General features: G+C 44.9%; 1 protein-coding gene and 1 long non-coding RNA gene across 4 annotated transcripts; one reads left to right on the top strand and one right to left on the bottom strand.

Annotated features, from left to right (window-relative positions):
• Positions 1-27231: 27231 nt before the first annotated feature.
• Positions 27232-56375, bottom strand: SNN (stannin). The gene is made up of 2 exons (XM_068244696.1): positions 56232-56375; positions 27232-28747 (listed from the first exon to the last, which is right to left on the bottom strand). The coding sequence occupies exon 2, from the start codon at positions 28688-28690 to the stop codon at positions 28427-28429; it is 264 nt and encodes an 87-aa protein (XP_068100797.1). The 5' UTR covers positions 28691-28747; positions 56232-56375; the 3' UTR covers positions 27232-28426.
• A 50-nt stretch (positions 56376-56425) lies between these two features.
• On the top strand, positions 56426-211069 carry LOC137524620 (uncharacterized). Of its 3 annotated transcripts, XR_011022741.1 has the most exons (6): positions 56426-56567; positions 67867-67910; positions 182392-182545; positions 190927-190987; positions 208967-209048; positions 210910-211069. It is a non-coding gene; the product is annotated as an uncharacterized lncRNA (long non-coding RNA). The 3 variants fall into 3 exon arrangements; XR_011022740.1 differs by lacking the exon at positions 190927-190987; XR_011022739.1 differs by lacking the exons at positions 182392-182545; positions 190927-190987.
• The last annotated feature ends 27264 nt before the right edge of the window (positions 211070-238333 follow it).

Raw genomic sequence — 238333 nt, 5'->3', positions numbered from 1 at the left:
ATTTTAGTCAGTGTTTGCTCATTGTAAAATCTTTCCTCTCCCCGATTTACATTCTGACATTTATTACATGGTGACATTTTTACTGTGGGCAGGTTATGTAGCTGCTCCTAGCTGTTTTGGCTGTTAGGGCTCTTTCACAATACAGGCAGCAGAGAAAAGGCAAAACACTGTGTTTTGGCTGCTGGCGTTTTTAAGGCGTTTTAACGCCCATACATAAGTATCAATTGTAATGAGAAACGCCGCGGTAGGCCAAGAAAAAGCGCCTGGAAGCGTTGAAACGCAACGCTCCAAAACGCGGCGTTAAGTGTGAATGTTAAAATGAAAGTCTATGGACTTTCCTTTTTCCTAGGAAAACGCCAACTTCGGCCGTGGCATAAAAACGCCGAAAAAGCCCTCTGGTGTGAAAGGGCCCTCAGAGACAGCTATAAACAGCTAATTCCTGTCTGTGAACATTGTTACATTGTGGCAGTTTGCCCAGAGTACCGCGGTACTCAGAGCTTCTTGTGGGAGGGGTTTCAGCACAAAATCAGTCATACAGCGCCTCCTGATGGCCTGTTTGTGAAAAGCATTATATTTCTCATGTAAAAGGGGGTATCAGCTACTGATTGGGATAAAGTTCAATTCTAGGTTGGAGTTTCTCTTTAATACTAAACCAGTTTATAAACAGTAGGTACAGCATTTCTTACAGGTATAATTGGTACCCATTAAATAAAATGCAATTTAGAATTTTGGATTTGATTTCTGGAAAAAAAAATACAATCCCCATACATAACATTGCTTAAAAATTAGGTAGGTCAGCTGGATAGCGTACTTGTTTAAGCTGTTACCTTTGATGCTTGGTTTGAGCCTTTATCCGGTTTTGAATCCCGGATCAAGCTAGTGTGTAAAACGGTAAGGAGAATTTGGGCAAGGCTCCCTAATGATCCTGGTTGCCTGTGGAGTGTGCCCTAAGTGGCTGCATTTGAAGTGATTTGAGTCTGCCGGGTGAAAAGCGCGATATAAATGTACGTCTTGTCTACCCCAATCAACTATGTCCAATAAAAGCCTAGCTATTTCCGATGGAATAAAAGCGATTTGTTATTTCAGGAACATTTTGAAAAATTGAGAAAGGCTATAACTAAAACACAACTTAGGGCCCGTTCAGATCAGAAATGCGGATGGCCATGCGTGCGGAACGCGTGCGGACCGCAACGCGTACGAACGCATGGCCATCCGCGTTTGTGTGCGTTGCGTGGCTGATCCCATCACTGAAAAGTGAATGGGACAGCCACGCGTTTTTGCAAAATCTGCGTGCAGCATGCGTTCCCGGACCGCACAGGTCCGGAACGCATGCAGTGTGAACATCAGACATTGCACTCTATGCAATGTCTGTCGTGCGTTTTGGCCACCTGCACGCGTTTCCAAAACGCGGCTGGAAACGCGTGCAGTGTGAACAAGCCCTTAGAGAGCTAAAATGTTGGTATTGTTTCATCTGCAGGAGTTGCCAACAAGTAACCAAAGAAATATTAAATTCTGAAGAGCATTTACAAAAAAGTATTAGATATACTATTGATTTGGCTTGGAATGACACTTAAATTCTTGCAGCCCTAAATATGCTGCTGACATCTGTTTTGAATTAGTGAAAATCTGTCTTGTACACATTCGGAATTAATGTCACCCTTAATGATCATTGCTCGACAGTTAGGGTGTAATTATGGGAAAACGAGCACTGTACAGAAATGCTTCTCTGCTATAGTTGACCAGCATGTGCCATTTAATGAAGAGGGAGGAGGGACGACAGGGCACAAGCAAGCAGCGCTTGATTGATTTGTTGTTTAGAGATCCAGCAGGATGGATTGCTAAATTACATATAGAGGTGAAGGGTTAGTGTACGCATGCTAGATTCTCAGCTGAGACGATGCCAAACGACTGTCTCTGAAGAAGATTGTCTAGTGTGTGTACAATACTTATTTTACTATCTATCTCAAGCTCAGATTAAACTTTTTGGCTGGAACATTTTTGCTTTATAACTGAATCAGAAACAGTTTACACTTTCCATGCATTCCTTTTTTCTTTTCCTGAAACAGAAATTATAGAGACGGTACTTAAAAATGTAAAAAAAAAACGAACAAGTTCCAGAACTGAACAAGATAGATCTTGTTGCAAGTATTACCTTGAGAACTGAGGTTCTCCGATTGAAAAATCCTTTCTGTAGCTGTGTGCTGCTGCTGGGCTTTTATCCATACAGATGTGACCTCCAGACCCTGTGACTTCCTGTTACCATAGATTAGGTCTTGGATCTACTTCCTGTGAACTGAGTTCCACCTTCTCATGTAGACACATGATTTCTCCTGTAACTATGGCATTCTGGGAGAGAAGTAGCCAGACATCTACTATTCATCCTACCTTGTGTGTCACATGATTACACCTGACCAGTCCAGCTGCTGTAGCCAGTGGGGAGAAAAGTGCATTTGGATCATGAAAAAGGTGTATTGTTCACCACTTTGCTTCTGTTCACATTTACTTATAGATTGCGATTACCATTTGCCTTGTTCAATTTTGAGTTTAGCAAGGCTGTAAAGAATTAGTTTGTACTTCTTTATGAAAATATATTTTTACCAAAAAGTAAAACAGTCCACGAGCTACGGTTGTGGTTTTTTGTTTTGTTTTTTTATATTTGTGTTATTTCAGCATTATCTCCCAGAAAAACGTGCCGATTTACTAGGTAGCCTCACTGATGTCATGTTTGGCAGACCTCAACCCTCCAGCATTATGTTCAGCCAATCATGAGGCATGGGCACAGTCACGCTGAGGTTTGAAATTTTAAAGTTTTTAAATTAGCACATGGAGTCATGACCTGTAGCGGTGGTACAGAATATTATGGCGTAGCAATCACTCCTGCAACCCCTCCATCGCAGGGGGCCCCCTTCACCTCCCTCTCCCCAACTGCAAGTGCAGCCAATTACCCAAGAAACCTCCCTATTCACTCATGATGACCGTGTGTAATTGTTTTCCTGCTTCCAGAGGCTGCTTCGCAGCAGAACACTCTGCTGCCATTCGCATCCCAATCTCGTGGAGTTCAGAGACAAAGGGGGCCCCATACTTTCATTTTTGCAGGGGGCTCTGTTAAGTCTAGGTACACCACTGATTATGATGTAAGGTCACAGCAGTTTATGGTGGCCACCTTATTGTTTATTTTAAAGATCATTGAGATGCCTTAAGTGTTGTTAATGCTGCTGGGAACACTTTCCATTGCCTCAGTGCTTGGCATTGTGCATAGTGGTCTTGGGCATGTGTGTTTGTGTGAAGACATCTGACAAAGTAGAATCTCCTTACAGTAAACTCAGTCCCTAGGTACCGAAGATGCCCTGTATGAATATACAATGTATACTTCTGAAATAAACTACTTGATCAGGTCCCTTGGAGTTTACTATAAAGGGATTCTACTGTAGTTGGTTGATATTGCTCTAAGACAGTCCCCATTTTTATGCACCACATTGTTCAGTAGTCCCCTTAATGCAACTATGGCCTCGATTCATAAAGCATTCCCGCATGCGGGAATGCTGAAAACGGCACACTTTACCGACCACACAGCAGAATCTTTATTCATAAAGGCTTTTTCCGCATGAAAAGCCGACTTTCGCGAGCAGAGTGATAAATCACCGCCTTGCGCGGTGATTATCATAGCAAAAGTAACAAGTAGTCAATTCATAAAGATTAGAGGTAGCGGTATGCGGACGGGTATTACCGCTACCTCTGATGTGGCGAGAAGCGTGCGGAATACAGTGCAGTGAATGGGACAGACCTCCCAAGCAGCTGCAGAGAGAACACCGCACGGGGGACTCCGCCTGCTTCTCCTGTTTCCGCATGTCTCCCGACAGCCTAACGCCTGCCTACAGCGGAATATCTCCGCACGCCTGTCACATCTAGCTACATTTTTATGAATTACCACCCTGAAGGCGGAAATACTGACAGCGGTGTTTCCCCGCTCGACTTTTCCCGCTCGACAGCACTTTTATGAATCGAGGCCTATGAGTGGCTTGCTGCTGCACCTTTCCACTATTTCTGGTGGTCTGTGGCACCTGTATTCACAAGCTTGGATTGCCATGGCTTAGAATTTTATGATCATGATATCTTGAAAGTCTGTAAGCTCTTCAGTAGAAGCTATTCTTCTGGCAATTCTTGTTGCTGGAGATTGCCTGGCTCTGTTGGCAGTGGCCAGTTTCACTAGTATTGATGGAGTGCAATCATGATTGGCCATGTAGTGTAACTTAACTTGGAGAAGAAAAGTTTGTAGTGAAAAGTAAAATTTTTTTGATGAATATGCTCTAGTTAACCCAAAAGGTATACAAATATGTAACAGTATTATTGTTTCAGCAAAACTTATCTTCTAGTAAATATTAATATACTTTTTACTGAAAACCATGCATATAGGTTCCCTATAATGTGACAATGTTTTTCTATCTATGGGAATAGTCTATGTAAAAGTGCCAGCCTCTTAGGTGTTCATAGGTATTTTGTCTGCTTAAGGGGAAGGATTTAATAAGCCTAAGTATAAGCAGATAGTGATCAGTATGGAAGGCCCTTTGGCTCTTCAGGGTTTCCAGTCTGGGCCTTTTCGTGTGAAAAATATTGCACTATTCTGTAGACTGCTTTACCCTGCATTATAGATATTAGACTTTTAGTCATTGTTTACTTGAAAAGAGCAAAGTTATTGGGCGATTCCAGATTAGCCAAAGATCAGCCAGAGTGCCTAGTATTTACTTACATCTTGTTGCAAATAATCTTGTCCAACTTGCCTCTTTTGTTTCTACAAATATATGGTTCATGTCAAGCCACAGCATAGAAATACATCTCTGGAACCTTTTACCCCATCTACTGATGTGTGCAGACCTACATGAAAGGTCTTTTGAGATCACATGACTACCACTTCAGGTTTAATTTTAGACACATTCTAAGGGCTACTTTTTGTTTTATTTGAGCTAGTAGGCTTGAATATAAGCTATATGTTTTGCTATGTCTGGAATTCTGATCGATAAGGTTGGTTTCCTCAAAAATGAAAATAGACCATGTACCATTGCAGCAAGTCTAAACATGGAATTCATGCGTGCGTATAAACAAATGAGACACCAGGAATGAGGGGTTTCAACGTAAAGTTTTTATTTTTATTATACTTATGGCTTCCATCAACAAGTCTTTATATGGCACAATTCTGATCAGGTCTTTCCTCTGGTTATGTCTAAGCTTTGTGGTTTACAGTTACATTTGTGGCATAGAAATGAACCCAGATTGCATATAGTCTTAATGTTGTATAGATGCCAAAATAGAAACAATTCTGTTAAGCGTTCACTTGGAAATAAAGCTTGATATCATTATAGTTGATGTTTTGGTGTTCTTCTGAATGTGTGATAAATGTGCTTCCTTTCACCACTGCAGAGTATACTAGCACCACAGTGTGAACAACCTCCAGCTTCACTTCCTTTCCTCTAGTAACACAATACCCTCATACCACATACACCTCTTCTGCTTCCCTTCTCTCAGGGCATCTAATGTGCCTTAACAAGCTCCACCCCCAGCATATCATCACAATGCCCAGTACTGGGAATGAGGCAATATGGACATTTCATTCATGGATAGTGAGGGCCTTTGCATCTCATTAACCATCTCAAGCCTGGTCCACAGCAGACATTTGTACCGCCACCCTGGGAACCTCTGCACAGATGAGAGCAGTAGTTATGGGAGGATGCAATTTCCTGGCATTGAGCAGTATAGGGTGCAGTTTGGTTATCAATATTAACGTATACAGTACTGGGATCATCAGGTCTGTGTCATAAAATGGTGAATGAAAAAAAAGTACATTATTTTATTCATTTTAACTTGAACACACTTCTGCCCTGTCACTCAAAACAACAAATCTTCTGTCCAGTACAACTGATTGATTTCAGGCTCAAATTGATCACTATGGCATGTTGGGGCTTAGTTTTCTAGCAGATTAGATGAAATGATTGAATTGGCTAGATATCGCTGGTAAAAATTGACCAGTGTATAGCCAGCTTTATTGCACATCACTAAATTCAAATGCTAGCAAAGCTAGGATATAAATAATCATTTTCTCAGGAAAGTAGAATAAGGCGTCTTTCACATTGAAAAACTGATTTGTATTAACTGATCAGTTGTTCCATAGCAGTGCATTGTGAAAAAGCGTCAGTTAAAACACATCTAAGGTGAACTGAGCCATAGGGAAACATGGACATTACCTTGTTAATCAGTTGTCAGTTCAGTTATAACTGAGTGTGAATGGACTATAAATGTGAAGAATTGATAAACTGCCATCTAAGGGCTATATTACTTAGATATATAATGAATAGACATTGGTGTTATGTATAATTCTTTCCAGTTCTACAAGAGGGTTCAGCTAGGAAGTACTGTATAACTGAAGAGAAGAAAATCTAGTAAAAAAAAAAAAAGCAGATTATTGTTTAGTCTCAGCTGAATGTAACGGTCTCTGTCTCGGGCCCGTTTCCACTATAGCGTTGCGGAATCGCCGGCGAATCACCGCAGGCAAATCGCATGCGGGTGCGATTCCGCATGCGTTTTTTGCCGCAATTTCGCATGCGATTTCGCATAGGTAAGGCTGTATGCGAATTTAACCATGTCACTGCCTGTGTAAATTAACATTAATACCTATGCGAAATCGCGGCAAAAAACGCATGGGGAAAACGCATGCGATTTCCCTATTAAATACATTGCGTGCGATTCGCCTGCATTCCACACGCAGGCGAATTCTGAGGGCCCTACCATGCAGATTTTTTCTGCACAGAAAAACGTGCGGGGAAACGCACAAGTGGAAACAGTCCCATCCACTTGTACTGACTGTGCGAATCCGCATGCGGGCAACGCATGCGGATTCGCGATAGTGGAAACGGGCCCTAGAGTGCTCAAATATATAAACTATTGACTTTTTTTTTTTAATCTGTCCTGGCAGAGAATTGGGCTTCCTAGAGCAAAGCATTTTATTGCTTTAATTCCTAAATCAGTAGTCTGACTGGGTCCTGACTGGAGAAAAACTGTCAGTTGCATAGGAGAATATTAATTATTTCAGGTAGAGAAAGAAGAATCACAGCATATGTATTTGTGTGCTTGGCAATGTACATACACATGTCTATCTCATCATGTCACATGAGGTTTCCATTAACCACTTGAGGACCGCAGTGTTAAACCCCCTAAAGACCAGGCCATTTCTCACTAAATTGGCCTCGCTGTAGGGCCGTTCAACTCTGCACACAAGTGATTCCCCCCACCAACAGAGCTTTCTGTTGATGGGGTCTGATTGCCCTCCAAATGTTTATATATATATATATATATTGTATTAATTTTTAAATATGGCTATTTTTTCTTCCTTTTATACAAACCCCTCCCTCCCCCTGCCAGCTAATCAGCTGTCATAGGCTTCAGCCTATGACAGCCGATCACCTCCGAGCCCACAGAGGGGACAGCAGTGTCACACGACTGTCCCCCAGTACAGTGCTACCTTACATTGCAGCACAGCAATAAGACAGCAGCTTCGCCGTCTAACAGTCTACCAGCGGCGGTCGCTGATGGGAGACTGAAGGCAGAGCTCAGCCTGCAATCACCTGCAAACCACACCCTAAGGACCTTATGCCGTCAGGTGGTCCTGGGGCTGCCGCCATCGGCGTGACGAGGTCAGCAAGAAGTTAAAGAGTAACTGTCAGGCATACAATCAAAAATCTATTTATTTTTATCTGGTAAACAAGTAATAAGGATACTAACCAGGCAATCCAGAAGTTAAAAATCACTATTACTTTTCTTGTTGATAAATGATCATTCCCCAGTTTACCTGACTAATTTGGTACATTGCCGCACAAAGGAAGTTGCAGGGCTTGCTGGGTTGTCTTTTTTTGCTTCTCTACATTCCCCTTAGACTTAACTAATGCAGCCTGATTGGCTAAAGTCTCTTTCACCCTGTTTTCCCCTCCCACACCTCTGTTTCTCTCTGGTCAATATTTCTCATGCTGAGACAGTGCACTTTCTATTGCAGGGCTAGGTGGGAGCGCCTGAAGACTGGGAGGAGGGCTGGCAATGCATGCACAATCAGGCAGAGGAGAGCAGGGGAGGAAATGACATCAAGATAAAATAGACACAGTTAAAATGGAGAATCCTAAGAAGGATTTTCTCTTTTTGTACTATAGAAAAATCACTAAAATCAAAATGTGGACAGTGCAATACATATGATTAACCAAAAGTTTATACAGCGCTCAGATGCCTACCCTTTAACTAATCAGGGAGGAGCCACATGCGGAACTGACAGGAGTGAGAGCAGTGGGACGCGGTGGAGCGAGTACAGCCCTGGATTAACAGCATATTGGCGGTCAGCCCGGGAGGCCGCACGGGGTGGAGCCCGTTCCTATACGCCACAGGCTTACCATCTGCTTGTAATATGTGAGTGGAACCTTTTAATAAACTGTCTTTTTATCATATGATATCTGCGCAATGATAAACTTTGTTTATATTGAGGTGTATATGTGACCCATGAAGGAGAGGTCTGGGAGTGGTGTCAGCCACGGGGTGTGGGGAGCCTGGCAAGTACCCCAAAAGCGAATTAAGGCCACTGACTAATGGCCCATCGTAGCTGGTGAGTGTGGATCTTTTAGGGTGTCCTTGGTGGTGGCTACAATCTATACAAAGAGGATTCATGATTGGAGTGCTGGTCTGGTATAGAGACAGTAAGTGCAATACATGTTATGTAAGTAGAGCAAGTATTTATCTACTTATATATGTGTTTGTTTTTTCTGAGATACTATGGCCGACCGCTCCTCTTTAGGCTGCTTTCAGTTAGACATTACAGGCGCACGTTAGAGCAGCCTGTAATGCACCTCACCGCACAGTAATGAAAATTCAATGGTCTGTTCCCAGTGCCCATGTTGCGTTACATTGTAACGCTGCACGTCAAGACACCGTACTGCGTGCAGTACTTTATACGCGGCTAAGCCACGTTAGACTGCTTGCACATGCTCAGTAATGTTGGGGAGGAGGAGAGAGCGGCCAGGCACATGGCTAATTAATATTCACTGCACTTTGTGACGTGTGCAGTGTTTACTTCCTGGAGCGGCCGCTCTGTGCGGCGATTGGCTGGCGGGACCACGTGATGCCGCATGCGTCCAAGAGTACGCATCACGGACGCCAGAGTGAGCTGCACAACGCGGCTCGCTCTGACGTCCACATCCAAGACCACCAGGCGTTGCATTACTGGCACATTATGCGACCATAATATCCTCTAAAATGCAATGTCCTGGTGAGAAAGTAGCCTTAAAGTGAACCTGACCTTCCGTTTCTCTCTGAAGCTCACAATTTATTTTTTTCCCCTAATAACAAAACCTTCCAGTTCTGTTAAGATCTTGTCAGACTTGTCTCTCAGAATGCTGAAACCCATAAGTCCCTTTTTCAGTAAAACAGTTGCTATCAGTAATCACTGAAAGGACAACTGATGTGCAAGGTGACATCCATGTTTCCCTATGGCAGACTAATGTTGCATACACACTTGAGATAAGTCTTTGGAAAAGGCAAAATCACAGACCAATTTTACCCCCTTCCATGTAGTATGAGAGCCATACCTACACCGTTTATTCTATGGAGCTGCACTCCCCATCAGATAAAATCTTTGCAAGATGCTGCACACAAAGATGCCCGTACACATTCAAAAGATCATTATCTGCAAAAGATCTCTTCCTGCAATAGATCCATTCCTGCAAAATGCATTCATAGTCTATGAGATCTGCAGATCCTCATACACACCTTGTTTAACAGACTTCATCTGCATATCTGGCAATCATCTGCAGATCTGAAAATCCATCCTGGTGGATCTGATCTGCAGATGATTGCCTGTTAAACAAGGTGTGTATGATGATCTGCAGCTCTCATAGACTATGAATGCATTTTGCAGGAATGGATCTATTGCAGGAAGAGATCTTTTGCAAATAATGATCTTTTGAATGTGTACGGGCATCTTTGTGTGCAGCATCTTGCAAAGATTTTATCTGATGGGGAGTTCAGCTCAATAGAATAGACTGTGTAGAGTATGGCTCTCATACTACATGGAATGGGGTATAATTGGTCTGTGATCTTGCCTTTTCCAAAGACATTTATCTCAAGTGTGTATGCAGCATAAGAATTTGATCGCAGGGGAGGAAAAAGACAGATAAGCAGACTACACGTGAGCCAAGTATGTATGTTATTTTGACTTTTATTTTTAAGTTCAGGTTTGCTTTAAGGGTCCATACACACTGAATCAGTTGCTGTCACTTATAACTGAACAGACAACCGATTATCAAGGTAATGTCCATGTTTCCCTATGGCTCAGTTTAGATGTGGTTTTTTTCTTACAATGCACTGTTACAAATTGATGAAGAAGTCACATCAAGCATCCTCCTTCACGTCCGCCTAACTACCTGTGACCTGGATCCTGGCCCAACACAGTTCATGTTGAACTGCCCTGACCTGTTCATACCGGTATTCCTCAAAATTGTTAACTGTTCCTTACAATCAGGGATATTTCCTGCTTTACTGAAGGAAGCAATCATCAGGCCTCTCCTCAAAAAACCCTCCCTGGACCCAGATGCAATGACCAGCTACAGACCTGTCTCTAACCTCCCCTTTCTGGGCAAGCTAATTGCAAAAGCTGTATACCTCCAGCTAGAAGCCAGAATCCTACAAAATAACAGTTATGACCCATTCCAGTCTGGCTTCAGGAAACACCACAGCACTGAAACTGCCCTCATCCAAATATGCAACCACCTGCTCATGGCAAGAGACAGAGGAGAGTGCTCGATCCTCATACTGCTAGACCTTTCTGCAGCCTTTGACACAGTTGACCATAAACAGGCTACAGGAATACTGCGGCATTGATGGCATAGTACTTCAGTGGTTCCAATCCTTCTTGATTGGCAGAACCCACAAAGTGTCTATGGGGCCCTTCCTGTCCACCCCTTTAACACTTAAGTATGGGGTGCCCCAGGGCTCAATCCTCTCTCCCCTGCTTTTCACGATTTACATGCTACTGTTGGGAAAACTAATCCAAAAACATGGCCTGACATACCACTGCTATGCAGACGACACCCAACTATATCTTTCCTTCAAGCCTGGTGTGACAGACCCAACTCTAACTATAAACGCCTGCTTACGTGAACTACAGCAATGGATGAATGACAACTGGCTGAAACTAAATGCAGACAAAACTGAAGTCCTTCTGATTTGAGGGCAGAGCATGATAACAAAACAACTTTACTTGCAGTCTTCACCACTGGGAATAGGAGGCACGGATCTACGCTAGTGTTGGGCGAACATCTAGATGTTCGGGTTCGGGCCGAACATGGCCGCGATGTTCGGGTGTTCGACCCGAACTCCGAACATAATGGAAGTCAATGGGGACCCGAACTTTTGTGGTTTGTAAAGCCTCCTTACATGCTACATACCCCAAATTTACAGGGTATGTGCACCTTGGGAGTGGGTACAAGAGGAAAAAAAAATTTAGCAAAAAGAGCTTATAGTTTTTGAGAAAATCGATTTTAAAGTTTCAAAGGGAAAACTGTCTTTTAAATGCGGGAAATGTCTGTTTTCTTTGCACAGGTAACATGCTTTTTGTCGGCATGCAGTCATAAATGTAATACATATAAGAGGTTCCAGGAAAAGGGACCGGTAATGCTAATCCAGCAGCAGCACACGTGATGGAACAGGAGGAGGGTGGCGCAGGAGGAGAAGGCCACGCTTTGAGACACAACAACCCAGGCCTTGCATGAGGACAAGAAGCGTGCGGATAGCATGCTTTGTACCACCATGCAGTCATAAATGTAATAAAGATAAGTGGTTCAATAAACAGGGACCACGCGGCAACGCTAACCCAGCAGCAGCACACGTGATGGAACAGGAGGAGGCGCAGGAGGAGAAGGCCACGCTTTGTGAGACACAACAACCCAGGCCTTGCATGAGGACAAAAAGCGTGCGGATATAGCAGCAATGCTTTTTGCCGCCATGCAGTCATAAATGTAATACAGATGAGAGGTTCAATAAACAGGGACCGGAAACGCTAAACCATCCCAGATGTTCATCGGTCATGTTACTTGGTTGGGGTCCAGGAGTGTTGCGTAGTCGTTTCCAATCCAGGATTGATTCATTTTAATTTGAGTCAGACGGTCTGCATTTTCTGTGGAGAGGCGGATACGCCGATCTGTGATGATGCCTCCGGCAGCACTGAAACAGCGTTCCGACATAACGCTGGCTGCCGGGCAAGCCAGCACCTCTATTGCGTACATTGCCAGTTCGTGCCAGGTGTCTAGCTTCATGCCCGGTTTCAGGTCCAGCGGTGCCAGCCACAAATCCGTCTGTTCCTTTATTCCCCTCCAAATTTCCTCCCCTGTGTGCTGCTTATCCCCAAGGCAGATCAGCTTCAGCAACGCTTGCTGACGCATGCCAACAGCTGTGCTGCACTGCTTCCACGATCCTACTGCTGCTGGTGCTGGGTTAGCATTTCCGGATGAGGTACAGCTTTGAGATGCGTTGGAGGAGAAGGAGTCAGAGAGGTAGGTGCTGCTGTTGTTATCCAGCTGTTTGCGGCGTGGGCAACACCCGCGCCGTAGCAGGTGAGGAATCGCTGCCAGGCTCCACAAGGTTCACCCAGTGCGCGGTAAGGGAGATGTATCGACCCTGGCCGAACGCACTCGTCCAGGTGTCAGTGGTGAGGTGAACCTTGCAGGCAACGGCATTCTTCAAGCTTCGGGTTATTTAGCTGACCACGTGCTCATGCAACTCAGGCACTGCAGAGCGCGCAAAGTGGTAGCGGCTGGGAACCACGTAACGTGGGATGGCCACTGACATCATGCCCTTGAAGCTGTTTGTCTCCACCACTCGATATGGCAGCATTTCGCAGGCCAGAAGCTTGGCTATGCTGGCTGGCTGTTACTGCCACGGCCCGGGGGTCATTTGCTGGCAATTTCCTCTTGTGCTCAAACATCTCAGAGACAGACAACTCAACCGTAGCGCTGCACACCGAAGGGCTGTTGGTTGTTGTGTTTGATGAACACTGGGAGACCTCAAGAGCACTAGTCCGGAAAGTGACAGTGTCAGCATCGTCTGATGTTTGTGAATGTTGTGAACCACGCAATGGCTGGGCTACTGCTGCTGCTGAGGCGGGTCTGGTGGTGAGTCTGGTGAACCCAAGGGAGGCAGTGTTGCTGGTGGTACCCTGTCCTGCCGCGTTTGCCCACAGAGTGGGATGTTTGGATAGAATGTGGCGGCTCATGCTGGTGGTGGAGAGGTTGTTAATACTTTTCCCCCTGCTCAGGCGGGTCTTGCACACCTTGCAAATCGCCATGGTAACATCCTCAGTGCAGTCTTCAAAGAAAGCCCAGACTTTAACTGGCTGAGGACTCGGACCTCGTGCGTGATGTGCTGGTGCTGCTTAACCCACTGCTGGACGCTTGAGAGGTCATCCAAGTAATTATCTGGTCCTGTTCTTTTGGATCTGTGAGGGTTGTTGTCCTGGACAACATGGGCAGTATTGAGTGGGTTTTCTTGGGTGCTCCCCTGTGGCCTGTACGTGAACCGTCAGGGGAAACACCTCTTCCCTTGCCCCTCCCTCTTTCACCGGATTTCTTCCTCATTTCACTTATCCTTAAAGTACACGCTGACTGGCAGCAGTACAGTGGCAGTACAGAAATGCTATACAGTGGTGGGTGAGCGGTGTACCACTATTGTCAGCAGTGACACAGAGCACAATGCTATACAGTGGCGGGTGAGCGGTGTACTACTGTTCCCAGCAGACACAGAGTGGAAGTAAACACAATGCTATATAGTGTGGCTGAGCCGTGTACACAGAGTGGCATTAAACACAATGCTATATAGTCTGCTATATAGTCACCCCGAACAGGGTGATGTTCTGCAGAACCCGAACAGTGGCAAACACTGTTCGCCCAACACTACTGGGAGGGAACGCAGATTTTAGTACCTAAACACACGATACAACATGTTTTCCGGGGTCGGACTCTGAGGCACATACAGATGGTCCCGATCATCATCCTCATCATACAACTCTTCTCCTGAGTCTGACCCACCCACCACCTCTGCCACCCCAACATCCCCAGACACAGACCCCTCATCGTCCTCAACATTAACTTGGGATGCTGGCCTGAGCCAGACCTCCTCCTCCACATCAGGCCCCATCATCTCCTCAATGGCAGCCCTCATTAATCGCTCTGGCGACGGACTGATGGACACAACGTTCTCCTCCGGGGAGGGCTGCTGCTGACCACTGGCTGCTGGGGTGGATGTTATAGCTTGCGTGGGGCGTTGGCTGTTGCTGTTGTTGGGAGTGCTGCTCACAGCGGAGGTCTCTGGGGAACTCATGTTGAGCTCATATAGTGGTTGACGGTGAGTGGAGTATTACTGATCCCAGCAATATACACACTGACTGGCAGAGTACGCAATGCTATATAGTGTGGCTGAGCGGTGTACACAGAGTGGCAGTAAACACAATGCTATATAGTCTGGCTGAGCGAGCGGTGTACTACTGTTCCCAGCAGAATCAGAGTGGCAGTAAACAATGGTATATAGTCTGGCTGAGCGGTGTACACAGAGTGTCAGTAAACAATGGTATATAGTCTGGCTGAGCGAGCGGTGTACTACTGTTCCCAGCAGAATCAGAGTGGCAGTAAACAATGGTATATAGTCTGGCTGAGCGGTGTACACAGTGTCAGTAAACAATGGTATATAGTCTGGCTGAGCGGTGTACACAGAGTGTCAGTAAACAATGGTATATAGTCTGGCTGAGCGGTGTACACAGAGTGGCAGTAAACACAATGCTATATACTCTGGCTGAGCGAGCGGTGTACTACTGTTCCCAGCAGACACAGAACAGTAAACAGAATGCTATATAGTGTGGCTGAGCGAGCGGTGTACCACTATTCCCAGCAGACACAGAACAGTAAACAGAATGCTATATAGTGTGGCTGAGCGAGCGGTGTACCACTATTCCCAGCAGACACAGAACAGTAAACAGAATGCTATATAGTGTGGCTGAGCGAGCGGTGTACCACTATTCCCAGCAGACACAGAACAGTGAACAGAATGCTATATAGTGTGGCTGAGCGAGCGGTGTACCACTATTCCCAGCAGACACAGAACAGTGAACAGAATGCTATATAGTGTGGCTGAGCGAGCGGTGTACCACTATTCCCAGCAGACACAGAACAGTGAACAGAATGCTATATAGTGTGGATGAGCGAGCGGTGTACCACTATTCCCAGCAGACACAGAACAGTAAACAGAATGCTATATAGTGTGGCTGAGCGAGCGGTGTACCACTATTCCCAGCAGACACAGAACAGTGAACAGAATGCTATATAGTGTGGCTGAGCGAGCGGTGTACCACTATTCCCAGCAGACACAGAGTGGCAGTAAACAGAATGCTATATAGTGTGGCTGAGCGAGGTACACAGAGTGGCAGTAAACAGAATGCTATATAGTGTGGCTGAGCAAGCGGTGTACTACTATTCCCAGCAGACACAGAGTGGCAGTAAACAGAATGCTATATAGTGTGGCTGAGCGAGGTACACAGAGTGGCAGTAAACAGAATGCTATATAGTGTGGCTGAGCAAGCGGTGTACTACTGTTCCCAGCAGTGACACAATGACAGGGGGGACCCTGGCTAGCGTGGCTGGAGCGCGAACTACCCTGCCTGCCTACCCAAAGCTAAACCCACAGACAAATGGCGGAGATATGACGTGGTTCGGGTATTTATTTACCCGAACCACGTGACAGTTCGGCCAATCAGAGCGCGTTCGGGTCCGAACCACGTGACCCGTTCGGCCAATCACAGCGCTAGCCGAACGTTCGGGGAACGTTCGGCCATGCGCTCTTAGTTCGGCCATATGGCCGAACGGTTTGGCCGAGCACCGTCAGGTGTTCGGCCGAACTCGAACATCACCCGAACAGGGTGATGTTCTGCAGAACCCGAACAGTGGCGAACACTGTTCGCCCAACACTAATCTACGCAGCTCTGATCATGTGCGTAGCCTGGGAGTTCTAATTGATGGGGATTTAAACTTCAGAACTCAAATCTCTGCTGTGGTGAAATCATCCTATTTTCACCTGAAGAACATTGCAAAATTCAAGCACCTCATCCCCCCAGATCTGCCAACCTTAGTCCACGCCTTCATCACATCCCGACTGGACTACTGCAATGCTCTCTACACTGGCCTTCCAAAAAAGGTCTTGTACCGCCTACAGCTGATACAGAATACAGCTGCCAGACTGCTAACCAACCAACCCCGTCACTGCCACATAACGCCAGTCCTGCATTCCCTTCACTGGCTACCTATAGAATGGAGGATCCTATTCAAGATCGGCCTACTGACATTTAAATCCCTGAATAATCTAGGCCCTGGATACATGAGATATGTTACAGCTGCGTAGCAATCCCCGCATTCTCAGATCCACAGGTTCTAATAATCTAGTCATACCCAGAGTCCACTTGGAAACTTTTGGTCCCAGAGCCTTCTGTCATGCTGCCCCTGCGTTTTGGAACTCCTTACCTCAACAGATCAGGACAGCCCTATCCCTGGACGTGTTTAAATCCAGACTGAAAACCCACCTGTTCAGTCTGGCATTTGCAGAAATATAACTTTTGTTGTGTGAATACTTCATCCTACTAATTACTGAATCTGAGAGAGCCTAAGCACTTTGAGTCCTATGGGAGAAAAGCGCTATAGAAATGTTATTGTATTATTACTGATAAGTAAAAATACATACGTTTTTCAGGCCGTAAAGTGAACATGAGGTGAGAGACATATGGAGCCTTTTACACAATGCCCATCTCCTGGCTGTCCTGCTGATCCCACTGCCTGTAGTACTTTTAGCCTTAGACCCTGAACAAGTATGCAGATTAAATGTTTTCAACAAAAATCTGACAAAATTAACCACATGCTTGTTTCAGGTGTGTGATTAAGACACTACTGATGCCTGAAAGATCAGCAGGGTGCCAGGGTATAAATAGGGCAGTCTCCATATGTCTCTTGCCTTGGGCTATTTTTAATTGTACAACCAGTTGGGAACCTGAAGTATGTAAAAAGAAAAATGTTTGCTAACCTGGGGCTTCTGCCAGCCCCCTGCAGCCGTCCTGTGCATCCGCCATTTCCAAACAATCCTCCGGTTTCCTGCTGCAGCTCACTTGCGGTTTCTTCAATTGCCGTCCACTGTGCCTGCACGACCAGAGGATCATTGGACCAGGTCTGCTTTAAGCCACCGACCCTTTTCTTCAAATTAACAGATTATGATGTGTTGCTGCATAACAGCAGAAATATAATGCAGCTTTCTGCTCTGCACCACCTATGTTCAGTGTGGCAGGTGCAGTTAAATGGTATTCGGCTTATCAAGGCACTGCATGCAATCCATTGCCACAAAACATGCACTTTAACTGTGATTGTGAAGCATCCTTTTCATTGACTGTATGCAACGTACGGCTAATAAGCAGCACGACTATCCCTTACAGGTAATGCCACACCCACTGTGAACCTAGCCAGAGGGCTGAGACACACCAGAAAAGCTCCCTAAACGCTAGAGGTTTCAAAAGCTCTTCCCAATGTAATGCTATGGGGTTTTTGTTTTTTGGTACAAAACCTCATTGCTCCAGTGTGCATAGACACATAGGATAACATTAGCAGTAGGTTTCAAAAACTCAAAACGCTCAGAAAAGCTCCTCTGCTGTGCACCAGGCCAAATTCTTATTTCACCAGTGAAGTTCTATCAGTGCAGTACAGCAGCTTAGTCTGACGGTTCTAGAGACAATGGGGCCCCTGGGCAAAATTAACTCTGGGGCCCCCCAATAGACACCCCCCCCCAACTAAAAATCAGAGACCCTTTGTTGCAGCCAAATTTCCACACAGGGTCCCTGAGCCTGGGATTGACAGCCCCTGGCTCTACAAGGGCCTGGGGAGCAACAGATAAATCAGGGGAGACAACTTGGGGGGGCCTGGGGCAATTGCCCCCTTTGCCTCTATGGTAGCGCCAGCCCTGGGTCTGTGTTTACTTACCTTGCATACCTACATTAATAAAACTATTACATTCCTGTCAAAAATATGAAATTGGTCGTTTTTGTATAGAATACACAATATAGTTGCATCACCCTATGTGAAAATAAACTGATGAGAGAACAATTGAATCTATTCTCCTCCAAAAAAAATGACCTTTTTTGACATCTTTCAAGTCTTATTTTATATTTAAAATTGTGGTGGAGAAAACCGCGCCACTTCAGATACCAGCTGCTTCAGTGGACTGGGTGTTCCTCCAACACCCCAAATATCAAAAGATTAGTAATGTAAAATGTCCACAGCGCTTAAAAAATATATAACAATTTTATTGTTTTACAATAAAAATCAATGGTACCATCCGACTTTAAACTACAATAGCACTTATTCCCTTCAATAACATACAACCCCAATCACAGCATTCACTCCACCTCACTGCAGTGAGCACACTTAAGTATTTAAAAAAGGGGATCCCGGAAAAAAGTCGAAAAAGTCCACTCACAAATCCTGAGAATAAAAACCTATTGTAGTAGGCATGCATAAAAAATAGAGCTCAATGTGCTTAAATTACATCTGGCAGATCCACATTAGGCTGAAACAGTAGATGAATGCACAGTTCATACAGACAGCCAGCGTTGTATTGGTCAGCGTTGTTAGGCAAGTTGGTTAAAGCAATGTTGTTAAACAGCATAAGCAGCGCTGTGTGTAACACTCCATGCAGTTACGCACAGCCTATACTTGCAACAATATTCCCCTGATACTTGAATTCAATATTGGCACTTGTGACATCCGTGGGTCTTACCCTCCTCTCGTAGCACCCGCATGAGAGGAGGGTAAGACCCACGGATGTCACAAGCGTAACTGCATGGAGTGTTACACACAGCGCTGCTTATGCTGTTTAACAACATTGCTTTAACCAACTTGCCTAATAACGCTGACCAATACAACGCTGGCTGTCTGTATGAACTGTGCATTCATCTACTGTTTCAGCCTAATGTGGATCTGCCAGATGTAATTTAAGCACATTGAGCTCTATTTTTTATGCATGCCTACTACAATAGGTTTTTATTCTCAGGATTTGTGAGTGGACTTTTTCAGTGGAACTTTTTCGACTTTTTTCCGGGATCCCCTTTTTTAAATACCCAAGTGTGCTCACTGCAGTGAGGTGGAGTGAATGCTGTGATTGGGGTTGTATGTTATTGAAGGGAATAAGTGCTATTGTAGTTTAACCACTTGACACCTGAGGCATTTTTCCTCTTGTGGACCAGAGCAATTTTCACCTGTCAGTGCTCCTCCCTTTCTTTTACCAATAACTTAATCACTACTAATCACAGCGTAATGATCTATATCTTGTTTTTCTTGCCACCAATTAGGCTTTATTTGGGTGTACAGTATGCCAAGAATTATTTTATCCTAAATGCATTTTAACATGAATAATAAGAAAAAAAATTATAAAATGCATTATTTTTCCGTTTTTGACCATTATAGTGTTAAAATAAAACATTCTACTGTGGATAAAAGCCACACATTTTATGTGCCCTTTTGTCCCGGTTATTGCAACGTTCAAAAAATTTCCCTAGTACAATGTATGGCGCCAATATTTCATTTGGAAATAAAGGTGCATTTTTTCAATTTTGCGTCCATCACTAATTACAAGCCCATAAATTAAAAATTAATAGTAATATACTGCCTTGACATAAATTTTTAAAAAGTTCAGTCCCTAAGGTAACTACTTATATTTTTATTTTTTTTGATGAAATTTTTTTTCCCCCTTTTATAAATAAAAAAAAAAGTTTGGGTATTATGGGAGGGTGTGGGAGGGAAATAGTTAATTATATCAGTCAGTGTGGGGATTTTTATTAAATAAAATGCAATTTTGGTGCAATATACTATTTGGCCACAAGATGTCCTCAGTCGTCATTTCCGATTCACGTACGTAAGCACGTGAATCGCAAGTAATCCGTGGCTGTGTAACACAGGAAGATACAATGAATGCCGGCGTCTCGTAGACGCTGGTATTCATTGAATCGGGGACTTAGATTTATGAATGGGACCTGCGGTCCCATTCATTAACTTCCCCTCTAAGCGGCGGTAACGGCGGTGCGCGCGCACGCGCGAACGGGAGCGAGCGGCGGCTGCATGCCGCTGCAGACTTGTTTTCACGGCCCTGCTGCATCCTGTCTTTTTTAAAGGGCCGTGAATATACTGCACGGCATGCAGCAAGTAGTTAAAGTCGGATGGTACCATTGATTTTTATTGTAAAACAATAAAATTGTTATATATTTTTTAAGCACTGTGGACATTTTACATTACTTATTTTATATTTATCTCTGGCATACTTCATTGAATGTCATTGAGCAGAGACAATGAAACACATAAAGTAAAGTCTGAACTATTGACCCTTTTTTTTTTTTTATTAACCGCTTGCCGACCGCGTCACACCAATGGGCGTGGCAGCCCCAGGACCAGCTAACGCCGATTGGCGTAGAAGTCCTGGGGCAGCAGTTTGCAGATCGCACACAGGGTGCGCGCACATTTCCCACATGGTGGTCGATCGCCACTCGGAAGACTGTTATACGGCGAAACCACCGTGTATTTACATGTACAGCGCTGCGATCAGCAGCAGCGCTGTACTGGGGACAGCCACCTGGGGGACAAGAGAGCGATCGGCTCTCATAGGCAGAAGCCTATGACAGCCGATCGCCGTGATTGGTGGCTGAGGGGAGGGAAGGGATTTTGAAGAAAGGAGAAAAAAAAAAAGTAATAAAAGACCACACAAATATTTATTTAAAAAAATAAACAGGGGGGGGGGGGGGGCGATCAGACCCCACCAACAGAGAGCTCTGTTGGTGGGGAGAAAAGGGGGGAGGAATCACTTGTGTACAGAGTTGTACGGCCCTGCAGCTTGGCCTTGAAGCTGCAGTGGCCAATTTTGCAGAAATTATCCTGGTCACTGGGGGGGGGGGGGGTGTTAACACCATGGTCCTCAAGAGGTTAAAGATGTGACAAATCCCAAACTAATGAACCCCGTACATAAGGATCTAATGAACCCTGTACATAAGACTTGTGTGATCCATGTAAGTGTAGACCTAGAATAGTATATTCTAACTACTATTCTTACACAAATTACACAAGTCCTATGTACAGCATTTGTTAGATTTCAGAAAATGTAATCTTTTTGGATTCAGATTTCAGAAAATGTAATCTTTTTGGATTCAGATTCAAGAAACTGTCCTATCTCTACTTTCTCTCCCATCTCTCAGAAGTCATTTTCTGCCAGGTGAGTGTTTTATAGCGGTCATTCCTTATCAGTGAGGATTATGCTATATAGTCAGACCAGGTCCTAACTGCACAGAAATTGTAACTTGCATTTGTGATGTTTAACTCTTGCAGGCACAAAAGAAAAAAAAAAGAACAGCAAGGTTATTTGTGTGCTTGGCCCTGTACATACACATGTCTATCTCAGGTCACCTTGGGTGTCCTTTCAGCAGCGCCCTTGCCAAACTTCTAAGCTCTGTCTAGGACTGTTAAATATACCACCATTGTGTTAAACTTGCTGTTATATTGCAAATTATAGGGCCTGAGTATCTGGAAAGCAGCACCTTGTTACTAATGAACCTGAACGCAGCAATTCCACTCTATGACCAGTGCTGAGACAGAATGTATAACAACCTGTCAAGCTCATCCTGAAGCAGATGCAGTGGCTGCCTATTGACTACACACGGTCCCTCCTTCTAGAGCAGTGGTCCACAAACTAAGGCCTGCGGGCCGAATGTGACCCCCTGAGGCTTTTTTACCGATCCTCCACACACAAAATGTATTACTTATAGATGCTGTCTGCTGCATCTTTAAATATTGGTGGTCTGCATATAGAATAGCAGTTCTGGCACCAACCTTCCACATGGAAGCCAGAAAACAGTCATTTGCTGGCTTCTGGGTTATGCTGCAGGCTTTTGCAAGCCATTGGGTGACATTATGGCTCACATATGACTTGCTATGTTAGGGTCACAATATTTGCACTGTATTCTTGGCATAATAGCTGCACATGCTATGTTGGAAGGCATACTATCTGTTCATGCTGTGTTGATTGCATAATATATGTACTTGCTGAGTTGGGGGCATAACATCTGCTCTTGTTCAATGGGAGACATGAGGGCTGTCCATGTTAAGAGGCGCTGTCTACAATACCTAGGCTCAATTTGTCTTTCTACATAATTTCATGTATACTCAGGTCCTCCAGCAGTCTGAAGTATGTTGACCCGGCCCTTGACCAAAAAAAGTATGGGTACCCTTGTTCTAGATGATGGTATTATATAACAGAAGCAGGGAAATGTGATCAGATAGATAAGCAATCAGAGGTAGATGCGGCTGCATTATTACAACCAAACTGTGTTACAATAGATAACTGTAACATGTACATAAAGAGGTTTATCTTACTTCAAATATTAAAGGCATCTGCTGGTGAAGGGAGAAGTCAGAAGAGATAAGGCAGTACAGCAAAACACTGATGTTCCAGCAGTTTGAAAAGAGCTGAAGAAACTACTGCAAATAAATGAAAAACAAAATGCAGTTTCAGAGGGTACATTTTCATTTAGATCAAACCAGGAGACTGAGTGTCCTTTGCACTACAGGTAGTCCCCCGTTAACGAACGAGATAGGGACTGTAGACTCGTTCTTAACCTGAATCCATTCTTAAGTCGAAACGCTGTGCCATCTGTCCCCTTTGCATCTTATGTGCCCCCCTTTGTCTCCAGTGTCTCCCAATGTGCCTCTCTGTCCCCTCTGTGCCTCCGTTCCTGCTGTGCCCCCCCTGGACTCCCCTCCTTACGAGTTCAATGCTGTCTGTCCTCCTCTCTCCGCATCCAGATCCCTCTAGCTGCGTACAGCACCGCTTCCTGGATGTAATGTGGCATACAGGAACTTGTATGTCACATGACATTCAGGAAGCAGTGCTGTACGCAGCTAGAGGGATCTGGATGCAGAGAGAAGACGGCAGACGGCATTGGACTCTGTTTGGAGGTGAGTCCAATGCTGCTTCTTCAAACTTCCCTCATGCGGAAGTGACGTCATCGCAACGGGATCGGCCGTTCGTAACCCGAGGACTACCTGTATATGTGTTTGAGTTCCATAAGAAAACTGTGATGGCTATTACACGTGTGTAGGGTTACCTGTTTTTAAGTATTTCTGTAATAGATAATATCTATAAAATGCTGTATTGGTGTGTTTTACATCCATGACATGCTGCAGCTCAACATGGCTGTACTCCATTTTTCCTCAGTCAGGACAGTAGTGCCACCTCCTCCCTTCTGCTGAGCAAGTCAAATAAAACACTGTTGCTCTCCTACCTGACACCTTCTCACTCACGGTCAGACTCCTCACACAGCACAAGCTGCTTTTCCCCAATGAAGACTTCACCTTGCTCACTCTCCTCTCACTTCTCCTCCTACTCTGACTGCATGCTGTAAGTGTAAACACAGAGTGTATTTGCCACCACTGTAATCTCTGCGTCTGATGCAAATGTTTCACCTTGCTTCATGAGAGAACCGGCCCTGGTGGTTTAGAAATTACGCAATGCAATAGTGGTTCAATTCAACACATAACTCTGACTGGAAACTGTAACTGTTTAGCCAGCCTGCACCACTTTATGTTTAACAGTTGGCAGGAAACCTGGTAAAAATGTAGTGTAGTTGAACCATCATCTTGGATAATTTAACATCTTTATGGTGGAAACCATTGACTTTGGTTTAGGAAAAGATGAATTAATTCTTCCAGGATTGATTGACCGTGTTTGTGTAGCGAAAGCTTGGTGGTCTTTTCTCAGTGATGACAACCTAGTGTGAATTAGGGGGTGAAGCACATGCATACAATGACTGCCATCTGTAGGGCTCAGGACTTGATTCCTAGGGCTACAGTTCTGAGCCCTAGTGCTAAAGCCAAGCGACATGTACTGTTGCTGTGGAGAGGAACCAGTAGTAGGTAGGATGAGGAGGGCAACAATAACCTCGTTCAGGGATAGTAATTTAGATAAAAATAATTCTAAGTAGATCCAGGTTTATGGAAATTTTGTATGCAAGTTTATGCAGCCATTTTCAAGTTGCATACAGAATTTGCAAAATCCTACAACTCAGAATTATTTACAGGTCACTGACCATTATTATTAATATTATTTGCATGTCACTGTCCCTTGTTCTCAGCCGTTTAAAGATCTGGTTTACCATTGTGGCTTTGATATGCCCGAGATTGTCAGGGTGAACTATTTGTCATGCTAAGCCTTTGTTGTCTGAGCAATAGAACTTTCAGGTATCCGAAACAGCTGTTTTTAGAGACATGCACAGGTGGTGTATTTTGCACTGCCCTGCCTAATCTAGAATCTACATAGGCAAATAGCATCAGTAACAGCCCCTTCCATATCACTGAAGTATACAGGATCCTAAGCAGAAAACAACAAACTTCTCCAAGGCTGCAGGGAAATACAGCTATGAAACACTAATTTACAAGTACCCCAAATACTTAGCTAAAGTTCAAACTACCAAATGTTATTGTCTAAGTTCTATTATAAAGAGACTAATGAACTGCATCATGCAGCCACCTTCTTAGTGGGCACCTCTTGTGCAAATCAAAGCACAAACATGCACATCCAGTTATGCATATAAGAAAAATCAGTCGTGCATACATAACAGTAATATACACAAAATAATTTACAAATAAGTGTTAAGGAGGAAGCAGACACACAGCTGGAGTCTCTAGGAAGGCAAATGTAATTGCACATAGAATTACTATGGTCAGGATCATGCACATTGCTATGAATAATCATAATACATGAATAAACTACTGATGTGACATGTAAAGGATTTCAGTAATGAGATCACCCTCCAGGGAGCTATGAGACAGTCTGCTAGCAGTGCAGAATTTTACAAGCAATACAAAATGACATATCAATTAGAACTTCCTAAATATTTATAAATTACTTGTTATATTACTATTGTGTATATACTGCTTTTTTCTTATTATGCATAACTGGTGCATTGAAGCCAGTATTTGCCTTTCATTGACCATTCATTTTTTTTTCTAAATGGATTTTGTTTTTTTTTTGTCCACAAGATGGTACTATATAGTATCCTAGGTTACCAAGAATTTTTTTTTTTTACACACCTTTTTTTCTTTTATTTTTATGAATGAAAATGGCTCCTCATTGGAGTCACACTCACTCATTCCCAGGCACTTTGATTGGCTCAGGGAACACCAATCCCCGACATTTAAGACCGATAGGTTCCCCACCATAAACTTGCAGCGCCCAAGTGCACACCCACCCGCCGCTAATTGACGAACAAGTACTTCCTAATTTGGTTTAACACATTGAAACTGAACGCGCATGTACGTCCAGTTTCAGTTAAGTAGGTAAAGTGTACCTGAGCCAAAGCTTGGGTACAAAATTACACTTACCTAAGAAAAAAAGAAACCTCTGGGTCCTAATGAGGCTTCCTTCCCCATCCTCTGGTCCCCCATCGGCAAGAACAGACCCTCCAAAGATTACCAACAAGGGCTTGTTGGTAATCGGATCGGGTCCGTACTCCTCTTCAAGCACAAGCCTTGCACACCTCTGTGCTACTGTGCAGGCGCCAAAAGAGGAGCATGGCCCTGATCAGCTGAGGGGTCCGCAAGCAGCAAACAGGGGACCAAAGGACACCGTAGGAAGCCTCATTAGGATCCAGAAGTTTCCCTCTTAGGCATGTGCCTATAATTTAAAAACATTCAAGCTAGTGTCCCCAGAGGAAAATTCCACCACTGCTGCTTAAAGACTGTTGCAGCATCAAGAGCCATACAGATAACCATGTGACAATGTTTTAGTCTGGTGATTGGTCATGCAGGCTTCCAGTCTCACTTTGCACCATTGTAGGGAGGGCAGTTCTGTACACAACCAGAATGGACATAGATGTAATAGCGATTGTTGGGATCTCAGAATGACAAGCAGCAGAGAAGGCTGTAAGTTGATGAATACCATCTAATAGAGAAGGTCAATGAGATGCATATAATCTGTGTTGATGAATGATTATGCAAATATATTCAGCATGAACAATTGAATTAAAGTGAAATTTAATTGGTTAAAATTCAAGCTGCAAATATTTGCATAATTCTGAATCGACTTCAAATTATATGCATCTCACAGATCGTCCCTACCACCCACAACCATTATTTTCAACACCTGAAATCTATCACAGGTTTTCTTTAAATGAACTGCGTCTAAAATGTAAATAACTAGGATATTAAAAATCACACCTCCAGGTTAAATTATTTGTCAGGGACAAAATAATGTGGACTCATTCCCTCCCTGGCAGCCACAATACTACCCCTAACCCCTACCCCCAGGCAATTCTGCTAGTGGTTTGGAAACTGCTTGGGTAATGTATTTCAATGGGCTGGTGCACACCAGAGCGGTTTGTTTTTTCCACAAACGCAAACTCGGGGGCTGCAGCATTTTTTAGATTTCTGAGGTGTTTCTGCCTAAAGTATAGGAAAGTGGAAAACAGTTTTGAAAAATCGCTAGATCAGAGCGGTTTGCCAGGCGGTTTTATTACAGAAGCTGTTCAGTAACAGCTTTACTGTAACAATATATGAAATCTGCTTCAAAAATACGCTCCAAAAAAAGCGCTAGGCATGTTAAGAAAACCTCTCTAAACATGCCTAGAATCTCTCTGAAAATCTGCTTCAAAAACCTCTAGCGTTTTGCGGATCTCCTAGAGGTTTTTGGTGTGCACTGGGCCAAACTGCTGAGGAGGTGGGTAATACACCATATCCTCCTTCAACATATACTGTACTGTTTTTTTCTGGTTTTATTTTTATAGTGGGAACCTAAACCACAAGAGACCTGTATGGGGATTAAAGCAACACAATACACGGTTTGTTTCTTCCGTGCGTTTTTGCTCTAGATTGTTTTTGCCGCTCGATTTCAGCTCTCTATTCTTATCTTCCTCTCGTTTTTCCATTCACTTCTATCAGAAATCGAGCGGCAAAACAATCGAGAGGGAGATCGGACATGTCAGAGATTATCTATCGAACCATCTAATCAGCTATAAAACGAACCGTGTATTCCCAGCATTACACATTTGCTTATTCTTCAAATAACCCTTTTGTTTCATTCATCAAATCACTTTATAAATGATTCAAATAAACAAAAAGATTGCTTTACTTGTGAAAAATACATTTAAAACCATGATCATTTTACTCATGTTAATATGTCACTCATTAGTATTTCTTGGCTGCACAAACTGCCTCAGTGATACAGGATATTACGCCGCCAAACTTCAGGCATTTTAAAGAACATGCAACATGCCTTGATACCCAGACCAGCGGCAGCCATCTTGTTCTCTGATTCAATATCAATACAAAACAATCCATTCATTTTTTTCAGCTACCAGTAATATTAAATAAAAAAAGCATGTCTTGAGCAACCAACATGATTTTAGCTCGGCCTACAAAATGGTAACTATGACTGTTTGTATAAATGGATATTAAATGCACACTCTTAGTCTAGCGGTCATCTGGCATGAAAATAACCAGAATCAATCCAGCAGCAGACTAGTGCTCTTTAAACCACAGAGGGTTAATGAAGGGCATAAACAATTATAAACAGTGCTATGGTTTAAAGCTACAAAAAGCATCACGTGTGCACACTGCTCATGTATACAATAAATTAGGACAATGATAAAAACTTACAAAAACGTACAAGTGTAGTGGAAAACTAAAAAGCTCATTTCATGGTTACAAAAAATAAAATCTGCATAACTGCTCTTCTGCCAGCTCCTTGCGGAGAGCCTCCAGGCACTTTCAGCAAGGCACCCGTCACTGGCAATCCCACTCTGCTGGCAGAGTCACCACAGTTATAAAGCTTAAAGCTAATTCAAGAAACCCAACAGGTCATGTCGCTTTTCTTTTCCTTTCTAAAAGAAATGCAAAATGTAGTGGTAATACTTGCAATCATCAATGCAAGTCAATGGCAAATTCATAAATGATCCATCTAGGACCTAGGTGTTACACATTGCAAGAGGAATGAGATGTTGTCCAACCATAAAAGGATTCCCTCTAAAAGATGAAGACGAATAAAAGACACATAAAAATACTGGGCATTTACACTGAATACAGGATGTTCACATTCCAGGGGAGATGTCCATTGAAACAGGGTGAAGCACATTCAACATGATATGAAAATAGATGATTGTAGGAAAGAGTACTGCATCCATGCAGTGTGGTCAGCTATAGACTGGCTGGCAGGCAGAGACTTCCCCTTCTGACCAGAATGCGAGTATCATTTTCACAGTATCAGTTCTGCTTCGTTGTGTCATCGGAGCTTGAGGAACTCAGCTATGGGATTCAGTGCCATTAGGAGTTAGCTTGGTTTTCTTCTCCATTAGAGGTCCTTTGGCAGAATACTGAACCAAGAGAAAAGGCTCTTTGGTCTCTCCCTCGCCAACAATGCTCTCCTCATCCTCTGATTGGCTGATCTTCTGTAGGCGAAGATAACACCAACATCCGAGAATTAAGGCACCGAGGGCTGCGATGGCAATAAGAATGACTATTACTGTAACGACCCCTGTGGTGGGGCTATGGTCCACAATAGACATGGCTGACGCTCAGATACTTTCCGATTCAACGTTGACCAAATATTGATATGTTGGACACTACACAGAGAAAGATAAAAGAAAATACAAAATTATCTATTGAGACATTTATAAGGGTGCATCTGCATATAGAATTCTGTTCAACAGGAAAGCAAACCTAGTGCTGGGCCTTTCACTGTTTTATAGCTCTACACAAATAAAGGTGGGAATTTGATTATTACGGTGGTTCACAGTATTAAAGCAAATATCTGATTAGCATACAAATAGCATATGTAGGAAGAAAACACAGTATTTGACTACAGTAAGAATGAGAAAGTCCAGAAGTAAAACTGTACCCTTTGAAGGCATGTGGGTACAGTTTTACAGTTATTTGGATTGAAAAAAGACATGCGTCCATCGAGTTCAACCAGAAAATAAAATACAACACTAGCCTGCTCCCTCACATATACCTGTTGATCCAGAGGAAGACGAAAAACCCTTACAAGGCATGGTCCAATTAGCCCCAAAAGGGGCTAATTTGCTTCTTGTAAAACTGCTCGCTCATCCCCTCTCTACAGTGAGGCTTCTTGTCTGTTTCTGGTTCTTATTAATCTGCAGGTGTTTCCCTCTATGGCACAAGAGGAACAATGGCAAAGCAGCCTCTTCTCCCTCCTTCAAGATGGCCACCACATTCTGCCACCTTCTGTAACAAGAGCCCAGTCATTCATGTCACATTCACTGTGGCATCAAGGAAGATGAGGGGTCCAGATCAATGGGGAGGACCAGTATGGAGGACCTGTAGTTTTTGTTCCTACAGGGGCTTTTGTATATGGTCTAGAGATTTACTTTAAGTTCAGAGACTGCTAGACCAGGAAAACCCCAACAGAATGAGTACATCCGTGTTCAGTTGCTCTAAAATGATTTGTAGATCTACTAAATCTACCTACAAACATCAGAGGATCATTGCCACATCCAATCATGTATGTCTGATCTTGGAAACAATCACATATGTGGATTAACCTTGATTTCCCCTGGCACATATTGCTCAGGAAAAAGGCATTTAGGTTGAATTTTACATGCATCACAGCTTTTTGTTTTCTCCTAAGATAAGAAATAGCAATAGTTTCACTCCAAAACCATGATCAAGCAGTTGATGTTAAGAAATTAAATGTTAAGAAATCACAAATGTGATTTATTTACCGTAGTTCACCTGTTAGTTTGCTTAGCTAAAGTCGGGTACACACACTATATGGCACTTGGCCAAGTCAGTAGTTCAAGACTATCTCAGCTGAGAATCTAGCGGGTGCCCTGAGAGAGTAGCACCAGAGCAAAGCCTGATCCCATTCTTCCTCTCCTCGTCCCTCAGAGCTTCACTCCTCCATTCGAAGAAACTGACGTGTCCCTCAGCTGTGGCCATGGGAATCGTCTGTACACAGCTCGTATACCACTGTGTTGCCCCAAAGGATCAATGCTGATCCAGAGGTGACACATTGAGTGTTGGTACCTAGTTTGACTTTGTAACAGAGGGGACTGGAAGGACTTTGAGGGAGAAGATGGACTATAGAGGGCTAGAGGAACCCCCAGGTAAGTAAAAATCCTTTTCTCCCATTCGTCACAGCTTTACTTTAAAAGAGAATCTGTAATGTTAAAAAATTCCCCTGGTGGGTACTCACCTCAGGAGGGGGAAGCCTCTGGATCCCATCAAGGCTTTCCCCGTCATCCTGTGTGCCACGGTGGTCTCGCTGCAGCCCACTGAACAGCGGGCATGTAAATATTTACCTTCCCGGCTCCAGCGCAAGTGCAGTAGCGGCTCTCGGCTCGGAAATAGCCAATCCCAGTCAGGTCCACTCTACTGACTGAGATCGGCTATTTCCACCTATTTCTGGGCGGAGAGCCACAACAGCGCCTCCGCTGGGACAGGGAAAGGTAAATATTCCACAGCCTGACAAACTGTCGGCTGTGCATTCAGTGGGCAGCAGCAAACCAATGTGGGACAGTGGAGGACGGGGGAAGCCTCGATAGGATCAAGAGGCTTCCCCCTACCGAGGCGAGTACCTCCCAGGGGAACTTTTATTTTTTATTACAGTCTCTTTAAAATAACTAATTTAGCTGCAGTGCAGTGACAATAGCTGCAAAGGGACCTCTGAAGATTCTACTTTTGTAATTTTAATGTGAAAGGGATATGGTGGTTGCCATATTTACTGTATTTCTTTTTAAACAATACCAAATGAATCACACACCTGAAACAAGCATGCAGCTAATACAGTCAAACTTCAGCCAAATTTCTGATCTGTATACCATACTTGTTCAGAGTCTATGGAAAAAACTATTTGAGGCAGAGGATCAGCAGGGCAGCCAAGCAGTTTGCCTTGTTTAAAAGGAAACAAATATATCAGGCTCCATATCGCTCTTACTTCAGGTGGCTGTTAAAGCAGGGTTGTGGAGTTGGAGCAATTTATTGAGTATCTGGCGTCAGAGTTGGTGGGTTCATAAACTGAGGTGTTGGATGATTTTTGAACAAACTCCACAGTCCTGCTCCCACAGAACCGTACAACATGGCACAGCAGCATCAACAATGAAATGATTATTTGTTGTATTTATAGTTTAATTCAAATACGAAAAAAGTTTTTTTGTGCTAAACACAAATACAGAAGGAAAAAACATAACACAATATTAAGAAATCAAGTAGCAGTTACTAATCTAGCCTATGGGCTAGGCCTGAAAGATAAATCGAATTTTAACTGAAATCGCAATCACCAAGTTCACAATTTCGGAATTGTCAAAGTGGCGAGTATCGTGATCATGTCATTTCAACATGGGGAAGTTGAAGATGCAGCTTCAAACTTCCCCAAAGTCCTGGCGCGTGCAGACAGCAGCATTGGACATGCCTTCCACACGAGTCCAACGCTGTCCGTCCTCTATCGCAGTCTGCCAGCTCTTGTGCTTGGCAAAACTCCGGTTTCCTGTATGTCACATGACATACAGGAAGTATTCCATGTATTAGAGGCTGCAGGAGATGAAGTGGATAGACGGGCATCGCTGGACTCGTGCTGGAAGCTATGTCCAGAATTGATGCAGCTTGGGGGACAGCGGAGGCACAGAGAGAAAGAGAGAGAAACAGAGCGGGAACAGAGGCACAAAGGAGCAAGAGAGAGACCCAGATGACGCATAAAGAGGCAAATGGGACACAGAGACGGGGACAGAAGGGGAACAAACAGGCACAGCTGAGACACACCAGAAAAGCTCCTCAAACGCTAGAGGTTTCAAAAGCTCTTCCCAAAGTAATGCTACTGGGTTTTTGTTTGTTTTTTACAAAACTGCATCGCTCCAGTGTGCATAGACACATTAGCAGGAGGTTTCAAAAACTCAAAACGCTCAGTAAAACTCCTCTGCTGTGCACCAGGCCCATGTGTTCTGTGAGCAAAGTCTTATGACTTATTGAAATGGTCCACTTTTATCGAGTGGGGTACTCAAAATCTAGGTACCAGGAAATGATATTGATATGATCTAGAACTTACTTTATCTAAGCCTTTTGAAATGCCTTGTTCTACAAATGACAAAGAAGGGGGCGAATTCGAGTGGAGGAGAAGGTGCAGCTGTGGGTGGATTATTATAGCTCAGAATACAAAGACTAGTTCTAAACAAATCTAATATATCTATAGCTGTGGAATTATCAAATAAACTGAGAGGACAGATAGTACCATGAGTTATCACTTTTTCTAGTTCTCATTTCAGTCGCTAAGGCTGATGCAGCCTCCATGCAGCAGAGCTTGTTTTTGCCTTCCTTTTCCTGTGAAAGTCTCAGCATGACAGGACCGAGCAGCAGGAGCCAGAGGTCAGTGTATTCACAGGCAAGGAGAAAACAGATTATTACACAAAGCAGCAGAGCTTCCGCTCACAGCCAAGACTCTCCCAAACCCAACGCCAGTCTGCAGCAAGTCTAACAGAAAATCTGACATGAATATGCTTTCATATTTCTTTTTCCCTTTCAATTTGTCATGTACTCCATGAAAAAAAAAAAATAAAACAAACAAGCAAGCAGTTTATTGCATAGTGTCATTCAGTGACAGGAAGGAGGGGGTGGGAGGGGGGGGGGGCAGAGATTACCCAAAGCTAGCCATCTTACCCAATACCCAAACCCCTAGCCATCTCTCCAGGGAGGCACAGTGGTGAACTGAATATCACTGTTGCCTTGCAGCACTGGAGTCCAGGTACAAATATTGTCCAGGTAAGTCTCCCAGCACCCCTGTATTGTGATCCCAGCCTTCCAACGTTCCTGTATTGTGCCCCAGCCTCCCGGCGCCCCTGTATGGTGCCCCAGCCTCCCGGCGCCCCTGTATGTGGTCCCAGCCTCCCGGCGCCCCTGTATTGTGGTCCCAGCCTCCCGGCGCCCCTGTATTGTGGTCCCAGCCTCCCGGCGCCCCTGTATTGTGGTCCCAGCCTCCCGGCGCCCCTGTATTGTGGTCCCAGCCTCCCGGCGCCCCTGTATTGTGGTCCCAGCCTCCCGGCGCCCCTGTATTGTGGTCCCAGCCTCCCGGCGCCCCTGTATTGTGGTCCCAGCCTCCCGGCGCCCCTGTATTGTGGTCCCAGCCTCCCGGCGCCCCTGTATTGTGGTCCCAATCTCCCAGCGCCCCTGTATTGTGCCCCAGCCTCTCAGCGTCAGGAGTGAATCTCTAAGTAAGAGAAAACAATAAAGGGTAAACATTGGGGAAGCGTTAGAACATTTACCAAGTGAGTGTTGTTGTCCTACACTTACTGTCATAAAGACAGCCAAGCTTTACACCAAATGCCTGGAGACATCAGAATGGCCAGGTCATTTTGCCCAAGTGCCTGCTGCAACCTTTGTTCTCCTCCTTACCCCTTCCACTCCTTTGTCGGCCGCACATTATTCCCTCATCCTTGTTCTGTAGAAACAACATACAGAATGTCTGTACAGAATCTAGCCCAAAACTACTGTCTCATTCGATAACTGAGGACTACCTGTACAGTAGAGTCCTGGTTATCCGGAACTCAACTAACCAGCACAAATTGCCGGCAGTACTCACAGTGGTTGGGGCCAACCTCTTAGGCTGTGTGTGGGCTCTGCTTGAAACCAGAAAGCACACTTATCCAGCATCAGCCAATCCCCATCGGCGCCGGCTAACAGACTCTACTGTATGATCCTAACCTTTCCTCCACTCTACGAGGATCTAAAATGTATTGCCAGAAATGGCCTTTAATGCCTGCCAGCTTTTTTGCTTCATCAAAAAGAAAAATTGATTTTCAGATTTAATTTGGGACTTAGCGCTAGATTATCATTTCCCTTCATGTGGGACATGGTAATGCGTTTCTCCACAAGAGCTCTGCAGGCTTCGTTGCAGACATTACTGGGCTGGAACGAGTCACATCGCCGGGATGTAAACACCAAAGTATAATTGTGATTTCAGTTTTATAAAGCAGAAGGACTGGATGCGCCTGATTACAAAGAGAAGACGCTCCTTGAGGAATACTTGCTGCAGTTTATTAGATTCATGCTGTAATGAGGTCTAACAGCTCAGACAATGCGATCTTCTCACCTCCTACGCTGAAATGTCAGACCAATATGGGAGAAGTTTCATTAATAAACCCTCCCTCTGAAACAATTTTAAACCATTAAAGAGATAATGAGCTGCATGTGCCCATTACCTGGTTTATTAATAGAATCTACATTCTAATAATAGTACGAACTTTCATCATTTAGATGAATTGCATTAACAACTTATTGGATATATTACCATATTAGCACAAATAGAGCTGGATAAAAAAATGGAGGATGATCTAGGACTTTAAGCTCTTAAAGTGAAGCTGAAGTGAAAATAAACTTATGAGATAACTGGATGTGTAGCCAAATAAATAGAACAGTAAATAGAACATTAGTAACCGAGAAAAGGGTTTAATTTTTATTTTCAGTTTTATAGCATAATTTTTAAGATTGCATAAGACCATCACAGATGCTGTTTAGAATCCACACTCTGCCTTTTAAGCTGAAAAAGAAACATAAGTAATGATCATTTGAACTTTCCTGCAGTAAAACCTTATTTGTCTTTCCCTGGCAGAAGAGCTTAATATAGTGTAGTATGTACTGGAACCGTGGAGGTGAAAGGGTAAGTATACATTTATACTCACAAGTCTGGGTTACCGTCCAGGTTCGTAATGAAAGGGGCCAAATCCCCTCCACCAGGGGTGGACACAGTAGCGATATAGTTGTACAGAGGCGCCAGAAGTGTAAAAATTCCTAAAATTTTTTAAAAACATGGGGGGCTGGCGGTAGACTTAGCTCCAAAGGTACAGTCCTGGCCAAAAGTTTTGAGACTGTCAAAAATATTCGTTTTCACAAAGATTGCTGCTAAACTGCTTTTAGATCTTTGTTCCAGTTGTTTATGTGATGTACTAAAATATAATTATAAGCACTTCCTATGTTTTAAAGGCTTTAATTGACAATTACATGAGATTTATGCAAAGAGTCAGTATTTGCAGTGTTGACCCTTCTTTTTTAGGACCTCTGCAATTCGACTGGGCATGCTCCCAATCAACTTCTGGGCCAAATCCTGACTGATAGCAACCCATTCTTTCATAATCACTTCTTTGAGTTTTTCAGAATTAGTTGTTTTTTGTTTGTCCACCCGCCTCTTGAGGAATGACCACAAGTTCTCAATGGATTAAGATCTGGGGAGTTTCCAGACCATGGACCCAAAACCTCAAAGTTTTGGTCCCCGAGCCACTTAGTTATCACTTTTGCCTTATGACACGGTGCACCATCGTGCTGGAAAATGCATTGTTCGTCACCAAACTGTTGTTGGATTGTTGAAAGAAGTTGCTGTTGGAGGGTGTTGTGGTACCATTCTTTATTCATGGCTGTGTTTTTTTGGCAAAATTGTGAGTGAGCCCACTCCCTTGGATGAGACGCAACCCCACACATGAATGGTCTCAGGATGTTTTACTGTTGGCATGACACAGGACTGATGATAGGGCTCACCTTTTCTTCTCCTGACAAGCCCTTTTTCCAGATGCCCCAAACAATAGGAAAAGGGGCTTCATTGGAGAATATGACTTTGCCCCAGTCCTCAGCATTCCATTCACCATACTTTGTGCAGAAAATCAATCTGTCCCTGATTTTTTTTGGCAGAGAAGTGGCTTCTTTGCTGCCCTTGTTGACACCAGGCCATCTTCCAAAAGTCTTCGCCTCACTGTGCGTGCAGATGCTCTCACACCTGCCTTCTGCCATTCCTGGGCAACCTCTGCACTGGTTGCACTCCGATCCTGCAGCTGAATCCTCTTTAGGAGACAATCCTAGCGCTTGCTGGACTTCCTTGGATGCCCTGAAGCCTTCTTAACAAGAATTGAACCTCTTTCCCTGAAGTTCTTGATGATCCTATAAATTGTTGATTTAGGTGCAATCTTAGTAGCCACAATATCCTTGCCCGTGAAGCCATTTTTATGCAATGCAATGATGGCTGCATGCTTTTCTTTGCTGGTCACAATGGTTAACAATGGAAGATCAATGATTTCAAGCATCACCCTCCTTTTAACATGTCAAGTCTGCCATTCTAACCCAATCAGCCTGACATAATAATCTCCAGCCTTGCGCTCGTCAACATTCTCCTGAGTTAAAGCGGTATCGTCACCATAAAAATCAAATTTCAACAGCAACTGGTCTGAGTATATTAAGTGATAAAGATGCTAATACTGCATTCAAAACTTTTTCTGCTGTTATGATTTGGAGTTATCACATACTTAAGGAGCACTGGCCCTTTAGTAGTCGGTGCCAAAGAATTGAATGCTGGGGTTCTTTTTATCTATAATGTATTCCTCCTCTTTCCTTTATTTCCCTGCCAGCTGCTTATCTGAAACCTAATCCCCTACTCACTTGTGTTTACAAGCAAGGATGAGGCGACTCAGCGATTGGAGGAGACAAGAAAAAAAGTAAAGGGCAGAAATGACATCACGAGTTAGCCTTAACTGTGGACAAAAGACATGGCCCCCACCACTAACAGAATTCTCGTCATTTACTATATAACATTTACTGAAATCAAAACGTGGACAGTATAATACATGTGTTATGTAAGTAGATCAAGTATTTATCTACTTATATACAGTATGTGTTTTTTTTCCCTGGCATAGTATGGCTGATCCTACTGCTTTAACAAGACGATTACTGAAATGATCTCAGCAGGTTGACAGCAATGAAATGCAGTGGAAAGGTTTGTTTGGGATTCAGTTAATTCTCATGGCAAAGAAGGACTATGCAAGTCATCTGAACACTCTTCATAACATTCTGGAGTATATGCAAATTGCTATTATAAAAACTTAAGCACCAACTTTTCTAATTTCCAATATTTTTGACAGTCTCAAAACTTTTGGCCAGGACTGTAGACACAAGAAGCTGTTTGCTATTATTTCAAAAAACTATTTATTTACATACTCCAGATAAGTGAACTGGACACAAGTCAGGAAGTGAACTCTTTGGCCCGGAAAAGAATAAATACAATTTATTCATTCTAAAAACGTGAACGCAATCGCCGCATAAAGCGGTTTTGTGAGCGTTTAGTGCTCTTCCTACCCCTTCCATTATAGCAAAAATGCCCCAAAAATGGTACAGGTACCGCTTTACTGAACGCACAGCGCACGAACCACGCTGATATGAACCTTCTCAGAGATTAATTGAACAAGCGTTTTGTGCGCGATTTTAAAAATTGCCTGCGCTTGAAAAAAGGCAGAAAACGCCTGTGAGTGTCAAATGTTTTCCCGCTTTACAGGGAGTGCAGAATTATTAGGCAAGTGGTATTTTTGAGGAATAATTTTATTATTGAACAACAACCATGTTCTCAATGAACCCAAAAAACTCATTAATATCAAAGCTGAATATTTTTGAAAGTAGTTTTTAGTTTGTTTTTAGTTTTAGCTATTTTTGGGGGATATCTGTGTGTGCAGGTGACTATTACTGTGCATAATTATTAGGCAACTTAACAAAAAACAAATATATACCCATCTCAATTATTTATTTTTACCAGTGAAACCAATATAACATCTCAACATTCACAAATATACATTTCTGATATTCAAAAACAAAACAAAAACAAATCAGTGACCAATATAGCCACCTTTCTTTGCAAGGACACTCAAAAGCCTGCCATCTATGGATTCTGTCAGTGTTATGATCTGTTCACCATCACCAGCCGCAACCACAGCCTCCCAGACACTGTTCAGAGAGGTGTACTGTTTTCTCTCATTGTAAATCTCACATTTTATGATGGACCACAGGTTCTCAATGGGGTTCAGATCAGGTGAACAAGAAGGCCATGTCATTAGTTTTTCTTCTTTTATACCCTTTCTTCCCAGCCACGCTGTGGAGTACTTGGACGCGTGTGATGGGGCATTGTCCTGCATGAAAATCATGTTTTTCTTGAAGGATGCAGACTTCTTCCTGTACCACTGCTTGAAGGTGTCTTCCAGAAACTGGCAGTAGGGCTGGGAGTTGAGCTTGACTCCATCCTCAACCCGAAAAGGCCCCACAAACTCATCTTTGATGATACCAGCCCAAACCAGTACTCCACCTCCACCTTGCTGGCGTCTGAGTCGGACTGGAGCTCTCTGCCCTTTACCAATCCAGCCACGGGCCCATCCATCTGGCCCATCAAGACTCACTCATTTTATCAGTCCATAAAACCTTAGAAAAATCAGTCTTGAGATATTTTTTGGCCCAGTCTTGACGTTTCAGCTTGTGTGTCTTGTTCAGTGGTGGTCGTCTTTCAGCCTCTCTTACCTTGGCCATGTCTCTGAGTATTGCACACCTTGTGCTTTTGGGCACTCCAGTGATGTTGCAGCTCTGAAATATGGCCAAACTGGTGGCAAGTAGCATCTTGGCAGCTGCACATTTGACTTTTCTCAGTTCATGGGCAGTTATTTTGCGCCTTGGTTTTTCCACACGCTTCTTGTGACCCTGTTGACTATTTTGAATGAAATGCTTGATTGTTCGATGATCACGCTTCAGAAGCTTTGCAATTTTAAGAGTGCTGCATCCCTCTACAAGATATCTCACCATTTTTGACTTTTCTGAGCCTGTAAAGTCCTTCTTTTGACCCATTTTGCCAAAGGAAAGGAAGTTGCCTAATAATTATGCACACCTGATATAGGGTATTGATGTCATTAGACCACACCCCTTCTCATTACAGAGATGCACATCACCTAATATGCTTAATTGGTAGTAGGCTTGCGAGCCTATACAGCTTGGAGTAAGACAACATGCATAAAGAGGATGAGGTGGTCAAATTACTCATTTGCCTAATAATTCTGCACTCCCTGTAAGGACCAGATTTTTTTTTTCTTTTAAAACTACACACATTGTGATCTCTGTGATTAACTCACTGTGATTACCATAGCTCCTTGGCTCCTGAACAGCTCACGGAACTCAGCTGGCAGAAGCGCAATAGCGAGGGAAGCAGATGGGGCCAAGCTGTTGAAATCTACATCCTGGCAGGGGTAAGAGGCTGCAAACAAGACCCACATATTTTAACTGCACGTTTCTGACACAGGTTAAGAGTCACCCAAAATGATCTGCATCATTAGCCTCAGATGCCTAAACATCTGCAAAGGCCTAAGGGTTCCTTCACATTATGAGCGTTTGCAGGTTTTTTTTAAGCGCTGGCGATTTTAGAAATCGCCCCCAAAAAAATCGCTTGTGCAATGATTCCTTATGAGAGAGTGTTCACGTGTGCGTTTCGATTTTACTAAAATCTCAAATGCGGTACAAGTACCATTTCCTGAGCGCTTTGGCTCAATGGAAGGTATAGGGAAATCGCAAAAAGTGCTTGAAAAAGCGCTTTTCATAGCCATTTCCCGAGCGCTTTTATGAAAAAATACATTGTATTTATTCATTTCCGGGTCAAAGAGTTCACTTCCTGACTGACGTCAGGAAGTGAAATAAAACTAATCGCTCTGCAAAAGCGCTTAGAAAAGTGCTTTAAAAACTCAATAAATCGGTCAGCGCTTGCAATTTATAATGTGAACATAGCCTTACACTAGAACGAGCCCAGCAGAAGCAGTACTGTCCGAATATGCTATAACATTCCAGGGATGTGCTGTCTTCAATGCCACTTGCAGAGCAGGGACTAGGTCCTCCAGCACCCAAGGCTGAGACACCAAAGTGCACCCCTCCATCCCTCCCACCTCAGCTGTCACTCACTGATTGCTATTAGACTAAGGGACACAGGGCCCACAACCTCCCCAACACCTTAATATCTAGTTATCTGGCTTGCAGTCACTGCTATGTATCCCCTTTTCTTATTTCTTTCTGCTTCATACACAATTAGAAATGACAGCTGAATGAATTGTGCGCCCCCTCCTACACTGCGCCCTGAGGCTGGAGCCTCTCCAGCCTATGCCTCGGCCCGGCCCTGGCCATTTGTATTCCGAAAAGGGATGCATGACTTCAACAGATGAATGCCAATCCGGTCCACTATCCAAACAAAAAAAATAAATAAAATGTATAGCTTACAGTACAAATGGATGCAAAAGAACGGGCTAATAGCATGCATCCATTTGTAGCATATGAAGAAGAGAGAACCGAGAGCCCGATATGGTGTAGTATGTCAAGGTAATTGGATAATTAGAAAGAGTATGAATTGTATACTCACAAACCAGGGTTACCTCCAGGCAACCACTGTGTAGGCAGGTGAGGAGATTAGCCTGTCCTCACTCAGGAATAAGAAGTCGCTCTCTGTAGGCTTGAAAAACAAGAAGGGGTATCCCCCTCCACCAAAGGTGGATACAATCAGTATTATGGTAGAGAACAGAGGCGCCAAAAGGATAAAAACAATATTTAAAAGTTTTAAAATTATTGCTTAGGAGGCAGTGGTGGACTCACCTCCCACAAGCAGACACAACAACTGTGTATTCACAAAAGGGACATTTATTGGTATACTCCAAATAAGGTTGCAACGCGTTTCGCAGGTCAAACCCGCTTCATCAGGCAATTACAGGAAGGAGCACACAACAGCAGTATGTCCAGATAGCACCTGGCGCCTCAGTCCACTGAGGCGCCAGGTGCTATCTGGACATACTGCTGTTGTGTGCTCCTTCCTGTAATTGCCTGATGAAGCGGGTTTGACCTGCGAAACGCGTTGCAACCTTATTTGGAGTATACCAATAAATGTCCCTTTTGTGAATACACAGTTGTTGTGTCTGCTTGTGGGAGGTGAGTCCACCACTGCCTCCTAAGCAATAATTTTAAAACTTTTAAATATTGTTTTTATCCTTTTGGCGCCTCTGTTCTCTACCATAATCCATTTGTAGCATGCATTTGTGAAAAAAACAGCTGCCCACTCCATTCAAAACGTGGGCAGCAAACTAAAGCTGATAGATAGATAGCATTTGATAGATATTAGGACGGATTATTTTACGAACGACTAAAAACCAACATTGTATATCAATCTTTTGATCGATTTTAGCCCATAATGATGTGTAAATTCATAATTGATTAGATATGCTGTCTACGTAGTGTGACTCGAGCCTCAGACTCCAGTGATGAGTAAACAGAATTCTTTACGTAAAAATTAATATTAAGAGAAGGATCTAAATAAGTAAGTATTCCGTATAACTCAGTGCAAATGAAAACAAGAAAAACTACAACTGTGAAAAAGGAGTGTTAGGTAGGAGGAGAACGAACAACATAGCCACTAGTCAAGTTGAGGGAATCCATGACCGCTTCCTGCTCATGGCAATATGGTCACAACCACTCATTTTTAAGAAAAGGGGACACTGAAGAAAACACTAATCACGCCACCAACTGAATTACATTAAGTAAAGATGCGTGGAGTGGAGGCAGCAGCCGAGGCAAGCGCCACAACCAAAAGCCACGGGTCCTGGAGTGCAATTTTAGCATAGTGTCCCCTGGTTAAAATTAGTGGACATCACTAACTTGCCATGAGAAGGAGGCGGTTGTTGGTCTGTAAGGTTTCCTGCAGGTTCCCTCAACTAGAGTAGTGCCACAACATAAGCATTCAAATTATAAGATACAATGAAAACAATTTTTATAGGCTACTGGATATCAGCCTGGCCATATGGAAAGCAATAAAGTACAGCTGATGTGGCCAGAGAGGTACTACTTCTATAGTATCACTGACACGATGCTCTATATTATTCAATAATCAAGAACATAAATAATCCCTAAAAATTCATGTACAGAGGTAGCACTGCAGGCACCCGATCCACACGGATAGAATCACAACTGCATGCCTGTAAGTTCCACTGGAAGCCTTACTCAACAAGGGAGGATAAATTCCTAATAGGTGAAAAACTCCTATAGCATTACAAGCATTCGTTTTCATTGTACTGTATTGTTAGTCAATACAAAACACTGATGGCAATGAGAGCAGACGGGCATGTCTACTGTCATCTGTACCCTGCTGAATGCATGGAAAATTCCATTGTGTTGGCTGAATGTAGTTCCATGTACTCTCAGCAACTTCCTTTCCAAGTGACAAACATCTCTTCACAACTACAGCAGCAATGATACTTCTCAGAGAGGCTCAACCCTGCAGGGAGCAAGATATGCACTCAAGTGCCTCATGTACGCTTGTAACTGGAACATCGCATGATTAGCTGCCAGTGGTGTCTGAATTCATATTATCTGCTGATGAAAAAGGGATAGAGAAGTGAGTGGCTACATTACCAAGATGAGCATGCCAGTCCAGCCGGAATAAATACCAATTGGTCCTAAAATGTTTATAAGCTCTTGCTAAAGTTTCTGTGATCCCACTTGAGGGATGTTATTTCTAAGAAATCCACAATAGCATTACATTAGCAAGAGCTTTACAAATCACAAGTGCTTAGGAAACCGCTGCTAGTACGTCCCAAGCCTGAGGCTAGTTTCACACTACAACACAGCATCAGCGAATCGGCGGGTCGCTTCTGCCGCACCGCCAAAAACAGGCCTTCAGGAAACACCGCGTTAATACACTGTGTTCCCTGTGTGGCCGCCAGCAAAGCAGGAAGCGATGCGCATTTGCACTTCCTGCTTCAGGTATGCGGAAGCGTATTGTAAAATACGCTTCCGCGCATGCGCGCCATTACAATGCAATACCGAGTTTAAAAAAAAACAAACTGTCGCCATAGAGTAACAAGACTTCCGGGCTGACGCAGATCGCCGCAGGTCCTACACAGTAACATAGTCCTGCACTAGCGTTACATTGGGCACTTCCGTGCAGCGTACCCCAACATGGGAAGTATAAACTTCCCTATAGGGTTACATTAGGCAGTGGTAGCAGTGCGGCAACTTGCCACACTGCACTGCGCCAGTGTGAAAGGGCCCTGTTTTTTTCCCCCTCCTCTCTTTAAAATGAACTGAAGTTTACCAGCAATGATAGACACCTATCCACTTAGTGTGAAAGCACTTGCGTAATATTAGTATTTTTTTGTGTTGCCAAAATGTAAATAGGTGATTTCCCCAACTACCTCCTCTGCATTTTCAAACAGGAACTTAAAGCGGACTCAAACCAAACATTTTTTTTTTTAATTCAAAATATTTAGTTGCACCGCTCTGACACATACAAAGATAAAAACTCCTTCAAGCCTATGAGCATTTCAGTGTATGCTATTCACCCTTCTCTTTTCATAACTAGGGTTATACAGGTGGCAGCAACTACTTCTGAGATTAGTAGGAGGTTTTAGATCATGGGTGTGTTTGTCATCAGCTACCCTCCCCCACATGGGCATCATCTATGTGAAATCTCACACAAGCTGAGATCACCTCCCCTGTGACATCAGTAGCAGCCTGTGTTTTCTTTGTTTTTTATCTCCTCCACCAGTTTGCCGGAAAAATCCCGGCAATATGAAAGGAAGGGAGGGGTTCCTCCAATACATGTAAAATATTTTAGATTTGTCATCATGCAGCTGAAAAAAGGCTGCTATTTATTATTATAAGTTAGAAAATAGATTTTATTTCTGAAATCTTGTATTTTTAATGTGGGTCCACTTTAAGAAGTTAAACTGCTGAAGGGTGGCAGGGGAAGCTTGTTTTGTTCCGTAATCTCTCTTCTCTCTGCTCTGCGAGCTCTGTGAGTCTTGCACCGATATCGACAGAAGAGAACTGTCGGTAATGGAACTGTGTTTACTGCATGCTGTAACCTTGGTGAATTGACATTTACTGACGTTTGTTGAGGTATTTACCGCACAAGTCTAATTTACCTCACTGCTCGGTAATTTCAGCCTTACATGTGGTAACAGCCTTGGTAAATTGACACTTTCTTAAAGGACAACTGTAGTGAGAGGGACATGGAGGCTGCCATATTGATTTCCTTTTAAAGCAATGCCAGTTACCTGGCAGCCCTGCTGATGTATTTGGCTGCAGAAGTGCCTGAATAGCACCAGAAACAAGCATGCAGCTAATCTTGTCAGATCTGACATTGTCAAACACCTGATCTGCTGCATGCTTGTTCGGGGTCTATGGCTAAAAGTATTAGAGGCAGAGGATCAGCAGGATAGCCAGGCAACTGGCATTGCGTAAAAGGAAATAAATATGGCTGCCTCCATATCACTCTCACTACAGTTGTCCTTTAAAGGGGCACTATGGCAAAAAAAAAATTTGTAAAATTTAAAATACGTGCAAACATATACAAATAAAAAGTATGGTTTTTTTTTCCAGAGTAAAATGAGCCATAAATTACTTTTCTCCTATGTTGCTGTCACTTACAGTAGGTAGTAGAAATCTGTCAGAAATGACAGGTTTTGGACTAGTTCATCTCTTCATAGGGGGAATTCTCAGGTATTTATTTATTTTCAAAAGCACTTAGTGAATGGCAGTTGCTCTCAGGGCTGTGGAGTCGGGGCAACTTTGGGCACCCGGAGTCGGAGTTGTTGACTTCATAAACTGAGGAATCGGAGTCGAGGCAATTTTGGGAACCCTGAGTCTGAGTCGTGGTTTCATAAACTGAGGAGTCGGAGTTGGAAGATTATTGTACCGACTCCACAGCCCTGGTTGCTCTCTCCAACTGCCAAAAAAATTGTGTAGTGAGCAGGAAAGCTGGCCAGCATCATTGTTTAAAACCGTTTTAGGGAATATCTTTATAAAATATAAAAGCCTTGCTGAGAATCCCCTATGAAGAGATGGGCTAGTCCAAAACCTGTCACTTCTGTCAGAATTCTACTACCTACTGTAAGTGACAGCAACAGTAGAAAAGTAATTTATGGTTCATTTTACTCTGAAAAAAAAAGTACTTATTTGTTTATGTTTGCACATATTTTTAAAGGAGGAGCTGTCAGCCATACTACTCCAGATAAAAAAAAACAACATATATAAGTAGATAAATACTAGCTCTACTTACATAACATGTGTATTGCGTGGTCCAAGTGTTGATTTCAGTGAACTTTATAAAATAAGGTAAATGGAGAGAATTCTGTTTGCTGGCAGGGGCCATCTTTACTCCCTCCAGCTGAAGCCAATGGTGAGGTCATTTCCTCCCTTACTCCTCCCCTCCCCACAGCAATAGCGAGTGTTATATCAGGGCACCCCCGCATCCATAGGAACCCCTTCAGGAAATGCAGGGAATCCCTAAGGAAAGGGTACAGGGGGTGATGCGGTGGTGGCAGCCACTGCCTACATGAATCAGCAGAGATGCCTGTCGGGCTGGAGTGTGGGGAGGGGACAGACACGGCAGTCATGGAAGGCAGCCAATGAGAGGAAAAGGAGTGAGAGTGACAGAGGCTGCAGCCAATCAGGCTCAACTAGCTGTGTCTGTACAGAAACTCCTCCCCCCCTTCCCCCTCAGCCTGCACTGCAACTTCTCTTTTGCGGCTGATTACTGCGTACTAAGGAGCTGGGGACATGAGAATTAATCTCTGCAATAAAAAAGTTAAGATTGATTTTGAAGTTATGCATTTCCATTTTAGCATTCCTTTTATATGATAAATAGCTAGAAATAGAGAATTGATTTTGTTTTTCATGCCTATCAGTTACTCTTTAATTTTAAAATTTTTCGCCATAGTGCCCCTTTAAGTGCTTGCTAAAAATCAGCTGTTTTCAGCATTACCGATTGCGATAATGCTTGGTGAATTGATGGCCATGTCCAATCTCCATTGCAGTTCACACTCATAATGTGTGCATTATGCAACTAACCACTGTGAATGCAGCAGACCACTGTGAATGCAGCAGACCACTGTGAACCTAGCCTGAAAGACTATTTTCACAATAAGCCAGGGGCCAAACCTGTAAAAATCTGCAGTGTTTTGTTACAATGCGAAAATGCAAATAATGCTTTCCTATGGGGCATCTGCATTTTCAAGAGCCATGTACAGTGCTAAAAAAAAACAAAAAAAAAAAAACACTGTGTCTGTGGTTGGCCTCACACTCCACTCTGGCTTCTCTTAATCAACTGCATAAGTTAAAATGCACACAAAACACAAATTTCAAAACAATCTTCCCTTTCTTACATGCTATGCAGTTCAGTAATGTGTTAACGCAGAAACACGATGTACCCACAAGCTTTATTGTCAGAACTTGCTGAGTTTCAGTCAGCCCACAGATGCTGAGCAGCACTTGATGTGGCCTCAAATGAGTCCTCAGGTGACAAATTGCAACACCTCATGTTTCCTTGTTTTAGATTTAGCAGAGCTGTAATGAACCTGTATACATGTTCTTGGCTATATGAGTGAGGAGGGGTCTTTACAGGTATATATTAAGTACCTGTGTTCCTAAAAAAAGACTTTTTTTTCTATGGACGAGCCTGAAATGTTGTAAGCCATCTAGGGAAATAAAACTTACTACTTGTACTACAGTATGTGCAAAAAATGAATTCAAAACTCTCAGGCAGCCAATTTATTGAGCAAACTTCTGGTGTTTATTTTGAAAAGTTCTAGTTGCAAGCTTCCAGAATCACAGTTGCTTTTTACATTATAATAATTAGTATTTTATAGAGGTAAAAGAACTACAGAGCAGAGAACAATCTAAGTAGTACAAATTACAAACTCCCATATACAAAATGACACAGAGAGCCTACTGCCAAGTGAAGCTTACGATCTCCCGCCCAGGCATTTGCAATAGATTTGTCACAAATCGGAACAGTTTTTTTTTCTTTATATTGTAAGGTGCGCAGTAGTGCAGTAGTAAAATTCATTTAGGTGGTAGGTTGTATGACCGAGCAATAAACCGTTAAAGCTGCAGTGGTCTGAATGGAAAAAAGTGTCTGGTCCTTAAAGGGGAACTGAAGAGAGAGGTATATGGAGGCTGTCATGTTTATTTCCTTTTAATCAATACCAGTTGCCTGGCAGCCCTGCTGGTCTATTTCTCTGCAGTAGTATCTGATTAAAACCAGAAACAAGCATGCAGCTAGTCTTGTCAGATCAGACTTATAAGTCTGAACCACTGAAACACCTGATCTGCTGCATGCTTGTTCAGGGGCTATGGCTAATAGTATTAGAGGCAGAGGATCAGCAGGGCTGCCAGGCAACTGGTATTGATTAAAAGGAAATAAACATGACAGCCTCCATATACCTCTCTCTTCAGTTCCCCTTTAAGGGGTTTTAAGACTGCAGTCCTTAAGTGGTTAAGATAAAAATACATGACCCTCTAAGTTCAGGTGTACTTTAAGCCATCAGATGGTATATTAAAGGTGCACTACATGCACAATTACTGTCACCTGTAGAGACTGGGGCGTAATTCCTTGGATGACAGTTTGGGGCAGAGCTCTGTACAAATGCACCACTAGCCTGATGCAGTTGTCGGTTGAGATTATCCACCAGACCGGATCTAGTGCCAACGCATCTGGGGATGGGGGGGGTGTTTGAGTCGGGGTTGCTGTACACGCGCAAGATTCTCTGCAATCTTGACTGGCTTAATCTAGCATGTGTAAGGCCAGAAACCCACTAGGAGCAATTTCTAGATTTGATATGAAAAAGCTCTTGCTAATGCAATGCTATGGGGGATTTTTATAAAATCACATCGCTCAAGTGGGATCACACCCATAGCATTACATTAGCAAGAGTTTTCAAATTGCAAAGCGCTCAGAAAATCGCTCCTAGTGGGTTTCGGGCCTAAAGGCCCTTTTACACTGAGCCAGTTGCATTGCAATACGAAAAAGTTGTACTGCGAATTAGACATGTGGTGCGACTATATAGTTAAGCATTCAGTATAATGCAAATATGCTTCGCTGCCACTGCAAACACTGCATTGGAACCCTCAGCACCACACTGTTTGAAAGCCCTAATGGGTACATCATTGCATCGCCTTGTGATGATATTGTCCGTTACAATGCTTTATATCTGTTCATGATTGTATGTAGACTACTTACGGTAACTATCAAGGGGTATACTTAGACGTGTGTCTATAGATTAGTGAACTAGGAGGTGATCTATTTGAGTTTGCGTTGGTAGATTACCAAGCTTTCAGCTGGCACGTTTGGATTTGTGCCTTAGACGGTCTTTCATCATTTACACATCCTGCAGGTGATGTTGATAACATCCATGCCTGTCAGAAGTCGCCTGACACAGTTTTACATTGATAAAGACTATTTCAGAACAGCACAGTGGGTGTTTGTGAAGCAAGGTGCCATACTGCAGAAGGTTGGTCTCAACAAACAACTATTGTTTTCTCACTTCCTCACTGAGAAGTAAAGCTGATATGTTTCCTCACAGGATGTCGTTTTTATAATTATGCCTTCACTGCTAGCATAGGTACACCATTTCTGAATGTTTTTGGTTAAACTCTAGTGATTGCTAATATGACAGCCAAAATGCCAAAATGTGTTGTGAGTGATTGTAGGAAGTAGACAGAGGTAAAAAAAAAATAAAAATAAAAAAAATAAATAAAAAATAAAAAAAAAATTATATATATATATAATGCTGATCCAATATAACACTATCCTGAGACAAGTACTTGCCTCAGGAGAGGGAAGCCTCTGAATCTAGAGGTTTTCCTCATCCTCCGCAGTAAAGGGAATCCAGTGCTGGGACCCTCGAAGATCTCCCTGTTGGCTGATTGTCGGCAAGCACACCAGCTGCTTCCCCCTCGGGCTCCGGCAGAAATAGCAGAGTCCGATCGGGTCCGCTCTACTGGACAGGCACAGACACCTCAAACTTGCTCGGTAGAGCGGACCAATTGGTCTCAGCTATTTCTGCCAGAGTCCAAGTGGGAAGCCGGAATAGCGCCTGCACCTAGCGGCAACAGAGATTGTTTCGGGAGCTTAGTGCTCGGGGGTCCCAGTACAGATGGAATATGGGGGAAGCCTCTTTAGGATCCAAAGGCTTCCCCCTCCCGAGGTAAGTACCCCCCAAGGGCACTTTTTCCTCACAAGTGTTCATTAACAATGTAGTATCGTTTTTATTGACCATATGTGGTGCAACGCTCAAGTAACGTGCAATGTAACTTTTCCCCTTCATTACATTCCATTTATGTTTTTACAGGGAATGTAAAGCAGCTTCCACTGTGAACTCAGGCTTAGGCCACTTTCACACTATATCTGTTGCATTGTGCAGCCAGAAAAATAGGATCACAATGGTGATGGAAAGACACATCAAAAGCTTGCAACGCGACTTTCCATCACCGTTGCAATACTACAGAGCAGCACACAGCTAACTGAATTCACCACACCACAACCATATGTGTTGCCCGGTTATGCACAGCAGGCAGTGCATTACCACAAAAGAAGATGTGAAAGTACCATTAAAATATAATTGCATTGTAAGTCCTGGAACACACTAGGGCGTTTTTGGCAGCGTTTCGGGATCGCAAGCAATTCCCAAAGAAACGCTTTGCCAATGTAAATGAGTGAGGGGGAACCTATTAGCACGATTGCGATTAGGAGTGATCAAAAACGCAGGACATGCAGCACTTTAAATATTTACCCGTTGTCTTGATTTCCTTCTTCCGTTTGTAGCTCCGCCCCGTAAAGGAAGAGGTCACAGACGCTTCTCTGATTGGTCCTAAAGAAGCACCTATGACCTCTTTTAGGGGCTGAGACTACGGATGGAAGGAGGCCGGGTAAGTATAATAAAGTTTTATTAAAAAAAATAAAAAAAAAAATAAAAATTGGAAACGCATTCAAGCTCTGGGGAATTGCCATCACAATCACCCTAGGAATCGTTGCACACATTGATGCAGCAAGTTTAAAGCTCTGCAGAGATTCCTAGTGCGTTCCAGGCCTGAGTCAATACCGTTGTGCCATAAATACAGTAGTGTGAAAGTACCCTTCATCTACATACTAGTTCCAGCATTATGGCAAAGAAAACTGGCAAATTCAGGAGGTTGCCAATAGTTTATTTCCTCTTATATTAGACTAATGGAAATCTCTATTCAGAGTACTTCAAAAACACAGGAAACAACTGGGTAATTGGCAAACAGCTGATATAAGAACAAACAAATATAACTAAAAGTAACCAAGTGTATACACCTATATAGGTCACCTGAAAACATCCAATCAATATACAAGTCTGCTAACAGCATGGTACTCCAGTACATGCTCTGGAAAGATGCCAGAAACAATCAGGGCTGAAAGCACACCAAAAAGCGCTAGCGTAATCGCAAACACTAATTTTCTTTAAGCTATTTTTCAAAAGCGATTTCAGGCATTTGCCTAGCGATTTTTGGAGCGTTTTGATGTAGAGATTTTTAATTTTTTGTACAGTTTTAGCTGGAAGTGAACAGCTTTTGCAAAAATAAAAAAATAAAAAAACACTAGAAAAATCGCTCTGTTCTAGCGTTTTTAGAGCGATTTTCCACTTTCCTATACTTAACATTGGGGCTGAATCGCCTCAAAAATGTTGCAGGACTGCGATTGCGTTTGGGAGGGGGGACCAATACCCTTCCAAAGAAAGTCAGCCGCCTGAAACCTTGTTTCAGATGGGTCACAGTAGTATTCATATCATTGCTATAGGATACCCTGGAGCTATCAGTATCAGAGTTTCTCCCTACCCATCATGTAAGAGGAGCTGTTTGCCTGGTTATTAGGTCACAAATTTCCAAGGCAAGTCGTGTACCATGTGATTATTCACATGTGGACATGGAATAAAGGTGTTGAGTTCAATTACTCCATTTATTCATTGTACAACACCACTAACTAGCAGGGGCTGAACAAAAATTTTATATAGCTTTAGATTCTAAAACTTTTCGGTTAAATTCCAAGCTGCATACAATTTGCATAAAGCTTGCATGCAAGACAGAATTACCGGTAGTTGCAACTCATTTACCATCAGTAACTATAATCTTCTTGATTAGCCCCATGCAAAGTTCTGATTTAGCCCCACTAAGGGGCGGTCCTGCTAGCGACGCAATCTTGCGTCCAACTGAAGCCTCCCACCTGAATGCTAATGGCTGCTAGATGTGGTATGGCAGGTAAAGGGTGTATGACAGTGCATCCTGATTGGCTGACGAGCACCTGCTGACGACTCAAATGTAGCTGCATGCATGTATTGCTGTGTTCTATTGCTTGTGTGTGTCGAATTTAGCATTCAGTATATAGGCAGTGTTGGTGGGTTTTCTGGATGTGAGAGGTCCAGAGCCTGGGTGTGAGAGGTCCAGGCCCACCTGCACTCCCCTCCAGGTATCGCGCATTGGCCTTGGGGCCCCGGCCAGTGAGAGTGGTCCGGGGCCCCTGGCCATCGTGCGAACCAATCGTGTGTTTTTAGCCCCACTAATTCCAGTTCCTGTGGATTAAAAAACAAGTATTTGAAGGAAATGCTGATCTCTTAACTACAATTTCAGCACTCAAATCTAATAGAAGAGCTGGAGTCATTGGTAGATTTAATAAAATCGATGCAAAGGACACTGTATATATAAAAAAAAAAGAGGGGCTATTGCCCAGAGTACACTACCTTCATTTAAAACAAAACCGTGAAATATTTAGAGGAAAAATGTAGGGCGATAGTCTAGTGTAAGGGACCCAGCTGGGAACAGCATAGGAAACAGTTCTCCAATCACAGCACCCTCTACGATACAAAGTGTTATGATTAGCTGAATAGTGTGGGCATAGTTTACTACAACCTAGCTGTTCGAGAAGGTGCCATCCACCCAATCAAGTTAGCAAAATTTCTCTTTAAGGTTTCCTGCTGGGTCCCCTAAACTAGACAAATGCCAAATGTAGATACTTAGTGGTGAGTGGATTGCAAAAGTATTAGGCCCCCTTGAAATTTTCCACATTTTGTGATATTACTGCCACAAACCCGAATCAATTTTATTGGAATTCCACGTGACAGACCAATACAAAGTGGTGTACACGTGAAAAGTGGAACGAAAATCATACATGATTCCAAACATTTAAAAAAAATTAACTGCAAAGTGGGGTGTGCGTAATTATTCAGCCCCCTTTGGTATGAGTGCAGTCAGTTGCCCATAGACATTGCCTGATGAGTGCTAATGACTAAATAGAGTTCACCGGTGTGTAATCTAATGTCAGTTCAAATACAGCTGCTCTGCAACGGCCTCAGGAGGTGGTCTAAGAAAATATTGGGAGCAACACCACCATGAAGTCCAAAGAACACACCAGACAGGTCAGGGATCAAGTTATTGAGAAATTTAAAGCAGGCTTAGGCTACAAAAAGATTCCCAAAGCCTTGAACATCCTACGGAGCACTGTACAAGCGATCATTCAGAAATGGAAGGCGTATGGCACAACTGTAAACCTTCAGACAAGGCCGTCCACCTAAACTCACAGGCCGAACAAGGAAAGCGCTAATCAGAAATGCAGTCAAGAGGCCCATGGTGACTCTGGACGAGCTGCAGAGATCCACAGCTCAGGTGGGGGAATCTGTCCATAGTACAACTATTAGTCGTGCACTGCACAAAGTTGGCCTTTATGGAAGAGTGGCAAGAAGTAAGCCATTGTTAACAGAAAAGCATAAGAAGTCAGTTTGCAGTTGGCCACAAGCCATGTGGGGGACACAGCAAACTAGTGGTTCAGAGTGATGTGCAGTGTTAGTTTTCCGCCATACATAGCGTTTTGCATTTTGGCCAAAAAGTTCCATTTTGGTCGACCAGATGAGACCAAAATGGAACTTTTTGGCCAAAATGCAAAACGCTATGTATGGTGGAAAACTAACACTGCACATCACTCTGAACACACCATCCCCACTGTCAAGTATGGTGGTGGCAGCATCATGCTCGGGGGGTGCATCTCTTCAGCAGGGACAGGGAAGCTGGTCAGAGTTGATGGGAGGACGGATGGAGCCAAATACAGGGCAAACTTGGAAGAAAACCTCTTGGAGACTGCAAAAGACTTGAGACTGGGACGGAGCTTCACCTTCCAGCAGGACAACGACCCTAAACATAAAGCCAGGGCAACAATGGAATGGTTTAAAACAAAACATATCCATGTGTTAGAATGGCCCAGTCAAAGTCCAGATCTAAATCCAATCCAGAATCTGTGGCAAGATCTGAAAACTGCTGTTCACAAACATTGTCCATCTAATCTGACTGAGCTGGAGCTGTTTTGCAAGGATGGGCAAGGATTTCTGTCTCTAGATGTGCAAAGCTGGTAGAGACATACCCTAAAAGACTGGCAGCTGTAATTGCAGCAAAAGGTGGTTCTACAAAGTATTGACTCAGGGGGCTGAATAATTACGCACACATCACTTTGCAGTTTTTTGTTGTTGTTTTTTTTAAATGTTTGGAATCATGGATGATTTTTGTTCCACTTTTTGTTCTACTTTGTATTGGTCTTTCACGTGGAATTCCAATAAAATTCATTCATGTTTGTAGCAGTAATGTGACAAAATATGGAAAACTTCAAGGGGGCCGAATACTTTTGCAAACCACTGTACCTTGGTAGAGGGAAGCCTCTGGATCCTCCAAAAGCTTCCCTGCCTCTCTTCACAGCCCTGTGACTCTCACATATGAGAACGAGTGCAGCCATACTGTACAGGGCCAGGCTCACTCTTGCACAGCAGCACGTAACTAACATTACATTCAACTCCATGCTAGTGTGCATGCACAGTGCGGCCAAGCTGAAGGGCTTTGTCGACGGGCTTCTGGGGGTCCAGCGCTAAAATTGCAAGGTGGAGGGAGATTGGCGAAGCCTCTGGATTATCCAAAGCCTTCCCTCTACCTGGGTAAGTACCCATTTGAGACCCTTTTCCCGCTACGGACACACTTTAACAGATGAAATCTAGTTGAGAGCTGTGGCCGCTGCGCCCCTTTTCTCACACACACTGCTCCACAGACTTCCCTGATGCAATTGCTAGACTTGCCAACCTTATATTGGATATCAAAGTTTTCTAAAACTATCATGTAAGGTTGGATTCACAGTGGTCAGTGGCATAAAGCATGTGCTATAATGAGTGTGAACTGCAATGGAGACTGGACCTATTTAATACAAATCGTGCATGCAACGAGTTAGAATAACGAGATCAGTTACAACGCAGTACTGTGAACAGCCCCATAGAGTTGTATGGGCAGTGAGTTGACATGCAGAATTATTTTGTAATGCAACAGAGTACTGTGAACTAGCCTAGTGTCTATTTTTCTGCACATGGGTTGTTTCTTACACCTTAGGCCCGCTTCATATTAGCGTTCCAGGTCCGGCTTCCCCGGACCCGGAACGCTCCGTACACAGCGGATGGTGAACGGATACATTGTTAATCAATGTATCCATTCACACTCGTGCGCCGTCCGGATCCGATCCAGGAACGCAGCTCCGGGACGGTCCGGCTTTTTTTCCAACATGCGCTATTTTTCTGTCCGTCCCGGTGCGGCTGCGGACCCGGGCCGGATCCTGACCCGAACATGCGGCCCATGCTGTGCAATGAGAAACGGATGTTTCTCATCACACTGGCAATAGGACCGGATGCTTCCAGCACCGGTCCTATGCCACTTGGGGGGCCCGGACTACACGCCGGTATCCCCCATGCTTGCAGTGCCTTTCTGGCACTGCAAAGTATCTAGTTCCGGGTACTTTATTGTAGCCGGAACTGATACATTCCGGATCCTCAACTTGTGCCGCCTCGTGACCACCGCAGAGACCCGTACGGTCTCTTTGTGGCCACCGGACCAGGACCCCCGGACACTTGCGGACTCGAACCGCAAGTGTAAATGGGGCCTAAAAGGTATGGTAATTTCCTTGGTAGTGGAAAGCCGTTCCAGCAAAGGTTCCTTCTAAACGTATTTCCTGCCGTTCCCGCTCCTGTTCATGGACTATCAAATCCCAACTAAGCATGCGCGAGCATGACGAGTAGAATGAAGCACTCGTGCACTGAGGATCTATACGATTGATTACTTGAAAACCTTAAAACACTGCCAGTTGATTTATCATTCTTACCAAATCTAAACTATCCCTGTGCAGTCTGTTGCAGTTATGGATATGAAAAAAAAACCAAAACAAAAAAAAAACTTTAGATCAAAATTTCATATTCCCTTTTTAGTCTCCTTTATGAAGATCAGAAAAGGAAAAAAGTAACAATTGTTGGAAAAGTTATTTTCTCTGCAAATCAGACACTCTGTAATGCATATTTAATCATAAATCTAAGGGCAGATAGAACAATTCCTAGGTCTTTTACCCAGGACTCCCAGCCCATTTGGAACAAAACCCGGTTTGCAAAGCAGCAGCAGCAGATGGATTTTAGGGAAGCATGCCTCTCAGGATCACATATCCTCAGCTCACATCACTGGCAGGAGGAGTAATGTTTATTTCCCTATAGACTGAAACTGAATCCTGAGGAAATCCCTGATCTGACATTCCAGCTACTCTGCCCCACTTAAGAAAAACGAATAAACAGCCATGAAAGACATTAGGCATCACGTAGATGGGATAACGCCTGCTAATGGCACAAGACAGGCAGCAATGGTGTAAAGGTTACATCTAGTGATTTGGCAGTATGATCGACCATTCGGTTCAATATCATGCTAAATCGTTCGAGCGATCAGAAATTCTAATCGGACGAAAAATCGTTCACTACACCATCAACTAACCAATATTTGCTTCCTATCTATCACGACCACCAAGAAAATCCAAATTTTCGTTCAACGAAAATTCATTCGGGCGACATTTTTTTCACTCGTTCATAATAGATTGGTATAATTGCCTTCTTAAAATTGCCTTCTTAAAACTGCTTGGTTACTCTGTCATAATAGATTGGGTCCACCAATGGAGATTATTTACAACCAATCCGATCAGAATTTCTGATCGCTCGAACGATTTTTTGCTAGAAATTGGACCGTTAGTGGCCAGCTTTAGTCAATCGAATCAAAATCGCTATGGCTACACTTGCTCTGAGCACCAGCAGAGCTGAAAACTGACTGCAGCACAGAGTCACTCCCAAGGCTGCACAATGTAATTAAGAGGTGCCAGGAGACGTTGTATTATTAAGTTATCTCTACCACAAAGGAAATGCAGGAGCATGCAGCAACCAGTGTAGCCATTTACCCACCACTAATCGCACATCACTAACATTCATTACACTAAAGAGCTTATTGCAGCCTGAATGCTCCCAGCGCTGCTATAATGCACTGGAAATAAATGGTGCATAGCAGTCACTTGGGCAGCAGTTGGCACAGCGGCATGCGATAAGGTCACATGCCTAAACCAGCAGGCAGACAATAGGAGGTCAGGCACAGGGCATGCAGCACCCTCACCTTGCTCGGGCTCCTCACAGAACAGAAGGCACAGCCACCCCCAGTCAGTCAACCAGCGCTCCTGGGCACAGTGTGGTCTTCAGAGCCGCATCTCCCCCACGCACACCACTACCCAGCCCGTGCTCTCATTAGCATAACGGTGCCCCTACTATATAGGCTCTGCTGACGTCAGTCCAAGCCGTGTACCAATGGAAGCTGCCCTGCCGCGACTGACTTAGCAACAGCTGCAGGGCGGGGGGGGACGTAGCAACAAGGCGAGAAGAGCGGTCACGTGAAATCGGAGCACGTGACGCTTCGCAGGCTCTGATGACAGTTATGTAGGAATTCAAAATCAAGGTAACGTTCTGAACTTGTGGAAAGCTGCCAAAATCCACCTATGACGTAGCATTTGTTACTTTAGCTTCACTGTACACGGCTAATAGTGTAATCACGGGAAGCGGTTATGGTTCAGTGTTCATTCACACTGGGGCTGAGTGACAAACAGCTTGCACTACAGGCGTTCATACAACAGTTGCTTCAAGTTGACATTGGCTGGTGCATAGGGTCCTTTTAGTTGCTGTAAGTTGTAACTGAATGGACAATTGATGTGCAGTCTATCCTCTATAATAAAACCTAACTGTCCCTGCGTCATTCTTCCTGTCCCTGGCTGTGTGTCCGTGTTTTTTTTGTACATGTGCGCAGTACAGACAGCCATTGGGACAGGATGACTGGCCAGGGAGCAGGGCGGACTGGTGCGTGTGTCGTGTGGTTGGTGCACTCGGGATGGGCCGACGGGTGCGCACAAGGCGGGTGGATGCGCGCTTGGCGAGCGGGTGCGTGCGCGCACTGACTGGCAGTGGCGTGAAGAGACCTAGAGCTCGTTTTTAAACGGGCTTAGGTCAACTAGTTGTCTGTTTCTCTATGGCTTCTTTCCAGGGGTGAGCCTGGGGTGCCTGGCACCTGGGTGCAAGATTTTCTCTGGCGCCTATGGTAGTAGTGTTGTCCGGATCATGAACGATTCGGATCTTTGATCCGAATCTATTTTATGAGTCGATCATCCGAATCATCAAAATGAACGATTCGGATCGCAAAAGGGGCAGGGCCAGAAGCGACACGCCCCCTCTCAGCGGGCAGCGGGCTCCTGGAAGCAGAGCTGAGATGGATCGCTCTGTTGGATGCGAGGCAGCCTTGCAGGGACAGCAGGTAGATGAGAGAGAGGGGACATCGGTGCCACTGCCAGATATGTGTAGAGCACACATACTGGCTGCAATGTGCTGCCCATTACAGGCTGTCTGTTCCGTAGTTGTGCACAGTGATCACATGGGAAGCTTTTGGCTCAGCACAGCTCAGTAACTTTGCAGACACTGTGATTGAAAGGCAATATAATCCTCCTGCACTCGGCACTAAACAGCTGCACTTATCTTCTGATAATGCTTTCTTTCACTGTGCGACCTTTTCTTTCAAAGTGTACAGATGAGCATATAGGTGAAATATATGTAATGCATATGACTTCAGCATGTGGGTATTGTGTGCAAACATTTCTGCTCTCTGCTCGTCCCTCCTCCCTTCTCTGTCCACTCCCTGCCCTCTGTCCATCTTCTCCCCTTCTCTGTGTGTCCACTCCCTCCCCTTCTCCTGTCCACAGACCTGTCCTGCTGTTCATTTCACCCCCGAATGCTTCCGGTAGTAAAATGATCCGAGATTCGAATCAAAGATCCGGATCTCTTCAATGATCCGATTCGAATCATCCGGATCATTGAAAAGATCCGAACTTCCCATCTCTATATGGTAGTGGTTAAATTAACTGCACCCAACCACATAACCACACCCATGTCCTGCCTAATCACACCCACACCTTCCACCTCTTTACGCATGCATGTGATACCCCATTCCTACCCCTCTTCCATGGGCTTGCTCCTGGCTGGCTTTGGCTGCCTGCCAGTCTGCTAGTCTCTAGACTGACTCAGGTTGAGAGGCTCTGCGAGTGCGACGCAGTCACACACTGCGTATTTATGGCTGCCTGCGGCCACCCTACTCTCGCTCGCTGTCGTCGGCTCCTCCCCCCGCCAAGCCCAAGCGTGAGGTGGGCTGCCTGTATCTTTCCCGTTGCGCCGCGCAGCCTTCCAGTGTTGCCAACCTTTCACGTTATTTTTTACTGACAAATACCTAAAAATTTACTGACAAAAGATTATTTTTACTGACAAAATTTCCCCACTAAATGCACATAAGAGACAGCGTTTCACCAGTAAATGCACGTAATGACAGACAGCCTTTCATCAGTAAATGCACATAATGAGAGACAGCTTTTCACCAGTAAATGCACATAATAAGAGACCGCTTTTCACCAGTAAATGCACATAATAAGAGACTGCTTTTCACCAGTAAATGCACATAATAAGAGACCGCTTTTCACCAGTAAATGCACATAATAAGAGACAGCTTTTCACCAGTAAATGCACATAATGACAAACAGCCAGTGTCCCCAGTATATGTAGCCAGCCTGGACCCCCTTTCGGCAGTGAGTGACAGGGAGCCCCTTTAGGCAGTGAGTGACAGGGAGCCGTTTGAGCAGTGAGTGACAGAGAGCCCCTTTAGGCAGTGAGTGACAGGGAGCCCCTTTAGGCAGTGAGTGACAGGGAGCTCGTTTGAGCAGTGAGTGACAGGGAGCCCCTTTAGGCAGTGAGTGACAGGGAGCCCCTTTAGGTAGTGAGTGACAGGGAGCCCCTTTAGGCAGTGAGTGACAGGGAGCCCCTTTAGGCAGTGAGTGACAGGGAGCCCCTTTAGGCAGTGAGTGACAGGGAGCCCCTTTAGGCAGTGAGTGACAGGGAGCTCGTTTGAGCAGTGAGTGACAGGGAGCCCCTTTAGGCAGTGAGTGACAGGGAGCCCTTTAGGCAGTGAGTGACGGGGAGCCCTTTGGGCAGTGAGTAACAGGGAGCCCCTTTAGGCAGTGAGTGACAGGGAGCCCCTTTAGGCAGTGAGTGACAGGGAGCCCCTTTAGGCAGTGAGTGACAGGGAGCCCCCCCCCCCCCCCCGCCGCCGCATCCGCTCCCCCCTCACCTTGCAGACCTCAGGATCAGCGGCGACCCGACCAGTACGAGCGGGCGCCGGACGCACCCGCACTCTATATGCGGAAGTGATGTCACTTCCGCATATCAGTGCGGGCGCTGGGTCCTAGCGCCTGCACGATTGGTCACCGCCTGATCGAGGTCTGAGTGAGGCGCCAAGAGGGAGGGGGAGAGCAGCGGCAGCCACAGGGGGTGAGCAGCAGCCGGGCGGCGCCTGTCTGAGACAGGCGCCTGGGTGCAATGCACCCGCAGCACCCGCCTAGGCTCGGCCCTGCTTCTTTCACACTATACAGGGAAAAACTGAAGCTTTTTCACAATGCACTGCTATAGTGAAAAAAAAAATTAAAACGCAACGCATTGAGGATTCTTTCACATGAACAGCTAAAAGGAATGTTAAGGGCTCTCTGAAAGCAGCGCTCTATTACTACTGGTCAACCATACCAGTTTCTTTGCAGAGCCAGCTGCAAGCGTCCAGCACTTGTGGCGACCACTGCATGTGCATCCGAGCCGGCGGTAAATGGCCCTGGGCTACCCTGACCAGATGCCCCGTTTTACCTCAGACACGTCACAGATTCAGGGTCCCCTGTCCCAAGCTTGTCCCAGGTTAAGTCCCACTTTTGGCCGCCGGATGTCCCAGCCGTGGACTCTGTGTCCGCATGAGGTAATGTTTGCCTCATTTACTATTTGCGCATTCGGAGTAATCGTTTTCTGCTGCATTTCATGTGTTAAAGGTAACGGTTGTTACATTTTATTTGTGAGCTCACAATCTAATCCCGGCCATAGTCAAAGTCTAATGTCCCTCCATATAATTATTATGTATTTATGTAGCACTTGCATCTTCTGCAGCACTTCACCAGCATACATTGTCATGCCATGGACTGACATCCATGATGCAAATCTCCCATTTCGACACATCATTGTGGGAACACTGTTTTCTTTTGTGTTTGGGGAACATTGTCTAATTACCTTCAGGGTCATTTTGCCTGTGTTTTGGGAGGACACTCTGGCCCACTGCCTCAGAGTTACATTACTGTTCGCTCTGCCCACTGCATGTCATGGACATGCCCATTTTCCCACCGCTGTCATGGACACGCCCTATTTTCAGCGCAAACACACACACCCTCCCGTCCCAGGTTGAGCCAAGAAAAGTATGGTCACTGTACCTGGGCGCTACATACTGCAATTTCTTTTACTGAGCGGTAACCGAACCGCGTGTCAACAGTTGACACGCTTGTGGTTTTAAGCACTCCCATTCGGTTGAAGGTTGCCTGACTCCAGCAATTAGTGAAGAAGATACTGCGCTCCACTGGAACACTACAAATTTAAAAATCAGGGGATCGCAGCAATGAAAGCGTTCACTTGACCTCTGCAACTAATAGTACACAAATCACTGCGCCTGCTTGTAACCCTGTAAAAGAATCATAAAAATGCACATAGTGCCCAGTACTGCTTATGCCAAGCCACACAAAGCACCCCGTGCCGCACTCCAGGGGGTAATGCCACCACCTTATGAGGACAGTATCAGAATCCCCCTTTGTGGGTGCACTCACCGGAAGCGCGTCTTGAGTAATTGCATATCACAGATATACTTCTTGCCAGCCAAGGAGCATCAGCCGTATATAAAAACAATTCTTCTTTAATAAAAAGCGATACCATAAATGCAGGTTCACAGATGAGGCCACGGATTATACAGAGCCGTACACCCCGACTGTTCCTGCTTCCTGATGACGTCAGTGCGTGCCTCCGACTGTTCGCTTCGCCCACAACATTCATGGACATGCCCATTTTCCCACCGCTGCCATGGACACGCCCTATTTTCAGCGCATACACACACCCCCTCCCGTCCCAGGTTGAGCCAAGAAAAGTATGGTCACTGTACCTGGGCGCTACATACTGCAATTTTTTTTCCTGGGCAGTAACCGAACCACGTGTCAACCGTTGACACGCTTGTGGTTATAAACACTCCCATTCGGTTGCAGGTTGCCTGATTCCAGCAATTGGCAGCTAAACAGCATTTAACGTGCCGCTTAGTCGTTCACCGTAAAGAGCTCTAAACACCATTTAGCTGCCACATTGCCTGGGTTAAACTCCTTCCAGTTGCATAGGTAGGTACTCTCAGTATAGGGATATACAGTGGGATGTGAAAGTTTGGGCAACCTTATTAATCATCATGATTTTGATGTATAAATCATTGGTTGTTACAATAAAAAATGTCAGTTAAATATATCATATAGGAGACACACACAGTGATATTTGAGAAGTGCAATGCCGTTTATTGGATTTACAGAAAGTACGCAATAATTGTTTAAATAAAATTAGGCAGGTGCATACATTTGGGCACTGTTGTCATTTTATTGATTCCAAAACCTTTAGAACTAATTATTGGAACTCAAATTGGCTTGGTAAGCTCAGTGACCCCTGACCTACATACACAGGTGAATCCAATTATGAGAAAGAGTATTAAAGGGGGTCAATTGTAAGTTTCCCTCCTCTTTTAATTTTCTCAGAAAAGTAGCAATATGAGGGTCTCAGAACAACTCTCAAATGACTTGAAGACAAAGATTGTTCACCATCAGGCTTAGGGGAAGGATACAGAAAGCTGTCTCAGAGATTTCAGCTGTCTGTTTCCACAGTTTGGAACATATTGAAGAAAAGGAAGACCATAGCCTCAGCTCAAGTTAAAGCCGGAAGTGGCAGACCAAGAAAAATCTTAGATAAACAGAAGTGACAAATGGTGAGAACAGTCAACCCACAGACCAGCACCAAAGACCTACAACATCATCTTGCTGCAGATGGAGTCACTGTGCATCGTTCAACTATTCGGCACACTTTACACAAGGAGATGCTGTATGTGAGAGTGATGCAGAGGAAGCCTTTTCTCCACCCACAGCACAAACAGAGCAGCTTGAGGTATGCTAAAGCACATTTGGACAAGCCAGCTTCAATTTGGAATAAGGTACTGTGGACTGATGAAACTAAAATTGAGTTATTTGGGCATAACAAGGGGCGTTATGCATGGAGGAAAAACAACACAGCATTCCAAGAAAAACACCTGCTACCTACAGTAAAATATGGTGGTGGTTCCATCATGCTGTGAGGCTGTGTGGCCAGTGCAGGGACTGGGAAACTTGTCAAAGTTGAGGGATGCATGGATTCCACTCAGTATCAGCAGATTCTGTAGACCAATGTTCAGGACCAGTGACAAAGCTGAAACTGTGCTGGGGCTGGATCTTTCAGCAAGAAAAACGACCCTAAACACTGCTCAAAATCCACTAAGGCATTCATGCAGAGGAAGAAGTACAACGTTCTGGAATGGCCATCTCAGTCCCCAGACCTAAATATATATATATATATATATATATATATATATATATATATATATATATATATATATATAATGTATATAGGGGTGGCTACCTGCTGCTCAGATGCACATACGAGAGATTGTCACAAGTGCTAGATGCTTGCAGGCAGCTGCAAGTGGACAGTTAAGTGCGCTGCTGTCAACCGTTCATCTGAAAGAGCCCTTAGCCAATTGATGTGTATGATGTGTATGATGATCATTTTCCTAGCGCTTACAATAATTCTCCAATCACTTTTCTGGGCAGAAACACACTGCAATGCATTTTTCCATCCGTTTTCATTTTTAAAAACATGCTCCCATTGATTTTCATTAAAATCGCAGCAAAAACATCACAATTTTTAAAAAAAAATCGAAGCAAAAACATCTAAATTTTTCAAAAAATCGCAGAAATTTTGCTGTGATTTTACCGCTATTTTAATGCAAGTCAATAGGAGCGTGTTTTTAAAAACAGAAAAAGGATTGAAAACTGCTCTGAAGTGTGTCTTTGCCCTCAGTGTCACTACATATCTTTTATTAATGATTGGGTTGTGGTTTAAAAGCTCAAAGATGAAGCTGCATACACATGTGAAACAAAATTCTTTGGAAAACAAACTATCAATGACCGATCAGCAGATAATCTTTGTAAAAAAAGAAGGATGTACAAATAGACTACAAAAGTATTTCTCTGGTCTTTAGCATGAACTGATCTTTTGCATGTGTACAGCATCGTTAGAAAAAATCGCCCAATCTATGTGGCAGATTGATTCCTCGGTTTGCAAAGACATTTATTTCATGTGTGTACCCAGCTTAAAGGGGCCCATACACTCAGCCGATTTTCTGGCCGACCGATCGATCCCGATCGATCGATTGATCGTTTGCAAATCGGTTGGCCAATCAACCGATCGATGGCCGATTTCGATCGATTTCGATGGATTTCCATCGAACTGGCAGGGTGGAAAATTTAGGTCGATCTGATGAGATTGCTTATCAGTTTGCATTGACCTTAATGGAAATCTGATGGCAAAAAAATGCCATTAGATCGAATTTCAATAGATTTCAAACTGAAATCTATTGGAATTCTATCCTGGTAAAAAATGTTCTAAAAACGCATCAGATAGATCATCAGATGCATCTCTTATCTATCTGCTGCCAATCTGACGAGTGTATGGGCACCTTAAGGCTGCAATCGAAGCATCCTGGGCCTCCATAACACCTGAGCAGTGCCACAGGCTGATTGTTAGGAATAACTGAGGCTACTAATTCAATTTTCCTTTTTTTGTAACAGCCCCCATTTAGCCCCATTATTCTCTGTGCCTCCCTCCAGGGGTGTAACTAGAAATCACTGGTCCCCCCTGCAAACATTTGGATGCCACCTCCCCTCTTGCTTTCTGCACAGGTAAACTGAGAACCAATGTTATTCAATTGGCTAGTGTACACATGAATGTGTTTTCCCATGCAGATAAAAACAGACAGCAGTGAAGTACTGCACACATTTTATCTATCAATTACATTAGCTCCTGTGATAAAATCTGCATGTTTTTGCACATGGGCCCGTATGCAATTAACTTTTTCTCCTTAGTTTTCTCCTAGGTGGTATTTTCAAAATTGTCAATAAGATGCCTTTTAAACAACCAACAAGCAAGAAAATACTCAAAATAATTTTGACAGTACTTTCTCACCTACTTTTTGGTAGTTTTTCAGATGCAAAATGTTGAAAAGTTATTTTAAATAGAATACGAGTGTGCTCCCAGTCTCAGCTTATTACACTCACTCTGTCCATCTCTGATACAGCAGAACTCTCTCTGCAGAAACCTCCAGCATTACTACTGCACAGAACACTTGGGGAGGGGTAGAGAGGTTGGGGGCTGGGCGCTGTACACAAGAGCCTGCTGTGCACTGAATAGGGACTGTCTACAAATCTTTGTCTGATTCCTTATCATTGGCTGAGGAGATGCAGTCATAAGAACAATTATGCAGAGAGCAGAAAGTTTTTCTCTATGTGCCCTTAGTTGTCAGTCTCTCAGGACAGGGAAAATAAACTTCTCCCCCCACGGGGCCCTCTGGGGCTTCTGGGACCCCCTGCAGATGCATCCCTTGCAGGGTCTATTGTTATGCCTCTGCCTCCCTCATAGTGAACCCATTGCATTGCTTCCATCTTGAACTAAAACCTGAGGTTAGATTAACTTTAAAAGTTATACATATTTTTTTATTCTCATAGGTCAGCACATGCTTCATGACCCAGTTGTGCCTGTTCTGTTCACTTTACGTCACCTTTTTCTGTGAGCTCCCACGCGGCTGAGTGGAGCCGTAGCATACTGGTCGCACACGGTTACTACAGCAGAGTCCCCAGTATCCAGCACCAGAGGCCATCGCCTGATGCCGGATACATGTGCTTGCCAGTCGCTTGAGCACAACCAGCCTTTAAAGAGAACCCAAGGTGGATCTTTGGGGTTGCAGATCAAGTAGCCCACTTTTTTTTTGCGCCCACCTTGTGCTCCCTTAAAAGGCACAGACTTCTTACCCCCCCCCCCCCCCCCCTCCCAAATACTTATTAAACCTCTGGCATGCCAGTTGCCTGAGTATTGGATAACGTGGATTTGCTGTAATATTTACATGCACATGCCCAGGCCACTTTTGACTGCTCTGCACAGTTGTTCAGGAGCGTAATCCACAAGGACGGGTGGAGTGAACAGTGCATGTGTTTTGTCTTGACTGGGACTAGTTATGCATAACTTTTAGGCCAGCTTCACACTGTGGATTGGCGTTAGCGCACGTACAGCGCTACACTGCCAAAAACAGGCCTTCAAGGAATACCGTGTTACTATGCAGTATTGTCCTTCTGGCATTCACCCAAACATGAAGTGACGTTTGCTTGCGGTCATTTCCTGTTTTTGAAATATGGAAGTGCACGGCAGCATATTGTTAATATACGCTTCCGTGCATGCGCGTCGCAAAGTCACCGCACTGCCAACATTTTTCGAATCTCTGCGTCGCCATAGACTTACATAACTTCCGGTCCGTTGCACATCGACGCAGATATGTGCGCTAACTTCGTTACATAGACTTTCATTGCCCTGTAGCAGTGCGGTAAATTGCCGCGACGCACCGCGCCAGAGTCACGTGAAGTGTGACCTGGAACGCAGCTCTGTGACTCTCTCTGCATGTAATGGTACTGAACTGCTTGTGCACAGCATTATCCGGGTTTCCGAATAAGGGAACCTGGATTCAAACAACAACACTATTCAAGAATAATATGTAGATTGTTCATGGAAAAATAAGACATCCCTAAATTAATATAAGACCCTGTCTTGTTTTCGGGAAAACACAGTATTGCTGTACAATGCTGTATATTAGTATTTAGCCCTGTCCTCCCAGTGATGTTTATTTTGTAGAATTATTTTCCCAGAGCATTCTGGGAGATCAAGTATTATTTCTGTGGCTTTGGAATACACAAACAAACATTCTGCAGTGATGCTCCTCGCCAACAGTTAAGATGTCGCCACCTGTGATAAATGTCCGAATGTAAATCAGGGTGAGGAAGGATTTTACAATGGGCAAACACTGATCATTTATGAATTAAAGTGCATCCGATACAAACTTTTGCTGCCATCATTTTTCTGCCCCTTATCAGACTTAAGTTTATTGGGCATTCTTCCCCCCAAATGATTTTTTTTTTAATTTTAGTTATTACCTAGCATGTAAATGAATGTTTCCACTCCCCCAGCTCCTCCAGTGCCTAGGCATTATGAGTCCCATGCTGCAAGTGCTCATGGGAGCTCAGCCTGGTGAGGAGGAGGCTTTTGCTGAAGCATGCACAAGATTTCAGAGGCAAGGGGGGGAGAGGGGAGTGGAGATTTCACAGGCTGAGGGGCAGAGATGCAGAGCAGCTTGCCTGTGTGTAATGATGACAAGCAGAATATAAAAAACACAAAATCCAGGCTCCTCACACCCAGCTAGGACATTTAAACACTTGCAGATTTAATAGAGGGGTGTGGCAAGCAAATAGCAAGTCAAAATGGAGAAGCAGAATATGGCTGCTCTCATTGTAGCACAGGAGGAAATAATCATATACCGTTGAAGCTGTTTGCAGCTAGATTTACTGTGTAAAGTGTAAACCATCTAAACTTTAGATAAGATATATAGACAAGTTACTCTGCTTTAATTTTGTAAAAAAAAAAAAGATAATTTGATGCATTACATTTTATTCAGTAAAGTTCCTCTTTAATATCATGTGAGCTGCCATGACTAAGGTTTTGACTTTTAACATAATATTTGTAAGACAGAATGAGTTGTTGCTCAAGGCTAGCCCTCTGCACTCATTCCATTACTAGTGTCGGCTAGAATGTCTTACATTTGTAAAATTGCAGTGATATGGAGAAGTGGAATATGATTATCTAGCAGTTGGTGGTAGAGAAATGGAGAAAAGTTGTGAAAGGTAAAACATTATAGTCCAGGTTCACTAAAATGTATAGTATACAGCTCACATTATGAGGCGTATGCACTAAACTGCATTAAAGGACAACTGTAGTGAAAAGAATATGAAGGCTCACATATTTATTTCCTTTTAAACAATACCAGTTGCCTGGCAATCCTGCTAGTCTATTTGGCTGCAGTAGTGTCTGAACAACACCAGAAACAAGCATGCAAGCTTATCTTGTCAGATCAGACAATAATGTCAGAAACACCTGGGGGTTAATTTAACTAAAGTTAGCGCCACGTAACAGCGAGAGTTATCAGCCTTACGTGCCTTAATTAGTGTCCTTGCATGCTAAACGTGCTATCGGCAGCACTCTGCGCGCGCTAAGCTGCTGAATTGCAGCATAGCGAACGCTAATAACTAACGCGGCTCCACTCCTCCTGCCCTCATCACCAGCGGGTCTAGTCACATTAAAGGACCTGATCCCCACATTCTGATTTGACCCATAGGCGGTCTGTCACTTGGCAGGCATTTGCATTGGAGTTTATGGCACTGCAACAATCTATTTAGCGGGTGGTGATGCAGTGCACATGCTCCAATCAGATACAAAACTGTGATGCACTTCCTATACAGCAGGGAACATGTCACTGTTTGGGGGCAGAGCTACAAACATCACCCTGTCTGAGTTGTCCTTTTTCCTGTTGTGGAAAATAGGACATGGTGCAGTGTAATTGTCCTGCCCGGACTGTCATGTCGAAGGACAATCGCACCGCACCACATGTGCAAGCTTAAATAAATGGGAGCAAGTCCTAAATTGCATTCTTGTTCCAGGTGGTTGATGCAGATACCTGTGAAGTAAAAAGATCAGCATGGCAGTAAGTCTCTTTAATTTGTATTTTTTGTAAAGGTATTAAAGATGACATAGGTTCCAAGAGTTTTTCGGTACCTAGGATGCTACTCTTAGCCCTCTTTCACAGTGGGACGTTGTGTTTCATGCGACGTTACAGTCGCGTAACGTGCCCCTAATGCACCGCATTGAAAGACCATACCTTTGACGTTATAGTACATTCTTTAGCCCTGCGTTTGGTGCGCCGTTTTCGTCACACGGTGATGGAATGAAAACGGCGCATGCGTTACAAATAAAATTACTGAGCATGTGCAACACACAAAACGCAGCAGATTTATTGCTAAACGCACAGCATGCAGCATTTTCTAAATATTGCTACACGTTACACACAACGCAACGTGTGCACTGTGAATGTTGCACAGACTTAATATTGCTGTGCATTAGTCTGCGTTAAAACATTTTCTAACGTGCGACTTTAACGTCGCACTGTGAAAGAGGCCTTAGGGTAGGAACACACTAGGCAGAATCGCATATACGTTTTCCAGGGCACATACACTAGGTCTGCTGTTTCCCAAAGCAGCCAGATGGTAGAAGACCGATGGACATGCAAAATGGACCCATGCTTTCTTATGGGCTTGTTTACTGCACTGTCCATTTTTTTCATTGCATTTCTGCATTGTACAAACCCAACAGGTACAATTTTTTTAGAAACTAGATGCGTTACCATTTATTTGATAGAGAGGCATGCATTGCCAGATTTGTGGGAAGGCCACGTAGGCCCTGGCCTTGGGTGGCAGGATGGCTGGGGTGGCATTGTAGCTGACAGCAGATCAGCTGTTTCATAAGGTGTGGCACTTGTGTCCTTATACCACTGCATGACCGTTGGCCCGTCTGCCTGCCTGCTCAATGACAGTCATATAGCCCTGCTCGACTCTCCTCCACAAAGTTCCCTTCGCTCACGGCACTGCATACACAGAGCTGATCATTAGTGGCACTGGCTTTGTCTCACAGTGATGAAAGAGTGAGTGACGCGCAGTGATGACTTCGTATATACTGAGCACCGTTCGCTCGCTTATCACAGTGAGACAAAGCCAGCAACACTGATGGTCAACTCTTTGTGCTCTCTCCCCAACACAGCACTTTCTGGCAACGAGATGGGGCGCTGGTGATAGTGGGCCTTGTGTGGCAATGCATCTTCTCCCAAGAGGCAGCAGGTACTGGAACCTCCCCCAGAATAATACAGCATATACATACAGTATGGAAACCATAACACTACGGCAAGTGTAAACAAAGCCTAAAGCTGAGTCTATGGTTGACCATACATGAGTCCATTATGGTTTGATAGCAGCATACACAGCAATCTCAAGTTTGATAGACTGCACCTATCAAGCATTGAACCGCAAGTGTTGTACGGTTTGAAGCAGCACAACATTATGCACCATCAATCCCCAGTGCTCTTGCCCCACCTTCATCCCACAGAGATTTTCCAACATGCCCAATCAGACTTTCTATTAATAAACTAAGCAAAATCCATCGAAATTCAAATGATCGGATATGCTGCAACAATAGACCACTGGCAATCTACCAGAAATCGGTCAGAAATAACCTCTTTACTTCCTCAGTATTACTGTGTGAAAAGGAGCAGGAACAAAACACATCTGCTGAAAATTTCATGCACAACAGCTTGCAGACACAGAAAGGGCTGGAATAATAAAGTCAAAGACTCCCATTAATGTCAGCAGCAAGCTTTGATTTTAAAATGGTATTTGAAAATGCATTCTTCTCTTTTACCCCCGCTGCGCACAGCTGTACACTGACTGAGACAACATGTACTAATCCTTGCCTCACAATCGCACCACTATACAGTACTGCCTGGCAAAATAGGAGCTGCAAAGCCACAAGTAGCTGCATACAGAACAATGTAATAAGTAAATAATTGCATACTGTTTATGACACTCTGTCTGTCTCAAGAGTCTTCTTGCCAAATCCGTTAAAAAGGGCACCGCCATTGAGTCTTACACTGCCGACACAGAGCCTAACACCGGCAACAAAAAAATAGCCGATATAGTAGTTGCCTTCTGTTTGTATTTGTAGCTACACTTTGCTTGTTTCTATGTGCAGCTAAACTAAAGCTATCCATGAAATATGAACTACTATATAGCGGCTATGAGAAACTGTATTTTTAATGAAATTGAAAAAGGATAATAATATGAACTACTAAAATAACGTTTATGTTTGCAGCTACTACTACATTGAATTTGAACTATTACATTGACTATAGAATGTGAACTGCTATATCAAGGATACAAGAAACTGTATTTATAATGAAATTGAGAAGGATGGGGGGTGGGTTTAAGGTTAGGCAGGTGAAAGGGGGGGGAGGGTCTTGAGGTTAGGCACCATCGATGGGGGGGGGGGGGTAGAGTTAGGCATCACCACGGGGGTTAAGGTTAGATGCAGGGAGGGGGGTTAAGTAAGGCTAAGCACCACCATGGGGGTTAAGGTTAGGTGTGGGGGGTGGGAGGGTTGGGGTTAGGTGCCTGCGTGTGTGTGTGGGGGGGGAGGGGTTAGGCATTGGTAGAGGGAGGGTTCTGTGTGAGAGTATGGTTAGGTTAGCTCATAGTAAAATGTTGGTAAAGTCAATCCACAATGAAGAAAGATGGATACCGGCACTTGATACAAATGGCACTTTATTCAAACATGGTAAAGGTTACAGATTAAAAAAATCACCAGTGTTGACAGCTGTTTCACGTGCTTCTACGCCTTCTCAGGATACACAGGCTTACCGCTTCCTATCCACACCCATCTAGATACCTGGGGAGGGGAGGGACAACCCTCCAAGGGTGGTGCAGAAGCACATTAGCCCTTAAGGTTAAGGTATCACAGACAAATATAAATGATACAGCATATCACTAACAAAAGACTGAAATTTAATTTCTATCGATAAAGCCCAAATTGCCCAAGGCATTTGTCAAATAAATCAGGGATACCTCTTTATGTAGTAATAAATTACCTTTTGATACTCTTCTCTGTACCCCTGTAATTTTGAGAAGACCATCTACCTGTAAACAATCAGCTACCCCTCCGTGGCATTCTGTAACATGCTCGATCATTCGGCATGCTCCCACGCCATTAGTTATAGGTCGTTTATGTTGTAAGAATCTGCCCTTGAGTGGCTGAGTGGTTTTCCCCAGGTAGAATCTCCCACAGGGGCACCAGATGCAGTACACTACGTATCTAGACCTACAATCAGTGGCATAGCTAGGGTATCTGACACCCAGTGCTGATTATTTACAGACCTCCCCAAAACAGAAAGTCGTGAGTACATGTACGCCATGTTGAAAAATGAGTGCGGCCATGACATGGGTGGAGATAACCGTAATGTAACAGTGTAACTCTAAGGCAGTGTTTTGATTTTCCAAAAAACACAGGCAAAGTGGTCCTAAGGCCCAGTTAACACAGATGCTTGCTGGGCGATAAGCAAGTGCCGCAGCACTCATTATCTAAGCACTACCCATACACATGAATTGGCAGTGCCGATACCATTGTTTACTGACATTTACTGTTGTTCGCGTAAACAGCACGGTTTTATCCTTATTTTTTCTGTCGTTTCAGCCGACTCTAGTAATTTGCTGCCACATCTCTGTGTCCCTCTGTGGGGGTTAAAAAAGCCGATCATTGCTGAAAGTAGTCAAATGCTTTTCTGTACGCTTGCACTAGCAGTTCCTAAGACACCAGTGACTAGTCACCAGTAATAAGTACAATCAAGGCTTACCAGCCCATATCAACCCCAATCACAAGGCTGTATATAGTTTTGAGATTGATTCCCTGGATATCTGTCTCACGTCTATGGGCCACAACTAAATGTCTCTGAAGGTCCTATACGCCTCTTGATCAGTAGTAGCCCAATAAGATTGTACCAATATAGTGGTATATGGAATAAGGGAGAAAATGGTTGAAGTGTAGAGTGTTTCATTGTATCAAAACAAATGCAAAAGTATAAAATATAAAGCTGAGTAGGATTGTGTTTGGCCACTGCTGTAACCCGAAGTGGGTGTTGTTTTCATCCTAACTAACCTAGGTCAGTGCTGGGAAGATCGTCACCCAGAGCAACCACAAATATTGTTCTGAATGTCATTTATTGTTATTGTGCATGTACACATGCATATAGCAGTCTCAACAGTTATCTTTTTGTAACAGCAACATTTTGTTGAACTATGATAACAAATTGTTATAACAAACTATTATAACAAAAAAACATGAACATACCATTAACATGCTCATACAGATAATCTGTGAGCAAGTAGGGCTCATTCACAGGATTAGTGTTTCACAATTGTGGTATTCAGCAAACTTGAGTCTTTGAAAAACACTGCTCAACCGCCTTATCACCAACGCAGAACTGATAACATGGCAGCCAATGCCTCCATCAGACAACATTGTCCAAAGAGCCCATAGTGTAAAGCCATAAAAAAATTATTAATTAAGCAATAATTAAGAAAACCACTGGTGGTGGTGCGCTTGATGATATGTATATGTGAGAAGCGTAATTTCTTACCTTTTCAGAAGGACAAACCATTATTTAATGGGAAAAGTAATGTTTATTCATGAACGGTAGACAATGCAATTCACGGGTCTTGGACCGCTTCCTCAGGTCAATAGAAGTGCCTGTAGAACCTTTGTACGAACAAGAGCTCCCAAATAAACCCCCAAAAAACATTAATGAGCATAAAATGATCAAATAAAATCAAAACAATGTGGAATAAATTAAAAAAGGGAACCACTCACATACACATAAATTCACATCCCATTTGATGTTTAAACCTTCTGGGAAACGAGTTACCATCTTAAAAATACAGAAGATTTACCTTTTGAGGAGAAACATCTGTAAATCACCTTTTTTTAACTGAATGTCTAACCCACTCAATGTCGCAATACAAATTACAACCCAACGCCCCCAAAAAGTTGCACCGCAACTTAATGCCCCGTTATCGTCACATACAGTAGAACATACAGGCAATTGAAAGTATGCTTCCAAGTCATTACTGAGCATGTGCAAACAGTCTAACACAGCTAATAACGTGTAGAACGCACAGCATGCAGTACTTTCACTTAACCACTTGCCGACCGCACACTCATACCGTGCGGCGGCAAAGTGGTAGCTGGAGGACCAGCGACGCAGCTCAGCGTCGCCAGGTGCCTCCCTAATTAATCAGGAAAGGCCGCTCGTGCGAGCGGCCGTTTCCTGTTAGATCACGGAGCGGGTCTCTGCTGATCGCGGCTCGCAGACTAAATGTAAACGCGGGAGACATTTGTCTCCTTTGTTTACATTGTACGGCGCTGCTGCGCAGCAGCGCCGTAAGGCAGATCGGCGATCCCCGGGCCAATCAGCTGCCGGGGATCGCCGCCATGTGACAGCCGACATCCTGTCACAGGCTGCACAGGACGGATAGCGTCCTGTGCAGCCCCGATCACCGGGGGGACAGGTAGGAGAGGGAGGGAGGTGAATGTCGCCGCAGAGGGGGGCTTTGAGGTGCCCCCCCCGCAACATGCCACCAGCAGGAGCGATCAGACCCTCCCTGCACATCATCCCCATAGGGGGGAGAAAAGGGGGGCGATCTGATCGCTCTGCATGCCAGCTGATCTGTGCTGGGGGCTGCAGAGCCCACCCAGCACAGATCACATAAATCAGCGCTGGTCCTTAAGGGGGGGTAAAGGGTGGGTCCTCAAGTGGTTAAAGTGCAGCGTTAGACACCAACGCAACGTGTGCACTGTGAACAGGGCATTGATTTTTCATTGCAGTGAGTTATTCTGCGTTAAATGTTGTTTTAACGAGACTTTAACGCTGCACTGTGAAAGAGGCCTTAAAGTAATTTTTGTGGTCTACCGTGGGCCCCTATAATGCTTCTACATCTTAACCACTTGACGACTAGTGGATTTCTGTCTGATCTGTGCTGCGTGGGCTCTCCAGCCCGCAGCACAGATCAGGATTATGCCAGGGCGATCAGACTTACCCCCTTTTTTCCCCACTAGGGGGATGTCCTGCTAGGGGGGTCTGATCGCCGCCGGCTTGCTGCGCTTTGGGGGGGGGCTCTTCAGAGCCCCCCTCCGCAGCGTTCTCTGCGCTCCGTCCCTTCCCTCCCTCTCCCTCCCCCTGCGCATTGAAGGATAGGATTCAGCCTATCATAGGCCGGCGATCCCCGGCCAATCAGAGGCCGGGGATCGCCGATCTGCCTTATGGCGCTGCTGCGCGGCAGCGCCGTATGATGTAAACAGCGGGGATTTCTTCTTGTAAAAATGTGTTTACATTTTGCCGGCGAGCCGCGTTCGGCGGCTCTCCGGCTGTTCACGGAGACACCCTCCGTGAACGGACATGGAAAGGCCGTTTCCATGGAAACCCGCAGACGACCAGTTTACGCCAATCGGCATTAGCTGGTCGTCAAGAGGTTAAGCCGAAACAGGCATGTGGTGCACCCCTCATACTACAAGCGACAAGACATACTAGATATGACGTACACTACATTGGAATTGTTGCAGTTTAGAAAACTCTTTGAGTTCAAATGGTTTATTCCTGGAATAGGAATGTACCTTATTACCACATATATAGGACCCGACAATACAGAGCCAAGTAGTTAATCTAGATAGAGAAGGGGCAGACTGGAACAAGCTAGGCAACATCTAAGAAAACAAATTCCTAGAAGGACTACGGGAAGCAAATTTATTTAAATACTTGGGGTAAAGAACATCAATAAGGTGTGGCATTCAGCTAGTCATTGACAAAAGACTAATCAAACCTGCAGTGGCACCAGTCCATATCGGGATCTCATGAACACTTTTTTTCAAGCACAGAAGGTGCATAAATGTGACTGGAAAAAATTGATCTTCCTGTATTGAACAGATCATCTTATAAAAAAAAATTTTGCGGTGACAATTCCAGAGCTACATGCCAGAGATGTCGCAAAGAATTTCTTGATTGGAAGGCAGAATTTTCGTTTTACTATTTTGTATCGCCCTCTTATTGATACATATTCAAGCAGGGGTGTGGTGTCTATCCGAGGTGTGGTGTCTATCCCTTGGTAAATACAACTGTACATCTCCTAACTTTGGTCTATATTCATTGATGATGATTACTTAGGGGCAGACCATCTGTAATTCCTAATAAAAGAAATTGGGGTGATATCAGCAAGTCCACACTCAGGGTTTTGATTAAAACTTCTCTGCAGTTGTCTTTGACTCAAGTTTTAGCTAAGTACACATGCATGATTACTTCATCTCTTGGGTGACAGTTTGGGGCAGGTGCGTAGCAATAGGGGTTGCAGAGGTAGCGACCGCATCGGGGCCCTTGGGCCAGAGGGGCCCCATGGGGCCCTTCCTCAACCAAAGCATTAGCTGTTTATTGGTCCTGTGGTGGTAATAATCACCTCTATAGATGCTTTGAATCATAGTAATCATTAACAAACTGTTCCCCATCTGATTCTTGCACCTCTAATACTATGTATGACCAAGGCAGGTTTTGTTGCGCCGTATCAAGTGTTATATATAGAGTGCTGGGAGGGGCCCCATGTAAAACTCGCACCGGGGCCCATAGCTCCAAAGCTACTCCACTGGTTTGGGGCAGAATCCTGTAAGACCCCTCGCTAGCTTTGAGGTTAGTAATGAGTCTGTTACTATGGAGGGGGGAGGAGGGACGATGTGCTGTGTCCTTTGGACCCACATCTGATAGTCATGGTGAGGAGGAGAACAATGTGCTTGGGGTCAGTTAGATGTCTTCACTAAACATCTGGTTTGCCTCATTTTAAGGATACATCAGGGAGCTCTTGAACATACACTGGATGGCTCTAAATGGCCATCTTTGCCTAGTGTGATCTAGTATGTACACCTAACTTAACACGTTTGTTTCAGACTTCATGTGGACAGAGAAAAATGTTTGTCAACTTGATGAATTAAAAGGTTTCGTGCAGCAGTGGCACCACTTATCCAATAAAGGCACCATGCTTTGTCATAAACAGTGCTGACAAGCTACCAAAAAAGGTTTTGTTTCAGAAAGTTTCACTTTATTTAGTGATATAGGTTGACCTTCGTGTAGTATATTGTATAGTGTAGAAAAAAAAGTTTCCTGGAGAGTAGAGTATGTTGTATTCTCCTTCCTACAGGTTCATCTGACTTATATCCACAATTTCACTTTAACTGGGTACTTTGTATTGGAAATGAAATTGAATAGAGCTAACATCATATACCCTATCCATCTTAAAGCAGACCTGAACTCAGAACATCTTCTCTGCTCTAAAAGATACATAACAGCATAATAACCTTTGCAGAAAAACATTTCTTTGTTACAGCTCACACAAATCCTAACATAAATCTGTACTATTTCCACTCCCTGATTTATGGAAGCAGACATATCGTGAGCAGCCTGTGCTTTCAAATGAGCTTATTTGCCTTGGCAGTCATGTGACACAGGGGAGGGATCAAATTACAACTTGTGATTAGACACAAATGAGGCTAAATTAAACAGGCTAAACTCTCTAAATACATACATATATATGCACATTTGTAATACCAGTCCGTGCATACCTGTTCACTGCACCTGTGTGACCGCACGCTGTTTTCTCCTTCTCCTCTTCCTCCTTCAGGTGCATTATCTTCAGCCACTTTCTCCCTTGCACCTTCACAGCCACCCTCCTTCACTCCACCTCTCACCTTGAGCGGTTCCTGCTCCTCTGCTCACAGCAGCAGCCAGTTGTCCATGAAGGAAATCTTTGAGCGGAAGAAGCCAATGTCTGCCAGTCACCCCCTTGCCTGGCGTCTGACATCTGGCTTGGTGGAACTGTTAGCTCGCCAGCTGTTACCAGCTAGTGGACTCTGAGGTCTTCCAAAACTTTGTGGCAATTGGGACACCACAATGGAAGATACCAGGCCACAATTATTTCTCAAAAAAGGTGTACCATGAAGTTGAAAGGCAAGTGGTGTCATCTCTGGCACACAGCGTTGGGTCAAGGGTCCATCTGACCATGGATGCTTGGTCTGCAAAGCATGGTCAGGGCAGGTACATTACTTACACAGCACAGTGGGTCAACCTGGTGACCGCTGGCAAGCAGGGAGTACGTGGCTGTGCAGCAGACCTAGTTGTGACACCTCCATGGCTTGCAGGCAGGCCTGCTGCCACCTCCTCTCCTTCTCCTCCTACTCCTCCTGCTACATCCTCTTCGCTGTCATCCTCCTCCTCCTCGGCTGAGTGGCAATGCTACTCTACTGCTGCTGTGATCTCCTATACAACTACAAACCCCCAGCTCCCCAGGGCCTATGCTGCATGCCAGGTATGACAGTGTCACACCATCTTGGACATGTCTTGCCTCAAAGCTGAGAGTCACACTGGAACAGCTCTCCTTGCTGCTGTGAACAAACAGGTGGATCAGTGGCTGACCCCGCACCAACTGGAGATTGACAACGTGGTATGTGACAACGGGCAGCAATCTCATTTCTGCTTTGAGTTTGGGTAAGTTGACACATGTATCTTGCATGGCACATGTGCTGAATCTAGTAATTCAAAGATTTGTGTCTAAGTACCCAGGCTTACAGGAGGTCCTGAAGCAGTCCAGGAAGGTGTGTGGGCATTTCAGGAGGTCCTACACGGCCATGGCACGCTTGGCCGATATTCAGCAGAGAAACAACTTGCCGTTGAGGTGCTTGATTTGCGATAGCCAGACTCACTGGAATTCAACGTTCCTGATGTTTAACCGCCTGCTACAACAGGAGAAAGCCGTCAACCAGTATCTGTACAACTACAGTGAAAGGTCATGCTCTGGGAAGCTGGGGTTGTTCTGGCCGAAGTACTGGACACTCATGCGAAATGCCTGCAGGCTCATGCGGCCATTTGAGGAGGTGACAAACCTGGTGAGTCGCAGTGAAGGCGCCATCAGCAACTTGATCCCATATGCTTTCTTCCTGGAGCGTGTCGTGTGTAGAGTGGTGGATCAAGCTGTGGAGGAGCGTGAACAGGAAGAGGTGGAAGAGTGGGAACAATCATCAGCAGAACTAGATGTTTCCTCAACACCTGCGGCAGCACAGAGGAGGGGGAAGGAGGAGGAAGAAGAGTCCTGTGGGGAAGAGAAGTCAGATGAGGAAGGTGTTTTTTTTTTTTTTTCGAGGCGGAGGAGGCGGAAGAACAACCGCAGCAGGCGTTGCAGGGGGCTTGTGCTGCTCACCTTTCCCATGGTATTGTTTGTGGCTGGGGGGAGGAGGAGGAGAACTTACTTGACGTCACTGAGGAAGAGTAAGAGGAGATGGCTAGTGCAGATGGCATTTTTTATGCTGTCCAGCCTGTTGAGGTACCCCCGTTGTCACAGTCACTGAGTGATCGGCTAGGCGACAGAGTACTTACGGGTGTCCGGCATGTTTGTGTGTGCATCATCATGTTCCTCTTTCGGGGGGGGGGGGGGTGTGTGTTGGTGCACATCGCGCACGTCCGGCACATGCGTATGAATGTCTGCATGAGGACATGGATATTTGTGCGCTGGCGTGACTCGTAAGCAGGTACGCGCACGCGTACATCAATTTGGCGCCTAAAGGCCTATTTAAGCCGAGAGACAACACTGACAACTTGCTGTAGTGTTGCAGCTAGTGTCTGTCCCTGTGACTCTGTTACTCTGCCCTGTTCCTGTACCTGAATGCTGACCCTGGCCTGTATGCTTACCCGATCTGTTGCCGACCCCTGCTCCGTCCGACTGTCCGCTTGGTTACCGATATTGCCCTGTCTGAGAACCCGATCTGCTGCTGACTTCAGCTCTGTCCGACTACCCGTCTGGTTACCAATATTGGCATGTCTGAGAACCCGATCCATTGCCGACTCCTGCTCTGTCCGACTACCCTCTTGGTTACCGATATTGGCCTGTCTGAGAACCCAATCCACTGCCGACTCCTGCTCTGTCCGACCACCCACCTGGTTACCGACATTGGTCTCTGAGGAACCAACCTGCTGCCGGCTCCTGTTCTGCTCAACCAACGGTTCCGTTGCTAGTTTCTGATCATCCGGAATCCGGAGCCAGTCTCTGCACTTCACAAATTTCTACTGAGTTGCTGTTCCATTACCAGGAGAAGCTTTTATCTATAACTGGAGTACTGCACTTAATTACAACAACAACAGCTCTCCTGCCACTCACTGCCCGGCGCTTCCTGTCTCAAACTCAGGGGCAATTGGCAGTGAGCCGCAAGGGTTGCTGCACTCCACACGCCGGTATCCGAAGAATCATGTACATGATCACCACACACCTGACACCCGTGTAAAAAACCTCAAGGGGAATTACCTCTACTGGGTGGCAACGCTACTAGACCCTCGGTATAAGCACAAAGTGGCGGAGATGTTACCAAATCACCAGAAGGCAGAAAGGATGCAGCACTTGCACCACAAGCTGGCAAGTATGCTTTACAGTGCGTTTAAGGGTGATGTCACAGCACAACAGAATAAAGGTGCCACTGCCAGTAATCTTCCTCTTCCTCCCATGTCCACGCAGGCAAGGGCAGGATGCTCCAGCGATCTCATGGTGATGTCGGACATGTTGACATTCTTTAGTCCAACGCCTCGCCTTAGCCCTTACGGATCCATCCTCCACCAACACCTCGACCGCCAGGTAGCCTACTACCTGGCCTTAACTGCGGACATAGACAACAGCGATAAACCCCTGGACTACTGGAAGCGCAGGCTTGACCAGTGGCCAGAGTTGTCACAATGTGCCATTCAACGTCTGGCTTGCCCTGCCTCAAGCGTCCTGTCAGAAAGGACCTTCAGCGCAGCTGGAGACATTGTCAGTTGTGAGACATTCATTATCAAAATGAATGAGGCATGGATCCCGGAGGGCTACTGCCCGCCCGAAGACTAAGTCAGTCCCCACACACAGCATCGCTGCCTGCACGCCGTGTGACTGCCTGCCCCAAGACCAAGTAGGTCCCCACACAGCAACTCTGCCTGCAGGCCGCTTGACTGCCTTCTCCGCCACCACCAACAGGGTCCAGGAATCCAGGCGGATTCCTGAATTTTTAAGGCCGCTGCTAGCAGCGGGCGCTAACAAAAACAATAATAATTTTTTCTGGTGCGTGTACGTGCCTGCCTAATTTTTCTGGCTGCACTGCGGCTGCAACAACAAAACAAAAGGCATGTACATGTGTCAATTCCCCTTCATGATCGTTACCTTGCCGTGGTGAAGGGGCTTGCGTATCACAATGAAGCAATGACCGCCGGCTATATGAGTGTTTTGGGGGGCACACCCAAGATAATAAGGTCGTTGCTTCATTGTGGACAGACCAAATTCGATCAGCTGGACAGTCACTGTTATTCTATCATTGAGCTACCTCAGCCCGGCGACCATATGGGCTTGAAAACCGCCATGGCCTGCACTCTCACCATGGTGCGCACCAGTCCAGCACAGCCCTCACTACTAAAGCCCTGTCTACATGGGGAGATGTTGTGGCGATCCGGTCGCTCGATTAGGCGCCGGATCGCCTCTTCCGCGTACCCGCCGCGTCCCCGCTCGCTGCGCGTGCGCCGGATTCGATTCCCTGCTCGTCCCCGCCGGCGCCGCTTATCTTCCGCTCGATTCCCTGCCATTGTCCCCTCGCGGGGAGCGAGCAGGGAATCGGCGGTGAGGAGATCCGTCCTGTCGGATCTTATCAATCAAGCCGCATCAGTGGCTCGATTGATAAGATCGATAGATGCGGCAAAAAACAGCTGTTTGCGGTGTGTTACCCAGTGAGTTTGGTCTGTCAGTATGAAGCACTACACTAATTACACTACCTGATTGATGTATACACACGCAAGATGTTTTAAAGCACTTTATGCCTCCAATTTAGCAATGCAATGTGATTTCTGCCCTTAAAACCCTGCTGTGCGTCAAATCCGGATTTTCCCCCAGGACTTTGAGCGTGTATCCTACTCCGCCATGCCCCCCTCCAGGTGTTAGATCCCTTGAAACATCTTTTCCATCACTTTTGTGGCCAGAATTAATGTTTGAATTTTTGAAAGTTCAGCAGCCCATTGAAATCTATTGTGGTTAACAAAGTTATCGCCAACCCGAACTTTTGCGGAAGTTCTCATTCGAGGTTCGTGAACCTGAAACCTGAGGTTCGAGCCATCTCTAAAGGTGGCCACACACCATACAATCTTGGTTGTACAGATTTACCAAATCTATGTAATATAAGGGCCAACAGATTGAAAATACCTTGAATGATTGATTGGATAAGCTCTTATACTACATGAAAGTGGTAAGATTGAACAACCAAGATTGTATGGTGTGTGTTGAGCCTAATCCTGATTCAAAACTTCTTTTTTTACTGATGGCTAACATGGTACAATACCCTACTGCTACTATCATTACAACATATAAATAGCTTTTAAACTTACTGCCCTATGCGAGGATTTGCTGATTAGTCCATTGGGTATAAAGTATGTAAATAAATCAATTACCCTGTTGTACCTAAATTCCATAATGTAACAGGAATTAACCACTTGAGCCCCAGAGGTTTATAACCCCCTTGTGACCAGTCCATTTTTTTTACAATTCGCCAGACAGCTCTTCAAAACTTTAACGGTTTATTGCTCATACAACTTAGCACCCAAATGAATTTTACCTCCTTTTCTTCTCACAAATAGAGATTTCTTTCAGAGGTATTTGATTGCTGCTGCTATTTTAATTTTTATTTTATATTAATTTAAAAAAGCATACAGATAAGTTAATTGGCTTCCCCCTAAATTGCCTCTAGACTACACAATACATACATAGACATATGCCTATGGTAGGAATTAGATTGTGAGCCCGTCTGAGGGACAGTTAGTGACAAAACAATATACTCTGTACAGCGCTGCGTAAAATGTCAGTGCTATATAAACACTTACATGATAATTATTATTTAAAAAAAAACAGCCTGCCAGCAACGATCGTTGCCTGGCAGGCTGATGGCTGGGACCCGCCGTGCACACTGACGGGAGCTCGCGCTTGTATGAGTGTGAGCTCCCCTCACTCCTCGAGATGGCGCATATATGCATCGCGTAGGAACGAGAGAGACGCTGTCCCGCTGCCATTCTGCGCTAGGTGGTCTGGAGGCAGTTCAATATACTTGGATAAAAACAATTACACAGGGAATAGGACTTAATAATATTATAATAACCCCCCTGGCGGTAATCCTGGACTGAGCTTGGGCTCAGCTGCTTAGAGCGGTAAGCCCGAGCTCAGTGCGGGCTGGCCAAAACCGCCGCACGTTTTGTTTTCCTGGGTCCTACTCGTGATCAGTGCTGGTCAGGCTTTTCCTCCAAGGCTGCCCGGATCCCCTTACCTCCATTCTTTTCTGGGGATCCCCAGCGGCCAATCAGGACGGCTAAGCAGCAGTCTGCAGCGGTGCGGCTTGAAGTCGGGCGGCACAACGTCATCGATGGCGGGGGAAAAAGTTAAAGTGGACCCAAAGTTTTGCACAGGGCAGGAGGGAAACAGAACTGCTGACTGTCTGATCCCCCTCAGATGTATATATACAGTGGCTTGCAAAAGTATTCGGCCCCTTGAAGTTTTCCACATTTTGTCACATTACTGCCACAAATATAAATCAATTTTATTTGAATTCCACGTGAAAGCCCAATACAAAGTGGTGTACACGTGAGAAGTGGAACGAAAATCATACATGATTCCAAACATTTTTTACAAATCAATAACTGCAAAGTGGGGTGTGCGTAATTATTTAGCCCCCTGAGTCAATACTTTGTAGAACCATCTTTTGCTGCAATTACAGCTGCCAGTCTTTTAGGGTATGTCTCTACCAGCTTTGCACATCTAGAGACTGAAATCCTTGCCCATTCTTCTTTGCAAACCAGCTCCAGCTCAGTCAGATTAGATGGACAGCGCTTGTAAACAGCAGTTTTCAGATCTTGCCACAGATTCTCAATTGGATTTAGATCTGGACTTTGACTGGGCCATTCTAACACATGGATATGTTTTGTTTTAAACCATTCCATTGTTGCCCTGGCTTTATCTGTAGGGTCGTTGTCCTGCTGGAAGGTGAACCTCCGCCCCAGTCTCAAGTCTTTTGCAGACTCCAAGAGTTTTTCTTCCAAGATTGCCCTGTATTTGGCTCCATCCATCTTCCCATCAACTCTGACCAGCTTCCCTGTCCCTGCTGAAGAGACGCAACCCCAGAGCACGATGCTGCCACCACCATATTTGACAGCAGGGATGGTGTGTTCTGAGTGATGTGCAGTGTTAGTTTTCTGCCACATATAGCGTTTTGCATTTTGGCCAAAAAGTTCCATTTTGGTCTCATCCGACCAGAGCACCTTCTTCTATGTGTTTGCTGTGTCCCCCACATGGCTTGTGGCAAACTGCAAACGGGACTTCTTATGCTTTTCTGTTAACAATGGCTTTCTTCTTGTCACTCTTCCATAAGAGCCAACTTTGTGCAGTGCACGACTAATAGTTGTCCTATGTGTTTGCTGTGTCCCCCACATGGCTTGTGGCAAACTGCAAACGGGACTTCTTATGCTTTTCTGTTAACAATGGCTTTCTTCTTGTCACTCTTCCATAAGAGCCAACTTTGTGCAGTGCACGACTAATAGTTGTCCTATGGACAGATTCCCCCACCTGAGCTGTAGATCTCTGCAGCTCGTCCAAAGTCACCATGGGCCTCTTGACTGCATTTCTGATCAGCGCTCTGCTTGTTCGGCCTGTGAGTTTAGGTACACGGCCTTGTCTTGGTAGGTTTACAGTTGTGCCATACTCCTTCCATTTCTGAATGATCGCTTGAACAGTGCTCCGTGGGATGTTCAAGGCTTTGGAAATCTTTTTGTAGCCTAAGCCTGCTTTAAATTTCTCAATAACTTGATCCCTGACCTGTCTGGTGTGTTCTTTGGACTTCATGGTGTTGTTGCTCCCAAGATTCTCTTAGACAACCTCTGAGGCCGCCACAGAGCAGCTGTATTTGTACTGACATTAGATTACACACAGGTGCACTCTATTTAGTCATTAGCACTCATCAGGCAATGTCTATGGGCAACTGACTGCACTCAGACCAAAGGGGGGCTGAATAATTACGCACACCCCACTTTGCAGTTATTGATTTGTAAAAAATGTTTGGAATTATGTATGATTTTCGTTCCACTTCTCACGTGTACACCACATTGTATTGGTCTTTCACATGGAATTCCAATAAAATTGATTCATATTTGTGGCAGTAATGTGACAAAATGTAGAAAACTTCAAGGGGGACGAATACTTTTGCAAGCCACTGTATATATATATATATATACAGTGCTGCCAATAATTATTCATACTCCTGGCAAATTTTGACTTTGATTTTAGAAAAGCCTGTATTAGCTATTACAGCAATCAAACGCTTCCTATAATTGCAGACCAGCTTTTTGCATGTCTGCATGGGTATTTTTGCCCATTCATCTTTAGCAATGGGCTCCAAGTCTTTCAAGTTGGAGGGTCTTATTGCTATCACTCTGATCTTTAGCTCCCTATACAGATTCTCAATTGGATTCAAGTCAGGACTCTGGCTGGGTCACTACACAACGTTAATGTTGTTGTCTGCTAACCATTTCTTCACCACTTTTGCTGTGTGTTTTGGGTCATAGTCATGCTGAAATGTCCATTGGTGGCCAAGGCCAAGATTCTCTGCAGACTACCTGATGTTGTCGTTGAGGATCCTCATGTATTTTTTTTCATTGTGCCGTTTACTGTGATTAAGTTCCCTGGTCCATTGGCTAAAACGACAACCCCAAAGCATTAGGTTCCTACCACCATGTTTGACAGTGGGGATGGTGTTCTTTGGTTTGAAGGCTTCTCCCTTTTTACACCAAATGAAGGAAACCTCATTGTGACCAAACCAATCAATTATTGTTTCACAGAAGACTAGAAGTCTTCTTCTTTGTCCAGATGAGCATTTGCAAAGGCCAAGCAAGCTTTTGTGTGCCTTATCTGGAGAAGTGGTGTCCTCCTTGCTCTGCATCAGTGGAACCCAGCAGTGTGCAGTGTCTGTTGGATTGTCTGCCTTGTGACATTGCCATCAGCAGAGCCCAGATTCACCAGGATGGCCTTGGTGGTGATCCTTGGATTCTTTATCACCTCTTTCACTATCCTCCTGCCAAGCACCAGTGTCACTTTTGGCTTCTGACAACGTCCTCTGAGATTTTCCACAGTGCAGAACATCTTGTATTTTTTAATAATACTTTGCACTGTAGCCACTGGAACTGAAAAACATTTATAAATGGCCTTGTAGCCCTTCCCTGACTTGTGAGCAGCCACAATGTGCAGCCGCAGGTCCTCACTGAGCTCCTTTTCTTAGCCATGACTGTCCACAAACCAACTGCAGAGAGCTGCTGTTTTTCACCTGTTGAATTGATTAAAACAGCTTCATGCTTTCCTGGGTTGTTGCAAAATTATCAAAATGCATTCAACCTATTTAATGTTATTTAAAAGCATAGGCTGTCAGAGCCTGTGCAGTATCGAGCCCATACAAATATGCTACCCCCTTAGACAATTGTTGTCATTCTGTTAGAGTATCCTTGACATAGTTACATAGTTACATAGTTATTTTGGTTGAAAAAAGACATACGTCCATCGAGTTCAACCAGTATAAAGTACAACACCAGCCTGCTCCCTCACATATCCCTGTTGATCCAGAGGAAGGCGAAAAAACCCTTACAAGGCATGGTCCAATTAGCCCCTAAAGGGAAAACTTCCTTCCCGACTCCAGATGGCAATCAGATAAAATCCCTGGATCAACATCATTAGGCATTACCTAGTAATTGTAGCCATGGATGTCTTTCAACGCAAGGAAAGCATCTAAGCCCCCTTTAAATGCAGGTATAGAGTTTGCCATAACGACTTCCTGTGGCAATGCATTCCACATCTTAATCACTCTAACTGTAAAGAACCCTTTCCTAAATAAATGGCTAAAACGTTTTTCCTCCATGTGCAGATCATGTCCTCTAGTCCTTTGAGAAGGCCTAGGGACAAAAAGCTCATCCGCCAAGGTATTATATTGCCCTCTGATGTATTTATACATGTTAATTAGATCCCCTCTAAGGCGTCTTTTCTCTAGACTAAATAAACCCAGTTTATCTAACCTTTCTCGATAAGTGAGACCTTCCATCCCACGCATCAATTTTGTTGCTCGTCTCTGCACCTGCTCTAAAACTGCAATATCTTTTTTGTAATGTGGTGCCCAGAACTGAATTCCATATTCCAGATGTGGCCTTACTAGAGAGTTAAACAGGGGCAATATTATGCTAGCATCTCGAGTTTTTATTTCCCTTTTAATGCATCCCAAAATTTTGTTAGCTTTAGCTGCAGCTGCTTGGCATTGAGTACGATTATTTAACTTGTTGTCAATGAGTACTCCTAAGTCCTTGTCCAAGTTTGATGTCCCCAACTGTATCCCATTTATTTTGTATGGTGCTAGAACATTAGTACGTCCAAAATGCAGGACTTTACATTTTTCAACATTGAATTTCATCTGCCATGTATGTGCCCATATAGCCATCCTATACAGATCCTGTTGCAATATGACACTATCTTCCTGAGAGTTGATGATTCTGCACAATTTTGTATCATCTGCAAAAATAGCAACATTGCTCACTACTGCATCTACTAGGTCATTAATAAATAAATTGAAGAGCACTGGACCCAGAACAGACCCCTGTGGGACCCCACTGCTAACAGTCTCCCATTTTGAGTACGATCCATTGACCACAACTCTTTGTTTTCTGTCCATTAGCCAGTTCCCTATCCATGAACACAGACTCTTCCCCAGTCCTTGCATCCTCAACTTTTGCACCAGACTTTTGTGGGGAACAGTGTCGAAGGCCTTTGCAAAGTCCAAGTATATCACATCTACAGCATTCCCAATATCCATATTAGCATTCACTACCTCATAAAAGCTGAGCATGTTAGTCAAACAGGACCTGTCTTTAGTAAACCCATGTTGATGCTGAGAAATAAGATTATTTTCTACTATGAAGTCATGTATAGTATCTCTTAGTAACCCCTCAAATAGTTTGCATACAACTGATGTTAAACTTACAGGTCTATAATTTCCTGGATCAGATTTTTTGCCCTTCTTAAATAATGGGAAAACGTGGGCTGTACGCCAATCCACTGGGACTCTGCCAGTTGCAAGAGAGTCACAAAAGATAAGATAAAGGGGTTTATCTATAACTGAACTTAATTCCCTTAGGACCCGAGGATGCATGCCATCCGGGCCAGGTGCCTTGTCTATTTTTAATTTATTTAGTCTTGCCTTCACTTCTTCCTGCTTTAAGTATTTAATATTACAGTTAGAAGATTGAGACTCTTCCGCCTCTGTAGTTTGCAACAGTGCTGTTTCTTTTGTGAAGACAGAAGCAAAGAAAGCATTTAATAACTCTGCCTTACCTTGGTCATCCACCATTGAGTTCCCACCCTCATCCTTTAGGAGTCCTATACAGTCAACCTTTCTTTTTTTAGAGTTAATGTACTTGTAAAACTTTTTTGGGTTAGATTTGATATCCTTAGCGATTTGTTTTTCAGCTTCAATCTTTGCCTGCCTAATTTCTTTTTTACAATTTTTATTGCATTCCTTATAATTGCTTAGTGCAGCCTCGGGCCCCTCCTGTTTTAAGACCTTATCGGCATTCTTTTTCCTCTTCATTTTATCTTTAACCTTTCTATTCATCCATAGAGGCCTTTTTTTATTCCTAGACATTTTGTTTCCATATGGGATATACATACTACAGTATTGATTGAGTATAAGTTTAAAAGCTTGCCATTTCCCTTCAGTGTCTTCCCCTTGTAGTACATTATCCCAGTTCACCAAACTTAGTGCCTGCCTAATTTGAGTGAACTTTGCTTTTCTAAAATTCATAGTTTTAGTGGTCCCGCTGCCCCGTGGCCTATCAGTCACTAGATCAAACGTTATCATGTTGTGATCACTATTTCCCAAATGTTCTTGAACCTGCACATTTGATACATTATCTGGTCTATTAGAAATGATCAGATCCAGTAACGCATTCCCCCTAGTTGGTTCAGTTACCATTTGAGTCAAGTAATTGTCCTGTAGTGCTGCCAGAAATCTGCTGCTTTTACCAGAATGGGTAGCCTCAATACTCCAGTCAATGTCTGGAAAGTTGAAGTCGCCCATAATTATGACCTCATTTTTACCTGCAGCTTTTTCAATCTGCTGTAGTAATCGCAGTTCTGCAGCTTCATTAATAAGAGGTGGCCTGTAGCATACCCCAATAAGCAATTGGCAACTTTTATTTCCACCATGAATATTTACCCAAACGGACTCCACATCTTCGCAATCTTCCTCCATCTCATCGTTGAGGACAGCTGTAAGAGAATTCTTAACAAAGAGACAAACCCCTCCACCTTTTTTCCCTGTTCTATCCCTCCTAAACACATTGTATCCTTTTAAATTAGCTATCCAGTCATGGCTTTCATCCATCCATGTCTCGGTTATTCCCACAATGTCATAGCCTTTGTCATTCAGAATGAACTCTAGTTCGTCTATTTTATTTGCAAGGCTCCGAGCATTGGTTACCATGCACTTTATATTTTTACCACCACATTTACCAATTTTGTTTACATGAAATGGGCTACTTGTATTTTTACCAACCTCCTTAATCTTTACACTGTCCCCACCCCCTCTCCACCCTCCATAATGATAGGTTCCCACTGTCCTTTTAGGCGTTTCTGTAACGCCCTTCCCTCTTTTTTATAGTCCTCCATATTTGCGCAGTTTTGCCTTATCCGCAAAAGTTCGCCTGTTGGAACTGATTTTATTTGGCTGAGAGGATGGAAGCTCTTGGCCTGCAGCAAAGTATTGCCTGCTGCCTTTTTTTCTATAGGTTCCAGAAATGTATTTATTTTTTTCTATGCTCAATTCCAAATCCAAGAAAGTTATCCTCTGTCGATCACGTACACACGTCAGATATATATTTCTGTTTTTATATTTCAGCTTTTTAACAAAAGATAGAAGGGTGTTTTTTTCATCCCCCTTCCATACCATCACAATATCATCAATGAAGCGTAGCCAGAGGGCCACATGCTCGCCAAACTCCTGCATGCCATACACCTCCTGCATCTCCCATCTCCCCAGGTGTAAGCCAGCGAGCATAGTCAGGAGGTAAGCCTGAAGTGGCTTATAGTCCAGACTAACCTCATGTTCTATGTTTAGACTGCATGTAGTGGCTACACCAGGGGTCCCCAAATGTTTTGGGTCGAGGACCGGGTCAACATACTACAGACTGCTGGGGGGCCGGAGTATACATAAAATGATGTAGAAGTCTTTGTTCACCAGATAGTGAAGCATACCCAGGTGACAACCTACAGTCCAATTTCAACCCAAATAACTGTAATTGGACAACAGTGTCACCTGATGTGGAATTTGATTGGAAATCAGCGAATTACTGCTTTCTGGCTTCATTCTATATGCAGACCACCAATTAACCACTTCCCGACCGCCGTATGTACAATTGGCGGCCGGGAAGTGCACCCCGCAAGGACCGCCGTATTGACAATTGGCGGCGGTCCTTGTAGGGGCATGGGCGGAGCGATCGCGTCATCAGTGACGCGATCCTCCGCCTCCGCCTGGCGCCGCTCACCCGCCGCAACATCCCGCCGGCCATACGGAAGCGCCGGCGGGATGTTAACCCCGCGATCGCCGCATACAAAGTGTATAATACACTTTGTAATGTTTACAAAGTGTATTATACAGGCTGCCTCCTGCCCTGGTGGTCCCAGTGTCCGAGGGACCACCAGGGCAGGCTGCAGCCACCCTAGTCTGCACCAAGCACACTGATTTTTTCCCCCCCCTGCCCCAGATCGCCCACAGCACCCATCAGACCCCCCCCCTGCCCACCCCCCAGACCCCTGTTTGCACCCAATCACCCCCCTAATCACCCATCAATCACTCCCTGTCACTATCTGTCAACGCTATTTTTTTTTTTATCCCCCACCCTGCTCCCTGCCCCCTCCTGATCACCCCCCACCCCTCAGATTCTCCCCAGACCCCCCCCCAGACCACCCCCCCTGTTTACTGTATGCATCTATCCCCCTGATCACCTGTCAATCACCTGTCAATCACCCATCAATCACCCGTCAATCACCCCCTGTCACTGCCACCCATCAGCCAGCCCCTAACCTGCCCCTTGCGGGCAATCTGATCACCCCCCCACACCAATAGATCGCCCGCAGATCCGACATCAGATCACCTCCCAAATCCATTGTTTACATCTATTCTCTCCTCTAAACACACACTAATTACCCATCAATCACCCATCAATCACCCCCTATCACCACCTGTCACTTTTACCTATCAGATCAGACCCTAATCTGCCCCTTGCGGGCACCCAATCACCCGCCCACACGCTCAGATTGCCCTCTGACCCCCCCTTATCAATTCACCAGTGCATTAATTACATCTGTTCTTCCCTGTAATAACCCACTGATCACCTGTCAATCACCTGCCAATCACCTATCACCCATCAATCACCCCCTGTCACTGCCACCCATCAATCAGCCCCTAACCTGCCCCTTGCGGGCAATCTGATCACCCACCCACACCATTAGATCGCCCGCAAACCCGCCGTCAGATTACCTCCCAAATGTATTGTTTACATCTGTTATCTTCTCTAAACACCCACTAATTACCCATCAATCACCCATCAATCACCCCCTATCACCACCTGTCACTGTTGCCTATCAGATCAGACCCTAATCTGCCCCTTGCGGGCACCCAATCACCCGCCCACACGCTCAGATTGCCCTCAGACCCCCCCCTTATCAATTCGCCAGTGCATTAATTACATCTGTCCTTCCCTGTAATAACCCACTGATCACCTGTCAATCACCTGCCAATCACCTATCACCCATCAATCACCCCGTCACTGCCACCCAACAATCAGCCCCTAACCTGCCCCTTGCGGGCAATCTGATCACCCACCCACACCAATAGATCGCCCGCAGATCCGACATCAGATCACCACCCAAGCGCAGCGTTTACATCTATTCTCTCCTCTAAACACCCACTAATTACCCATCAATCACCCCCTATCACCACCTGTCACTGTTACCCATCAGATCAGACCCTAATCTGCCCCTTGCGGGCACCCAATCGCCCGCCTACACGCTCAGATTGCCCTCAGACCCCCCCTTATCAATTCGCCAGTGCAATATTTACATCTGTTCTCCCCTGTAATAACCCACTGATTACCTGTCAATCACCTATCAATCACCCATCAATCACCCCCTGTCACTGCCACCCATCAATCACCCCCTGTCACTTCCACCCATCAATCACCCGCTGTCACTGCCACCCATCAATCAGCCCCTAACCTGCCCCTTGCGGGCAAACTGATCACCCACCCACACCAATAGATCGCCCGCAGATCCGACATCAGATCACCACCCAAGCGCAGTGTTTCCATCTATTCTCTACCCTAAACACCCACTAATTACCCATCAATCACCCCCTGTCACTGCTACCTATCAGATTAGACCCCTATCTGCCCCTAGGGCACTCAATCACCCGCCCACACCCTCAGAATGCCCTCAGACCCCAGCCCTGATCACCTCGCCAGTGCATTGCTTGCATCTATTCCCCCCTCTAATCACACCTTGAGACACCCATCAATCACCTCCTGTCACCCCCTAGCACACCTACCCATCAGATCAGGCCCCAATTTGCCCCGTGTGGGCTCCTGATCACTCGGCCAATCCCTCAGATCCCCCTCAGACCCCCTTCCGATCACCTCCCCAGTGCATTGATTGCATCTATTTTCCCCTCTAACCACCCCCTGAGACACCCATCAATCACCTCCTGTCACCCCCCTAGCACTCCTATCCATCAGATCAGGCCCAATACAACCTGTCATCTAAAAGGCCACCCTGCTTATGACCGGTTCCACAAAATTCGCCCCCTCATAGACCACCTGTCATCAAAATTTGCAGATGCTTATACCCCTGAACAGTCATTTTGAGACATTTGGTTTCCAGACTACTCACGGTTTTGGGCCTGTAAAATGCCAGGGCGGTATAGGAACCCCACAAGTGACCCCATTTTAGAAAAAAAGACACCCCAAGGTATTCTGTTAGGTGTATGACGAGTTCATAGAAGATTTTATTTTTTGTCAAAAGTTAGCGGAAATTAATTTTTATTGGTTTTTTTTCACAAAGTGTCATTTTTCACTAACTTGTGACAAAAAATAAAATCTTCTATGAACTCGCCATACACCTAACGGAATACCTTGGGGTGTCTTCTTTCTAAAATGGGGTCACTTGTGGGGTTCCTATACTGCCCTGGCATTTTAGGGGCCCTAAACCGCGAGGAGTAGTCTAGAAAACAAATGCTTCAAAATGACCTGTGAATAGGACGTTGGGCCCCTTAGCGCACCTAGGCTGCAAAAAATTGTCACACATGTGGTACCGCTGTACTCAGGAAAAGTAGTATAATGTGTTTTGGGGTGTATTTTTACACATACCCATGCTGGATGGGAGAAATTTCTATGTAAATGGACAATTGTGTGTAAAAAAATCAAACAATTGTCATTTACAGAGATATTTCTCCCACTTAGCATGGGTATGTGTAAAAATACACCCCAAAACGCATTATACTACTTCTCCTGAGTACGGCGGTACCACATGTGTGACACTTTTTTACACCCTAAGTACGCTAAGGGGCCCAAAGTCCAATGAGTACCTTTAGGATTTCACAGGTCATTTTGCGACATTTGGTTTCAAGACTACTCCTCACGGTTTAGGGCCCCTAAAATGCCAGGGCAGTATAGGAACCCCACAAATTACCCCATTCTAGAAAGAAGACACCCAAAGGTATTCCGTACGGAGTATGGTGAGTTCATAGAAGATTTTATTTTTTGTCACAAGTTAGCGGAAAATGACACTTTGTGAAAAAAAACTATTAAAATCAATTTCCGCTAACTTGTGACAAAAAAATAAAAACTTCTATGAACTCACCATACTCCTAACGGAATACCTTGGGGTGTCTTCTTTCTAAAATGGGGTCATTAGTGGGGTTCCTATACTGCCCTGGCATTTTAGGGGCCCTAAACCGTGAGGAGTAGTCTTGAAACAAAAATGACCTGTGAAATCCTAAAGGTACTCATTGGACTTTGGGCCCCTTAGTGCAGTTAGAGTGCAAAAAAGTGCCACACATGTGGTATCGCCGTACTCGGGAGAAGTAGTATAATGTGTTTTGGGGTGTATTTTTACACATACCCATGCTGGGTGGGAGAAATACCTCTGTAAATGACAATCTTTTGATTTTTTTACACACAATTGTCCATTTACAGAGGTATTTCTCCCACCCAGCATGGGTATGTGTAAAAATACACCCCAAAACACATTGTACTACTTCTCCCGAGTACGGCGATACCACATGTGTGGCACTTTTTTGCACCCTAACTGCGCTAAAGGGCCCAAAGTCCAATGAGTACCTTTAGAATTTCACAGGTCATTTTGAGAAATTTCGTTTCAAGACTACTCCTCACGGTTTAGGGCCCCTAAAATGCCAGGGCAGTATAGGAACCCCACAAATGACCCCATTTTAGAAAGAAGACACCCCAAGGTATTCGGTTAGGAGTATGGTGAGTTCATAGAAGATTTTATTTTTTGTCAAAAGTTAGCGGAAAATGACACTTTGTGAAAAAACACAATTAAAATCAATTTCCGCTAACTTTTGACAAAAAAATAAAATCTTCTATGAACTCACTATACTCCTAACGGAATACCTTGGGGTGTCTTCTTTCTAAAATGGGGTCATTTGTGGGGTTCCTATACTGCCCTGGCATTTTAGGGGCCCTAAACCGTGAGGAGTAGTCTTGAAACGAAATTTCTCAAAATGACCTGTGAAATTCTAAAGGTACTCATTGGACTTTGGGCCCTTTAGCGCAGTTAGGGTGCAAAAAAGTGCCACACATGTGGTATCGCCGTACTCAGGAGAAGTAGTATAATGTGTTTTGTGGTGTATTTTTACACATACCCATGCTGAGTGGGAGAAAGATCTCTGTAAATGGACAATTGTGTGTAAAAAAAATTAACAAATTGTCATTTACAGAGATATTTCTCCCACCCAGCATGGGTATGTGTAAAAATACACCCCAAAACACATTATACTACTTCTCCTGAGTACGGCAATACCACATGTGTGGCACTTTTTTGCACCCTAACTGCGCTAAGGGGTCCAAAGTCCAATGAGCACCTTCAGGCTTTACAGGGGTGCTTACAATTTAGCACCCCCCAAAATGTCAGGACAGTAAACACACCCCACAAATGACCCCATTTTGGAAAGTAGACACTTCAAGGTATTCAGAGAGGAGCATGGTGAGTCCGTGGCAGATTTCATTTTTTTTTGTCGCAAGTTAGAAGAAATGGAAACTTTTTTTTTTTTTTTTTTTTTTCACAAAGTGTCATTTTCCGCTTACTTGTGACAAAAAATAATATCTTCTATGAACTCACTATGCCTCTCAGTGAATACTTTGGGATGTCTTCTTTCCAAAATGGGGTCATTTGGGGGGTATTTATACTATCCTGGAATTCTAGCCCCTCATGAAACATGACAGAGGGTCAGAAAAGTCAGAGATGCTTGAAAATGGGAAAATTCACTTTTTGCACCATAGTTTGTAAACGCTATAACTTTTACCCAAACCAATAAATATACACTGAATGGGTTTTTTTTAATCAAAAACATGTTTGTCCACATTTTTCGCGCTGCATGTATACAGAAATTTTACTTTATTTGAAAACTGTCAGCACAGAAAGTTAAAAAAATCATTTTTTTGCCAAAATTCATGTCTTTTTTGCTGAATATAATAAAAAGTAAAAATCGCAGGAGCAATCAAATAGCACTAAAAGAAAGCTTTATTAGTGACAAGAAAAGGAGCCAAAATTCATTTAGGTGGTAGGTTGTATGAGCGAGCAATAAACCGTGAAAGCTGCAGTGGTCTGAATGGAAAAAAAGTGGCCGGTCCTTAAGGGGTAGAAAGCCCTAGGTCCTCAAGTGGTTAAAGATGTAGCTGACCGCATCTATAATACATTTTGCGTGTGGGTGGCCAGTAAAAAAGCCTCAGGGGGCCACATTCGGCCCGCGGGCCTTAGTTTGAAGACCACTGGGCTACACGAATGTGACCCATGGTTTTAAAGGGGTAGCACATTTGTATAGGTTCGATACTGTACAGGCTGCTCTGACAGTATATGTTTTTAAATAACATTGAATAGGTTGAATAAATTTTGATCATTTTGCAACAACCCGGAAAGCATGAATTTTTGTGAAGTTAAGGGCGTGTGCAAGACCACACAAATTTTGTGATGGTATTTAATGATTACAACAATACAATACAATAATACAATAACATTTCTATAGCGCTTTTCTCCCATAGGACTCAAAGCGCTTAGGCTCTCTCAGATTCAGTAATTGGTAGTAGGATGAAGTATTCACACAACAAAAGTATTTCTGCAAATGCCAAACTGAACAGGTGGGTTTTCAGTCTGGATTTAAACACGTCCAGGGATGGAGCTGTCCTGATTTGTTGAGGTAGGGAGTTCCAAAACGTAGAGGCAGCATGACAGAAGGCTCTGGGACCAAAAGATTCCAAGTGGACTCTGGGTATGACTAGATTATTAGAACCTGTGGATCTGAGAATGCGGGGATTGCTACGTAGCTGCAACCTATCTTTCATGTATCCAGGGCCTAGATTATTCAGGGATTTAAATGTCAGTAGGCCGATCTTGAATAGGACCCTCCATTCTATAGGTAGCCAGTGAAGGGAGTGCAGGACTGGTGTTATGTGGCAGTGACGGGGTTGGTTGGTTAGCAGTCTGGCAGCAGTATTATGTATCAGCTGTAGGCGGTGCAAGACCTTTTTTGGAAGGCCAGTGTAGAGAGCATTACAGTAGTCCAGTCGGGATGTGATGAAGGCATGGACTAAGGTTGGCAGATCTTCTGGGGGGGATTGTGAGAAAACGCGGAAAAGCCGCCACGTGTGCTGAAAGCAAGGCGGCTGATTCCGCGTCCAACGCGGCGGTTTGCACTCGTAGGCCTACATCGGTTAGTATGGCCAAACGCGGAGAAACCGCCGCATGCCCTGATAGCGGTGCGGCTGGTTCCGCGTCCAGCGCGGCGGGTGGTACACAACCTATGTCTGGTGTGGCTGGGACTGATAGTCCACACAGGTTCAGAAGGACGCGCGCGCGTGCTGAGAGGCAGAACTTTTATGACAGCCAGAAGGGAATCAGCTGACCAGGCCGGTCAACTGACGCTTGTACCAGTTCCAATTGGTCCAGCACTTAGGGGAGGCGCTGGAGAGCGCTGTGCTATATATACTGGGTGCTGGTCATTCACTGGTTGTCTGCCATTGCGATCACTACGTGGAAGCACTCAGACCTTTTATCAGAATCTGTATTTACCATTCTGTTATACTTCAGACTAGTTCCAGGGTGTTGATGATCACGGAGCTCACACCCAAGACTAGGGATTTGTGTTACCATCCTGTTATATGTCAGACTAGTTCCAGGGTGTTGATGATCACGGAACTCACACCCAACACTAGGGATTTGTGTTAGCATCCTGTTATATTTCAGACTAGTTCCAGGGTGTTGATGATCACGGAGCTCACACCCAAGACTAGGCATTGTATATTATCTGTTATGACCTTCTGCTTTCCTGACCATTCTTCTGATCACTGATTTGGTACTTCGCTAAACTGATACTCTGTTGCCAAACCCTGCGTGCTTTAGGATTACCGAATCAGCCTCCTGTCTTTATCTGACTGTGTGTTGCCGACCTGGCTTGCCCGACCTCGAGAGCTATCTCCCCAGTTTAGAGATAGCTCCCAGATCAGTCAGTGACATCCACCCATTGGTGTCACTCACTCTCTGGTCCTTCCTACTCCCAGCCTGACTCCTCCCCCCGGGAGATTCTCAGGCTACTGGAAGGTCCTGGTTCTCTAGTGCAGTATTCCTTACTGCCTTTGTACCTGCTCTCCAGGTTATTACTGTTGCACCAAACACTCATATCACTCAGGTGTCCAGAGGTTAGTGATATATCTGTATTATCGATGATTCTGCAGATCATCAATAATCGGGTATATATCTGTATTTTTGGTGATACTGCAGATCACCAATAATCAGATTCTCTCTGTGTTTCACCGATCGTTACAGGGATGAGGTGCTTGATTTTTGCAATGTTCTTCAGGTGAAAATAGGATGATTTCACCACAGTTGAGATTTGAGTTCTGAAGTTTAACTCTCCATCAATTAGAACTCCCAGGCTACGCACATGATCAGAGCTGCGTAGATCCGTGCCTCCTATTCCCAGTGGTGAAGACTGCAAGTTAAAGCGGAATATAACCCTGCATTTCAACTTTGCTCTAAAACATTATTTACAGCATATTATATGCAAAAAGCATTTTTTTTTACTAGACCAGCATTGGAAGGGTTAAACACAGAGGTTTTAAGTTCCGAGCAGACGTTCAGATAGTTACATTCTATTTAGTTATATGTATATATTTAGAAATGTTACACACTCTTTGGCTGTCTTCCAACTCCTTCTCTGTGAGAGAGATGAGTCACAATAAACACTTAGATACATTTGTGTAAACAAAAAGTTCGGATGCGTCTGCAAAAATCTCCAGGGACTTTGAAGCCCTGTGTAACCCTTCCAATGCTGGTCTAGTAAAAAAAATATGCTGGTTGCATATAATATACTGTAAATAATGTTTTAGAGCAAAGTTGAAATGCAGGGTTATATTCCGCTTTGTTTTGTTATCATGCTCTGCCCTCCAATTAGAAGGACTTTAGTTTTGTCTGCATTTAGTTTCAGCCAGTTGTCATTCATCCATTGCTGTAGTTCACGTAAGCAGGCGTTTATAGTTAGAGTTGGGTCTGTCACACCAGGCTTGAAGGAAAGATATAGTTGGGTGTCGTCTGCATAGCAGTGGTATGTCAGGCCATGTTTTTGGATTCGTTTTCCAAGCGGTAACATGTAAATCGTAAAAAGCAGGGGAGAGAGGATTGAGCCCTGGGGCACCCCATACTTAAGTGGTACAGGGGTGGAGAGGAAGGGCCCCATAGACACTTTGTGGGTTCTGCCACTCAAGAAGGATTGGAACCACTGAAGAACTATGCCATCAATGCCGCAGTATTCCTGTAGCCTGTTTATCAAGATGTCATGGTCAACTGTGTCAAAGGCTGCAGAAAGGTCTAGCAGTATGAGGATCGAGCACTCTCCTCTGTCTCTTGCCATGAGCAGGTGGTTGCATATTTGGATGAGGGCAGTTTCAGTGCTGTGGTGTTTCCTGAAGCCAGACTGGAATGGGTCATAACTGTTGTTTTGTAGGATTTTGGTTTCTAGCTGGAGGTAAACAGCTTTTTCAATTAGCTTGCCCAGAAAGGGGAGGTTAGAGACAGGTCTGTAGCTGGTCATTGCATCTGGGTCCAGGGAGGGTTTTTTGAGGAGAGGCCTGATGATTGCTTCCTTCAGTAAAGCAGGAAATATCCCTGATTGTAAGGAACAGTTAACAATTTTGAGGAATACCGGTACGAACAAGTCGGGGCAGTTCAACATGAACTGTGTTGGGCCAGGATCCAGGTCACAGGTAGTTAGGCGGAGGTGAAGGAGGATGCTTGATGTGACTTCTTCATCAATTTCTTTGAAGTTTGACCAAGGTGTTACGTTGTCTCTGCTAACGGTCTTCGGCGCTATATTAGGCTCAGCCGCTCAGATGCTGTAAGTTGGATGGCGGACGTTATAGCGGAGACTTTGTCTGTGAAGAAATGGGCAAATTGGTCACAGCGGTCCTTTGAAGACTCGATATTAAGTTTTTGACAATTAAGTTGTTCCCAATCAATCAGGGTAATTAGGATGTTTTAGAACAGCTTGGACTATTTGAAATGGTATAGAACTTTGGATTTTCCCACAGACCGAGACAGTTTGTGAAGGGTATGAATAATTTTGGACTTGACACTTTTTCCTCAAATGTAAATAAAAACTGAGATTTTTTCTTTTTCCATAATAATGCCTTTTGTACATCGTCTTATTATCTTTTGGGAGACATCTATGTTATTTCCCATCAAAAAATTACCTGCTGATTGAATAAAAGTAACTTTAATTTAAAATTGACCAGGAGTATGAATAATTATTGGCAGCACTGTGTATGTGTATGTGTGTGTATATATATATATATATATATATATAGAGAGAGAGAGAGAGAGAGAGAGAGAGAGAGAGAGAGAGAGAGAGAGAAAGTTTAGCCTATCCAATTCCTCATCATTTGTCTCTAATCACAAGTTGTAATTTGATCTCTCCCCTGTGTCACCTGACTGCCATGGTAGAGATGGCAGATAAGCTCATTTGAAAGCACAGGATGTTAACAATATAGCCATTTGGTTCCCAACTGCTTCTGAACTAAGTGCTTCTGCCTTACTGTTACTGATTTTTGCCTGAATTTGACTATCCTCTGCATGCCGCCTGCACTGACGTCTGCCTGGATGTTGACTACTCTCTGCCTACCGCCTGCACCGACATCTGCCTGGATCTTGATTACTCTCTACCTGCCGCCTGCACCAACGTCTGCTTGGATTTTGACTACTCTCTTCCTGCCACCTCCACTGACTTCTGCCTGGATTTTTGACTACTCTCTGCTTGCTGCCTGCACCGACCTCTGCCTGGATTTTGACTACTCTCAGCCTGCCACCTGCACCGACCTCTGTCTGGATTTTGACTACTTTCTGTCTGCCGCCTGCACCGACCTCTGCCTGGATTTTGACTGCTCTCTGTCTGCCTTATTTGTACAGTTTCACAGTTTATTCACAAATGTAATTAATTCAACAATTCTGTGTTCCAGTCTTTTATTTATATGCAGAATGTCTACCTGGCTTCTATTCTGATATATTTTGGTGAGTTATGTTGGAGGCCTAAAATTCTTGAAAAAAATGTACTGCTTTTAGACCCATAAATCCAGACAGAAATGCACCGCCAGGGAGGATAATATTATTATCATCACAAACATTGCTAAAATACTGTATAGAAAATGAAAAACTCTCCCTAAAGGTCGTGTACTCACGACACAATTTTTGTCGCAAATTTTTTTTACAACGAACGATCGTTTTGATGACATTGAGTAACTTTGTTTGAAAATTCACTAAACAATGTTTAAAGATGTGCGGCAATTGCAACCATCATCATTGTATCACTGAACCACCAATTGTTCAAATCCCCATTGACCTCTGCAAAAATGATACCATGACCATTTAAACTGTCAGTTAAAGGATGATCCGCATTGTCATTTGCACAACTGTGAAGATGGGTCAGGGAATGATTGTTTCTTCAGTGCCGATCCCAGATACATCTTCACATGGGTACCTAGCTTAAAGGGAACCAAAAGCGAGTAAAATTATTTAAAATAAATACATGACGTAGCTGCAACTGAATATTACATACTAACCTCATTGTCAGTTCCTCTCAGAAGCTCTCCATTTTCTTCTTATAGTGATGCCTTCCAGTTCTGACAATATTTTGTCAGAGATGCCCCAGGGTTGGGGCTTCCAGCACCCTGAGTTGCTGGCCCTTTGGGTTCAGGCGGAGCAGACCCAAAACTCCTCTTTTTTGGCAGGTGGCTTTTTTTCTATCTCTGCGTGAGACAGGCACCCTAAAATTGTAGTTGAAAAAAACAGTTGAAAGTTGGCAGTTAAAAATGACAGTTGAAAATGGTAGTTGAAAAACAACAGTTGAAATTTGGCAGTTGGAAAATGACAGTTGAAAAATGGCAGTTGGAAAATAACAGTTGGAAATGTGGCAGTTGAAAAATGACAGTTGGAAATTTGGCAGTTGAAAATTGACAGTTGGAAAATGGCAGTTGAAAAATGGCAGTTAAAAAATGACAGTTGGAAAATGACAGTTGAAATTTGGCAGTTGAAAAATGACAGTTGAAAAATGGCCGTTGGAAAATGGCAGTTGAAAAATTACAGTTGGAAAATTACAGTTGGGAAATGACAGTTGAAATATGGCAGTTGGGAAATGGCAGTTGAAAAATGGCAGTTGGAAAATGACAGTTGAAAAATGACAGTTGAAAAATGGCATTTGAAAAATGACATTTGGAATTTGGCAGTTAAAAAATGAACGTTGGAAAATGGCAGTTGAATAATGGCAGTTGGGAAAATGGCAGTTGAAAAAAGAGAGTTGGAAAATGGCAGTTGAACAATGGCAGTTAAAAAATGACAGTTTGAAAATGGCAGTTGGAAAAAGGCAGTTGAAAAATGACAGTTAGAAAATGACAGTTGAAAAATGACAGTTGAAATTTGGCAGTTGAAAAATGACAGTTGGAAAATGGCAGTTTAAAAATGACAGTTGGAAATGGCAGTTGGAAAATGCCAGTTGAAATGTGACAGTTGGAAAATGACAGTTTAAAAATGACAGTTGGAAAATGGCAGTTGGAAAATGGCAGTTGGAAAATGGCAGTTGGAAAATGGCAGTTGGAAAATGACAGTTGAAAAATGGCAGTTGGAAAATGGCAGTTGGAAAATGACAGTTGAAAAATGGCAGTTGGAAAACAGCAGTTAGAAAATGGCAGTTGGAATATGACAGTTGGAAAGTGACAGTTGGAAAATGCCTGTTGAAAAATGCCAGTTGAAATGTGGCAGTTGGAAAATGACAGTTGAAAAGTGTCAGTTGAAAAATGGCAGTTGGAAAGTGGCAGTTGAAAAATGGCAGTTGGAAAGTGACCGTGTGAAAATCAAAGTTGAAAAATTACGATTTTTGGGAGTTTTCGGGCTCTAACTCTGATTCTGTCAGTGCCACTGACCCCAAATTTGGGCCAGAGATGCCCCAGGGTTGGGGCTACTAGCACCCTTAGTTGGGCAGTGCTGGCTCTTTGGGTTCAGGTGGAATAGACCTGAAACTTCTCTTTTTTTGGCAGGTGGCTTTTTTTCCATCTCCCGGTCCAAATGAGACAGGCGCCTTAAATTAGTGTGTGGGGTCCGTGGGGTCAGTTGAGAGAGCACCCCAAATTTGGATTCACTGGCATACCCAGAACCAGAGATATGCGGCCACAAACAAATGGTTGGCTTTTTTGGGCTATTTTGTATGATGCCCCCGGGACCCCCCCCTCAGTTTAGGTAGTGACAGTCGCCCTTTATGTTTAGTGACAGGTGCCCCCCAGTTTTAGGTAGTGACAGGGACCCCCTAGTTTAGGTAGTGACATGGAACCCACATGTTTAGTGACAGGTGCCTCCCAGTTTTAGGTAGTGACAGGGACCCCCCCCCCATGTTTAGTGACAGGTGCCTCCCAGTTTTAGGTAGTGACAGCCTGGGACCCCCCCCCCATGTTTAGTGACAGGTGCCCCCCAGTTTTAGGTAGTGACAGGGACCCCCACTCACCGTGATGAAGATCTTGCCCCCCCCCCCCCCCCCCCCCGGCTGTCCCCACATCCTATCTAGAGATGGCTTGAACGGTTCCCAGCGAACTTCCAGTGGTTCGCGATCGCGGAGAACCGCAAACTTTTCCGGAAGTTCGGTTCGCCCCCATAATGCACCATTTGGGTCAACTTTGACCCTCTACATCACAGTCAGCAGGCACATTGTAGCCAATTAGGCTACACTCCCTCCTGGAGCCCCACCCCTCCTTATAAAAGGCAGGCACCGCCGGCCATTATACTCACTCATGTGCATGCAGTAAATAGAGAAGGGACAGCTGCTGCAGACTCTCTCATAGGAAAAGATTAGTTAGGCTCTTGTAGGCTTGTTAGCTTGCTCATTGCTGATTCTTATTGCTAAAATAGCACCCCACAACAGCTCTTTTGAGAGCTAATCTTGTTCTTGTGATCTACTTTTTTTTTCTGTGTGTCCCAATGACACTTGTGTTGCATAGACAGCCTTGATAATCTATACTGTGTGTGTGCCACTACCAGGCCCAGCACATTCAGTGACTACCTGTGTGTGTGACAGGTGCACATTGTAATACCCATTACTGCATATACCTACCTACCTGTTGTTCAAAGTGCACCACCTACCTACGTGAGCTGAGCGCACGCAGTGTCACTGTGCTTGTCCGCTACCTGTCTGTGTGTGACAGGTGCACATTGTAATACCCATTACTGCATACACCTACCTACCTGTTGTTCACAATGCCCCACCTACCTACGTGAGCTGAGCGCACGCAGTGTCACTGTGCCTGTCCGCTACCTGTCTGTGTGTGACAGGTGCACATTGTAATACCCATTACTGCATACACCTACCTACCTGTTGTTCACAGTGCACCCACCTACCTACGTGAGCTGAGCGCACGCAGTGTCACTGTGTCTGTCCGCTACCTGTCTGTGTGTGACAGGTGCACATTGTAATACCCAGTACTGCATATACCTACCTACCTGTTTTTCACAGTGCACCCACCTACCTACGTGAGCGCACGCAGTGTCACTGTGCCTATCCGCTACCTGTCTGTGTGTGACAGGTGCACATTGTAATACCCATTACTGCATATACCTACCTGTTGTTCACTTTAGTGCACCCACCTACCTACGTGAGCGCACGCAGAGTCACTGTGCTTGTCCAGTACCTGTCTGTGTGTGACAGGTGCACATTGTAATACCCATCACTGCTTATACCTACCTACCTGTTGTTCACAGTGCACCCACCTACCTACGTGAGCGCACACAGAGTCACTGTGCCTGTCTGGTATCTGTCTGTGTGTGACAGGTGCACACCTGGCTTTAAGTGTGGATGTAGACACTGTGAGCAGCGAGGAACCCTTTGACTACTGGCTGTGCAGACTTGACCTGTGGCCAGAGCTGTCCCAATTTGCCATCCAACTTCTGTCTTGCCCTGCCTCAAGCGTCCTGTCAGAAAGGACCTTCAGCGCAGCTGGAGGCATTGTCAATGAGAAGATAAGTCACCTAAGTCACAAAAGTGTTCAGTACCTCACCTTTATCAAAATGAATGAGGCATGGATCCCGGAGGGCTACTGCCCGCACCAAGACTAAGTCAGTCCCCACACACAGCATCTCTGCCTGCACGCCGTGTGACTGCCTGCCCCAAGACTAACTCGCTCCCCACACAGCATCTCTGCCCATAGGTCACTTGAATGCCTTCTCTGCCACCACCAACAGGCACTGCAGCTGCAACAACAAAACAAAAGGCATGTACATGTGCCAATTCCCCTTCTTGATCATTACCTTGCCGAGGTGAAGGGGCTTGCGTATCACAATGAAGCAATGACCACCGGCTATATGAGTGTGTCGGGGGGGCACACCCACGATAATAAGGTCGTTGCTTCATTGTAGACAGACCAAATTTGATCAGCTGGACAGTCACTGTTCTGTCATTCAGCTACCTCAGCCCGGCGAGCATATGGGCTGGAGAGCCGCCATCACCTGCACTCTCGTCATGGTGCGCACCAGTCCAGCCCGACCGTCACTACACAAACGGCTGTTTGCAGTCACTGCATGCCTTTCACTGCATCTTTGACTGCACATTGTATTATACCTGGCAGTCAGTGCATACCTTTCACTTGAATGGATGGCAGACTTGCCCTCCATAACAGATTCTCGTTGAAGGCAAGTGGTGTCATCTTTGCCCTCCATAACAGGTTCTCGTTAAAAGATTTAAAGTTGATTTGTCTCATATACAGCAGGGCCTCGAAAGTCCTCTTGTATTGTTATTGTTCGAACCAGGATTCCCCAGCCATTGCCCGTGGTCACCATGGTACTGAGAAAGTACCATTGAAAGTTTCACACAGTTGAATGAATGGCAGACTTGCCCTCCATAACACATTCTTAGCAAATGCGTTCGTCTTGCGCTGGGTCAAGGGTCCATCTGAACACAGATGCCTGGTCTGCAAAGCACGGTCAGGGCAGGTACATTACTTATACAGCATGGGTCTCAGGCTCCCACTCCGGACCGGAATCGAACCCTGATTCCCCGGCCATTACCCGTGGTCACAATGGCAGACTTGCCCTCCATAATAGATTCTCGTTGCAGGTACTGAACAGCAAGTAGAAAATGTAATTTAAAAAAAATAGATGTAAGCTTTAACAATGGTAGAGAAAGAACCATCGAAAGTTGATAAGGCAGTCAGACATTACCTGATATCACTTAGTGAGGAAGAGCAATCTCGCCATGGTGCGCACCAGTCCAGCACGGCCGTCATTACACAAACAGCTGTTTGCGGTGCGTTACACAGTGAGTTTGGTGTGTCAGTGTGAAGCAGTACTCTAATTACACTCCCTGATTGATGTATACACACGCAAGATTTATTATTATTATTATTATTGTTATTATTGATTTATAAAGTGCCAACATATTCCGTGGCGCTGTACAAAGTAAGAAACAAACATGGGGTACATAATACAGACAATGGTGTACACTAATATACAAGATACATAATTAGTGACAAAATACAAAAAATTATACAACATACAGAATACAAAATACAGAATTGGTAATGACAGTGATAAAAGTAACATGATGAATAATAATTATAATGATTTCCAAGACACAAAAGGGGGAGAGAGCCCTGCCCTTGCGAGCTAACAATCTAAAGGGAATGGGGGGAAACAAGAGGAGGGGTAGTATACGATAAAATATATAAAGGCAGTGTGTTTTAGGATACCTAGTAGGAGTGCAATTTGGTCTTAGTACAAAGGGAAGAGGCCTAAGGTAGAGCATATGCTTGTCGGAACAAATTCGTTTTTAGAGAGAGTTTAAAGGTAACAAAGGTTGGCGAGTGACAGATATTTTAAAGCACTTTAGGCCTGCAATTTAGCATTCAATGTGATTTCTGCCCTTAAAACACTGCTTTGCGTCCAATCCGGATTTTCCCCCCGGACTTTTGACGTGTATTCCACTCTGCTATGCCCCCCTCTAGGTGTTAGACCCCTTGAAACATCTTTTCCATCACTTTTGCGGCCAGCATAAATGTTTCTAGTTTTCAAAGTTCGCCTTCCCATTGAAGTCTATTGCGGTTCGCGAAGGTTCGCGCGAACCAAATTTTCGCGGGAGGCTCGCGAACCCGGTTCGCGAACCGAAAATCGGAGGTTCGGGTCATCTCTATTCCTATCATGTAATAGGCAGAGTGCCAGTAGCCAGCGTCAAACCTCCGATCAGCCGGCAACCAGTGAGAAGTGGGCGCATGGTACCCCCATGCACACCGCTCTGCATATGCTGAAGTGACATCACTTCCGCATATCAGCTGTTAGGAGGTCTGACGCTGGCTGCTGGCACTCTGCCTATTGCATGATAGGCACCGAGGACAGCCGGGGGGTGGCTGATGGCCGGGGGGGGGGGGGCAGCTGCCCCATTTTGCCCCTATGTGCGGACGCCCATGAATGGTGATCTGTCTTTGTGGCGTCCTCTGACATTGTTGATTCTTCGCCACACGTTGGGGATCGCTTGTTTTATAGTAACGGTGATCAAGTTTGTATATGGAGCTGAAAACACTACAGAAGATGTCAACACTATATAAATACTAAAATACAATAAAACAATTGCTGTCCACTCCATGAAAGTAAAGCTGATCAATAGTAGTCTGACAGCCGCTTGTAACCTAGCCATGTACTGCTTGATAACAAAGTACTGGAAGAGTAGCATTGAGTCTCAAATTCTCATTAACTTCTCTTGCATACCACACATCGACCTCAGAGGGAAAAAACGCACACATAGCAGATGGCAATGTTTTATTCCAGATATCCTCATGTTAGCGAATGTTAAAAATAGATCTGTTGGTTTTACAGTGTCTGCTTAATTTAACTTTGATGGTTGATTAATTACATGCTGAACCTCTGAAATGTACTTGGCTGTATGAATCAGTCTCTTCTCCAACGACAATACGTAAAAGACCAGCTCTGTACTCTCACTGAGACTTGTTCTAATAAGCTTCAGAATATCCCTTTTCACAGTAATCTAATTCCACAGTCGCTACATAACATTAATCCCATCACAGATATTCAATGCATACATTTGTCACAGATCATATAATATCACTATAATATTTATATGCATATGCATTGAGACTGCATTCATGATAAAAATTAAAGATTTGAAATATTTGTGTATATCTCTACAAAACCTACCTTTGTTTTGCACAATTTTAGGACCTTTAACCACTTGAGGACCGCAGTGTTAAACCCCCCCCCCCCTAAAGACCGGGCTCCGAGTGGCAATCGCCGCTGGGAGACTGAAGGCAGAGCGGAGCCTTCCAAGCGGAGATGTGCGCGCAATCTCCTGCTAGCCCCATTGAATGCCATTCACACCAAGCGGCGTGGAGCGGTCCTGGGGCTGCCACCGCTTTCACGCCAATCGGTGCGGATCGGTCAGCAAGTAGTTAAAGAGACACTGAAGCAAAAAAAAAAAAAAATGATATAATGATTTGTATGTGTAGTACAGCTAAGAAATAAAGCATTAGGAGAAGAGACATAAGTCTAACATTGTTTCCAGTACAGGAAGAGTTAAGAAACTCCAGTTGTTATCTATGCAAAAGAGCCATTGACCTCCACGACTTTCAAAGTAGCAGAGAGCTATGTCTTCTGAAGCTTATTATCTCAAGTGTCTGGCATTGTATTGTTTTTTTTTTTTCTGCAGAGAACAGTTCAAAAGTTAACTAGCCTGCTCTGTAAAATCATTTAGAATGCTGACTAGTGTGTAAACTGCAAATATTAGAGAATGATGCAATGTTATAAAAAAAACCAACTATATAACTGAAAATAAAATTATGAGAATATTTTCTTTGCTACCAATGTTCTAGTAATTATCTGTACTACACAACCAGTATCTCTTTAAGACATTTTTAGGTCATATTTTTAGGTGTATAGCTATTTCTTTTTATCATGTGATGATCACTAAAACAAAAGCATATTAGAAACATTTCCTAAATGCGTATACAATTTTGTACATAAATTAACACATTAACACAAATTTGCACAGGATTTAACCCATTTGGAATTACTGATTTAGCTTTTCAGCTTCTGGCAGAGCATTTTTCATGTTTGATTTATGAACTATCTTTAGACCTGCAGGAAGCAGCTGTTAACTTATATGGGCAGCAAGACAATGATTTTGTCATGCAACCAAATGACTGCTTAGTACAGCTTTGTTATGGGGTCTCCCTCCCAAATTGAATTGGTACTGCCATAGGGGCAAGCGACAGGAAGAGGCAGCAAGCATGCAGCACGTCCCCCACTGTCTTCATTAGCCTCTAGTTCCTTTAACACTCAAGGTGTGACTTACTAGAGGGTTTAGCAGATCCAGTACCAGTGGACATGGTGGTCTTCAGGCATTCCTCTGGCTCAGTAGGGTTGGGGATACCTTGTAACCTTCCGTTAAGTGTAAACAATAATAAAACACACAACCGTAATGATTTACATGTCAAATAAAATAAAACAGAAGCTGCCATCGATACAAGTTTATTACCTCCTTCACCATCCTTTTCATTCTCTTGTTGCAATATAGGTGTTCAGGGTTTTTTATTTAGAATGCCTGGGTGCTCTCTTCTAGTATTTGATTCAAAAATACTTATTTTGTCACTGATGGGACACTGGCCTGTGTATTAATATATGCAAGACTGGAATTCTTATTAGAGTATTGCAAGGAATCCTATGACATTTTATTAAAAGCTTTTGTCAGGTAAGTTACCACTCTGCAGACTTTGCTTGCCATTTTGCATGGAGGGCACCTCTAGCTACATAATACTGGGGGTTACACCTGGTTACCAAGTGCTGGGCTGCACTTTTGGCTACCTTATAGTAGAGACACCTCTGGCTGCCTAATACTGGAGGCACCTTTGAATACCTAATACTGGGGGAAGCTCTGGTTGCCTAATACTGGGGGCACTTCTTGCTAGCTAATATTGGGAATTGGGGAGGCACTTATAGCTACCTTATATTGAGGCGCAACCTCATACTGGGGCAATCCTCTGGCTATGCATTTTAGTAGTTGTTTTGTCAAGGGTGCCTAGAAAAAAAATCAAAATCTTCAAGGGTGACCTCACCTATACATATCCATTTTCAATTGGCTAGTGATTAGCTAATTTTACTGTTTCCATATTGCATGAGAGCTTCCCTACGCAATCTGTTCATAGTGTTTAAAATCTGTTGGCCCTCATTCTACATGGAAGGGGAAAATTTGGCCAATAAAAATTGTATGTGTGTATGCACCCTTAAGGGCCCCATGCACTGGTTGATTTGTGGCTGATTTCGATGGATTTGATCTATCTGACAGGATGGAAGATCTAGGTTGATCTGCTGCTGGCAGCAGATCGATGGCCTATAGAGTTGCATTGGATCTAATGGTCCAATAATGCATTTAGATTGATTTACAATAAATTTCATTCTGAAATCTATTGAAAATCTGTTCCTATTGTGTGGCACACATCAGATAGATTCCTGTCAGATTCAACTTGACAGGCATCTGACAGAAATCTATCTGATGGTCGAATCTGCTGCAAATCTATAAGTGTATGACCACCTTTAGCCTATAGATTTATCGAGCTAAATTGGATACTAAACATTGTTAACAAGAGTAAAATCATAAAACCAGATATCAAAACATGGCGTCATGCACGAATGAGCATCAATTCTGAGTTTCTATTTAAATCTCCACCGTCTTAAAGTGAACCCAAGGTGAAAATAAACTCATGAGATAAACAATTGTATTTATCCTCTTACTCCTAAAAATTACATTTTTTTTAGATATCCTATGGTTTTATTTTATATTTAAACATTTACTAGGCAGATTGAATATTTAGTTGTCTCTTCTTAGTGGCAGCCTATTAAGTGTCCCTAAATAAATATACATGAACTATTGACCTTTCCTTTAAGTAAAACAGCTTGGTTATTATCAGGAATGTACCTGTTGATGTGGTTGATTCTGCTGAGACCCGGGCGGAATCCGCCGCTTCTGGGTCTCGGCGCTTGTTCCCCGCTGATGACGCTGCCAGTGGCTCACAGGCCGCACATTCTGATAGGCGGAGAGCGCATTCACAGTACGCCCTCCGCAAAGGTAAACAATAGTCAGCCGACTCCGATCAGCTGACAGTGACAGAGCGGTGTCAGCTGATCCTACAGCTGACACCTAGGCAGGGCCTTGCTGTGTAACTGCAAACAAGATTCTTGCGCTCCTAGTCACAGGTAGTCACATACAGATGCTTCCTCCTCAAATGAATGTACTGTGACGCTCCGTTATGGGGTTGCTTGGCAAAAACTCAGTATAGTCTCAAGGTCACGAATAGCGCCTCTGTACCTTGCTGTGCGATTGGATGTGCGGAGTGTGGCCGGCCACTGATTGGATGATGTATTGTATTTAAACCTGCAGAGTGCTCCCAGTCATTGCCCGTGATAAGCATAGCTTTGGCTAGATGCTGGGTGTGCACTCACTTGTTAATGATACGCTGGATATTGACCTTGGCTTGTTTTTGACTATTCTTGTCTGTTGTGATTAACCCATTCAGGTTCCTTCGTTTTCACGTGAGAAATGTTCACCTCCCATTCATTAGCCTATAACTTTATCACTACTTATCACAATGCACTGATCTATATCTTGTTTTTTTCCGCCACCAATTAGGCTTTCTTTGGGGGGTACATTTTGCTAAGAGCCACTTTACTGTAAATGCATTTTAACAGGAAGAATAAGAAAAAACGGAAAAAATTCATTATTTCTCAGTTTTCAGCCATTATAGTTTTAAAATAATACATGCCTCCATAATTAAAACTCACGTATTGTATTTGCCCATATGTCCCGGTTATAACACTGTTAAAATTATGTCCCTATCACAATGTATGGCGACAATATTTTATTTGGAAATAAAGGTGCATTTTTTCCGTTTTGCATCTATCACTATTTACAAGTTTAAAATATATTTAAAAAATATAGAAATATTTCATCTTTACATTGATATTTAAAAAGTTTAGACCCTTAGGTAAATATTTACATGTTTTTTTTTTTATTGTAATGTTTTTTTTTTTTATTGTAAACATTTTATTTGGGTAGTTTTGGGAGGGTGGGAGGTAAACAATAGATTTATAATGTAAATGTGTGTTAATTTTAAAATTATTTTTTTTTACAGGTGTAGTATTACTTTTTGGCCACAAGATGGCGGCCATGAGTTTGTTTACATGACGTCACTCTAAGCGTAACACACGCTTAGAGTGGCGCATCGGGAAGGGAACGGCCAGAAAAGGCGCAGCTTCTGAGAGAAGCTGTCGCTTTTTCAGCGAGGGAGGGGAATCAATGATCGGGCTCCGTAGCCCGATACATTGATTCCCTGGCTACCGAATCCGCGGCCGGGAGTGCACGTGCACGCGCGCGATCGGCCGCGGGAGCGCGCGGTAGCGCGCATGGTTCCTGGACGTAGAAACTACGTCCAGGAACCAAAATAGGTTAACCTCTGCTTGACTCCTGGAAATCCTTGCTTGCTGCCTGAACTGACCTTGCCTGTTATTGGACATCCCTTGCCTGCCGCCTGGACCCACCTGTGGTAGTTACTGGATAACCCTTGCTTGCCGCCTGGACCGACCTCTGCTAGTTACTGGATAACTCTTGCTTGCCGCCTGGACCGACCTCTGCCTGTTACTGGATACTTCTTGTGTGCTACTTGAACTGGACGAGAAGTATATCCTACTATCCTTGTCAGTCATCTGAACAGTGTGCATGCAGTCTCATATAAACTCTATCACATACTACCTGGAGCATCTGTTACCTGTTGAATAACTCTGCATGCAGACTAATAGGAACTGTGTCATAACTTGCATCATCTATTACATGTTGCATAACACTGCATGTAGACCTACTTGAACTATCTCATAACCTGGATCATCCATTACCTGTTGAATAACCTTGCATGAAGACTTGTCTGAACTGTATCTGAACTTTGCCTGTGATCCCTCTCTTGATATTGGAGAATCTGCAATCTTGCCACTACTGACAAACGACTTCATTCCTCTTACTCCAGGTAATAACCCTGTGTGAAACTCAGTGGCGTTCCTACTGTAGGGCGCAGGGGGGCATGGCGCACCGGGTGACAGACAGCCAGGGGGGTGTCGCCACGACCCCCCACAGCAGCAGAGCAGGAGGGGGAAGCAGCGCTAGAAGGAGGGGCAGTGGGGGCAGCGGTGGGGAGGGGTGAAATATTCCCCCCCCCCCTCCCTCACCTGGGACCCCTCTCTTCTGCCTCTCTCCCCCTCCATTTAGCGGTGGCAAGTGCGGGCTCGGCGGTGCGGAGACATGCGCAGAATTACTCACCACTTCCGCGTTCCAAGCGCCGGCAGCGTCATGTCGTCACAGATCTCCGCCTTCAAAGCCGCCCACTGTGCTTCCTGATTAGCGGAAGCACAGTGGGCGGCATTGAAGGCGGAGATCTGTGACGACATGACGCTGCCAGCGCTTGGAACGTAGAAGTGATGAGTAATTCTGCGCATGTCTCCCCGTCGCCGAGCCCGCACTTGCCAACGCTAAATGGAGGGGGAGAGATGCAGAAGGAGGGGTCCCAGGTGAGGGAGGGGGGGATATTTCCCCCCTCCCTCCCCCCCCTCCCCACTGCTGCCCCCACTGCCCCTACTTCTAGCGCTGCTTCCCCCCTCTTGGGACATCTATACTGGGGGAAACTGTACTAGCTATACTGGGGGCAACTAAACTACCTACACTGGGGGCAACTAAACTACCTACACTGGGGCAACTAAACTAGCTATACTGGGGGCAGCTATACTGGGGCAGCTAAACTAGCTATACTAGGGGAAACTAAACTAGCTATACTGGGGGCAACTAAACTAGCTATACTGGGGGCAGCTATACTGGGGCAGCTAAACTAGCTATACTGGGGGCAACTAAACTAGCTATACTGGGGGCAACTAAACTAGCTATACTGGGGGCAGCTATACTGGGGGCAGCTAAACTAGCTATACTGGGGGCAACTAAACTACCTACACTGGGGGCAACTAAACTACCTACACTGGGGCAACTAAACTAGCTATACTGGGGGCAGCTATACTGGGGCAGCTAAACTAGCTATACTAGGGGAAACTAAACTAGCTATACTGGGGGCAACTAAACTAGCTATACTGGGGGCAGCTATACTGGGGCAGCTAAACTAGCTATACTGGGGGCAACTAAACTAGCTATACTGGGGGCAACTAAACTAGCTATACTGGGGGCAGCTATACTGGGGGCAGCTAAACTAGCTATATCACCGAGTAAAATAAAAACGCTGCCTGTAGCATCTGGGGCTGGCTACCGTCGGCTACCTGCAAGCGCCCTGCACAGAACCAGGAGTGGTTGACAAGCAGTATAGTGCACTGCTGTCGGCTGTTGCCTGGCATCCTTGTGACCTTTCAGGTGTCTGATACGTGATACAAGCATGTGGCAAATACAGTTAGGCCTCTTCCACAGTGGGACGTTGCGTTTTGATGTGACGTTAAAGTCGCACCGCAAACCTACAACGCAACGCACCCAAAAGGTTGCAACATAGCGTTACCAACGCATATAGCGTATACAGTAGAAAATACAGGCAATGAAAAGTATGTCTCCAAGTCATTACTGAGCATGTCTAACGCAGCTAATAACGTGTATAACGCACAGCATGCAGTACTTTCATTTAACGTGCAGCGTTAGGCAGCAACGCAACGCATGTACTGTGAATGGGGCATTGATTTTTCATTGCAGTGCGTTATTCTGTGGTAAATGTTGTTTTAACGCGCGACTTTAACATCGCACTGTGAAAGAGGCCTAAAGGTGGCCACACGCGATACAATAAAATGATCTGATTTTACAGCAATTCTATAAGTATGGATCTCCTGAAAAATATCAAAAAGCTTTTTTTTCATTCGACTGAAAAATGTGATTACATTTCCCGTTTTTATCTATTTTTATTTATCCGGAATGCGGGAAATTTTTCTTCAATTTTTCTAAAGATTGTATGGTGTGTGTTAGATTGTCAATTTATCAATATACACACCCTAGCAATTTTCTCAGAGTTTCCAATCATTTTTATCAAAATTGGGTAAAAATGTAATATGCTGTAAGGCCTAGTGCACACCGGAGCGTTTCCGCTGCAGTTTGCGATCTGCTTGCGGGTGCGGATCCGCTAGGGTAATGTATTTCAATGGGCTGGCGCACACCAGAGCGGGAGGCGTTTTGCAGAAACGCATACTCCCGGGCTGCTGCAGATTTTGGATTGCGGAGGCGTTTCTGCCTCAATGTTAAAGCGGAATATAACCCTGCATTTCAACTTTGCTCTAAAATATTATTTACAGCACATTATATGCAAAAAGCATTTTTTTTTTACTAGACCAGCATTGGAAGGGTTAAACACAGACGTTTCAAGTTCCGTGGAGAGATATGCAGAAGTTCAGATTGTTACATTCTATGTATCTATTGATAAACAGTTAGGGCCCGTTTCCACTATCGCGAATCCGCATGCGTTGCCCGCATGCGGATTCGCACAGTCAGTACAAGTGGATGGGACTGTTTCCACTTGTGCGTTTCCCCGCACGTTTTTCTGTGCAGAAAAAATCTGCATGGTAGGGCCCTCAGAATTCGCCTGCGTGTGGAATGCAGGCGAATCGCACGCAATGTATTTAATAGGGAAATCGCATGCGTTTTCCCCATGCGGTTTTTGCCGCGATTTCGCATGCGATTTCGCATAGGTATTAATGTTAATTTACACAGGCAGTGACATGGTTAAATTCGCATACAGCCTTACCTATGCGAAATCGCATGCGAAATCGCGGCAAAAAACGCATGCGGAATCGCACCCGCATGCGATTTGCCTGCGGTGATTCGCCGGCGATTCCGCAACGCTATAGTGGAAACGGGCCCTTACACACTCTTTGGCAGTCCTCCAAGCTCCTTCTCAGTCAGAGAGATGAGTCACATTAAACACTTAGATACATTTCTGTAAACAAAATGTATCTCTTTTCAGCTTCGGATGCGTCTGCAGAAATCTAAAGGAACTTTAAAGCCCTGTGTAACCCTTCCAATGCTGGTCTAGTAAAAAGAAAAATGCTGGTTGCATAGAATATACTGTAAATAATGTTTTAGAGCAAAGTTGAAATGCAGGGTTATATTCCGCTTTAAGTATAGGAAAACCGCAAACCGCTCTGAAAAACGGCACTTCAGAGCGGTTTGCCAGGTGTTTTTTGTTACAGTAGCTGTTCAGTAACAGCTTTACTGTAACAATACATGAAATCTACTACACCAAAAACGCTTCCCAAAACCGCAAAATTCTAGGAGAAACGCTACAGAAAAAGAAGAAAAAGGGTTTCAAAATCTGCTAGCATTTTGCGGATCTGCTAGCGGTTTTTGGTGTGCACCAGGCCTATGTGTGTGTGGTACATTGGTCATATTTTTGAAATGTTACAATCAGTCAGAAAAATTGATTGCAATTCTTAAATTGAACAGCTATTTAATAAATTGTGTGGCCACCTTTAGGCTCGGTTCCCATTCACAACGCATCCACTCGGTACAGAGCAGAGTGGACCTGTTCAGTGTCTGCTCTGCTCTGTTTTAATATTACGTTCGCTTCTGGGGTGGATGCATTAGCACCCTACGTGGCTATGGGCAATGTATCTGCTTGTTCGGAAAAACGTAGCTGGTCAGGACTCTGTGCTCTGACCGCCAAAATGTGGCAAATGGATCTGAGTTTTTTTTTACCAAGTGGAATCAGATCCTATTTTAACATTAGGATCTGCTTCCTACTTTAAGTGGACATGTAAAAAAAAGTACCAAAACGTATTCTACACAAGTGGGAGTCGAGCATTAGTCTTCAGTGAGAGAACCAAATCTGCATGCTTGTTCAGGGTCTACAGTATGGCTAAAGCAGGCACGTGCAGAGGGGGGTGCTCTGGGTGCCCAGGCACCCCCCCCCCCCTTTTAAAATCCAAAAAAAGGCCCCTCTCGCAGCGCAAAATAAGCCCCGCCCCCAACCGCGATAAGCCCCGCCCACCAGCGGGAAGCTCCGCCCCCGCCTGAGACACTGAAGTGAAGAGGCCCAGGCAGGAATCCTAGTGTGGCATACTTACCTCTCCCTCCACCTAGCACCGATACTGACCTCTACCTCCCACAGCACCCATAGACCTCTCCCCTCCACCTAGTACCCACAGTGACCACTCCCTCCACCTAGCACCTACAGCGACCTCTCCCTTACTCAGCACCCACAGTGACCTCTCCCTCCACCTAGCACCTACAGCGACCTCTCCCTTACTCAGCACCCACAGTGACCTCTCCCTCCACCTAGCACCTACAGCGACCTCTCCCTTACTCAGCACCCACAGTGACCTCTCCCTCCACCTAGCACCTACAGCGACCTCTCCCTTACTCAGCACCCACAGTGACCTCTCCCTCCACCTAGCACCTACAGCGACCTCTCCCTTACTCAGCACCTACAGTGACCTCTCCCTTACTCGGCTTCCACAGTGACCTTTCCCTCCATCTAGCACCCACAGTGACCTCTCCCTCCACCTAGCACCCACAGTGACCTCTCCCTCCACCTAGCACCTACAGTGACCTCTCCCTTACTCGGCACCCACAGTGACTTCTCCCTCCACCTAGCACCCACAGTGACCTTTCCCTCCATCTAGCACCCACAGTGACCTCTCCCTCCACCTAGCACCCACAGTAACCTCTCTGTCCCCCAGCACCCACAGTGACTTCTCCCTTCACCTAGCATCCACAGTGACCTCACCCTCCCCCAGCACCCACAGTGACCTTTCCCTCCACCTAGCACCCACAGTGACCTCTCCCTCCCCCAGCCACCCACAGTGACCTCTCCCTCCCCCAGCCACCCACAGTGACCTCTCCCTCCCCCAGCACCCACAGTGACCTTTCCCTCCACCTAGCACCCACAGTGAACTCTCCCTCCCCCAGCCACCCACAGTGACCTCTCCCTCCACCTAGCACCCACAGTGACCTCTCCCTCCCCAGCTCTAGCAGTGATCCTGCCTACCCCAGCACACACTCTGACCTATCCCTCCCCCAGCACCCACAGTGATCTTTCCCTCCCCCAGTGGCTACCCTCCTGTCCCCTGCAGCACCCACAGGGACCCCCCATCCCAAAAGCAGCACCTACAGTGATCTCTCCCATTGCCAGCGCCCACAGTGACCTCTCCCAACACCCAGCATCCACTCCCTCCTCCAGTAACTACACTGACTATCCCAGCACCCACAGTCACCTCCCCTTCCTCCAGCACCCATACTGATCTCTTCCTTCCACAGCACCCACAGTGAATTACCCTTCCCCCAGCACCCACACTGACCTCTACCTCCCTTAGCAGCAACTATGCCATTCACAGCAGCACCCATAGTGACCTCCCCTTCCTCCAGCACCCACAATGACCTCTACCTCCCCCAAGACACACAGTGACCTCCCCCAAAGGACCCACAGTGACCTCTCTTTCCTCCAGCACCCACACTGACCTCTACCTTCCACAGCACCCACAGTTACTTCTCCCCACAGTGACCTACCCTTCCCCCAGCACCCACACTGACCTCTACCTCCCTTAGCAGCAACTATGCCATTCACAGCAGCACCCATAGTGACCTCCCCTTCCTCCAGCACCCACAATGACCTCTACCTCCCCCAAGACACACAGTGACCTCCCCCAAAGGACCCACAGTGACCTACCCTTCCCCCAGCACCCACACTGAGCTCTACCTCCCCCAGCAACCACACTAACCTCTACCTCCCCTAGCAGCAACTATGCCATTCATAGCAGTATCCACAGTGACCTCCCACCCCCTGCACCCACAACAATCCCACCAATATTCAGCACCCACATTACACTCAACCAGTAACCCCCACTATAGCAAGCACCCAGTACTTGCACCCTGCACCCAATACTCACATCCGGCCTCAATATGGCACTTAATACTTGCATCAAACAGCCACATGACATCCAGTACCTGCACCCCTTCACCCTATAGCTGGCACCCAGTACTCACACCCACATGGCACAGTACTTGCACCCAACCCCAACATGGCACTCACTACTTACACCTGCACACAGCCTTCACATGGCACCCACTATCTGCACTCACATAACTAGTACTAGCACCCAAAGTACCTGCACTCAGAACCCACATAACACACAATGCCCACCCATAGCTAGCACCCAGTGCAGGCACGGCACCAAGTATTTGCACCTATGTGATACCCAGTACCTGCACCCAACACCCACATGCTTCATCTGCAGTAGTTCCAGTTGCACTAAGCCTCCACTTAGTGCCCAGTACAAACACCAAGCCCTCACATGACATCCAGTGCTTGCACCCAGAACTCACAAGGGACTGAGTACCTGAAATCAACACCTACATGATAGTTGATACACACCCATACAGCCAGAATCCACATGACACCCTGTGCCAGCACCCAGAACCCACATTGCACCAAGCATCTGCATTTAGCACCCACATGACAACAAATACCCCACTATCCAGCATCCATCACCCATATGTCACCATGTACTCACTCCCAGTACCCACATAGCACTCAGTATTTGCACCTAGGACCAACATACCCCCATAATCAACACCCAAATAGCACTCAGTACCATCCTTGGTCTGAACCCATATAAGACTCAGTACTCTCCCATGGCACACATCCAGACCACACATGGCACTCCCTACTCACTCATGTCCAACACTCACATGGCTCCCTGTACCAATTAGCACTCACATGGCACCTACTATTGTTTATCACCATCTGCTACTCATTCAGCACCCAATACTGCATAGCACCCACTGCAAATAAACACCCAATACAAACTGAACCTTGGTACCCACAGCAGCTTGACTGTACTTTGGCATCTCGGCACCCACTGCAACTTAGCACACAGTGAACCTTTGCATCTTACCACCCACTGTATCTGGGCACCCACTGCACCTTGGCACTTACTGCAGTTTTGCATCTACTAATGCTTAGCAACCACTGCATATTGGTAACCACTTCTTTGCCTGAAAAGAGGATTGGGTGCTGATCAAGAGGGACAGAGGTCCCAGTCATGAAAGGTGAGTCTGTGCCTCTACTGTGGGCTCAACTGTGCCCACTCTAACCCACTAACAGTGGGTACCTATCACTGCTGTGTTGAGGGTGGGGGCGCCAAAAGGGGGGGGGGTGTTGGTGGTTAAAACTGCCTTAGGCTTTCGGGAGAGGGCATATAAAATACACAATTTAGCACGATTTATCGATTTCAAATTTGAGCACCACACCCTTGAGGATCCTCTGCATGGCCCGGCCCCTTCCTGCAGCACCCACACTGACCTCTACTTTTCCCAGCATCCACCCCTTCCCCTCAAAGCTGGCACCCAGTACTCACATGACACCAAGTATCTGCACCCAGGCCTAAAATTGCACCCAGTACTTACACCTGCACATAGCTTCCACATGGTCCCCACTATCTGCACCAAGCACCCACTTAACCCAAAGTACCTGCACTCAAAACCCATGTGATGCTCAAAGCCCACCCGTAGCCAGCACCCAGTACAGGCATGGCACCAAGTATTCACAGCCATGTCACATCCAGTACCTGTACCCAGCACCCACATGACATCCAGTACATGCACCCAGATCTTACATGGCACTAAGTATTTGCAATCAACACCCGCATGACACTCGATACCCAACCATAGCCAGAACCCACATGGCAGCCATCATCTGCATTCAGCAGCATGACAATCAATACCCCCCTAGCCAGAAACGAAGAGGGGGGGGGGGGGCATGCAGGGGAAGACGTTGCCAAGCCCCTTTTTTAAATTTGAGCACCCCCCACTTAAGTACCCTCTGCACGGCCCTGGGCTAAAGGCATGAGAAGCAGAGAATCGTCAGGGCATCCAGGCAATTTGCTTAGTTTAAAAGGAAATTAATATGTTAGCCTCCGCCTTCTCACTTCAGGTGTCCTTTAAAGTGCGTACCCACCTGTGATATATGTCGCCCATCAAGGATTGGGACCCGATCCCCTTTGGCAACATTGCTGGGCCAGCCAGTACAGATGCGTGTCAGCTGTGTAGTTGACAACGCGGTCTGTTGCTATGCGGGGCACAGAGGCATGACGGAGTGGCACGTGCGTGACATCACCTGTCAGGGAAGGGGAGGGACGTCTTCAAAGAAGTTGGTCGCCCATCGAGCGAGTTTATCCGCTGAGCGGATCGCTTACTGGTGGGAGGTTGAGGATCAGGGGCTGCCGTACACATGCTTAATACTCCACTGAGGCATTAATTATCGGTTGCCTCAGCCAACTTTAGTCATGTGTATTTACCAGGCCCGGCCCTAGACTTTTTGCCACCTGAGGCAAACTTTAAAGAAATCACCCCCCCCCAAGCCGTGGGTGTGGGGGGGGCCGCCCGAGCAGGAGGGGATAGCGGGCAGGAAGGGGGTATTGGGCCTAGCGGCAGGGAGGGGGGTCGGACCCCCCCTCCCTCGCCTGGGTCCCCTGTCCTCCGCTCCCCTCCAGCTTTAAAAAGTTAAGTTGGTGCAGCTATTGTAAGAGGCACGGGCGGGGATCACTCACCTTTTCCGCGTTCCAACGTGCGCTCCACTGACCTCACTTCCTGTAACGCCGTCCACTTACAATACAGTGGGTGGCGTAGCAGGAGGTGACGTCACTGGAGCGCACGCTGGAACGCGGAAGAGGTGAGTGATCCCCGCCCGTGCCTCTTACTATAGCGGCGGCAACTTAACTTTTTAAAGCTGGAGGGGAGCGGAGGATGGGGGACCCAGGCGAGGGAGGGTCCGACCCCCCCCCCCCTCCCCACCGCTAGGCCCAAATACCCCCTTCCTGCCTGCTATCCCCTCTAGCTCAGGCGGCCCCCCACACCCACGGACGGGCGGGTGCCGCCCCCCCCCAGAAGTGCCGCCTGAGGCAAAAGTTTCACCCCGCCTCATGGGCGGGCTGGCCCTGGTATTTAGAAGCCTCTAACCAGCAGCTGCTGGTCTCTATTGGTCGAGTTTAAAGGCAATGGAAATTTGAGGCATAAGTTGAAACTCAGCCTGATCCCTACGGAGGAGTCCCCAGCCTGTATGATGAGGCAGTTATTGTTTGGTCATGGAGTCATTCTGGGCAATGCTCTTGGTAGGATCTTTTTTTTCTTATGCTAAGTACACACTATACAATTTTTTGGCAGATTTACCAGCCAGATCGATTATTTCCAACATGTCCGATCTGAATCTTGAGTGATTTTTCATAGAACGAAACGAAAATCGTTAAAAAAAAAAACTATAGAAAAAACTATTAAAAAAAGATCAAAGAATCGATAGAAAATTGTATGAAGTGTACCTAGCATTATACTGTGAAAAATTATACATTTTTTTAATTAGTGGTTGCTGAACACACTACAACACCTCTGGCATCTTATCTTTCTGTTACCTGGGAGACCATTCCTCATGGATGTGGATGATAAGGATGACTGTATTGAACTGAAGCACTTGAATGATATAAGATAAACCAGTTTCTCCCTGTGGACCCACTTGTTTTATGCACAGCCTTTCTGCTGAACTGAGCTGGTAGCAGCTACCTAACTGATTTTCCATGGCTAAAATCTATGCTAAATTGGTGTCCCTGTGAGTAATTAAAGTCTCTCCTGCTGTAGCCATTCTGCTACTGGCCGCTGCGCATTGCTCTGCATGCCATTCCTCAATGAGAATTTATAAGGCAAATTCAGGAGATTTCAATTAACTATTACTCTTAGGGCCCAATCACACTACAAATCTCAAAACAGGTGATTTTACCGTGATTAGCACGGTAAAATCACTGCTCACACTTCCACGATTCAGAGCAATCGGGGTCAGCGCTTTATTAAGCACTGTATCACGATCTCTCCAGAATTGCGGCAAGATGCTGCATGTTACTCTTTTTGCATTTGGCGCTAATCGCAAATTGCCCGCGATTGGCGCCAAGCGCTAGAGCTTTGGCGATTAGTGGAAATCACCCGCTAATTGCTCAAGTGTGAACGGGCCCTAATGGCCAATGTCTACACTCACATTACACATCCTTTACACAGAAAAAATAAACTTCAGCTTGTTATCTTTCTGTTGGAATTACTAATGGTCATACATACAGCAGCAACAAGAACCATTTTGAAAATATAATTAAATGAGTCAATTATTGCATAGTTTGCAATTTCACATGTGCAAAAAAAGTTTACCATTTTTGAAATGCAAGGGAACTGACATAATGAAGCAGAAAGGAAAACAATGTTACTACATATTTGTGAACAATTTTAAACGCGCTTGTGTGATTGTGATTTGAACTGATCAGCAAATAAGGTCCCATCTAGTGATAAATTCCAGTAGTCCTACTTGCATTAATTTCATGGTTACACATTTACAGCTATGTAATTTGCTCTTTAACCACTCCTTAACCACTCCTTTGAGCCTGTCAACGGCTCAAACAGGACGTTTTAATGCGTCGCTCGCTCCCGCCGCCACTGTGCACACATGCGCACCTGCTCCGTCACCCTTAACCGTCGGGACACCGCGATTTGTGATTGGGGAAGAGGAGTGAGTGCTCTTCTACCCAATCACAATGCCTGGAATGAATGGACATGACCCCGATCAGGGGCCATGTCCATTCATAAAACAGGAACCCGTCAGAGGCTAGTAAAATGTAAAAAGTAAAGTGAACGCTTCCTGTAAAACATCTAGTGGCCAAAAAGACATACACACATACATTTATAATTAAATATTACTGTATATACTCGAATACAAGTCGATCCCGTGTATAAGTCGACTCCAGTTTCCAACCCTCTTAAGCTGGAATTTTTCATTGACTCAAGTATAAGTCTACACAGCAAAGTTAATGGCTGCACTGCATACAGTATTGTAGCCATTAACGCCTCCTGTCCCTTAAGTGCCGCCAATAACTCCTCCAGAACCCTAAGTGCTGCAGTTATTCACTCCCTTTTATGCAGCCCAGTAACCCCTCCCCAACCTCTTTCCGTGTTAACTGGTATTGTCTAGACTTTCAGACCTGTGCTTTCTTGGCATTTTCTTTCCACAAAGTATCACTTACCACAGGGTAAATAGCTGCAAATGGGAATGTCGCTGTTAGTTCACACATAACTCAGTGTGCTCAGTGTTGCCTGTGACTCATGTATAAGTCGACCCTTATACTTTTATGAAGTGAATCTGACCTAAATTTCTAGACTTATCAAGGCCGGCACTACCATTCAAGCAGACTAGGCATTTGCCCTAGGGCCCCCACCACTTCAAAGGCCCCCTGCTGAGAGAGTTGTTTTCCCCACTGCTGTTTATTTGTTTTTACTAAAGAGGCTTGAAAGTTCAAGCCAAGTGTATGCAGGCTGCCCCTCCTACCAGCACACTTCAGGAAGTTCCGCTGCCCACCCCCAGGCATTCAGCGGCTGCTGATCTGTGCGGTATAGTGATAGTGTCTGTGTGTACAAGCAGGGGGGCAGACTGTGAAGCAGAAGCAGCCCAGAGCATGGACACATCTCAGTGAGTCTGTGTTACTCACTGCACTGGGAGAGGGGGGTTGAGGGAGGGAGACATGCTGTCTGTGTGTGCTGAGAAGGCTGGAAGCAGCCAGGAACACAACACATCAAGGTGAGTCTAAAGGCCCATACACACGTCGGATTTTTGCGAACGACCCGTCATTTGAACGTTCCGTCGTTCCGTCGTTCGCACGTCAAATCCGGCGTGTGTACAGACTATCGTTCGGGTGATAAGACTTTCCGGCTTATCACCCGAACGATAGTCTGTACACACACCGTATTTGACGTGCAAACGACGGAACGTTCAAACGACGGGTCGTTTGCAAAAATCCGACGTGTGTATGGGCCTTAACTCACTGTGCATTGCATCTTATCTTTCAGCCTGCAGATGTCCCCTGATCTCCTGGGAGAGGGGGCTGAGGGATAGAGACATGCTGTGACTGTGTGCAAGAAAAGGTGAATGGCTAGCTGGATGTCTGGAATACCTCCTGTACCTTTTAAAAAAAAATTCCCTGAAATCGCTGAAGCAGCTGACAAGTTGGTAACTGTACAGAGGCTTGCCTCATGCAGGGTCTGTGGGAAAAACTCAGCTCTCTCACTATTGTAAAGACTGATGTGGACAGCTACATAAGGTATTTCACAAGTTGAAAAGTTTTTGACAGTCCCTAGACTCCAGGAGGGCTGCTTTCTGACTTTAGTGAGAGACTGGCAGGGACAGGAGACACATTACAGGCAACTAGCCTCTGTGTGATGTGGGATTGCAATACAGATATGCTCTCTGCTCTATGGCCCAGACAATGCCCACCAAAAACCTGTAGCAGATCTGCAAAATGCTAGAGGTTTTTGAAGCAGATTTCAGAGCGATTCTAGGCATGTTTAGTGAGGTTTTTTTTTTTTCTTCAAACTCAGCGTACAATTGATGTTGTACTGTACCCAACGCTATCACTCTGCTTCACTGAAGCTCTCTTGTGTTGGGTCCGATTTGCATCATCGTTTGATTAATTTTTAATTGCTTACTATAGTCATATCCAGGAAAAAAAAAAAAAAAAAAGCTAAGATAAAGTACGTCAGGGTTCAGTCTTAATACAGAAACCAAACAAAAACAGAGAATAGAAAGAACCAGAATCTAAAATATACAATATGTACGCCAAGTTCAATCATCCTACTTGTCTCTCATGCACCCCCCATTCATTCCCATCCATCTTCCTCTCCTCAAGTTTACCACCCATACCCTCCATTCATTTCCTTGCACCCGTCTTCTCCTCAAAAAAAGAAAAATTCACCACCAACTCGTCACCCCCCTTTGTTTGGTTTCACACCCCGTCCTCTATCTTTACACCCAGTCGCTACCCTGCACCTCCTCACTTTCCCTGTCCTATACACTTATTGCTTCTCTTCCCAATCAAATAACTTACTTTATTTTCTCTTTGTATTTCTCTATTGCTGATTCCCATATCTCGCCGGGTATCTGGAACTTATTTTCCAGGCCCCACTCTGCTGTTCCCTCCTCGCCCGACTCCATCCGCAATAAGTGTGATGTTTGCCTTACCCACTCTTTTATAGAGGGTTTGTTTGAGGTTTTCCACTCTCTCACTATAATTACTTTTGCCGCCAAAGAGAGCATATAGAGTAGAAGTGCAATATTTTTACTTTCACCTATTTGGCTGTACCCGAAAACTGCCATCATGGTATCTACACGGGCACCCGGGGCTATGTAATCTTGAATGAATTGTTCAATTTCTTTCCAAAAACGTTGTAATATTGGACACCGCCATATCATATGTACTAAGTTCCCCACCCCCACCCCACATCTCCAACATTGTTTGTTGTCTTTAAGATTCATCTGGTACAGTTTTTCGGGGGTGAGATACCACCTTGAGGCTATCTTAAATTGTAATAATTGAATACTAGTGTTTCTAGGTACCCAAGTGTTTGCTATAATATTCTCCCATGTAGATTCTTCTATTATCTCACCGGATTCTTTTCCCCATTTTTCTCTATATAGGTTTATAATCTGATCATTCCCTCTTATCCCCAGGTGGTCGTACAGCCAGGACAGCAAATTCTCAGGAACAGCCTTCTTTTTAAAATGTTCCTCTAGTTTATTTAGGGTGCATCTTATTGGTCCCTCCTTTTTTCTCAATCCCGCAAGATAACTTTGTAGCTGTAATCCCCCAAAAACAGTCCCAGGAGCTATATCCTGTATCGTGTCTATTACCTTTAAGCAGGGCCGGTCCTGGACTTTCTGCTGCCTGAGGCAAAGATCGTAAAGGCGCCCCCCCCCCCCAATATTTCTACATAACATGAGCGGCGGCCGGCGGCAGCCAGCCAGCCTTATCATCATCATCGTCACGTCGGCGGCGCTCGCTGCTCAGTGACTGACCGTGACAATCAGCCGCAGCCAGGGCAGCAGAGCGGGCGGCACCCGCCGCCATCAAATCAGCAGGCTTAGGCACTAGGCAGCGTCACCAGCATGCAGCCTTGGAGGAGACAGGAGAGGCCGCAGAGCTCAGAGTCATCGGACTCGGAGGCCGGCGGCAACAGTGCAGTTTCTAGGCTAAAATGCACCCAGGGCGAGGGTGTAAAAATTGCGCCCCCCCCGGTATAGGTAACCAGCTATAGGTCCCCCCCGAGTATAGGTGGCCAGGCATGGGTGAGCCAGTAAAGTTGCCCCCAGTATAGGTTAGCCAGGTAGTTGCCTCCAGTATAGGTAGCCAGTATAGTTGCCCCCAGTATGTTAGATAGGCAGGCACCCCCCCCCCCCCCCCCCGGTATAAGTTAGATAAGTAGGTGCCCCCAGTACAGGTTAGCTAGGTAGGTGCCTCCAATATAGGTAGCCAGTATAGTTGCCCCCAGCATAGGTTAGATAGGTAGGTACCCCCAGTACAGGTTAGCTAGGTAGGTGCCTCCAATATAGGTAGCCAGTATAGTTGCCCCCAGCATAGGTTAGATAGGTAGGTACCCCCAGTATAGGTTAGTTAGGTAGGTGCCCCCAGTATAGGTAGCCAGTATAGTTGCCACCTGTATAGGCTAGCTAGGTAGGTAGGTGCCCCCAATACAGGTTAGATAAGTGCCCCCAGTATAGGTTAGATAGGTAGCTTCCCCCCAGTATAGGTTAGATTAGGTCGCTGCCCTTCAGTATAGGTTAGATTAGGTAGGTGCCCCCAGTACAGGTTAGATTAGGTAGGTGCCCCCAGTATAGATTAGATAGGTAGCTGCCCCCAGCATAGGTTAGATAGGTAGCTGCCCCCCAGTATAGGTTAGATAGGTAGCTGCCCCCCAGTACAGGTTAGATTAGGTAGGTGCCCCCCAGTATAGGATAGATAGGTAGCTGCCCCCAGTACAGGTTAGATTAGGTAGGTGCCCCCCAGTAGAGGATAGACAGGTAGCTGCCCCCAGTATAGGTTAGATAGGTAGCTGCCCCCCAGTATAGGTTAGATAGGTAGCTGCCCCCCAGTACAGGTTAGATTAGGTAGGTGCCCCCCAGTATAGGATAGATAGGTAGCTGCCCCCAGTACAGGTTAGATTAGGTAGGTGCCCCCCAGTATAGGATAGATAAGTAGCTGCCCCCAGTATAGGTTAGATAGGTAGCTGCCCCCCAGTGTAGGTTAGATAGGTAGCTGCCCCCTAGTGTAGGTTAGATAGGTAGCTGCCCCCCAGTGTAGTTTAGATAGGTAGCTGCCCCCCAGTATAGGATAGATAGGTAGCTGGCCCCCAGTATAGGTTAGATTAGGTAGGTGCCCCCCAGTATAGGATAGATAGGTAGCTGCCCCTAGTACAGGTTAGATTAGGTAGGTGCCTCCCAGTATAGGATAGATAGGTAGCTGCCCCCAAAACAGGTTAGATTAGGTAGGTGCCCCCCAGTATAGGATAGATAGGTAGCTGCCCCCAAAACAGGTTAGATTAGGTAGGTGCCCCCCAGTATAGGATAGATAGGTAGCTGCCCCCAAAACAGGTTAGATTAGGTAGGTGCCCCCCAGTATAGGATAGATAGGTAGCTGCCCCCCAGTACAGGTTAGATTAGGTAGGTGCCCCCCAGTATAGGATAGATAGGTAGCTGCCCCCAAAACAGGTTAGATTAGGTAGGTGCCCCCCAGTATAGGATAGATAGGTAGCTGCCCCCAAAACAGGTTAGATTAGGTAGGTGCCCCCCAGTATAGGATAGATAGGTAGCTGCCCCCCAGTACAGGTTAGATTAGGTAGGTGTCCCCCAGTATAGGATAGATAGGTAGCTGCCCCCAAAACAGGTTAGATTAGGTAGGTGCCCCCCAGTATAGGATAGATAGGTAGCTGCCCCCCAGTACAGGTTAGATTAGGTAGGTGCCCCCCAGTATAGGATAGATAGGTAGCTTGCCCAGGTAGGTGCCCCCTCATAATGGCGGAGGGGGGAGCCGGAGCCGCGGGGAGGGCAGCCCGACCTCTCCCTCCCTCTCCCCGGGCCGCCCTCCATGCTCCCCCCTCGGACTTTAGGCAGCAGAGTTAGCGCGCAGGGAAGCGCTGCTGTACACAGCCTGTTACCTCCCTGGATCCGATCGCCGCTCCCGCCCTGCTGGTCTCCTCTCTGCCTAGCCGGCTGATACACACGCGGCTGCTTCCTGTGTAAACAGGAAGCAGCCGCGTGTGTATCAGCAGCGGCTACATTGCAGAGAGGAGACCAGCAGGGCGGGAGCGGCGATCAGATCCAGGGAGGTGAGTAACAGGCTGTGTACAGCAGCGCTTCCCTGCGCGCTAACTCTGCTGCCTGCAGTCCGAGGGGGGAGCATGGAGGGCAGCCCGGGGAGAGGGAGGGAGAGGTCGGGCTGCCCTCACCGCGGCTCTGGCTCCCCCCCGCTCAGTCACAGCCACTTCATCTGGTGCCGCCCCTCCACTTCCTGCCGCCTGAGGAACCCGCCTCACCCCGCCTCATGGGCGGGCCGGCCCTGCCCTTAAGTCCTCATCTAGCTTGTTCTTTTTTAACCAGCCCCGTTCCTTTGCAGGGATAAAATCTGAATTATTCAAGATTAGCCTTAATGGGGATGTGCCTGAGCCCTGTTTTTTCATATAGTCTAGGATAGCTTTTAAGGTAGGGGTAATAAAGGGGTGATCCGACCTCCTCATTGCCTTTTCAATTCTTTTTTTATCCCAGGACAGAGCCCCTTGCATGTCCACACTTCCATATTCTAACCTAACCCAAATAGTGAGGTTTTTTAAACATGCCTAGCGTTTTTTGGAGAGTTTTTGTGTAGCAGATTTCATATATTGTTCCAGTAAAGCTGTTACTGAACAGCTTCTGTAACAAAAACGCCTGGAAAACCGCTAGCGTTTTTCAGAGCGGTTTTCCACTTTCCTATACTTTATATTGAGGCAGAAATGCCTCAGAAATCTCAAAAATGCTGCAGCCCGGGAGTTTGCGTTTGCGGAAAAAACGAGCCGCTCTGGTGTGCACCATCCCATTCACTTTCATTAGCCAAGCGGTTTCCTCCCTGCAAGCGTTTTAAAAAACGCTCCAGAACCGCTCTGGTGTGCACCAACCCTATCTCAAGCTCTCCACTCCACATCTCTCCCTCATTCACCCTTGTTTTCCCCCTTTCTCTAGTGCTGGGGGAAGGGGGGGCAATCTCCCCCCAGGCCGCCTTTTATTCAGTGATTTAGGGCCGGTCCAGTGCCCGGTGTATTTAGGTTTGTTGTAAGGCAATGTGAAACACTAGGCTAGCAGATAAAAGTGCAATTTCAGGGCAGGCAAGCTGGTAAATATACACAGCACGATGCAGAGCTTGCCTGGAGGGTCTGTGGGAAAATATCTGTCTGGTCTCTCCCCATTGTTATGACTGCATTTGTGGATAAGGTGTTAAACAAGTTGAAAAGTTTTTGACAGTCCCTAGACTCCAGGAGGGCTGCTTTCTGACTTGTGTGACAGACTGGCAGGGACAGGAGTCATATTACAGGCAAATAGCCTCTGTGTGATGTGGGACTGCAATACAGATAAGCTCTCTACTCCATCTCAGGCTATTCTCAATTTCTCTCCACTCCTTCTTCTCTCTCTGGGCTAGTGCATGCCAAAATCACAATAGCAATCGCTAGCAATTTGTGAGTGCAATTTTGTGAAGCGGTTTTATTTTTCAGAGCGATTTTTGAATGAATCGCTCAAAAACATGCTATATGCTGTGTGTTTGTAATTTTGAAAAAATCACAATGCTGCTGCCTGCTGTGAGAACACCGTCATAGGGTAACATTAGCCAAGCGCTTTTCAAATCACTGTCGATTTGAAAAATTCTCAGAAGCCCTCTTGGTGTGCAGCAGCCCTCCCTCATTCACCTTTGTTTCCCTCTTCCCCTAGTGTTGGGTGTCTTCTTGTCATACAGGAAAGTTAAATAAAAATGCAATGCTGTTGAGGCAAATTATTATTATTAGTGGTCAGGAGGAAACTGTGGGGGGAAGGAGGGCCCCACAAATTAAGTTTGCCCTGGGGCCCCACGGCCCCTTAAACCAGCCCTGAGACTTATACTCAGGTATATACAGTAATAATGTTAATACTTTCCACTTCCAAAGCCCTAACCCCCCCCCCCCCCCAAAAAAAAATAAACAGTTTAAAAAATACATAAATGGTTGCCTTAGGGACTTTTTTAATCTATATTTTTTGAGGGTATATTACGTTACTACTTAGGGGATTGTAATTATGGACTGGACTAAAAAAAAAAAAGACAGAAAAATTAAACCTGTATTTACAAATACTATATTGTCATCATACATTGTGATAGGGACATAATTCAAAAGGTCTAATAATTGGGGCAAATAAAATGTGTGGGTTTTATCCACAGGAGAATGTTTTATTTTAAAACTATAATGGCCAAAAACAAAAGAAATAATGATTTTTTCTTCTTATTTTTTTCAGTTAAAATGCATTTAGAATCAAAAAAATTCTTAGCAAAATGTACTACCTACAGAAAGCCTAATTGGTGGCAAAAAAACAAAACAAGGTATAGATCATTTTGTTGTGATAAGTAGTAATCTCAACATCTCAACAAACAACTCGGTCCAGGTCATCAAGTTTGCAGATGATACCACCATCCTTGGTCTCATAGAAGGGAGCGATGAACGAGCCTATCGCCAACAGATTGCGGATATCTGCAATTGGTGCAAGGCAAACAAGCTTGTACTGAACACAGCTAAAACCGCAGAACTGATAATTGATTTCAGGAAAGGCCGTCCCGAACTCCCCCCGGTCCTCATTGGAGGCACTGAGGTGGCCATGTTCCCGCACGCACGTTTCCTAGGCACCACCATATCCAGCATAAAGAGATATTTGAAACCTGGACGGCTCTTCATGTGCTTATAGAAATTTTATTGTACAAAATTGCAACAGACAACACAGCAACTGGGTTTCCCCTTTTTTTAAAAACAATTAAAATATTATGACAGAACTGGAGGGAGCGCTCCTTCCCCTATTCTTCCACCTCTCACTGTCCGGTTATTGCAGAACGACAGTCGCCCAGCCTAGGCCTATGCAAACCGCGTCTGCCACCTATACAGTGAGTGTGTAGGTGGACCCACCACCGACGCACACCTTGAGGCCTCTATGCAGCTGCAACTATCACACCCATAGACGTCACAATCTTCAAGTGTCCTAGGAATGAGTCCTTTACTCCCACTGGACTGATCCACAAAAACGCCTTACACTGCAGTTCCACTAGCTTCCTTTTGTTGTTTGACAGTGGTGTGTACTTAAGTTAAAGCTCCATTTCCTCAGGCATCAGTATAACATGCACATTCTATCACAGCGTGTGTTGCAACTCACGGCTCCCATGGTCAAGTTTTTCCGGAACTCCGTTTCCACCTCTTTTCTGCTGTTACCTCCGGCGTGCTGCGCTATTAGGCCTGCCGTGCTCTAGCTCATAAGAGCGAGCCTCAGATTCTGCCGTTTTGGCACCTCCGCGTCTCTGCACCTCCGTGTACAGCTCCCAGTCAAGGCCTTGACAGTGTTCCGTGTTGGCGTCCGGGGGTCATGTGAGCGCTCACTGCAGTTCTGACTCCTCCTGCTGACGCGTTTCGCCCCGCCCACGGGGCTTTCTCAAAGCGAAGGAGAATTACAATGCTTGTCGTAGACAGTCCTTTTATTTAGATTTCCAGGGGTCCGAACAACATGATAGGGAGGGACTATCCTCATATGTTGACATTACTGCCAATCTTTTTTAGGTAAATTCAACAGCAAGGCACCTTCAACTTACGTAAAGCTCCAGGAGTCAACATCTCAATGGGCTCATACTTGACACTCTCTATTACTTTGCTCCTAATGACAATCTTTATAGTCATTGGGACTTCTTAGCCTGTCCGTCCTATTCAGCTTGGACGGAAACCGTTCCTTTGTTACGGAAACTTAGTACACATTGTTTCAAAGAGGGGAATAACAATTTCACCTTGGCTTATCTTTAACTTGACATTAATATTATTCTCAGGACTACAGGAAATAGGCTAAATTGAGATCAGAATTAAGTCCTCCAGGGATTCTTGTTCCCAATCTGTAAATCCATGTTGCTTCAATTTTATAGAGATCATTCTCCACATTTCCTCCTCTATTTGGAATCCTCTGTTTTATTATTCCTTTGAAACGGAGTCCTCTGGGGTTTCCCCCATGGAAGTCCTTAAAATGTTGTCCTAATGGACTTTCCTGATCTGCCTCCTCTATATTGGTTATATGTTCACCAATATGTTTACTGAGTTTCCTCTTAGTTTTCCCGATGTAGAGTAAGCCACACGGACATTCAATACTGTATACAACCCGTTCAGTCGCGCAAGTTATCAGATCTCTAATCCTCATATGTTGACATTACTGCCAATCTTTTTTAGGTAAATTCAACAGCAAGGCACCTTCAACTTACGTAAAGCTCCAGGAGTCAACATCTCAATGGGCTCATACTTGAGACTCTCTATTACTTTGCTCCTAATGACAATCTTTATAGTCATTGGGACTTCTTAGCCTGTCCGTCCTATTCAGCTTGGACGGAAACCGTTCCTTTGTTACGGAAACTTAGTACACATTGTTTCAAAGAGGGGAATAACAATTTCACCTTGGCTTATCTTTAACTTGACATTAATATTATTCTCAGGACTACAGGAAATAGGCTAAATTGAGATCAGAATTAAGTCCTCCAGGGATTCTTGTTCCCAATCTGTAAATCCATGTTGCTTCAATTTTATAGAGATCATTCTCCACATTTCCTCCTCTATTTGGAATCCTCTGTTTTATTATTCCTTTGAAACGGAGTCCTCTGGGGTTTCCCCCATGGAAGTCCTTAAAATGTTGTCCTAATGGACTTTCCTGATCTGCCTCCTCTATATTGGTTATATGTTCACCAATATGTTTACTGAGTTTCCTCTTAGTTTTCCCGATGTAGAGTAAGCCACACGGACATTCAATACTGTATACAACCCGTTCAGTCGCGCAAGTTATCAGATCTCTAATCACATATGACTTAGTGTTGCTTGCATTCCTAAAAGTCTTCGTTCTTTCTGCATAACTACAAAACTTGCAATTACCGCAACTGAACATCCCACTACTCCTTGGATAATTTTGCAGCCAAGTATCACTCTTTTTAGAGTTATATTCCAATCTCACTAGTTTACTCTTTAAATTCGGGGCTTTTTTGGCCGTCATAAACGGTCTTTCACCCACTATAGCTTTTAATCGTTCATCTAACATCATAACGTGCCAGTGTTTCTGGAGGAGTTCTTGTAGCCCAAACCAATGGGACCCGAAGGTAGTCACAAATCTTAAAGGTTCCTTTTTAACGTTATTGACAATCTTTTCTCGGGATCTGATTGTGTCTAAGATTTCACTTCTTGGTTTTTGTTTAGAAAACCCACGGCGGGTAATACTCTCCTGCATTACACAAGTCACCATCTCCCCTGTCAGAAGAGGGCTATCCCTGGGGGGAAAGTTTTATAGATTGAGAAGGAACTGTGCAGTGGATAGGGACTTTGAACAAGAGGCGGAAGATTTGCAGAAAAGACTAGAAGATAGGGGTTACCCCACAGACCTCCTTGTAAGAGAGAAAGATAGAATAAAATCAAAACCAAGAAGTGAAATCTTAGACACAATCAGATCCCGAGAAAAGATTGTCAATAACGTTAAAAAGGAACCTTTAAGATTTGTGACTACCTTCGGGTCCCATTGGTTTGGGCTACAAGAACTCCTCCAGAAACACTGGCACGTTATGATGTTAGATGAACGATTAAAAGCTATAGTGGGTGAAAGACCGTTTATGACGGCCAAAAAAGCCCCGAATTTAAAGAGTAAACTAGTGAGATCGGAATATAACTCTAAAAAGAGTGATACTTGGCTGCAAAATTATCCAAGGAGTAGTGGGATGTTCAGTTGCGGTAATTGCAAGTTTTGTAGTTATGCAGAAAGAACGAAGACTTTTAGGAATGCAAGCAACACTAAGTCACTAAGTTGGCTGAAGGTGTAATGGTTAAGGGCTCTGCCTCTGACACAGGAGACCTGGGTTCGAATCTCGGCTCTGCCTGTTCAGTAAGCCAGCACTAATTCAGTAGGAGACCTTTGGCAAGTCTCCCTTACACTGCTACTGCCAATAGAGCGCGCCCTAGTGGCTGCTGCTCTGCTCTGGCGCTTTGAGTCCGCAAGGAGAAAAGCGCAATATAAATGTTATTTGTCTTGTCTTGTCTAAGTCATATGTGATTAGAGATCTGATAACTTGCGCGACTGAACGGGTTGTATAGAGTCATAAAGTCTGCCGAAAGGATCATCGGTACTCCCTTCCCACCACTCAACATTCTCTACTCGTCCAGACTACGCTCAGGGGCCGCTAGGATAGCAGGCGACCCCACCCACTCTGGCAACCGCTATTTCAGTCTCCTCCCCTTAGGCCGCCGTTACAGGTCCTTACCCACCAGGACCACTAGACACAGAAACACCTTCTTTCCACAAGCCATTGACCTCCTCAACGGTCCCCCCCAAGCGCACTCCCTTGCTCCAGCGCTGACACCCGGGCAGTAGCCCGCCCATGGTACATCACCTTAACTATCCTAGAGCTATTTAACTACGCTACTGCCCTCCTGCACTAATACTGTATATTTGTATATCTGTTTACGGTAAATGTATATCTGTATATCTGTATTACTTGTCCAGTGTACGACTCGAGCCTGCCTGTGCCAAAAATAATTCCAGGTGCAACCCCTGTACTTGGCCCTTAAACTTGATTCTGATTCTGATTCTAAAAACGCCTAGGGATGAAGTGGTTAAAGCAGACTTGAACTCAGATCTTACTCTCTGCTCTAAAAGACAAGCAACAGTATAATAACCTTTAAAGAAAAACATTTCTTTGTTACAACTTACAGAACTGCAATAAATCTGCAGTGTGTCTACTTCCTGCTTTTATAGAAGCAGACAGTTTTTGACTGATCCGCTGGGCGGACTGATCTTGTCAGTCGGCCGACAGCCTGTACTCACGTACTACTGTCGGCAGAACGGCCGCGCAGCGGGCAGTGATTTGAAAAGCATTTGGCTAATGTTGCCCTATGACGGTGTTCTCACAGCGGCGTTGTGATTTTTTCAAAATTGCAAACACACTGCATGTAGCATTTTTTGGAGCGATTCATTCAAAAATCGCTTCACAAAATCGAACTCACAAATTGCTAGCAATTGCTATTGTGATTTTGGCGTGCACTAGCCAGGGCCATTTGCTACCCAGCCAGTTTGTTAGCAAGTGTCATCTAGGGGGCCCCCTATTTTTTTTCTGCCCCAGGGCCCCATTTCACCTAGAACTGGCCCTGGCACTAGCCCAGAGAGAGGAGGAGTGGAGAGAAATTGAGAATAGCCTGAGATGGAGCAGAAAGCTTATCTCTATTGCAGTCTCACATCAGACAGAGACTACTTGCCTGTAATAGCACTGTCCCTGCTGGTCTTTCACACAAGTCAGAAAGCCGTCCTCCTGGAGTCTAGGGACTGTCAAAAACTTTGCAACTTGTATAACACCTTATCCACACATGCAGTCATTATAACATTGGGAAGAGACCAGACAGATTTTTGCCCACGGACCATCCGTGGGGGTTGCGCATCTCTAAAAACATGCTGCAATTGACTGGTTAATCGCTCAGGCATGCACCACCTCTATTAGGCTGAAAATGCATGCCCTGCAACCAAAACAAATGCTACATTTATTATGCTATGGAGGAACTTTGGCTTCCACTATAGTTTGCATGCAAAGTATAATATACTGAACACTTGCACCACGGTGAGGTGGCCTAACCTAAGTTAAAAACAACATATGTATAACCCTGGGAGCAGCTAAGCAAAAATGTGTAATTACATTTTAATGGACAGCGAGGAGAGGGCCAGCGCATACCACAAAGGCTGCATCTGAAATGACCAACAGCTCACATGTGCAGCACCTCTAGTAAGCTAATAATAGTTTAAGTCTATTGTCTACTCCAGAGTGCTTCACAAAGGTTGATGGACTTCCAACCCTAATGGGCGATGGGAAAATATTCAAAACTGTGACAGGACTCCACAATGCTATACAGTAAGCTCCAGACAGCTCTACAGATCAGTTAATTTCCATCCCCAAAACGTCATATCTATCTCAGCACAATACTGATCTACCTAGGTAGGCCACCTGGCTCAGAATGGCTCTGTCCGTAAAATGGCTGGCATTTAATGCTAGGCATACACGGCTCGTTTTATATTATCAATCGAGCCACTGATGGCTCGATTGATAATATCCGACGTGTGCGATCACCGCGCCAGATCGATACCGCGCTCGATCCCAGCGAGCGGACAATGGAAGAAACGAAGCGCAGATAAGGAAGTGCCCGCGGGGACAAGCGTGAATCAATCCACGTGGACGAGCGGGGACGCGCCGACATCGAGTGTATGCCCAGCATAAGGGCATTAGGTTTGGCCATGTGCCAGGATATCAAAGGAATCTAATAGGATTCTAGCAACACATAGTTTCTGGAGTTCAAGTGGGGAGATATGCACCACCAGAGGCCCAAGGCATTATGGGATAAGCTGCTGAATCGTCCCAAGCACATATATACTGATATTACGTTTGGGCATTTCTGAATTGAATAACACATGTTTAGAGCAAATTTTACTTTACCTCAATGTAAAGAGCAATACTACAAAGGATGAGAGATGTAATAGCAATGCCATTCTTTCTAACTTTTCAGTCATTTAGCTGCCACAAGAACAAATCGAGTATACGAAGGATCCTGATTCCTTAACAAGCAGTGTGGGCATAATTTGCTCGTGAAGGCTTTTACGAGCAGCAGTTTCCCTCTCTGCACTGTAATTGTTCTCTGGTGAAGAGCGCAGCAGTGCTTTATCTTTTATTGCCTCTAAAGCCGCTACCTCGCACGCTCATAAAAACAGACCAGCATAGAGCAGTTAACGTTAAAGGCAATCTAAATTCCATTTTTTAAGTGGTGTCTAAAAAAAGAATGTTGTAGACAACACAATGCTTTTGCTGCATTGGGCCCTGTTTGTCAGATGGAGGTCAGACCAGGGTGGCAGATGAAGAGGAAAGAATCCTCCAGAGGCTACCGATGTCATCCTTGCACCCACCATTATTGCTGAGATAGAAACTATTGCTGACAAAAGTTTGTAGGCTATGCCGCTCTCCCCGTCATGCAAACGTATGGCCTTAAAGAGACTCTGTAACAAAATGTTTAGCCTTATTTCTTCTATCCTATAAGTTCCTATACCTGTTCTAATGTGGTCTGTCTTACTGCAGCCTTTCCTAGTTGCACAGTGGCTGTATTCAGGGCCGGTTCAAGTAACAATTGGGCCCTAGGGCAAAATTAGCCTGGGGGCCCCCCAACAGACACCCCCTGACCAAAAAGCGTCATTAGAGGCCCTTTGTTGCAGCCAAATTTCCCTCCTGAGCCCTGAGCTGGCTGCTGACCCTCCCCCAATCACCTCCCAACTTAACAGACTCTGCAGAGACCCTGGGAAGCAACAGTTAAGATGAGGGAGGGACACCTTGGGGGCCTCTACATGCTCTGGGGCCCAGTGCAGATTTATTTTAGGATTTGTATCAGATGCAACAAAGAAATGTTTTTTGTTTAAAGGTTATTATGCTGTTGCCTATCTTTTAGAGCAGAGAGGATATTCTGAGTTCAGGTCCCGTTAAGGCTCAATGGATCAAACAAATAGACACTGCTCTCTCTTATAAAAAGCTTATATATGCCCACAGAAAAAGGTCTTTTAAATTTCACAAAATCTGGGAGAAGTGCCGTAAGCATTAGAAGTGAGTATATTACGAGAGATGTGTCTGGCAGCTCTGCACCATATATGTATCTGCACTAGGAAACTGAAGTTAAGTGTTGCAGGTGGTATTCTACTTAGATGATCTATAACAATCTATAACTGTGCAACAAATGTCAAATGTCCCTGAGGTTCTACCCTGCTCAGCTGTGTGATGTAGTCAGTTCATGCCCTAGGTGTGTATGACTAAAAGGAACCCAAGGTGTAAGACCTATGGAAGCTGCTATATTTATTTCCTTTTAAACAATACCAGTTGCGCGGCAGTACTGCTGATCTTTCTGGTCATTAGAGTCTAAACCACAAACCTGAAACAGGCATGCAGCTAATCCTGTCAGATTTGTCATAGACAACTGATCTGCATGCTTGTTCAGGGCCTATGGCTTAGGATCCGCAGGACAGCCAGGCAGTAAGCATTATTTAAAAGGAAACAAACATGTCAGCCTCCTCTATCCTTCTCACCCCGTGTTCCCTTTAACAATGATTCTTGTTTCTGTATTTGACTGCCTTTGGTTGCTGATTTCTGGATCCTGATGCACTATGTACATAACAAGCTCCTATTTTTTTCCCTTTTCTTCATGTGTTATTTTTAATCATTGCAATTCTTGTCTTCCCATGTACATGAAGATGCTGTTATTCTTTATTGTGCTTCAATAAACCTTTTTTTGTTGGAAAGAAAAGTATCTGTTAATCTGCCTCAGGATTTCTTGAAGGTGCACATTAATGGTACAATTTTTAGTGAATGATTGTATTTTAGATCAGTTTATTCAGATCATATTGCATGATAACAGAGAGGCCGATTGGCCTAAATGACACTGAATGATTGCATTATCGATTGTTCCCTTAAAGAAGTGATAGTTCCGCTTGGCATATTTTTCATAGATACAATATGATCATAACTGGTAAAGATATGATCGCAAGTTGGGTTCTTTAATGGGACACTTAAAGAGAAACCATAACCAAGAATTGAACTTCATCCCAATCAGTAACTGATACCCCCTTTCCCATGAGAAATCTTTTCCTTTTCTCAAACGGATCATCATGGGGAGCTGTATGGCTGATATTGTGGTGAAACCCCTCCCACAGTGTGATATCCCATTTCTGACATCACACTGTAGGAGCCTTGTTGCATTGTGGGAAATAACAGCGGTTTACAGCTGTTTCCAACTGCAAAAAAAGCGAGCATCATCTCCCTCCACTGAAATCACCTGCCAGCAGTAAAAATGTTACCATGTGATAAATGTCAGAATGTAAATCAGGAAGTGGAATGATTATGCAATGGACATACACTGACTAAATCGTTTATACATAATTATAGTAAAAATGAAGCGTTTTTTATACATTATTTTCACTGGAGTTCCTCTTTAAGCCATGGATAAAAAAAATCAGCCGTATTGTGCCCTCGCAGTCACAGGCACAGTAAGCCTGTCGGCAAAAACAAAACTAGCTGGCGGCAAGGGACAGGAGGTTCTGTGAGTGGCTGCGAGGCCACGGGATGGCTGCAGGGGCCTGGTAGAAGCTCCAGGTGAGTAAAACTGATTTTTTTATCCATGGCTAAAGAATCCCTTTAAAGTAAACCTGAGACCTGAAAAATAAAAAAAAATGGTACTTATCCATTAGCCGGGCGCATCCTCTAGGTGGCGCCAAAACTCCACCAGAGTTATATCTTTCCCTACTATCCATGTCGGCCTGGAGGGGGAATAGTAATTAGCGCCACCTGCCGGATGCGCCCGGCTAACGGATAAGTACCAAAAAAATATATATACATACCTAGGGCTTCCTCCAGCTCCCTTCAGGCTGATCAGTTCCTTGTCGTCTTCCCAGGCTGCCAGGATCTTTTGCTAGATGCCCCATTAACTTTGCAAATCAGGGCGTACTGCGCATGCATGGCCCAGCCGCGGCCAGAATCACTTTGCGCATGTTCATGATGTCACGATTACATCATGCGCAGACCGTAAGATGCGCACAGCCGGACCAGCACCTGCTCACTGATTCCCGACTCAGAAGATGTTGCTGCAGGGCATTTAGCAGGCAAAGGAGGGGAACTGAGGAGAATGGTGGGCATTAGGACAGCTCATCATACATGCCTGCTCCCCATATTCCTCATCATCTTTTCAGCTGGTATCCTTTAATGAGCACCTTGGGCCAGTTTTCACACTGCAAACACAAACAGCTGCACCGCACTGCCAAAAACAGGCCTTTGGGGAATACTACTTTACTACGTCCAAGCATTTGTCCAAGCAGGAAGTGACGCACGCTTGCGGTCACTTACAGTTTTGGGATATTGCCAGAAGTGCACGGAAGCATATTGCACAAATACACTTTTAAAATGCGCGCTGCAATGTCACGTCGGAATATGTTTAAAAATCCCTGCGTCGCCATAGACTAACATGACTTCCAGGCTGACGTAGATTGTCGCAAGATGCTGCAGAAGCCATGCCGTAACGTAGTTCTGGACCAGCGTCAGATCAAGGACTTCCAGCGGACCGCACTGCGATGCAGGTAATATTAATGATAGGTTGGCACCGGAATGCCCCAGTGTAAAAGGGGGCCCCTAAAGAGAACCTGTAGCAAAAAAAAAGTTCCCCTGGGGGTACTCACCTCGGGAGGGGGAAGCCTCAGGGTCCCAATGAGGCTTCCCCCACCTCTGTAGCTGCAGGCAGTCCAGCGCTGGCTCCCCCGAATTATCCCGGAATCCTGCCTCGACAAGCCTGACAAGCGCTGATAAGCGCTGATTTATTTACCGTTCCTGGCTCCAGCGGGGCGATGTTGCGGCTCTCCGCGCGGAGATAGGCGAAAATAGCCGATCTCTGTCGGGTCCACTCTACTGTGCAGGCACAGGAGACTTGCGACTGTGCAGTAGAGCGACCCGACAGTGATCGGCTATTTCCGATCTATCTCCGAGACGGAGAGCCGATACTGCGCCTGCACTGGAGCCGGAAAGGTGAATATTTACATCCCCGCTGTTTGGGGAGCTTTATTAACACCGCCGTGGGACCGAGGAGGACGGTGGAAGCCTCAATAGGATCCGGAGGCTTCCCCCACCCGAGTTAAGTACACCCCAGGGGAGGTTTTTAAAGTTACAGGTTTTCTTTAATTATTGTTATATAGGCAAAAGTGTTAAGAGTGAAAAGGGCTGGCTCCCACTGCAAGAGCTTTTGAAGCGTTAGTGATTTAAAAAGCACTTGCTAATGCAAAATGCAATGCTATGGGGGATTTTTATAAAATCACATCGCTTAAGTGAGAACACATAAATAGCATTACATTAGCAAGCACTTAGAAAAATCTCTTGCAGTGTGAACCAACAAGCTTATTTGTGTGCTGCTGCGGTTCAGCTGTGTTTAGGTGCTTTGCTGTGTTATTTTGCAGCTGTGGTTCTGCTGACTGTTGTGTATATTCTGTGTGAGAAATGAACTGCCACAGTGACTAATAGGAAGCTTGTTGAAATTCAATGCCTGCTTGTTTAGTACTGATTTCCTTGATGTTTCCCAGGCTAACTATGATAAAATAAATACGTCCTAAGAGGCTACTTAGCAGCATATAGTTCTTGCTTTAATCATGACCTTCAGGTTTGCCAGACTGTGTATAAATAAATAACAATAGCAAAGAAGAACAATGTTACAGGAAATGATAAATCGTCGGACATACAGCAGGTGAGACAAGCATTTTGTACATCTGTCAATTTCTTGTGCAGAAAGTGCTTATGGGAGGATGTATAGGGAGTAAAGTAAAGAATGAAGAATGGTTTAGAGACTAGAGAGATAGAAATAACATACTGAAATGTAGCTCCATGTTCCCAAATAAGATAACTGCTCTTATCAAATCATCTAATATATTTTAACAAGCAGCATGGTGATGTAGTGGATATTACTCTTGCTTTGCAACGCTGGGTCCCTGGTTTGGAAAATGACTTTGGCGAAAATTCACAAGGAACACACTGTTCCTACCCTTGCAACTTTGCAATGCCGAAGTCGCCTGCAGGTAGAGAGTAGGCCCGCAGGTCTGTGTGCTGCTGGCATTTAACCATTAGCCCTTTCTATCCTGCCACCCAAAGCCCAGGCCTATGTGGCCTTGCCACAAGACCGGGCCAGTGATGTCAGATATGATTATGGTAGGGAATAGATTGTGACCCTCTCTGAAGGACAGTTAAGTGACAAAACGATATACTTAATAATATACCTAATAAAAAAAGCTCTATTAGGGCTCATTCACACTATGAGCGTTTGCGGGAGTTTTTAAGCGCTGGCGATTTTAGAATGACTCCCTATCAGAGTGTTCACATGTAAGCATTTCGATTTCATTGAAATCGCAAACACGCTACATGTACCATTTTCTGAGCACTTTGGCTCAATGGAAGGTAAAGGGAAATCGCAAAACGCTTTGTATAAGGATTTCCAAGCGCTTTTATGAATAAATACACTGCATTTATTCATTTCCGGTGAAAGAGTTCACTTTCTGAATGACATCAGGAAGTGAAAAAACAAATTGCTTTACCAAAGTGCTTAGAAAAGCGCAAAGAGCAGGGAAAAGCGCTTTAAAAACTCTCAATAAATTGGTCAGCGCTTGCTATAGCTCTGGCGATTTATAATGTGAACAAGGCCTCTCACAGAATTGCTTGTGATTTGTTTGTGTTTCACTGCCTTGGCATGTCATGTGATGCGGAAGAAGACGGAAAGCCTGAAACCCTCTCTACCACTGGCTTCCATAGATCATTTGGTATGTTTTAACCTTCGCTCACCCACTCGCCCGGCTGCTGCACCCTCTCTCCCCCACCCAGCTGCTGCTCCCTCTCTCATCTGGCAAACTAAGTAAAAACTGATCGATCAGTGATCAGATCCATTTTCACGGATCTGTTTGCCAGTGTGCACCAAGCTATCCGGTTCTGGTGAAGCTGAGACCACTTGGCTTGATCCGTTGGCTTTATGCAATGTGAACTGGGCCTTACACTAAATTTTTGTGCATTTGGATCTCGACAAAACACAGTGTACTAACCAAGGTGAAAAAAAAATTGAGCCAAATCAACCCAAAACTTGAATTTCAGTTTTCTGTAGCTAGGAAGGGTTAGAACTATTATCGCCAGTGGCGTAGCAAATGGGGGTGCAGAGGGTCCTCCCTCAGCCGCAGTATTAGCTCTCTATTGGTCCAGCGCTGGTAATATTCACTTCTACAGATGCTTTAAATAGTTGCAATCATTAACAAACTGTTCCCGATCCCCTTCTTGCACCCCAGACACTGTGGTTCTCCTTGGTTCAGGTTATGTATAGAGTGCTTGGGGGGCCCAGTGTAAAACTTGCACCGGGGGCCCATAGCTCCTTAGCTATGCCACAGATTATAGCTTTGCTGCTGCTGCCGGAGCTCCTCTTAGGAATCACTTTCTTTCTTTTTTGACTTGTAGGAGAGGGACAGGAAATGAGTGAAATTTTGCCAACAGGGCTTCAGGCAGCATAACAACCTGTTAGAGGCTCTGAACCCATTCTTGCCCTTTCTGCATGAGAAAAATAGGAAGGCAGTTTTATAACCTACCTTGTTCTCTCCAACCACTTCAAGAACAGTTTTGAGTGGAAATATGCATTACAATGCCAGAATTACCTTTTAGTAAAGCAAGATGTAAAAGATCCTTCAGCATGCTATTTACGTCTTCACACTTAGAGAAGAAAAATTCCACTGTATGTGAAAAGAGAATATATAATTTGTTTTGTTTACACAGCTGGGGAGGAGGTACAAGCCTATTGAAGTATAGTGCAAATTTATACCATGACAGTCATTACAGGGCAGTACAAGCTGTATTTAGTGACCTTTTAAAGTAAATTATAAAGAAGGAAAAACAGTTGAAGGGCACGACTTGTTTTCAATGTGACATGTAATGTAGCTCTTCTTTTGCAGTGATATCTGAAGAAACACTGTAGGAATGTTTTTCTCTCTTTCCAATTACAGCCAGTAAAAAATAAGTAACAACAATAATCTGTATGTATGCACATGATTCTAATTACACTCACGTCATGTTTAATATTTGCTGCTATGAAGTCCAAACTCAGTTCAGGGCAGTACGGTGGCATAGTGCATTGCACTGTCGCCTTGCAACGGTGGGTCTCTGTTTCGAATCACAGCCAGGGCACTATCTCAAGGAGTTTGTATGTTCTGTCCGTATCTGCGTGGGTTTCCTCAGGGCACTCCCCACATCCCAAAAACATACAGATAGTAAGTTAACTGGCTTCCCCCCAAATTGGCACTAGATTATTATAGATATAGGACTATGTAGGGATTAGATTGTGAACTCCTCTGAGGGACAGTTAGTGACAACACTGTATACTGTATATTCTGTAAAGCACTGCAGAAGGTGTCAGTGCTAAATATACCAGGGGTGTAACAATAGACCCTGCAAGGAATGCAGCTGCAGGGGGGGGGGCACAAGCTACAGGGGCCCCATCCTGAGAGACAAACAACTAAGGGCACAGAGAAAAATCTTTCTGCTCTCTGCACAATTGTTCTAATGACTGCATCTGCTCAGCCACTGATAAGGAATCATACAAAGCTTTGCAGACAAAGATTTGTAGACAGTCCCTATTCAGTGTAAAGCAAGCTCTTCTGTACAGCGCCCAGCCCCAAACTCTCTACCCCTTCCCAAGTGTTCTGTACTGTAGTGATGCTGGAGAAGGCTGCAGAGCCAGTTCTACTCCATCTGAGGTGGACAGAATGAGTGTAATATGCTGAGGCTGGGAGCACACTTGTCTGCCAGTTTTCTGTATGCATTTTCTGCACACCTGCGTGTCTTAATGTGTGAAAACATGCACATTTTATCACAGTAGCTAATGTAAGAGAAAATGTGTGCAGTGCTTCACTACTGTCTGTTTTTATCTGCATGGGTGGGAGGTATTTGGCGGGAGGGGGCCCCATACAAAGTTTCTCAGGGTGGCCCAGTGATTTCCAGTTATGCCTCTGTATATACTAAATAATAATGATAATGAGTGCCCGTGATGAAACTGACTGAGCAGAGCCGGGACAAGATCCTCCAACACCCAACGCTGAGGCACCAAAGTGCGCCCCTCCATCCCTCCCACCCAGCCGTCACACACTGATTGCTATTAGACTAATAGGTGCCCCAGGGCCCCTAACCCCCCTCCCCCCCCCAACACTTTAACCTCAACTTATCTGGCTTGCAGTCACTGCCATGTATCCCCTTTTCTTATTTCTCTCTGCTTCAAACACAATAGGGGAATGATAGCAGAAGCAGAGTGAGTTGTGTGGCCTCTCCTACACTTCTACTCTCGCCTCTGCCTCGGCCTGGCCTTGTGACTGAATGGTCTCCTAGTTTATCATAGCTCAGTCTTTGAAAAGCTACTTACAAAATGTGTCTCCAGAAACATTATAATATTATATTGTTACCAGAAACATTAAATTATTATTATTATTAGTGATTTATAGAGCACCAACATATTCCGTGCCACTGTACAAAGTAAGCAACTAATACATAATTAGTAACAAAATACAGAATTGATACAAAATACAGAATTGATAATGACAGTGACAACAGTAACATGATGAAGAAGATGTACAATGAATTCCATGACACGAAAGGGGGTGGGAGCCCTGCCCTTGTGAGCTTACAATCTAAAGGAATAGGGAGGAAACAAGAGGTGGGGTAGTATACAGTAAACATACCTAGAGGTAGTGTGTTTTAGGATATCTAGTAGGAGTGCAACTTTGCTTTAGGACAAAGGGGAAGTGGCCTAAGGTAGAGCATATGCTTGTTGGAACAAGTGAGTTTTAAAAAAGCGTTTAAAGGTAACAAAGGTTGATGAGAGACAGATGTGTTGTGGGAGGGCATTCCAGAGGAGGGGTGAAGCACATGCAAAATCTTGTATACGTGAATGTGAGGAGGTGATTCTAGAGGAGAACAGCAGGTCATGTGCAGATCTGAGATTACGATTGGGTTGGTATCTGGAAACTAGTGAGGGTACAGAGATTGTGGTAAAATTGTGGAGAGAGAGTGTAGATTAGGGTTAAGAGTTTGAACTGGATCCTTTAATTAATTGGTAGCCAATAAAGAGCTAGACAAAGAGAAGCAGAGCAGAGGAAGAACGAACAGAAAGATAAATGAGACAAACAGCTGAGTTCAGTGCAGATTGGAGCGGTGCCAGTCTGTTAGTTGGTAGCCTACAAAGTAGTATGCTACAATAGTCCAAACGAGATATTATAAGAGCACGTTGTCAGGAATATAGCAGCTAGTTATGATGTTGGGATAATACAGGAGTATATTTTCATTTTTCTATCTGCTGTGTATTATGTCAGAGATGTAGGTATGCCAGGCTGGCAGTTGGCTTCATGGAGTTCCTGTATGTACATGCAAATTAACTCTATCATTGTCTGCTTCTAATTAGGAAACACTTAAAGAGGAGCTGTTAGGTATAGGGTCTCAGAGAAAAAAACACATATATCAGTAGCTAAAGATTGGCTGTACTTACATTACATATGCATTTCACTGTCCACGTTTGGATTTCACAGAATTTTTATATAGTATTTGCAGAGAATGATGCTCCTGACAGCTCATGGCAGGTTCCATGTTTGTCTGTCTCCTATGAAGCCAAATGTGTCGTCATGTCCTCCCTGCTTCCTGATGATTCGAAAAAAGACAACACTACTGTGCAGTGAATATTAATTAGCCATGTGGCTAGGAACAATAGCGGACTCATGCAGTATACTCTGCCCTGTGATTTTTCAGTGCTGTGAGCTGGACTGCATTACATGCTGTTGTAACATGAGTCTGTAACTTCTCACTAGCAGCAGAGGGGAGGACCCAAGGTGGGAAGAAGCAGCCCCAGAATGCTTTGCAGTATGGTATGCGGCCTCTCGGCCTCTTAAGAGCTTGGGTCTAACAGCCTTGCTGTTCAGCACACATCAAAAGTAAGAGAGATTTTTAACTTCAGTATTGCCTTTTTGGCTTCCTTCTAAACTGTTTAACACAGGAGAATAGAGGTTTAAATTAGCTTTTGCAGCCTGACAGTTACTCTTTAAGAGCAGGGAATGCTACATGGATTTGCTAGCCTCTGGCAAGGAGATGGCTAATTAGTCAATAGCCAGTCAGATCCTTACCTTTGATCTGCTAGGAAATAATGTCACCAATGTGTTGTCACCTGTAACCTGGAGTAGGGAAGTCTTTTGTTGTGTGTGTGCTATAATACACGTTTACATGTGGAAGTTAGATCTCTGGTAATTAAATTATGTCTGGAAATTTAATTAAAACTAGTTCCCCCCTTCCAAATGGGCTTGCAGCCTCAAGCCAAATCTCCCAGCATAAAAAGCAGGGGCAGATACCTAAAATCAGTCCGCTCCTGACGGCAGCTGAAGCTGGGTGGACTCCTGGTCCAAGCTAAGTTGGCTCCTGGTCCAACCAGAACTGGGTCCGTCCACCAAAAAACAAGTCCAAGGTTCTTCTATCTTGATCCCTGTTTATTTTGGCAAGCAAATAGCCTTGTGTCTATCTTTGTAACTTTTATCCTTGCAACTTTTATTTTGTAACTTTTACTGTTTTTGGAAATCTTTTGTATATATTATTTTCTGCATTGTTCCACCCACTTTTTTACTGGAATATTAAATCGTTTTTTAATTAGTCTGACTTCTGCTGTACTAAACTAACACCCATAGCCTAGAAGAGACTGAAGTGTAACTGTGTATAAGTCCACGCCTGATTGTATGATTGAGCAACACTACCGTATAAGATTGTAATTGCATTGTGTGTATGGGGCATTTCTGCGCTCGACAGCAGAGTGGGAAGTCTCGGAGTGGCTAACAGTATCGTTCGGAACGATTGTTAGTGGTTTTGCTTCACTACCATGTAAGATTGCAATTGTGCGTGTGTGTGGGGCGTTTGTCATACGTTGGCCTAAAGCGCGCAGCTGACCCAACGTACGAAAACGCCAGTGCAAGTTGCTCGACAGCAGAGTGAAAGTGTCTAGCAACAGCTAGTGGTGGCAGTGAGAAGTGTTTGAGGGGTCACAGCCTTGTGCTCGACTAAGGCTGCTTCCCCTCTCGATCCGGTCAAACCCGCAGTCGGGAACTGTATCCGCAGATGCGCCGCGGGGCTGGTTCCTGACACATGTATTAACATTTTAGTTGTTAAACATTATGTCATGAGAAAAAAGAACTTGGACGAATGGTAATCTGTATGCTGAATAAAGCCATACATTTAATAAAGGCACCTGTTGAAGAGAGTGCAGGAAAAAGCCAATAGTAGAAAATGGGTAAAATTACCAATATTCTACTACTTGATTCATATAGTAAAATATTTAAAATATTTACTATGGCCTAACCCTATTCACAATTCGCTGTTTTGCAAAGCCACATATATATATGTTAGGCGTTTTCTAATTGTGAATAATAATTATCACTGTATAGTTATCTTGTTTTTGTGATGTTGTTTTGGGATGGGATGTGGAACGCTTGTGTCTGTTTGTGCTGCCGCCGTCTGATCCGGCTGCTTTGGCGTCTCCCGCCCCTTCCCCGGGGCCTGCGTGCGGGGGGGCGGGGCTTGGCGGACGCGCCGGGTGTGCTATTGGGCGCGCCCGTCGTGTCTGCCCGCTCCGCCCCTCCGCTCGCATTGGCCCTGGTGTGGGGGCGGGAGATGCCGTACCTGCGGTCGGATTGGACGGCGGCCTGCACATAGGCGCAGCGTGGTCCACAGAGAGACACGCCTCCTGAAGAAGCCGGCAGAGTCCGGCGAAATCGATCGAGGACGCCGTCCTCCACCATGAGGTCTTCCCCTCCACGCCTCCATGCTGCCTAAACCAGGTGCTGCATCCTCTCTCCACACCTCCATCACTAGAGACTCGGCTAGTCTTTCCAGGCTCCGTCACAGCAGGCCAACATCAAGGCCCTAGACCGGTGGATACAGTAAGAGCCCTGAGGGCACCTCAACTGCATATGCTTCTGCATAGTGACATTGACAATATTGCCATGCACCTTGTCTGCTTGTTTTGCTTTGTGAATTGGCTAGCACTGGATGTGCCTTGCTGCTGCTTCAACTTGATACATGCTGCTACTTGATGTGCTTGTTTGCCAAAAGTTCCTTAGGAATCACACTGCATGTGCTATGCTATGCTATAATACAGGACTGCACTCTGCCATATCAACATACTATACTGAGGTGACTTGCTAGCCTGATGGGACGCTGAGTACTCCATTTTATTTCATTGGATGATCATGTGCACAATATAGGAGGCTATATGATATGAAGAAATCATTATGTACTGGATGAATGCTCTGGAATCCATTTTTCAAATGAACTTCCTATGATATCTATAAATCTCTGCTTGTGAGGGATTCGGCAACATTTTTTCATAACAAGGTTTTGATCTATTTTTGCAGGGCTGCGCAGCCATTAACACGTGTGCACACGATCCAGAGATACATCTATGTTCAGGAGGGGGAGAGTATAGGGGACGCCTGGGTGGGTATGTGCATGGATGGGGTGGGGGATGGGCTACATGGTGGGATTTTTATCTTGCAGTTTTTAATAATGAGCATATGTTTGAATAAAGTTTTGTATTTTTGAATAAGACTGATTTGTATTCAATCAGGTCTCACTCCTCCTTTACTCTATCTCATAGTTTGTACTATTGCTACTTTGGAGTGGGGGGCCTGGGTGACCACAAATTGATCACACCCCTTTGTGCCCGGCGAGATTAATACCCAAATAGTGTGGGATAATTTGATCCTCAGGATCAGGGATTTCACTAGGGGTGTCATTCACAGTCGGAGGTGTGAGATGCTCCAGTGGGATAGCCTTCTGGCCCGGGTGGAGAAGGATTGCACACAGACGCAGGGGGTTAGGGATGCACAGCAATTAACTAATGGTGGTTTTAGAAAGCTAACTAAATTATATGAAAGAAAATCTAAACTTTGGTGGAATTTGAAATACAATAAGATATACTTGGATGATCAGTTTGCTCCTCTCTGGCTACGGTTTCAGATCTTCCCCCATCGTCGGAATCTGACGGAAGATTTCAAAAAACGATGGGAGAGGAATTTTGAGTGCTGTGCAAAAATCTGCCTGACTTTGATGAATGAATTGGATACAGAGGATTTAAAAACAATTGAGGAGGAAATTCAGAAAGTTTCTGACTCTTTAAAACCTTTTGAGAGGGATCCACTATATAAAACCCGTAGTGAAGAATTAGATAAACATATTACTCAATTTAACAAGAATTTGGTCATACATAGGGACCAAAAGGTCCTACGCGATAGAACGGCATATAAAATTGGCTCCGCATATAGGTGGAACAATCCGAGGAGGCGGCCCCCAATTAAACCCAAATCTCCGAGGAAAGAACCTCCAAAACAGCCTCGGGCTGCAGATGAATCAGACTCCTCCATAGGCAGCTGCATTCCCGCCTCGGATAGCTCTGCCTCTGGGAAAGATAATCCAAAGCAATATAACTTAAGACAGAAACAGGTTGGGCAGAACCCAAGTAAAACAGGGAGTAAAAAGAGTAAAGAACAGGACAACACTAGTAAGGATACGGAGTCGTCATGTCAGGAGGACTCAGATGGTGGGTTACCTTCCTCATCTTCGGCCTCGGCTTTTTTAGCCACTGGGCAGAAGGTGGGAAGGTGACAGAAACTCACAGTAGAGGAGCCAAAGCCTCAAGTGCAGATCTAGAAGTTATCAACTTGACAGATGAGGAGATCCCTCAGGAATATCTGTCATTATTATCGAAGGGTTTGGGGTTTTGTCCCACATACAATATAAATGTGTTTGATACAATAGTGGATCTGCATTTGTTTGGACGACGTATTCTATTACAGGCCCTCTACGGTGATAAACCTAAAAAAATCCCCTCAAGCATTTTAGAGAAGCCGTGGTCAGATGAGGATCTTGCTATCATCCAAGCTTTAAAAGAGTTACAAGGAGATACTGAGGCTTGTTCTCAAATTGAACATACAAATGTATACGCATCTTATTTTGTCCCTACTCTAGAGGAGGTGGGATTACGGAACACTTCAAAGAAGTTTCCACCTTTTTCTCTTTTCCCTAATTTGAAAACTTTTATGGAGGTGGTAGAAAGGGACATTTCTAAACTAAAAGGACATAAGACAGATGGTGACAATCTGGATTTGGCTGAACGCAACACACTTACAGAGCTAATGTTAAACAAAAAATGGGTTATTAAACCCTCAGATAAAGGGGGAAACATTGTGCTGATGGGGGCTGAGCGTTACAGAGAGATGTGCCGGGATATCTTGAAAAATCAGGATTGTTATGTGAGGGTCTCCCCGTCCAGGGCTGCACGCTGCCAGGAGGAGCTATTTGCAATAATCGATGACGCTTTCTCCCGCACGGTAATTGATTTGGATACAGTGACGTTTTTGAAAGTTCTTAATCCGGTTTTACCAACATTCTATTCACTTCCCAAAGTTCATAAAGACCTCAAAAAACCCCCGGGGCGCCCGATTGTATCGGGTAGGGGATCTCTTACTGAACGGGCAAGCGCATATATAGACAGACATCTTCAGCCGCACGTTTGTGCATTACCATCATATGTTCGAGATTCATCATACTTATTGCAGATTTTGGAAAATCTTCAGCTTCCCCCTGGTGTGTTGCTTGTGACTCTGGACGTGGAGGCCCTCTATTCAAGTATACCACACGATTTAGGTGTGGAGGCTGTTAGGATTTTTTGGGGGGAGTTGGGCATACAGAATACTGCACATAATATGTTTCTGTTGACCCTTCTGGATTTCATTTTGAGAAACAATATTTTTTTGTTTGAGGACACCCACTACCTCCAGGTGCAGGGGGCAGCGATGGGCACCACGTGTGCTCCGTCGTATGCCAACCTGTACCTGGGGGCGTTGGAGAGGGAGCTGTTTTCCGATGAGGGCCTGGCAATGTACCTGTGCCACGCATTGGCCTGGCACAGGTACATTGACGACATCTTGCTTTTTTGGACGGGTGGCAAAGAATTATTGCTACAATTTATTACAACTATCAATAAAAACATCTGGAATCTCAGGTTTACTATGCACATGAGTCATGTGGAGGTCCCATTTCTGGATCTTCTGATCTCGGTCTCGACTGCGGGCCTTGTCTCTACAAGTTTATATAGGAAAAAAACGGCAACAAATGCACTTCTGAGAGCAGAAAGTTTCCATCCAAAACATACTATTAACGGTATCCCTACTGGACAGTATTTGCGGATTCGTCGCAACTGTTCAGAGGATGACGCTTTTCAGAGGGAGGCCCTGCAGCTGAGATCGAGATTCAGACAAAGAGGATATAAGAATAAGACTCTTATCAAGGCTTATAAGAGAGCTAATGCTAGTAACAGATCTGCCCTATTGGATAGAAGTAGATGTCCCGCCAGCAAGAGATCAGAAGCAATCAGGTTCTGCACCAGATTCTCGGCACAGCATCAAGAGGTTTCGAGGATATTGGATAGGCATTGGCATATCCTCACTAACGATGCCAAATTGAGCACAGTGTTAACACAAACTCCCCTTTATTCATTCCGAAGGGCACCGTCCCTACGGGATCTTTTGGTTAACAGTCATTTTGTCGATCCTCGGGCCAACAAAAAGCACTGTAAGGTGACTGGTACATATACTTGTGGTGGTTGTTCGGTATGCCGTTACATTCAGGTGGGCAGATCGGTCCGCCTCCCGGATGGCCGGGATTGGTGTCTCCCACACTATGTAAATTGTAGTACTACTCTTGTGGTTTACTTGTTGCTCTGCACTTGCGGGGCCTTTTATGTGGGAAAGACCAAGAATGAATTTCGTACACGCATCTCGCAACATATTGCAAGTATTAAGAGTCCAAATTATAATAACCTTACTCCCGTGGCGAAACATTTTAAGTCCGCTCACGATGGTAGGTTTCAACATGTGCGCTTTGTTGGTCTGGACAGAATTCATAACTCTGCAAGAGGTGGTAACATGGATCGCTTGCTTCTACAACGTGAAGCAAGGTGGATATTTGATTTGGAGGCAACTAAGGAACCAGGCCTCAATGAAAATACAAGCTATGTTCCTTTTCTGCCACCCTAGGGATTTCTGGTGCAGCATCCCACACCTGAAGGGTCTGTTTTGCTCTTCTAGTAGGAGGGGCTTTGGGGGCTCCCTGCTGGGGCATCTCATATCTAGTTTTCCGCATGATGTTTAGGGAGAAAATTTCTTGATTTGTGTTTATGCCATAATTGGCTTGATCCCCATCTGGACAGGGATGTGCATGTATGCACATCTCTTCTTTCTTTATGGTTGGGGTAGTCAAAACGTAAGAGTGAGCGGAATTATATGTACTGTGATTTAAATCATCCATTTGAATTCGCTGTTTTGCAAAGCCACATATATATGTGTTAGGCGTTTTCTAATTGCGAATAATAATTATCACTGTATAGTTATCTTGTTTTTGTGATGTTGTTTTGGGATGGGATGTGGAACGCTTGTGTCTCTTTGTGCTGCCGCCGTCTGATCCGGCTGCTTTGGCGTCTCCCGCCCCTTCCCCGGGGCCTGCGTGCGGGGGGGCGGGGCTTGGCGGACGCGCCGGGTGTGCTATTGGGCGCGCCCGTCGTGTCTGCCCGCTCCGCCCCTCCGCTCGCATTGGCCCTGGTGTGGGGGCGGGAGATGCCGTACCTGGATTGGACGGCGGCCTGCACATAGGCGCAGCGTGGTCCACAGAGAGACACGCCTCCTGAAGAAGCCAGCAGAGTCCGGCGAAATCGATCGAGGACGCCGTCCTCCACCATGAGGTCTTCCCCTCCACGCCTCCATGCTGCCTAAACCAGGTGCTGCATCCTCTCTCCACACCTCCATCACTAGAGACTCGGCTAGTCTTTCCAGGCTCCGTCACAGCAGGCCAACATCAAGGCCCTAGACCGGTGGATACAGTAAGAGCCCTGAGGGCACCTCAACTGCATATGCTTCTGCATAGTGACATTGACAATATTGCCATGCACCTTGTCTGCTTGTTTTGCTTTGTGAATTGGCTAGCACTGGATGTGCCTTGCTGCTGCTTCAACTTGATACATGCTGCTACTTGATGTGCTTGTTTGCCAAAAGTTCCTTAGGAATCACACTGCATGTGCTATGCTATGCTATAATACAGGACTGCACTCTGCCATATCAACATACTATACTGAGGTGACTTGCTAGCCTGATGGGACGCTGAGTACTCCATTTTATTTCATTGGATGATCATGTGCACAATATAGGAGGCTATATGATATGAAGAAATCATTATGTACTGGATGAATGCTCTGGAATCCATTTTTCAAATGAACTTCCTATGATATCTATAAATCTCTGCTTGTGAGGGATTCGGCAACATTTTTTCATAACAAGGTTTTGATCTATTTTTGCAGGGCTGCGCAGCCATTAACACGTGTGCACACGATCCAGAGATACATCTATGTTCAGGAGGGGGAGAGTATAGGGGACGCCTGGGGGGTATGTGCATGGATGGGGTGGGGGATGGGCTACATGGTGGGATTTTTATCTTGCAGTTTTTAATAATGAGCATATGTTTGAATAAAGTTTTGTATTTTTGAATAAGACTGATTTGTATTCAATCAGGTCTCACTCCTCCTTTACTCTATCTCATAGTTTGTACTATTCCTATTCACACATAGAACCCTCCCTCTACCAATGCCTACCCCTAAGACTCCCCCCCCCCCTCCCGGTGGCGTCTAACCCTAAGACACCCTAGTGGTGCCTGACCTTATGCCTGCCTAATCCTAAAAACCCTATGGTTCCCTATACACTTAAACCCTCCAATGCCTAACACTTAGACTCCACCACTACTATTGCTAAATACCCCCATCCCTGCCAATGCCTAACACAAAAGACTGAAACACCCGCCCGCTGATATCCGCTGGTGTCCTGTTAAAGAGGGTGCTAGATAAAATAGCACTCCTTTCAACTGTCCTGGAATAGAGGCCCTCTAATTATGTGGTTTATGGTGTTCTAAAACTTGGAGTAGCTCTATAGACAGTAATGAGGACTCGATTTTACAAGATGCTTGTGCCTTTTTCCAGAGATGCACAAGTGTCAATCTTCAGTCATCAAGGACCATATACATGCCAGTGTTTAGGATGGACAGAGAAATAGAGAAACTACTACTTGATGAACCACATCTTTTCTTATTCAGTACCATCAATTATTTTGAGCACAAACATGTATGAGGACCCTGGCCCTTGAAGATTTGAGTCTAACATCCCTGCAGAGTCTAACTTCTGTGTCCCACATTTGCAGGACAAAATCATTTATATTCTAAAGCAAAGTGCATGCCTTTAGCATTAGCTCCAGGGCTGTCATTTATGACTTAAGGATCAGGGTCATTTATTATTGATATTAATGTTCTACATTGAGTGGGATGTTACACCATACACACATGCTACAGAAAAAAAGTATTTTATTTGTGTTAAATTGTCTGGGGTTCAGGAAATCTTTATGAATATGGAAAAGGATGTCATATAAAGAGGCTGATGGCGCATTTAAAAAAAATCTTTAATCACTTGTGTGTAATGCTATTAATGTGTTCATCTTTTGTGGTCGGAGTATCATTCAGTCTCCATTTAAATAAAGTTAATGGGACTTGAATATTTTGGAAATCCAGAGTCACTAGGGAAGGGTCTGACTTGTGGAAATGGAAGAATGGAAGAAGGAATGGAATTAGGAAGAGATCGGTCCTCAAATAACTATTATGTGGGGTGAGTAGTAAGCAGGCCATACACGCATTGATTTTCCTGTTCCTAGGGTACAGGACGGTAGGGTACACTTTAAAGAGAATCCGAGGTGGGTTTGAAGAATGTTATCTGCACACAGAGGCTGGATCTGCCTATACAGCCCAGCCTCTGTTGCTATCCCAAACCCCCCTAAGGTCCCCCTGCACTCTGCAATCCCTCATAAATCACAGCCTCGCTGTCGACACACAGCGTGTCCCCAGCAGGCTGTGTTTATCTCTATAGTGTCAGTCTGCTGCTCTCCCCGCCTCCTGCAGAACTCCGGTCCCCGCCTGCGTCCCTTCCCTCCCCGCTGATTGGAGGGAAGGGACGGGCGCTGGGAACGGAGCTCTGCAGGAGGCGGGGGAGCAACCGAGACTGACACTACAGATGTAAACACAGCCCGCACAGCGCGGCTGTGATCTATGTCTGATTGCAGAGTGCAGGGGGACCTTAGGGGGGTTTGGGATAGCAACAGAGGCTGGGCTGTATAGGCAGATCCAGCCTCTGTATGCAGATAACATTCTTCAAACACACCTCGGGTTCTCTTTAAAGTCTGAAGTGAGTTTAAAAATAAAAAAATAGATACTCATCTAAGGAGAGGGAAGGCTCTGTGTCCTATAGAGCCTTCCGGTTCCCTTGCTGGTCTCCTCATTCCCCCGCAGGCTCTCGTTTGAATCTCCTGCCACGGGAGACTTCGTCAGTCTACGGAAGCACTTGGGCTTCTGAAGACCGACGGCTCTGTACTGCGAGTGCTCGAGAGAGGGTGCTCGCATGTGCGCAGTATGGAGTGATCATCTTTAAAAGCCTCCCCAAAGCAATTGTGGACTGCTAAGGAGCCTGCGGGGGAACGTGGAGACCAGGAGGAGAACGGGAAGGCTCTACAGGACCCAGAGCCTTCCCTCTCCTTAGGTGAGTGTCTGTTTTTTTATTTTTAAACTCACTTCAGACTTTAAAGTGTCTCCTAGGCACTATGTGACATGATGAGATAAATGTGTACATACAGTACAAAATATATTAACCACTTTATCCACCACTACAGTATATCTACATCCTCTGGGACTTCATCTAGGCCACAAGGACGTTTTTCCTATTGAAATGCATAGAAAACAAAATTGTTTGAGGGAAAAAATGCCATACAATGAAAGGCTAGTTTGTCTTGGAAAAAAAAAGATTTAAATTTCATTTAGGTGTCATAGGTAGGGATAAAGTTATTGCTGATTAAAAAGGGACATAGCTAAAACGTTAAATCTGCTTTGGTCCCTAAGGGGTAAACATGGTCTGGATGTGCAATGGTTAATAACCAGGCTGTTTTACTTGGTACCTTGTCAGGAATATATTAAACATCACTGATGAGAAAATTACAGCCATAAAAGTTTTCCTGGCAGAATACAACTTCTGACGGTAGGGAGAGATAAAATACATGAACTATTGACCTTTTTCTAACTCTGGGACACTTAATAGGCTGCCACTGACTGGAGACCGTAAAATATTCAATCTACTTTGTAAATGTTTCAATAACAAAGAAAACCCTGGATACTTAAAACATGTATTTTTTAGGAGTAGGAGAATATATATATATATATATATATATATATATATATATATATATATATATATATATATATATATAATTGTTTATATCAACAGCTCATTTTCAACTCCGGTTCACTTTAAAGTGTATTAGCACCGAAGTCAAGCTACTGGCATTGTTAATAGAGAATGAAGATGGCAGCCTCCATATTTCTCTCAGGCTCAGTGCACACCAAAAACCTCTAGCAGATCCGCAAACCGCTAGAGGTTTTTGAAACAGCGATTCTAGGCATGTGGAGAGAGAGGTTTTCTAAACATGCCTAGTGATTTTGGAGCATTTTTGTGTAGCAGATTTCATGTATTGTTACAGTAAAGCTGTTACTGAACAGCTTCTGTAACAAAAACGCCTGGAAAACCGCTCTGATCTAGCGTTTTTCAGAGCTGTTTTATAGAGCTGTTTTCCACTTTCCTATACTTTAACATTGAGGCAGAAACACCTCAGAAATCTAAAAAATGCTTCAGCCCCCGAGTTTGCGTTTGGGGAAAAAACAAACAGCTCTGGTGTGCACCATCCCATTAGCCAAGAGTTTTTCTCTCACCAAGCGTTTTTAAAAACGCTCCAGAACCGCTATGGTGTGCACCAGCCCTCTCTTCAGGTTCACTTTAAATCTGACAGGTCCCATCTGTTAGCAATGCTGCTACCCCTTTCCCCATACCACTTTTACTTAATCACTTCCAGCTAAAAAGGCTTTTAACAGCTATTACTTCACTGCAGTAAGTGACAGGTCAGCATTTGTGTCCAAAGAAGTAATGGTTGTGGGTGTGAATGCCACTTATAGCTAGAAAAACAATCACAAATCAGTTGCTTTATAAGTACGACCTGATTTGCTCTACAGAAGCATCTGATTCTGGAGCGGCATCGCTTATACACTTCCATCACCGAGAATTACAAATCTGGCAGAGGTTCCAAACCCCACTCACGCTATCCACAACTGGAAATGATCTTTTAAGACATTTCTAACAAAGGCACTTATAAGTGAAACTCCAGATCTCCCTGTAAACATGCAAGCAGAACAGTAGCATCAGCATTTATGTAAAGTAGAAGTGATGCGACTGCTAATATTTATAATAGGCATAATACATTTATATTCCATTTATATTCCTCTCCCTTGCTCTTTAGAAACAGTGTGGATCAGTAAGTTGTTTGTTAATACAAAGAAGCGTTTGTCATGGGGATAAACAGCACAAAGGGTGTCTCATCTCGCTTCCTGTGTGCAAGGGTGCTGGGGAATGCAGATGGGCCTCACTACACAAGAGCAGAAGTTCCTCTATGTGCTGAGATTCCAGATTCCTGCTCTCTGCATTCCTGACTCAGCTTTTCTCCGCTGGAGCTGCTGAACTACTTTTGCAAGTTAATTATATTCAGTATTTTTGGTTTTGTTTCACTTCCAACATTATATCTTTATGGGCACCTTTAAAGCAGGATTGAACTCTGCCATAATATTCAACAGGTTTTCCTACTTGTTATTACCCATACAGCTATCATATTTGCTTTTGTGCACAGTATTATTGTCATTTTACAAATTACAAGTTCCCAGAGTACAGTTTATCTGCTCTGAAAGCTGCCATTGCATCTTATTTCAGAGCTGCCATTTTTATATACTATAATGTATCCAGCGATCACTTCTCAGCTCTCTCTGCTTCTACTATGAGTGCAGATCAGTTTCAGCACCACCAGGAATGCAAACTAATTGTAGCTGAGAAAGGAATGTAAACTAAAGTTGTTATCACCTCTGTGGATGGATGTGGCAGGAATATTTGCACTGAAGAAGAAAGTACTGTGTTTAGCTATTTGAATGCTGTTCTAACAGTTTTTTTGTGCTAGTATGTTTTATGTAGTAAATAATCTTTGAGAGCAAAGAAGAAATGCTGAGTTTTATATGAAACTTTTTTTGTTACTAAATAAGCAATCCCTTCAGCTCAAGTCTTTATATTGCAAAACCTGATGAAAAACATTATTTCAGATTACATTTTTTTTGTGCGCATGGCACACAACCACTTAACAGTGATACAAAGACTGCCAGTTTTGGATGTGAAAGCTGCTGCTCGTCACTTAATAAATGAAAGTGTGAAACATAATTAATAGAGGTTCCATTGTGCAGCTGATTACTTACGGTATGTAGGAAGAGGATGATATGGGCACAGACTGTACTGCAAGATACAACTAGTATCAACAACAACTATAGTATTATAGATAGTATAAATAACAACTAGTATTATAGAAAATGCTAATGCAGACTGTTAAATGTTTAACATTTAACATTTAGGGGGGGGGGGGGGATCTATGGCACACTGGCAGTAATGCTGTATGTGGGGGCAGGAGGGCCCACTGACACCACTGATGGATGTGGGGGGGGGGGGGGCTGATCTATGGCACACTGGCATTAATGCTGTATGTGGGGGCAGGAGGGCCCACTGACACCACTGATGTGTGTGGGGGGAGGAGGGGGGCTGATCTATGGCACACGGGCATTAATGCTGTATGTGGGGGGCAGGAGGGCCTGTCACAGGGCCCCTAGTGGCCGGACCGCAAAATGCCTTCCAATCGGTTTCAGCACACAGACCATACAATCTGTGGTCACAATCGGTGCGCAGAAACCGTTGGAATTTTGGCAGCAGACCGACTAGAAGGGAGCCTGTGAGTTATAGTAATACAAATTACACACTATTTCAGGGTATAACTGCCACCACCTCTGTTACCATGGGACAGAGGAGCCCACTGACCGAATGACTCTAGACCTGCAAATAGAAAATGGTTAAGCACACTCTATTTTATCTAGCTATCAACAATAGTAGCGACTCTTCAGAAGTCAGGGTTCAGTTTGTGCGGCTGAATAGCAGGATAGCTGAATAAATAAATTACGTTAGCGTAGTTTATTAAATATGCAATATGAATAATTAATATATACAGAAAATCATTAAAATCAACAATTATAGAGACACATAATAGCACAGTATAGAAAATAAAAATAAGGGAAAAAGTACGGATAATTAAAGTCCGTGGAAATATGTCCTTTCCGGGAACACTCGTAAAGATCCTTTGTTTCAGTTCAGGAGCAAAGTTCAGACAAGATGGCTGCTAACCACATGATCCTCTGGCTAGCAGCAGCATGCTCTTGTGAAGATGGAATTTGGAGGCCTGAGGGAGGAGTCCCTGGCAAACACTTTTGACTGATTCCCATCTTTGGGTGGAGTCTCAGGTCCAGCCCATGGGCTGGACAGGGTGCGGTTAATCCCCTGGGTGGGTTCCTGGTGCCCACCAAATATGACATTTTCCATATCCCGGATTACGCTTCTCGCACACACTTAACGGACACAAATTCATGTTCCTCAGAATATGACGGTTCATATGACATCAAACTTGGGTGCTTTTGCACGCCTCGGTCACAAAATAGCAGAATACCTCGGGTTCTGGGTATGCCTGTGGCCTCAATTTAATATTAAAATATTCACCAGACCCGGACCAGCAGAATGAGATAAATATTATACCTCTCATATGAACGGTATTCCTTAAACATGCTAACAATCATATTCAGCATTCACTTTCTCTCTGCTGCTGAAGGTTCCAGGCAGCTTCTTCAAAAGGCAGTGATACTTGCCATTTGGTTGCTGCTGGGGCTTTCACACCTGGTGTCACTGGCCAGGAAAGGGACTCTTTGTGCTCAATTAGCATCTGAGTGAGATCAGCTAGGACAACCTTTGACACCTCTGCTAAGGCCCAGATTCCAGTCACATGCTAATAAACCAGTCAAAGGCACAAAGCTTCATGAAAATACTTTCTTAGCAGCTATGAAAGTTTGATTTTCCAAAAGAAGACCCCAGGCTTGACTGCCTGGTATCCACAGACAGTCGATTCTGATCTGACACGTCAACGGCAATCGGTGCAGTAAACTGTTTGTGATTGTGTTCTCCTTTCTAGCGGCTCTTCCGTGACAGGGCCCACTGACACCACTGATGTATGTGGGGAGAGGAAGGGGGCTGATCTATGGCACACTGGCATTAATGCTGTATGTGGGGGGCAGGAGGGCCCACTGATACCACTGATGTATGTGGGGAGAGGAAGGGGGCTGATCTATGGCACACTGGCATTAATGCTGTATGTGGGGGGCAGGAGGGCCCACTGACACCACTGATGTATGTGTGTGGGGAGGGTGCTGATCTATGGCACACTGGCATTAATGCTGTATGTGGGGGACAGGAGGGCCCACTGACACCACTGATGTATGTGGGGGGGGGGAGGGGGCTGATCTATGGCACACTGGCAGTAATGCTGTATGTGGGGGGCAGGAGGGCTCACTGACACCACTGATGTATGTGGGGGGAGGAAGGGGGATGATCTATGGCAAACTGGCAGTAATGCTGTATGTGGGGGGCAGTAGGGCTCACTGACACCACTTATGTATGTGGGGGGGGGGGGGAGCTGATCTATGGCACACTGGCATTAATGCTGTATGTGGGGGGCAGGAGTGCCCACTGACACCACTGATGTATGTGGGGGGAGGAAGGGGGCTGATCTATGGCAAACTGGCAGTAATGCTGTATGTGGGGGGCAGGAGGGCTCACTAACACCACTGATGTATGTGGGGGGGGGGGGGGGAGGGAGCTGATCTATGGCACACTGGTATTAATGCTGTATGTGGGGGGCAGGAGGCCCCACTGACACCACTGATGTATGTGGGGGGGGGGGGTTATTTATGGCACACTGGCATTAATGCTGTATGTGGGGGGCAGGAGGCCCCACTAACACCTCTGATGTATGTGGGGGGGGGGGGGGTTATCTATGGCACACTGGCATTAATGCTGTATGTGGGAGGCAGGAGGCCCCACTGACACCACTGATGTATGTGGGGGGAGGAGGGGGGCTGATCTATGGCACACTGGCATTAATGCTGTATGTGGGGGCAGGAGGGCCCACTGACACCACTGATGTATGTGGGGGGAGGAGGGGGGCTGATCTATGGCACACTGGCATTAATATAATAAATGTGGTTATAGGCGCTACTCAAAATTGACAATAATGAACAACAATAATGAACAGTGTAACAAAAAAGGACATGGGTCGCCACACAGTGGGATGGGATCCACCTCCCTAAATGAATGAAATAAAGTCTGTGCAGGCGCTCAACATAGAAGTAAAAGCCAAGTCCCAGTCTGTATTCAAATGGGAAAAAAAGACGATCTCACATATTCACAGATCAATATGCACCAGGTACTCTCACCAGATCAGTAGGCTGACTTAATCACAAATCAGCAACAACAGCTTAGTAACAAACTCCAGAGATCTTCTGCTATTCTAGGCATCTGTGGACCAAATGAAACATGCGGACATAGCGTAATACTGCTAGATTGTAAATTGTAATGACAATACACCCTGTGTTAAGGTGATCAAGTGATCCACTGCGTGTTCCCACCACCAACAGTGTAATGGTTAACCGCTCACCAGATTCCAATGCTGACCCTTTGTATCGATCAGCTATGCACGCTTGTGTTTTAAATCCTAGTTGCCCAGATGGGATGCAGTTCCTTAAAAACTAAGACAAAAGCTCCAATAGCGTAAATACTGTATTTAATAAAAATTAAAAAACAACTGATGCACTTACAAACGAAGACATCAAACAGCGCATATAAATCATTCCTCGGCAGTGTGTAACAAGTTTCTCCGTATCCTGAATCGCGTCTCCCAGTGCGACTTCCGCCAGAGGCCACGCCTTACTAGTTTCGTCAATGTGACTCATCAGAGGCTGGCCTCCGGCGTGCCTGGGAGACGCTTTAACTCGTATTTTATGCAAATGAGATCACGTGGTGCGCTCCAGCGGCCATGTCTATTTGAATTGGATGCGCACCAACGGCATCTAAGGGGACGGGTTAAAAACCAGCTGGGCTTACACATAAGGAAGTAGACAATATATCGTGCGCTCCAGCAGCCATATTGGGGGAAGGATATTAAACTAGCAAAGCGAACCAATCATGATCCCATCTGCCCAGCACACATGTAAATATAAAAATTATACAATATAAAATAAAATAAAATATAAAATATCAGAACTTCCCCAATACGGGGACCTTATAAAAATATCTACATTCCATATATCCAGGCACATATCCATAATGAAATATACTAAACTACATACTAGACTGTTAAGGTTCAAATGTTAGACCGCATCCATAAGTGCAATGCACATATATGCTAAACCTAAAATGCTAGTCATGTACCCAAAAAACCTCACACTTCTGAGTGAACTAACATAGTGAACCCACATTCACAATAATTACCTTACTATCTAGGAAATACAATATACCCCAAAAAAACTGAACTATCCCTCATCTTACAGGGCTCACCATATTCTCCCGTTGGATAATGGTAAAGTGAACGTTTTTTATTCCACCTAACATAATTGATCTCTATGTAAACAATGAAAGAACTAGCTGGAACTATATATGGTCAGCCAACCGCACGATGAATGTGAGCAACTATAGAGACCGAACGCCCCCTTGGGGCTGTAAGGCTCCAGACCAGCACACACACACCGCGCGATGGGCTAACCCAACAATCATATTATAACAAACGCATCGGTATGTGTCAGTGACAAAATTATACCCCAAACCATATATTACATGTACACCATCTAATAATTGATGAAATGCCTGAAAAGCATGCTGAAAAAAGTATTTAGAAAAGCTAAAAGGTGCTGAGAAAAAAAGATTACTAAAAATTACTAAAAAAGGGGGGTTATTATAGAAGGGATCCACTAGCTTCAATCATCTGCTATGAAACAATTTAGATCTAAGTCCACATTCAATCCACCCGGAACCATAGTCTTAAGTGTATAAATCCACTTTGTCTCCATGCGAGAAATTTCTCTTATCTTATGGCATCCACGCCATCTTGTGGTCAATTTCTGTAATGCGCAGAAGTGCATAAATTTAGGGTCACGAGCATGTTTTTCAGCAAAATGTCTTGAGAGGCTATGATTTTTAAAGCCTTTTTCTATATTCTTTACATGCTCGTTAATCCTACTCTTGAGTGCCCTTTTTGTACGGCCTATATACTGAAGGCCACATGGGCACCAAATAATATACACCACATGTGTACTACTGCATGTAATAAATTCTTTTATTTTATGACATTCTCCTGTTACTGTAGACGTATTTGATTGTTGTCTGTGGGCCTGTGCTGTCAGGCATGGATTGCATTGTCTGCAGGGAAAAAATCCTGTCTGTCCCCACATATCTTTGCCTCCCGAATGGGGCTCATCTATACACGGTTTCACCAGTCTCCTTTCTAAGTTACTGGCTCTCCTGTATATAAATTTTGGTGTAACCGGTAACTTCCTTTTCAGGATCGGGTCATTCTGGAGAATGCCCCAATATCTCTTAATGATGTTTTCAACCTCTCTGTGCTGTGAATTAAAATCCATACAAATTGCATATTCTGCTTCATGATGCATCTCACTACTAGACCTGTTGGTCAACAATATCTTCCTATCCATCTGTTTAATTCTCTCGAGCTCTTGTCTTAAAGGTGCTTCTTGATATCCTTTTTCCACAAAGCGACCCACTAGCATTTCTGCCTGCATGACATAATCTGCGTCATTGCTACAATTCCTCCGTATGCGGGTAAGCTGACTTCGGGGGATTCCTTTAAGCCAAGTTTTGTGATGGCAGCTTTTAATAGGTATATAAGAATTTCTATCAGTGGCCTTGAAATAGGTTTTAGTTGCCAATCGCGTATCCTTCCTAAAAATTACCACATCCAAAAAATCGATCTCATTCTTATCCCACTTGGCAGTCAGTTGAATTCCTCTTTGATTTTCATTCAGCCATGATACATATGCTTTCAATTCTGCCTCTGATCCTTTCCAGAACCAGATCAGGTCATCTATGTATCTCCGCCACATAGTGACCTTACTGCTTCTTGGATCGGCTAGGATGCTCAATTCCCAATCATCCATAAATATATTTGCCACGCTGGGTGCAAATTTTGCCCCCATAGCGCACCCGGATAGCTGCAATTTCTACCTGCAGCTATCCGGGTGCGCTATGGGGGCAAAATTTGCACCCAGCGTGGCAAATATATTTATGGATGATTGGGAATTGAGCATCCTAGCCGATCCAAGAAGCAGTAAGGTCACTATGTGGCGGAGATACATAGATGACCTGATCTGGTTCTGGAAAGGATCAGAGGCAGAATTGAAAGCATATGTATCATGGCTGAATGAAAATCAAAGAGGAATTCAACTGACTGCCAAGTGGGATAAGAATGAGATCGATTTTTTGGATGTGGTAATTTTTAGGAAGGATACGCGATTGGCAACTAAAACCTATTTCAAGGCCACTGATAGAAATTCTTATATACCTATTAAAAGCTGCCATCACAAAACTTGGCTTAAAGGAATCCCCCGAAGTCAGCTTACCCGCATACGGAGGAATTGTAGCAATGACGCAGATTATGTCATGCAGGCAGAAATGCTAGTGGGTCGCTTTGTGGAAAAAGGATATCAAGAAGCACCTTTAAGACAAGAGCTCGAGAGAATTAAACAGATGGATAGGAAGATATTGTTGACCAACAGGTCTAGTAGTGAGATGCATCATGAAGCAGAATATGCAATTTGTATGGATTTTAATTCACAGCACAGAGAGGTTGAAAACATCATTAAGAGATATTGGGGCATTCTCCAGAATGACCCGATCCTGAAAAGGAAGTTACCGGTTACACCAAAATTTATATACAGGAGAGCCAGTAACTTAGAAAGGAGACTGGTGAAACCGTGTATAGATGAGCCCCATTCGGGAGGCAAAGATATGTGGGGACAGACAGGATTTTTTCCCTGCAGACAATGCAATCCATGCCTGACAGCACAGGCCCACAGACAACAATCAAATACGTCTACAGTAACAGGAGAATGTCATAAAATAAAAGAATTTATTACATGCAGTAGTACACATGTGGTGTATATTATTTGGTGCCCATGTGGCCTTAAGTATATAGGCCGTACAAAAAGGGCACTCAAGAGTAGGATTAACGAGCATGTAAAGAATATAGAAAAAGGCTTTAAAAATCATAGCCTCTCAAGACATTTTGCTGAAAAACATGCTCGTGACCCTAAATTTATGCACTTCTGCGCATTACAGAAATTGACCACAAGATGGCGTGGATGCCATAAGATAAGAGAAATTTCTCGCATGGAGACAAAGTGGATTTATACATTTAAGACTATGGTTCCGGGTGGATTGAATGTGGACTTAGATCTAAATTGTTTCATAGCAGATGATTGAAGCTAGTGGATCCCTTCTATAATAACCCCCCTTTTTTAGTAATTTTTAGTAATCTTTTTTTCTCAGCACCTTTTAGCTTTTCTAAATACTTTTTTCAGCATGCTTTTCAGGCATTTCATCAATTATTAGATGGTGTACATGTAATATATGGTTTGGGGTATAATTTTGTCACTGACACATACCGATGCGTTTGTTATAATATGATTGTTGGGTTAGCCCATCGCGCGGTGTGTGTGTGCTGGTCTGGAGCCTTACAGCCCCAAGGGGGCGTTCGGTCTCTATAGTTGCTCACATTCATCGTGCGGTTGGCTGACCATATATAGTTCCAGCTAGTTCTTTCATTGTTTACATAGAGATCAATTATGTTAGGTGGAATAAAAAACGTTCACTTTACCATTATCCAACGGGAGAATATGGTGAGCCCTGTAAGATGAGGGATAGTTCAGTTTTTTTGGGGTATATTGTATTTCCTAGATAGTAAGGTAATTATTGTGAATGTGGGTTCACTATGTTAGTTCACTCAGAAGTGTGAGGTTTTTTGGGTACATGACTAGCATTTTAGGTTTAGCATATATGTGCATTGCACTTATGGATGCGGTCTAACATTTGAACCTTAACAGTCTAGTATGTAGTTTAGTATATTTCATTATGGATATGTGCCTGGATATATGGAATGTAGATATTTTTATAAGGTCCCCGTATTGGGGAAGTTCTGATATTTTATATTTTATTTTATTTTATATTGTATAATTTTTATATTTACATGTGTGCTGGGCAGATGGGATCATGATTGGTTCGCTTTGCTAGTTTAATATCCTTCCCCCAATATGGCTGCTGGAGCGCACGATATATTGTCTACTTCCTTATGTGTAAGCCCAGCTGGTTTTTAACCCGTCCCCTTAGATGCCGTTGGTGCGCATCCAATTCAAATAGACATGGCCGCTGGAGCGCACCACGTGATCTCATTTGCATAAAATACGAGTTAAAGCGTCTCCCAGGCACGCCGGAGGCCAGCCTCTGATGAGTCACATTGACGAAACTAGTAAGGCCTGGCCTCTGGCGGAAGTCGCACTGGGAGACGCGATTCAGGATACGGAGAAACTTGTTACACACTGCCGAGGAATGATTTATATGCGCTGTTTGATGTCTTGGTTTGTAAGTGCATCAGTTGTTTTTTAATTTTTATTAAATACAGTATTTACGCTATTGGAGCTTTTGTCTTAGTTTTTAAGGAACTGCATCCCATCTGGGCAACTAGGATTTAAAACACAAACGTGCATAGCATGATCGATACAAAGGGTCAGCATTGGAATCTGGTGAGCGGTTAACCATTACACTGTTGGTGGTGGGAACACGCAGTGGATCACTTGATCACCTTAACACAGGGTGTATTGTCATTACAATTTACAATCTAGCAGTATTACGCTATGTCCGCATGTTTCATTTGGTCCACAGATGCCTAGAATAGCAGAAGATCTCTGGAGTTTGTTACTAAGCTGTTGTTGCTGATTTGTGATTAAGTCAGCCTACTGATCTGGTGAGAGTACCTGGTGCATATTGATCTGTGAATATGTGAGATCGTCTTTTTTTCCCATTTGAATACAGACTGGGACTTGGCTTTTACTTCTATGTTGAGCGCCTGCACAGACTTTATTTCACACTGGCATTAATGCTGTATGTGGGGGGCAGGAGGGCCCACTAACACCTCTGATGTATGTGGGGGGGGGGGTTATCTATGGCACACTGGCATTAATGCTGTATGTGGGAGGCAGGAGGCCCCACTGACACCACTGATGTATGTGGGGGGAGGAGGGGGGCTGATCTATGGCACACTGGCATTAATGCTGTATGTGGGGGGCAGGAGGCCCCACTGACACCACTGATGTATGTGGGGGGGAGGGGGTTTATCTATGGCACACTGGCATTAATGCTGTATGTGGGGGGCAGGAGGGCCCACTGACACCACTGATGTATGTGGGGGCAGGAAGGGGGCTGATCTATGGCACACTGGCAGTAATGCTGTATGTGGGGGCAGGAGGGCCCACTGACACCACTGATGTATGAGGGGGGAGGAAGGGGGTTTATCTATGGCACACTGGCATTAATGCTGTATGTGGGGGCAGGAGGGCCCACTGACACCACTGATGTATGTGGGGGGGGGGAGGGGCTGATCTATGGCACAATGGCAGTAATGCTGTATGTGGGGGGCAGGAGGGCCCACTGACACCACTGATGGATGTGGGGGGGGGGGGCTGATCTATGGCACACTGGCATTAATGCTGTATGTGGGGGGCAGGAGGGCCCACTGATGCCACTGATGTATGTGGGGGGGGAGGGGGTTTATCTATGGCACACGGGCATTAATGCTGTATGTGGGGGGCAGGAGTGCCCACTGACACCACTGATGTATGTGTGTGGGGAGGGTGCTGATCTATGGCACACTGGCAGTAATGCTGTATGTGGGGGGCAGGAGGGCCCACTGACACCACTGATGTATGTGGGCTGGGGGAGGGTGCTGATCTATGGCACACTGGCAGTAATGCTGTATGTGGGGGGCAGGAGGGCCCACTGACACCACTGATGTATGTGGGGGGGGGAAGGGGGTTTATCTATGGCACACTGGCATTAATGCTGTATGTGGGGGGCAGGAGGGCCCACTGACACCACTGATGTATGTGGGGGCAGGAAGGGGGCTGATCTATGGCACACTGGCATTAATGCTGTATGTGGGGGGCAGGAGGGCCCACTGACACCACTGATGTATGTGGGGGCAGGAAGGGGGCTGATCTATGGCACACTGGCATTAATGCTGTATGTGGGGGGCAGGAGTGCCCACTGACACCACTAATGTATGTGGGGGGGGGGGGGGAGGGGGCTGATCTATGGCACACTGGCAGTAATGCTGTATGTGGGGGCAGGAGTGCCCACTGACACCACTGATGTATGTGGGGGGGGGGGAGGGGGCTGATATATGGCACACTGGCATTAATGCTGTATGTGGGGGCAGGAGGGCCCACTGACACCACTGATGTATGTGGGGGGGCTGATCTATGGCACACTGGCAGTAATGCTGTATGTGGGGGGCAGGAGGGCCCACTGACACCACTGATGTATGTGGGGGAGGGAGGGGGTTTATCTATGGCACACTGGCATTAATGCTGTATGTGGGGGCAGGAGGGCCCACTGACACCACTGATGTATGTGGGGGGGGGGGGGGGGGTTATTTATGGCACACTGGCATTAATGCTGTATGTGTGGGCAGGAGTGCCCACTGACACCACTGATGTATGTGGGGGGGGAGGGGGTTTATCTACGGCACACTGGCATTAATGCTGTATGTGGGAGGCAGGAGGGCCCACTGACACCACTGATGTATGTGGGGGCAGGAAGGGGGCTGATCTATGGCACACTGGCATTAATGCTGTATGTGGGGGGCAGGAGTGCCCACTGACACCACTGATGTATGTGGGGGGGAGGGGGTTTATCTATGGCACACTGGCATTAATGCTGTATGTGGGGGCAGGAGGGCCCACTGACACCACTGATGTATGTGTGTGGGGAGGGTGCTGATCTATGGCACACTGGCAGTAATGCTGTATGTGGGGGGCAGGAGTGCCCACTGACACCACTGATGTATGTGGGGGGGAGGGGGTTTATCTATGGCACACTGGCATTAATGCTGTATGTGGGGGGCAGGAGGGCCCACTGACACCACTGATGTATGTGGGGGGAGGAAGGGGGCTGATCTATGGCACACTGGCATTAATGCTGTATGTGGGGGCAGGAGGGCCCACTGACACCACTGATGTATGTGTGTGGGGAGGGTGCTGATCTATGGCACACTGGCAGTAATGCTGTATGTGGGGGCAGGAGGGCCCACTGACACCACTGATGTATGTGTGTGGGGAGGGTGCTGATCTATGGCACACTGGCAGTAATGCTGTATGTGGGGGGCAGGAGTGCCCACTGACACCACTGATGTATGTGGGGGGGGGGGGTGCTGATCTATGGCACACTGGCAGTAATGCTGTATGTGGGGGCAGGAGGGCCCACTGACACCACTGATGTATGTGGGGGGAGGAAGGGGGTTGATTTATGGCACACTCACACCAATGCGGGTTGATGCTACATTTTATATGGGGGATACTGCACTGCATATGGGGCTGATGGCTGAATTTTATAAGGGGAATAATCGCTGCATTTTATATGTGGGGTGATTGCACTGCATATGGGGGTGATGGCGGAATTCTATGTGTGGGATAATGAGTTGTAAAAAATGTAAACAGGTAGATTTGCGCCCACTCAATATAAAATGAATTCAATTGGCTGCAGTCAGTGATAAATGGGGTTACTCACACCCCCACCATTCAAGCATTCATAAAGTTTTAAAAATCACTCATGCGCCTATATATACCATCACATATACAGTTTTATTCAATTCATAAATTCAAATTCATATATATTACATTAATATGCAAGCAAACACTAGCCAACTTTCTCAGTCCCACCTCCCTATGGTAAACAGTCTGGCACACGCCACAACATATACCTATAGATTGATTCGCTGAGTAAACTTCGTTTTCTAGCATAAAATTGCACCAATCCCTATAGCACCTTTCCAATGTTAAAAAGTGTTTTTGCACCTTAAAAAAACAGATAATGTCCTGGCGGAATTAGCCAGGACATTATCTGTTTTTGAAAAGTTCTGCTTTTGTAAAGTTCTGCAGGACGCTATTTGTTTCTAGAGGTCTGTGCAAATGCAATCTGCTTATACAAAATCCTGCAAGATCTAATTTGCATACCAAGGAATGCGGAATTAGCCACTTTACTCCTGGTGGATGTATATGAAATTGTATGCCTAAAGCTTTGCAAGACGAGATCCAAGCTATTTAACATGAACTTTTTCCTGTTGGATTTATGAATTATACCTTTGTGAGCTCACAGGACGTTATTTTTATTTTTATTTTTATTTTATTGATTTTTGAACAAGAAAGGCTATTATTGCCACTTTTAAGGTGCAAAAACACTTTTTAACATTGGAAAGGTGCTATAGGGATTGGTGCAATTTTATGCTAGAAAACGAAGTTTACTCAGCGAATCAATCTATAGGTATATGTTGTGGCGTGTGCCAGACTGTTTACCATAGGGAGGTGGGACTGAGAAAGTTGGCTAGTGTTTGCTTGCATATTAATGTAATATATATGAATTTGAATTTATGAATTGAATAAAACAGGATAATGAGTTGTACTGATGCGGTAATTGTTGGCATTCTTAAATGGGGTTGTTGCTGTTGAGAAAGGCTGCTCCAGTGGCTTCCCCAGTCTCCATCCTCTTCGTTGTCCCGTCAACGAGACCCTCTAGCTCGTGGCCGTACTCTTATATGAGAACAGGCCATATAGTGTATGTATTTCCACCAATGGAAGAGTGAGGGTCTGGCACAATGCAGGTTGTTCAAGTATAGCAGCAAGCAGTAAACATACATACAATGGATGCCATCCAAATGATGAGCCAAAGTAGAAACCTTGCACTAGCCTCGGAGGAAGCAAGGATTTCCTTTGTTTAATGGCTGTAAGGCAGTGCCACACAGGCGCCCAATGCCACCCTCCACCATATCACACAGCAGCGATAAGTAACACAGTTTGGCTCATCATTTGGAAGTCATCCATTGTATGCATTTGCACTTGCTTGCTGCTATACTTGAATAAACTGCATTGTGCCAGACCCTCACTCTTTCATTGGTGGAAATACATACACTACATGGCCTGTTCTCATATAAGAGTACCGGCCGTGAGCTGGAGGGTCTCGTTGATGGAACAGCGAAGAGGATGGAGACTTTGCACTTGCTCTTTGCTGCTAGCTGCTCTACTTGAATACACTGCATTGTGCCAGACCCTCACTCCTCCATTGGTCCATTTACCACTGCTACTGTGTCTTGAGCACACGCAGTTGCTGTTTCACTGCTGATGAACTTTTTGTGTTGCCCTGGTTATCCTGAGTGCCAGCCCCTTCTCCTATCTAGTGTATTTCAACTGCATAGTTCTCAAACAAAAGCAAAATATTATTTTTTGCATGAATATTTCTGATTCTTACATAATAAAACAAAAGTGTTTTACATGATATTCTTATTAAATATTTATTGCACAAATGCAATTTTCTGCTTGAGTTGAAGTACACAACGCTACTTATTTCTGCTTTGGGAACATCTCTAATTAAAGTGTTCTGCATGGTCAGACCTTTGTGCGTCTTTGTGTGTGATGTGATGGAGCAATACTGTGTGGGCTGTCTGTGCACTTGTGGTTGGCAGAAGCATTCATTGCCTGTGCAGAGTTATAGTATTGTTTTTTCAGTAGAGAAATAGCCTCATACTTGGATGTTTTCCATTATGTAACTGATACGTCAGTGAGGTATAACAAAGATTCGAGGTCGGCACTCCACAGGCGATATAAACTTGCGTTTATTGGAAACGTTGCAACGTTTCCAATAAACGCAAGTTTATATCGCCTGTGGAGTGCCGACCTCGAATCTTTGTTATTGTGAACATATTGGTGGAATGGTGAACCACTGAGTGTCTGAGCACCGGCGGACCAGGTGTGTGAAGCCTGGTTGGGTAAGGACCCCGGCAGTCTGACTGTTTGCATTACGTCAGTGAGGTAGCCTCATAGCCTTTGACCTGTGCGACCAGAGCGGTCGCTCAGGGAGCCGACTTCCAAGGGGGCGCCTATAGCTGGTTGCCTATACTGAAGACACCTACAACTAATTCCTATACTAGGAGCATCTATAGCTGGCTACCTTTACTGAGGGCACCAACACCTGGATACCTATAATGGAGGCACCTACGCCTGGCTACCTATCAGGGGATGGAGACCTTTAACCTGTATTGGGGGCACCTATGCTTGGCAACCTATATTGAGGGCACCTACACATGAGATCCTATACTGGGGGCAGCTATACCTGGCTACCTACCTATACTGAGTCTGAGGACATGTTTTTTTTGGGAGGGGGCGCACTGCAGCTATAACGCGTGGTGCAAATTGTCAGTGCTGTGCTATAATTCTAAATGGAGGGGGGCGGCTAACTGTCCCAGTGATTGTTTTTATTAATATTCCTGAAAGGTTCTAGCCTTCAATGTTAAGTGTATTCAGGATAATGCACTCTTTCCATCCATTCATGGTTATTAATAGTATTTTTTCTATTATACATATGTGACGTGTCACGGAGATCTGAGCATTTGTGTCACAACGTCAAAAACTGTCCTAGGAGATATCTCAGGAGAAAAGGTGAATTGCATATGGGCCTGTATGTGTGTGTGTGTGTGTGTGTGTGTGTGTGTGTGCGCACGCGGGAAGAGGATGGGGGGGGGGGACAAAAATCAGGTTTCGCTCAGGGCGCTGTGAAACCTAAGGCCGGCCCTGGGTAGCCTGAACCTTAATACATGTGTCAAAGTATTAGGAAACCGTAATTGGTGTCAAGACAATCATAATATAATACTCTGCAGGGACCACATATTATTATTATTATTATTATTATTTAGTATTTATATAGCGCCGACATCTTACGCAGCGCTGTACAGAGAATATAGTCTTGTCACTAACTGTCCCTCAGAAGAGGGACATATCAAATCACATATCACATATCAAATGAACAGATTTTACAGTCAGAAGTTAATGGTTCTGTGGTGATATATTGGGGTGCTGATGTATTTTGTCATTTTTCTGTCTGTACTGCCTCAGATACGGATGTCTGCTAAAAGCTAGTCTGGCTTTTGAAGGTGTCACCTGGCCAGGAACCTGAATGCTAATGTGTTAGTCTGTATGTAGATCAACTCTACCATTGTCTGCTAGAAGGGAGCTGTTGCCTGGAATTACTAGCTTGGGGCAAGGAAATGGCTCATTAGGCCATCTGCTGTCTCGGGTGTGATGGTCTGTTTGTCAATGACCACTACAGGTGCCTCTGAAGGTGACCGATGGTGAATAGGAACAGGAATGTTTGAAATTCACATGACAGCCAGGAAGCTTCACCCAAACTACAATCTTTTGATGTATAGACTTTTACCTGCTGGAATGTGAAAGCCTCAATCAATTGTCACCTGTAACTTGGACTAGGGAAGTCTTTTGTTGTGTGTGTGCTATATAGTACACTTTTCACCTGTGGATGTTAGATCTCTGGAAATCTCTGCAGACTTTAAAAACGGAGACAGGAAAAAGCCTTAATCAAGTTTTCACCTGGAGTTGGAAAGCCTCACTTCACAATCTTTTGATGTATAGACTTTTACCTGGAAATGGAATTATGTCTGAGATTTAATTAAAATTAGTTCCTCCCCTCCCCAAGGAAGTTGCAGCCTCCGGGCGTATCTCACAGTATAAAAAGCAGAGCAAGATACCTAGAAAGAATCTTCTCTTGGAGGTAGCGCTTTAGCTAGGGATAATCGCGACTCCTGGTCGAAACGGCGTCCTCCCGTCAAACAACGTTCTAACCTAAGCTGGTAACATTCTTTTTTCCCCCGTTTATTTTTACGCAAATATCCGTGTGTGTATTTTTGTAACTTTTATCTTTGTAACTTTTTATTTTGTTTTTTGTAATCTTTTGTATATATTCGGTTCTGCATTGTTCTATTTTTTTCCCTGGAATATTAAATTATTATTTAATAAGCTTGACTTCTGCTGTACTAAACTAACACTCATAGCCTAGGAGAGATTGAAGTGCAACTGTGTATAAATCCATGCCTAATTGTATGCTTGAGCAATACTACCATATGAAATTGTAATTGCATTGTGTGTGGGGGCGTTTGTCATACGTTGGCCTAAAGCGCGCAGCTGACCCAACGTACGAAAACGCCAGTGCGAGTAGCGACAGCAGAGTGGCTAACAGTATCGTTCGGAACGACTGTTAGTGGTTTTGCTTCACTACAGTGTAAGATTGCAACTGTGTGTGTGTGTGTGTGTGTGCGTGGCGTTCCCATATTCGGCCTAAAGCGCAAAGCTGACCCGAATACGAAAATGCGGATTGCGCGCTGAGCACTCGACAGCAGAGTGGACGTGTCTAGCAAGTCGCTAGTGGTGGCAGTGAGAAGTGTTCTGGGGGGTCACAGCCTTGTTTGTAGCTTAAAGGGAACCTAAACTGAGCAGGATATGGATTTTTCCTTTTAAAATAATACCAGTTGCCTGACTCTCCTGCTGATCCTGTGTCTCTAATACTTTTAGCCACAGCCCCTGAACAAGCATGCGGATCAGGTGCTCTGACTGAAGTCAGACTGGATTAGCTGCATGCTTGTTTCAGGGTGTGATTCAGCCACTATTGCAGCCACAGAGATCAGCTGGACTGCCAGGCAACTGGTATTGTTTAACAGGAAACATCCATATCACTCTCAGTTAAGGTTCCCTTTAAATAAGGCTGCTCCCCGCTTGATCTGGTCAAACCCGCAGTCGGGAACCGTATACGCAGGCGTGCCGCGGGCCGGTTCCTGACAGGTTCTAATAAGTGACACAATATATCTGCATTTATTCTAGATCTTACACACAACAAAGAGAACTCACAATGTGATTTTGCTAATTGATATAATTTGACAGATTGTGCAAACTATTCTAGAATGTCCTTGAGATTATCATATGAGCAAAATATTTCTCAAGAATATTCAGTACAAACTTGAACCAATTATTCAGTGCTGAATGCTGGAGCCACTACTCGAGCGTGTGTACGGACCTTAAAGAGAAACTTTAACCAAGGATTGAACTTCATTCCAATCGGTAGCCAATACTCTCTTTCCCACAAGATATATTTTCCTTTTAGTGTATATTTACTATATTACACTAGGGGAACAGCAACGAGGTGGCGTCACTTGGCTGATTCCTGCAAGATTTTATGCTGAAATCTATTGGGAATTGGTCTGCGGTGTATGGGAAGCCAACAAATCTCTCTCTAATCAGATTAAGAGAGAGATTTGCCTCTTTGTCTAATCTGACCATCATCGCCTGATGTATGGCCACCTTAACTAGTAGACTATTGTACCAGGAGCTGGCAAACTGCAGTTGACTCTATTAATGTTCTAATTAGAGTTCTTTTGAAACATGAGAGTAACCAAGCAGCTCAGGGTGACCCAAACTACTAGGAATGTATAGGGGGATAAAAGGAACCAAAAAGCATATTCAGTAGTAGTGCATTGTGGGTAACCACAAATGTTCACTTTTAACTGAATTATTGCAAATTTCCTTTTGTTTTAAGAAGGCAATTACAACAAGCTTTGCTTTTTTAAAACACGAGTAAGGGAAAGCAAGTATATTTCATTACATGGAGTTTTGGACTGATGTAAATTTACTTGCAGTCTCCTCCTTGCATGATAATCTGTGTAGTGTTTTCATCTTTATGATATGGTTTTGGCTGTACTATTGTGCAGAAGTATAGTACATTGCATGAAAACAACGAGTCATTGTTTTGGCTGCTCTAAAATGATATCAGGTGACATCTCTTAGGCTGTTGTAGGTTAATACACTTTAAATAAGAGACATTATTTTGCATTACCTTATTTAACTTCCCTTATAATGAAACTGTACCACATATTAGTAGAAAATGCTGCAATAAATAAAAAGGTGCATCTAATAGTGGAAACAAATGCATTCAGTTAAGGATCCTAAAAGCTTGGGTAGGAAATGTAATAAATTGAAAACCAATTAACTGAGTACTTCCAGAGAGAGAGTCAATAGAGCTTGTCATTGGAAGTAATAGAAGACACAGCATCCTAATATGATTCTAATGAAGTTGGTGCAGCTACTTGAGAAACAAATTAGGTTTCTGTGTTTTCTGCATGAGTAATAGAGAGTAATAGGAAGTGCTACAATCAATTTCCAGGAAATGTATTCTTATGTACACGTGTGCTAACAAAGCCCCTCATGTATCGCTGCCTTAGTGAGCAGCTTATGTGGCTCTGTGAAGCTACGAGCTATGCCATGCAGAGCCACCCAAGACGGACAGGTCATAGCAGAGAGTTCAGACAAAACGTCAATCCCTGGAAAAGGACATGCAAACCCACTCCAGTATCTTTTCCAAGGAAACCCCATGGACAGTATCAAAAGGTGGTCCATGGGGTCGCAAACAGTCAGACTCAACTGAGTTGCCACAAGTGCTAACAAGAGTCTATAATGCTTGCTTATTTAACATGTCATGGCACCTATTACTTATCTGCCTGGAGGCTAAAATTATTGATTCTTCTTTGATAGAAATTGATTCAGAAAGGAATACATTCCTGCTACACAGCATATTTATTTTCAATGATTACAGCAGGGAATCTACTGCAAATCAGTCAAACTACTGCATTGCACTGTTCAATGCAGTGCAATGCCATGGTTGCCATGGTGGCCTATTGCTGTTTCTCTCAGCCATACAGGCAGGGCCGTATCTATTAAGAGGCACCCGTGGGCCGGTGCCATGGGCGGATCCGGGGGGGGGGGGGCACCTATAGTTCATTTATTTATAATTTTTTCTTTTTCTCTCTTTAAATTTTTTTTATTTAAAAAAAAAATATTTTTTTTTCAGGGGGGGGGAGAGCGGCAGAGAGCACACACACACAAGGAGGGGAACTCGACCCCCCCCCCCCCCCTCCAGCAGAGTGGCAGCGGCCGACCGGGACGTGATCCTGAACTCTACATGCCGCTGGTGTGGTCTAGTTAGTGAGGTAACTAGACCAGGCGGTGGCATGCAGAGTTTCCCTCGCGGCTCGCACGCCGGATGAGGTAAGCTGATTGCTGGCCGCTGCCCAGGCTGCCCCTATGCTCTGGCTGCACTGAGGGGAAGGGGGGGCGGGAGCACCAGGTGAGGGAGAGGGGGGAGACTTCCCCCTCCTCCCCGCCTTCACACTGCTGTGTGTGCCCGCGCTCCGCTCTATCTTCTCTGGTGAAATGATGCCCACCGTACGATTATTTTTTGGTGTTATGCTGCCCACATTGCGATTATTGTCTGCTGAAATGTTGCACTCATTGCAATTATTTTCTGTTGAAATGTTGCCCACATTACTAATCTCTGCTGAAATGTTGCACTCATTGCGATTATTTTCTGGTGAAATGTTGCCCACATTATTATTCTCTGCTGAAATGTTGCACTCATTGCGATTATTTTCCGGTGAAATGGTGCCCACATTGCGACTATTCTCTGCTGAAATGTTGCACTCATTGCGATTATTTTCTGGTGAAATGTTGCCCACATTGCGATTAATCTCTGTTGAAATGTTGCACTCATTGCGATTATTTTCTGGTGAAATGTTGCCCACATTGCGATTATTCTCTGCTGAAATGTTGCACTCTTTGCGATTATTTTCTGGTGAAATGTTGCCCACATTGTGATTATTTTCTGCTGAAATGTTGCACTCATTGCGATTATTTTCTGGTGTTATGCTGCCCACATTGCGATTATTCTCTGCTGAAATGTTGCCCGCATTGCGATTATTTTCTGGTGAAATGTTGCCCACATTGCGATTATTCTCTGCTGAAATGTTGCACTTATTGCGATGATATTCTGGTGAAATGTTGCCCACGTTGCGATTATTCTCTGCTGAAATGTTGCACTCATTGCGATTATTTTCTGCTGAAATGTTGCACTCATTGCGATTAATTTCTGCTGAACTGTTGCCCACATTGCGATTATTTTCTGGTGAAATGCTGCACACATTGCAATTATTTTATGGTGAACCATTGCTGCATTACGATTATTTTATGGTGAAATGCTGCCCCATTACAATTATTTTATAGTGAAATGCTGCCCCATTACGATTATTTGGCACCTATAGGGGGGGGGGCATCCAAATTTCGTAAGGGGCCCAGTGATTTCTAGTTACGCCACTGACTACTTCCTAAACTGGGGATGCCTATAGACCTTGCTATCTATACTGGGGACACCGGTAGTATGTCTACATTGGGAACACCTATAGACCTGGCTACTTTATACTGTACTTATACTAATTATTTATGTAGCTCCAACATATTACGCAGCGCTGTACAGAGTATGTATTGTCTTGTCACTAACTGTCCCACAGAGGGGCTCACAATCTAATTCCTACCATAGTCATATGTGTATGTATGTATCGTAGTCTAGGGCTAATTTTTAGGGGGAAGCCAATTAACTTATCTGTATCGTATGTTTTTGGGATGTGGGAGGAAACCAGAGTGTTTGAAGGAAACCTACACAGACACAGGGAGAACATACAAACTCCTTGTAGATGTTGACCTGGCTGGGATTCGAACCGGGAACCCAGCGCTGCAAGGCGAGAGCGCTAACCACTACGTCACCATGCTGCCATACTACTGTACTATATTGTACTGCCATCTTCAGCAGTACTTCAGAGTACGTAGTCATGTCAATGACTATCCTCTGAGGAGCTTACAATCTAATCCTGCCATAGTCTAATGTCCTACCATATTATTATGTACTGTATTTATATAGCACTGGCATCTTCTGCAGTACTTTGCAGAGAACATAGTCATGTTACTGACTTTTCTCAGGGGAGCTCACAATCTAATACCTACCACTATTTTGTGCGAGAGAACACTGGCTAATGTGTGGGGTTTTTTTTTCGGGGGGGGACATTTCCTACTAGCTTTTTTAGGGTCACTTTACTCATACCCGGGGAGAAAACATGGCCCCACCGACTTTGGGCTGCACTCTTACTAGGAAATTTTAATTGGTCACACCCACTGTATGTTATAGACACACCCACTGCATTCTGTGGCCATGCCCATTTTTGCCACGGCCAACGCCCTCATGGGGGGGGGGCATAGGTTTAGGATGCCTAGGGGAGCCCAAACCCTAAATACAGCCCTGCATACAGGATGCCCTGAAATGCTACTATTGCTGTTTTGGTTTGGCCCCACCCCGCCCTTATGCCCCACCCCAGATCAACCAAGATTATATATCCTGTTCAATTGATTTTTTGGGGCACAATAAATCAAAATTCAACAAATCAAAAACCCCGGAAGCCCATCGGCAATGTGGATGATGCATGGTGACCAAGGTGGGAGGCAACGGACAGGTGAATTATTAAATGTATGGGCATTTACATTCACATGAGAAGAAACCGCACCGAGGGTTCCGTTGTGTTCATCGCTCCCGATATCTCACGTCGTTACTGCCGTGTACCTGATCGACCACACTGACCCGACATCTTGCAGCAAGTCCAAACAATACATTTAACCAGTTTCGGGCTGAAATCGGTAGAATCGTAGAATGGGCATGCTTGTGGCGGCACGGATTTGCATCCAATTCGATAACTATTATCGAATCAGATGCTCGATCGGCTGCCAAGTTGAGTGATCTATGGGCACCATTACTGTAATACTTTCCCTTAAAGAGACACTGAAGCCTAAAAAAAACCTGTTTTTACTTCAGGGTCTTCTTTAGCATTAATGCCCTACCTGAATGCCCTACACTGCATCCCCGCGGCTGAACTCTCACTTAATCCCCCTGAAATCCCCAGGGGAAGATTTGTGGATCACTTCCATGTAGAGGCAGAGCTTTGGGCAGTAGCTCTGCCTCTACTCACGTCAATCTGCGCTGATCGCCACCTCTCCCCGCCCTCTCAGTCTTCTTTCACTGAGATGGGCGGGGAGAGGCGGCATGCAGATTGATTGGACTGGAGGCAAAGCTACAGCCCAAAGCTCTGCCTCCCCCAGGCAGCAAAATACATGACTGGGAAAGTCGTGGATTTTTACCCTGGGATTTCGGGGGGCTTTAATTGCAAGTTCAGCCGCGGGGATGCAGCGTTTCAGGTAGGGCATTAATGCTAGAGAAGACTCTGAAGTAAAAACTTTTTTTTGTGAGGCTTCAGAGTCTCTTTATATCAGTCTTATTTATTGTAATGCTCTCCTTTAGATTGGTCACGTATTAGGACCTTTTATAATATTTATAGTTATCATGCACAAATTCCACATCACTTTTATGTATGTTTATATATGTTTACAAATCCTGTGATAATATGGGCCTGTTGACTTTGAGTTTATTATAAACACTTCACATTTACAATGATGGGTATACTGTATAAACGATTTAGGCATTCAATGATTTGATTATAGACCATTTGGTTTGAGCTCTTGTGTAGACAAGGATTGTCTGCAAAGTAACAGATATTTTGAATTAAATCAATTAAGGAAACATTTTCCTGTTAATGCTGCTGAATAAACAGTAACTGGTGTTCTGCATTCATGTGACAAACAGTGCAGGAATAGGAGAGGGTAACCTGAAAGATGCAAGTTACACAAAAAGAATACCTTGCGTGGCAGGTAAATGCAAACGGCTGTTACTTTCTGGATGACCCTCCTCTATTACAGGTAGTGCTGTTATAATAAACCTGAAGAAGTGGGTGTTTTACAGAACTGGCAGTATCTGCACCTACATCCTTCTTAAAGTCTTTCTAACAGTTTTATTACAGAAGAACAAATATAATGAGCTTGCAACCACCACTGACATAGATTCCCTTAACCCATGTGAAGACAGTGAAATCCCCTAAGGGCCCGTTTCCACTTGTGCCGCACGCGTCAGTGAGACGCGCGGCGGCACTTCTGGGTGTGCGGGAACGCAGGCGAATCCCAGAAGCCGCGCCATGCACGGCTATGGAATTCGCAGCCTCCCGCGCTAAAACTGTGGGCAGTGTCGGACGAATCGCTAGGGTAAGCGATTCGGCCGGCGGTGCCATAGTTTTCTATGGCAGAGTTCCCCCGCGCGATTTGCCTGCGGGGAAACTCTGCGGATTCAAAACGGTTTCCGCTCTAGTGGAAACGGGCCCTTAAGTGCATACCAGGGCTGCTTAGCTTAGCAACTATATTTACTTCACTATACAGTATTTGGCTCCTGGTGTTCCTTGTTATAAATATGCTCTCTATGACTGTGATCTTTTAAGTCATAAGAATAGATGTAAATTGTTTTATTTACTATTACTAACCCTAATTTCTGTGTGATATGTTGGTGGTATATAAATACAGGAGATAAATACAAATAGCAACAGATGTGTAACAGAAATTAGTAAATATTTATGAACAGTACTGTATATGCATAGAGGGCATTACAATGCTTTTTGCTTCTTTTCCCCAATAAGGAGGTAACTATTGCCGCCCCACCCAGTTAAAAATATTTTAAACGTGTCTTTCTTACTTATTTCCAAAAAAAAGGTTAAAATGGGGCCAAGGAAAGACATGGTGGTTTTTTTATACGTTAATTCTTCCTACTGTTGCTAAAAGTCTTTGTAGTCCTTACCCAGGAGTTCCATGGTACAGTTGATATTCTGACCCCATCGTCTGGATTCTTCTGTTGTACGGTGATGTGTTAAAAGTCATAGAAATACTTTGATATGGCAGAAGATTTTTAACATGTCAAAAAGGACGGTTCTGGATTCCAGCCTAGGTAAGTGGAGCATTGTGGATTTCTGTTAAGCTTTGATAGACCTCTTTAGAGTTCCACCATTTCAGAAACATTTTGGGGCAGCCTGATGGACAAAATAATCATGAGTGGTCAGTTTACTAAGCTTACTAAGCCTAGTGTTGGTATATTAAGGGCCTGAACACACTTTTCAGCAACACACCAATGCTACAGACTTATGCATGTGGCTGAAAAGTGGACAATAGCACACCAGTATGTTGGGGTCCTTACTGTTTCAATATTCCATGAACGCAACAGGTCACACAAACTTTAATGCACATATCTCAATTAAATCTTTTCTAAACAGATATATCTACTCATTATGGTAAGTTAGTTAAAAACTACCAATTTACTAAGGTGTAAAGAGAGCTATGTATAGCTTAATGCTGTATTCAGTAACCTGTCGAATTGATGGAAGACGGTATGAAATGGGATGCAGTTGATCATCAATTTTTAATGTGATAATCTGGTTTACTTGCTAATGATTCTGGTTAATGCGAGTCAGTGCACTGTGCTATAGTAGATTTTAATGCACTAACCTTTACCATTCTTATTCAAAAATATAAAATTGAAATATGCAGCAGGAGTTGATTCTATTCAAACACACAGACATTTTCTATTAGTTTGTACAGTGGCTTGAGCAGTACACTGCTTAGCATTGTTGCTTCCCTCAAGTGATGCAGGGAGCAGCACAGCTCAATTCAATTCACTATTGGAAAATGAGGGTTAATCATCCACCACTTCAAAATGTGTCCAGATGGAATTGTTTTTTTTTTCTTCTCTGTGCTGGGCCACACAGTTTCAGTGTGAATGAGAGGCATCAGTGGCATGACTAACAAGGAGCTGTACTTATGGCTGTGGGAGGGGACTGCGGGCTAAATAGGTGCAAGCCTTCTCTGTAATGCAGGGTCCTCCTCAGGCACTCCATCTGCAACTACTATGGCGATCATCATCGTCCCTCCTCCCTTCTCTATAGCAACAGAACCTGCTGTAGCCTTGCAAAGTGTCTGTACAACATTCATCCCCAAACAGTTCTTTTATCCTTGAAATGTCAGTGCAGGTTACATGACTAGTGTGTAAAAGAACAGAAAATGAAGGACTCTCTCTCCATTGGAAATATGTATAGTGGTAACAACTCCTTTCACTCTACTAAAAAGTGTTTTGTAGATTGACTGTCTAATACCAGTAAACATTTGTCCTCACTTTGTGTCCTAGTGAGTAGTGACCAGTGGTGGTGTAGCTACAGAGCAATGTCCCCAGTACAAATTTTTCCATTGGGCTCCCCCACCCCCCAGCACTGAATGTTTTATAATCGCATGGTACAGACCACCAAAACTGTCTTTTCAAGGACAGCTGCTATGTAAGAAAGGTGTAAGCAGCAGAAGAGGTTTCTTATTAGATCACTAGGGAAGCCATATGGGGAGGGAGAGGAAAAGCTCTGGACACCAGGGAACTGTATAGGGGAGGGAGGGGCCCCTAGACACCAGAGAACTCTATAGGGAAGGGTGGGGACAACTATACATGAGGGAACTGTATGAGGGGGGGGGGGCACTAGACACCAAGGAACTGCATAGGGAAGGGAGAGGGACACTAGACACCAGGGAACTGTATGGGGAGGGGGATCCGTATAGGGGAGGGTGAGGGCCACTATGCACCAGGAAACTGTATAGGGGAAGGAGAACCACTAAACAGCAGGCATCTGTATAGCAAAGGGAGGGGGCCCTAGACACCAGGGAACTGTGTAGGGGAGAGAGTAGCCACTATACATCAGGGAACTGTATAGGGGAGGGAGAGGACCACCAGACACCAGGGAACTCTATAGGGGAATAAGGGGGACCACTAGACAGTGACACCAGGGAGCTGTGCAGCAAAGGGAGGGAGGACCACTAGACACCAGGGAACTGTATAGGGGAGGGAGGGAGGAACAGTAGACACCAGGGAACTGTAAAGGGGAGGGCGGAGGCATTAGACACTAGGGAACTGTATAGTGAAGGGATGAGGGCCACTAGACACCAGGGGACTGTATGAAGAGGGATGAGGGCTACTAGACACAAGGGAACTTTATAAGGGAGATAGGTGGCCACTAGACATTGAGGTTGACCCGCAACTTGGTCCCAGTGTTCAATTTGAGCCCATTTTGTATTTTAGTTTTGCACCCCTGGTCTATTGCCACGCCACGCCACTTGCAAGAGACATCTGTCACTGGAGTAAAAATTGAGGGGAACATTTATCGACAGTGACGCAGACTGCAGCAGAACATCAATCTAAACAGAACTCTATTCAAAACTGAAAGAAAAGTTCTAGTTACAGTTTAACTTCAAAATGCAGTCTTATTTTCCTGTCCCACTTTGCTAGTATTGGTTTGGACTGCGGGCACACAGGAGTTAATGTGCAGCATAAAAATAAGGGTCACTGACATGTAATGAAGATGCACAGAGGTGTAGTGTATATATGGATGTGCTGTCTGTCAATACATTGATTTTCCACAGAGCAACTACAAATTAGCTCAACATGCTAGGAATGCATTTTATATGGTAGAGTGGTTTTCTAGGTCATACCTGAATAGTGTTACATTTTCTCTGAATTTACCCTTAGGCCCGGTTCACATTAGCGTTCGCTATCCGGATTTTCCGGATCTGACCCGGACCGCATACTGTACAAACGGAACGTACGTTCCGTACAGTACGGAGCCGGACCGGATCCGGACTCCAGACAGTTTTCCAACATGCGCTATTTTTTGGGTCCGGATCTCCGGCCCACGCACCCGGACCGGAGCCGGACCTGAGCCTGACAGCACCATCCGGAACACAGAAACCAATGGGGAACGGAAGGCACAGAACACACTGCCTACAAAAACCTGATGTTCTACCCCACTTCCTATGCATATCCAAGCGGCCATTTCGGATGGGGACACATGGGCCAAGCATGTCTGGAGTGGAGCAGCAGTGACAGACGTGCTGGAGCTGTTTGGCAGAATGTCGGAGGTGGAGGTGAGGCCTACAGCGGAGGAACCTGATTCTACAGGTGCACCAGGTGCAACTTCTGCTGACCCCAACATTTTTTTCTTAAAATTTCGCTATTTTTTGCCCACGGATCCGGATGGCAGCCTGATGCATGCCTGATGCAAACAAACCGGATCTGGATCAGATCCGGATCGGAACCGTACGGTTCCGATCTGGATCAGGTCCTGATCCGATCAGGATCCGGTCCGTTTGCATGGCAAAACGCAAGTGTGAACGGGGCCTTAGGATTTTACTTAAACATTACTTTATAGCCCTCGTGTCTATCCGTTGTGTATCTTCCCAATGTAATAAGCACAGTGTGACATTTCTATGCTCAACATGCACATTAGCAGATGTCACTATGGGATCATTATAGAGTCTTTGTGCACAATGGCATAGCGTCCTGGTAGTGCTTTACTAATGAAAATAAATTGGATGAGTCAAGCCCAATTCTGTACTTAAAAAGGTTTTTGTGACCTGAAATGTTTACATCCCGACAGATGGTTCAGATGAATGTGCAGTAAAGCAAGTGTGAAGGTAAAATGGGAAATGTGCAGGTGGGTGTGTTTATTTCTTTAACCTCCTCATTACCAAGCACAGGCCCCTTTAGAACCACTGTACTTTTCACTGATCACAGGGCCAAGTGCCAATGAAAATGGATACAACTCAGCTGTCATTAGCGGTGCAGCAGTAAGAGTAAAGCATGGAGTATGACAGAGGGTACAGCGTTGAGAGGACAGGTGGTAGAGGGAGATAATGATATAAGACAGACAACATTGGCCACAATTTACTTAGCTTATCTCCTGTCTTTAATAACAGTTCTGAGCTGTTATCACTATGGTGATTTAATATTCACTAAGCAATTTACCTTATGCAATCCTTAAAATAAGGATTCTGTCTTTAGGTTAAGGAGTGATTCCTAAAGTTAAAAACTGAATTCTAAACTTAAAGTGGTATCAAACTCAGCATTTCTTCTTTGCTCAAAAATATTATTTACATCCTTAAACCTACTATCACTAAAAATGGTAGCAGAACACAATTCAAACAGTTCAACACAGCACTTTCTTCTTCAGTGGAAAGCTTATTGCAAATCTGAAGAGGTAATAACATTATATTTTGTTTACATTCCTTTGTCAACTCTAGCTAATAAACATTAGCAGCAGTGCTGAAACTGAGCTGCACACATAGTAAAAGCAGGGAGAGCTGAGAAGCGATCACTGGATAGATTTTAATACACAAATACAGCAGTTATGCAATAAAATGCAATGGCAGCTTCTTAGGACTGTGTGTGCTCCTCCCCACCCTATCTAATGCATGTAAGAAGAACTACAGAGGTGATAACTTAAGGACTGGATTGATAAGATAACATTCTCACTGTGAAAACTTATCATTACATGTTAATAAGGCACTCTTCATTAGTGAATTAACACTTAACACCTCACCCTCCTCGCTCCTGCCAATCTTGTTGATTGTCTCCCCACCACAGCTCACTCTTCCTGCCCTCTCTATGACGGCAGAGCTCTGTGAGCCGGTTAGGAGGCAATTTCATTGGCTCCTGACCCTGACATTAATGTAGACAGCTCCCATTGGCTTACAATGATCACACAGTCAGGAGCCAGTGAAGCGGCTCCTGACCGGCTGAGAGAGCTCTGCCGTCATAGAGACGGCAGAGTGGGTGGTCTGAAGCGATGGGTGTGCGATTGTTATGCACCGGTTTCTTGTACCAGCAGTCTCTGGTCCTTAAACTCTACCTAATAAACTTTAGCTAATAAACATTAGCAGCAGTGCTGAAACTGAGCTGCACACATAGTAAAGCAGGGAGAGCTGAGAAGTGATCACTGGATAGATTTTAATACATAAATACAGCAGTTATGCAATTAAATGCAATAAAATGCAATAAAATAAACAGCTCCCATTGGCTTACAATGAGCACACAGTCAGGAGCCAGTGAAGCGGCTCCTGACCGTCTCACAGAGCTCTGCCGTCATAGAGACGGCAGAGTGGGTGGTCTGAAGCGATGGGTGTGCGATTGTTATGCAGCGGTTTCTTGTACCAGTGGTCTCTGGGCAAAGACTGCTGGTACTGAAGTACTTAAGCATAAACCGCCTACCTAATTGTGTTTTTTAGTCTTTAACCACTTGAGGACCCAGCCTTTACCCCCCCTTAAGGGCCAGCGCTGATTACTGAGATCTGTGCTGGGTGGGCTCTACAGCCCCCAGCACAGATTAAACATTAGGCAGAGCGACCAGATCGCCCCCCTTTTTTCCCCACTAGGGGGATGATGTGCTGAGGGGGTCTGAACGCTCCTGCCTGCGGATTCCCCACCACAGGATTCCCCCTCTCCCTCCCTGCCCCGGAGATCGGAGGCTGCACAGGAACGGATCTGTCCTGTGCAGCCTCTAAAAGGCTCCTGCCTGTCATGTGACAGCGATCCCCGGCCGCTGATTGGCCGGGGATCGCTGATCTGGTACAACGCTGCTACTGTTAGCAGCGTTGTACAAATGTAAACAAAGCGAATTATTTCCGCTTGTGTTTACATTTAGCCTGCGAGCCGCGATCGGCGGCCCGCAGGCTATTCACGGAGCCCCCCGCCGTGAATTGACAGGAAGCTCGCGTGAGCGGCTGTTTCCTGATTAAATTAGCCTGCAGCCGGCGACACAGGTCCTGCAGCTACCACTTTGCCGACGTGCATTATGAGTGCGCGGTCGGCAAGTGGTTAAAGTAGATTGCAGTAGGGAGAAGGCATATAGAGAGAAGGGCCCATGTGCAATTAACTTTTTCTCCTGAGTTATTTCCTATGAGATTATTTTCATGTTCTCTTTAAAATAACTTTTCACCATTTTACAATTAAAAAAAGTACCCAAAAGTTGGTGAACAAGTACTATCAAAATTATTTTGAGTATTTTCTTGCTTGCTGGTGGTTTAAAACTTTTATTTAAATTGAAGATGAAAAATTACCTCCTGCGAGGAAACTCAGGAGAATAAGTGACTTGCTTATGGGCCATGTGATGTGAATTCTCTGACTGATGAGCTCTGTGCCACTGAAGAAGCTGCAATATTCTGAAGGTCTACTGAACCCATCTGATGACTGGAATGGGATGCTAGAATGCATTGAGCCACTGACATTTTCTGAAAGGCCAAGAATGATATTATGTTGCTGCTTAAACCTTGACAAATATAAAGGCAGTCAAAACTCCTTGTCTGTATGTCCCACCCTGTTTGGAAGCATAAAACACCTCAGTTCCAGGAGAATAAGTTTTCTATAAAAGACACCTTTTGCAGCCCAAATAAGAGACCTCACCCAAGCAAAGGGGTGAACCCTGGGTGGATAATATAAGAACATGCAAAACAAGACATAAAGGAATGCAAATAAAAGTGAACCCAAGGTAAGAGGGATATGGGGTTGCCATATGTATTTCCTTTTAAGCAATACCAGTTGCCTGGCTGTTCTGCTGATCCTCTGCCTCTGATACTTTCAACCATAGACCCTGAACAAGCATGTAGATCAATATTGTCATAACTGATTAGCTGCATGCTTGTTTCTGATGTAATTCAGACACTATTAAAGAGAGTCTGAAGTGAGTTGAAAAATGGCTTTTTAGCTTAATTTCAACAGGGGCATGTTTGCCCCTGCTAAAACGCCGCTACTCCGCAGCAGAACGAGGAGTCTGTATCCCCCAAATCCCCTCCATGGTGTCCGGGGATCGCTTCCTGTTGAGGCAGGGCTAATGGCCGCAGCCCTGCCTCTCAGCGCGTCTATCAGCGCTGATCGCCGCCTCTCCCCCGCCCCTCTCAGTCTTCCTTCACTGAGAGGGGCAGGGGAGAGGCGGAGATCCGCTGCTGATAGACGCGCATGGAGGCAGAGCTACAGCCGAAAACTCTGCCTCCATGAGCAGCAGAATCTACGACCAAGTTGGTCGTGGATTTTGCAGGGGGGATTTGGGGGGTAAAGACCCCTCGTTCTGCTGCAGGATGGCGGCGTTTTAGCAGGGGCAAACATGCCCCTGTTGAATGTAAGCTACAAAGCCATTTTTCAACTCACTTCAGAGTCTCTTTAAGTGCATGCTTGTTTCTGGTTTAATTCAGACACTGTTAGCTTGTTTGTGGTGTAATTCAGATGCTACTGCAGCCAAATGTATCAGCAGGGCGGCCAGGCAACTGGTATTGTTTACAAGGAAATAAATATGGCAGCCTCCATATCACTCTCACCTCGGGTTCACTTTAAAATATAGTCTCTAAGAATAGCCAAATGTCCAAGGGAAGAAAGATCACAGAAAAGGTATGCTAGGTCCAAACTCATAGATAAGTGTCCCATGGTGTTGGGTTGAGGGGGTAGTGTCAACCCATTGTATGCTGCCATGGAGGCACCAGGTGTCAGAACTTAGTGATGGTTTAGAATTTAGAAGACCATAAATACATTGGCAAGTAGATTATTTTTCATAGTATTTGGACTGCTAATTATCAGAAACCTACACCAAAGCTGTGGACATGCCAATTAGCAGAGGTTTGTTATTTCTGACTCACATATGAGAGGGCTTGCTGTTCAGATTGTAGATCAAAATGATGGGCTGTTGCTTTGGACAACCACTAACCATTTTCTAACTTAATCTTCAGTAAAAAAAAAAAAAAAGGCAAATGAAAACAGGAAGATAAACCTAAACACAAAGAAAACTTTATTTGAAATTTGATTTGAAACATATCATTGAACTATTAACAGTTTAAAGGAAACAAGGAGTTGTGTCTAGCTATGGCTTAATTACTAATTTGCATTACTTTTATGTTTATTTCAGTTTTCTTTGCCCCTGTCTTAATAACTTATCCCCAGTGCATATACTTATGATATCCAGTTTTCAGTGTGTTAAGTCAAATTATCCTAATCAAACATTATTGATTTGGTACAGAAGTAGCTAAGAATTTGCATTATCTATTGTCCAGCAAAACATATCGAGCTATTCTGGAAATCATCATGAAGTGCATTATTGCTGGTTTTGTAGCTTTTCTATAGCTCTTTTCTTAGAAACAAACAGAAAGCCCATCTTTAGCTCTGACTATGCAAAGTTAAAATTAGATTGGTACATTGGCACATCACGATGCAAAGTAATGTAATTACCCAGCAATTTGATGACTTGCTACAGTCTCCATAGCTACTGCTAATTTACAAAAAGATTCACTTTCACGCATTCAGTCAATTGCCCTATTAGTGTTTTATTTTAGATGAAAATGAAAGGCATGCTCTACTTTGTAATATTCTAACTGTGATTGCTGTTCCCTGAAGCACAAATCTAACTTCACTCACATAAAAACCCTTTCCTGCGATGTCGCAGACAGTATGTGATCTAGAGGTGTCTGCTTATTCTTTTGTAGGGCCGTACTTTCCATTTCAAGCAAATCAGTCACAGACAACTAGAAGCAAATCACAAGTTCAGTTAAGTAACTCCTTATTAACATTCACTTCAAGCAGGTCCAAAGTCAAAATGCCAGGTCTTCCTTAAAGGACTATTATCGTGAACATTGTAAAATCCATCTAAACACATACAAATAGGAAGTACATTTCTTCCAGAGTAAAATTACTTTTTTCCTCTCTTGCTGTCACTTTCAGCAGGTAGTAGAAATCTGACAGAACCGACAGGTTTTGGAATAGCACATATCGTCATGGAGGTTCTCTGGGTTTTATTTAATTTCAAAAGTGCTCAGTGAATAGCAGTTGCCCTGTCCAACTGCTAAAAAAAGTAAGCAGCGAGCAAGGAGAATGACCAGCATCTTTATATAAATCCTTTTAAAGGGGTGTCTTTATAAAAAAATAAAGGCCATGCTGAGAATCCCCCATGAAGAGATGGACTAGACCAAAACCTGTCAGTTCTGTCATATTTCAACTACCTATTGTAAGTGACAGCAAGATGGGAGAAAGGTAATTTATGGCCCATTGTAATGTGGAAGAAACACACTTTTTATTTGTATGTGTTTCAATTTTACAATTTTTCGCAATAGTGGTCCTTCAAAGTGGTCTGAAACTCTGCATTTCTTCTTTTCTCTAAAATAATACTAACATCCTTAAACCTACTTCCACAAAAAAATGTAGCAGAACAAAATTCAAACAGTTAAACACAACACTTTGTTCTTCAGTGGAAAGCTCCTTCAGCTTCACATCTGCATCCGAGAGGTGATAACATTATCTTTTGTTTACATTCCTCTGTTGTCACGTTCCTAGCTGTGCTGAAAATAAGCTATCTCTGCTTCTAGCATGCACACAGTTTAGAAATGACTTCTAGAAGATTTTAATATATAATTACAGCAGCCATGAATAAAATGCAATGGAAGGTTTCAGGCAAGATAAACTGTACTTTGGGAACTTGTCATTTGTAGACAGACAATAGTACTTGTGCACAAAAGCAAATATGGTAACTGTATGGGTAATAAAAAGTAGGAAAACACATTTTATTGAATGTTATGTCAGAGTTGTAGCCCACTTGGAGCCTGTGGCACTGCAGTACTCCTGAAAAATGCCATCACATCAAGTTTGTATAATGTAAAAAAAGATTTGGTCTATAAACAACTCTGACTAGGGTATTTTAGATATGGAGACTATTAAAAGCTAAACCAGTCCATACACTCATCAACCTGTTTACAATGTCTATGTGAAAGACTCCAAGCTCCTAATAATAAATAAGAAATACCAAAGGAATGTACTTGGAAGCGAGAGGAGGGGAGGAGAAAAATACCTTGCTAAGTTCCAAGGATCGCTGCTTCAGGCTTGTAAGGAGTCTTCTAAGAGGCTTGGAAAAAAAGGTTAATTCAATATCTAGAGAGGGAGGTACACCAACATTATTATACATTACAATGTTATAAATGCTCAGGGGATCAGATCTCCCTAGTTGTTTGTTAGCCTCACTAGGGTCATGTGACACAACATATTTTACAGGACACCTGACATTTTGCAGTTTTCATGGACAAGTGCTGCAGTGTGTTCCCAAGCTCTGCTTTGCTCTTTCCTTCCAGAGGTGCTACTGTATATTTTCTTTAGTAGGTGTCTGTCTGATTGAGTAACCCAAATAGCCATATGCTGCAGCACAGTGGTAATAAGCATACACTGCTGGGCAAGATCATAAGTGACAGATTACAAGAAGATGACTGGCCTAATTCAGTTACAACAATCATTAGCATTTAAGGGGACTATAACATTCAAGAGTAATAAATTGCCAAAAAATTAGTTAGTGCCCCAAAAAGTTATGTAACCCCCATTTTGTCCTGAAATAGATCGCTACCAGTAACCCCTGATTCTTTTCAAGAATCCCCCTCCTCCCCTGCCATGCACACCCATCCGCCATGTAACCACCACGCGCATGCCCGCTCCTGTGAACACAGTGCGCACCCGCCTTCCCTCTCCTTCACTTTGCTGAGCAGCAGGTGACTTGTGCTGTGCACGGCATGGACTCAGCTGCTGCGCGCACAGCTGCGCCCAACTCATACATTACAACTGTTAATTAGATATATAGATATGTCCACTACATTTTTTTCTTTTTACCTGGTCTGGTTGCCTTTGGCTAGCTAAGGGAACTGTGCAGTGCCAGTGGTATTGTGGAAAGTTTTTTTTTAGCTACAGTAACAATCTTATCTAAGCATGCAAATAATAGAAAGCTTCCTATTTCGAATAGGATAAGGACACTATGACTAAAAGGTAATTGCATCCCCGCTCCCTTTGAAGAGTTTAGACAGTAATGTAAGCCTGTTGTCTAAGTGATGTTTTGTGATGTTGGAGGGACAGTAAGCTGTAGCAGTAGGGAGGGAAAATTAACATTGAGCTTCAGCACATTATGCTCTTTTCTCATGTACGCTTGCTTTTGGGACTTCAGTGGAGTGACAAGTGTACTTTAACCACCTTGGCGGTAATGACGAGCTCAGCTCGTCCATTACCGCCGCGGTGGATCTCTGGATGGTCTTTTTTTTAACAAATTTTCGTAAGGGGTGTAGTTAGCACTTGGCTAGCTACATCACCCCTCCGATCGCCGCCGGCCCGCTCTGATCCCCCGATCGCTGCTGTTTTATACATACCCCCAGGCCCCCCCCTCGAGCCCACTCCGGCGCAGCCTCTCCATAGCCTCCAGGGGTTGCTATGGCGGTGATCGGAACTGCGCTTGACGTCATGCCCAATTGTCTGAAGCTATGGCGGAAGTCTCGGCCATCACGGGATCGCGACCAGGTAAATATCGCCGACGGCGATCGAAGGGGGGGGGGGACAGTGCCGAGGGACTTGGGGGGAAAGTGTAGCTAGCCTAGTGCTAGCTACACTAAGTTAAACCATTTTTTTTTAAAAGCCACCCAATAAATAGAACGCTAGAGTGGTTAATGTCTTATATGACATATACATTGGCCTCAATTCTGGTAGAGTTATCATGTGAGGTAATTTACCTCATGAGGTAATGACATTTAGCATTTCTGGTAAGTTTTTAGTCATGTTTTACCTCATTAGGTAATTATTAGGTAATTTATGAGGTAATTTACTGAAAATAGCTATTCTCATGGAAATTAGGGGGCATGTTAGCACATAATGTACTGATCAGTTTAAGACCTGCCTGTACCTGGAGGTAAAGTCAATTTGCTGTTTCAGTGTCGTTCCTATTCAGGTTGTGTAATAGAAAAGAATAGTAGAAATAAAACTCCAAAATTTACTGGATTTTTTTTTTTTTAAGGGATGCCTATAAATATACTTTTCACAGGTTGCTACATAATCAAATACACCTTCCCCCCTCAAAAAAAAATAAAAAAATCTTTCAAACACTATTCTAACTTATGGAAGACAATACTATTATTTATTTACTGCATGCTTACCGCTAAAATACCTCATGTTTTACCTCACTTTATGCATTTACCTCAAGTTTTAACTCATGTTCGGAAATGGAGAAAAACCTTTCAGAATTGCTAGAAAAAGAGGAAAATACCTCATGAGGTATTTTACCTACAAAAAAATATTTACCCCACATAGCTACCAGAATTGAGGCCATTGTATATATTTTTGCACTCATATGCATATTATTAATGTAAAAATAACTTCAAACTTAAACATGTAATCTCCATCTATAAAATAAATAGGATTCAGTTAGTAACTGCTACAAAAGATCAGCAAATAATGATTTATTATGCTAAAAATCAATACAGGATTAATTGCTAATTCATTCCAAGGTTCCATTCTGTGCCTGGGGTAATGGATAGTTCTGATCCACACGATATTACCAACTAAAGAAAATAAACTAGCGATGGCTGGGCTAGTTCCCTGACAAGCAGATGGTACAAGCTTTACTTTTTTATAATATGCAGCAGAAACAGGAATAAGAGGATTAGGAAATCCTGATCAATACTGGGGCACATTTTGTCCATGTTTGTACACAGATTTCCCTCCCATATCACAGATAACTCATACTGCCAATCTGCAGCATGAATTATTAGAGTAAGTCAATGAATATTTTATGCACAAAGTCACAAGGGACTGGAAGATTAAGAGCAATGACAATTTCTGCTCTGCACAGTGTTCTAGCATAAATTAAAGTAACTCGTTATTAAAGTAAAAAAAATGCTTATTTATGTACTAGTAACTAGTGGAACATAAGGGGCATCTTAAGATGCCCATACACCAGGCGACTTTGGCAGCTGATCAACCAACCAATTCGGTTATTATCAAATTGTTTGAAAATTGGTGCTGCAAAGTGCAGGCCCGATTGACGATAAGATCAATTTCGGGATAAAATTGGTTGTGTTAGTCGATCGCGCCTGGTGCAAGTTGGTTGCTCGGGTGTGCGGCGGTACAGCAGTGATTTTGGAACGAGCGACTAACTGTACGAGTGTAATACAGCTTACTTGAAGAAGCAACCTTGTGTGCCGTCTCCGTTCTTTATACTGCTCTAGGAAAGTTAGCAGTTTTTGCCAAACGCTGAGGATCACTTGTATTTTTTTTTTTAGTAAGACTTGGTGGAGGGCTGGGGTTAGCATCCTCCAGGCCCCCAGATTATCTCCAGGCCCAAGGCAACTGCCTAGGTTTGGCTTGTGGATGATCTGCCCCACATGAATGGGTGTGCTGAGTTGCAGACTTTAACAGGGTTGATGGCAGCACAATGGTGGGGACTGGGCGAACATCGAGGGAGCAGGCCGACTACAGGGGGAAGTGTGGAAGTAGCCACAGGTAAGTAAAGATCCTTTTGTTACCTTCATCTCAGGTTTAATTTAAAGGAAAACTTAAGTCAAAAAAAAAAATGACATTTACTCACCTGGGGCATCCCTCAGCACCCCGAAGCTGGATGGTGCCCTCGCAGCCCCGCTCCGATCGTCCTGTCCCCGCCGGCGGCTACTTCCGGTTCGGCGACAGCCGCCGACAGGCTGGGAACGCGGCTGTTTTTCCGCGTTCCCAGCCGCTGCTATCACCCTCTATGCTGCTATAGCGTATATATATACGCTATAGCAGCATAGAGGGTGATAGCAGCGGCTGGGAACGCGGAAAAACAGCCGCGTTCCCAGCCTGTCGGCGGCTGTCGCCGAACCGGAAGTAGCCGCCGGCGGGGACAGGACGATCGGAGCGGGGCTGCGAGGGCACCATCCAGCTTCGGGGTGCTGAGGGATGCCCCAGGTGAGTAAATGTCATTTTTTTTTTTGACTTAAGTTTTCCTTTAAGCAAAGAACATCATTTGATCTTTAGTCTAAAAACTGTTAAAATCCTTAAAGGATGGTATTTTGCTTGACATGGAAAAACTGTACTCTTTGTCTTTGGTTGTGTAAAGCCAAAGGGATCCTAGGGATATTTTTTTTTAACCTCCCTGGCGGTTTATTTATTTTGCCAGGGAGGCTGAAATGGGGTTTTTTTTAAATAAAAAAAAAAATATTTCATGCAGCCAACTGAAAGTTGGCTGCATGAAAGCCCACTAGAGGGCGCTCCGGAAGCGTACTTTCGATCGCCTCCGGCAATCGAAAGTAACAAGATAGGCCGCAATGAGCGGCCTATCTTGTTTCGCTTTCCTCGTCGCCATGGCGACGAGCGGAGTGACGTCATGGACGTCAGTCGACGTCCTGACGTCAGAGCCGCCCGATCCAGCCCCTAGCGCTGGCCGGAACTGTTTGTTCCGGCTGCGCTGGGCTCAGGCGGCTGGGGGGACCCTCTTTCGCCGCTGCACGCGGCGGATCGCCGCGGAGCGGCGGCGATCGGGCAGCACACGCGGCTGGCAAAGTGCCGGCTGCGTGTGCTGCTTTTTGCAGAATGCAAATCGGCCCAGCAGGGCCTGAGCGGCGACCTCCGGCGGCATACCCCGAGCTCAGCTCGGGATTACCGCCAAGGAGGTTAATTATAGAGACAATTGAAAGCCACATTTTAGAGATAATATTTGTGAGATATCCATTGGTCTCAGCCATGTTAACCCATTAGCAACTTAAAGCGGATCCGAGATGAAAAAATAACTATAGCAAGAAACATGTCTATATATGTTATCTAAAGTTTAGATGGGTTACACAGCAAATTCAGCTGCAAACAGCTTCAACTGTATATGGATTATTTCTTCCTGTGATACAATGAGTGCGTCCATGTTTTTTCTTGTCACCATCACACACAGACAAACCTGCTCTGTAGCTCTGCCCCTCAGCCTGTGAACTCCACTCCCCTCTCCACCCCCTTGCATCTGAAATCAGTGTACAGAGTATATAGTATAGTTTGCCCCAGTATAGATAGTATAGTTGGCCCCAGTTATTATAGCTAGTGTAGTTGCCCCTCAGTATAGATAGTATTGTTGGCCCCAGTCAGTATGGCAAGCATAATTGCCCCCCAGTATAGATCGTATAGTTGTCCCCAGTATCGCTTCCCCAGCCAGTATAGGTAGTATGGTGTCGTGTACCCCCCAGCCCTCCCACCCCCCACCGTGCCGATCATCTTGCCTTCGGCGGCCGCTTCCCTTGTAACTGTCTCCCTCTGGAACTCAGACCGCATGTCAGAGCGACCCGGTGCGCCGCTATGACAGGACAGCGGGTCGCCTATCAGCACGCATACAGGAAGACTGCCTGTATGTGCGCTGATAGGCGACCCGCTCTCCTGCCATAACGGCGCAGCGGGTCACTCTGACTGTGACATGCAGCCAGTCTGAGTAGCGGAGGGAGAGGGAGACAGTTACAGGAGAATCGGCAGTCTAGATGCCAGTGTGCGCTGCCCATGGCCCCCTCCTCTCCTCTCACATCGGCTTCCTGCCTCCGATCCAGCCCCACTGTGCACCTCCACCAATCAGCGCACAGTGGGGCAGGCAAATGTAAATAAGACTTTCCTCCTTGCCAGGCTCAGCTCCCATGATTAATTGCAGTATGGGAGTGAACGCCGCGGCGTTGGAGGAGTTGGGGCAGGGCTCCTTTAATTTATTATTTATATTTATATTTATGATGTATTAGTGTAATTTAAAAAAAAAAAAGCATTTTGGGGGGGAAGAATGCCCCAGTGTAACGATCTGCTCAGCTGTCTGCACAGGCAGACAGCTGTTTGTCCATTCTTTAGGTCTGAATGCTGCAGGTCTCTGGTAAAGAGACCTGTCTTCGCTTTGCAAGTTTCAGAGTTGCTCTGCTGAGGAATTTGCATACACTTGTCTTGCAAATTGCCTAGCTGCCTCCTCTGATGGCTTGCAGTATAAATACCTTTTGCTCCCAGAATCCTTTGCTGGTCATGATGGTTTGTTCCTGCAAACTCTCCTGGAGTGTCAGCCTTGCTGTCGTTTGCTAAGATTATCTTAGAGTAATTCCTGGGGACTGCACTAGGCATCCCTTTTAGTGCAGTCAGGTTGTATTATCTGTATTGCCTTGTTCTGTCTCTCTGTCTCGATTGTCTTGTCGCCAGCGGCGGTCGACAGGAAATCATTCTGTCTGTCTGGGAGTGTAGGCCAGAGCTGCGGTTGCTACTGGCTGCTCCATCTGTCTGGATTGCATTCGCCCTAGTGGTAGTGGCAGTGCTTCCTTCTGTATTCTGCCTTAGGGGTGCTAACCAGAGCAGCGGTTGCTACTGTTAGCCCCATCTGTTTGTCTGTTTGGATCGCATCCGCTCTAGCGGTAGCAGCGGTGGTTCCTTCTGTATTCTGCCTTAGGGGTGCTAGCCAGAGCAGCGGTTGCTACTGGTAGTCCCATCTCTCTGTCTTGTCTGATACGAACGCTTGCTGTAGGCTCGGTGAGGTAACCGTTTAGCAAGCATTCGCATTCTCTATTTTGTGTTTCATTGGTTAGTTAGGGTGGCACGCTTATCACTGAGCGCCTAACGCGCGGTGATCGTGTCGTAAATGCGTTTGCTGTTGCGAATGAGTGCGGTGTTCGCGTTTAGCTAGAGTTTGTTATTTTCCTTGATGTTCTGATTGTTCTTGCTTGCTGTGCCTTTTGCTACACTTGTGCTCTGTCTAGTTCGGTCTCGTGTCACTATTGGCAATCGCTACTCTTGCGATTGCATTCCCACTTCGTTTCCGTTGTTGTGTGTTCACCGTCGCTGGGTGGCGACTAGATTGGTGGACACACATACATTCTGTCTCTGTGCTCTTTCTCTACACTTGTGCTCTGTATAGTTCGGTCTTGTGTCACTTTTGGCAATCGCCACTCTTGCGATTGCGTTCCCACTTCGGTTCTGTTGTTGTGTGTTCACCGTCGCTGGGTGGCGACTAGATTGGTGGACACACATACATTCTGTCTCTGTGTTCTCACTCTTTAAGGGCTATCTTGCCCTGCATTGCTTCAACTCGTACAATTCCCACCTGGCATCTGTGGCCGTGCAGAGGCTGTGCTAGTCTGCTGCACTCCACAGCTCCATCTGCCGGTGGGAATTGCCCTCTACAGGTGCATCGCACCCAAGCTGGGTTCTATCAAATAACATGCTTGTGGAGGATTTCAGCAGTGTCAGCGCGCGTCCTGTGCGCTGACCACGGAAATAGTTCCGCAACCGTTACACCCAGAAACTATATGTAAGGGGCAGAAAAATGAAGAATGCAAAAGTTTGTCTCGGATCCACTTTAAAAGGAATTATCTTGTTTGAGATAGTGCACTGATTTTGACCTCAGCCAGCAGAACTCGTTGAGCTTTACATTTTTGGAATGCTTCGATGTCCCTCTGCTAGCAGAGGATATAGAAGCTGAAAGCAGAAGTCCTCTGTTATTGTGACTGACAAGTGGCCATAAATATACATTACAGTACTAATTAATAGCAAGGAAATGTAACAAATAAGAAATTAAAAAATGTGCTGAAATAAATTGGCTGCTAAAGGGTTAAATATACCACCTCAGTGGTGCTATAGAAGAGATTTTCTATGTTGCAGCATCCGATCATTTCAAATCTTGGCTTTGGGAAAGAATGCATTTCCCTCCAAGCGGAAGCTATTTTTATACTGACATTTACACTAGCTCTTTTTTATTACCAGCCTTAACTTGTCAGAGCTGAGACAGAAGAGATTTGTGTATAGCATTATTGTGAATCACACAGGGAGTATAGAGAACTGCAGTCACAGCCCAGCGCTTTATCAATTTAAAATCCATTATTAAAGCTGATGCCTTGTGTTCAGTAAATCAGGCGCTCCATTACTTGACCTGCGCTATGTGTTTTAATTTTAAAATAAATAATCCAATGACATCTGCATGGAAAGAATGGCCTCAAATTGCTTCCCTAATGAGGACCTGTTGTTTATGTTGTTTAGCTTTAGGCTGGTTTCACAGTGGGACGTTACAGGCGCACGTTAGAGCAGCCTGTAACGCAGCCCACCGCACAGTAATGAAAAATCAATGGGGCTGTTCACAGTGCGGACGTTGCGTTACATTGTAACGCTGCGTCACAAGACAACGTACTGCATGCAGTACTTTGGACGCTGCTGAGCCGCGTTAGACTGCTTGCACATGCTCAGTAATGTTGGGGAGGAGCGGAGAGCGGCCAGGCACATGGCTAATTAATATGCACTGCACGTTATGACGTGCAGTGTTTACTTCCTGGAGCAGCCGCTCTGTGCGGCGATTGGCCGGCGGGACCACGTGATGCCGCATGTGCACAAGAGTGCGCATCACGGCATCACTGACGCCAGAGTGAGCTGCACAACGCGGCTCACTTTGACGTCCAGATCTAGCACCACCAGGCGTTCCGTTAGGGGGACATTATGTGACCTTAACGCTCTAACGCAACGTCCTGGTGTGAAATTAGCCTTTAGACATGTAAAAATGAACTTTCCATTTTCACTCACATGCAGATAGTCACAAATTAACACCACACAGTTTAATCTCATAACCGTGTCAGAGGGACATTGCGCAAAAAAATACCATTTGGCATAGTTTGAGAGCAAAGGGCTCTCTACTGGCATGAAAGTGCATTTTTACACTGAGCAAAATACTTGGCTGTGGAATATAAGTCTCTAAAATGTTGTAATACCACACACAGAAAAACAGCTCTGCTGCCTGTTTCAGTGCATTACTGCTTTGTTACGCACCAGCAATAATAATAATTTCATAACTAACAGCTATAAGAATAGTAATATATAAAATGATGTATTTTTCACACTATGTTCTAATACAGAGCATGAGTATATGTGAGGTGCAGTGTGTATCTGGACCCAGGACTGTAGCTTAGCAAATAGAGATGGCCCGAACCTCCGCAAACGTTCGTGAACATGCAAACTTTCACGTACCGCAATAGACTTCAATGAGGAGGCGAACTTTGAAAACTAGAAACATTTATGCTGGCCACAAAATTGATGGAAACAGGGGCATAGCAATAGGGGGTGCAGAGGTAGCGACTGCATCGGGTGCCCTTGGGCCAGAGGGGCCCCCGAAAGGCCCTCCTTCAACTACAGTATTAGCTCTCTATTGGTCCTGTGCTCATAATAATCACTTCTATAGATACTTTGAATAATGGTAATTATTAACAAACTGCTCCCCATCCCCTTCTTGCACCTCAGACACTGTAGCTGCCATTGGCAGGTTTTGGTGCGCCGTATCAATTGCTATGTATAGAGTGCTTGGGGGCCCCATTGTAAAACTTGCATCGCGGCCCACAACTCCTTAGCTACGCCACTGGATGGTAAAGATGTTTCAAGGGGTCTAACATCTGAGTTTTTGCATGGGGGAGTGGGATACACGCCAAAAGTCCCGGGAAAAAATCTGGATTTGACGCAAAGCAGCGTTTTAAGGACAGAAATCACATTGCATGCTAAATTGGAGGCCTAAAGTGCTTTAAAACATCTTGCATGTGTATACATCAATCAGGGAGTGTAATTAGAGTACTGCTTCACACTGATAGACCAAACTCTCTGTGTAACTCACCGCAAACAGCTGTTTGCGTAGTGACGGCCATGCTGGACTGGTGCGCACCATGGCCAGAGTGCAGGCGATAGCGGTTTTCAAGCCCATATGGTCACCAGGCTAAGGCAGCTTAATGACAGAACAACAGTGACTGTCCAGCTGATCGAATTGTCCACAATGAAGCAATGACCTTATTATCTTTGGTGTGCCACCCCCCGAGACACTCATATAGCCGGCGGTCATTGCTTCATTGTGATACACAAGCCCCTTCACCGCGGCAAGGTAATGATCATGAAGTGGAATTGACACATGTACATGCCTTTTGTTTTGTTGTTGCAGCTGCAGTGCAGCCAGGAAAAATTAGGCAGGCATGTACACGCACCAGAAAAATTATTATAATTCAGGAATCCGCCTGGAGTCCTGGACCCTGTTGGTTGTGGCGGAGAAGGCAGTCAAGTGTCCTGCAGACAGAGATGCTGTGTGGGGAGCGACTTAGTCAAGGGGCAGGCAGTCACACGGCGTGCAGGCAGAGATGCTGTGTGCGGGGACTGACTTAGTCTTCGGGCGGGCAGTAGCCCTCCGGGATCCGTGCTTCATTCATTTTGATAAAGGTGAGGTACTGAACATTTTTTTGACTTAGGCGACTTCTCTTCTCAGTGACAATGCCTCCAGCTGCGCTGAAGGTCCTTTCTTACAGGACGCTTGAGGCAGGGCAAGATAGAAGTTGGATGGCAAATTGTGACAGCTCTGGCAACATGACAAACCTGAGCACCCAGTAGTCCAAGGGTTCATCGCTGCTCAGTGTCTACATCCACACTTAAGGCCAGGTAGTCGGCTACCTGTTGGTCGAGGTGTTGGTGGAGGGTGGATCCGGAAGTGCTAAGGCAAGGCGTTGGACTAAAGAATGTCCGCATGTCTGACATCACCATGAGATCATTGGAGCGTCCTGTCCTTGCCTGCGTGGACATGGGAGAAGGATTACTGGCAGTGGTACCTTTATTCTGTTGTGCTGTGACATCACCCTTAAATGCATTGTAAAGCATAGTTGCCAGCTTGTTCTGCAAGTGCTGCATCCTTTCTGCCTTCTGGTGATTTGGAAACATCTCCGCCACTTTGTGCCTATACCGAGGGTCTAGTAGCGTGGCCACCCAGTACAGCTCATTCCCCTTCAGTTTTTATACGGGGGTCCCTCAACAGGCTGGACAGCATGAAAGATGCCATCTGCACAAAGTTGGATGCAGACGTACTATCCATCTCCTCTTGCTCTTCATCAGTGATGTCAGCTAAGTTCTCCTCCTCCCCCAGCCACGAACAATGGCGCGGAGCGTTGAGTAGCACAAGCCCCCTGTGATGCCTGCTGCGGTTGTTCTTCTGCTGCCTCCTCCTCCTAAAAAAAAACAAAAACACATTCCTCATCATCTGACTCCTCTTCCCCACACGACTCTTCCTTGTCCTCCCCCCTCTGTGCTGCTGCAGGTGTTGAGGAATCATCTGCTTCTGCTGAGAATTGATCACACAACTCTTCCTCCTGTTCCTGTGCATGCTCCTCCACAGCTTGATCCACTACTCTACGCACGGCACGCTCCAGGAAGAATGCATATGGGATCAAGTCGCTGATGGCGCCTTCACTGCGACTCGACAGGTTTGTCACCTTCTCAAACGGCCGCATGAGCCTGCAGGCATTTTGCATCAGTGTCCAGTACTTCGGCCTGAACATCCCCATCTCCCCAGACTGTGTCCTTTGACTGCAGTTGTAGAGATACTGTTTAACGGCTTTCCCCCATTGTAGCAGGCGGTCGAACATCAGGAGGGTTGAATTCCAGCGAGTCGGTCTATCGCAAATCAAGTGTCTCACTGGCAAGTTGTTTATCCGCTGAATATCGGCAAAGCGTGCCATGGCCATGTAAGACCACCTGAAATGCCCACACACCTTCCTGGACTGCTTTAGGACATCCTGTAAGCCTGGGTACTTAGACACAAATCTCTGAATTACGAGATTGAGCACATGTGCCATGCAGGGTACATGTGTCAACTTTCCCAAATTCAAAGCCGAAATTAGATTGCTGCCGTTGTCACACACCACGTTGCCGATCTCCAGTTGGTGTGGGGTCAGCCACTGATCCACCTGTTTGTTCAGAGCAGCCAGGAGAGCTGCTCCAGTGTGACTCTCCGCTTTGAGGCAAGACATGTCTAAGATGGCGTGACACCGTGTTACCTGGCATGCAGCATACGCTCTGGGGAGCTGGGGCTGTGTAGCTGGAGAGGAGATAGCAGCACCAGTAGAGTTGAACTGCCACTCAGCCAAGGAGGAGGACGACGACGACAGTGAAGAGGATGTAGCAGGAGGAGAGGAGGTGGCAGCAGGCTTGCCTGCAAGCCGTGGAGGTGTCACTTGGTCCGCTGCACAGGCACATACTCTCTGCTTGCCAGTGGTCACCAGGTTGACCCAATGGGCTGTGTAAGTAATGTACCTGCCCTGACCGTGCTTGGCAGACCAGGCATCCGTGGTCAGATGGACCCTTGACCCAATGCTGTGTGCCAGAGATAACACCACTTGCCTCTCAACTTCATGGTACAGTTTGGGTATCGCCTTTTTGGAGAAATAATTGCGGCCTGGTATCTTCCACTGCGGTGTCCCAATGGCCACAAATTTTCAGAAGGCCTCAGAGTCCACCAGCTGGTATGGTAACAGCTGGTGGGATAACCGTTCCGCCAAGCCAGCTGTGAGACGCCGGGCAAGGGGATGACTGGCAGACATTGGTGGCAGAGAATACAGATGGCATTGCCCTGAACTTTGGCCTACACACTAAAAAATGTCCACACTGCTGAGCTACCCTGTGGTGTGGGCACTATGGTGGCGTCAGCAGCTGACGTTGAAGGGCATGTTGGCTGGCTGTCCATAGGTGGCGATACATGGCGCCAGACACTGCCACCAGCTGTTTCTGACGACGAGCTAACCCTGCTTCTTTCAGCAACTCGTCTCCTCCTACTCCTCTCTGACTCCCCCTCTGAACTGTCCCCTTGGTCATCGTGTCTCTTCGGATCCCATGTGGCATCCATGGCAGTATCATCATCATAATCATCCTCCAAAGCTTCGCTTGTATCAGACACCTCCAAAACTGCACCAACAGCAGGTACTTTATCATCCTTCTCCTCACACCTTACGTCCATAGTGTGTAACTCAGACATATGAGGCGGTGTAACTTGCTTAGCGCCTTCATCTTGTTGTAACCATAATGGCTGTGAATCAGTGATTTCCCCACCAAATAACTCCTGCGAAGTGTCAAATGTAGCGGATGTGGTACTTGGAGTAGCGTTGGTGGATGTGGAAGATGAGGTGTTCTGTATTAAATAGTCAACCACGTCCTGACAATCTTGGGAGTTGATGGGACGTGCCTTCTTCTGAGCACAGTACTTTGGTCTAGGGCCACAGGAAATCACGTCAGCGCGACCTTGAACAGACCTGCCGGGTGGCCTGCCTCTGGGTCTGTCTCTGCCTCCTGTTTTGTCCGTATCGGGGGGGGGGGGGGGAATTAAGTGGAAGGTATGCACTGACTTGACTAATACAATGTGCAGTCACACAGGTGCAGTGAAAGGTAGAAGTGACTGGTATTACAATACAATGTGCAGCTGTCACACAGGTGCAGTTAACAGGTATGCACGGACTGGTATACTAAGCAGCGTGCAGTCACACAGCTGCAGTGAACAGGTAGCAGTGACTGGTATTACAATACAATGTGCAGCTGTCACACAGGTGCAGTTAACAGGTATGCACGGACTGGTATACTAAACAGCATGCGGTCACACAGCTGCAGTGAACAGGTAGCAGTGACTGGTATTACAATATAATGTGCAAGTGTCACACAGGTGCAGTTAACAGGTATGCATGGACTGGTATACTAAACAGCGCGCAGTCACACAGGTGCAGTGAACAGGTATGCAGGGATTGGTATTACAAATGTGCAACTGTCACACACAGGTACCGTGAACAGGTGCCATGACTGGTGGTATATTACACTGCTTGTGCTCACGTAGGTAGGTAGGTAGGTTAGTGCACTGAACAGTGAACAGGTGCATTGATTGGGATTGCAAATGTGCAGCTGCCTTTCACACACACACACACACACACACACAGGTACCCTGAACAGGTGCAATGACTGGTGGTATTAACAATGCGTGCGCTCACGTAGGTATAGGTAGCCGGTAGGTAGGTGCACTGAACAGTGAACAGGTGCAGTGATTGGGATTACAAATGTGCAGCTGCCTGTCACACACACAGGTAGTCACTGAATGTGCTGGGCCTGGCAGTGGCACAGTAGGAATTACTAAGGCTGTCTATGCAATACAAGTGTCTGTGGGACACACACACACACACACACACACAAAATAGATCACAAGAACAAGATTAGCTCTCAAAAGAGCTGTTGAGTGGTGCTTTTTTAGCAATAAGAATCAGCAAGGAGAAAGCTAACAAGCCTACAAGAGCCCAACTAAGCTTTCCTTTTAGCTCTCTCTGCAGCAGCAGCAGCATTCCATTTTCTCTGCCTCTAAAGCCCTGTACACACGCTACGTGTTTCTCTGAAAACAAGACAGTGTCTTATAGTAATTTGTGCACCAAAAGATGTGCTAGGGCTTATTTTAAGGGGATATATTATATTGCTATTCACACACAAATTCCTGTGCTGTGTGTCGTCCTGCTTTCCCCACTGAGCCATAGAGCCCCCCAAGTGTCCCGGATCCTGCGGGACTGTCCCGGGTTGGGGGGGCTATCCAGCGTCACCCCCCCCCCCCCCTTGTGTCCTGGCCGCCTGGGCAGAGAGGTGAAGAAATATGAAATTAAGGCGCCAGCCACGCCAATGCAGGATGCGAGGCCGGCATCATTCCTCCATCCCTTTCTCTGAATGGGCCCCCCTACTGTCTGTGACCCCCTGCTTCCAGAGTTTGCGCAGTGGTGCGGGCGGTCATCTTACCGTCCATCCACATGTACAGGCAGCCGGCTCCTCTCTGCTTCCTGTTTCCTATGATGTCACTGGAAACCGGAAATAGCAGAGAGGAACCGGCTGCAGGTACGCGTGGATGGACGGTAAGATAACCGCCCGCACCGCTGTGCAAACTCTGCAAGCAGGGGGTCACAGACAGTAGGGGGGCCCATTCAGAGAAAGGGATGGAGGAATGATGCCGTCCCCGCATCCTGCATTGGATTGGCATCATTACAGATAGTCTACCTATCAGCAAAGCCCATCACCCAATTTAACATGCACCAACTACATCGGCTGTATGCCTGTCACACATATCCATTGTGGTCTTGCGATACTACCCTACACTGCACATTTTTCTGGGCAGTGGAAATGGTGACGCCTCCTTACCAGACCACAACAGAGTGAGCACCAGAGATGTATTGCATTATGATAGCAAAAATACGTGAACCGAACCTTGTCCTAGTTGTCATTTTCTTAACAGAAAGCTCCCTCTAGTGGAACTAAAATATAACATATAAAATGTAGAAGTGAATGAGCACTCAGCTGATTACTGCTGCCACAGGTGCCCTCGGATCTGGAAGTAAAGGATAAATGTTGACTTGTCTTTGGTGTTTTTGGAAACTCTTATCTCCTTATGGCCACAATAAAGGTAAATGTAAATTATAGCAGCACATGTTCTCCACCATAGAGCTGTGCTCCCTGGAGTGTTTAATTTTGTAGTAGACCTGGTAATATCCATCTCCAGGGTGTACACCGAGAAATACCCTTTAAAATGTTTTCTCTGTTAGCATTGTCTCCAGAGTCACCTAGATCATGTGGTTCCATGTGGGAGCTCTTGAAATGGTACACAGTGGTTAATATAAAAACGAGGACATTTCGTAAGTTTCATCTTCTAGCCTAGAGTCAGTTAACGGTTTGTACACTGTGTTTCCTCAGAACAATGCATGAACATTGCACAGCATGTAAAGGTTATTTTGGAACACTCTCTGATCTTCTGTTAGGCATAAATTTGTGTGTCATTTTTATAGGATTAATAATCCAACCAAAGGAAAAACCAATACAGGGCCAGGTCTAACAGTATCCCTTTAGGCCTCGTTCACATCTGCTGCGCTGAGAAACGTGTGAAAGCGCGTGGTACAAAACACATGCGCTTGTGCGTGCTTTAGTGCGCGTTTCTTTGTGTTGCTCTGCGCTTCTTTAAAGCACGTTTTGTTTATTGTAGCAGTAGCAGTTGTCAATAAAGCTTTGTTTTTATATGTAAATGTATTTTTTTTCCGATTAGGGGAAAAAAAAACCATATGCTCTTCTACACGCTTCTATGCGTTAAAAAGCGCACCCATTCACTTGCATTGATGTGCGCTTTACAGCTCAGCGCACAGAAATGCATGCAACCCTACGTTTTTGTAATGCTGCTCAGCGCAGCGCACAAATGTGAACCAGCTACATTTAATTACATGGGAAAATCAATACCTTGCTGAATGCACAGGGCAGTGTGCTGTGTAAAGCGCACAGAAACGTCCCTGATGTGAACGAGGCCTTAATCCTCATAAGACTTTCCAAACTTAAAGTATACCCGAACTGAAATTTGACATAATGAGATAGACATGTGTATGTACAGTGCCTAGCACACAAATAACTGTGCTGTGTTCCTTTTCTTTCTCTGCCTGAAAGAGTTAAATATCAGGTATGTAATTGGCTGACTCAGTCCTGACTCAGACAGGAAGTGACTACAGTGTGACCCTCACTGATAAGAAATTCCCCTTTTTTACCTCTTTCCTGCTCTCAGAAGCCATTTTCTGCTAGGAAAGTGTTTTATAGTTGGAATTTCTTATCAGTGAGGGTCACACTGTAGTCACTTCCTGTCTGAGTCAGGGCTGAGTCAGCCACTTGCATACCTTATATTTAACTCTTTCAGGTAGAGAAAGAAAAAAAGGAACACAGCATAGTTATTTGTGTGCTAGGCACTGTAACAACTGCACTGTAAAATTAACTGCATCTTGGAAGAACATACATGGTTACAATTTTTTTGTTTTGTTTTGCTATAACTTTTTCACATACTGAAGGTGTTTTCTGCCTGTTCTCTTTCTACATGGAAGTTGGCATTTTATTTATTGTTATCCAAATAATTTCATAGCCAACCTTGTCTCTGTTTCTCTGTCTATATAGAGTAGCCACTTAACCTTGTCTCAGGCTCTCTCTGTCTATATATAGTGGCATATCTTCATACAAGAAACAAGAAACACTACGGGTAGGTTCCTGCTCTTGCAACCGTACACTCTAGAGCAGGGGTCAGGAACCTTTTTGGCAGAGCAAGCCATAAATGCCACATACTGTATTTTAAAATGTAATTCTGTGAGAGCCATACAATATGTTTCAAACTGGAACAGTGCGCATGCGCAGCAGAGGGCGTCTCATGTCCCTGTTTCCATGGTGATGTGTATACAGTTGATTTGCTGGGCAGCGGAAGTGTCAGACAAATCTTCAGCTTCTCTTGGATTTCAGCAACATCAGCAATTTCCCAGACAGGAGAAATACAGACTAATAGCTTGTACAATTAGCTAGCTGACTTAGGGGTTAATTCACTTTGTAGGACGAGAGCCCCGCTCTTTGGCCCAAAGACTTCCTGTCAAGTGACAGGCAGCCTATTGGGACAATCAAAGTCTCGTCCTACAATGTCACTGGACCTGACAGGGTCCACAGTGGGACAATTGGAGCAGCCGTTCATTTTGGGGTAGCGCGAGTAAGTTAGTAGTGCATGCTACAGCAGTAGCGTGCTTACTTTGAAAATTGTATTTGCGCTGTCACACTGAGCTGCGCTGCTTGAGCAGTGTAGCTTAGTGAATCAACCTCTACTGATTTGTATGTGAGCCAGATGTAGCCATCAAAAGAGCCACATCTGGCTCCCGAGCCATAGGTTCCCTACCCTTGCTCTAGAGGATAGAAGTCTAATTATATCTATAACAAAGTATAAGCATGTCTGAAAAGGTGTGTTTTAAAAGTATGTTTGAAGGTTTTCAGGCTTGGAGCATGATAAACAGGCTTTGGGAAAGAGGATACTCATGAGAAAGTTTGGATTTGAGGGTGAGAGTTTGAACTGGATCCATTGGGTAATTGGCAGCCAACGAAGAGATTGGCAGAGAGAGGCAACATCAGAGAAGTGGAGAGGTGGATGAGATGAGCAGCAGAGTTCAGTAGGGACTGGAGGGTTGCCACTCATTTTTTTTATAGTAGTCCACAGAGTGAGGGTGTTACAATAGTCAAGACAGAAAATTATTGGGTCATGTATAAGCATTTTAGTAGCCTCTTGTCTTAGGAAGGGTCGAATCCTGGAGATATTTTTGAGAGGGAAGCAGCAGAAGGTTGTTCATGTGTTAATATGTGGTTTAGATTAGAGTCCAGAGTCCTGAGTAACCCCTGACAGTGAATTTAGGCATTCAGGTTAGTGAGGTGTTTTCTGCATTGAGAGATGGGGAGCAGAGAGAGAAGCTGGAAATATCACCATCTCTGTTTTACTCATGTTAAGTTTAGAAAAACATGATGACATGACAGGTACTCAAGATAATAGTGTAGAGAAGTCAGGCGCTAAGAGATATATTTGGGTGCATCAGCATAGTAGTTATACTGAAAATCAAGAGAATGTATTAATTGTCCCAGGTCATGAGTATAGATGGAAAAGAGGTCCAAGAATGGAGCCTTGTGGTACACTAGCAGACAACAGGCATGGAAAGAAGTTAGTATTTGATCAGTTAACAGTGAAAGAACATCCAGGCAGGTAACAGTAAATCCAGGAATGTGCTAGGCCCTTGATCCCCAGTGAAGAAAGGGCCTGAAGAAGGAGAAAATAATGAACAACATAAAAAGGCAAAGGAAAGATCGAGGAGTATAAGTACAGAAAATTATAGTGCACAGCTATGTGAAAAGCTGAATTTGATGGGAAGGTCCTCATTATTTCCTTTCTTGTATGGAAACAGATTTCATATAGTGAGCAGTCCACTGTGTCTGATTGTTACAGAATAGTTGTATGCATTTAAGATGCAAGATGTTTATATAGGGCTTCAAGCCACCCACTCTCCAATGACAAGAAGTAAAATCCAATCTCTTTTTACTAGGCATGATAGATGTGCAAAGCATGGATGTAAAGAAATAAGGAGGACGATAAACAGAAGTTACAGTTGAGTTGCAGAGAATCTGGCAGTGCAGCAAGAGAATGGAAAATGGCTGGGACAGATGTTACACAATGTGTTCATGAAATAAACACATCAATCAAAACTGATGACTCATTTTTATGTATTTATGTTCGAACCATAGATTGGTTTTCATTTTGACTTTTTCCCTGCATGAAAAAATCCTATCAGGGGTATAGGTACAGCAGATCAAAACTAGAGCAGTATGTTGCCCTCTGCGGGTGGGAATAACTATCAGTCAGACAGGAGAGAGGGAAGATTCCTGGTTTAATATACACACTAATTTTGCAGTTTCTTAAAGGCACCCTCACTTACATGGAAAATTGAAATAAAAACAAATAGGAAAAAATGAAATAAAATTCCGTGCAAATTTTAGTTTATCATCATTCAGAACACAGCGTCTGGGACCCAAAATAGTCCACGTTACTGGGTTCTGTTATGGCATCTGTACCATGGAGTCCAGCATGCCAGCCACCTGTTTAGATGACTGTGTCAGGTCATCCAGGATACATTTAAAAAATATCAACTACATACACACATTCCATCTTAATTGGCCAATTTTATCAGTTCCATGTAGTATTAAAAAGCTCACCTACACAATCTGTTCAAAGTATTCAAAATATGTTGCCCCTCATTCTATGTGGAAGTGGTAAAATTGGCCAATTAAGATTGGGTGTGTGCACCAGGCTATGTCCCTTAAGGTGGCCATACACTGGTCGATTTGCCATCAGATTCGACCAACAGATAGATCCCTCTCTGATCGAATCTGATCAGAGAGGGATCGTATGGCCACCTTTACTGCAAACAGATTGTGAATCGATTTCAGCCTGAAACCGACCACAATCTGTGGAGCTGCCGCTGCTGCCCCCCCCCCCCCCCCCGCATACATTACCTGTTCCGGCTGGCGTGAGTCCCCGCTGTCACCGCTGTCTTCTTCTCCGCTCCAGGCCGTTCCTGCAGCTACTGAACTTACTGTCCAGGGGAAGTTTAAACAGTAGAGGACGCTGTACTGTTTAAACTTCCTGCCAGGAAGTTCTGTGTAGCTGCAGCCGGTCCGGAACCCAGCGCGGAAAGAAGACAGCAGGGACAAGGGGACTCGCGCCGGCCGGAACAGGTAATGTATACCCGCTGTATTGCGTTGGTCGTCTGGCATTCGAACGCCGCTATCGACGCACTCCCGACCCGCCGGCGATCGAGAAAAATCTTCCGCAAGGATGGATCGACGGGAACGATCGATTTCGGACGGAAATCGATCGTTCTGTCATTCTGTAAAAAGCACCCCTCAACCGCTCTTTTGAGAGCTAATCGTTTTTTTTGTGTGGCCCACTTGCATTATATACAGCCCTGTCAGTCAGTCGCAGCTGGCCTTTGGCCCCTTGGTGGTAATTCCTACTGTGCCACTGCCAGGCCCAGCACATTCAGTGACTACCTGTGTGTGTGACAGGCAGCTGCACATTTGTAATCCCAATCACTGCACCTGTTCACTATTCAGTGCACCTACCTACCTACGTGAGCACACGCATTGTTAATACCACATGACCATAGTAATTGCACCTGTTAACGGTACTTGTGTGTGTATGTGAGACAGCTGCACATTTGTAATACCAATCACTGCAGTGCATACCTGTAACCTGTTCAGTGCACCTACATGACTGCAAGCAGTGTAATATACCACCAGGCACTGCACCTGTTCACTGTACCTGTGTGTGACAGCTGCACATTTGTAATACCAATCACTGCAGTGCATACCTGCAACCTGTTCAGTGCACCTACGTCACTGCAAGCAGTGTAATATACCACCAGTCACTGCACCTGTTCATGGTACCTGTGTGTGACAGCTGCATATTTGTAATACCAATCACTGCAGTGCATACCTGTAACATGTTCAGTGCACCTACGTGACCGCACGCAGTGTAATATACCACCAGTCACTACACCTGTTCACGGTACCTGTGTGTGACAGCTGCACATTTGTAATAACCAATCCCTGCATACCTGTTCACTGCACCTGTGTGACCGCACGCTGTTTAGTATACCAGTCCGTGCATACCTGTTAACTGTACCTGTGTGACAGCTGCACATTGTATTGTAATACCAGTCACTGCATACCTTTCACTGCACCTGTGTGACTGCACATTGTATTAGTCAAGTCAGAGCATACCAAATCCAAATCCAAATCCAAAAAAGCTTTATTGGCAGGACCAAATACATTTAGCATTGCCAAAGCAAAACAACACAAAACATTAACATGGGGGGGGGGGGTGTTGTGGGAATAAGGGAAGGATATAGGGAGTTGGGGTATATAGTCCATAGGTGTGTGGATGATGTAAGGGACAGCATGGGGGACTGGGATATACAGTCCATAGGGGGGTATTGGGGGGGAATACAGTCCATGTGGTATCATGTTCCTCTCAGTTGGTGGCAGGCTGTGACATATCGGGCAGCTATTTGCACGGTTGTTTCCTCCTCCCCCAGTAGGATGTAGAGTTTCCTCTCTTCATCTGTGGAGGTAAAATCCTGGATGTGGGCGGAGAGTCTCTGGAAGTGGGCGGTCCTCACAGGTGCATATTTGCTGCAGTGTAGCAGGAAGTGGGCCTCATCCTCCAAGACCTCCTGGTCGCATTGTCTGCACAGTCTCTCCTCCCGGGGCTTCCATGTCTGTCTGTGCCGCCCTGTCTCTATCTCCAGGCTGTGGGCACTCAGACGGTACAAACTCAAGACCTGTCTGTCTTTGTGGTGATGTAGCCTCCCCAGATATGGAGCCATTGTGTACTCTCTCTGTAGTGATTGATAGACAGCGAGTTTCTTGGAATTCTTTATGTCACTTCTCCATTCCTCTATGTATCGTTCCTTGCAGCTTTCTATAGTCTGTTTTATTTGGGCTTTTGTCAGCCTGTGTTGGTGGCCTTGGCTGGGCTGGCTGCTGATGCTTTGCTTGAGAGCGCGTGGTATCGCCTCGCCCCCCTGGCTCAGTGAGGCTTTATGGTGGTAAGTGCTGGGGTTGCTGCTCTGTATATGCGCCCAGTATGAGAGTGCCCTCTGCTGGATAGTAAGCCATAGTGGGAACCTGCCTAGCTCTGCCCGGCAAGCTGAGTTTGAAGTGCTTCGATGGACTTGGAGGAGATACTTGCAGAACTCTAGATGGAAGATTTCTGTTGGGCTGGAGTCCCATTTTGATTGGTCAGGGTAGGTGACCGTGCCCCATACCTCACTGCTATAGAGCAGGATTGGGGTGATGATGCTGTCGAATATCTTTGCCCACACTCTCACTGGTGGTTTTAGGTGGTAAAGCTGTCTTCTGATGGCATAAAATGTTCTGCAGGCTTTGTCTTTCAGGGCCTGTACTGCTGGTTTAAAGCTTCCTGATTGGTTGATCTCCAGCCCCAGGTAGGTGTAGCTGTTAGTGGACACCAGTGGGGATCCATTTAATATAAATGAGGAGGTAGGGGTTATACCTTTCACTTCACCCCCCCCCCCCCCCCCCCCCAATATGGACAAAAAAACAGGCAGAGGCAGACCCAGAGGCAGGCCACGCGGCAGCTCTGTTCAAGGTTGTGCTGACGTGATTTCATGCAGCCCTAGACCAAAGTACAGTGCTCAGAAGAAGGCACGTCCCATCAACTCCCAAGATTGTCAGGACGTGATTGACTGTTTTATACAGAACACCTCATCTTCCGCAGCCACCAGCGCTACTCCAAGTACCACATCCGCTACATTTGACACTTCGCAGGAGTTATTTGGTGGGGAAATCAGTGATTCACAGTCGTCAATGGGGTGTCGCTGGACCTTTTTTTTTAATTCAAACTATTTAGTTGCACCACACTGACACATACAAAGATAACTTAACACTCCTTCAAGCCTATAAGCATTTCAGTGCATGCTTTTCACCCTTCTTTTTTCATAACTAGGGTTATACAGGTGGCAGCTATTAGTAATTCCTACTCCACCAGTTTGCCGGATTCTGTCCCGGCAATATGAAAGGAAGGGAGGGGTTCCTCCAATAAATGTAAAATATTTTATATTTGCCATCATGCCGCTGAAAAAAGGCTGCTATTTATTATTATAATTTAGAAAATAGATTTTATTTCTGAAATCTTGTATTTTTAATTTGGGTCCACTTTTACTAAAAAGAAAAAGTTTATTTTTACTTACCTGGGGCTTCTACTTCTTTATAAATCTCCAACATATTATGTGGCACTGTACGAAGTAACACACAAACATGGGGTACAAAATAATACAGACAGTGGTATACACCGGTATACAAAATATAGAAACGGTACAAAATACAGAAATGGTACAAAGTACAAAATTGGTAATAACAGTGACATAATTAATAACACATGTTTTAACATATTAACTGCAGGTGATAGCTGAACAAGAAAAGTTATAAAATGTTCTTTTTAACATAGCTCCCAATTGTCCCTCTTTTGGAGGGACAGTCCCTCTTTGGGAGACCTGTCCCTCTTTCCTCCTCATGTGTCCCTCTTTCAGGACTTTGTCCCTCTTTCTATGTAAATATATATATTTCTCTACCAAAAAATGTGTTTGATTGACTATTAATATGAAGGAAAATGAACCAGGATGGAAAGGACCAGTGTGGTTTGAATTATAAAACAACATATTTTTCTTATGAAATCTTTATGGAATGCGTGACTAGGGTTATGATATGGGCATGATCAGTGGTGTGGCAGGGGCGTGGCTTAAGTGTCCCTCTTTCTCATCTCAAAAAGTTGGGAGGTATGTTTTTAACCTCCTGAGCATTACGCCGCTCAGGAGGTTTTGCATTATCAGTCGTCCCCCTCCACGCTAATTTATTAGTTTAAAGGTGTCCATTACATACTAGCTAGCACTAGGTTAGCTAGTATTGTCTGCCGACACCTCCGGAACCCCCCCCCCCCCCCCCCGATTGCCTGCTGGATACATTACCCTGCCTAGACCCCACGATACGCGCAGCCTCCCCACTCAGCTCCAGTCTTCACAATGGGGAGGATGGTACATGACGTCTTGACGTCAACCAACATCATGTGCAGTCTCGATCCTCCCCATAGTGAGGACCGGAGCTAAGTGGGAGGCTGCTAGATCGCTGTATCCCGGCGTGGTAATGTATCTAGCGGGCAATCGGGGGGGGGATTGTGGCCAATCCGGGGGGTGCCGGCAGACAATACTAGCTAGCGTAGTGCTAGTGGATCGGCAGCAAAACCTCCTTAGCGGCATGCCTGACACAGTGTCAGGCATACCGCTAAGGAGGTTACATCCCCATTTACTGGTTGTTTGTAGCATATAGATTACCTCATTTCAATAAATATCTCTGCTCTAATGTCCTTGTTTACTGTTTGTAGGATGAAGAGGAATTTATTGCTCAGCAATGCAGCTTTCACTTTTAGGATCTGCTGTGATGGAAAAGGTTCACAAGCAGCTTTTATTTAAGTTGGTTGGAGTTCCAGAAATAGGTTCCCAGAATTCACATTCTCAGTGCATTTAGTTTTGAGAAAAAAAATGCTGCAACTCCAGGGAGAGGGGAGACACTTAGAGGCTACTTTGTAGTACTACATCCAGTTCTGGTTGAGGCACTATGACAGTAACTATTGGGTTTTTAGTCTGAATGTAAAAATCCCCAGGGACGGGCTTAATAATAAAAATATTCAGAGAGAGAGGAAAGGAAAAGAATAAGGTGTCACTAAGTATTTTTAGGGTTTGGATCCCATCGAAATTCTGCAACTGAGCACCATAATTTGTAGTTACGCCTCCAACAGCAACAAGGCACCATCATTTCCATGTGATCTCACTAGAAATATAATGTGACTGGGCATTGTAGGCTCATCCATTATGGAGGAGGAAACAGATGCTAGAAACTGTACAGATGCGTGCATAAGCACAGTGGCGCAGGTAAGAAGCTGTGGGCCCCGATGCAAGTTTTACAGTGTGGCCCCCCAAGCACTCTATACATAACAATTGATTGTAAGCTCGCAAGGGCAGGGTCATCCTCCTAATGTTTACTGTTTTTATAACAGTATTTGTGCTGCATGGAACTCTGCTGTACATTTGATAGTTGTATCTATGTTCCCCTTGTCATATAGTGCCAACATATTCTGCAGCGCTTTACAAAGCACAATAGTCACTCTGTCGTGATAGTCGTGATGCCTGTGATATTAGTCGTGATGCCTGTGATATTAGTCGTGATGCCTGTGATATTTTGTCAAATAAAACATTTCCATGGGAAATAACCCATACACCGCGAGCAGGAAGCACAGTGGCAGCTGCTAATCAGTGGCTGTTACTGGCATGGTGGGGGCTGCTAATCAATGGCTGGCTTCTACTGCTACAGTGGTGTCTGATAACCTACAGGCGAGCAAAGGGGGAGGCAGAGTGGCGACACATGGTGGCCCCTGTATGCCCCATCGCAGCTACAGTCTGTGGGCCGCATGGAATTAACAATTGTTAACAGAAAAGGCTTGGCGGGCTGTATTTGGTCCCTGGGCCATACTTTGGACATGCCTGGCTTACATACTTCCTAGCTGCAATCAGTCCTTCCTGACTCCCAATCTTAACCTCCCAAGTGCGGGGGTTGTGAGTGCTATTATTACGCCCCTGCCTCAACCCTATTCTTAACATTAACCCTCATGAGGTGTAAACTTGACCGTCAACCCTAACTGAAAATACTAACCTCATCTTACCCTATTTTAGAAACTTAACTCTCATAACTACTCATAACTACTGTCCACAATTCACAAATCGTAACCTCTTGCCGACCACGTGACCGCGGTGGCAGCCCCAGGACCGCCTAACGCCGATTGGCATAAAGTCCTGGGGCACTGTTTTGCAGGAGATCACGCGCAGGCTGTGCGCGCATCTCCTGCTTGGGGGGCGGAGCTCCGCCCCACCTTCAGTCTCATTAGACGGCGTGATCGCCGTCTATTTACATGTACAGCACTGCGATCGGCAGCAGCGCTGTACTGGGGACAGCTGTGTCACACGGCTGTCCCCCTGGGGAACAAGAGAGCGATCGGCTCTCATAGTCAGAAGCCTATGACAGCCGATCGCCATAATTGGCTGGCTGTGGGGAGGGGGGGGGGGCAGATATTTAAAGAAACAGGGTTTTTTTCTAAAAAACAGGAACAATCATATTTATAAAAAAATAAATAAAAAATGGGGGAGTGATCAGACCCCACCAACAGAGAGCTCTGTTGGTGGGGAGAAAAGGGGGGGGGGATCACTTGTGTGCTGTGTTGTGCGGCCCTGCAGCTTAGCCTTAAAGCTGCAGTGGCCTATTTTACTAAAAATGGCCTGGTCACTAGGGGGGGGGGGGGTTTAGCATTGCGGTCCTCGAGGTTAATTTATTCAAGCAATGATTGGTGCACTGGCATTTGCCATGTACACTGCTCCAGCAGCTCCTAAGCGGTGCCATTAGCTACCATGGCTTAAAGGGGCGCTACGGCAAAAACAAATCTAATTGAAAATATGTGCAAACATAGACAAATAAGACGTACGTTTTTTTTCCAGAGTAAAATGAGCCATCAATTACCTTTCTCCTATGTTGCTGTCACTTACAGTAGGTAGTAGAAATCTGACAGAAGTGACAGGTTTTGGTCTATCTCTTCATAGTGGATTCTCAGCAATCCCTTTATTCTTAATAAAGATCTTCCCTAAAAAGGATTTAAACAATGATGCTAGCCAGCTTCTCTGCTCGCTACACAGTTTTTTGATGCTGTACACATGCAACAGATCAGTATCTGCAAAAGATCAGTTCCCGCAAAAGATCCGTTCCTGCAAAATGTATTGAAAGTCTATGATATCTGCAGATCTCATACACACCTTGTTTAACGGACAATTATCTGCAGATCAGATCCACCAGGTTGGATCTTCAGATCTGCAGATAATTGTCTGATCTGCAGATGATGGTCCATTAAACAAGGTGTGTATGAGGATCTGCAGATATCATAGGCTTGGAATGCATTTTGCAGGAACGGATCTTTTGCAGGAACTGATCTTTTGCAGATACTGATCTGTTGCATGTGTACAGCATCTGTGTGTGCAGCATCTTGCAAAGATTTTTTTATCTGATGTGGAGTGCAGCTCCATAGAATAGACTGTGTAGAGTATGGCTCTCATACTACATGAAAGGGGGTAAAATTGGTCTGTGATCTTTCATTTTCCAAAGACTTTTATCTGACGTGTGTACCCACCTTTAGCAACTGCCATTAATGAAAGCAGAGCTAACTTATCTTGCATTTTGTGACTAAGGTTGTACGCGGTGGAGTCATCCTCCTGAAACACCAGATTTACATTAGTCTATTCCACAGACAGTGCAAAGCACATCTGGATTGCTGTATTTTGCTATATGCTGGCCTGCTTTCTTTATTTGGCTTTAGCTTTAAAGGGAATGTCCAAGCAAAATAAAAAAAAATGAGTTTCACTTACCTGAGGCTTCTACCAGCCCCATGCAGCCATCCTGTGCCCTCGTAGTCACTCACTGCTGCTCCAGTCCCCGCTGGCAGCTTGCTGACCTCGGAGGTCGGCGGGACCCATTGCGTACATTTTTACGCATTCCCGCTAGTGCAGGAACTTTAACACATACATTTTTACGCATTACTGGTTCAATGCGTAAAAATTTACGCATTGAACCAGTAACGCGTAAAAATGCATGTGTTAATGTTCCTACACTAGCGGGAATGTGTAAAAATGTATGCAATGCGGCCGCCGACCTCCGAGGTCAGCAACCTGCCAGCGGGGGACTGGAGCAGCAGTGAGTGACTACGAGGGAACAGGATGGCTGCATGGGGCTGGTAGAAGCCTCAGGTAAGTGAAACTCATTTTTTTATTTTGCTTGAACCTTCCCTTTAAGAAAAAGAAAGATGCAAAAGATTCCCTATGAGACAGTAGTAGGAGTGTTCAGGGGATGGTCCATCTTAGCACTGCTTATTGTAGCTTCCTGCTCCCTGCTAAACTGCAGAGTGACTATGACAAGCCAGTGCAGAATATTTATACATTCCTATCTGCTGAGCTGTAAAAGGTCACTGGCAAAACCTAATGGTAGTAATGTGTCTTTGGTTAGTTTCATTGGTCTCCAGTTACAGGGAATATCCATGGGATGAGCAGGAACAGCAGCACAGATGTTCAGGGCTGAGCTGGATGCATCCTGTGTCTACAAGGGACAAACATCCATATAATGGGAAATATCTCACACAAGGAAGCATTTAACACACTAAATGCACAATACATAGAATCTGTGGGTGCAGCTGCAACACATCCTCCTTGTCGGCAAGACAAATGGATGGAACATTCTCAGCATGTTGCTTTATAATGTGGTTCTGACAGGAACTAAAGGTTCAATAAAATACAACTTTATTTTTTTCTTCTGTGCAGCACATACAGAACATGGTGCAGCTGCAGTATATACAGCACAATAATGTCACAGAAATAGCGGTTTGCACATTTCGTTAACCACTAAGGTTAATACTGCTGTCACATCGCCACTTCACACATTGCACATCTTAAACACAGAAACTGAAGAAGGGAAAAAACCCTGTATTTATGGTATGTATGCCTACTCACAGCTGCAGAGCAACAAACACGTCAACATGTCATGAGGGTGAATGAGCAATTACCCCCTTACCTGCTCATAAGATGGCACATGGGAGCTCAATGAACAAATACATTAATACCCACATAACAATGACTTAAAAAAACAACACACGGTTTGTTTTTTAGCGTATTCCAAACAATAACACCTCAAAAGCAAGGAGGGGACCAAAGTGGAAGATAGGAGGGGTATCTAGACATTATAGAAGTCAATGAGAAAATGTGTGGAGGGGACAGCTTATGGGGAGTGTAACGATTGTGGAATTATCTCCGTGGTCAGCGCACAAGATGTGCGCTGACACTGCGGAAGTCCTCCACAAGCGTATAAAATGGCAGAAACCAGCTTTGGTGTAATGCACTTGTAGAGGGAAATTCCCACCGGCAGATGGAGCTGTGGAGTGCAGAGGAACAACCCCTCTGCACTACCACAGATGCCAGATGGGAATTGTACGAATTGCAACAATGCAGGGCAAGATAGCCCTCGGAGAGAGAGTGAGCACAGTGACAGAATGTATGTGTGTCCACCAATCTAGTCGCCACCCGGCGACGGTGAACACACAACAGCAGAAACCAAGTGGGAACGCAATCGCAAGAGTGGCGATTGCCAACAGTGACACAAGACCGAATAAAGACAGAGCACAAGTGTAGCAAGAAAGACACAGCAAATAACAATGATCAGAACGCCAAAGAAAATAACAAACGCACTCGCTAAGCGCGTTCGCCATGCGAAAAGCGCAACAGCGACAAAGCACGCTAATGGCGCGGTCTCCACACGAAAAGTGCAACAGATACAAAGCACGCCAACCCTAACTAACCAATGTAACACGAAAACGAATAGAGAACGTGAACGCTTGCTAAACGGTTACCTCACTGAACCTACAGCAAGCGTTCATTCCAGAGAAGACAGACAGAAGGAGTAACCAGTAGCAACCGCAGCTCTGGCCTACACTCCCAGATAGAGTACAGAAGGAACCACCGCCACTACCGCTAGGGTGAATGTGATCCAGACAGATGGGGCTACCAGTAGCAACCGCAGCTCTGGCTTGCACCCCTAAGGCAGAATACAGAAGGAACTACCGCCACTACCGCTAGGGCAAATGCGATCCAGACAGATAGACAAATGGGGCTACCCGTAGCAACCGCTGCTCTGGCTTGCACCCCTAAGGCAGAATACAGAAGGAACCACCGCCACTACCGCTAGGGCGAATGCGATCCAAACAGACAGAGCGATTTCCTGTCGACCGCCGCTGGCGACAAGACAATTGCAACAGAAAGACAGTACAAGGCAAAACAGATAAAACAACCTGACTACGCTAGAAGGAATGCTAGTGCATTCCCAAGGAATTACGCTAAGATAGTCTTAGCAAACAATTAGCAATGGCTGAGACTCCAGGTAAGTTAGCAGGAACAAACCATCATGACCAGCAAGGAATTCTGGGAAGAAATGTTTTTTATACTGCAAGCCATCAGAGGAAGCAGCTAAGCAATTTGCATGACAAGTGGATGCAAATTCCTCCCCAGAACAGCTACTCTGCAGCTTGCAGAGGGGAGACAGGTCTCTTTTCCAGGGACCTGCAGCACTCAGACCTAACAAATGGTCAAACAGCTGTCTGCCTGTGCAAACAGCAGAGCAGATCATTACAGGGAGCTTTGCTAGAGAGGATAAGGACTTTGATCTGAATTCCCTGGGTAACTGGCAGCCAACGGAAGGATTGGCAAAGAGTGGCAACATTTAGTTACATAGTTATTTCGGTTGAAAAAAGACCATACGTCCATCGAGTTAAACCAGAAAAAAAAGTACAATACCAGCCTGCTCCCTCACATATACCTGCTGATCCAGAGGAAGGCGAAAAACCCTTACAAGGCATTGTCCAGTTAGCCCCAAAAGGGGAAAAATTCCTTCCCGACTCCCAGGGGCGTAGCTAGAAATGACTGGGCCCCATAGCAAAAAAAAAAAATTATGCCCCCCCCCCTCCGTTCCAACCCCACGGATCTCAGACCTCCCACCCAAACATTTTGTGGGGCAATCTGATTTCCCCACAAAATGCAACCAGATTGTCGGCAGATTTCCCTGCAATATGCAACTAGATTGTCGGCAGATTTCCCTACAATATGCAACCAGATTGTCGGCAGATTTCCCTACAAAATGCAACCAGATTGTCTGCAGATTTCCCAACAAAATGCAACCAGATTGTCGGCAGATTTCCCAACAAAATGCCACCAGATTGTCGGCAGATTTCCACACAATATGCAACCAGATTGTCGGCAGATCTCCACACAATATGCAACCAGATTGTCGGCAGATTTCCACACAATATGCAACCAGATTGTCAGCAGATTTCCCCACAAAATGCAACCAGATTGTCACCAGATTTCCCCACAAAATGCAGTATATGTAGTTAGGTCTATAGTGGGCTAACATTAATTACCTGGAGGGAGGGTGGTTGGGCAGGCTGGCACACTATTTGCGGTGCAGGCAATGCACTGGGTAGGCAGTTAGGTAGCTGGGTGGGAGGGTAGGGAGATAGGTAGACGAGTGGGAGGGTAGGCAGATAGGTAGACGGGTGGGCAGTTAGGTAGCCGGGTGGGAAGTTAGGTAGAAAGGTGGGCAGTTAGGTAGCCGGGTGGGAAGTTAGGTAGAAAGGTGGGCAGTTAGGTAGCCGGGTGGGAAGTTAGGTAGCCGGGTGGCAGGGTGGGCAGTTAGGTAGCCGGGTGGGCAGTTAGGTAGCTGGGTGGCAGGGTAGGCAGATAGGTAGCTGGGTGGCAGGGTAGGCAGTTAGGTAGCTGGGTGGGCAGTTAGGTAGCTGGGTGGCAGGGTAGGCAGATAGGTAGCCAGGTGGGCAGCTAGGTAGCTGGGTGGGCAGTTAGGTAGCCGGGTGGGCAGTTAGATATCCAGGTGGGAGGGTGGGCAGTTAGGTAGCCAGGTGGGCAGTTAGGTAGCCGGGTGGGCAGTTAGGTAGACGGGTGGGCAGTTAGGTAGCCGGTTGGGAGGGTGGGCAGTTAGGTAGCCCTCAGTTAGGTAGCCGGGTGGCAGGGTGGGCAGTTAGGTAGCCAGGTGGGAGGGTGGGCAGTTAGATAGCCGGGTGGGAGGGTGGGCAGTTAGGTAGTGGGCAGTTAGGTAGCCGGGTGGGAGAGTGGGCAGTTAGGTAGCCGGGTGGGCAGTTAGGTAGCCCTCAGTTAGGTAGCCGGGTGGGCAATTAGGTAGCCAGGTGGGAGGGTGAGCAGTTAGGTAGCCGGGTGGGAGGGTGAGCAGTTAGGTAGCCGGGTGGGAGGGTGGGCAGTTAGGTAGTGGGCAGTTAGGTAGCCAGGTGGGAGAGTGGGCAGTTAGGTAGCCGGGTGGGTGAGTGGGCAGTTAGGTAGCCGGGTGGGTGAGTGGGCAGTTAGGTAGCCGGGTGGGTGGGTGGGCAGTTAGGTAGCCCTCAGTTAGGTAGCCGGGTGGGAGGGTGGGCAGTTAGGTAGTGGGCAGTTAGGTAGCCGGGTGGGAGAGTGGGCAGTTAGGTAGGTAGCCGGGTGGGAGGGTGGGCAGTTAGGTAGCTGGGTGGGAGGGTGGGCAGTTAGGTAGTGGGCAGTTAGGTAGCCGGGTGGGAGGGTGGGCAGTTAGGTAGCCGGGTGGGAGGGTGGGCAGTTAGGTAGTGGGCAGTTAGGTAGCCGGGTGGGGTAGTGGGCAGTTAGGTAGCCGGGCGGGAGGGGAGGTAGCTGCCTCACCTGGGGTCCCCCCTCCTTTTATCAGCGGCGGGAGGTGAGTCATATACAGAAGGCTCCGTCGGAGTAATCAGCCACTAGAGGTTCAGCTGCCTCCGGGCTACGGTGTCCCCACTGTATTGCTGCTCGCAATAAAACCAGGAAGCGGTGCGAGCAGCAATACAGTGGGGACACCGTAGCCCGGAGGCAGCTGAACCTCTAGTGGCTGCTTACCCCCGCCGGAGCCTTCTGTATATGACTCACCTCCCGCCGCTGATAAAAGGAGGGGGGGCCCCAGGTGAGGGAGGGGGGGGGGCACTGAGGTGAGGGAGGGGGGCCCCAAACGAAAAAAAATAATATACAAAAAAAAAAAATTCCTCTCGGGCAGCTGCGGGCCCCCTGTAACGTAGCGCTGCCGCGGGGCCCCGTAGCAACGCTATGGCGGCTATCCCCATTGCTACGCCACTGCCGACTCCATATGGCAAACAGATAAAATCCCTGGATCAACACCCCTGGGCATTACCTAGTAATAATAACCATGGATGTATTTCATCGCAAGGAAAGCATCTAAGCATCCTTTAAATGCAGATATAGAATTTGCCACAACTACTTCCTGTGGCAATGCATTCCACATCTTAACCACTTAACGACCGCCTAACGCCGATAGGCGGCGGCAGGTCGTAAGTGGAATTACATGGAAACGGCCGCTCTTACGAGCGGCCTTTCCATGTCAGTTCACGGAGGGTGTCTCCGTGAACAGCCTGCGAGCCTCCGATCGCGGCTCGCAGGCTAAATGTAAACACCCGGGGAAGAAATCCCCGGTGTTTACGCCAGCGCCGTAAAGATGATCGGCGATCCCCGGCCTCTGATTGGCCGGGGATCGCCGCCATCTGATAGGCTGAAGCCTATCAGAGGCGGTACAGGATGGATCGCCGTCCTGTACTGCCCATAGAGGAGAGGAGAGGGAGGCAAAGATAGGTAGGCCGAAAATCGCTGCGGAGGGGAGCTTTGAGGAGCCCCCCCGCAAGGCACAAGTAGCCGGCGGCGATCAAACCCCCCCAGCAGGTCGTCCCCCTAGTGGGGAAAAAAGGGGGGGGAAGTTTGGTTGCCCTGCGTGCCCGCTGATCTGTGCTGTGGGCTGGAGAGCCCACCCAGCACAGATCAACTAGAATTTGCCCGGTCCTTTTAATCACTCTTACTGTAAAGAACCCTTTCCTAAATAAATGGCTAAAATGTTTTTCCTCCATGCGCAAATCAGGGACAAAAAGCTTATCCGCCAAGCTTTTATATTGCTCTCTAATGTATTTATACATGTATTACATTATACAATATATACATTATAGGAGTGAAATAAATGGTGGATAAGGCGAGTGTCAGAACTGTAGGGGTGCTTTCCACAGAGTAGGATGTTGCAGTAGATGAAATGGGATTAGGAAATACACAAGCATTTTAGTAGCCCATATGAATAACCACTTCGGTCTATCTGGACGGATATATCCGTCCAGCAGAATCTCTGATGATCAGCGTAGTAAAATTCCCAATCTGTTCACAGCAATTAAAGATCTTCTCAATCCACCACCACACCGCTTGTGAGGTCACTCACCAGCTCTTTGGATCATATTAAATGATCATATGCGTGTAGTCAGAAACACCAGCCCGTCTGGTCATATATGGGCTCTTCTCAAATGCCTCCACAAATCCTCATGTATAAAAAACATAAAACACGCTCCACATAGCGTAATCCAGTTCACTTCTTAAAATGTATTGCATTAAAAACAATTGGTTACACTCACGTGTCACACATGTATGTCTATTACAGGCATACAAGTAAGCGCGGGTTTGGAAAGTTAGCGGGCAGCGTCCGGCTGCTCACTCCACGCAGCACCGCCGTCCGACTGACATCCGCGCACTTCCGCAATCCTCCACGCGACCTGTAGCTCCTCCCCAACCGGTTTCGTCCACGTGACTTTCTCAAGGGGTCAAAAGTCACGGGCTACGGCGCTTCCCTTTATTGCTATCGCGCAACATGCCTACCAGCTTTCTGCGCATGCGCCTGCCCGTTTCATAATTTTTCCATATAAAAACAGCATAAAAAACATTTTCTGCCAAACATAATATTTGATAAAATCTTACACATTGCATATAATTGTGGATTTATTTCATATACCTTACAGATTGAAAACACATCATACATCCCTCATTCATACTGCATTCATACTTAAAGAGGAACTCTCCCTAATCCGTAGCTATAAAACAATTCATGTTATATTCCATATTCAGGCCTTCTGGATGCATAGTCCTTAGCAACAGTATCCATTTCGTTTCTCGCCTAAAGAGACTCTGTAACAAATTTTTCAGCCTTAGTTCTTCTATCCTATAAGTTCCTATGCCTGTTCTAATCTGCTCTGGCTTACTGCAGTCTTTCCTAACTGCACTGTCTCTGTAATAAATCAATGTATCTTTCCTCTGTCCTGTTTGTCGGGCTAAGGCTTGATTGTGTGGAATGTGCAGGGCTGCTTGTGATTGGTAGAAGCGATACACACCCTCTGCAGGCCCCCTGCACACTCTGAATGACTCACACACTATGCTTAGCTGAGCCTATTAGAAGCTGGTTAGTTTGTTTGTAAACACTGCCTAAAACTGTTAATTACAAGCCAGGATTGCAGCAGAGAGTGGCAGAAACAGCACAGAGGGGCACAGGAGAAAATAATGAATAGAATGGTATGCTTTTTATTGTAAGAATATTAGAGTACAGATTCTCTTTAAGCAGCTCTCTCTCCCTATCTATTCCCCTCCAATGATTATTTATACTTTCCACTACACAATATTTCAGACCAGAACAATCCTTTCCATGGGATTCTAGAAAATGTAAAGGTACCCTATGATCTTTATGTCCTTTTTGAATTTTATGCACATGTTCATATAATCTACGTTTAAACGACCTTGTGGTCTGACCTATATACTGAAGCCCACAAGGGCACTCCAGCATATAAATCACATATTCAGTATTACAAATGCAGGGATCCCTTATTTTATAAATTTCACCCGTGCTATTAGATCTAAAATGGTCTTGAAATAGCTTAGAGCTTTTGGTATTTCTACATCCGTAGCAATCCAAACATTTAGCAAAACCCTTTTGCCCCAATTTTTTCTCTATTGGTTCATTAATCACACTCTTAGTAAGTCTATCTTTAACCACTTCCCGACCGCCTAACGCACAGCGGCGGCCGGGAAGTGGAGCCCTTAAGGACCAGCTCACCCACAGAGGCTAAGGTCCTTGTAAGGGCATGGGCGGAGCGATCGCGTCATCTGTGACGCGATCCTCCGCTGGCGCCTGTCACCGCTCGCCCGCCGCAACATCCCGCCGGCTATACGGAAGCGCCGGCGGGATGTTAACCCCGCGATCGCCGCATACAAAGTGTATAATACACTTTGTAATGTTTACAAAGTGAATTATACAGGCTGCCTCCTGCCCCGGTGGTCCCAGTGTCCGAGGGACCACCAGGGCAGGCTGCAGCCACCCTATGTCGCACCCAAGCACACTGATTTCTCCCCCCCCCGCCCCAGATCGCCCACAGCACCCCTCAGACCCCTGTTTGCACCCAATCACCCCCCTAATCACCCATCAATCACTCCCTGTCACTTTCTGTCAACGCTATTTTTTTTACCCCCCCCCCCCCCCGCCCACTGCCCCCTCCTGGTCACCCCCCCACCCCTCAGATTCTCCCCAGACCCCCCCCCCCCCCTGTGAACTGTATGCATCTATCCCCCCCTGATCACCTGTCAATCACCGGTCAATCACCCATCAATCACCCCCTGTCACTGCCACCCATCAATCAGCCCCTAACCTGCCCCTTGCGGGCAATCTGATCACCCACCCACACCAATAGATCCCCCGCAGATCCGACATCAGATCACCACCCAAACGCAGTGTTTACATCTATTCTCTCCTCTAAACACCCACTAATTACCCATCAATCACCCATCAATCACCACCTGTCACTGTTACCCATCAGATCAGACCCTAATCTGCCCCTTGCGGGCACCCAATCACCCGCCTACACGCTCAGATTGCCCTCAGACCCCCCCTTATCAATTCGCCAGTGCAATATTTACATCTGTTCTTCCCTGTAATAACCCACTGATCACCTGTCAATCACCTGTCAATCACCCATCAATCACCCCCTGTCACTGCCACCCATCAATCAGCCCCTGTCACTGCCACCCATCAATCAGCCCCCTAACCTGCCCCTTGCAGGCAATCTGATCACCCACCCACACCAATAGATCGCCCGCAGATCCGACATCAGATCACCACCCAAGCGCAGTGTTTACATCTATTGTCTCCTCTAAACACCCACTAATTACCCATCAATCACCCCCTATCACCACCTGTCACTGTTACCCATCAGATCAGACCCTAATCTGCCCCTTGCGGGCACCCAATCACCCGCCTACACGCTCAGATTGCCCTCAGACCACCCCTTATCAATTCGCCAGTGCATTAGTTACATCTGTTCTTCCCTGTAATAACCCACTGATCACCTGTCAATCACCTGTCAATCACCCATCAATCACCCCCTGTCACTGCCACCCATCAATCACCTCCTGGCACTGCCACCCATCAATCACCCCCTAACCTGCCCCTTGCGGGCAATCTGATCACCCACCCACACCAATAGTTCGCCCGCAGATCCGACGTCAGATCACCTCCCAAGTGCAGTGTTTACATCTGTTCTCTACCCTAAACACCCACTAATTACCCATCAATCACCCCCTGTCACTGCTACCTATCAGATTAGACCCCTATCTGCCCCTAGGGCACTCAATCACCCGCCCACACCCTCAGAATGCTCTCAGGCCCCAGCAAGGTCAGTGCATTGCTTGCATCTATTCCCCCCTCTAATCACACCTTGAGACACCCATCAATCACCTCCTGTCACCCCCTAGCACACCTACCCATCAGATCAGGCCCTAATTTGCCCCATGTGGGCTCCTGATCACTCGGCCAAACCCTCAGATCCCCCTTCCGATCACCTCCCCAGTGCATTGATTGCATCTATTTTCCCCTCTAACCACCCCCTGAGACACCCATAAATCACCTCCTGTCACCCCCTAGCACTCCTATCCATCAGATCAGGCCCAATACAACCTGTCATCTAAAAGGCCACCCTGCATATGACCGTTTCCACAAAATTCGCCCCCTCATAGTCCACCTGTCATCAAAATTTGCAGATGCTTATACCCCTGAACAGTCATTTTGAGACATTTGGTTTCCAGACTACTCACGGTTTTGGGCACGTAAAATGCCAGGGCGGTATAGGAACCCCAGAAACTGACCCCATTTTAGAAAAAAGACACCCCAATGTATTCTGTTAGGTGTATGACGAGTTCATAGAAGATTTTATTTTTTGTCACAAGTTAGCGGAAAATGACACTTTGTGAAAAAAAAACAATTAAAATCAATTTCCGCTAACTTGTGACAAAAAAATAAAAACTTCTATGAACTCACCATACACCTAACGGAATACCTTGGGGTGTCTTCTTTCTAAAATGGGGTCACTTGTGGGGTTCCTATACTGCCCTGGCATTTTAGGGGCCCTAAACTGTGAGGAGTAGTCTAGAAAACAAATGCCTCAGAATGACCTGTGATTAGGACATTGGGCCCCTTAGCGCACCTAGGCTGCAAAAAAGTGTCACACATGTGGTATCGCCGTACTCAGGAGAAGTATTATAATGTGTTTTGGGGTGTATTTTTACACATACCCATGCTGGGTGGGAGAAATCTCTCTGTAAATGGACAATTGTGTGTAAAAAAAATCAAACAATTGTCATTTACAGAGGTATTTCTCCCACCCAGCATGGGTATGTGTAAAAATACACCCCAAAACACATTATACTACTTCTCCCGAGTACGGCGATACCACATGATTGGCACTTTTTTGCAGCCTAACTGCGCTAAGGGGCCCAAAGTCCAATGAGTACCTTTAGGATTTCACAGGTCATTTTTGTTTCAAGACTAGTCCTCACGGTTTAGGGCCCCTAAAATGCCAGGGCAGTATAGGAACCCCACAAATAACCCCATTCTAGAAAGAAGACACCCAAACGTATTCCGTTAGGAGTATGGTGAGTTCAAAGAAGATTTAATTTTTTGTCACAAGTTAGCGGAAAATGACACTTTGTGAAAAAAAAAACAATTAAAATCAATTTCCGCTAACTTGTGACAAAAAAATAAAAACTTCTATGAACTCACCATACTCCTAACGGAATACCTTGTAGTGTCTTCTTTCTAAAATGGGGTCATTAGTGGGGTTCCTATACTGCCCTGGCATTTTAGGGGCCCTAAAAAAATGCCAGGACAGTATAGGAACCCCACAAATGACTCCATTTTAGAAAGAAGACACCCCAAGGTATTCTGTTAGTAGTACGGTGAGTTCATAGAAGATTTTATTTTTTGTCACAAGTTAGCGGAAATTGATTTTTATTGGTTTTTTTCACAAAGTGTCATTTTCCGCTAACTTGTGACAAAAAATAAAATCTTCTATGAACTCACCGTACTACTAACGGAATACCTTGGGGTGTCTTCTTTCTAAAATGGGGTCATTTGTGGGGTTCCTATACTGTCCTGGCATTTTAGGGGCCCTAAACCGTGAGGAGTAGTCTTGAAACGAAATTTCTCAAAATGACCTGTGAAATCCTAAAGGTACTCATTGGACTTTGGGCCCCTTAGCGCAGTTAGGGTGCAAAAAAGTGCCACACATGTGGTATCGCCGTACTCAGGAGAAGTAGTATAATGTGTTTTGGGGTGTATTTTTACACATACCCATGCTGAGTGGGAGAAAGATCTCTGTAAATGGACAATTGTGTGTAAAAAAAATTAAAAAATTGTCATTTACAGAGATATTCTCCCACCCAGCATGGGTATGTGTAAAAATACACCCCAAAACACATTATACTACTTCTCCTGAGTACGGCAATACCACATGTGTGGCACTTTTTTGCAGCCTAACTGCGCTAAGGGGCCCAAAGTCCAATGAGCACCTTTAGGCTTTACATGGGTGCTTACAAATTAGCACCCCCCAAAATGCGAGGACAGTAAACACACCCCACAAATGACCCCATTTTGGAAAGTAGACACTTCAAGGTATTCAGAGAGGGGCATGGTGAGTCCGTGGCAGATTTCATTTTTTTTTGTCGCAAGTTAGAAGAAATGGAAACTTTTTTTTTTTTTGTCACAAAGTGTCATTTTCCGCTTACTTGTGACAAAAATTAATATCTTCTATGAACTCACTATGCCTCTCAGTGAATACTTTGGGATGTCTTCTTTCCAAAATGGGGTCATTTGGGGGGTATTTATACTATCCTGGAATTCTAGCACCTCATGAAACCTGTCAGGTGGTCAGAAAAGTCATAGATGCTTGAAAAAGGGAAAAAGGGGAAAATTCACTTTTTGCACCATAGTTTGTAAACGCTATAACTTTTACCCCAACCAATAAATATACACTAAATGGGTTTTTTTTTATCCAAAACATGTTTGTCCACATTTTTCGCGCTGCATGTATACAGAAATTTTACTTTATTTAAAAAATGTCAGCACAGAAAGTTAAAAAAATCATTTTTTTGCCAAAATTCATGTCTTTTTTGATGAATATAATAAAAAGTAAAAATCGCAGGAGCAATCAAATAGCACCAAAAGAAAGCTTTATTAGTAACAAGAAAAGGAGCCAAAATTCATTTAGGTGGTAGGTTGTATGACCGAGCAATAAACCGTCAAAGCTGCAGTGGTCTGAATGGAAAAAAAGTGGCCGGTCCTTAAGGGGTGTAAAGCCCACGGTCCTCAAGTGGTTAATGTTAGGTGCCTTTCTAAATATCATTTCTAGTCTCTCAGGAAGCTCACTACCCAGAGTCTTATCCATCTTCAGAATCCCCCAATGTTTTTCCAGGATGTGTTTCATATCCTGATGTTGTGCATTATATTGGGTAATCATAGGGCAAAAAAACTTTTTTTCTTTTTCCTTTCTGTGTCCGCCCCCTTTCTGTAATAATAATTTCCTATCCATTTCCAAAACATCCTTCCTTTGCTTTTCCAAAAAGTCAGTATCATAACCCTTTTCCCTAAATTTATCAGTTAGGATCATGCTTTGTTCCAAATAATCTTGTTCAAGGGTAGCGTTCCTCCTAATCCTACAATACTGATTTTTAGGGATATTTTTTATCCAGGGGTCATGGTGGCAACTAGAAACCGGAATGAAACTATTCCTGTCTGTTTTTTTAAAAAAAGTACGTGTGTTCAACAGTGTGCCCTCCTTGTACACTGTAACATCCAAAAAATCGACCTCACTCTGACTATATTGACAAGTGAATTTTAAATTAAGGGAATTGTCATTAATATTATCTATAAAATTGTTCAAGGAGATCTCAGTACCTTCCCACAAAAAGAATGCATCATCTATGAATCTTCTCCAACACTTTAATTCAGGCCATCTATTTCCCAAAATTGTTATCTTTTCCCATTCTGACATAAAAATGTTTGCTAGGTTGGATGCAAACTTTGCCCCCATCGCCACGCCTTTACACTGTAAATAAAAATTGTTCTCGAACCAGAAAAAATTATGTTCCAGAGCAAACCATATGCATTTCTGTAAAAAATCCACCTGTTCTGGTTCCAACATCCCATCTTCTTCTAAAGCTAACTTAATAGCCTGCATCCTTTCTTTATGTCCTATAACAGTATAAAATGACGCAACGTCTACTGTTTGATCTGTTATTCTCAAAGTTTCCAAAATATTCAAAAAGTGGCCCGTATCTTTTAAAAAACATGGTGTGCTCCTTACTAAGGGCTGCAAATAAAAATCAATGTACTCACCTAATCTCGCCGAAAGTGAACCCACCTCACTGACGATGGGTCTCCCCGGTGGCTTTTGCATGCTCTTATGAACCTTGGGTAGGTAATATATTGTTGCAATTCTTGGGGTTTTGGGTACCAGATATTCCCTCACCTTCTCTGTCAAAATGCCTCCCCTTACTCCTTCTTCAATTAACATATTCAGAGCCCCCTTAAATCTCATTGTGGGGTCACCTTTTAAAAGTTTATATGTAGCTTCATCCTCTAATAATCTATGCATTTCCATTAAGTAATCTGATTTATCCAGTAGTACGATCCCACCCCCCTTATCCGCTGGCTTCAGTACAATATCTCCTCTTTTGGTCATGGACTTCAGGGCAATGTCTATATATTTAGGTCTATACACCTTCTTCACTGTAAGATCTCTTAAATCATCCATCACAAGCTTCTCAAACACCTCCACACAACCATTATTCTGCAAAACAGGATTAAATAATGACTTGTTGGATAATCCAGAATGTACAATCAAATCCATATCTGGTTCTCCCCCACTCTTAGTCTTATTTTGATTACAAAAAAATTTCTTTATATTCAACTTTCTCGTGAAACATTTGAAATCAATCATCATATCCACTTTATCACATTTCTTTGGGGGTGCATATTTTAAGCCCAAATCCAATAACTTAAGCTCTTGTGGGGTAAGTTGTACCGAACTCAAATTGTATATCCCTTCCCCTATGTTTCTCTCATCTTTTTGATCTTTTCTCCTATTTCTTCCCCCTCGCTTTTCCTATAAAACATCTGCTGGGCGTTTTTTGGGGGTATACGTATGTTCGGTTATCAATGTCTGTTTGTTTGCCACCTTGTATGGTTCCTTGTGATTTACCTGAAAAGGGCACCCATTACTTGTTCCCTCACCCCCTCTATCCAAGGATTCTTGTTCTTTCTGCAAGTCTGCTATGGCCTGCTCAAGGGGAGAAAATGTATTGTTAATGGGGATGTGAAATTTAGGCTTCCACCCCTTATTCCTTGGGGGGCCCCCTGGCTTCCTATACTGTACCTGCTTCCATCCATCTCTATCCCATCCATTTCTGGGTGAAGCTTGGTGAAAGGGCTTCATCCATTTCCCCCTCTCGTACTGATTCCATTTTGGGGTCCGGGGCCTATTAAATTCTCTGTGGGGATAATATTGTTGTCTGGGTGGTCCCAATCTACTATTCATATTTCCATTAAAAGGTTGTGGTTTTGAACGGGCCCCTAAAGGTGCAAAACCTCCTTCCTGTCTCCCCGGCTTTTAGGGTAATATTCTCATCTCCTCTCTTTGTCCTACTCCTTTGTCCTCTATCTTTTTCCCTTGGTTGGGTTTGTCATTTTCTTCTCCAGATGTCAGCTCTGATTTATGGTCTATTTTTTGAGTGGCCTGCCACTTAAATACATTCCTAATATGATAATCTGTGAGGTCTCGAATAAATTTACGCTGTTTCTTCCTTTTTACCTCCTAGTAGTGGAAAGTATAAATAATCATTGGAGGGGAATAGATAGGGAGAGAGAGCTGCTTAAAGAGAATCTGTACTCTAATATTCTTACAATAAAAAGCATACCATTCTATTCATTATTTTCTCCTGTGCCCCTCTGTGCTGTTTCTGCCACTCTCTGCTGCAATCCTGGCTTGTAATTAACAGTTTTAGGCAGTGTTTACAAACAAACTAACCAGCTTCTAATAGGCTCAGCTAAGCATAGTGTGTGAGTCATTCAGAGTGTGCAGGGGGCCTGCAGAGGGTGTGTATCGCTTCTACCAATCACAAGCAGCCCTGCACATTCCACACAATCAAGCCTTAGCCCGACAAACAGGACAGAGGAAAGATACATTGATTTATTACAGAGACAGTGCAGTTAGGAAAGACTGCAGTAAGCCAGAGCAGATTAGAACAGGCATAGGAACTTATAGGATAGAAGAACTAAGGCTGAAAAATTTGTTACAGAGTCTCTTTAGGCGAGAAACGAAATGGATACTGTTGCTAAGGACTATGCATCCAGAAGGCCTGAATATGGAATATAACATGAATTGTTTTATATACGGACTAGGGAGAGTTCCTCTTTAAGTATGAATGCAGTATGAATGAGGGATGTATGATGTGTTTTCAATCTGTAAGGTATATGAAATAAATCCACAATTATATGCAATGTGTAAGATTTTATCAAAAATTATGTTTGGCAGAAAATGTTTTTTATGCTGTTTTTATATGGAAAAATTATGAAACGGGCAGGCGCAGAAAGCTGGTAGGCGTGTTGCTCGATAGCAATAAAGGGAAGCGCCGTAGCCCGTGACTTTTGACCCCTTGAGAAAGTCACGTGGACGAAACCGGTTGGGGAGGAGCTACAGGTCGCGTGGAGGATTGCGGAAGTGCGCGGATGTCAGTCGGACGGCGGTGCTGCGTGGAGTGAACAGCCGGACGCTGCCCGCTAACTTTCCAAACCCGCGCTTACTTGTATGCCTGTAATAGACATACATGTGTGACACGTGAGTGTAACCAATTGTTTTTAATGCAATCAATTTTAAGAAGTGAACTGGATTACGCTATGTGGAGCGTGTTTTATGTTTTTTATACATGAGGATTTGTGGAGGCATTTGAGAAGAGCCCATATATGACCAGACGGGCTGGTGTTTCTGGTGTTTCTGACTACACGCATATGATCATTTAATATGATCCAAAGAGCTGGTGAGTGACCTCACAAGCGGTGTGGTGGTGGATTGAGAAAATTGCTGTGAACGGATTGGGAATTTTACTGCGCTGATCATCAGAGATTCTGTTAGACATTTGTAAAATTGACATTGGGCATCAATTTAGATCGGCAGTATTTTTGAGGACTGATAGTTGTGGATGTGGAGCTGCGCACGGAACTTTTTTGGATATATCCGTCCAGATAGACTGCACAGCTGCTGCGGGGCCTGCCTCCATTCACTGCCCCTGAGATCAATGAATGGCAATACAGATCACATTCATTGATCTGTGTTCCCCTAAGAAAAACCCACGGCTTTCTCTGGAAAGCTGCGTTTTTTCTGTGTCCCATGTCACCCCTTCTGTTTCTGCAAGCTGCAGGACGTAAAATGAAAAACTACATCTACTTTTTTTTTTTTTCTTTAAATATACACAATAAATTTAATTTAAAATCCCTTGTTTACCACCCCACTCTGAAAAACACCCTAATAAAACTTTAATTAAAAAAAAAAAATTACAATTAAAAAACAAAACAAAAACAACAAATAGTTACCTAAGGGTCTGAACTTTTTTAATATGCAAATCAAGCGAGTGTATTACTATACTTTTTTAAATTATAAGCTTGTAAATAGTACTGGACGCAAATTGAAAAAATGCACCTTTATTTCCAAATAAAATATTGGCGCCATACATTGTGATAGGGACATAATTTAAATGGTGTAATAACCGGGACAAATGGGCAAATAAAATACATGGGTTTTAATTATGGTAGCATGTAGTATTTTAACCACTTGAGGACTTAGGGCTTTCTACCCCTTAAGGACCGGCCACTTTTTTTCCATTCAGACCACTGCAGCTTTCACGGTTTATTGCTCGCTCATACCACCTACCACCTAAATGAATTTTGGCTCCTTTTCTTGTCACTAATAAAGCTTTCTTTTGGTGCTATTTGATTGCTCCTGCGATTTTTACTTTTTATTATATTCATCAAAAAAGACATTAATTTTGGCAAAAAAATGATTTTTTTAACCCATTCAGTGTATATTTATTGGTTTGGGTAAAAGTTATAGCGTTTACAAACTATGGTGCAAAAAGTGAATTTTCCCATTTTCAAGCATCTATGACTTTTCTGACCCCCTGTCATGTTTCATGAGGGGCTAGAATTCCAGGATATTTTTTGTCACAAGTTAGCGGAAAATGACACTTTGTGAAAAAACACAATTAAAATCAATTTCCGCTAACTTGTGACAAAAAATAAAATCTTCTATGAACTCGCTATACTACTAACGGAATACCTTGGGGTGTCTTCTTTCTAAAATGGGGTCATTTGTGGGGTTCCTATACTGCCCTGGCATTTTAGGGGCCCTAAATCGTGAGGAGTAGTCTTAAAACGAAATTTCTCAAAATGACCTGTGAAATCCTAAAGGTACTCATTGGACTTTGGACCCTTTAGCGCAGTTAGGGTGCAAAAAAGTGCCACACATGTGGTATCGCCGTACTCGGGAGAAGTAGTAAAATGTGTTTTGGGGTGTATTTTTACACATACCCATGCTGGGTGGGAGAAATACCTCTGTAAATGGACAATTGTGTGTAAAAAAATCAAAAGATTGTCATTTACAGAGGTATTTCTCCCACCCAGCATGGGTATGTGTAAAAATACACCCCAAAACACATTATACTACTTCTCCCGAGTACGGCGATACCACATGTGTGGCACTTTTTTGCACCCTAACTGCACTAAGGGGCCCAAAGTCCAATGAGTACCTTTAGGATTTCACAGGTCATTTTTGTTTCAAGACTACTCCTCACGGTTTAGGGCCCCTAAAATGCCAGGGCAGTATAGGAACCCCACTAATGACCCCATTTTAGAAAGAAGACACCCCAAGGTATTCCGTTAGTAGTACGGTGAGTTCATAGAAGATTTTATTTTTTGTCACAAGTTAGTGAAAAATGACACTTTGTGAAAAAAACCCAATAAAAATCAATTTCCGCTAACTTTTGACAAAAAATAAAATCTTCTATGAACTCGTCATACACCTAACAGAATACCTTGGGGTGTCTTTTTTTTCTAAAATGGGGTCACTTGTGGGGTTCCTATACCGCCCTGGCATTTTACGGGCCCAAAACCGTGAGTAGTCTGGAAACCAAATGTCTCAAAATGACTGTTCAGGGGTATAAGCATCTGCAAATTTTGATGACAGGTGGTCTATAAGGGGGCGAATTTTGTGGAACCGGTCATAAGCAGGGTGGCCTTTTAGATGACAGGTTGTATTGGGCCTGATCTGATGGATAGGAGTGCTAGGGGGGTGACAGGAGGTGATTGATGGGTGTCTCAGGGGGTGGTTAGAGGGGAAAATAGATGCAATCAATGCACTGGGGAGGTGATCGGAAGGGGGTCTGAGGGGGATCTGAGGGTTTGGCCGAGTGATCAGGAGCCCACACGGGGCAAATTAGGGCCTGATCTGATGGGTAGGTGTGCTAGGGGGTGACAGGAGGTGATTAATGGGTGTCTCAAGGTGTGATT

The sequence above is a fragment of the Hyperolius riggenbachi genome, chromosome 7, assembly GCF_040937935.1.
Source record: "Hyperolius riggenbachi isolate aHypRig1 chromosome 7, aHypRig1.pri, whole genome shotgun sequence".
Lineage (NCBI taxonomy): Eukaryota > Metazoa > Chordata > Amphibia > Anura > Hyperoliidae > Hyperolius > Hyperolius riggenbachi.
Note: the sequence above shows the minus strand (reverse complement) of the source record. Positions and strands in the feature narration are given on the sequence as shown.

What these genes read in the sequence shown, in the direction of transcription:
- SNN (XM_068244696.1), bottom strand. Translation starts at nt 28,690, where the DNA reads ATGTCTATTGTGGACCATAGCCCCACCACAGGGGTCGTTACAGTAATA.